Source organism: Stenella coeruleoalba, assembly GCF_951394435.1.
Source record: "Stenella coeruleoalba genome assembly, chromosome: 15".
Classification (NCBI taxonomy): Eukaryota; Metazoa; Chordata; class Mammalia; order Artiodactyla; family Delphinidae; genus Stenella; species Stenella coeruleoalba.
This window is the reverse complement of record NC_137161.1, coordinates 73024392-73308259: the sequence shown is the minus strand read 5'-3', so window position 1 is coordinate 73308259 and position 283868 is coordinate 73024392. Positions and strand designations below refer to the sequence as shown.

General features: G+C 41.7%; 10 protein-coding genes and 1 pseudogene across 24 annotated transcripts; 6 read left to right on the top strand and 5 right to left on the bottom strand.

Moving 5' to 3' along the window:
- The first annotated feature begins 49934 nt into the window (after positions 1 to 49934).
- Positions 49935 to 53126, top strand: NUPR2 (nuclear protein 2, transcriptional regulator). 2 transcript variants are annotated; one of them, XM_079945612.1, is made up of 2 exons: positions 49935 to 50732; positions 51035 to 53126. In XM_079945612.1, the coding sequence occupies exon 1, from the start codon at positions 50433 to 50435 to the stop codon at positions 50724 to 50726; it is 294 nt and encodes a 97-aa protein (XP_079801738.1). In that variant the 5' UTR covers positions 49935 to 50432; the 3' UTR covers positions 50727 to 50732; positions 51035 to 53126. The 2 variants fall into 2 exon arrangements, with proteins under 2 accessions (XP_079801738.1, XP_079801739.1); XM_079945613.1 differs by having other exon boundaries at positions 49935 to 50760.
- A 3302-nt stretch (positions 53127 to 56428) lies between these two features.
- CHCHD2 (coiled-coil-helix-coiled-coil-helix domain containing 2) lies at positions 56429 to 61900 on the top strand. The gene is made up of 4 exons (XM_079899052.1): positions 56429 to 56580; positions 58670 to 58919; positions 60216 to 60366; positions 61604 to 61900. Exons 1-4 carry the CDS (start codon positions 56531 to 56533, stop codon positions 61612 to 61614), a joined length of 462 nt encoding a protein of 153 aa, XP_079755178.1. The 5' UTR covers positions 56429 to 56530; the 3' UTR covers positions 61615 to 61900.
- Positions 61901 to 61995: 95 nt separating this feature from the next.
- On the top strand, positions 61996 to 72462 carry PHKG1 (phosphorylase kinase catalytic subunit gamma 1). 2 transcript variants are annotated; one of them, XM_079899048.1, is made up of 10 exons: positions 61996 to 64365; positions 66568 to 66659; positions 67180 to 67336; positions 67796 to 67845; positions 70264 to 70329; positions 70608 to 70771; positions 71154 to 71244; positions 71381 to 71534; positions 71681 to 71806; positions 72189 to 72462. In XM_079899048.1, exons 2-10 carry the CDS (start codon positions 66577 to 66579, stop codon positions 72432 to 72434), a joined length of 1137 nt encoding a protein of 378 aa, XP_079755174.1. In that variant the 5' UTR covers positions 61996 to 64365; positions 66568 to 66576; the 3' UTR covers positions 72435 to 72462. The 2 variants fall into 2 exon arrangements, with proteins under 2 accessions (XP_079755174.1, XP_079755173.1); XM_079899047.1 differs by having other exon boundaries at positions 67180 to 67358; positions 67791 to 67845.
- Positions 72463 to 73490: 1028 nt separating this feature from the next.
- On the bottom strand, positions 73491 to 87112 carry SUMF2 (sulfatase modifying factor 2). 3 transcript variants are annotated; one of them, XM_079899049.1, is made up of 9 exons: positions 85995 to 87112; positions 83016 to 83172; positions 79701 to 79815; positions 79223 to 79267; positions 78707 to 78980; positions 77435 to 77490; positions 75189 to 75273; positions 74877 to 75021; positions 73491 to 73627 (listed from the first exon to the last, which is right to left on the bottom strand). In XM_079899049.1, the coding sequence occupies exons 1-9, from the start codon at positions 86059 to 86061 to the stop codon at positions 73543 to 73545; spliced, it is 1029 nt and encodes a 342-aa protein (XP_079755175.1). In that variant the 5' UTR covers positions 86062 to 87112; the 3' UTR covers positions 73491 to 73542. The 3 variants fall into 3 exon arrangements, with proteins under 3 accessions (XP_079755175.1, XP_079755176.1, XP_079755177.1); XM_079899050.1 differs by having other exon boundaries at positions 78707 to 78857; XM_079899051.1 differs by lacking the exons at positions 77435 to 77490; positions 78707 to 78980.
- Positions 87113 to 87260: 148 nt separating this feature from the next.
- On the bottom strand, positions 87261 to 97012 carry CCT6A (chaperonin containing TCP1 subunit 6A). The gene is made up of 14 exons (XM_079899046.1): positions 96784 to 97012; positions 96273 to 96336; positions 94719 to 94853; positions 93685 to 93858; positions 92821 to 92924; positions 92099 to 92209; positions 91708 to 91867; positions 91541 to 91623; positions 90783 to 90879; positions 90323 to 90470; positions 89766 to 89899; positions 89110 to 89212; positions 87856 to 87928; positions 87261 to 87595 (listed from the first exon to the last, which is right to left on the bottom strand). The coding sequence occupies exons 1-14, from the start codon at positions 96918 to 96920 to the stop codon at positions 87523 to 87525; spliced, it is 1596 nt and encodes a 531-aa protein (XP_079755172.1). The 5' UTR covers positions 96921 to 97012; the 3' UTR covers positions 87261 to 87522.
- A 217-nt stretch (positions 97013 to 97229) lies between these two features.
- Positions 97230 to 147088, top strand: PSPH (phosphoserine phosphatase). 7 transcript variants are annotated; one of them, XM_079945710.1, is made up of 10 exons: positions 97230 to 97398; positions 97824 to 97916; positions 105532 to 105646; positions 122068 to 122194; positions 127077 to 127131; positions 141463 to 141621; positions 142501 to 142635; positions 143097 to 143242; positions 144252 to 144400; positions 146528 to 147088. In XM_079945710.1, exons 6-10 carry the CDS (start codon positions 141482 to 141484, stop codon positions 146633 to 146635), a joined length of 678 nt encoding a protein of 225 aa, XP_079801836.1. In that variant the 5' UTR covers positions 97230 to 97398; positions 97824 to 97916; positions 105532 to 105646; positions 122068 to 122194; positions 127077 to 127131; positions 141463 to 141481; the 3' UTR covers positions 146636 to 147088. The 7 variants fall into 7 exon arrangements, with proteins under 7 accessions (XP_079801836.1, XP_079801835.1, XP_079801837.1 ...); XM_079945709.1 differs by lacking the exon at positions 97824 to 97916 and having other exon boundaries at positions 97230 to 97789; XM_079945711.1 differs by lacking the exons at positions 97824 to 97916; positions 105532 to 105646 and having other exon boundaries at positions 97230 to 97789.
- A 7193-nt stretch (positions 147089 to 154281) lies between these two features.
- On the bottom strand, positions 154282 to 181604 carry NIPSNAP2 (nipsnap homolog 2). Of its 2 annotated transcripts, XM_079944678.1 has the most exons (10): positions 181174 to 181573; positions 171208 to 171347; positions 171080 to 171125; positions 168152 to 168246; positions 167746 to 167816; positions 166681 to 166821; positions 165794 to 165825; positions 160862 to 160956; positions 156632 to 156715; positions 154282 to 155435 (listed from the first exon to the last, which is right to left on the bottom strand). In XM_079944678.1, the coding sequence occupies exons 1-10, from the start codon at positions 181263 to 181265 to the stop codon at positions 155371 to 155373; spliced, it is 861 nt and encodes a 286-aa protein (XP_079800804.1). In that variant the 5' UTR covers positions 181266 to 181573; the 3' UTR covers positions 154282 to 155370. The 2 variants fall into 2 exon arrangements, with proteins under 2 accessions (XP_079800804.1, XP_079800805.1); XM_079944679.1 differs by lacking the exons at positions 167746 to 167816; positions 171080 to 171125 and having other exon boundaries at positions 181174 to 181604.
- A 2754-nt stretch (positions 181605 to 184358) lies between these two features.
- MRPS17 (mitochondrial ribosomal protein S17) lies at positions 184359 to 188172 on the bottom strand. The gene is made up of 3 exons (XM_079945192.1): positions 188015 to 188172; positions 187312 to 187451; positions 184359 to 185282 (listed from the first exon to the last, which is right to left on the bottom strand). The coding sequence occupies exons 2-3, from the start codon at positions 187432 to 187434 to the stop codon at positions 185013 to 185015; spliced, it is 393 nt and encodes a 130-aa protein (XP_079801318.1). The 5' UTR covers positions 187435 to 187451; positions 188015 to 188172; the 3' UTR covers positions 184359 to 185012.
- Positions 188173 to 188315: 143 nt separating this feature from the next.
- SEPTIN14 (septin 14) lies at positions 188316 to 269800 on the top strand. 2 transcript variants are annotated; one of them, XM_079945701.1, is made up of 14 exons: positions 188316 to 188468; positions 190331 to 190530; positions 190867 to 191005; positions 230171 to 230305; positions 232457 to 232551; positions 233447 to 233515; positions 242460 to 242580; positions 242956 to 243151; positions 247954 to 248140; positions 251624 to 251785; positions 257876 to 257972; positions 259256 to 259424; positions 262047 to 262179; positions 268018 to 269800. In XM_079945701.1, exons 6-14 carry the CDS (start codon positions 233462 to 233464, stop codon positions 268195 to 268197), a joined length of 1299 nt encoding a protein of 432 aa, XP_079801827.1. In that variant the 5' UTR covers positions 188316 to 188468; positions 190331 to 190530; positions 190867 to 191005; positions 230171 to 230305; positions 232457 to 232551; positions 233447 to 233461; the 3' UTR covers positions 268198 to 269800. The 2 variants fall into 2 exon arrangements, with proteins under 2 accessions (XP_079801827.1, XP_079801828.1); XM_079945702.1 differs by lacking the exon at positions 188316 to 188468 and having other exon boundaries at positions 189991 to 190530.
- Positions 195660 to 227996, bottom strand: ZNF713 (zinc finger protein 713). 2 transcript variants are annotated; one of them, XM_079945700.1, is made up of 7 exons: positions 227698 to 227996; positions 217605 to 218032; positions 216935 to 217020; positions 208926 to 209221; positions 205180 to 205306; positions 204760 to 204852; positions 195660 to 200988 (listed from the first exon to the last, which is right to left on the bottom strand). In XM_079945700.1, the coding sequence occupies exons 5-7, from the start codon at positions 205211 to 205213 to the stop codon at positions 199946 to 199948; spliced, it is 1170 nt and encodes a 389-aa protein (XP_079801826.1). In that variant the 5' UTR covers positions 205214 to 205306; positions 208926 to 209221; positions 216935 to 217020; positions 217605 to 218032; positions 227698 to 227996; the 3' UTR covers positions 195660 to 199945. The 2 variants fall into 2 exon arrangements, with proteins under 2 accessions (XP_079801826.1, XP_079801825.1); XM_079945699.1 differs by lacking the exon at positions 208926 to 209221.
- On the top strand, positions 269700 to 276216 carry LOC307198520 (olfactory receptor-like protein OLF4; annotated as a pseudogene). Its single transcript has 2 exons — positions 269700 to 269712; positions 274753 to 276216. The product of its transcript is annotated as an olfactory receptor-like protein OLF4 (transcript).
- The last annotated feature ends 7652 nt before the right edge of the window (positions 276217 to 283868 follow it).

The following is a 283868-nucleotide window of genomic DNA, read 5'->3' as shown; positions in this document are numbered from 1 at the left end:
GGGAGGTTGTCACTGTTGGGGGCTCACAGGGAACAGCCCTTGTCTCTGTCCAGAAGAAGCTCTTCTGCTCCGTAAAGCGGTTTATCAACCTTTCTGTAGTGCCAAGAGGCAGCTGAGGCCTTCTGTGCTTGGTGGGCACAACTCTGGGAGGTCACTTTGTGCCAATCCAAGAATGTGAACTTCAAAACTTGTACATAGGGAATTCCCTGGAAGTCCAGTGGTTAGGACTCTGAGCTTTCACTGCCAAGGGCCCTGATTCCATCCCTGGTCGGGGAACTGAAATCCCGCAAGCCGCGCAGGGCGGCCAAACCAAACAAAAAAACTTGTACATAGATGGAAACTTCATACATTGCTGGTAGCAATGTAAAATGGTGCAGCCCCTCAGAAAACAGGTTGGTAATTTCTCAAAATGTTAAACATAGTTACTCCATGGCCCAGCAATTCCACTCCTGGCTATATTCCCAAGAGCACTGAAAACATGCGTACACACAAAAACTTGTACATGAGTGTTCATCATAGCATTATTCATAATAGTCAAAAATGCCCATCAACTGATAAATGGATAAACAAAGTGTAGTATATGCATACAATGGAGTATTATTATTCAGCCATAAAAAGGAATGAAGTGGGGAGTTCCCTGGTGGCCTAGTGATTAGGATTCTGGGCTTTCACTGCCATGGCCCCGGTTCAATCCCTGGTTGGGGAACTGAGATACCACAAGCCACACAGCGTGGCAAAAAAAAAAAGGAAGGAAATACTGATATATGCTATAACATGGATGAATCTTGAAAACATTATGCTAAATGAAAGAAGACAGACCCAAACATAAAAGGCTACGTATTATGTCATTACTTTATTTTTTAATTGAAGTATAGTTGCTGTACAATATTAAATAAGTTACAGGTGTGCAACATAGTGATTCACAATTTTTAAAGGTTATACTCCATTTATAGTTATTATAAAATATTGGCTATATTCCCCCTGTTGTGCAATCTATCCTTGAAGCTTATGTATGTAACACACCTTTTAAATGAAATGTCTAGAGTAGGCAAGTCCCTAGAGAGAGAAACTAGATTACTGGTAGCCAGGAGCTGGGGTGATGGAAAATGTGGAGTGATTGCTAACGGGTATGGGGTTTCCTTTTGGGGTAATCTAACATTCTGGATCTAGACAGTGGTGGTGGAAGCACAACTCTATGAATATGCTAAAACCACTCTAAAAGGGTGAATTTTATGGTATGTGAATTACACCTCAATAAAACTTATTTTTTAGGGACTTCCCTGGCAGTCCACTGGTTAAGACTTCGCCTTCCAATGCAGGGGGTGCGGGTTCAGTCCCTGGTCAGAGAGCTTAGATCCCACATGCCTCGCAGCCAAGAAAACAAAAAAAAAAAAAAAAAAAACTGTTATTTTTTAAAATGTGTACATAGAGCTTCCGTGTTGTAATTGCTCACTTAATGTCTGTCTCTGCCAATTGCAAATTCCGTGAGGCCGGTGGCTGGGTCTTTTGTATTCTCAGCAGTTGGGGTAGTGCCTGGCACATTAACATGCGCTTGAGAATTATTTGGTGAATGGATGACTGAATGAATGATACCAGCTTAAATGCCACCTCATTCAGGAAACTCCTCCCCCTGTGCTCCCGAAGAGCACCCCCCCACCACCATTCTCTCACTGGAAGGACAGATTCAGGCTGGGAGGAGTCTCCACTCCAGTTTATCACCCTAACTTCTGGGGCCAGCTCCCTGGCCACATCCCCTCGGGCCACTGCAGCTGCAGCACTTCATTCCTGGGGCTGGTTTTAGGGTCCCTTTCATCAACACGTGGAGATGTGCCTTTCTTCCTACTGAGCTCAGCTGTGTGTTTAAGCTTTTCTTCTTTCTTTTTTTTTAAGATCTCCTATTTATTTATTTATTTTTAATTTTTGGCCTTGCCACACGGCTTATGGGATTTTAGTTCCCCAACCAGGAATCCAACCCAGGCCCTCGGCAGAGTCCTAACCAGTGGACCATCAGGGAATCCCCTAAGCTTTTTTTCTTAGAAGGTTTTATCTCGTATTTCTGTATTTGTATTTCTGTAGTTTCTGTGTTGACTCAATCCATCATACCAGAACCAGAAATCCCAAGAGGCTTCTATAAGCTTGTTCATGACCCCAAACTTGCTTTGCTGGGTTAGAGCACTGTATATTTTCTGTCCAAGTTTTAAGAAAGGTCACAGCAAGGATACAGCAGGACGCTGTAGGTGTGGCAGTTGCTGGCTAGAAATCTCTTTTTTTTGGCCACACTACGCAACTTGTGGGATCTTAGTTCCTCGACCTGGGATCCAACCCGCACCCTCAGCAGTGAAAGCCCAGAGTCCTAACCACTGGACCGCCAGGGAATTCCCTAAAAATCTTTTTATAACAGAGTCTGTGACATCCCAAGCCTCCCAGTGTCCTTCGGGAAAATCCCACTCAAAGTGAATATCCTATTGAAAGGGGATGGATGTGTCATTTTTGCTTTCAAGCGATAATGGATTCTGATATCATTTCATTATTGTCAGCACAGATGAAATGCTCTTTTTATAATACTGGAGGAGGAGTGGACTAGTAAACATCCTATGTACATAGATGACCTCCCGACCCACCAGATGAAGAGGCCGTCCACTGAGCACACATCTACATACCAGGCACTGTGTTGGCTTCTGATATGTCATATTTAAATTTCATAAGCTCTGTACAAGGTAGATGTCATTATCTCCAGTTTCCATGGGAGAAAAGTAAGTCTCAGAGGGCTAAGTACCTGGGCCAATTACTGTAAGAGGTAGAGCTTCAATTAGTACCCAGGCCAATCTGGTTTGTGTTCCCCATCTTTCCACCAGCCTGTGTGGCTTCTCTCTGAGAAGGCATCTCTCAATTTGACATGGATGCTCTGTTTGTTCCCAGATGTATGAATGGATTCTTCACCAACCCTCCCCTTCCATTCTACTCTATGCATGTAACCAAGTTCCAAGGTCTTTCCCTGTTCCTGTCTCAATGTAAAAACCAATATATCCCTGTGGTCTGTGGTAGGCTGGACCCAGGGTTAAATGCTGACGTCTGCTGAAATTCCATCTGCTCACTGCCATCCCAGATACCACGCTGGGGCAGCCTGAGGCTCCACTGAGATCATTTCCTCCCAAGATCCATGAATCTCAGCATGGCCACCCTGACCACCCAGCCTAAACTTGGTCCCAGAGCTCCAGTAGGAACCCTGAAGCTGGTGACGTTCCCCACCAGGCCCTCACCCCTGCCATCCTGTTCTCAAGATCTTTACCTGTATTTAATTCCGACAACAACCTTCGATGTAGGAATTATTGTCTTCTGTGTTTTACAGATAAGGAAACTGAGGCTCAGAGAGGCTAAGTAAACTGCCAAAAATCACACAGCTAATAAGTTGTAGAACTGGGATTCAAGCTCCAGCAGGCTGGCTTCCTGATCTATGCTCTTAGCTTCTGTGCTATGAGCTAATACACACAGAGAATTTAGATTTCTTTTTCCTTAGCATTTACCACCATATAACATAATATATATTAATTTTTTAAAAATCTCTTTTATGTCTGTCTCTCCCACTAGAACGTAAGCCCCCCAAAGGCAGAGATCTTTGTCTGCTTTGTTAGCTACTGTATCAGCATCTAGAATAGGACCTGACCACAGAGTAGGTACCCAGTAAGTACATTTTAAATGAATGAATGAATGAGCACTGAAAAAATGTTAGCTATCAGTATCTTTGCACAAATAATAAGCCCACAGCAAATATCTTTTTCCAAATAAAAGAGAAATTCTCCCCCCAGAGACTACTTTTTTCACCACCCAGTAACAAAAGGCAAAAACTCAAGAAAGCCTTTATAATAGAATTTGACCTCTCCGCCTTCAGCACACCTCTCTCAAGTCCTCTGCTTTCCTGAGGATGTCCGTGTCCTTGTGAATGGCCATGCCACTCTCCTGACTCATTGTCCCATATCTTCCTCAACTCTGATGACCTTTGCTTCCATTCTACTTCAGCTGCCCACAGGAGTTGTCCTTGTGATCCTTTTGAATGGCCAGATTTCTGAAATCTTAAACACCTATACTCTGCTCTTTGTTCTTCCGTATTATAGCAGATTGCGTTTTCCAAGATGGCAGCAATAAGACCTCCCATCCTATGTGCTCTTCTTCACTGTGATATTGGCCCTGCTCCCGTCCAGAGTTTGGGGCTATGTTCCTTCCCCTTAAATCTGAGAGTCTGACTGTGGCAGAAATGATGCTCTGTGCCTTTTGAGGTCAGATCATAAACCATTCCTCCATGGTCTTCTTGGGGTGCTTGCTTGTTGAAGCCAGCCACCATGCTGTGAGGAGCCCCAGGACACATGGAGAGGCTGCACTTAGGTCCCTGAGCCAACAGCTGCAGGTCTTAACTGACAGCCAACATCAATCGCCAGACATGGGACTACAGAAGCCTTTAAGATAACTCCAGACTCAGCCACAGCAACAGTATCAGAGACCCAAGTGCAGACCACCTAGAGGAACCCAGTCAACTCCCAGAACCATGAAAAAAAAAGATTATTGTTTTAAGCCTCTAAAGTTTTGGGTTTATACATTATGAAGTAAGAGTAATTGAAATACCCTTCTTTCCTTCTACTCTCTCCCTAGAGACCTGCTGTGTCCTAATCAACGTTTTCTCCATTGTCCCAGCAGGAGACAGGTTGGGACATCTCCCTGATCTTTATGGCTATTTCAAGACCATTTTTCATCCTGCTTGGTTAACCTAAATGTCTCTCTTTTCTCCCACAGTCTATCACCTTAAATACTCAATCTACGTGACGGTAGCAAGCCCTGACTTTGCAGGGTTCCCTCCCTAAGAATTTCTGAGATTCTCCGAGGAGGGTCATATGCCACCCATAAAGAGATGAGTTAATTTGTCCATGGTCCACACTCCAGCCAGCAGTGAAGCCACATACAAGCTGCACCTGGCCCTCCCTGCACAGCACACTATCTCTTCTTGCATATATTTTTACACTATATGAGGATGAGAACACTTTTGAGCTAACCGATGTGCGTGCTTTCTGTTTAAAGGAAGACAATAAATAACCCCTGCCAAGTTGCTGAATTCCTAGTGGGAGTGAAACCCAACCCCCCTAAAAGTGAGTTCCCTTATGGAGTCTATGATTAATCTCTCTCCAAAACTTTATTCCCTTTCTTGTCCCCTCTGACCTCAATCCTCTGCTAACTGAACACTCATCAGAGTCAGATGACAAGAATGGCTATTGTCAGTAACATCGTTAATGTGCTAAAATTGTTATTATAGATATCATCTTAATGTACAAACCCAGGTTGTTTCTCCACAGCAAGATGAGCTAACAGGCCCCAAACCATGGACCACCTGGCCAGCGAATCATACATCAGATACATCCTGACTCCCAAAACTATGATTAAGAAATGTCACAGAAAGCAACCAACTCAGCTAGGTTTATTTGTGAAACAAGGAAATAAAGGCTTACTTCTCTTAAAAGAGAAAGAAAGAGAGAGAGAGAGAAAGAAAGAAAGAAAGAAAGAAAGAAAGAAAGAAAGAAAAAGGGAGAAATGTCACAGAAAATTGGAGTAGCCACTAAGGAAAACAGCATGGAGTTTCCTTAAAAAACTAAAAATAGAGTTACCATATGATCCAGCAATCCCACTCCTGGGCATATATCCAGAAACAATGAAAACTCTAATTCGAAAAGATACATGCACACCAATGTTCATAGCAGCACTATTTACTACAGCCAAGACATGGAAACAACCCAAGTGCCCATCAACAGATGATTGGTTTAAGATGTGATACACACACACACACACACAGGAATATGATTCAGGCATAAAAATAATGAAACACTGCCATTTGCAGCAATGTGATAGACAGAGAATGTCATACTAAGTGAAGTAAGTCAGACAAAGACAAATATTATATGATATCACTTCTATGTGGAATCTAAAAAATAATACAAATGAATCTATATACAAAAAGAAACAGACTCACAGAAATAGAAAACAAACGTATGGTTTCCAAAGGGGAAAGGGAGGGAGGGAGGGATAAATTAGGAGTATGGGATTAAGAGATATAAACTACTATATATAAAATAGATAAGTAACAAGGATTTACTGTATAGCACAGGGAACTATATTCAATATCTTGTAATAACCTATAACAGAAAATAATATGAAAAATATATATATATAACTGAATCGCTTTGCTGTACACCTAAAACTAACACAATATTGTCAATCAAATATACGTACTTCAATTTTTAAAATGTCACAGAAATGTCACAAGATGATGATTAATCTCAGCCTTTTTGTTCTTCCCCTTTAAAAAATCCCCAAACTCAAAGCCCAGGATGGAGTGGATCTGAGGCTTGTCTCCCACTCCCTTGTTTGGTGCCCTGTAATTGCAGTAATTCCGTACTTTGCTGTTAACTTCTGCTGGCAGTATGGCTTTCTGCACCGCAGGCACATAAGCCCTTTGCTCGGTTTCAGGATCAGGTGTTAAAAACATGTATATGTATAATTGATTCACTTTGTTATAAAGCAGAAACTAACACACCAAAAAAAAAAAAAAAACCACAAAAAGCCTTCAAATATAACTCCTATGAATGTTTATCCTTTGTTTATTTTAAAACTTCCTAATTAGAAGCTTTCCAAGATACTCTGTGAACTCCTCAACAATTCAGAGGAAGCCCAAGAATAAATTATTCAAAAATCGTTAACAAAAGGCTTTACCTTCTCTCATAATTTAGTTGGCAATCCTTTCTTGCTGGTATAGAAAATATTTTTTAGAAGGCTTGTGTGTTAGGAACAAGGCTTCTTCTAGCAATCTTTTGGCCAAGGAGATAGCAATAGTACCTGTCTCAAAGTGTCTGAGGAGGATTAAATGCATGGTGGCTGGCACACAGTAAGTGCCCAATAAATGCTAATTATCGTAATCTTAATCCTTGTCTCTATGGGTAAAAGAAAAATGAAGCATTCAGTGAAATTTAATTCTTCCAGAAGTGATGGCTTAAAAAAGACAATTATTGACTCCATGAAAAAGAAAGAGAAGTACAAGAAAGGTAAAATAAAAATAATAGACTAGGTGATGGGCTAAACTGCTATTTGAAAACTAAAATTATCATATTGGGTAAATGCTATCCAAAATTTAACTGATCTGTATTTCAATAACTCCATGAAACACATAAATTTGTGTAGTTACTTAGAAGAACATTTAACTTTTTTTTTTTTTTTTTTTTGGCCACACTGCACGGCTTATGGGATCTTAGTTCCCCCACCAGGGATTGAACCCGCACCCTCAGGAGCGAAATCACAGAGTTCTAAACACTGGACAGCCAGGGAATTCCCTTAACAACTAATTTAAAGTGCACATTCCTGGGCTTTGCTTCTTCCCTGATTCCCAGCAGAGGAGAGACCTGGGAATGTGTACTTTTGTCAAATCCTCTAGGTGATCCTTACAATCAGACAAATTCTGGCAGTAATATTGACTGGAAGGTTAATGAGCGCATGGCTTTCCTGGGGAGGCTAATTAGTACCCCTATCTTGAATATTCTCCAGGTTACATGATGTTGGCCCTAGAGCGGCTGTTTTCAAATTCTAATGTGCTCAAAAATCACCAAAAGAGTTGTTAAAAATTCAGATTCCTGGTCCTACCACCAAGAGATTCTGATTCAGAGATCTGGGGGGCACTCAACAATCTACATTTTTCAACCAGCCCCTCCCCTCCAGGGCGAGTCTTTGAGAAGGACTTTCAACACTGGTCATTCACACGTTAGAGAGAAGCCAGACATATTTTTTAAAAGAAAAAGTCTGACGTTGCTGTGTAATTTGAATTTCCCAGACCTCATCACTGTGTGCAAATAAACAAGATTACATAAAAATTGTAACTGAGGTTTGTGAATTTTGAACACCAGATGATTGTGCAATAATCAGTTCTCCTCCCAGGTTTATCTGGAGATCTCAAAAAAAGTGTCTTCAGGTATGCGTGTGTTGTCTTTTTATTTGCCACACTGACGGTTCAAATCTCAGCTCCATTACTTAACAAGGGGGGCAAGTTACTGTTGCTTATCTATTGCTGCCTCACGAATTATCCCAAAACTTAGTGGCTTAAAACAGCAACAACCGTTTTGTTATTTCTCAAGGTTTCTGTGGGTTGGGAGTTTAAGAAGGGCTTGGTTGGTGCAGCATCTCCCCATATGGTTGAAATCAGACAGGGGTTAGAACTGGGGCAGTAGGGGGAAGGAGAAGCAAGGGCTGGCTGGGTATCTCTCACTCTCCCTCTTCATGTAGTTTCAGGACCTCTCTATGTGGTCATACCAAGTGGGTTAGTTTGAGCTTCCTCACAGCATGGCTTCCTCAGGCCACTCCTTCCATGGCAGCTCAGGGCTTCAGGATAAGTGTTCCAGTAAACAAGTTGAAAAGGGCATCTCCTTTTCTGACCTAGCCTTGGAAGTCACACTGCCCCATTTCTGCTGCATTCTGTAGGTTACAGGAGAGTCAGAAGCCTTCCCAGATTCAAGCAGAGGGGAATAAACACCATCGCTCAGGACGGTGGATCATCGCTCAGGTAGGAGGATCAAGGGCACATTGCAGAATAACATGTGGGTTAGGCAATACCGTGGCAGCTTTGGAAATCTTTGGAAATCTCAATCTGCAACATAACAACCTCTATCCAAGCCTAACTTTCTCATCTGTGAAAGAAGGATAATAGTAGTATCTACCTTATAGTGTTGTAGTGAGGACTAAGTGAATAAATACATGGAAAGCACTTAGAATAGTATCTGGCATGCTGCATAAACACTAGCTATTATTATCACTGGTACTATCATCAATATTTCCATTGCTCACTGAACCAGGACTATGCAGTCATGGCCCTCCTAGGTCCTCAGAAGTGCCTGAGTTCAAGTACACCACTGCCTCTGGCCTCTATTTCCCTAATCACTGTCACTGTCTGTAAATCTTCCACCATGGCTAGTGTCCCTGCTGGCTGGGCCAAGACCCTGCAGCCACTGGTTCCCATAACTTCTCAGAGATGCCAATGAGTGGACCGCACAGGACTGGCTGCAATCCACTGCTGTCACTGCCTCAGTGTAATTATTGCCACAATCCCAAACTCTGGCAGGTAGCCCAATACTTCCACAGAGGAGGGTGTGGGGAGACCCACAGGCCTTGTGTCAGGGACGGTAGATGCAACGGCAGCATTAGTTTCTGGAGGTGACAGTGACAGGGCTCTGGTGCCAGTGGGGGGGCAGGCCAGGTGTCCAGCTAGGGCATCAGGGAGGGGTGTCTTCACCAGAGCAGCCCTCAGACAGGACCTGGGCCCTTCTTGCTGCCTATAGAGCTTCCCATCATGTTTTCCCTGACCATCCAGCAATTTTGCAAACTGTCCAATATCTTTTTAATAAATTTCTGTTCTTTTTAAATTAGTCAGAGTTGATTGTGATGCTTGCCCATAGTGCCTCGACCAGTACTGGAACTTTTAGCATTTTTTAACTTCAGAAGCTTCAGAGCACAGTGCCCTCAGCAGGGACACCAGCGCTATGAGAATGCCCTGGCTCAGAAGACGTAAGGCCTGCCAAGGGGCTGTGGGCATTAACCAAGGAGGCCAGAGCAGGGGGAATGAACATGGTGATGCCCTGGGGTAACAAACCTGCCAGTTCTCAGGAGTACCAATAAGACACACTAGAAGACTCCCTCCAAGGGCAGGAGGAGGCAGGAGGAAGATCCTATGACAGCAGGTGAGGCTAAGACCCAGAGGCATTTGGGATGTTCACAACTATTGACGTGACCTTCTATTTACCCACAGGCTGAGACAGGCCCTAGGAAACCTGTTAGTCCACAACAACCTCCACGGGCCACCAGGAGGCCCATTGCCCAGGTCCTGGCCACAGTACGTAACCTCAAAATAGGGGCCATCAAGGCTTGTTAGAATGTCTGGGGTTGAGAAAGAAAGAATTCTGAAATTCGTTGTTTGTTTACATTTTTAAAAAATTATTTATTTATTTTTGGCTGCGTTGGGTCTTTGTTGCTACATGCGGGCATTCTCTAGTTGAGTCGAGCTGGGGCTACTCTTCATTGCAGTGTGCGGGCTTCTCATTGCGGTGACTTCTCTTGTTGCAGAGCACGGGCTCTAGGCGTGTGGACTTCAGTAGTTGTGACACATGGGCTCAGTAGTTGTGGCTCAAGGGCTTAGTTGCTCCATGGTATGTGGGATCTTCCCAGACCAGGGCTCGAACTTGTGACCTCTGCATTAGTAGGCGGATTCTTAACCACTGCGCCACCAGGGAAGTCCCTAAATTTTTAACTGATATATATATATATATGTATGTATGAACTTAGGTTTTTTTAAAACAAACAATGTTTGTTTGTCTTTACCCGTAGCAGATGACACAGGAAGGTGGTATAAAGAGAGGGAGAAAGGGGCAGAAAATAGGGAAAATAGAAAAAGAGAGAGGGAAAATAGGTTAAAGCTGACGATATCACTTTCATACAACTCTAGAGAATTTAGGTAGCAGCATGAAATGTCCAAGTCAGATGATTCAGGGTGTGCTGGCAGCATCATCACCATCCTCAGGGAAGCCTAGAGTTCATTTCTCAATGAAGATACTTCAGGGTTGGGATGCCCAGCCATAGGCAGGGAGGAATCCAGGATCTGTCCAGGAGTGGGTCACTTAACCTCTCTTTGCCTCAATGTCCTCAAAGGAACAAGACAAGTGAGGACTCAGGCACCTGTTCTCGAAGAAGAAAGAAAAAAGGAGTCACAGAAGTATCTTTAACAAGGCTACGGGACTTCCCTCGTGGTGCAGTGGATAAGAATCCGCCTGCCAATGCAGAGGACATGGGTTCAAGCCCTGGTCCGAGAAGATCCCACGTGCCTGGAGCAACTAAGTCCGTGCACCACAACTACTGAGCCCATGAGCTACAACTACTGAAGCCTGTGTGCCTAGAGCCAGTGCTCCACAACAAAGAGAATCCACCACAGTGAGAAGCCCACACACTGCAATGAAGAGTAGCCCCTGCTCGCCGCAACTAGAGACAGCCTGCACGCAGCAACAAAGACCCAACGCAGCCAAAAATTAATTAATTAATTTTAAAAAATGCTACGTGACAGTTCAGTTCAGGAACAGAACTGCTAAAGTACAGTTTGTTCTGTAAAGGAGCTACTGCAAAGGAGCTTGTAGGGGTCACAACTGCACTCCCTGCCCCTGAATCCGCTCACACGAGCAGCCCTCTGCACAGCTGGCCAGTGAATCCTGTACCAGCAACTGTGGCCACTTAAGCCTTCTTATTTCATGAGGATGAAAAAATGAATGCTTGGTTTTTGGAGCAAAGAATGTGTCTCTGAAAATTACAGCTGAAAGGAACTTTCTAGATGACTGAGTCCAACCCCTTTGATAGCAAATTTCAGTCAAATTCAATCTAAAAGCAAAACACTTGATACACTAAAAGGAGTTCTGGTCAATAAAACAATGTTAAGAGAGTGACGGTTTTTGACAGTCTTGAATGATGTATTGGTTATTTACTGCTGCATAACAAATTACCCCCAAACCTTAAACCTTTAGTGGCTTAAAACAACAATAGTTATTGGAACTTCCCTGGCAGTCCAGTGGTTAAGACTCTGTGCTTCCACTGCAGAGGGCGTGGGTTCGATCCTTTGTTGGAGAACTAAGATCCCACATGCCTCGTGGTGCAGCCAAATAAATAAATAAAAATAAAACAACAATAGGCATTCTCTCACAGTTTCTCTCAGTCAGGAATCTAGGTTCCCAGGAATCCACAGCTTAGCTGTGTCCTCTGTCTCAGGGTTTCTCACAAGGCTGTGTCAAGCTTTCAGCCAAGGCTGCAGTCTTATCTGAAGGTTTGACTGGAGAAGGGGCTGCTTCAAAGCTTCCTCACATGGTTTTGGCAAGATTCAGTTCCTCACTGGTTGTTGGACTGGGAGCCTTAGTTCCTTGATGACTGTTGCCCAGAGATCAACCTCAGTTCCTTACTATCTGAGCCTCCCCAGGTAGCAACTTGCTTCATCAGGGTAAGCGAGCAGAGAGAGCAAGAGAGAGTGCCAGCTAAAAGAAAGTGGTAGTGAGATGGAAGTCCCAGTCTTTTGCAAGTAACCTAATCATGGAAGTGACATCCGATCATCTTTGTGTATTCTATTCCTTAGAATCCAGGAATCAGGTCCAACCCACACTTAAGAGGAAGCTATTACACAAGGGAGTGAATACCAAGAGGCAGGATTATTGGGAGTCATGTCAGAAGCTGCCTACAGATGGTGTATAGAAGGTAGGGAAGGGGCTAGAATCATGGAAATGCAGAATTTTCTGGTTGAGAAGAAAAGGCCCTGTAAATCCCGCCACCCACGTGATGCCTGAATTCCCAATATAGCTCCCTGACAAGCGGCTTCTCGTTCTACATCTGCACAATGACATGGTTAGAAATGGTCTCCTGGTCATACTGGACGAGAAACCATCTGCCTATGATGTTCACCCATGCCCGTGCAGGCACCTTACAACCTGCGAAAATGGTGGAAAGGTCAGAAGATTCTATTCTCTTTAAATGATGGCTAGCTGCTTTCGCAAAAGCTGAAAGGTAAATTACAAATAAAGATTTGGTCTAATTTTTAAAGTAACCTGGAATATGTAGAATGTTTCTGCAATTATTAGTCCACGTATTTTGACATATAAAACACCAAAGATCTCTCAAAGGAGCTGGACAAATCAGCAAGTGTTAAAGAAAGCAGCAGTGGGAGTGTCTAGTACAACCAAACCAGTCATCAACATCAGCAGTTAAAAATTCCAGAACAAAGAAAATAAATGGATCAAAAGAAAGGGAAGGCCCTTGTGCTTTACCCCTTTCACACGCAGGATATTTTTCATGTGTAATTCTGAATTTGGCAAAGATGTCTGAACTGTGACTCAGTGACTGGCAGACAGCATTTCAGAGTTTACAGCACGCTCTCTGGGAAACTGTCGTAGCCAAAGTTATGGCATCGTGTTTGACCCTCACTTATCCACAAGACCTAGCTCAAACGGCTGTTCATAAACGTCAACTTTAGTGTCAAAAGACATAAGATTGTAGAAGGTAATTAAGGTTATCAAAAAGCAATGAAGCCAAGAAGGAAGGAAAAAAGGAAGGAAAGGAGGAAGGAGGGGTGGAAGGTCCCTTCCTTCAAGTACTTCCTCCTCATTTTGGATGAATCCAAGATTACAGGAATACATTAATATCTACCTTCACGACCACAGCACTGTTTTGGGGGGTGTGCTTATCGGAAAACCAATCAGCTAATTAACTCATAGAATGGCCAAGATGAAAAGGATCTTGAGGAACATGTGGTCTTATCCTTAATTTCAAAGATGAGGAAATCAGGTTCCACAGAGGCTAAATTACTCACCAAGTAGACAGAGAAGAGGGACACTTAGGTCAACCATTCCCACAAGGGGTCCAACGAGGAACAGCTGAAGCCAACACAGTAGTGTCTCCTCCTACAGGGACAACCAGTTCCCTTTGCCTCTCACACACCCTCCAGCAAGCAGGATTTCTCAACCTTGTGTTTGTGCAAACCCCTGAGCAGCGCCAGCTGCTGCACCAAGAGGCTCTCCACTCTGCAATGGAGGGCAAAGGCTGCGACAGTTCGGCCCGCTCCCAACTCTCTCCACAGAGGCCTGAAAACACATTTGTTGTTCTTAGTTAGGTGAGTAGAGACTAGGCCCATCGAGGAGGGGTAAAAGTGGCCAGACAAGCCTCAGGGATTGTGAGGTCCTGTCCTGATCCCTCTGATGGCTGGAGAGGGCAGTGAGGACTGGGCCATCCAGAATGACTGCCCAGCACCACAGCCAGCAGGTCCCTGGGGGTCCAACCCAGGAGGCACCTGCCAGTCCTAACTGAGTGCTCTGAGCTGGGTGGCCATGCCAAGTGACATCCCTAGGGGGCCTCCAGGGTGCCCCCCAACTCCAGGGTGAAGTCAAGGTCAGCCCCAGGCACACACGGTACTGGTGCACAGCAGTGAAAGAGGACAGTGCTGGTCCAGATCTGGCTGAGGGTCAGTGGGGACAGTTGTGGGCCTGGAAGAACCCCCAGGGAGAAGCCAAGGCCAAGAGCAGGCAAGGTTGTGGCCAGACGCCTCCCTAGTACAGGGTCTTTTCTCCTCCTGTCCTTTCTCTGCTTGGAGTGTGATTCCTCACGTGTGCTAGATCCCATGCACCCTGTTGTAGGCCTCTCCTTCGGGTATTGTGTCACCCTGTGCTTTTCCTTGCACTTCTCTCTGAAACGAGCTCATTCCCTTAAAAAAAAAAAAAAAAGAGGGGTTAAAGTTACTTTCCTCTTGAAGTAAAAGAAACATAGTCAACCAGAGGAGAGCATTAAGTGTTACTATTCTAGAAGACTTCAGTGGCCACCACACAGGGAACAGACGGGAAAGGGGGTAAACCCTCAAAGAATTTTGAAGCTAGTGTTACTGAAGGTTGAAATAATTTGTCTGCTTTTCTATATGTTTTCCCTCAGCCCAAATGAAACCTAACTTTTAGCTCTAGATACAAGATTGAAAAAACACGGAATGCAAGACAACACGTTGAAAAGACCAAAGAGTGGAAGGAAGACGGTTGTATCCAGAGGTGTTCAGTGAAATCTGATGCTAAGAGATCAGGAAAGGAGAAAATGGAGGGTGAAGAGGGGGACATTTCAAGAGTTGAGTGGGTTATTTTTTATCAGACATAGTGTTTACTGGACTCTCCTCCATTAAAATATTGCCCATGGAGGGCTTCCCTGGTGGCGCACTGGTTGAGAGTCCGCCTGCCGATGCAGGGGACACGGGTTCGTGCCCCGGTCCGGGAAGATCCCACATGCCGTGGAGCTGCTGGGCCCGTGAGCCATGGTCGCTGAGCCTGCGCATCCGGAGCCTGTGATCCACAATGGGAGAGGCCACAACAGTGAGATGCCCGCATACCGCAAAGAAAAAAAAAATATATATATATAGCCCATGGAAATAAGATTAATATTTATTCCCTAAGGTTCCCAGAATACCAAAAAAAAAGGGGAGAGAAAGACAGGGGAGGAAGTTAGAAAGAGAAGGAGAGTATGAAGGAGAAGTGGGGAAATCCCCAGAAAATTCGAGGCAGGTCTAAGCCCTTGCTTCACTACTCTCCCCTCCAATTCTGTATTTACCTCCAGAAAGGATTCCAAGCCCGATTTTGACTTCTCTCTCCTATTTCTCAATCCATGCTTGTTCCTCAAGTATTTAGTTAGGGAGGAAAGCTGTGAGCTAGTACAATCTGCTCCCCTACCACCTCTGGAATTTTCCCCGTGGAAATTGGACACAATAAACTCAGACAATGGAAGCATTCACTCCAGGGCAGCCAGGGATGCCTTTGTTCTGGTGAACCAGAATGAAGCTTAACTAAATATGCCATGGAGCAACTTAAAGTGGAAATGGAAAATGACTTTCCACTTGGAGAGAGAGTAAAACACATTAGCAAGAGATTTTGGGTCTAAGAAAATCCAATGAGTTACAAAGGATCATTTTCATTCTGGCCTAGTGAGATCACAGTCGAAGTAAGTTAACGATTAAAGTTTGAGAAAAGTGCCTACATATTTCATTTCTTTAAAGTTGTATTCCCCCCACCACTTTATTGAGGTACGACTGACATATAGAAAGCTGTACATATTTAATGCATACAACTTGATGTGTTTGGGGGGTACAACTGTATCCTCTTTTGGATCATATGGTAATTAGAATGCTTAAACATTTTAGACACACAGACATGGTACCTGGATCATTTAAAAGGCAATGTGTCGTTATACTAGGAAGTGTCTACATTTAGCTGTTTTGTAGAGAGTTCTATCACTGATTAAAAGAGGGAGTTTAAAAGACTCCAACTAGGAACTATTGCACTGCTCTGGGCCAGAAATGATTATCGCTAGATTGAAAGTATGATGGTGGGGATGACGGAGAGGAAGAGGCAGACAAGAGAGATGGTCCAGAGATACAACCAAATGGGACCTGGAGAGCAAGTGGATCTGGTGGCATGGGTGAAGGGAGAACTCAAGAAGGCTCCCAGGTGCCCGGGTGAGATGGCCTGTTATGACACATGGCAGTGACAGTCACTGAGCTGGCAGATAAAGCTGGGAGAATACGTACCATCACTCAGCCATCAATACACTCTGACCAAGAGCCTGCAGAGGGCCGCGTGTCTCCAGCCCCATGACAGACATCTCACCCGCCCTGATTGCCTGTCTTCACGGTTACAAAATGAAGCTTGTTTTAAGAACCCAATAACATCATTGTGTTTAACATTTGGTGTAGATATTCAGAAGTCCTCAGACAGTGCACATTTAATGAATCTTATAAGTAAAAAAATTAGATAAAAGTAACTGAACTCCATGAAGCCAAGAATTATGCCTTTTGGGTGGTGTTCCATTTGGTAATCCCTCCTTCTGCACCCTGTGCCACTTAACAAGCATGCTGGGAGAACAGGGGATGGAGGAGGTGTGCAAGGGGCAGAGGGACACAAGCCACGGTGACACCTCCTCCACCTGGCCGCCAGTTTGTCCATTCCTTTCTATAATCCACTCATTTAAAAACAGTTTCCCAAGTGTAAAGTATCACCTTTGTTCAAAGACAAAATGGATACTCAAGGTTCGAATTCACTGAGAAGGAAAACAACTCAAAAACCATTTGGGAAATTTTAAATTCAGAGAAACTGAAAAAAAAGTTCAGAGACAATAGTGGAAGTAAAACCAATTTTAAAGGACACTGTGTTGATCCAGGCAAGCCTGGTTGGTTTCTTGGCCAATCTCTTCCCTATGTCTTTGTCCCTCTCAAAGTGTGGGTGTCATTTTCAAACTTGGGAAAAGAGCTATTGGGGAACTTTTGTTCTTTAGAAGCCCACTGCTGCCGAAAGGCTGTTTTGACTCATAACTAAGCCACACCAACTGGGAGGCAGCCTGTAACAATGATTTCTGTTTGAGCAACACATGCTCTTGAGCTAAGAGACACTCCACTCTGTTTGCAATTGGATGGAGCAGGTGTCTGAGGAGAGACAGACCATTGTCACCAGTATCGAAGGAATGAATTAACATGTTGATTTCAAGGAGCCCGCAGTTTCCCGAGAAGCCTCCACAGTCTGGACCCACTGGGCCTCCCCGGACACTGAGGTTGAAGGTGAGGGGACCTGGGGCTGGGCCATGTTTTCTCCGAGGCCCTGCTGAAAACTTGGCCTGGAGTGAAAAGGAGCTCCTCACCAGTTATCCTCCTCCCTCTCCCCTCCTTGTCCAGTTTCTGGAATGTTCTTTTAAACAAAGATCAGTTACTTTGAAGCTCACAACCTTCAAACAGCCTCCCATAGTTCTTAGAGTAATGACCAAAGATCTTACTAGGGTCTCAGAAACCCTTCCTGACTGGCCCCTGTGACCCCTGTGACCTCATCTCCTGCCCTTCTGTCCTGCTTTGGCCATACTGGCATCCCAGCTATTCCTCAAACACACCAGGCACACACCCTTCTCAGGGTCGTGGCACCTGCTGATCCATCTCTTTGCAGGAGGACTCTCAGATCTTCCTGCGGCTCCATTTCTCACTTCATTTGGGTCTTTGCTCCAGTCACCTCCTCAGACAGGTCTTTCCATCTAAAACAGTCCCCCTAAAATACTCACACTCTATCCCCTTGCCCTGCTTCATTCTTCTTCACATATGTATCACATCCTGATATTACATTGTACCTTTAATACTTATTGTTTGTTTACCTCCACCTTCTGGGAGAAGGAATCTTGTGCTTGGTGAATGAACGAATGAATGAGTAAATGAAAAAAGTGAGGACAACCAACAAAAGGTTATTCTCTTTTAATTAGTCCAGATTCAATACTAGGAAATGTCATCAAATGGAAAATTTCAACGCTTGCTAGGATTTCCATATAAAGGAGGTAAATCACAAAATCTCCCTCCCTTGATACGCGTTCATTCTAAAGACATTTATTGTGTGCCTCCTATGTGTCAATTACTAGGTTCTGAGAATGAACAAGATGAGACTCCTGCCATGTGGAGCTTATGTTCTAATTTGGGGGGAAGGACATACAATTTTTTTAAATAAACAAATAATGAGCTAATTTTTGAGTGTGGTATCTGCGCTGAGGGAACTAAGCAGGGTGGTGTGACCAGAAGGAGGATGAGTTCCTCCTTTAGACAGAATGAGAGAGAAATCCTCTGCAGAGGTGATGCTTGAGCTGAGGCCTGAAAGATGAGAAAGATCCAGCCATGGTGAGAGGTATGGGAAGTCCATTTCATGCAGGGAAGAGCATGTGCAAAGGTCCTGAGATGAGGAAACACTTGGTGCTTACCGGGCTGGAGTACAATGAGCAAGAGGGAAGAGATAGATGGAAGGTGGGGCCAGATCATGCTAGGATTTTGTTTTGATTTTACTTTAAACTCAATTCGAGGGAATTCCCTGGCAGTCCAATGGTTAGGACTCTGCGCTTTCACTGCTGAGGGCTTGGGTTCAATCCCTGGTCGGGAACTAAGATCCTGCAAGCTGTGTGGTGTGGCCAAAAAAATAAAAAAATAAACTCAATTCTAAAACATTCAATGCTGTCAAGTAGGGGAGTCACATAATATCATTTATATTTGAAAGTCACTCAGTGTATCAGTTATCTATTGCTGTGTAACAAACCACCCCAAGCTTAGTGATGTAAAATCACAATCACAACACTCACTATCATTCTCACAGTTCTGGGGCCTGACTAAACTCAACTAGGTGGTTCTTGATCAAGGTCTCTTATGTGGTTGCCTTTAAACAACAGCTGGGCTGGAGTCATCTCAGGGTTTCCTTGCTCAGATATCTGGTGGTTAAAGTGGGCTGTTGGCTGGGACCTCTGCTGGGGCTGTCCAGTGCAACATACACAGGCAACCTCTCCACGTGGCCTGGGCCTCTTCCCCATTAAGGAATGGGGAACAGGTCCCAAGAGCAACCATCACAGGAGAGAGCGGCAGGTGGAAACCATATCGTCTTTTATGATCTAGCCTTGAAGGCATGGGTATTCTATTCTTAGAAGCATGTGACTAAGTCTATATTCAAGGGAAGGAGAACTGGATTCCACATCTTGATGACAGATGCGTCAAAGAATTTGCAAACACGTTTTAAACCACCACATCCTGGTTCCTAAGTGGAGAATAAATTATAGGGGGGCAACGGTGGAAGAAGGGAGACCAGTTAGGAGTCAGTGGAATATCCAAGCAGGAAATAACGATGGGGTGGAGATGAAAGAGGTGCAGAATGCTAGGGCACACTTGGGAGGTAGACATAATAGGGCTTGGTCGGGGACTGGACATAGGGTGTGAGGAGAAGGATGTCTGTGAGGCCTTTTGCTTGAGGAACAGGGTGAATATTGGTGCCATTTACTCTAATGGAGATGATTGAGGGAGGAAGAGTGACTGGGAGGTGGGAGAAGAAAACCAAGACATTCGTATAGGACATTTGGATTTTGAGATGCATATTAGCTTTGCAAGTGGAGATGTCAAGAAATCAGCTGAATTTTAATTTGAGTTCAAGAGATAGGTGTGGGCTAAAGGTATAACTTTGCCAGTCATAAGCATCTACATGGCATTCAATCATAGGATAGAAGAGATCACCTAGCCAGAGGATGTAGGCAGAGAAGGGAAAAGGACCAGTCCTAGAGATGCTGCAGGATTTAGAACGCTGTTTGGAAGAAAATGCCCCTACAAGTGCTTTGCACTATAGATGAATCAGGAAATAAGAGCACAAGGACAAGAAAATAGCACCCCAGTATGAGATGAAAAGGGAAATTATAGAACTACGGAAGCAAAGAGAGGGAATTCCCTGGTGGTCCAGTGGCTGGGACTCTGCACTCTCACTGCCAAGGGCCCAGGTTCGACCCCTGGTCGGGGAACTAAGATCCCACAAGTGGCAAAAAAAAAAAAAAAAAAAAAAAGGAAGCAAAGAGAGGACCAAAACACCACCATGAAAATCTAATCAATTAGACACAAGGAAGAGAACCAACATGATCAAAAATCAGATTAACGAAGGATGTGGTTGAGATAATCATAGTGAATTCACAGGAGAAAAGAAATAGGTAAAAGCACCTGGAAAAAATCATAATTGTGGAAATTAGAAAGAGACGATCCAACACTTGGTTGTAATTGATGACTCAGAGGCAGAGAACCTAAAAAAGGAAACAGGAAAAGTATGCAGAGATATAGAAGGAGGTAATCAGCAGTCGAAGGGCTCATCAAATACCTTGAAAAATTAATAGAGTGACTGGCCCAGAGAAAATCCTGGCTAAGCTATTGAACTTCAAGGAAAGAGAAAGCATTCCACAGGACTTCGGGCAGGAAAGCATGACCTACATCTGAGAAGAAACTTCAGCTAACCTCAGAACTTTCCATAGCCTCTACCAGCTCAAAGGAAGGGCTGGAAAAAAAAATGAATCAACAATATTCCATCCAAAATGATGTCATCCCAAGTATAAAAGCTTTAAGCAGAAACTCTCAAACATGTACCAATTTGGGAAATAAATATGAGCTAAAACGGACACTGCAGTTTAAAAAGAATCATCATGGGCTTCCCTGGTGGCACAGTGGTTGAGAGTCCGCCTGCCAACGCAGGGGACGCGGGTTCGTGTCCCGGTCCGGGAAGATCCCATACGCCGCGGAGCGGCTGGGCCCGTGAGCCATGGCCGCTGAGCCTGAGCGTCCGGAGCCTGTGCTCCGCAACGGGAGAGGCCACAACAGTGAGAAGCCCGCGTATCGCAACAAAAATAAATAAATAAGAAAATAAAATAAATGTGCTGTGTCCCTTTAAAAATATATATATATTTTTTATGATCCTTTTTTCACAACCTTAATGAATCTCAAAGAAACAAATATCACTTGTACATAAGCATTTCTCTGAAGTTCAGAAAATCTTTCATCTTATTTTCATTAGCTCCCAAGGAAAATTAAAGTTCACATTTGTATTTCAACTAAAATACATACATAATATGTATGTTATTTTTAATCCATTCATTTATCCAACTACCTATTAAACTATCTATTTCATACCACAGAAAGAGGTATGAAATGATTATCACCTAGTGTTAAAAAGATATTTCCTGGTGGTAGGAAATTTCATGATTTGTTACTTTCTTCTTCGTGCTTTTGTATATGACTTGAATTTTACATAATCTCAAATTATTTTTACAAAAACAATAGTTGTTCTAAAAATTCTTAAATTAAGCAGTCATTAAGAATGTGCTACAGGAAATATTTAGTCAACCCCTATTATGTATTAGATATTTTGCACATATTGTATCATCTAATCCACATATAACTAACTCATCAAGGGAGGAATTATCATCTTCATTTTCCGAAAGAGGAAACTGAGGCCCACAGGTATTTGTTAATTTTCTAGAGTCACATAGCTAGGAAGGGCAGAGTCAGAACTTTTCCCAAAGCCAAAGCCGATGTTCCGCTTAGCAGGTTGCCTCCTCCTGGTTTTATCAAGTTCAACCACCACCTCCACCCCCACCGTGTGCACGTGAGTGTTCGCACACACACACTTCTGCAATACTCCACCTGCCCAAGCCAGGAAACTGTTATGACAAGCCAAATGCAATACTCATATCCTGAACAAAGCTGTTATTCAATAACTCTATGATTGGGGAAATAGCTGGTGACTTCACCCTGACAAGGGTCATACTTAGGTCTTAAGAGAAGTCATTGTCACAGAGCCTCCTGACCTCTGTGAAAGGGTGTGATGTTCAGATATATATCCAGCCCTTTGAGATGCTCTGCTGGAAGGTGGTTGAAGTACAAAGTACTATTGACTCGTCACCTCTGTCCACTTTCATCAACAATGATACTTTGTACTTCTTTAGTGTTTGTTACAAGGGTTGTTTCAAAAGCTGAGGAAACTTATCAATTTCTGGGTATTCAAATATCTCTTTCGTAATGAACATTTATATATAGTCACACTATATGGATCAAAAATTCTTAATGATACATGAAAAGCAAATGGCAATAAAAGTGTCACCCACGTTTCCCAGGCCATGCTAACACGAGCCTGGAGGTGAAAAATGAGTCCACCATCATAGTTGTAAGAGAATGTCATGGTTTTGGTCCTACCCAGCTTGCTCTCTGGAAACTCCTACTCATAAAATCTTGAGTTGCCCAGGGTGTGTATGACACGTGTTCTAGGCTACCCCACTGGATCTTCCTCTGATGTGGCATGCTCGTAATCATGTCTCCCAGCATCGTGAGAGCCCCACGTAGCAATGACTACCAGGGCCATGGTCCACTTGAGGTCACATCGCTGCCACAGGACCCACACAAATCTGACCCTACTTCCACGTGTCCCTCTACAATCTTGTTTCCACAAGACAGAGAGTAGTGGATGTAAAACATGAATCAAGCCATATAATTCCCTGGCTCCAAACCCTACAGTGGGGTCCCACCACACACCCTGAATGGCTCACCATGGCCTGGGAGACCCTGCAGCTTCTGGCCCCATCTGCCTCTCTAACAGCATTTCTCTCTGGGCTGTGGGCTGGAAGATGATGAGAGGAACAGACTGAGAAGGCAACTCAGAACCACTTTCCCTTGATCCTGGCCCATCACTCTTGAACCAGACATGTGTGCCTTGGTGCTCTTTTCTCCTGTTGAGTCCCCTATAAACAGACCCTGACAGCCTCGCACCAAACTCAGGTGTGCCAAGGGCTGGGTGCCAGGGTACTTCAGTAGCCTCATCACCTTCAACACCTCCACTAAAGTCACGCCAAAGAAGTCCCTAAATGGGAGCTCCCTGGTGGTCCAGTGGTTAGGACTTGGCACTCTCACTGCCGTGGGCCTGGGTGGCACAGCCAAAAAGTCCCTACAGTCTAAGCAAAAAGTGTGTGTTTAGTAGTAAGACAAATCAGGTAGCTGAAGCTCCCTCCAAACCCAACTACCCCAACCAGATTTCTGCCTCTATGTCTTCTGAGGTGGAGATTCTGGAGTTGCCACTAATGAAAATGCTATGGTAAAAATATGAAAAAAGGGGCCACAGGATCTTGGGCAGAAGTCTCCAACTTCAGCTGGAAAAGTAAGAGAAGGTAGCACAGGTAAGAGGTGGTTTTTTAAAAAAATTTTATTGGAATATAGTTGCTTCACAATATTGTGTTAGTTCATACTGTACAGCAAAGGGAATCAGCTATACGTATACATATATCCCCTAGAGAGGCAGTTTTTAAGCCAAGTTTTTGTTTGTTTGTTTGTTTTGATGTGGACCATTTTTAAAGTCTTTATTGAATTTGTTACAATATTGCCTCTGTTTTATGTTTTGTTTTTTTGGCCCTGAGGCATGTGGGCTCTTAGCTCCCTGACCAGGGATTGAACCCACACCCGCTGAATTGGAAGGCGAAGTCTTAACCACTGGACCACCAGGAAAGTCCCTAAGCCAAGTTTTATTGTCAAATAAAAGATATCATGTAGGCTTCGATGCCAAGCTAAGCAGTTCATTTGTCCAATTAATAAGTGGTATTCAAAATGGGCAAATACTCCCCCAGGAGATTCCAAAAATAACTATTGAGTGTGGAAAGAAAATACCAGAACTTCTATTCATATTTATTTTTACTTTGCACATTTTCATTCCTTTTTTGTATATATTTTATTATATTCATAATTTTTACCCACTGGAATGTATTTTTAAATTTTTTATTGAATTATAGTTGATTTACAATGTTTCAGGTGTATAGCAAAGCGATTTAGTCATATATATACATATATATAAAACCGTGTGTGTGTGTGTGTGTGTGTATATATATATATATATATATATATATATATATATATATATACTCTCTTTTGGATTCCTTTCCATTACAGGTTATTCCAAGATATTGAATACAGTTCCCTGTGCTCTACAATAGGTCCTTGTTGTTTATCTATTTCATATATAGTAGTGTCTATCTGTTAATCCCAAATTCCCAATTTATCCTTCCCCCCATATTCATAATTTTAAGTAGAGCAGAACATATATATATAACTTAATGTACACAGACTGTGGTTGCATGCTCAAAAACGTTTCACTGATGCGATGTAGGAACAAAGTTTGGAGACAACTGTTATAAGCACCAGGAACCCATCTGAAGAACTTAAGCTAGGGAACAACAGGATCCGATCTTATTTTAGTAAAATCACTCTGTCTGAAGTGTGGAGAGTGAATTAATAGAGGTGAAAATACAGGCAGAGGCTGTAGGCTAGGAGCTACTCAAACCCTGCAAGCAAGGCTTGAACAGAAGCAGTGGGAGTGGGCATGGAGAGGGGGTAGGGGTGGGGGGCAGAGGGAAGGAGGGATGAGAAATATTCAGCAGACAGAATCCACTTGACCTGGTAGTCAACATATGGGACAGCAGGGGAAACTGAAATGTCAACTGACTCTCGGGTCAACTGAATCACTGAGTGGAAACAGCATCCAGGATAAGGAAGCTACCTGTGAAGCAAGAGCTGGGTACTGGAGAAGCTGCTCACATCACAGGAGTCTGCCAACAGGAGCACATCAGAAGCAGGAAGGAAAACTTCTTCCTCTTGCAATGTCTCCTCAGTACCTCTGCTGACAAAGCTGGACATCATACTAGCTGGCATAGAAAACATATTTAAAGGACCCATCTTTATTTTTGCAGAGCAGGCAATGAAGGATGGACTTGGATCTGAGAAGCAATAAATTAATAACTGGATAATCCACCCCTTTGGCTTCTCAGCTTCCGTGAGAAATCGTCACTTTCATCTGGATTCAAACATACGTTCCCATTCCAAGTTTTAGAATCCCATTCTTTACCAATTTATGCCCTAACTTTCACATGAGAAACGTGGTGAGACTGTGAGCTCAACTCTTGCTGTAATTCAACAACCCACATACTTAAATTTGTGCTTGATTTTCAACAATATTAGCCCTGTTGATACAAGAAATAAGAGATGCTTGTATAAGAATAAGAGGGCTATCATGGCAATCTCAGGTTCTTAAACCATGACTTAAGCTGAGAGTTAAAGACTTGAGCTTGTGGTTCTTCTCTCTGTAAGTGCTTAAGTACACTCACAAGAATCCGTCTCATACCACAGTCTTCAAAGTCATCATTACTGTTGTAACTGTCAAGTGCAGCAGCCACTTAGTCTCCAAGGTATGTGCTTCAGTTGGCATTTCATCACAATAAACAATAGCTTGATTAATTGCAACCTCACTTCATGTGATAAATTACCAGCATCCCATTTTCCATTGACAAGGAGCTCAGCACTGTACTCAAAGCCAAAGCCATGACCAAACCTGGTACCACTGCTTGTACCAATCCTGTATCTGTCAGGATCCAATCAGGAGACATAAACCACACAAAAATTAAGCAAATAAAGAATTATTGTAACACAGGATCAGAAGAACTAAGGACTGGCTAACAAGAAGTAAAGAGAACTCTAAAGAATATAAGAATAGCAGATGTAAAGAGTAGCTATGATCCCTAAGGAAGGATCCCCCCGCCCCTCAGGGCTGAGATCCAGACCACATTGGTGGGGAGGCGGGACGGGCACAGTCCTGAGTAATTGGATGGTAGAGTTGTGGTGGGTGGGGTGTGCTAGAAATCCGCCTCCTGGAACTTGCTGGAAATCTACTTTTCGGGGTGCTAGATTAAGCGGTTAATGAAGACATGTCTCACTGGAGGCAGTCCATTATAAAATCACCCAAGGTGTGTGCTGCGGAAAGCTGCTGGCCGTTAGGTGCTGCTAACCAACGCGCACCGCAGGTGCCTGGGAATAGTACACCTGAACTAGAGAGAAAAGCCCTGTGTCCCTGCAATGGATCTCTATTGCCCTCTACTGACAATACTTAATATTGCATCAGCTCACAAGGAAACGCTTAAAAGGACCCATCTCCACGTTTGCAAAGCAGACCATGAAGGGTGGATTTGGAGCTAAGAGGCATCAATTGGTAACTGGTACATGATACATCATTTCCACCTGCCAAAGAAAGGAGGGAGGAAAGAAGAAAGGGAGGGTGGAAGGAAGGAAAAGAAAGCCGGCCCTTTCAGGTTTGCAGAGCCAGTCTGAGAAGGACAGGACAAAGACCCCATAACCACATAGGTTGGGGCCACTGTAACTTGATGACTGCCACCCTCCACTGGACCCATGATACTTCCAAGGAGTTGTTTGCATGTGTGCCAGCTTTTTATCTCCCATGTTTTCCAGATGCTTCTCTATGCTCTTCATCTGCCCCTCACTTGCCGTCAGTGACCCCATCTCCTATTTCACAAAAACTTGGAAGCCATCAGACAGAAACTCTCTCAACTTTTTGCCCCTAAACCTACATATTATCCTGTATTCTGCCTTTCCTCCTTCCCTCATGTTATAAAGAAAGTGCTAATCCCTCATCTGGGGGGTTTCCTCTCTTCCTGCCTTCTCTGGAACCTCACACCAATTTTCTTCCCACTTTCCTGTATCTTTAACCTGTCCCTTTTTTTTTAGCTCCTTCTCATTAGCATTTAAACTACTCAAGTTTCTTCCATTTCCGAAAAGCCCTCCCTAAACTCAGTGTGTTTCCCTGCGGCTACCCCTCTATTTCTTCCACTTCATAGCGAAATTTCTTCAGGGAATTGTCTGTGCTCAGTGTGTCCACTTTCTCCCTCCCCATTCCCTCCTCAACCCACTCAATAGATTCTCACCAACAACCTCCATGGGCCCAAAGCCATAAGACCTTTTCTAGAATTTACCTTGCTCTTCCCCTCAGTAATAATCACCACTGTTGACCACACCCTCCTCCATACATGTCATTCTTCTGGTTTCCATTATGTTTCTTCAATTCTCTCCTATCTCTAGGCCCTCTTGGTTTCTTTCTGCATTTGTTGATTTACATTCTACTATATGAAGAAGAGTTTCCCTTCCCCATTTATTTGTTCATTTTTTTAGATCCGTGTAGACTCATGAATTTCTGTATTTTTTCAATTGGTTTTAATCAATTATTACCCTTATTTACTTTTGTGGTCCAATTATCTCAGATTTGGCAAGTGAGAGCCTTCAAATCACCTTCTGTGTCTTTTGACACGTTCCCATCATTATTTGAACACTTCTTCCACAGCAAAATTTTCCAGGTCCATCTTATACATTCCCAAGCCTTGACTGAAATTAGTCATTTTTCAAGGAGCCTTGGTTTCATGTGCTATCAGGAGTCACAGCTCCCAGGCTCTTTCAGTGGATGGAACAGGGAATAAATATATGTATACCCCCCCACATACACTTTTATATCTCTCTTTATAGGTATATCTTTCTACATTATAAAGCATGAATTTACACCAACAGTTGCAATCCCAAGCCAGCAACACAGGGCCCATTCTCGTTTCCCCTTTCCACCATATTTCTTCCTCTCTTCTCCAACAGTGAGCAACTTGGCTCCCAGTATCTCAATATATATTCAGAATCCGTCTCCATGTGCTCGATCCTCTCTATGTCGCCAATTAGTTGACCCCGGTGGGCTGTCCCTGCCACCCCATTTCTTTGCTGTCCTCACACAGGCCACCATGACCACCTCATTTGGGCTCGTCAAGCCTAATTTTGGACTGAATTAGAATGGAATAATGAAAAGGAGGAAGGGGAAGGAAGCAAAGAAGGGAGTGAGGAAGAAAGCAAACAAGGGAAGAAAAGGAGAAGGAAGGAAGGGAAAGGAAGCTGGCCCCTCCAGTTATAGGAGGCTGAGTCTGCCCTTCCAGCCCCTCCAATGTTTGTGCTCCTTATCCTGTGACTTCTTGACTTTCACTCTGCACCCTCTTCCTGGGTGAAACCATCCCCTCCCATGGCTTTCATCTAGTTGATGATCACACCAAAATAGGCATCTTCATCCTAGACTCTTCTGGGTCTCTGACTTCCATACTGATGTGCCTACTAGAATCCACATTAGGATGGCCACAAGCATCCCAAATTTAATGCTTCCTAAAAGCATCTTATTACAACCACCGCCCCACCCCCACCCCCACCCCCGCCGCCGCAATGTGACCCTATTTCTGCATTTCTGTCTCTGTGAAAAGCACAAACAGAAGCACCTGTTGCCCAAACAGAAACCCAGGCATTCCCTTTAACTCCATTCACCACCCCTGATGATTCTGTCTCCTCAGCGTCTCCTACATCCATCCATCCTTCCTCTCCATTTCTGCGGCCTTTCCCCTGGGCCTCTCCAGTTCTCCCACTGAGCTGTCCGCTCCTGTCAGTGCCTTCTCTACACAGCAGCCCGAGTGATGCCTCTACCCCATGAATCTGATCGTGTTGCTCCCCCATTTAAATACCTTGCCTTTGGGATAAAGTCCAGACTCCTTAACGGTCCTTGCTCTGTCCTACCTCGCAACATCACTGTTTTCCCCTCTCCATTTTACCTGCTGTCTAGCCCTCCTGAATCTCTTCTGCCCCCCAAATCCCCCATGCTCTCTCTTCAGGGAGCTTCTGGAGTGTGTTATTCCCCTCTGCTCGGAACATTCTGCTTAAACCCCTACTCTCAACTGGCCTTGCTTCTGCTCCTGCTCATCTGACGCTTGTCAGCTTTGACATCACCTCCTCCTGGAAGCCCACTCTGATTTGCCAAACCTAGGTGAGGTGTTCTCCCCATGAATGAATGGAGATTAGGGAGCACGAGTTATTCATGCTTAATTTCCCAGTGCTGAGCTCAGCACTTGGTCTTGTTAGCACAATGACAAAATCGTCACTGTGGGAGGCAAAATAATGCCCCCCACCCAAGACATCCATGTCCTAGTCCCCATGTAACTATGTTATGTTACACAGGAAGGGCGAATTAAGGGTGCAGATGGAATTAAGGTTGCTAATCAGCTGACCTTAAAAGAAGATTACTTTGGTGGAAAATCTTATCTAGGTGGGCCAGGTGTGATTACAAGGATCCTTTAAATGCAGAAGAGAGAGGCAGAACCAGAGGGATGGCATCAGGAGAAAAACTCGACCACCATTGCTGGCTTTAAAGATAGGCCACATGGACTACCCTGGTGGCACTCTGGTTAAGGATCCGCCTGCCAATGCAGGGGACATGGGTTTGAGCCCTGGTCCGGGAAGATCCCACATGCTGTGGAAGCAACTAAGCCCGTGTGCCACAACTACTGACCCTGTGCTCTAGAGCCCGCACACCACAACTAGTGAGCCCACGTGCCACAACTAATGAAGCCCGCGTGCCTAGAGCCCGTGCTCCGCAACAAGCCACCGCAATTAGAAGCCCACGCACCGCAACGAAGAGTAGCCCCCGCTCGTCGCCAATAGAGAAAGCCCGTGCAGCAACGAAGACCCAATGCAGCCAAAAACAAATTAAATAAATAAATTTTAAAAAAAAAAAGGTCCCAAGAATCAAAGTGTTTCATGGCCACCTGATGTGCTGTGTTTTGTGTCCTGCTGGAGATCTATAACCCAGCCGCTCCCTGATGCTGGGCTCCATGCACCTCCATATCAGAGCTGATAGGCTCTCTTCACCACGACCAAGCATTCCCAGAGGGCACCCAGAGGGCACCGGTCTATATATTATAAGCCATTAATACTGTATTTCAAACTAAGAGCTTGTTGCTATAAAGGCCCAGTAAGCACATTTACAATTTTTCTGTTTTTGCAAATTCTGAAGAAACCAAGAACACAACTCAAAACTGTGTTTTATTTTGTTTTCCTTTATGACCAGCTACTCTTAAAAATAAAAATTGATACCTCCGCATTAGTGTTCCTTTATGGTTTATTAGACAGTATTACCCCATATATCAGTTTATTTGGTGCTTGGAACAACTTGCAAATTATGATTATCCCCATTTTTCAGGTGAGAAGTCAGAGGTTCAAAGATGTTTTGTAATTTGCCCAAGATCACACAGCTAATAAATGGCAAAGCCTAAAAACTAAAATCCAGGTCTTTGGGTAGAAAATACTACTCTCTCTACGTTGGAAAGAACCTTAGTGGTATTTATTTATTTATTTATTTATATTTATTTATTGGCTGCGTTGGGTCTTCCTTGCTGTGCACAGGCTTTCTCTAGTCACGGCGAGCGGGGACTGCTCTTCGTTGCAGTGCGAGGGCTTCTCAGTTCGATGGCTTCTCTTGTTGTGGAGCACAGGCTCTACAAACCTAGGCTTCGGTAGTTATGGCATGCGGGCTTCAGTAGTTGTGGCTCGCGGGCTCTAGGGCGCAGGCTCAGTAGCTGTGGCGCACGGGCCTAGTTGCTCCGCAGCATGTGGGATCTTCCCAGACCAGGGCTCGAACCTGTGTCCCCTGCGTTGGCAGGAAGATTCTTAAACACTACGCCACCAGGGAAGCCCCTTAGTGATATTTAACTCTGATCCCAAATGAGAAACTGTAGTGATATTTAACTCTGATCCCAAATGAGAAACTCAAAGAGACTAAATGGCCTTCCCCAGGTCATCTGTCTGGCAGGCTCGTTTACGGCAAAGACAAAACTTTCAGTCTCCACTCTTCACCCTCTACCCTAAGGATCTGCCATGTTCAAAATCACCTATATACCCAGAGGTAGAGAAAGGACTTGAATCATTAATCATTTAGTGATTAGGTTGAATAACCTGAGAGATATGGGTCACATTCTCTTATTACAAACCTCCAAGGGACCCTCCAAACATCTCAGTTCTACTAAAATATTGTACTAAACATGTTTTAAAAAAGTGGGCTGAGGGACTTCCCTGGTGGTCCAGTGGCTAAGACTCCGTGCTCCCAATACAGGGGGCCTGGGTTCGATCGCTGGTCAAGGAACTAGATCTCACATGCCGCAGCTAAGATTTCGCATGCCACAACGAAGATCCTGCACGTGGCAACGAAGATCTCACGTGCCGCAACTAATACCTGGTGCAGCCAAAAATAAATAAATAAATAAATAAATAAATATATATATATATATATATATATATATATAAAATGTGTGCTGAAATCATCTTGGGACTGTACTGTGATATTCCCATGATGCTCAAATAGTATGTATTTTTCTGGGTTTTGGACAATGAAATTGATGTTACAGGGATTTTGTGACCTCTCTGCCTGATGTCACAATAGATATGGTCTGTGAGAGTAAAATCTATGGATGTTCAGAAGAGGAGAGACTTAAATAAACTTCTTTGATAGAAGTACGGTAAGGGACTTCCCTAGTGGTGCAGTGCTTAAGAATCCGCCTGCCAATGCAGTGGACACAGGTTCCAGCCCTGGTCAGGGAAGATTCCACATGCCGCAGAGCAACTAAGACCATGTGCCACAACTGCTGAGCCCACGTGCCACAACTACTGAAGCCTGCGTGCCTAGAGCCTGTGTTCTCAACAAGAGAAGCCACCGCAATGAGAAGCCCGCACACCGCAAGGAAGAGTAGCCCTGTTCACCGCAACTAGAGAAAGCCTGCGCACAGCAACGAAGTCCAACGCAGGCAAAAATAAATAAATAAATATTTTAAAAATAAATAAAAATAAACACTATGTATCAATAAATGCAGCCAAAATTCGGTTAACTCTCTTCACTGTTTGAAAAAATAAATAAACAAATAAATAAATAAAACGGAATCTTCTTTAATAACAACACCCAGAATGTTGCAGGCTAAAAAAGCTCTAATTTCACATTTGCTCAAGCATTGATTTGATGTCGCCAATATGACTCCAATCTTGGATAAAGTATGCAAACAACATAATTTTATTTCCTCATTTATCAAAACTGATTAGGGAAAAATTAATTAATGAGGGAACCAATAAGATGTTACAAGCTGTTCAAAGAATTCCCAAAACTGCATGTATACAAGACTATCAAGAATGATAAAGATGTGGAATCTAAAATATGACACACATGAACTTATCTGCGAAACAGAAACAGACTCCCAGAAATAGAAAACAGACTGTAGTTGCCAAGGGGGTGTGGGAGTGGGGGAAGGATGGAGTAGGAGTTTGGGATAAGCAGAAGCAAACTATTACATAGAGAATGGATAAACAACAAGGTCCTACTGTATAGCACAGGGAACTATACTCATTATCCTGTGATAAAGCATAATGGAAAAGAATATGAAAAAGAATGTATATATATATGTATAACCAAATCACTTTGTTGTACAGCAGAAATTAACATAATGTTGTATATCAACTATACTTCAATAAAATAAAAATTTTTTAAAGAATGATAAAGTAAGTTTGATTAATAGATGAAAAACAACAACAACAGGCACCAACTGCAGGGGTCCCTCCTAATTCTTAGTAACAAAAACCTGATTGTATGGTTGGGGTGTTATAAGGGCTGTATAGTCAAAGAGGGACTGGTCTGACTTGAGATTTCTTTAATCTAGCTTCCCATTCTTGGTAGGATTGGGAAAGGCAGCATTATTTTTAAAAATCATTTAAGAATTCCACAAAAATAAAGACTATACTTTCAGGGATCATTTCTATAGTTTGTTACTAGAGAAGTTTCAGAAACCATAACTCAAAAAGAGTCATGTACCACAATGTTCATTGCAGCTCTGTTTACAATAGCCAGGACATGGAAGCAACCTAAGTGTCCATTGACAGATGAATGGATAAAGAAGATGTGGCACATATATACAATGGAATATTACTCAGCCATGAAAAGAAATGAAATAGAATTATTTGTAGTGAGGTGGATGGACCTAGAGTCTGTCCTACAGAGTGAAGTAAGTCAGAGAGAGAAAAACAAATACCGTATGCTAACACATATATATGGAATCTAAAAAAAAAAAAAAAGGTCATGAAGAACCTAGGGGCAAGACAGGAATAAAGACGCAGACCTACTAGAGAGTGGACTTGAGGACATGGGGAGGGGGAAGGGTAAGCTGGGACAAAGTGAGAGAGTGGCATGGACATATATACACTACCAAATGTAAAATAGATAGCTAGTGGGAAGCAGCCGCATAGCACAGGGAGATCAGCTTGGTGTTTTGTGACCACCTAGAGGGGTGGGATAGGGAGGGTGGGAGGGAGGGAGATGCAAGAGGGAAGAGATATGGGGATATATGTATATGTATAACTTATTCAGATTGTTATAAAGCAGAAACTAACACACCATTGTAAAGCAATTATACTCCAATAAAGATGTTTAAAAAAAAAAAAGTCTGTGAGGAAGTAGAGGTGAGCTACAACCTTGGGTAAGAGTCTCACTGTTCTATGTATATAAAGAAGTTAGAATGAACTACAGTGTAGTACATTAATTATAGCTATCTAAGGTATTCTGATAATAAAAATAAAATATTCTCATTTTAATAAAAGGAGAATATTGAAGTTATTTAAAAAAAAAGGATTCCACAAAAATAAAACTCAACCTTGACACCCCATATCCAGTCTGTCAGGAAATCCCGTTGATGATCAAAACGTATTCAGGATCTGACCACTTGTCACCACTGCTATGACCCTGGTCAGAGCCACTATCATCTCCCACCCACATGTTGCTATAGCTTGGTCTCCCTGCTTCTACCCAAATCTTCCTGGAGTCTTCTCAACTCAGAGCAGCCAGAGGGTCCTTTTAAATCAGGAGACAGATTGTCTCACCTCTCTGCTCAGAACCCTTTCCTGATTTCCATATCAGTCAGAGTAAAAGCCAAATCCTGGCAATGACCTCCAAGGGCTCACATGATCTGCATGGACCCCAGCTTGTCAACTCTCTGGCCTCTTCCCCCACTTCTCCCTCCCTCACTCTCTCTGCTCCACTGGCCTCCTTCCTAAGCCTCAGACACACCAGACAGTTCCCTCTTAGGGCCTTCATTCTGTTCCTTTTACCTGAAATGCTCTTCCCCCAGGCAGACCATTAGCCAGCTCCTTCACTTCCTTCAAGATTTTGCTCAATTTTTACTTTAATGAGGCCAACCCTGACCACTCTACTTAATACTGCTGTCTATGCCCACCCCCACTATTAATTTCCAATTGCTGCTGTAACAAATTACCATAAACTTAGTGACTTGAAACAACACAAGTTTATTATCTTACAGTTTTGGAGTAACAACCAAATCTGCCTTTTGGAGAGAGAACTTTGGGGGGCAGCATGGATGATGGATTGGATGGGGAGACAAAGAAGAAGAAAGGAGGGAGGGAGAGGAACAGAGAGGAAGGGAGGAAATTAGATCATTTCTATTTACAGTTGACCCTTGAACAACACTGGGGTTAGGGGCACCCAACTGCCCAGTGAAAAATCCTCCAATAACTTTATAGTCAGCCCTTGGCCCTCTGTGGTTCTGCATCTGGATTCAACCAATTGCTCATCCTGTACTACTGTATATATTTATGCAGTGGGAAAAAAATCCACATATAAGTGGACTTGTGCAGTTCAAACCCATGTTGTTCAAGGGTCAACTGTACTAAGATTTTTCTGTTATGTTTTGTTTTGGGGGTTTTGTTGTTGTTGTACTAAGATTTAAATAATTGTCATACACAGGACTTGACAATTTCAGTTGCCATAACCCAGACGGTAACAGCGGGCTTGAAGAGAAAGCATCCAGAGATTCTTAGAAGGTAGAATCAATAAGGTTTGTGATGACTGGTTTGATATGGATGGTGAAAGACTAGGAGGTCTTGAGAAAAAGGGAATCAGTTTTTGTGGGTGCGTATAATGAGTCTGGCTGGAGAGCTGTTGTCTTGGAAATACAAGGCATCTATCTGGATAGGAGTAGAAGGCATCTGGGGAAGAGTTTGGTGCTAAAGAGACAGATTTTGAAGCAGATAGGGAGGGAGCAGTTGAAGTTATGTCAGGGGATAATAAAGCAAAAAATAAATAAAGGGGTGGGGGAACTGATTCCAGAACACTGAATATCACCTTCCTAGGGTGGGCACTGGAGGAGATGTTAGAGCTGAGGGGGTGTCCCTCCCACGCCCAGCACACAGGAGCCATGTTGCCTCCTCAGTCTTTCTTCCTAGATGGTGAAGCCCAGAGTAGAGCAGAAGACACCATGAGAAAAAGAAGGAACACACAGACACTATAAGTTCTTAAAAGTTTTAAATGGTGTGTGAAAAGTTAACAACATTCAAAGGTTTATGGGGAAAATTTAGAGAGGAAAATGTTACCAGGAAATGTGAGATATTTTCATTTTTTTAATGATGTAAAGAGCTCATAGCAAATGTGAGAAGGAATCTAAAAGCCTACAGGAACTTGTTAGAAAACTGTAATCCATCCATATAATGAAACACGACGTGACCACGAGAAAGATTAAGGTAGATCAGTAGATATAAGTATAGGTGTCCATGATATATTAAAGTGGAAAGTATGAAGTGACCTCCCTCCCACCACCCCCCAAAACTTTTTTTTAATGTGCCTCTTTTTTTTTTAATTTTATTTATTTACTTTTGGCTGCGTTGGGTTTTCATTGCTGCAGGTGGGCTTTCTCTAGTTGCGGTGAGCGGGGGCTACTCTTCGTTGAGGTCACAGGCTTCCCATTGCAGTGTCTTCTCTTGCGGCAGAGCACTGGCTCTAGGCGCGTGGGCTTCAGTAGTTGTGGCACACGGGTTTAGTTGCTCTGCAGCACGTGGGATCTTCCTGGACCAGGGCTTAAACCCATGTCTCCTGCGTTGGCAGGCGGATTCTTAACCACTGCGCCACCAGGGAAGCCCCCAAATTGTTAACAGTAATAATCTTTTAAAATAAGAGCATGGAGCTAAGGAGTAGAGGACAATTCTCACATCTTTATTTAAAAATAAGTATTGGGGGCTTCCCTGGTGGCACAGTGGTTGAGAGCCCGCCTGCCGATGCAGGGGACACAGGTTCATGCCCCGGTCCGGGAAGATCTCACATGCCGTGGAGCGGCTGGGCCAGTGAGCCATGGCCGCTGAGCCTGCGCGTCCGGAGCCTGTGCTCCACAACGGAAGAGGCCACAACAGTGAGAGGCACGCGTACCGCAAAAAAATAAAAATAAAAATAAGTATTGGGACTTCCCTGGTGGCACAGTGGTTAAGAATCCGCCTGCCAATGCAGGGGACACAGGTTCGAGCCCTGGTCCAGGAAGATCCCACACGCCGCGGAGCACCTAAGCCCGTGCGCCACAATTGCTGAGCCTGCGCTTTAGGGGCCACGAGCCACAACTACTGAGCCCACGTGCTGCAACTACTGAAGCCCTTACACCTAGAGCCCCTGATCCACAACAAGAGAAGCCACTGCAAAGAGAATCCCGCGCACTGCAAGGAAGAGTAGCCCCCAATCGCCGCAAGTAGAGAAAGCCCGCACACAGCAACGAAGACCCAACGCAGCCAAAAATAAATTTAAAAAATAAAAATTTAAATAAAAAAAAAACTGACTTCTAAAAAAATAATAATAAAATAAAATACATTTTTAAAGAAAGAAAAGTGGACAAAGACTTGAATGGCAGAAATGTGTGGGCTGGGTTAGCGGTTCAGACTTGAGCAATGCACTTATATCTTATAAAGGAAAAATTATGAGCCTCAAATGTTGACCTATATTATTTTTATTATGATGTTACTTAAATATGTACAAACAGAAAAGTAGATATAAATGCCTTATTCTAAAAAATAAAATAAATGCCTTATTCTTATAGCTCCTTGTACAAGGATAAAACCAAAGCAAGTTAGAAAATTAAATGTAATTGTACAGTAATATAAATATAAAGTATATTAAAGAAACAGTAAAATTCAAATGAACAACATTCAGTTAATATGATGGATGATGTTTTCTGAAAAGGAAATTCAAATTAAACCCACAAGGTACTATTTTCTACCCACTAGAATGGCTAACATTGAAAACAATGACAACGCCTACCCTGGTTGGCAAGGAAGAAGAGCAACTGAAACGTTCACACATTGTTGGAAAATGTAAGATGGTAAAACACTTTAGAAAATCTGACAGCTAGTCATAAAGCTAAATGTCACCTACCATATGACCCAGCAATTTCACACCTAGATATTTTCTAGAAGAGTAATGAAAATATATGTTCACAAAATATACATGTACAAAGTCTTTTTATTCATACCATTTTTATTCTTAACAGCTAAAGATTGGAAACAACCCAATGACTACAAACAGGTGAATGGAAAAGCCAAGTATGGTATATTCATACAGCAGACTTGTACTCAGCAATAAAAAACAAGAGAATGCCAAAGCCTGATAGTGCAAAACCAGCTCCTGACTGTAACAAATGACATTTTCTTTCTCATTGGGTGGTTACCAATGGACACATGCATTTATCAAATAAACCAATGAATTTGCAAAACCCAGTGAATGGGAACCCTCTTACACTATTGGCGGGAATGTAAATTGGTGCAACCACTATGGAAAACAGTACGGAGGTTCCTCAAAAAACTAAAAATAGAGTTGCTATATGATCCAGCAATCCCACTCCTGGGAATATATCCCAACAAAACTATAATTCAAAAAGATACATGCACCCTTATGTTCATAGCAGCACTATTTATGATAGCCAAGACATGGAAGCAATCTATTTACTTATTTATTTTTTTAATTTTGGCTGCCCCGGGTCTTAGTAGCGGCATGCATGCGGGATCTAGTTCCCCGACCAGGGATCGAATCTGGGCCCCCTGCATTAGAAGCCCGGGGTCTTACGCACTGGACCACCAGGGAAGTCCCAAGACGTGGAAGCAATCTAAATGTCCATTGACAGATGAATGGATAAAGAAGATGTGATACACACACACACACATACACACACACACACATTGGAATAGTACTCAGCCATAAAAAAGAATGAAATATTGACATTTGCAGCAACATGGATGGACCCAGAGATTATCATACTAAGTGAAGTAAGTCAAAAAGAGAAAGGGGGGCTTCCCTGGTGGCGCAGTGGTTGAGAGTCCACCTGCCGATGCAGGGGACACGGGTTTGTGCCCCGGTCCGGGAAGATCCCACGTGCCGCGGAGCGGCTAGGCCCGTGAGCCATGGCCACTGAGCCTGCGCATCTGGAGCCTGTGCTCCGCAACGGGAGAGGCCACAACAGTGAGAGGCCCGCGTGCCGCAAAATAAAATAAAAAAAAAAAAAAGAGAGAAAGGGACTTCCCTGGTGGTCCAGTGGTAAAGAATCGCCTTCCAATGCAGGGTACCCAGGTTCAATCCCTGATGGGGGAATTAAGATCCCACGTGCCACAGGGCAGCTAAGCCCGTGAGCCACAACTACTGAGCTTGCGCACCTCAACAAGAGAGCTCGCGTGCCGAAAACTACAGAGCCCACGCGCCCTGGAGCCCATGCACCACCTAGAAAGAAGCCCGCACGCCTCAACGAAGACCCGATGCAGCCAAAAAAGTAAAAGAAAATAAATAAAATAAAATATTTTTTTAAAAAACAACAAAAAGAGAAAGATAAATACCATATGATACCACTTATATGTGGAATCTAAAAAAATGATACAAATGAACTTATTTATGAAATAGAAACAGATTCATAGACATAGAAAATGGACTTGTGGTTGCCAAGAAAGAGGATGAGGTGGGGGAGGGAATCGCTTTGAGGTACACCAGAAACTAACACAACATTGTAAATCAACTATACGTCAATTAAAATAAATAAATAAATTTTAAAAAATAGCGAATGAAGCTTTTTCCATGTAAGTTTTACTCAAAATATGTATAAATATAAACATATAAACATTAAGAAGTAATAGTATTTCAGAGAGTCTGAGTGGAGCTAATGAACCGAACGTTTGTGTGACTGTCACTTGAAGACAAATGGCACTGGCAGCATGGTTGACCAGCTGAAGTGAAAGCAGAGTGCAGAATTGAGAGAAGCTTTCCACTATTTGACAAGGATGGTGACAAACATCAAAAAATTGGAGACTGTAATGAGGCCTCTTGGGCAAAATTCCCTAGAAGCAAAATTTCAGGATAAATTAATGAAACAAATGGTGATGGAAATAGTACAATTGACTTTCTGGACTTTCTGACAATGATGACAAGAAAAATGAAAAACATAAAAAAGAAATTAGAGAAACATTCCTTGTGTTTTATAAGGATGACACTGTCCGTGTTGGTGCGACATAAGTACATCACATGATAAAACACCTTCAAGAAAAGTTAACACATGAGAAGATTGATTAAATGATCATGGAAGCAGATATTGATAATAATAGTCAAGAAAAAACTGAAGAATTTGTATAAATGATGTCAGCAAAGTGAGACCACTGTACAGAATGTGTTAAAGTTCCTGTGCAAAATTATTTGCCTTTTTTTTTTCTTGTTGTCAAAAGAATATACATGAGTAGTCATTAGGACTTACTTCTCTGTGTTTTTCTTTTTTTCTTTTAATTTTAATTTTTGGCTGCATTTGGTCTTCGTTGCTGTGCGCGGGCTTTCTCTAGTTGTGGCGAGCAGGGGCTACTCTTCATTGTGGTGCGTGGACTTCTTATTTTGGTGGCTTCTCTTGTTGCAGAGCACGGGCTCTAGGAGCGCAGGGTTCAGTAGTTGTGGCATGCGGGCTCAGTAGTTGTAGCTCGCGGGCCCTAGAGCGCAGACTCAGTAATCGTGGTACTGTGGGCTTAGTTGCTCCACGGCATGTGGGATCTTCCCGGACCAGGGCTCGAACCTGTGTCCCCTGCATTAGCAGGCGGATTCTTAACCACTGCGCCACCAGGGGAGCCCTATGTTTTTCTTCTTTATCTCACTATCACTATCCTATACCTTATTTTTTTTAAATACATCAAGTAGCAAGTTGCACATGGCTTGCTAAATTACTGGTTCTCAAATTTTGGACGTTCAGCATCCCTTTACATTTTAAAATTTTATGAAGCTCTCTAAGACTTTTTGTTTGTATGAGTTATATATATTAAAAGTTTCCATATTAGAAATTAAGACAGAATTTTTTTTTTTTTTTTTTGCGGTACGCCGGCCTCTCACTGCTGTGGCCTCTCCCGTTGCGGAGCACAGGCTCCGGACGCGCAGGCTCAGCGGCCATGGCTCACTGGCCCAGCCGCTCCGCGGCATGTGGGATCTTCCCGGACCAGGGCATGAACCCGTGTCCCCTGCATCGGCAGGCGGACTCTCAACCACTGCGCCACCAGGGAAGCCCAAGACAGAATTTTAAAATATTTGTTCATTACAAAATAATAACAAAACCATTACAGGTTGACATAAGTATTTTTAAAATAATTATACTTTCCAAAACAAAAAAAACACACTAGTGAGAAAAGTGGACTCATTTTACATTTTTGCATATCTCCTTAATGTCTGGACTAATAAAAGACAGCTGGATTCTCATATCAACATTCAATCTGTTGTGATATCACACTTCATGTAGCCTCTGGAAAATTCCACTCTACACTAATGAGAGAACAAGAGTGAGAGGCAGATAATGTCTTTAATATTGTTGTTAAAATGGTTTTTACCTCATGGGTCCCCTTTGCTCACACTTTGAAAACCACTAACCTACGTCCTTCAATACATCTAAACTTAGATGGAGTTGGTCAAATACAAGAACACCTAAGTTACACCTTTTTAAAAATAGTTTTCTTTAGGGACTATCAGCCTGTTGTATATTTCAGAATTCTGAACTATAGAGAATCCACAGTATATACCTAAAGTTGTGCTATTGCAAAGTGGGTTCATTATCCAAGTACTCATACATCATTATTTTTTACTACTGATCCTATACCAGAAGCTTTGTCTTATATTGATACTTGCTTTTAAAGATTTGTTTGGCTCTTAAAGAAAATCTGCTTGTGGTACTATTTACCTCAAACAAGTTATATATTTGATTTCCAACTTAAAAATTACAATTAGTTTTGTAGGAAACTGCCATACTATCTTTCAAAATGACTGTACACTTTTACATTCCCAGCAGCAACGAATGACAGTTCCTGTTGCTCCACATCCTCACCAATGTTTGGTGTTGTCAGTGCTTTGAAATTCAGCCATTCTAATAGGTGTGTAGTGGTAACTCACTGTTTTAATTTGCAATCCCCTAATGACATATGATGTTGAGCATATTTTCATATGCATATTTGCCATCTGTATATCTTCTTCGGTGAGGCGTTTGTTCAGATCTTTTGCCCACTTTTAGTCAGGAAGTTAGTTTTCTTATTGTTGAGTTTAAAAGAGATTTTTTAAAATATATTTTTGATACCACTCCTTTATCAAATATGTGTTTTGCAAAGATTTTCTCCCAGTCTGTGACTTGTTTTTTCATTCTGTTAACTGTGTCTTTCACAGAGCTTAAGTTTTTAATTTATATTATTTTTTTAATGCATGGTTTTTTAAAGTTATTTTATTTTATTTACTTATTTATTTATTTATTTTGGCTGCACCGGGTCTTAGCTGCGGCACACAAACTCTTAGTTGCAGCGTGCATGCGGTGTCTAGTTCCCCGACCAGGGATTGAACCTAGGCCCTCTGCATTGGGAGCACGGAGTCTTACCACTGGACCACCAGGAAGTCCAAGTTTTTCATTTCATTTCATTTCATTTTTTTAAATGTTTTATTTATTTGTTTGTTCGTTTGGCTGCACTGGGTCTTAGTTGCAGCACGCAGGATCTTTTATTTTTGTTTTTTAAATTGTTATTGGGGCTTCCCTGGTGGCGCAGTGGTTGAGAGTCCACCTGCCGATGCAGGGGACGCGGGTTCGTGCCCCAGTCTGGAAAGATCCTACATGCCGTGGAGCAGCTGGGCCCGTGAGCCATGGCCGCTGAGCCTGCGTGTCCGGAGCCTGTACTCCGCAACGGGAGAGGCCACAACAGTGAGAGGCCCTCGTACCGCCAAAAAAAAAAAAAAAAAAAATTGTTATTGGACTATAGCTGCTTTACAATATTGTGTTATTTTATACTGTACAGCAAAGTGAATCAGCTATGTGTATACATATATCCCCTCTTTTTTGGGTTTCCTTCTTATTTAGGTCACCACAGAGCACTGAGTAGAGTTCCCTGTACACGGGATCTTTTAGTGGCGGCATGCATGCAGGATCTAGTTCCCTGACCAGGGATCGAACACAGGCCCCCGCATTGGGAGCACAGAGCCTTTTTTTTTTTAAATTTATCTTTTATTTACTTATTTATTTTTCTTTTTGGCTGTGTCGGGTCTTAGTTGTGGCACACGGGATCTTTGTTGCCGCACACAGGCTCTTCGCTGTGGCACGTAGGCTTCTCTCTAGTTGTGGCGTGCGGGGTTTCTCTTCTCTAGTTGTGGCATGCAGGCTTCAGAGCACGTGGGCTCTGTAGTTTGCAGCACACGGGCTCTCTAGTTGAGGCACGCAGGCTCAGTAGTTGTGGCGCGCAAGTTTAGTTGCCCTGCGGCATGTGGGATCTTATTCCCTGACCAGGGATCGAACCCACATCCCCTGCATTGCAGGACAAATTCTTTACCACTGGACCAGCAGGGAAGTCCCAGGAGCATGGAATCTTAACCACTGGATCACTATAGAAGTCCCTAAGTTTTTAATTTTAATAAAGTCCAACTTATCAATTTTTTCTTTCATGAATCATGCTTTTGGTGTTGTAACTGAAAAGTCATCACCAAGCCCAAAGTTACCAAGATTTTTCACCTATGTTATTTTCCGGGAGTTTTAGTTTTGTCAGAGGTTGGGGAAAGGGAGCGAAGGACAAAGAGTGGAATACAGAGGATTTTTAAGGCAACGAAACTATTCTCTATGATACAGTAATGATGGGACAAATTTTCAAAACACATACAATGTACTACACAAAAAGTGACCCCTAATATAAAATATTGGACTTTAGTTAATAATAATGTATCAATATGGTTCATCAGTTATAACAAGCGTAACACAATATTTCAAGATGTAAATGTAAGGAAACTGTAGGAGAAGGGGAACAAAAGAATAAACTGTTATCAACCAGGAGAAGAAACAATAGCAAAGATAACAAATCAGTTGTAAAGACTCTAAGTTCTGTTTCAATGGTAAAGACTAGCCTGAAGCACTTTCTTGAGGTGTTTTGCAGAATTTAAACCCCCCTAGGGACTCAACTACCAGATCAGTTGAAACCTAAGGGATGATGATGTTGACCTTTTCTGACCCTTGATACTTCAATCAACTAAAGCTTGGACTCTGTGGACAGCCCAAGCCCCTTCATGAATATGTATACACCCTTAGCTTAAAACCTCCCCAATTTTGCTCTTTGGGGAGACACACTGCTTTGGGAAAGATCTCCAGTGTTCTCTTTACTTGCTGCAAGTAATAAGTCCTCCTCCCGCTCTGTGGCTTGTGACTTTTGGCTCCACACCTGCCAAGAGGCAAGTCCAGTTTTCCCTAACAGCACCAACCCCCGTCTCTGTGGGGCACTGTGTGGCCACGGCTGCCATATATCCTAGGAGATGCTATATTCCAGCCTCCCCTTACATTTTATATCCCCCCACAGCTCCTGGCACGAGGCCTTGCAATATGGCAGGCTGCTGAGTCAATGTTGCAGCTCTGACTTCAGATTTCATCAGGGCAGTTTGTGTTTCAGAAAGCAAACAGGAGAGGATGGACCCAGCCCGGCAACGGCCAACTTAGCAGTCTGAAGACGTGAGCTGTTCAAAATGTGGTTGATGCCTCTGATTTTCTGAGTCTACCTTTATTCCCAGGGCTCTTTGAATGAAACAAATTCACTTCTCCCGAGGAATCCTCAAAGCACACCGCCACTGAGGGTGGATTTATCTTTCTAGAACTCATATCTTAAATCCCCCTCTTTAAATCCTCTCCCTCTTTAAATTACCTCCCATCCACCTGCAGGGATAGCAAACACAGATCTCAGTGAGGCAGGCAGCCAGCTTCAATGAGGATAGGAGGCCCATGTAATGTGGGGACCAGTGGGTATTGTGGCAAACTGAAAGGCATACACATTCAAAGGTTCTTAAAACTGTGCTGGTCAAACCAAATGTATGAACAGGAAGCCCAGTTCAATCACCAGCAGCCAATGTGGGGTGTTTGATTCATATTTTATAGTACAAATTGCTCAGTATAAATTACAGGGCCCTTCAGGTCCAGCCACTCTTACCCACGTCCCTACACTCTGTTTATATGACATACTTTCACACATTCTCCCTGTTATCTTTGCTGGTTCATTCTTTTCCCCCCAACTTTTATTGAGCACCTAATATGTACCATGCACTATAATATTAATAGATGCTTAGGAAACAAGGGTGAACGAGAGTTTCAGTCCTCATGGAGCTTGTAGTGTAGTGTCGACAAAAAATTAATCAGTCCATCTAAGAAATGGAAAATTTTATTCAAGCCAAATTGAGGATTATAACCTGAGAATAGCCTCTCAGAAAGCTCCAGGAACTGTTCCGCCCATTAGAAGTCAAAGCAGTTATGTAAGTTTTTTGAGAGAAGGGGCTGTACATTAAGTGATGTATTATTGACAGTTTACACAATCCAGATCTGTGAGTGCAAAGTAGTGGGTCATCGTGACCCCTTACAAAATCAGGAAGGAATGTTATCTTTTAAGGAGTTGTCTTGTTGGTGCTAGGAGAATGTTGCTCTTTATGGCTGAGCAGGTATTTCTGCCTGTGGGGAGGTTTGGTCGATGCATAATGCAGATACACAATGCACACTAGAGGGGAGAGAGGAGGCCAAAAGGCAGAGAAAAGTTTTTACGTTTAAATTTTTCTTTTCTTGCCACGAAGTATGAATTTCATGTCATAGTAGTGAGGGGACATACATGTTAACAGTTACCAGACTGTGATAAGCATTATGAGAAAAGTACCGGGTTTGACTGAAATATACACAAGGGGCGCCTAGCCAGATCAGAGAAAGATAGGTTTGGGAAGTCTCCTCCTCCGAGTAGACATCTTAGCCGTGGCTAAGGATGAGCTAAGGAAGCAAAGATGAGAGTGAAAGGGTGAAGGTGGTGGTAGGGAGAGGGTTTCCTGGAAAAGCGAACAGTACTAATAAAGGTTCCTAAGGAAACAAACATTCCATGTGGCTGGAGAGTAAGAATACAGGGAGGGGTGGCACAAGATGAAACTGAAAAGGTGAGCAGAGGCCAGATCTTTCCAAACCTTGTGACCAAATGAGTCAGATTTTGTCCTTGGGGGAATGGGCGAGACCAACAGTTTTTAATCAAGGACTCACATTTGTCTTTTAGAAAAATCTCTCTGGCTTCATTGTGGAGAACAGGCTGAACAAGGGGTGGAAGCAAAGACGATAATTAGAGGGCCCTCACGATAAACCAGGCAGAGACGATGATGGCCTGGCATGAGATGCGGCAGTGGGGTGGAAAGCATGGACCAGACTTGGGAGATAGAATTGATATAACTCAGAGATTTAGTGATGGTGGGAAGAAAGACAAGAGGAGGTGTTAATGATGAACTTGGAGTGCCCTGATCCCCTCCTCATCCTTTCAGCTTAATTCTCTCAGTCTTCATGGACCCTCTAGGCATCTTCTTACCCACTACCTCCAATACTCTGTCCCACTACTGGAGTAGCACACCATATTGTATAATGGTGAGAGACTGGGTGTCCTTCTTCCTTGTTGTGTTGGGCAGAGACCCTGTATCACTCAGGGTCAAATTGGGAGATGGAAGCCACACAGCAATTTGAACAGCGAAATTTTAATACATGTAAGTGTTAACTATAATAGGGCATTTGAGTAAAGTGGGATTGGCTGCTAGCCAAAAAGTAAAGAGAACTCTAAAGGATACAGGATTGGCATATGTAAGGTGCACCCATCACCCCCTAAGCTAAGGTAGAGGACCGGGGCTGAGATCCAGACCTTGTGGAGAGTTACACAGCTGCGGGTAACTGGATGGCACAGAAGTCGCTCAATGCTGGGCCAGTGGTGAAACTGAGAGAGGCCCTGTGAGGCTCCCAGGTATAGAGGCCCTTTTGTCCCCTGTTTCTTATAGGCAATACTCCAGTCTCCATGACCCTCCTGGAATTCCAAAGGGCAGATTCGAACAGTTGCTCATCAAGGGAGGAGCAGGCAAGAAACCAGCTGAGGTCAGATGAAAGGAACCAGAGAAGTTCATCCAGATTAGGAGACCCACCATCTGAGACGAGATTAAGGGAGTGCAAGCGGGCGCACTCACCCTAATCTTGTCAGAGACCCCACCTTTGAACCATCGTTGTAAAACCCCTCATCAAATCCTCCCAGGTTGGGACACATAGTTTTTCCAGGCAGGAGTCCCCCTTTGCCTGGCAAAGTAATAAAGCTATCCTTTTCTACTTTACCCAAAACTCTGTGTCTGAGATTTGGGACCGGTGTACAGAGAAGCTGAGCTTTACACAGCAATGGTAGTTGCTGGAAATTTGCCCTCCAGAACTTGCCAGAAACCTACCTTCTAGGGTGTCAAGGAAAGTCATTCTTGGAGAGGTGTCTCAATGGAGGCACCCTGACACAAAGGCAACCAAGGATGGGAGGATTCAGGGGAAAACTACTGGCTGGGTGGTGCTGGCCACTGTCACTGCAGGAGCGGGGCTCTGGAAGAGCTACATGAGCTGCAGAACCCTGGTGCTGGGGAAGCCATCTGCACTGCAGGAGCTGAGCATTAAGGAACCCATGCATGCTGCAGGAGCCTGCTGAAAGAGGACATTAGAATGAGAAAGGAAACCCCTTCCTCCTGCAATTACTCTCCGGAGCCCTCACCTCACAAAGACTAACATTGTGCCAACTGGTAAAGAAAAAAATACTTAAATGGTCCAGCACCAATTTTTGCACAGCAAGCAATGAAGGGTGAATTTGGAGCCAAAAGGCAATAAATTGGTAACTGGCACAGACCCCATATTGTTTATCACAGCTGCTGGAGTACCACAGGGGGCTAGAAATCAATATGGCAAGGAAGGTTAGGAAAGGAGAAATGTATATTCAAGTCTGTTGCCTACTTTTAAACTGGGTTGTTTTTTGGTTGTTGTTGAGTTGTAGGAGTTCTTCATATATTCTGGATATTAAACCCTTATCAGATAAATGATTTACAAATACTTTCTTTCATTCCATAAGTTGCTTTCTCACTCTCTTCATAGTGTTCTTTGATGCACAAAAGTTTTCAAGTTTGATGAGGTCTAATTTATCTATTTTTTCTTTGGTTGTCTGTGCTTTTGGTGTCATATCCAAGAAATCATTGCCAAATCCAATGTCATAAGGCTTTTCCACTATGTTTGCTTCTAAGAGTTTTATAGATTTAGAGCTTATGTTTAGGTCTTTGATTCATTTTGAGTTAATTTTTGTATTGGATGTAAGGTAAAGGTCCAATTTCATTCTTTTGCATATGGATATCCAGTTTACCCAGAACCAAATGTTGAAAAGCATTTGATCATATATGCAAGAGCTTACTTCTGGGTTCTCTATTCTGATTCATTGGTGTATATGTCTGCCTTATTCCAGTACTACATGTTTTGATTACTGTAGCATTTGTCTCTTAAATCCTGTGAAAAATTAAAAGTGGGGTTACAAAAAAATTTATAACAATAGGTTTTATTTATTTATTTATTTTGGGCTGTGTTGGGTCTTCCTTGCTGCGTGTAGGCTTTCTCCAGTTGCGGCGAGTGGGGGCTACTCTTCGTTGCAGTGCGCAGATTTCTCATTGTGGTGGCTTCTCTCGTTGTGGAGCACGGGCTCTAGGCGCGCGGGCTTCCCTAGTTGCAGCACGTGGGCTCAGTAGTTGTGGCTCACGGGCTCTAGAGCACAGGCTCAGTAGTTGTGGCGCATGAGCTTAGTTGCTCCGCAGCATGTGGGATCTTCCCGGACCAGGGATCGAACCCGTGTGTCCTGTATTGTCAGGTGGATTCTCAACAACTGCGCCACCAGGGAAGCCCCAACAATAGGTTTTTATATGTGCCCATGTATTTACCTTTAACAGGGATCTTTATGTCTATATCTGGCTACAAGTTACTGTCTCGTGTCCTTTCATTTCAACCTGAAGGAATCCCTGTAGCATTTCTTGTAGGACAGGTCTAGTGGTAATGTGTGGGAGAGTGGTATGGGGGGGAGGGGGAATCGGATGAAGGTATTCAAAAGATACAAACATCCAGCTATAAGACAAATAAGTACTAGAGATGTAACATACAACATGATAAATATAATTAACACTGCTGTATATGATATACAAAAGTTAACAGAGGAAATCCTGAGTTCTCATCACAAGGAAAAAAATGTTTTTTTATTCAATTTTGTATCTATATGAGATGATGGATGTTCACTAAATTTACTGTGGTCCTCATTTCATGAAGTATTAAGTCAAATCATTTCACTGTACACCTTATACAGTGCTGTACATCAACTATATACCAATAAAACTGGAAGAAAAAAGATATATCAGGGTAACCAAAGAGTCTGAATTCATGAGGGAAAGAATTCTAGCTAATAAGTGTGGAAGAAAGGATTGAATTAGAAAATTACCATTTCACAGCCCCTAATGAGATAATAGCAGATGAACAAAACAGCAAATAAAGCAATGAACTATGGTTGAAACTATTAGATAAAAGCTTAATGTGGAACTATACAATTGCAGGGGCAGGCTGTCACCACCTGAGCCTACTGATCACTGAAACTGGGACCATGAGCTATTGCGGGTCTCCTGGTGTGATACCAACACACATCACCTCCTAGCCTCTAGAGCCAACCTCCATTTACACAATATGGGAGAGAGAGGAAGAAGTTAAATGACACGACAAGGAAACAGAAAAATCCACAAAGTGGGGCATTTTACAGGACAACTGACCCAGTTTTTGCAGCAAGTCATGACAGGAAAAAATGAAAAGGGCAGGGGCCCACCCTAGATTATAAGAGACTTAAACACCATACAAGAAAATTTCATGTGTAGATTCTGTATGTATTCTGAGTTGTATGTTTTCTATTGTCTTTCAGACAATCAGAGAAATTTGATTCTGGACTGGGTTTTAGATGATAACAGGGCCAAGTTGACTTTGTCAAGTATGCAAATGGCATTGAGGTTATGGAAAAAAGTCTAGTTTTTTAGAGCTGTATATTGAGATATACAGGAGTAAAATGACATAAGGTCTGCAGCAGAGCAAAACAGAAAGGGGTAAAGCAAACCTGACAGGATCTTGATAATTGTTGAATCCATGTGATGGGATACGGGAGTTCTTTGTTCTATTTTCACTTCTGAGAAGGTCTGAATATTTTCATAACAAATTCTAAAGAGAGTTTTTAAAAGAGATGATGTGTGGGAGGGTGGTAGAGGGATAAATATTAGCTTCTCTTTCCCAGTAGCAGGTGTAAGACACGTGGGTGGAAGAGAAAATCCTCTCTGCGTTTTATTAAAAACTCTCTTTTGGGATTTGCTCATTTAAGGAACTAACAAAATTGCCCTCAGAGCGTGGTATGTAGGCCACGCCCCACCAGGGATACTTCAGAGAGCAGGAAAAAAACTCAAATTGGCAACTTGGTCACAGACAGAAACTCAGCAAGATCAAATACCTGAAAAGGACTTTTTTTTAAAGTATTGAATTATTTTCGATCTATTAAAAAGAAAATCCCCGAGGGGATAGATGCAATTTTCCTGGGAAGAGAATTATCTGCGCTAGTTAAACCAAACCAAAACAAAGGCATTCTTCGCAATAACTCCCTGAGAGCAGCGTTTACGGAGACAGTAATTAGGTAATTAGACCGGGTAGTCACCGCAGAGCCTCGGGTGCCGCAGGGTGTTAATGACTCCTGCTCAGCTGTGCAGCTGCCCTCGGCGAGGAGGTAGGTCTGGACTTTTCTGAGCGTAGGCCACTCGGCCTGATTCCTCTCGCCTTTGCAGCTCTCGGGGAGCATCCTTCCCCCAACGCCCGCGGGGCTGGGCGCACCCGGGGCTGGCGGGTGGGACGCTGGGCTCGCGCTGGTTCCCCCGCGCGGCCGCTCCCAACTCTCGGCCCTCACCCCAAAACTGCCGGCGCATCAAGCTACCACAATTTTAGCGTCCCCTGGCCGCAGGGCTTGGGCACCTGCTGATAATCCGAAATTGCACGCGGTTCCCGGCCTTGCACCAGGCAGGGTGACTTTCCCTTCTTAATCGCTCGCTCGCTTAATACAGTTAATTCGTACCCCTTATCAAACACGTGGACTGTGGAAAGGAAAAAAGAACTAATGTGTGTATGTCCCTACCAGCCAGAAATACTTTTAGCATTCCACCGCATTTCCTTTCACTCCAGACATGTTTTAAATATATATTACTGGGATACCAGAGATATTACTTCAGAAGCTCATTTTTCACTTTGCATCATTTATTGAGCACTTACTCCTGTCATCAAATAGCCTAACAAAATGTTCAATGCTGATAAAAGTCCGCCGGAGTAATGCACAGCTCCCTGACACTTGATACTTGGATAATTTCCCATTTTTGACCGACATAAACAAGTGTTTGGTCTAATTTTGCCAAATACCCTTCTCGCTCAGGCGGCGCACAGGCCGGGATGGAGGAAAGGATCATGGTTCCAGGTGCCAGATCGCAGAGGCCTAGCGCTGAGTACCTTCCCGGTCCTGTGACGTCAGCCCTAGGCCCCGCCCCCTTCGGCGGAGCCAATCGAAGCGCTGGGGGGGGGCCTCCACAAACTTGCGCGCACGGGCGCGCTAGCGGCAGACCCTGAGGCTAGGCGCGATGGACTTGGCGTTTCCTGGTGTCCAGGGTCAGGCCCAGCTGCCGCCACCCGAAGCGTGGCCGCTGGTTGGCTCCAAGGAGGAGCTCTATGACTGTCTGGATTACTACTACCTGCGCGACTTCCCGGCCTGCGGGGCCGGGCGCAGCAAGGGCCGGACGCGGCGCGAGCGGGAACTGCGCACCAACTGGCGGGTGCCCGGCGGCCACGAGCGCAAGATCGCGCAGAAGCTCAACGGCCAGCGCAAGCGTCGCCAGCGCCAGCTGCAGCCCCGGCCGCGCACCCGTCTCGCCTGAGTGCTGGTGCGTGCGGGCCCGCGCGAGCGCCCTGGTAACGCTCCGGTCCGCCCCCTGCGACTCGAACGGGGCACAGTCGCCCCCTCCTGAGGCTGCCCCGCGTAGCGAGTCATTAGCTGGGCTCCCTAAACTCCCAGCCTGTCTCCCGGCGGCAGTTAAAATTCTACCTTTTGGAATTTTTTAGTTGGATAGAAGGGGCTAGGAAACGCAGAAAACATCTTTCTAAAAATACAAGTAAGGGATTTACTTCCAGTGTTTATGCACGGACTAAAGAGAATTGATTTTTGTTTTTGTCTGGTTTTCAACAGGATACCCATACCCAAAGGACCTGATAAAAGTATTTTCTCTGACTCCAGCTATAACTCCGGTCCTAAGGGGAACAGTCCATGTTGGTCAACAGAACTTCTTTTCGACATCGCTTAAGTTCAGTATCTTTTCCTCACTAATTGTTAAGTAACATCCAAGTGGGTATGCCTGTTTAGGGTTTTTAATTAAAAGAGCAGCAAGAATGGCATTTTAACTCTGCTGGTGTTTTTTTTAAGTTGCTGTGGTAACTTGTTTCAAGTACACAAATATTTGAGTTCTTATCTGCAAAGAAGACGTCACAAAGACGAATGTGGGCAGAACAAAGATAGGAATTCTCTGCGCTTTGACCCCACAGCAATCCTTTGAAGCGAATGCTAGCTCCATTTTACGGACGGGATTCTGAGGCACAGAACTCAAGTAACTTTCCAGAGGTCATACAGCTAATTAGAAAACCTGGCATAACAGATACTCAAAAACATTCACTCTTCCCAGCATCACAGTTTTCCTCAACTGTAGACATCCTTCTGTGGTTCAGAACCACCCACAAACTCCATGTCCAAGAACTAGGGTTATAGTTTAAAAATTATGCAGAGTATGGCAGGGTCCCTCTTCTTTCTCTTCACTCTGCATTCAGTCAGGTCTCTGCGCCCAGCGGTGAGTCCTTTGTTGGGGGAGAAGGGTGGTGTTCTGGAAGGAGCAACTTGAATTTTAATCCTAGCTATGGGTGTTCATCAATCTGGCATTCAGCAAACTTCTGAGTGGTAGCTACTTTCAAGTTCCACCATGCTTCAGGTTTTGCATTTGTAAAATGGGAATAATATTGGGTTACCTCGCCAAACAGGATTATAGATAAAATAAATAAAATGTGACACCCTTAAGGGCTTGGCACATAACCGGTGCTCAATAAATAGTAATTATTATTATTATTTTTTTTGCGGTACGCGGGCCTCTCACTGTTGTGGCCTCTCCCGTTGCGGAGCACAGGCTCCGGACACGCAGGCTCAGCGGCCATGGCTCACGGGCCCAGCCGCTCCGTGGCATGTGGGATCTTCCCGGACCGGGGCACGAACCCGCGTCCCCTGCATTGGCAGGCGGACTCTCAACCACTGCGCCACCAGGGAAGCCCCAATGGTAATTATTTTTAAGTTTACAGAACGTGATCCCTCTTCTCCTTCCTCTCTAGTCACGAAGTCCTTTTTTTTTTTTTTTTGGGCCGCACCATGCGGCATGCAAGATCTTAGTATCCCAACCAGGGATGGAACCCTTGCCCCCTGCATTGGGAGTGCGGAGTCTTAGCCACTGGACTGCCAAGGAAGTCTTAAATTCTTTCACTCACTTCATTATTTTAAAATGTCTCCAACATTCAGGCAGTGTGGTATGGTAGGAGTCTTCACTTTGGAGTCAAACACCTGTATGGACTTGGGAAAGTTGCTTAAACTCTAAGCATCTGTTTCCTTACCTATAAAATAGGGATGATACAGTACCTATTTCAAGAGTTCTTGTGAGGCATAAATGAAATAACGCACGTAAAGCTCTCAGTGCCTGGTATACAATAGGCACTCAAATAATTAGTAATAATGTCCACATCACCACTGTCTTAGCCTTCAGGATTTTTTTCCTTACCCCTAGTCTCCCTCTGCTATATCTCAGACATGTCCAGATTAATCTTCAGAAGACCATTTTAATAATATAAAGATCCTCAGTGCTGCTCTAACCTTGCAGGCCAAAAAGCTTAGATGCCTTATATTGTGCTGCAAATCATCTATTGCATTTCTGTTTTTTTTTTTTGGCTGCATCGCGTCTTAGCTGTGGTACATGGGATCTTCATTGCGGCACATGGGATCTTTCCTTGCAGCGCGTAGGCTTCTCTCTAGTTGTGGCATGTGGGTTTTCTCTCTCTAGTTGTGCCACGCAGGCTTAGTTGCCTCGCAGCATGTGGGATCTTAGTTCCCCGAACAGGGATGGAACTCGCGTCCCCTGCGCTGAAAGGCACTGGACCACCAGGCAAGTCCCCATCTATTGGATTTTCTTAGGTTTGTTTCTCATAACTTCCAAAAACACACTGGTTCGTGACACATGTCTTCTGTCCTCTAACTTCACCATATTCAATTCTGCTCCTTCCTTTGAATCTGTGCTGTGCTACTCAGTGTGCCCTTTACAATTTTAATTTTTCTAAAACTAATTTCACCTAACTGAAAGTGGCACCAAGTGCCACTTTCTCCCAGAAGCATTCATCCACACTGAATGTCCATTCCTTTAAAATCCTTTAGAACTTCATATAAACACCACTTAACCATTTGTTTTATAGTATTCTGTACTTTCAGATCAACAGTTTAATTCATTCATTCATTCTTTTTTGTCTGATATGTGCAAGGCACTATATTCATATAACGATGTCTTAGTTATCCAAAGAAAAAACTGCATTTACAGTGTATGGACCTTAATGTCTTAAACATCTCAGTTCCTACACAATTCCTGCTGTGAAGTACAGCATACCCAGACATGAGCTATGTTAAAGCAACACTGTAAGATGTTCTAACTAGATTTTGCTCATTTTAGATACTAGAGCTTTTAAAATTTAAATATGCTCACTGTAGAAGTTATGTGTATTAGTTACTTATTGCTGTGTAACAAATTACTATCTCAGTTTCTGTGGGTCAACAATTTGGGAGTGGCTTAGCTGGATGATTCTAACTCAGGGTCTTTCAGGAGGCTGGAGAGGAATTAGGCTCCACCTTTTGAAGGGAGTGTCAAGGAATTTGAGGACATATTTTAAACCACCAATGTAGGTTTAATTATTGTGTGTTCACTGTAGACAAATTGGAAAATACAGACAAGCCAAAAAAAAAAAAAAAGGAAGGAAGAAAGAAATCACTATCCAATGAATAACATCACTACTGGGATGTATATAATTACAGCCTTTAAAATATAATAGAACTTTCTCAAAATACAAACATACTATGTGTACTACTTTGTAACCTGCTCTTTCACTTGGTGTTTTGTGAAGATAATTCTCACTTCACATATTCTTTCACATTTTAAATGGCTGCATAGCATTTCATTGTATGTATGTATTACAACTTATTTAACTAATTGTATATTGCAGGACACTTAGGTTATTTCACGTTTTCCCTATTTTATACATTTTGTTAAATCAACATCCTTATGGCTAATTTCTTTCACATTCATGACTTTCTCAAATTCTTAGACATGGAATTTCTGGAACAGAGTTTGCACAGTTTTAAAACTTCTGATATTTACCACCTAATTTCAGTAGAATTTTTATTGCAATCATCAAAAGTCCACTCAGCCAAATATCTGTATCAAATATCTGTAACAATGCCTGCAAGAGTTCGTTGTTCAAATTTTCATCACTGTAATTGCATTTGTTGAGGATGACTGTGATCACTACAGAATAAGTTGGTATATAAATTTTACTAAAGTGTGAACTTCGGCACACCTAACCCACCAAACTGCAAATGATAGGTAGCAGAATTCTATTTATTTTCAATTCCCACTTTTTTGCTATTCATTTTAACTTTTTACATGTTCTTTTTTTTTGAATAGAGGTAATACATTAACTGTTTCAAAATCCAAGAGATAGAAAATGTTATCAGTAAAAGTCTCACCCCGTGCCACTGCCTGAAGGCAACCAGTGTTATCAGCTAAAGATATTTTATGCATGGACACTATGGGCTTTTCTCTCCATTTCACAAACAGCACTCTATACTCAATTCTGCCCCTTGCTTTTTTTCTCTTGACAATTTACCTTGGAAATCATTTCATATCAATACACAGAAAAACTTCTTTCTTTTTTATAGCTGCATATTGTGTGAATGTGCCATATTTTTTTTTTACCTGTATTCTGCTGACAGGAATTTAGATTGTTTAATCTTTTACTATCACAAAATAACCTTGTACAAACATCTAATTTTCTCTCTTCAATTTAGGAATTAGTGACTTAGCTAAGTATGATTAAAATTGTCTCTGTTCTGGTCTGCATGCCTGTCTGTCCAAAGCTCTGCTCACTCTGAGCTCTTCTGGTGCCAGAATGTTCTTTATAAATAAAGTTCCTTTCTCCCATCTCTTTTTATGAATTATCCAAAGGCGAATACAAAGGCTTATCATTTGTAAACCTTTCATTTCTTTAAAAAGTTCTGTGAAAATAAAACTTTGTTTTTCACAAAGGTTTTTTGCATTATTTACCCCTCAGTTCCACAAACATTCTGCTGTTGCTGGAAAGGCTGTGTTAAACTCTGCTACCTCTGGTGGAAGGGGGAAATTTCTGATTGGCATCCAAGCATAAATGGAGGTTCTACCTCTGCTTTCTCTCCTCCATAAATCCCACCCCACCCCCAAGGACGGTCCCATGAAGCCCCCCATGAAATGCCACTAGTTAACTTGTCCCCTACTGCAGAGGCGCTAAAATGTACTGTTAAAAGCATTTCACACCAAGTATCACTGAAGCACAGATCCTTGGGGCCTTTGCAGTTGCCATTCCCTTTGCCAGGAATGCTCGTACCCTTGATAAACACGAGGCTTGCTTCCGCACTTCCTCAAGGACTCCATTCAAATACTTCCTCTTCAAAGACTCATGCCCTCTCCAACCCCTAACTCCCTACCACCCTTACCCTGCTTTCGCTTCATATCACCACCATCTAATTTATGTAGGTGTTTGTCTCTTGCCTCCCCGAATTTAAACCCCTTGGAGGTAGTCTTATTTCCTGCTCTATTTCCAGAACCTAGCTAGCACTTGGAGATCATTCAGAACATCTCACTTAATTATCAGTGAACGAATACCTTATCAATTACGGGCACAAATTCTATAATATATGAAAGGGGTTTGAAAATGTATGAAATACATAAATGTAAGGCATTATTACTGTCTGAATTTAACTTTTGTTGACTGGATCCACGGACAAAATACAAGTAGAACCAACTCAGCTCTGTCGATCCCTAAAGTTTTCCGTCTTATTATGTGCCCACATTGTGCCTCAAAAAATATTTACCCAAATGAGTAACTTAAGGGTGAGAACGGTTAAGTAACTGGCCCAAGGTCCAGCGACAATCACGCCAGAGCTCTGACTCACTCACTCAAGATTGGAGCTGACCTACCATGTTAATAAGGCAAACGTTTGAAGGTAGTAGCGACGGTCCTTGTGCCCTAGGAAGCAAACAGCTAGCGGTTGTGACTCGCGCTAGGCTCGGAGGACAAGGTCTGCCCGACAACCACGGCCACTTCCAATTTTCTAAACAGTCCTGGCGCCGAGCTCCTGACGTAAACCGTGCACGACAAGGCGCCGCCATGACGTCCTGCTCTTCCTGTGACCTTCAGACCCGCGGAGACGTCGGCGAAAGGAAGGCCTCTGCCTGTGCTCTGATTGGCCGCGCACTGAGTCCAGCCCCGCCTTCCAACTTCCGCTCTCGCGCGTCGCAGAAGCAGCCAGGGTTTCCTGCGAGTGTTGCGTTTGTAGACCCTGCTTCGTCCCGCGTTTAAGATGCCTCGTGGAAGCCGAAGCCGCACTTCCCGCGTCGCCCCTCCGGCCAGGTGAGGCTACCGCGAGGTTTGGGGCCCTGCCGGCGCCGTGACGCAGAGGGAGGTTGCGCTGGGCCTCGGGGCGGCTGGGCGGCGGGGGACTGGGGCGTCCGAAGGTTGGGGCGGCGTGGGCCCGCATCCGGTCGCCGTAAGCTGGTTTGGCTAGTTTTCCCGTTAGTGGCAAACTTGTTAATTTGGAATGTCCATGAATTATTACTTAAAATACTTAGAGTCCATTTTAAGTTAAAACAGGCCACTTCTAGAAGGAAATGGACATTCGTAAGTGTAATCTGGCTGAAACGTCTAAAATAGCAAGAAGAGCTTCCCTGGTGGCGCAGTGGTTAAGAATCCGCTTGCCAGTGCTGGGGACGTGGGTTCGAGCCCTGGTCCGGGAGGATCCCATGTGCCGCGGAGGTGCTGGGCCTGTGCGCCACAACTTCTGAAGCCCGCACACCACAACCACTGAAGCCCTTGTGCCTAGAGCCCATGCTCAACAACAAGAGAAGCCATCGCAATGAGAAGCCCGCGCACCACAATGCAGAGTAGCCCCCCCTCGCGGCAACTAGAGAAAGCCCACGCGCAGCAACGGAGACCCAATGCAGCCAAAAATAAGTAAATTAAATAAATAATTTTTTTTAAAAATAGCAAGAAAAAAAGTGCAAGGTAGTATAATCAGGAGAAACGATAGTATTTCAATTAAGTAAATAATCTTTGAGCGTCTTCCAGGAGCAGTGAGCATTCTAAGGGCTCGGCCCAGTAGGGGACACAGTCACTAAGGCCTCACATGTACATGACGTTTTCTAGTTGATAAAATACTTGTAAAATGTACTGCCAGTTGCACCTCCTGATAGCCTTAGAGGTAGATATTTTCATGTTTTACAGGAATAAGGAAACTGGAGACTCAGAATAAGTGACTTGTCCAAGGTCATGCCACCAATAAGTAGAGAAGCCAGGTCTTAGACCTGAGTTATCCGGTGACAAATTCAGAACATTTAGCAGAGGACCACGTTGCTTCTCTAGACTAAGGTGAATTGTGTTCAAACTGCGTGCTAGGAGCGTAGGGAAGGAGTTCACGTAATGGAAAGACGCTGCTATCCAAAGGAAGGGAAACCACAATCTAAAAATGCAGAAATCTTCTGTGTGAAAGATTTTTGGAACAACATTGGACATATTAGTGAAATTTTGAAGGCATCCAAATGTTCTACAGATGGGAAATAGTTGAAATCAGTTTAGGTATAACAGTTCAGGCAAGTCACTTCCACTTACTGGGCTTCAGTTTTCTAATCTGTAAAATGAAGGAATTGGATTAGTTTATTTCCCCAGATAGCTATCTTTCCGTGTTCATTCAATTGTTACCAGCTTAGCGAGACCTCCCTTGACTGTCTTAAAATTGCAGTATGCCACAACATGCTGCCCTCGCTCTCAATATTTTTTTCTTAACATTTATTTGATCCCCCAATAGGATGTCAGCTCCACGAAGGTAGAGGCTTTTGTCTCATTAACAGTTATATTGATTTTTATGATGTTGGAATAACTGTTCTCTAAAGATACTATAGACTTTGTGAATACATGGAAATGGTTGAAAAAAAGCAGGGAAAAAAACATTTATACTTGGTGATTACAACCGTAAAAGGTTAAAGAGAAAATGATGTAAATAGTTCAGGGAATTGTGTCCTGTAAGGTTTTCTTGTATGTATGTAGTATTTGCACTTAATAATTTAAAATGAAATCCTGAGGTTATTTTAATATACAAGGGGTTTTCGTTTGTTTGTTTGTTTATTTAAGTTGACAATTTCCTGGGACTTCCCTGATGGTCCAGTGGTTAAGATTCCTCGCTCCCAATGCAGGGGGCCTGGGTTCAGTCCCTGGTCAGGGAACTAGATCCCTCATGCCATAACTGAAGATTCCACATGCTGCAACAAAGATCCCGCGTGCAGCGACTAAGACCCGTACAGCCAAATAAATAAATATTATTTTAAAAAAAAGAATATAGCATCGACTTAATATCCTGTTGGATTTATTAAAAAAAAAAAAAAAGTTGACAATTTCCAAACTTGGTTGGGAGTGGGAACTTTATACTTTCTGTTCCTTTCTTTCACAGCCGGGCGCCTCAGATGAGAACTGCACCCAGGCCAGCGCCCGCAGCTCAGCCACCAGCAGTGGCTCCACCATCTGCTGTTGGCTCACCTGCTGCTGCTCCTCGGCAACCAGGTCTGATGGCCCAGATGGCAACCACTGCAGCCGGCGTGGCTGTGGGTTCTGCCGTCGGCCACACTCTGGGTCATGCCATCACTGGTGGCTTCAGTGGAGGAAGTAATGCTGAGCCCTCAAGGCCTGACATCACTTACCAGGTAAGATTTGGGGCAGCATTCTCTTCGGTGGTGTATTTATGAGAAAACCTAGTTAGTTGTAAGTGCCTTATGTATTGGGACTGTCTGCACCTGTGGAGAATGGTTTATCCATATTTCGCAGCAGTTGAGTTAGTACCTTACTTAGGCCAGCGTCAGAGAGTCCTGGACAAATGGTATTTCTTCTCAAGGAGTAGAATTGTGGCAGTTCAACCTGATGGACTGTCAAACAGCCACCTACCCCTCATTTTAAATATTTTGGGGGATTCCCGGGTGGTCCAGTGGTTAAGACTTGCCGCTTTCACTGTCGTGGGCCCGGGATTCAATCGCTGGTTGGGGAACTAAGACCCCAGAAGCCGTGTGGCCTGGCATAAATAAATGAATGAGTGAATGAATGAATGAATATAAATATATACATATATATATACACATATATATGTTGTGTTTGTCATGGTCACACTTAACTAATTCAGCCTCAATCTTTGTTAAGTGTTCAGAAATATTTTTGATGACTCTGTGCTCTCTCATCTCTTACCTGATATTTGCCACTGCCCTTCTTTCTGAGATATGTGAATTTTCTCCTCTAAGGAGCATGGGTGTATACTCTACTGTATTTCTAATGTACTTAAAACTCTCATCCATCTATTTTTCTGTAGTAGGCCCATTTTTTCCTCCATGAAACATCATTGAACCACTGGTGTTTAGATGCCTAGATAACCACTTAATTTGCATCTTTGTTCATGAATCTTTCTGATGACAACTGGGATTTTTGTTAAAGCTCATTTCTTTCTGCCTTTAATTTTTTTCACTGTCCACGTTATTAGATAGAAACTTTAATTTGCATCTGGTTCTAGTTCTGTTCCCCCAATTAACCTCAAAGAGTGGTTATTGCTCTTTGTTCGGGTATAAGTCTGATTTCCATTCATTCATTCATTTATTTTTGGCTGCGTTGGGTCTTCGTTGCTGTGCGTGGGCTTTCTCTAGTTGCGGCGAGTGGGGGCTCCTCTTCATTGTGTGCAGGCTTTGGGAGGGGGCTGCTCTGCTGCTCATTACAGTGGCTTCTTGTTGCAGAGCACGGGCTCTAGGCACGCGGGCTCAGTAGTTGTGGCTCACGGGCCCTAGAGTGCAGGCTCAGTAGTTGTGGCTCACAGGCTTAGTTGCTCCGCGGCATGTGGGATCTTCCCAGACCAGGGCTCAAACCCATGTACCCTGCATTGGCAGGCAGATTCTTAACCGCTGCGCCACCAGGGAAGTCCCTGATTTCCTTTCTTAACAGTCCTGAATGTTATGCCTTTGCAGGAGCCTCAGGGAACCCAGCTGGCACAGCAGCAGCAGAATGGCCCATGCCTTTTTGAGGTGAAACAGTTTTTGGAGTGTGCCCAGAACCAGGGTGACCTTAAGCTTTGTGAAGGTTTCAGTGAGGTGCTGAAACAGTGCAGACTGGCGAACGGTAGGTGATAGATACATCAATCCATGGTTGAACTTGCATCTGCTTAATTCACTGAATGGTACCCCTGGACCTTATAAAACTGTGTTTAATAAATTAAACTGACAAATTAGAGGAGATTTTGTTTAAATTACTCTAAAAATAATCTAACAAGGAGCTGGTCCAAAGTTTTCTAGTCATTATCTTAGGCTTTTACCTGCTTAAGGAAGAATCAGATTCAGTTACGTTCTGAATCTGATTCTTTCTTAGGCGGGTATAGATTAGTGTGCCAAGATCTTATTGTAGTTATTGCATAGCCTTAGTGCTGATTTCACCAAAGGCCAGGACTGAGCACAAGATCTGATAGAGCATTGTCATTCTGCACACCTCGTTTGAGAGAGATAAGTTTATTAAATCCCTCGGTGGGACTTAGAGATATAGGTTCTCTGGAATGTTGGCAGTCAACTTGTTTTTGTGTGATTTCCTCCTATCAATCTAAGAGTTCACCACCTATTAAAAATGATTATTTTCATTTTCCCGCCTGCATTTTTATTTATTTATTTATTTATTTATAGTTCTGCAGATTTTATTTAGAAACTTAGAAAGGGTTTTTGTGGATAAATCTATAGTTGATTCTCATGGAGTCACAGAGTATATTTAATATATACAGAGTCATTTTTCAGGCTTCTTATACTGAATTGGTCTAGGCCAGAGGTTGACCACCTATGGTCCCTTTACCAAAGCCATCCTGACACCTGTTTCTGTAAGTAATTTTATTGAAACACAGCCGTCTCCTATTCATTTAGGTGTTGTGTATGGCTGCTTTCCATGGCAAAGGAAGAGTTGAGCAGTTGTGACAGAGACTATATGGCCCACAAAGCGAAAAGTATTTACCTGATTGATTACAGAAAAACGTTTTAAAACCCTGGTCTGGGCTAGTGGTTCTCAAAATTCCCCACCTTCATTTATGTAGGAAATAGGGATGGGGAGAAGTTAATCCTTATAGGTGGTCGAATTGTGGAATTAAGACATTGCATGGCCAAGTTTATCAGAAGTCTTTGATGAAACTATGTCTAATACCAAAGTAACTATATTTCTGCTTCAAAGTGTAGAGTTGAAGTTTTATTGGTTGCAGCCTTAAACAGCTTATGAAAGAAACTAATAACCTTGGGCTTCACCCCTGCTTTCATAATTTGGAGGACTTTGGTTTTGTTGAGAATATGTAGCTAGTGCTCTTCTAACAAACCTTTTCTGTTTGCAGGGTTAGCTTAATCAAGAAGTTCCAGTTGAAGGCATGAAAAATCATCTCTCATGACCAGGTTGATTTAGCATTAAAAATATAATTGATAGTGAAGATATAAAGTGTGAAGCCACCAGTTAACCGCCCCTCAATCATTAGTAGCTTTTGTGCTTCAGGATTGCAGTGGAAGAGGGTATTCTCACCATATAGAAGCTCCCTGAGATGATATTGAGTTTGGGGCTAGGCGAATGTTTGTGTGGCCTCTTAAACATGCTTTTGTTTGTGAATTAATTAGAATAAAGTGATTTTATTTCCAAATGTGTCTCTTAAGTATAAGGTTATAAATCACACATGGTATACACATGGTGAACAGAATGCATTTTGCAGAAGAACACAGTTGTCTCTACATGTCTTTATGTGTATCTAGTCTGTAGTCTCTGGATATTAAAGTAGTGGCCGCCTGGAGGATCTGGCAGAGCTTCCTGAGGAGCTTTGGTAGAGAAATAGTTATGTAAGGAGTAGCTCCCTAGCAAGCGTGCTGCTCATTAAAAAGATTCCAGGTGCTACAGGCCTTTGGAGCCAATGTGCAGTAAACTGAGCAGTAATGAAACTAAAATACTAACTGTTGTAATCAGGTGAATGATACAGGAAATGTGGGAGCAGACCCATTACATGTGTGGGCTCCCTGTGGCCAGGTCAGCACTACACGTCATTGTTAACCTAGATTATCCAATTTATTGGTTGGAGATGAAAATTCATTCTCTTAATATAGGCAGTTTCCCTGCAGATGTTTTTATTCTACTTAAGGCATTGTAGCTTTCTCTTCCTGAAAGACTCAAGTTGCCCTCTCCAAGCTGTCTTAAGTCCATGTTGGACTCAATTTGGGGGGCATCATTTTTTTTTTTAAATGAACCCAGCTCCATCCCTCACAAAGAGCTCAAAATTTCATTTACTTCTGGGAGTTGACCTCCAGTCTCCATTATGCTCTGCAGTTTTCCTACTTTCAAATATACCTTTCAGAGTTTCCATTATCTGATTTTTTTTTTCCTCTCTGTTACTGCAAGGTAAGTGAAGTGCTGTTGAGTAAGTGAATTATTCAGTTGTTACCTCGTTCTCAGCGGTGTTCTTAGAGTGCTCCATTCTGTACCTAATCATTCACTTCCTGAAAGAGGCCAAGACTACCTTGTTCAAGGACCTAAATGACCACAGACAATTCACTACTGGCCAGTCCCCCAGCATATTCCCTCCTGGGTTCATCATTGGGCTCTTGCCCATTTTCCTAAAGGCTGAGTTCATAGTGTTAACGCCCCTTATGTCCAAGGCATGATGCTCTATGGTGGGTACCGAAATATGGTTGAATCACTGAATCAAAGGAAAATGAACCACTGACAATAAAATGCAAGAGTCTGGCTGACCTGGCCTGCCTCTGGTGGGAGCCGTGGCTACACAGAGAAGGTCACAGGGAATAATCCACCAGGTGTATTGGCCTTTTGCCCTAAAGTCAGAAGGGATTTTTGTCATGTATTGAAAGTGTAAGCCAGCAGGCGTCTGCAGCTTAGAATCGGGGAAAAAGGCTTATTGACAGTAAGTAAAAGGAGAATTCAGTGTTTTCATCTTTGGAACCAGATGTTGCATCTCGATAAGCTGGAGGCCTGTAAGGATAGGGACAAAGTCATTTACCAACTCCTATATAACAGTTCAGCAAAGTATTTCCCCAGAGCGGAAGAGATGGCGAGTGTGATACAATGGAAAGAGCACGTGAGCCTACATCTGAGGTTCACCTAGGCCCTCCTACTCACCTCATCGAGCAAGTCACATTCTCTCTAAAGTTGGCTTAATACCAGAGTTTTGGGGGCCCAATGAAAGTGCATATGAAGTGCATTGTAAAATGCTCGTTAAATGGGTTTTTGTGGGCTCAGCACCTGTATGAAGCAGTGTATTACCCCTTTCTTCGTTTGGTATATTAGAAGAACCAGGGGTTTGAAGAACAGGTAGCTTTAGAATGAGGGTGAGCATTTAAAAAGTGTCTGCTTGTGTGCCAGCATGTTGCATACATTATTTCCAGCTCTGTCAGCCTCTTAAGCTAGACTCACACCGATGAGGCCCCTCACCCAAACAGCCTAAAGCCACACACGGTTAGAGCCCATGTGCTTTTCCTGGCACATGGAACTCCTCTCATTCATTAGAAACTGCAGGCTGAAGTTAAGGATGCAATGGAGGCAGATCAGAGATGGAGCCTCCCTAGCCTTTGAGGTCTGCATTGGGTCAGGCAGCCACGCAAACTGTAGCTGAGCGGGTCCCTGTAGCAGCCAGGGCTGCAGGGTGGGCACACCAGTGTGCTGGGGTGTCTCCAGGGCTCTGCTCTCAGCACACACAGGAATGGCTCCCAGAGAAGCCAGCGTGTTCCCAGCAAGCTGGCTTTATCTCCTCTAAGCCTGGAGGTTGAGTGAGCGCCACAGGGAAGATGGGTCACCTTGTGCTGTCCTGCCTGCTCCCAGGCCACCGGAGCTTCCCTCACCCTCCACCAGAGGTCACCCCTGCGGAGCCTCGGCCCCGACTCGTGCACTGTCACGCTGGGCCTTGCAGCTGGGATTTATTTTTGGCACATCAGCCTTCCGTCCTCAAGTAGCAAAGCCTGAAGGAAGAGCAGCAAGATATCCTGTTCTGGCCACAAGCGTCGGCTCGGGACACGCTTCAGCCCTCTGTTGTCCCCTGTCCCCAGGGGGCTCCTGGACCTTTGGGATTCCTGTCACGTTTATTCCAGGGCCTGCGAGGACATAGAGGTGAGTAGCTGTGTGGGGAGCGGGAGAGGCTGTGGCATAGGGAAGACAGAACCCCCCACGTCCCTTAGACCCACCTCTCCCTGCTTCTGAAGGTACGTGGGCCCAGAGGCATGGCAGCACTGATTCTCTAAGTTTCAGGGAGGGATGTCATGTTCCAAAAAGGACCAGGCTACCTACTCCTGTTTGGGGACCCTTTCCAAAGGCATCTTGGTAAGGCATGGGGAATGCAGGCAGGGGCAGTGGACAGAGGCGTGAAGTTGGCCCCAGGTTAGGCCTAGAGTAAGGGGATGAGGCAAGATAGACCTCCGCCACCCACCCCAGGAGAGGGAGTGTTGCTGGGGCTCAGTGGGGCCGGTTGTGCCAGGGAACGGACCCCGACGGGACGGCATCCTGGGCTGGGTCCACATACACCATCTGCGCGGGGAGGGCTGCAGGAAGGGAGAGACCTTTCCTTACCCAGCTTTGGGAGGTGGGGGGAGGAGGGAGAACAGATGCCCCTCGTGGGAACTTTAAGCGGCTTACCAGGAATTGGGCTCGTTTTTATGGAGAACAGATACTCCAGTGCTCAGCTGGGGTTGCTGATGGGGGTGGAGCAGAGACAGCTCCAGAGCCTGCTGCTGGCAGAGGAGACTTGTTATTCTAATCCTTCCTCTGGTAACCAGGCACCCAGCAGTGGGGACACCAGCCTTCCTGGAACAGCCAGCCTGTCCTGAGGCAGCCAGGGCTGCTGCTTGGCTGGTCAGCAAATGGGCCTCTTTGACAGGCCAGACCTTCTTGGACCCAGAAAGGGTGGTGGAAATGGGACCAGAGGCATCTTTGGCCCTGCTGAGAGGCAGCTCGTGCCCATTTTCTATCTGTCCCTCTTCCTGTTGGTACAGCATTTTCTCCATTCCTCAAATCCTCCGTGTGAGGTAGGAGTTCGTACCCAGTGGCCTCTGTGTTCCTGAAGTAAAGCCGGCCAGCTCCTCTAGGTCTAGGCCTGAGTGTCCTGGCTCCGTTCTGCCCCACACTGCAGCAGGACCACTCAGGGCTCATTGGCCATCGTTAGGTAGGACACAGGGCATTCTGAGGACATGGCCATCCTGCTGGCAGGAACCTGGACCAAAGGGACACCTCCAGCCATTGACATATCTACGGAGCAGCACCTGTGACACACCTGCACTGGGCACAGTGGGGAGGGATGGTTGGGATGATCTAGAGATGATCACGGTGGGAAAGAGATGAGAGAACAAGTGATACCAGAGGCTGGGACCAGGACTCACTCATCAAACTCTGCTTCCCTCAGAGCACCTGGCACAGTACTTCTCAGAGTATGAAAGGAAGAAAGGAAGGAGGAAGGAAGGAGGGAGGGAGGGAGGGAGGACGGAAGGAAGGAAGGGTGAAGGAGGGACAGTGATCACAAAAACTAAGGGCAGAATGGGTGAAGAAGCAGCAATGGGAAGCACAGCAAGGCTGTCGCAGAAGGAGGGGTGTTTTCTGGGTAGGACAGTTACAAGTGGGGGAGATAAGGAGAGGTTATGGGAGCAGCATATTTGAAAATGAAACCATGAAGCTTCTCACCTTTTCCAGAAGTGCAGAGAGCAGGCCGAGGAAAAGCAGGACCAGCCACGTCGCCTCAAAGAGGAAAGGAAAGAGCACTTTAATTTGTCCTTTGCAGAGTTTCTCGGTGGTGCTTTCTAAACTCAAGCGTGTGCTGGCCCTGTCAGAACTAACCTTGCAGCCTGGTGGCCCGATTCCTGCCTCGAGCCTGGGCTTGGGCCTGGCTGCCCATCTGTTGCTCCTACCGGGGAGCAACAACTAACAACGAGAACATGCGGGGAGCCACATGGTCACCTGGGGTCACGGGAGCTTACAGCCAGTGGGGAGAAGCAAGTTGGGCTCTTTGCAAAGCTTTTTTAAAAATTCATAAATATTTATTTTGAATATTCACAAGAGGCCAGACCGATGCCAGGAAATACACAGACGAGGGAGAGGGACTTCCCTGGCAGTCCAGCGGTTAAGACTCCGCACTTCCAGTGCAGGGGGCACGGGTTCGATCCCTGGTTCTGCTGGGTGCCTGGTTACCAGAGGAAGGAACTAAGATCCCACATGCTGTGCAGTGCAGCCAAAAAAAAAAAAAAAGGGAGAAATGGTTTCAGCCCTCAAAGAGCACACCCCCCAGGTCAGGAAGGCTGACTGCTTCTTTCTGTTCCCCTCTTTAAGGAGCTGAACATGACCCAGTACAAGACACTGCCAGACTCCCGTTCCGCACAGAGCTTCTATGAGAACTACGAGACCAAGGAGATCCTGGGCAGGTAAAGCCCAGACCTTCCCCATGAAGTTCTGTCCTGGGCTCCGGCCGGCACTGCGGGCGGGATCAATCTCTGCTTGACCCTGAGCACTGACCCCATTTCCATCCTGAAAGCACTGTCCACTTGGAGAAACTCTCAGTTCGGGGTCCTGCCCTCCTGCAGCAGGATGGAGGAAGCGGGTATAAGAGCACCCAGATTAGAGACCTCTCCCAGCCAAGAGCTCCCCCAGCTTGGGGCCAGGGTCAGGAATCAGGTGTCAGAGAGAAGCGTATGGCCCTGAGGGGGTACAGCTTCTTCCTCCGTGCCGAGAAAGAGCACTGAACTAGGAGCTAGGAGGCCCCAGAGCAGGCTTCTTCCTCTTGGACTCCAGGCAAATCGCCCTCTCTGTGCCTTCTTCATCTTACCATCCCCCAAAGCTCACAGGGAGTTGGGGGACAAGGCAGGACATATCTGCTGCAGCCTGGATCTGGGCCTCCCCCTGGGGTGAGGGGCCCCGGGGATGATCTGTCCTCTGCACCCCCAGGGGAGTGAGCAGCGTTGTCAGGCGCTGCATCCACAAGCCCACATCCCAGGAGTACGCTGTGAAGATCATCGACGTCACGGGTGGGGGTAGCTTTAGCCCCGAGGAGGTGCAGGAGCTGCGAGAGGCCACGCAGAAGGAGGTGGACATCCTGCGCAAGGTCTCAGGACACCCCAACATCAGTGAGTGATGGCCCCGAGCCGCGGCGCGGTGCCCTGCCATGGGTGTGCTCTGATAACCCAAGCCGGGGAGTGTGGCCCCAGTGCAGGGAGCCAGAAGCACCAGAGTGTCTCCTGCACCCCGAGGCCCTGAAAGCCTAGTGCCCAGAGGCTTGAGGCTCCCGGCTCCACCCTCACTGCTCTCGGGAGTCAGCTCTAAGCCCCCTTCCAGCCCCACAGAAGGGGTGACAGGCAGGGCCGGGTGCAGGTGCGGGAATGGGAGTGTGAAGTCCCTGGGTGCCCCCTCCCCTGGTGCGCCTCCTTTGAACACCATCGCGATACCCCTTCCAGCTTCTGAGTCCGGCCACAGCGGCCTTAGTTCCCTTGCCCCCGCCCTCCACTGCCCCCGCCTGGGTTCCTCTGTTGCCTGAGACGAGCGAGCCATTTCCATTTCAGTACAGCTGAAGGACACTTATGAGACCAACACTTTCTTCTTCTTGGTGTTTGATCTGTAAGTACCCAGGCCTGGGGCCTATTGGAGAGGCTTCTATTGTAGTCCCCCACCCAGGGCTTCCTGGAGACGAGCAGCCAGCCCCTTACACTGTGGATGCCAAATAAGGTCATAGACGCTTTAGGCAGACCAGCTCCTGGAGTCAGGCTGCCAGGTTTTAAATCCTGGGTCCGTCACTTATGGGCTGGATGATTTCTGTCAGTATCAGCTTTCCCATCGGTATTGCAGGAGTAATAATGGCACAGTGACTGGCACAATGTAAATGTTAATAAATATGAACTACCATGATGATGACCATGGTGGTCATCCAATACTTATTCTAGACCTTGAGGATACGCAGTCCTACTTCATGCACTAATTTTCACAGGGCGTGAACAGAAAGCAAGTCATAAAACACACACAGAGTTATACATATACACATATATGTAAAGCTGAGTGGGGGTCAGAGGGAGTGGGCAGGGAATGCTCTCCAGGAGGTGACCTGAGCAGAGACCTGGATGAAGGAGACCTCTAGCAGAGGGAACAGCCAGAGCAGGGGCCCTGCTGGGTGGGCTTGGCATGTTTGAGGCTTGGCAAGCAAGTCAGGATGGGGGGGAGCAAGCCTGTGGCGATGGCAGGATGCAAGGTCGGTCAGTACCAAAAAGCAGATTATGCAGGCATTTGGGAGGTAAGAATTTTGGAGGGCTGAGAGCAGGAGGGTGATGTGATCTGACTGACTTTTATAAAGGATCCCACTGACTGTAAGGGGCAAGGGTGGAAAGGAGGAAGCCAGCGATATGGGGGCAAGAGGCCCACCAGGGAGACAGGTGGTAGAGATTGTATTTGGGATGTGGTTCAAAGATTGACATCATCGTCGTTGTCATCAGCAGGAGCATCAGCAGCAACGTGTCACTATTCCCCTGCTTGTGCACCAACAGGGCTATTGAGATGAGCTCCTTGTCACAGGGCCCTCTGCCCCCAGGGACCAGTGGGCCTTTTAGCTGGGAGAGCTTCTGTTTTCCCAGGAAAGGAAAAACGATACTGTCCATCTCACCAGGCTCCAAGCATCAAATTCGAACAACACAAAGTGCTCTGTGAACCGTGCACTCAGACTTCTTACCATTGTTACTGGAAAAGGTTCCCAAGGAAGGGAACTCTCCAGCTCCCATGCCCTCGCTCCATTGGAGTCCTCACTAAAGAACACACACCTCTGTTGCACGAATCACTGTTGGAGAGCTGTCTTGACTTCTCCATACATAACTGCTAATTTAGGGACTAGCTTTGAGAAAATTATTCAAGGAGATTTTGTGTTGCTGGAACACTTCATTTTGTAGCCATACCGAACACGTGCAGTGTTAAGTTTTTCTTGGAGACACAGTTTAACTTGGCCTGTGTGTACAGTTCAACCACCAGCTCCAGGAAGGCAGGAGCCTGCTGATGGACCTTGCCGGGGTCCCAGTGTTGACTGGTAAATCTTTTTGCTGCTGCTGCTATTAGTGAGTTCTCCTAGCGTGTTTAAAATGGAATTAAAGTGATCAAAACTGGAGGCACACACTGCCTTTTGGGGACACAGTACCAATCGTGTATGAAACAAGGCTCACTTCTGTAATTTCTGGGTTGCTCCTCAAACAGAACTCAACTCCCCGCCCCACCAGTTAAGTTCAAGGATTTTCTTGCCTCCCTCAGATACTGGCCAGAATTCTTCCCTTGGGCCCTGCTTTTCCTGGAGGGGCAGGCAGGATGCACCTTTCCTATTTAACCAAAGGAGACTTTCCTAGGACCCCTCCAGACTCGCCCAGCTCGAGCTGTCTCAACTCGGTTCGGTGGCACTGTCCCGTAGAGCCCTTGGGGGCAGCTCAAATGTCTCTAACCTTTGAAGAAGTTGCTTGGGGAAGCTATTTTTAATGCTGCCCCAAATTGCCCTTCAGGGTATAACTAGATGATTCTAGCAGAAACCTCTTTCTAGATCATCCCAAGTGAGAAAATGGAACCGCAATTCTTAATCCTGAGAAATCCTAAAATAGGTAAAACTGCTCTTCCATCACTACTGTTGCTTCTCTTTGTTCCTGGGAAAAATCAGGATACTCCTGTCCTTCTGATCTGGGTCTGGGGCCTTGTGCCAGTGGCTCAAGTTCCCTCCCCCCTCCCAACCCTGATTTTGACCCTGTTGGACCCCAGTCCATGCTGTCACTCCCACACATGGGGGGACCTTCGCACGGGTGCCATCCCCCAGCCCCCAGTCTCCCTTGTTCTTCTTTCAACCTTCCGAGACAGCCTCTCCACTCACTTCCCTAGCTCCTCCCCACAGACCTTGGTCCTTTGTGGGGAGCAGCCCACTTTGCCCCTGGAAGTGTTAGGGTGGGTAACAGTTTTCTGGGAGCAGGGTAAGGAGGGGGTAGCCTTGGGGCACATCCAGCTACAAACCCTCTGTCCCCACAGGATGAAGAGAGGGGAGCTCTTCGATTACCTCACTGAGAAGGTCACCCTGAGTGAGAAGGAAACCAGGTGAGGGTCCACTTGCCCCTCTCCCTACTTCTGGCCTGAGTCCCTGGCTTAGGCGCTGAGGTCTTGGAGGAGGCGTGGCATGCACCCGTCTGGGTCGGCAGTGTGCTCCGCTGGCTTTGGTGGCCTCCTTTCCTCCTTGACTCAGCCAGGGTAGGCCTGGCCTGTCTTGAGTCCTCCCTCACTCGCAGTCCAGCTGGCTTACGGGCTTTGGTGTCCCTGCCTGTTACCTGACCCTGCAGAGTAGCAGATGAAAGTAACCTGTTCCTGTCCCACCCCAGAAAGATCATGAGAACCCTGCTGGAGGTGATCTTCACCTTGCACAAACTCAACATCGTGCATCGGGATCTGAAACCTGAGAACATCCTCCTGGATGATGACATGAATATCAAGCTCACAGACTTTGGCTTTTCCTGCCAGCTGAAGCCAGGAGAGAAGCTGCGAGGTCCGGTAACATGGCCTTGGCCCATGTCAGGGGCTCAGGCTCTCTCCTCAGCTCTCCTAGGAACAGAGGTTGCCTGGGTTTCCCCCACAAAGTAAAAATCCTACCATTTCAGGGCTGGGTGTTTCTTCCCCGGACTGGGCTGAGCCAGGTTCCCACTGCCTGCATTCCAGGCCAGGATAGCTAGAAGTGACCAGGCCAGTGACGGTGCCCCATCGGGTGGCCACAGGACCCAGCACCCTGGCCCTGCCCTTGGCCCTGGGCCAGGCCCGTGTTCAGAGAGTCCCAGCCCAGCCACCACTTCAGTTCCTTCTCCATTGTCTCTTTGGGCTTTCCTCTTCCAAGTGCCTCTGCTGACCTCTTCCGATGGAAACTGTCCCTGCAGAGGTCTGCGGGACCCCCAGTTACCTGGCCCCTGAGATCATCGAGTGCTCCATGGATGATGCCCACCCTGGCTATGGGAAGGAGGTGGACATGTGAGTGTGTTGGGGGGAGGGAGGTGACCTGTAAGGACAGGGATGCCCCCATGGCTGGGAGCCCCTGGCTGGGGAGGAGGGCACGGTGGGAGCTACAGCTGGCCCGCCTGCCTTCCTCCCCGCTGCCCGCTGCCAGGTGGAGCACGGGGGTCATCATGTACACGCTGCTGGCCGGCTCCCCACCCTTCTGGCACCGCAAGCAGATGCTGATGTTGAGGATGATCATGAGTGGCAACTACCAGTTTGGCTCACCAGAATGGGATGATTACTCGGACACTGTGAAGGACTTGGTGAGAGGAAAGGCCTCCTGGCTCGGGGTTCAGGCGAGGGGCACGTACAGTGGGGAGAGGGGAGTGTACCGTGCATGCCACGGGTTGGAGGCCCTGCCAGGAGGGACCCCCCCATAGACGTCTTCTGTTCTGTCTCGTTCTCTCAGGTCTCCCGCTTCTTGGTGGTGAGTCCCAAAGGCCGCTGTTCGGCAGAAGAGGCCTTAGCGCATCCCTTCTTCCAGCAGTACAAGGTGGAGGAAGTGCGTCACTTCAGCCCCCGGGGGAAGTTCAAGGTACTTAAGCTCGCCTGCCACTCAGGGCCCCGGGGTAGGTGCCACAGGCCCCTGAAGTCGAAGCTCCAGGTGCCCTTCTTGGGGACTCCTTACGCCCACGGGGTTTCCAGAGCACCCGCCCTTCTCCTCCCGCCCAGCCCTGTGATGGTTGCAGCTCGACTTCTGGCTTCTGGCTCCGACAGCCTTAAGCCCTGCGCCTGCTGTTCGGGTGGGAATGGGGGTAACGGGGGCGGGGGGAGGGCAGGCGGGAACGCTAGGACAGGCCCAGCGGAAACCACACAAGCCTTCGTGGCAAACAAGCTCAGGGCCTGCCGTCACGGACCGGACCGGCAAGGAAACAGGCCGCGGGGCGGGTCCAGCTCTCAGGCCAGGCCCTCCGCAGGTGATCGCCCTGACGGTGCTGGCTTCCGTGCGGATCTACTACCAGTACCGCCGGGTGAAGCCCGTGACCCGGGAGATCGTGATCCGAGACCCCTATGCCCTCCGGCCCCTGCGGCGACTCATCGACGCCTACGCTTTCCGGCTCTATGGCCACTGGGTAAAGAAGGGGCAGCAGCAGAACCGGGCAGCGCTCTTCGAGAACACACCCAAGGCTGTGCTCCTCTCCCTGGCTGAGGAGGTCTACTGACGGGCAGGCCGGCAGGCCAGGTGGGACGGGGGTCAGGCCGGGAGGAGAAGCCACCGATATGGAGGGCACAGGAGTGAGAGCGGGTGCAGGCCTCTGTCCAGAGGGGCACTTGGCCCCAGCCACTCTCCCCTCTTGGAGGCGTCACGCGGTGGTCAGTGCAGTTGGAGCCAGGCCCACGGAGTGGGTGGTCCAGAACCCACTGTGGTCCAGAACCAGAAGCACCCTGCCTCTCCACAGCCCAGCTATACCACCATGTCCGCTTGTCCTCACGGGAGGCCCACAGTTACTGACACTCGGTGCACCGCCTTTAGGGTCCCAGGGTGAGGATGAAAGAGAACAGTCTGAGAATCGCAATCACAGGAGCTTTTACTGACCTCACAAAGTCCAGTGACAGCACGGGAGCAGGTTCTTCTCTGGGGCCATGTTTTTAGAGGCACAGGGCAGCCCTTATATAATGAATAATAGAAAGGAAAGCTTCTGCTGTTTGTCTTTGTGGAGTATTATTCACTCTGTGCCTCCCGTGATACACAGTTGCGCCTGGTAAATCCGTCGTTCTCCTAGACCCTTTTAAGACTGACAGTGTGCTTTAAAGAGCCCACAGAACTGCATTTCACATACGGTGGAAACTAGGTTCCCTCGGAGGTGCATGAAACCCCACAAATAAGGCAAATGAAGGAATCATTTTCCTTCTACAGCAACTTGCTGGGAAAACAAGGAGACCTGGGGAAATTCTGCCTTGAGCAAACAATGTCAGGTCCCCGGGTCAGACAGTGAGAAAGTTGGAGGGAGCAGATTTAAAATATTTTCACTAACCGCCTTTCAGAGCACTGCGCCCCAAATGTTTTGAGTATGTGGCCCCCATACGGTCAGTATTTGACCTCTAAGAGAAACGTCCGGCTCCTGGACACAATCAGTAAGGTGGGCCCCTTCTCCAGGAGACAGTGGTGCCCCTCCGTGGAGGTCAGGGTCCTTTCCTGCCCGGGGGAGAGGTGTCTGCCACAGGGAGGGGGGAGGGGATGGACGCAGTCCCGAGTTTGGCTGTGTTTGGCATGTGGCCAGGGAGTGCCACGGGTGCCACGGGGGACTCTCCTCATCTCTGTGTGGCTGCTCACAGCTCCCCAGGTGGTCGGCCTGCACTGGAAGCACAGCGGAAGCCTAGGTTGTCTGAGGCTGAATCTGGAGTATTGCCCATTCTGCCACCAGAGAAGGGGAGAGAGAATGGACATTTGTTGAGAAAGGGACCCAGGGCCTTACCCAACTCTCCTGCTCCAGCTCCCAGGGCCTGCTGTGGTCTGGGGCGCCTGGGGACTGGTGGGGGGGGGGCATACACAGTCTGGTGTGTGAGGGTAGGGCCTGAGGGTGTGCCATTCCTGGGGGAAGGGGGTAAGAAGGGACCTTGGGTGGAGGAAGTGAGGGTGGTCCTGAGAGACTGAACTGGAAGGAAGGAAAGGCCACAAGTAATAACTTCGACTGTCGGTAGTTTAGAATAACTCAGCCAAAAAAAGCCTGTCGGCAAGAAGTGAGACTATCATAGCACCAATCGATACCTCACACTTTCCAGAGAAGTTTCACACGTATTCCTTCATTTGCCATTTCCCTTACTGCTCTGGAAGGTGTGTTTTGTTCACCATCTCACAGACCCAGAGTCAGACACTAGAAAGATTTAAATGTCTTGCCCAAGGCCAACCACTGCTTTAGTGGCACAACAGAATCAGTGGCAAACCCAGTTTCCTGGTCCCCAGGCCAATACTTTCTCCACTACTTTGTCCTAAAGAAAAAGGTGAGGAAAATCCAGGGGCTCAGTGTATCAAAGAAACGCCTGCAAACCTGACACGCTGAGGCCACAGGAACAGTGGCTTCTCGACAGTCCTTCCGGAACCCAGGAGCAGGAGGAGTTGCAGGGAGATTAACCAAAATAAATCCACAGATGAACAAGGTGGAGGGTCCTAGAAGGGGACTCGGGAGCCGGGGACTCCACCATTCAGGTGCCACCACTAGCCATCTGTGTGAAATGAGCAGGCTCCAGGACCTCCCTGAGCCTAGTTTTTCTTGATTGTAAGACAAAACGGTTGTAGAAAATGACTTTTCATGTGCACACTCGTTGGAAGAGTCAATGTTTCCATGACCCCTGGCCATGACCTATCGATGTGGCCATTCCACTTCCCTCTCTCTGCAAGCCTAGCTCGGAGGACAAGAGGGGAAACCACATAATTAAGATGCTGGACACAGGGTCTGCCTTGGGGCTGACAGCTGGCAGGAAAAGGCACCAGCAGTCCCGGGCTCTTGGCTTTCTATGGCAAGTGTGGCTTGCTTCCTCTTCTGAACCCACAGCCCCCAGTGGAGGGGGAGGCACGGCAGCGGCAGCCATGCCAGATCTGGTGCCACCTGTGCTCTGGGAGACCAGGACCCAGACCCTCAGCCCCCAGCTACCGAGCCCCTCACCTGGTGGTGACCCGGGCCCGGTGATTGGCAGAGCCATCGGCCGTGTCGATCCAGGACGCCCCCCGGAGGACACGCATGTCCTGGTCGGCAGGCTGGTATGGTGACGCTGTCCACTCCCACACGTTGCCCACGAGGTCAAAGAGCCCTGAAGCACAGCGGCAGGTCTGGCCCAGGCTGGGGAGCGCCACCCGATGGCCCTGGGGAGCTAATGCTTCCCTGTGCTGCTTCTCTCCACCTCACTTTTCAGGCAGGACCATCCCACCAGCCGAGCTGTGAACGCTGACATGACAGCAACCCGACGAGCAATCTTACCGTAGTTGTTCTGTGGGGGGAAAGCGTTCACCGGGGAGACTCCGTGGAAGCCATCCTCAGCCTTGTCGCCCTTGGGGAACTTTCCCTGAGGGAGGGAGAAATTTAGGCTCAAAGATTTACCATCCCGTCCCAAGGCAGCTGCTCCCACCTGCCCAGAGGAGCTTAAACCAAGGCCATCTTGCGGTATCCTCTGCGGTAGGGGAAGGGCACGGGGCAGTGACCCTAGGTTCCCACCCTGAGCTCCCTAACCAGCTGCCTCGTGTCCTCTACTATGATCTCCTGGCTGGATTAGGAAATGTGTCGTTTCCCCTGTGTCCACACCAGTCTGCCCCACTCCCACTTTCTCGACTTCCTCCCCATGTGCCTTGAGAAGAAAGGCTCTGCCTCCCCTCCTCCATGACCGGCACCCGTCTCCTCAGGAACGAGACGCTCATCCTGTGCTCCCCTGTACCATCGCTTTCCCTTCTATCACCAACAGGCTTAACTCTCCCTCATCTGCTCTGACCCTGCCTTCCTCACCTCCTGCTTTTTACCGCCAACATTCTGGAAAAGTAACCTGTATTTGCTGATGCATTTTGTTCAACTTGTTCATTCTGTTTCTCATTGAAATTGGAGTTCAGCTGCCCCTGCTCTATGGGGGCTGATCTTATGAAAGGGAAGATGAAGGGGCTACAATTTACTCATCGCCAACTATGTGCTAGGGCTGCTACATCTATGTCTTTAATCCTGACCAGGTTGTGAGGCAAGTATTTTCTCCCTTTAAAAAGCTAGCAACTGGGACTTCCCTGGTGGTGTAGTGGTTAAGAATCCACCTGCCAATGCAGGGGACACGGGTTCGAGCCCTGGTCCGGGAAGATGTCACATGCCACGGTGCAGCTAAGCCTGTGTGCCACAACTACTGAGTCTGCACTCTAGAGCCCACAAGCCACAACTACTGAGCCCATGTGCCACAACTACTGAAGCCTGCACTCCTAGAGCCCATGCACCACAACAAGAGAAGCCACTGCAACGAGGAGCCCGCGCACCGCAACGATGACCCAATGCAGCCAAAAAAAAAAAAGCTAGCAACTGAGACTCAAAACAGTTAATTTAACAAAGATCCCATGGTGAATAAGTCAGATAAGACTTTTTGCAAAGCTCTGATCCCAAGATCATCTAAAAGGTCAGTCTACCCCTGAGGCCCTTTTCAAGGCTTCACCCTAAAATGCTGGTGCTGGGCTCCCCTCATGCTGCAGAGTCCCCTTGGGGGATGTCATTCCTGCCTACAGTGTAAGCTGTTGACTCCAAACCAGTTGCTCTGACCCAGACCTCTGTCCTAAGCTCCAAACTCATACTTTCAACCTCTTACTGAGCATATCCATGACCCAAAGGCAGCTTAAGCTAGGCTGATCCTAAACTGACCAAGTTCTATCCCTCTGACCCCCAACACGCATATTATCTATTCTGGATAATGGTCACACCAGCACCCTCTTGCCCAAGCTTGGATTCATGCTTGAGTCCTTCTCTCTTCCACTCCTCCATGTTTGGCGAAGTACCAAACCCTGTCTCTCCTCTCAGGCAGGCGTCTCCCACCTGGCTTCCTCTCGATTTCACTTCCACTTCATGCAAGTGTTCACATCCCTGGGCCATGGCTGCAGCCTCGGATTCAGAGACCTCCTGCAGCTCTACTTCATTTGATCCCACACAAATTTTCAACAATCAGCATCCCCCAAATCAAAATGATGTTGTCGCTCCCCTGTTTCAAGACTTCTGTCGGCTCCCCACTGCCTGGAGGGTAAAATCTAAAACCACATCTTGGCACCCCTGGTCCTTCATAATCTGCCTCCAATCCACTGCCTACTTCATCTCCTATACCTCCTGTTTCCCTGTGCGCTAGCCTCTCCGAGTCTGGCATGTCTCTGAACACACAGCACCCTTTCCTTATCCACTGCTGACATGCATGTTGTTTCCTCCACTTTTCTCATGGCAAACTCCGGTTCAGTCAGCTCAAATGGCATGTTCACTGTGAAGTCACGCCCTGCTCTTGCAGCACAAGAGAGCACACTCCCAGCACACCCCCCAGCACACGCTGCACATCTTCACTATATAGTCCCACCACGTTGTCTTCTGCTTTACCCCTTTACCAGCTTTCAGTTCCATTACAACACGAAGGCCTCTGAGTCCCACAGCCTAACACAGTGTCTAGCCCACAGCAGGTCTCAATCAATACTCTGAGAAGGGACAGGAGTGAGGAACGTGTGTCTTACCTGCCACAGGTTGGTGCGGTTTGGCTGGAACTCGTTTCCCCAGGGGTAAACCTGACCTGCCAGGAGGGCAAGGAGACAGCGGAGGAGGGAGAGGTGAGGAGTTGGGGAAGAAGGGAAAGGTAGAAAGAGCGAGGCAACCGAAAGGAAGTGATGAGAACAGAAGAATAAGATTACTTACTTTTACTTCCCACGCCCCTCCCTTCCACTCACAGTATTGCACTCGGAGGCCCTGGCTTCTGATTTGCTCCAGGACAGGACAATTCTAGGTGTGGTTCTGACCAATGTCATTCTGCAAACTATTTGTTACCAGCTCATGCTGGGATAAGTACAGAAATTGAGAGTAAGCATGGAGAAACTTGTTCTTTAGACTTAGACTGGATAAATGAACAAGCAACCTCATTTATCACATTAATAACTTTGACTATTGGTATAGCCAGTGTTCATTCAAAGACTGTGTAGAGGTGTTGAATATGGGAAATTGCTATTTCACTCTAACTTTCTGTTTAGCTAGGATTGCAAACTAACAAAGTTATAAACAAATAGCAATGTTATATTAATTCCTATACAGCTATGGAAAAGGTATACAGTATAGGTAATCCTTTTCTTTTTCCCTATGCTATGTTGTTCTGATTATACTTATTGAAATGGAACTTGTCTGTAGACTCTCCAATAATTAAAAAAATATGTCTGTTTTTTTCATTTCATTTTCCAGTTACTAATTTTTACGCTATTTTATGGAAATATTGGTCTGAGATGGATTAGAAATAACACCAACAACTGGTCCATCACTACACAGTGTAAGAAGCACTGCTCGGGGCTTCCCTGGTGGTGCAGTGGTTAAGAATCCGCCTGCCAATGCAGGGGACATGGGTTCGAGCCCTGGTCCGGGAAGATCCCACATGCCACGGAGCAACTAAGCCCGTGTGCCACAAAGACTGAGCCTTTACTCTAGAGCCTGTGAGCCAGAACTACTGAGCCCGTGTGCTGCAACTACCAAAGCCCGCGCGCCTGGAGCCCGTGCTCCGCAACAAGAGAAGCCACCGTAATGAGAAACCCACGCACCGCAACGAAGAGTAGCCCCCACTCACTGCAACTAGAGAAAACCTGTGCACAGCAACAGAGACCCAATGCAGCCAAAAATAAATAAATAAAATAAAATTTAAAAAAGAAGCACTGCTCTAGGGAGCACAAACCTATCCCACCCTTTAAAGCCCCCCATGCAAGGTAGGATGGGGAGAAAGAATAAAGGGAAATCGCTTGGCATCTCTATACCCTTCAAGCCCCCTCGGGCAGCAAACTCCCACTCTTCTTCAATGGGCAGCCGTTTCCCCCGCCAAGCACAGTAGGCACGGGCATCATTCCAGCTCACGTGTACCACTGGGAGCTCCAGTTTCTCTCGGATGCCAGAGCCAGGACCTGCAGGCTGATAGCCAGGATGAAGTGAGACAAGCTTCTGGGAGCTCGTGGAAGTCTGAGGAAGGCTAGGCTTAGGGTGCCTGAGTTCAACTTTTACCACAGATGGAGCAAGGAAGTGGGAAGAGAGAGCCTGGTGAGTGAGGAGAGGTCCAGAGTCAGAAAGAAGGACTAAACATGAGACGAAAGGGAGAAATGGGATGGGCCAGGGGTAAAAGGATTAGGGCAGAGAAAACAGGGTGGCTTGGCTGCTTCCCTAAAATTTCTCTGTCATCCTTTTAAACTCAGTATTTCTAGATGGGCAAGGGTCTAGGGAAGCCAGGCCTCCCAAGAGTCAACAGGGGGAGAAAACAAAGTAGAGGAACCAACCCTTACCTGCCTCCAGAATGCCCTTTCCACTGGAAGCCACCAGAGGAGAGACTGCAAAAAGGAAGGAACATGACTAAAAAGATGCTCTGACCCAGCGAGGGCACCTTCCTGACTGACACCCAGTAGGCAAAGCAGAGACTTCAGGCTGAGACTCAGGTGGTCCAAGTGAGGCTGTGTCCAAAATCTCACCACCCGTATTGGAGGGAGGCTTCTCAAGAGGTTCTCTTGCTGGTCCAAGGAGTATACTGAACGCTGTGTATGTCTGCATCTTTACAGAGTCTCTCTATACAGAAACCAGCACAGGGTGAACTTCCTGGGAGTGTGTGTTCATCTGACTCTTCCAGCGTGGGTCTCTCTTGCTTCCTCCCTGCCTCTGGTTCTCAGGTTTGATTCTCTACTGTGGCCCAGGGGACCCCAGATCCCACAGGATTCTCTGTCTAGGTCCCACTCCCATCCCCTCAGCTGCAAACCTAGGTTCTCTTACCTGCATTTTCTGGGTTGCTTTGTTTCTAAGCTCATCAGAGACAAGGTCCTCGAAGACAAAGCTCCACCCAAACACCTCAGCCTCTGTCTGGTACTTTTTCTCCCTGACAAACTCCCTGAAAAGAGATGTTTCATACGGTTTAGTTAATAGGGTTCTGTGCTCCACCCTCACCCTCTCCTGTTCCAGAAAACCTCATACACCCTTATCCTATTAGTCACACATCACAGAATTTTCATGAACTACAAGGAATTCACCTGAGAGTCTGAGCAGATTTTCTTTTAAAATCTGTTGCTGTGTGTGCAGTTCACAAACAGGAGAATTCACTCTTTTTGGTGTATAGTTTTGTGAGTTGTGACAAAGCACGTAGTCACTATCACAATCAAGATACAGAGCAGCAGTTCCATCAACCACCCCCCAAAATTCCCCTGTGCCTCTGCAACCACGGATCTGTTGTTTGTCTCTATAGTTTGGTCTTTCCCAGAATATACATTCACATAAATTGAATAATACAGTAGTATGTAGTGGGGGGCGGTCTGGCTTCTTTCACTTAGCATACTGCTTCCAAGATTCATCCCTGTTCCTTTTTTTTTTTTTTTTTGGCAGTTTGTTGCCTTTCATTGCTGAGTAGTATTTCATTGGATGTATAGGCCATATTTTGTTTATCCATTCACCAGTTGCAGGTCATCTGGGTTACCTCCAGTTTTTGGAGATAATAAAGCTGCTGAGAAGATTCAAGGGTGGGAATGGGTCTCTCTTCGGAAAGGTCTTCGTCACATACCTAATGTCACAACAATCACAGGAGGGAGGCAGAACAGGGGTTATTATCTCCCTCTAACAGATGAGGGAGATTGAGTCAAACAAAAATGACTTGCCGAGATTTTAGAATGGATTTTCATATAGTTTGGTATGGCTGAGCAAATTTCAGCAAGCAGATTTCCAGGGTAAGATGGATTGTTTTCACTGGGCTAAGTGTACTCCATCTGTGCTAGACCTCTGATATGAGAAGACATCGTTCACCCATCAAAGGGACATTGAGAATGGAGGAGGAGATGAGATTTGGTAGCAACAGCTATTTACCAACCTCTGCCACCTGAACGGTTTGAGACTCTTTTACCAGAGAGGCGAAGACAGATTATGGGTTCTAAGCAAAGTTTAGGGGCTTCCTGGAGGTGACATTATATTTCCATAATATAAAAGGTCAATTTAAAATATGAAAGAATGCATCTAGGGCTTCCCTGGTGGCACAGTGGTTAAGAATCCGCCTGCCAATGCAGGGAACACGGGTTCGAGCCCTGGTCTGGGAAGATCCCACATGCTGCGGAGCAACTAAGGCCGTGTGCCACAACTACTGAGCCTGCGCTCTAAAGCCCGCAAGCCACAACTACTGAAGCCCGCGTGCCTAGAGCCTGTGCTCCGCAACAAGAAAAGCCACCGCAATGAGAAGCCTACGCAATGAAGAGTAGCTCCCGCTGGCCACAACTAGAGAAAGTCTACACGCACCAACGAAGACCCAACACAGTCAAAAATAAATAAATAAAATTAAATTTAAAAAAAAAGAATGCATCTACCTAGCTAGCTATTTCTGGTTGTCATGATGCGGTGCAAGCCTGATCAGAAGTGATTTCTCCTTTGATTTTAATAACTTTCCTGTTTAAAAATATTTTTTTAAAGCATATATAACATCATATTATAGAAAAACAAGGAAACAGAGGTAGGTAAAAAGAAAAAAACTAAAATCATCCATTATCATACCAACTAAGATATACCTGTCCATATTCTCTCCCCCTTCACCCCACAGCCAAGGATTTTTAAATAGCTTTCAGAAGGTGCTTCCTGTAATCATTTTCCTTTGGAAGTTACAAAAACATGAGCAGAATCCGTCACCTAATGCCACGTTGCATCTTCCAGGTCTTTCTTAATGCATATACATTCTATACATATAGTTTTAAAAAATGGGATCATACCCTATTTAGTATTTTGTAACCTACTTTCTTCACTTAACACTTCAGAACTATCTCTTTTTGACAACAGGATTTTTAAGGGCTGCTAAGTAGTCTGTTATATTGATACAATATGTTTAAGTAAGTGATCCTAAAGTTGTTAACATTTGTTTACAAGATGACATTGTAAATGTATTAGCGTTGTATCAATAGCTAAACGTTTTTTAGCTAAATGTTTTTGGGCAACTTTTAATTCTTCAAGACAAATCCCTAGAGGTGGAAGCAATGAGTCAAAAGGCCTGAGGAGTATACTGACAATCCTTATGCTTATTTCAGCCTGTGTCTCCTGAATCAAATTTTCCCCAAAACTTTTTATCCTGAAAAGTTTTAAGTCCACAAATGTAACATTAAAGTCATTTCTCACATTTGCTTTATTGTCTTCCCATCCCCTCCTCTTCCTTTCCCTCTCCTCCCTATATACTCCCTCCTCTACCATTTGAAGGTAGTTATAGGTATGTCCTGGATCATTTTCTACTTAAACCTACCCAAAACATCACCTTGGGGACACTGACGCAGCTCAACATGGCTTCTTAGATTAAGCTGGAACCAAAATGTTTGATTCTGGAAACAATGCCATTTCCCTAAGTAAATGTAAAGGGAATTTAAGGGACTCTCAGCTACTATGACCCTTCTCCCAATTCCTTCTCCCCTGTTGCAGAGGTTTCTGTTGAGTGTCTGACTTCTGCCCATATTTCTCAGTGCTATGCCCAGTGCGCTGGACAATCCACTGGCTCAAGAGTCTGAGGATCTCAGTTCCAGGCCCAGCTCTGCCACTAATATCTGGACTTCAGATATATATATATATATATATATATATATATATATATATATATTTTTTTTTTTTTTTTTTTTTTAATTTTGGCTGCGTTGGGTCTTCGTTGCTGCACGCAGGCTTTCTCTAGTTGCGATGAGCAGGGGCTACTCTTCGTTGTGGTGCACGGGCTTCTCATTGCAGTGGCTTCTCTTTGTTGCGGAGTATGGGCTCTCGGTGTGAGGGCTTAAGTAGTTGTGGCTCGTGGGCTCTAGAGCACAGGCTCAGAAGTTGTGGCGCACGGGCTTAGTTGCTCTGCGGCATGTGGGATCTTCCCACACCAGGGATCGAACCCGTGTCCCCTGCATTGGCAGGCAGATTCTTAACCACTGTGCCACTAGGGAAGTCCCTGGACTTCAGATTCTTCATCTTAAAAACGTAGATAACACTTATCTCACTGTACCATTGCAAAGATGATATGTGGTAGTGAACAAGCTAATCTCCTTTTAAATATTATGAAGATTAGAAAAGCCTTTACTTCTCCTGGAAGAACACTGGATGTACCTGAAGTCTTTGTTGGTGACAGGAAATATGTCGATGGCAAAGGGTTTTACCATCACCTCCCGGACAGGTCCTTCACCATCTCTGCCATCTGGTGAATTCGTTCCCATCTGGAATCTCCCACCTGGTAGCTGGACCATGTTGGTCATCTGCCCATTCCCTGCAGAGAAAAAAAGAGTCTAATATATATAAAAGAAGTGGCAATATTTGGATCATATGTAAAACTCATAATGCTATAATGAAAAAAACAATGGAAGCTTAAAAAATTTGGCTTTAGGACTTCCCTGGTGGCAAAGTGGTTAAGAATCTGCCTGCCATTGCAGGGAACATGGGTTCGAGCCCTGGTCTGGGAAGATCCCACATGCCGCAGAGCAACTAAGCCTGTGTGCCACAACTACTGAGCCTGCACTCTAGAGCCCGCAAGCCACAACTACTGAACCCTTGTGCCACAACTACTGAAGCCCACACGCCTGGAGCCCGTGCTCCCCAACAAGAGAAGCCACCGCAATGAGAAGCCAGCGCACCGCAACAAAGAGTAGCCCCTGCTCATCGCTACTAGAGAAAGCCCGCGTGCAGCAACGAAGACCCAACGCAGCCAAAATTAAATAAATAAATTTATTTTTAAAAAAAATTTTGGCTTTAAATTCTTGTTCTGTCACTTAATTTGCTGGGTGACCTTGGGCAAATTACTTAGTCTGGATTTCAATTTCTTCATCTACAAAATGGGGATAATATCTAACTCAAATGCATGGCTGTATTAAAATAATGTGTGAAATGTTTAGCACATGGTAGGTTTTCTTTCTTTTTTTAAAAAATTAATTTTGTTTGCCCCGGGTCTTAGTTGCGGCATGCAAACTCTTAGTTGTGGCATACATGTGGGATCTAGTTCCCTTACCAAGGATCAAACCCAGGCCCCCTGAATTGGGAGCACAGTCTTTTTTTTTTTTTTTAATTTTATTTATTTATTATTTTTGGCTGCGTTGGGTCTTCGTTGCTGTGCACGGGTTTTCTCTAGTTGCGGTCAGCGGGGGTTACTCTTTGTTGTGGTGCGCAGGCTTCTTATTGCGGTGGCTTCTCTTGTTGCAGAGCACGGGCCCTAGGTGCATGGGCTTCAGTAGTTGCAGCACACAGGCTCAGTAGTTGTGGCTCACAGGCTCCAGAGCGCAGGCTCAGTAGTTATGGCACACGGGCTTAGTTGCTCCGTGGCATGTGGGATCTTCCCAGACCAGGGCTCGAACCTGTGTTTCCTGCATTGGCAGGCGGATTCTTAACCACTGCGCCACCAGGGAAGTCATCAGGAGCCCAGAGTCTTAACCACTGGACCACCAGGTAAGTCCCAGTAGGTTTTCAACAAATGTTTAGTTCCTTTCCTTACCTCTCTATTCTTCTGCACGACAACCTTTTGTCCCAGCGAGATAAATCTAGACACTATACTCTGAAACACATCTATCAATTTTCTACCCATACTACTGCGCATGTTTCTCTGACTCTTCCTTTTCACTCGTTTGAACTCTTATCAATTCGTAATGATTTTCACCATTATATCATATGCTCCAGAAAGAAAAGAACTACATCTGTTGCCAGTGTATCCCTGGCACCTAGCACAAGTGCACAATAATTATCATCAAATGACTGAATGAACTGCTTTACACTTCCTGTTTGGATACCTCCAAAAATCATAGAATTAAAAGGATCTTTATTTCAACCCCCTCATATGACAGGGGAAAACCAAAACCCAAAAGGGAAATGACTTAAAGAGCTATTTTACAGGAGAAACCCGGGTCTCCTTACTTCCAGGTCAGTGCTATTTTCAAAAGGTCACACTTCTCTGGCTTGACATACTATTTTGTTATGTTTCTACCTAACAGTGTCTAAGTACTATAATTTCTCTAAAGGCAGAGTCCTCATCTTTTCATGTTCCCCAGTATCCCATCTTTGCCCCTTTTCTCATTCTCATTCTGACACACTCACACATGATTTCGTCCACTTTAAGGGGGGTGAGCGTTGGAATAAAGAAAGCAGGAAATTCTCAGATTAAAAGGGAGTTAAGAAACAACACACAGAGACTTCCCTGGTGGCGCAATGGTTAAGAATCTGCCTGCCAATGCAGCGCGACAGGTTCGATCCCTGATCTAGGAAGATCTCACATGCCGCATAGCAACTAAGCATGTGCGCCACAACTACTAAACCTGTGCTCTACAGTCCTTGAGCCACAGCCACTAAGCCTGCGTGCCACAACTACTGAAGGCCATGAGCCTAGAGCCCGTGCTCCACAACAAGAGAAGCCACCGCAATGAAAAGCCGGGACACCCGCTCGCGGCAACTAAAGCCCACGCGCAGCAATGAAGACCCAACACAGCCAAAACAAAACAAAACACACACACACACACACTAACAATATATTAATTTTATTCAGACACTAATTCAACTAGTAAACTATAATTTTAAAACATTTACAGTAGGTAAACTTGAACACTAACTGGATGTTTAATGGTGTTAAGGAGTACGGTTAATGTTTTAGGTGGGAAAGTGAGTGATACTTTTTTTTCCCGTGACTTCTTGTCTTTTTGGCTATTCAAGTTAAATATTGAGGAATAAAATTGTATCGTGCCTCGATTCACTCCAAAATGAATTTCCCAGGGGAAGGAGAAAGTGGGAAGGGTCCCAAAGAAGCAAGGTTAAAGCCATAAATTGGCAACCGTTTAAACTAGGCAACGGGTACGTGGTGGACGGGAGAGGATCGTTTTATTCTTTTTTTATGCTCAAAAGATTCCAGAATAAGTTAAAACTATAGAAGAAGTGAGATACACCTCGCCAAGTTGGCCGCCTCTGGGAGGCACCTCCGGCCGCTGCAAGATAGCGCAGGACGCTGGCAGACCGGCCATCGTCTCTTTCCCCGCAGGGGCCGAGCGCCCCACCCTTTTTCTCCTGCCTCCAAGGACGAAAGGCGCCAGGGGCAGTTGGGCAGGCCAGCACACTGACCTAGTTCGAGCCACGGGCCGGAGAGGAGGGACAGCAGAGTCAGCAGCGGCGACAGCGAGGTGCCCATACCCAGAACACGACCCCTGGAGCCCTACGAGGAGACGCGCCACCGTGCACGTCCTCTGCGCACGCGCTCCGCGCGCATCACGTCGGCGGCCGTGCCCTGCGCGCGCGTGCGCACTACTCCTCTACGCGGCCCCACCTAGAAATTAGTCCTGGGGCCGAAGCTCCAGTGTTGCCGGGCCAGGTAATTAAGTCAATTTTCTCGGCGTTGGGGTCGAGAGACCCTGCCATTCCAGAAGCCCCTTCTTTAGCTTGTGAACATTTGGACGGACTGATTTCCTTCCCTTTTGTGCCCTGGAGTACCACCGCAAGATCACAGAAAAGGCTTCAACTTCCAATTTATTGTACGCTCACTGTAGGCAACTGCGAAGTCCTAACGCAAAGCTTAGCAACACAACATCCCTTTCAAGGTCTTCAAATATACCTACTGTATTTTGTAGCAACATGTAGAACAGTAATTTGGGTGAGAAAAATAGGACACTAGAGGGTTTGGGAGGGATATCAGCCTAAGCAAGGTTCCGATGTGCAAAAATACCGTCTTGCCTGAAAATCTCTTACCTCACCTGGTCCTCAGTCACTACGCCTTCAGCCATGTATTTAACCTCTGCCTTTCCTATTTTGCCACTTTAGACTTGCAGCTCTTTCAACTCCCTTGACTCTATTTCCATCTTTCTACTCACTACAACGTAACATTTCTGGGAAGCAGTTTAGCAAAGCTACTTCAAAAGCATGAAAAGTCCAATTTATCCAATAGTGTTTTTTACTCAAAAGCAGCTGTCCCCAACCTTTTTGGCACCAGGACTGGTTTCACAGAAGAGTTTTTCGAGGGGGGCGGGGATGGTTCAGGAAGTCATGCAAGCGATGGGGAGCAGCAAATGAAGCTTTGCTTGCTTGCTCCCTGCTCACCTGTTGTGCGGCCTGGTTCCTAACAGGCCGCTGAACAGTACTGGTCCTCTGCCCAGGGGCTGGGGGTACCCCTGCTCAAAAGGATTTATACTAAGGAAGCAGGAATGCTTTCAAAACCTTAAGTTACTTAAGTCTTACTTATAACTAGCATAAAAATTGAAAACTTAAATGCTTAATGACGGGGAACTATTGGAGATAAATTAAAATACATTCATTAGAAGATTAAACCATTAAAATGTTTTTCAAGGAATATTTAATACGATAGATAATATATGCTTATCTAACATGTATTTTTATATCACTGAAGCTAAAGCAAAACATCCTGTTTATTGGTAAGTATGGCCTGTATGTGTACACTACAGTGCAATTTAAAAAATATTGTAATTATAATTTCAGAACTTCAGAATCTGAACAGATGCCAGTGTTCTCTCCTTTTTTTATATGGGAAAAGAAAATCCTTTGAAAATCATTTGAAGCTTGGACAAAACTTCCATAGCTATATTCTTAGGATCACTCTGTAGAATCTTCATGATTCAGATGATACAAGGGAAGCTTCAATTCAACCTTTTAGAGAAGACATTCCAGCTCTCATGATCTCATCAACCAGGAGAATGTTGGTGGCAATCACAGTGCTGAAAAGGGGGGAAAAAAAATCAGACTACTCAGGTTTGAGGTATGAACTCTAATTCAACTCACAATTCAACTCAATCTCCAACTAAATTGCACAAATTATATCCAGTCAGGTTTCCCCTTTGCTTTCCATACACAGAAGGCTCACTTAGTTGCTGCCTTTGACTGATTACCTTTTCTTATGGAAAGAAAATTAAACATACCAATTTTAAAGAGTATGAATATTCCCCAAATGTTATAATTTTGGCTTTCCCAAACTTACCAGGAATGAAGAAGCTGTTTCTTTACACAATAGTTATCCCATACGCCTACTTCTGCTGCTACCATTGGCTCACCTGAAAAGTAACCCAGTATTCTTAAAATCATATAGAACAGGTCATATGATCAGAATACTGTCTGAAAGAACTAATAAGAGTATTTTGTGCTGCTTCACTCATCAATGGTCACTCATTTCCTCCAGTATTATCTATGAGAACCCAAAGTTCCTCAATTTAGCCCAATGTTGTACTCCAGACCATGACTCCTGTGCACAGCAGCTTTGATGAGCGACTGACCTCTACTTAGAATGCTTCCAGTGATAGGAATGCTCTATTTGGTTATCAAATTTTTGAACATCTGTTTTTCTGGAGACGTTCCTATTTATCCATATTAAAGTACAGCACCTGAACTATAATCTGGCAAAACAGGCTTATCATTACCCTCATTCCAGAAATCTTTTAAATTAATTGGGAGACTGGGACTGACATATACACACTACTATATATATATATAAAATAGATACTAACCTACTGTATAGCACAGGGAACTCTACGCAATACTCTGTAATGACCTACATGGGAACAGAATCTAAGAGTGGATATATGTATATGTATAACTGATTCACTTTGCCATACAGCCGAAACTAACACAACATTGTAAATCAACTATACTACAATAAAAGTTAATTTAAAAAAAAGAAACCTTTTATATTAACTTGAATGTGAATGATGCTGTTCACAATAGGTCTTACACATACTGCACAGATGTATCTCAGTTATCTCTCTTCCACTTTGTACTTGTATAATTTGGATTACACTGGCCTAAGATCAGGGTTTCACTCATTTTATTAGATTTGGTTCCCTCTTCCTGCATTTTTTGCTATCCTCAGCCTTTTTTCACCCATGAGTATGATCATGAAATGTATCATTTTAATCAAAGTCCCTGATAAAAAACAGTAAAGCAAGCTCAACATGAAACCCTTCAACATTAACCCAAACCACCTACCACAACTCAGCAATATCAACAAATCTGTACTCTTCTAAATTATTCAAATGTCTCCTCAATTCCCTTTATTTCTGTATCTAGTCATTACATTTTTGTGTCATACTTTAGAATCCAGAGATCCCGGATAGCACTGGTGTCAAAGAGCAAAAGCAACTCCAAGATTCTTCTCTCTCCCATTTTTTTTTGTCCTTCCTGGTCTTACCTCACCTATAGTATCTAGTTCACCCCCTACAAATAGTCACATCCTCCTTACCTGTGTTCAAGTCTACACCCACAAGTTGACCTGATTCTGAATGCTCTGCTTTAACTTTAACTAGTGTTTCCTGAAGGTCAAAACCAGAGTTCTGAGCAAGAACCTAAAGGAAACAAATTTATTTAAAAGACAGGACCTAATAACAGATAGTCAAGTCTGTAATAAATGAACAGTATTTCCAATTAATAGTTAACAAAACAAAACAAAAAACCAAACCTTTAATAAGTGAAAACAGACAGGTATTTATGTTCACTTTAGAGAATGACTAGATATACATTACCAACCAACTCACTAATCCACCCCAAGCCCGGCAATACACTGGTCATAAACTGTACCCTCAAGTAAGCATACAATAGAAAAATCACAGTATTAACCTTAGTTTAAAACAAAAACAAAAAGCAAGTTTGTACCCCCGCACACTGCAAACCCTCTTAAAACAGCTATCTCTTGCCATCTGAAACATCAGATATTCAAGCCTCCCCTCCAGAGGAACCAATACATTCAGATAATAAGAAATACCTGTTCTAGTGTTAGGGTGAAAACTGATGAACCCTTTTTATTCAAAATCCACATTATGAAAAAACCCACATTAGCAAAAAGTTTTCATCAGATGAATCATTTTGGTGTAGTTTAGAAAACAGTTAAAGCAGTCACACCTTGGGAATAATGAGCAATGCATCAGCAAATGCTTGAACTCCAAGTTGGGCCCTGCCCTTTACACTGGGCTTGTATTTAATCAGGGCTTCTGCCATTGCCACTTCCACTGCACCAGCACCTGGAACTACACAGCCTGTTGGGTGGGAGGAAGAGAGAAATGCTAAGCTACAAAGAAAATAAAACTGTATGGGCAATTGTAAGAAAATATATAAATTAAAACACACAGGAAATCCATTAATTTGAGAATTCAGTATAACCACAGCAATTTTAGTATTACATTTGAAAGCAATACAGGCAACATTATCAAACAGCAGAATGATTTAACTAGCACATGGAAAATCCTGAAAGCTCTTAGTATTAGTTCATTTATTTGTACCTTCTTTTAACAACAGCATGCCATGAAAAAACTTAGCATACCATCATAGCCATTTTAAAGGTAAAACTTTACTTTTGCATGGTGTCTGGCTGTGTAAACTACTGATAAAAAGAACACAGTATTCAGCCATGCCTTTTAGACTAGCAAAAGAATATAATTTAAATACAGTGACGATCTTACCATCATCAATAGCATTTTTAACAGCCCTCAAGCCATCTCTTATTGCATCTTTGATTTGAGTAAGTGTGTGCTTATTTGGTCCTTTGATCAATAATGTGACAGATCGAGGATTGTTACAGTTCTCAATAAAGGTGAACTTCTCTTCTCCCTGTGTGAAGAGACAGTATTTTCAAAAACCAGGATACGGTTGTGCAAAGAATGACCAAATGAGAGGGCCTTATGAAGGAATAAGTAGCATATTAATAGGGCACAGCACTGATCACATTAAAGCAAGTAACTTCTTTTAAAAAGTCACATAAAAGAAATGTGATTTTCCCATCAATGGCTTATTACTACATATAAATCATCAAAATGTATATTAACAAAGCAAAAATATCATCCGAAGTTTGAATGAATTTTTAACTACTGAAGAATTCATGAGCCAAAAAGTAGTATTATTTTGGAAAGAAAATACACTTACCAATGTATATTCATAGACAAGTCCTGCATGTCCCAAACAATCAGGATTTAGGTCTTCAAGAGAATTTAGGGCTACCCCACCACAAGCAAGAGTCAGCCTGAAATATTCAAGTGTTTTAAGGGAGATGCAGAAGGGATTTTATTAGTTATGTTTAGAGATTAATATTTTTAGAAAGCAATCTTTATCAGAATTACATGCGAAAATTATATTCTAAAATAGATTTTAGCTTAAGCCTTTCCATTCACCACCAACTAGCTGAAAACTGGTCTTTTCTCCTAACTCTCCATTTAAGCCACTCTTAAGTCAGCAAATACTCCTCTGATACGAAATCTAAAGGTGCACAGAGCTCTTCATCATGGTGAGCTCTTTGGAAGAAAGTATTCCTCTGAAACCCTTGATGCTGTCTCTTGACATGGAAAAATATGTACGGTATAGGTCATCATTTAAAAATAAAACAAGTATATCAACAATCATAGCAGCACTATTCACAACAGCCAAGGCAGAAACCCAAATAAATGTCCACTGACAGATAAAGGAATAAACGAAACTAAATGTGGTATATACCCATACAGTGGAATATTATCTTTAAAAAGAAATGTGATCCTGGAAAACACAGGTAATGTGATAAATTTTATATTATGTATATTTATCGCAATAAAAAATAAGAAAAATCACAAAAATAAGAGGAAAAAAAGGAATAATTTAAGTTAACTTGCAAAATAAGTTAAATTCACATCACAGATAATCTGTATCCGTACCTTTCCATATTTCTCCTTTTAGCTCTGCGCAGAGCTACTATGCCTTCTTTTGCAAGAGCATCTAAGGAAAAGGGGTCAATTCCCTGTTAACAACAACAAAAAATGTTTCAATATTTTACCTTTAAAATAAAAAGATACACACTAGTTTATGAAACAAAATTTCTCACCTTTTGATTAATAACAACAAATCCTTTATCTGAATCACCACAGACTTTCTTTTTCAGGTCTATTATTTTTTTAACTCTGTCTTCAATGAATTTTCTTTCAGCTTTCACTAGTTTCTCTCTCTCCTCTGCACTCTTGTAAAAAAAGCCAGAATTCACTTCTCTAAAAAAAGGAAGTTACAGAAAGGGGAGGAAATATTTAGCAAATAGTCACCGAGCTCCAATTCTACCCCTGGTACGTTTTCAGAGACTATTTCCTGTAATTTTCCGAAACCCCATCGAGGCATTATTGTCCGTACAGCCGGGAAACTGATTCTCACAAAAAAGTGACTTACCCCGAATATCAAGCTCTTCCACCTCTCTTCCATTTTTAAGGAGATATATATAAACTCACGTTTTTTCATATTCTAATGACACGTTGCATGTGAGGATGTACACATCTTCTACTCTCTTTTTCATATCAGGATGCCGTGCCCCATGGTCCAAAACAAGACCTCTGATCAAGCTGTTACAACACATAAAAATTATATTCTTATTGATTTCCAGATGGGGTGTAACATATGCTAACAAAACTAAAACAATGAATTGAGACTGTATTGATAATTTTCACACAATCAGCTTTATTTCTTGAGCTATTTGAATAGGACTTTTGGGTAATACGTAGCAAGGTTCAATTGTGAAAAAGCAGAATTCCAGAACATGACAAAAACAAGCCATTCAAATGAAAGTAACAACCCCGTCTTGTGCAGAAGATTCTGCAGAGAAATAGTCACAAGTTTGGTAGGCTATTAAACTGTGATCACCTCATTTAAAAAACGCTTCCAAACTAGGTCTTTTAAATAATTTTCTTTAAAATTCCCTGAAGTCTCCCATATGCTTTGTTCAATAAATGCCAAATGACTGATGTAGTTGACTATCCAGAATCATTCTATGTAAAAATACATACCATTAACTTCATTTCAAGAGGAAACAGATACTACTGAGTAAATGAAATACTCATCTAGGCAATATACATTAATTCAAAGACAAAAAAAAAACAACAGGCAAAATATATGTATTGTATAAACTCCTTCGAGTTTGTAAACACTCTTTATTTCATAGCATTCTACCACCTACCTTGTATCGGTTTCAGATTTATGTTTCATCTCCATGATCTCAACCATGAAGAGGTCAATAGGTTCATCTTGTTTTTTAATGGCTAAAATGGAGTCCACTACAGCCTGCAACAGAGTATAACCATTCAATGAATTTGACTAGCAGAAGTTGAGACACTTATGTTGTTTGTTTAATCTTCAGAAAAGTTTAAAGCAGACAGCTTCTCGTCTTTAAAAACGTCTGTACTGGTCTAAGTCTTTTTTTTTTGCGGTACGTGGGCCTCTCACTGTTGTGGCCTCTCCCGTTGCGAAGCCCAGGCTCCGGACGCGCAGGCTCAGCGGCCATGGCTCACGGGCCCAGCCGCTCCGCGGCATGTGGGATCTTCCCGGACCAGGGCACGAACCTGTGTCCCCTGCATCGGCAGGCGGACTCTCAACCACTGCGCCACCAGGGAAGCCCCCCAAGTCTTTTTTTTACACGCTAATAGAATGCATTATTTGTAAAGGGCTGAAGTCATCTACATTTCTGAAACCTCAATGTGTAATTACCTAAAGAATCACTGACATCTCTACTACTAGTGGCTTTTTAATAAGGAAATCTCCATTTTAGAAACCTCTTTTACTGAAAGCTCTGATTATACCTTCATAACCTGGCCAGGTATGCTATTACGATTTTCTCACTTTACTTATTTTTTCTATTTTTAGGGCCACAGATCAGGTTATCACTGCCACAAAAATGAACCTACTTACTCCACAGAGGATGGTACTGTGAAGACTTCAGATGGCACTCTATAACTGGAATTAGTAAGAATACTGATGTTTCCAGTTGCCAGGGGTTTTCAGTATAGATGTAATGTACCAGACACATATCAAATTTAACACATACCTCTGTTAAGACATCAGCAAGTTCAGCATGAACTTTAGTACGTAGAGATGTTCTGGCCACATCTATAAGTGTTTCTCTGTCCATCTCTTTGCTTACTTTGACTTGTTCCAAAAACTGAAGTGCCTTTTCCTTTGCAGCTTCAAATCCTTCCGTAATTATTCTGGGATGAAGACCCTATAATAAACACACAATTACAAAACCGCCACTAACAACAGAGACCTTCAGTTAGATGCAACTATAGCTCACGATAAAGCAAATTTATGAAGGGATATTCTGGATCATTCATACCCTTAAACACAATTAATATAATGTGCTGACTTTCTGAATACATTTAAAAGGATAAAGAGTCCTTTCAATGCAGAGGAAAAGAACAGACATTGCTCTAGCACAGAGTCAAAGCCAAGGGAACTATAAAGCACACTTGGGTGTTCACTGTGCAAACCACAAGGGATAACACCCAAAACTCAATACTGTGTCATAACAACTGGCAGTCAATAGAACCATTATATCTTTCCTATAGGTGATATGAAATTAATTCACACCATTTACTAATAAAATAAACAGGGAGACTAAGAGTCTGCTTTCTCTCTCTTCCCAGGAATTCTTCCTAACATCAGATTAGTACTCACTGAGGTTTGCTTTAACCTTGGAACTACTGAGGGCTAAAAAAGTTGTAGTATTCTTATTTAAATTCAAGGTTTTTGTTAGCTTTTTCCTTAAAAATATGCCTAATCCTGAATATTCCATTTCTGCATCACAATTATTAATCTGTTATAGGCATATAAAAACTGTATATGCAATGCAACTTGATAAAAAACACATTTCAGGCCAAGGAAGATTCTTCAACTCATCCAGGATCATAGTAAATTTGTGTCAGAGTAGGATACAGACCCTTGTTCCCATATTTAACCCCATGCTCTTTACATTCTATTATATGGCCTCAGTTACCACTAGCACATCAGTTTTTATAAGTAAAAGTAAGATTATTTCCTATACACAATAAAATATCACAGAAACACGAGAATCATGTATACTTCAGAAATGTAGAGATCCGCCTGCTTCAGGAGCTCTCCAATAATTAGGACATTGGAAGTGGTACCATCACCAGTTATGTCATCCTGGGCTGTTGCTACTTTGGCTATTAAGGAGGCTGTTGGGTGTTGAATTTGCTGCAGGTAGAGAAAGAAAAAAATTCGTGGAACAACTTAAAAATGAAAACAGCCCAAATATACCTTAAAATGTGTGAAAGGCTAATCTATCTGCACAAAATGCCCAAGTGTACAGCTACATATTACTCTGATTAAAAACTCATCATTAGCTATCAGTTTATGATGACAGAAACACCTTCCTATATAAATTTGTTTCCTTCTTAGATTATCTCCACTTTACTAATGAGGAAATGTGAGACCCAGTTAAGGTTAACTCAAGGGGATAGAACTAACAAGAACAATAATTTCAAATCCATGTTCCATGCATGCCTCTTTATGACAATTTTAAGATTCTTGTGAGAATAAACCAAGTGCCCTTTAAATGAAAGCCTGGCTGCCCAGTTTACTTGGCACTGAACAAATAATTAAAATGAAAAAAGAAAAGAAAAGAAAAACTTAGCCTCTTTAGCAAAGATCATCAGTGGATGCTAAGTAACTCTGGAAAGGTTTTGGAAAAACAGAATATTCATTGTTTGTCACCCACAGATTCTTAATTACAAAGGCTCCAACATGGCTCCTGCACTGCTTTTGTCTTCTTATACTCCTTTAATCCTGTACAGTTGTCCAGTCTTTTATGTCTTTGGGGACACTCACAGTTTTAAGAATCTAAGCAGACTATCATTCAATTAGGGAAAATTTAAAAGTCATGTAGAGACGGCTTTTCTGACATCAAGTTTAAACTAACTATGGCTCCTACCGTTCTCTGCTAGCACAGGCCACCACTTAAGCCACGGAACAAAAACTACACCTTCTAGGTTAGCTATTCCTTACTGAAGATATTTACAAACACCTGGAATGTTGAAGGCATGATATGCTATTATCAAAACTCTAAATTTTACTCTAAACTCAAAACATAGGCAAGTCATTTCCTTTTCTAGGATTTGAACTGTTAGGTTTTGGAAACTTAGGGATGAGTAAAATGACTGCTCTTCTCAGTTAACCTCAGATTCTTAGTCACTGGGACTTGAAAAATGGTAGTTTTATTTCTCCTCCAGTTGGTGGTGGAGAAGTGTGATATAACAAAAGAAATGCTGTTTGAAAAAGTATAACCATCCTGTCACATTTTGCTTCCCTGATTATGTCAATTGCTCTCAGTTTTTATTAGAATTTTAGTAATTAAAACCCTTTAACGAAGGCTTTAAATGGCAAGGGCAAGGGATTCAAAAGGAAGTTTATTAGATTCCAGGGCTCTCACTGTATCCTACTGTCAACAACAGTACTGATTACATTTTTTCTACTTCTTCTGTTGTCTGGAAAACTACCTGTTGAGAAGGATGAATATGATTTTCTCCTACTTTGTAAAATAGTAAAAGTCTTCCTACAAATCAAATGTACTACGGAAAACCAAGACATTTTGGACCTAGTCTAGCAGCCTCTCACCATTTCATGAAGCAGCACATTTCCATCTTTAGTGAGCTTGATGTCTCCAGCACCAGAAACAAGCCTGTTCAATGGGCAGAAATGAATCACAGTGTGACTTTTTCAATAGAGACTAAATTAAGAGGCCCATAAAAATCGGGCTTTACCCAGATCCTCAGGAGCTGGGGCCAAGGGTTGGTTCTCTAATTCCGGTAACAGGAATGGTGCAATGCCCACCCCTCCCGTCTGGGAAACAGTCCTCAGGGTCTCTTAGGTCCCAAGCGCACGGGGCGGCGAGGGCCGCGCAGCGCACGCGGCCAGCTTTGTTCTCGGCGGAGGCGGCATCGACCGCCAAAGGAAACGGCCAGGGCAAGAAATAGGACCGACCCGGGACAATGCGGGGAAGAAAGGCCGCCGCGGCGAGCGCAGAGGCCCGGAGGCGGCGGGCTCTAGGCCTCAGTCCCCGGCGCAGGCCCGCGACAGCGCGAGGTGCGCGATGCCAGCCCAGCCCTCCCCGCCAGCCCCGCCTTACATCTTCATGGTGCCCTTAGGCCCCAAGTTGGTCCTCAGCACGTCCTGCAGCCCCCGGGCCGCGCTGATGTTGACCGCCAACGCCGCCTGGGCTCGGGCCACCTCAGCCTTGGGATTCAGGGTCTTCACGGCCGCCATAGCTGACCCAGCAGAAGAAAATGAGGGAACCCGGTATCCGGAGAGCTCAGAGCCGGTTCAGCGTGGCTGTGAGGCGCTATCCGGGTCTTCTGGAAAAGTCGGGCGCGCCGGGCCCGCCTCCAGCGTGCCCGCGCGCCGCCGCCATTGGGCCTTGGGTCGGCCGGTGCCACTCATTGGGTCGCGGCCGCACGTAGCCCCGCCCCTCTCATTGGCCGCGGCGCCATTGAGCTCGGGAGGAGCGTTTCCCCCTGGCAACCAGGGCTCGCAGGGTGCCCCGTGCGCTCCCTAGCGCCGGGTTTTGCTGACCCCGGACCAGAGGGCGTAGGCGGAGCGGGCTTGTTGGCCGCGTGCGTCAGGGCGTGAGGGGAGAGGCGGCTGCTTTTTCCCGGAGGTCTCCGGCCGCAGGGTGTAGGGTGGGCCTCCTCCCTCCCCTACTCGCGCCGTTTGCCCTTTTTATCGCCTTGCTGCTTTCATCCCGGTCAATAGTTTTCTTGACTGTGTAGTGTGTGCTGGACGGTGTTTTAGGTGCTGTGGGCGGGGGGGTAACAGAGTGGATCTGATAAGGACCCTCGACCAGTATCGTAGGTGTTTTAGGCGTAGGGAAGACGAAGAGATATAATGTGAGGTGGAAAGTGCTAGAAGCCTTTAGAAAGCTACGTGATTGGTGCGATGGCAATTGAGGAAAAGCAAGAGTCAGTCCACCCTTCGGGCACACGACACAGTGCTGAGGCTTCAGGCCCTCAAGGCAATTTTGAAAACTCAAACTTTGTTGAGCAGTGGTGTCCGGCCTTTGAGAGGACTCCTTTATTCTGAAAGATGTCCACAACTGTTTTCTCGTATCCAGTTCTCGCCCCCTGCCTAGATACCAGGTATTCACTGATGTTTTGTATTTTATTTTTATAGGTAATGACTAAAACTGTTCAGAATTCAGAAGGTGCCAAAGGGTATATGGTGAAAGGTCTTCCTACCTCCTCTAGTTCAACTTCCTCCTGGCAGGTACCTTTAGCTACATAAGTTTCCTTTAGATAGTGTGAATTCCCCAGATGCTCTCTGAATTTCTAAATAAATACGTATATAAATATAAGAAATTTCCCCCACACAAAATGGCAATTTATAATATGCACTATTGGGTGTGTTACACTTAAAGTATCTTGGAGATTGTTACATATCAATACAAATACGTCTTCCTCATTCTTATTAACAGCTGCATGATATTCTTTGTAAGAATGACCTGATTAGCCAGTCACCTACTGGTTAACATTTAGATTGTTCCCAGTCTTCTCCTAGCGACTGCCTTGGTATATAATGCTTTTAAGTGGTTTTGTGTATTTGAGAATCGCGAAAGCATCTAAGTTTGAGTTACATAGTAGAAGGAGATGCATGATTAGTTCTGGAGATCCTTAATCCTCAAGAAGCAGGTAGCCTAGTTAGGGAGATAAACTTGTAAAAAAATGACAGTAAAGTATAGGATGTTTTATTTAAGGGATGAATGCAGTGCTCTGAGCACAAACGTATTAACTCAGAGTATCAGGGAAGGCTTCTTGGAGGAGGTAAGTTTTGAATGATACATAGATACTTTGCAGGAGAAGAGGGCTTAGGAGAGTGATATCAGACAGAGAGCGACAGTGGAAGGGCCTGGCATGCCCAGCGGAAGGTGGGTGGATAAGATTTGCAAGAGACAAATCTGGTGAAGTAGCTTGTCCTGACTGTTAGGGCCTGGTTTGCTAGTTAAGAAGTCTGGGCCTAAGCCTGCCAGCTGGATTCTTTGGTGAGAATCCACCCAAAGAACTAGTGATGAAGGTAACACTGGAGGTGGAATGGAGGATGAACTAAGGGAGAAGACTGAGGATAGGGCAATCAGAAAGAAAGGGGTTGAAAAGTCCATGCAGAAGGTGATGAAACATTTTTAATAACATAAATAAGGGGGAAAATCATGTTTTAAATAGCATGTATAATATGTTCTCAGTTTTTAAACCATTCCCCATGCATCTATACAAAAAAGGACAGAGGATATGCATCAAAATATTAACATTGGGGACTTCCCTGGTGGTCCGGTGGCTAAGGCTCCGCACTCCCAGTTCAGGGGGCCCGAGTTCCATTCCTGGTCAGGAAACTAGATCCAACGTGCTGCAGCTAAAAGATCCTGTGTGTTCAACTAAGACCCGGCGTAGCCAAATAAAAATTTAAAAAGATACTAACATTGACTATATTAAAAAAATTTATAATGTTTTCATTTTTGCAGCCCCCCCAATTTATGTATCTATAAAAGCGGGATGCAGAATTATATACATGAACATATGAAATATACAAAGTATACCCAGTGTCTTATTTTTATGAAATCATGTATATACACATATGATTTCATAAAAATATTAAATATTTAGGGTACTTCCCTTGTGGTCCAGTGGTGAAGACTGCGCTTCCATTGCAGGGGGCACGGGTTCGATCCCTGATCGGGGAACTAAGATCCCATGTGACACTGCCAAAAAAATACATATATATATTAAATATTTATATATATAAAGGACAGGAAGGATATCCTCAAAATGTTGAACATTTTGTTTCTACCTTTGCCAATTTTATAGGTGAAAAATGGTATCTGAAAGTTTTGGGGGTTTTTTTTGGCTGCACCGTGCAGCTTGCAGGATCTTAGTTCCCCCACCAGTGAAAGCGTGGATTCCTAACAACTGGTCCACCAGGGAACTCCCTTATAGTTTTGTTTGTTGAGGGTGAGGCTGAGCATACATCTTATATGTAAGATTCGTTTGTAGGTTTTTTTCTGTGAACTGTCTATTTACATCTTCTGTTTTCCTATTTGGTTTCTTATGGATTTGCAGGAGCTCTCTGTGTTTTCTGTGTTGCAATTAATTTGTCCCAGTGTTATTTATATTTCGTATTTATGCCTTTTTTTCCAATTAAACGTTAAAATTTTTTTCAGGTAGTCAGTTGTATTTTTTTCAGGTAGTCAGTTGTATCTTTTTTCTTTTATGTGTGTTTGAATTTTGTGCTATACTGTGTAAAACAAGCTTTACACCCAAAAAATATTTTTAAATTTCTCCCATGTTTTCTTTTGTATTTTTAAGGTTTTGTGTTTCATTTTAATCTTTGAGTCATTTGGAATTTATTTTATTTTGGTGAGGAATGAGATAATCAGTGATATAATAAAAATATATATTTGGTCTTTGTCTGTGGTTCCTGGAACAGAACTAAACCATTTGTTTTCTGAGAGATAGGAGTGTCTTTTGTTATCCATTACAGTCCCCTTTAGAATATACCTGAGTCTGTGCTATTGAGGTGAGTCAAGGTAGGGACCCTAGATAGCCTCAGGGTGGGGGCTGGTCACTAGGAAGACCAAACATGTGATTAGAGGATGGGAAGTCTCAGCCCCGTGCCTCCAACCTCTGGAGAGTGGAGTGGGGCTGGAGATGGGTTATAAAAATGCTTGAACAATCAGTGTGAGTGAACCCATTGATGTCCTGGCAGGGTGGTACACCCAGAGGGCATGCTAGCTCTGCGTCACTCCCCCAGTACCTTGTCCTGTGCACCTCTTCCATCTGGGTGTGCCTGAGTTGTATCCTTTCTAATAAGCTACTAAACCTAAGTCAAGTGATTTCCTGAGTTGTGGGTCAGTCTCAAAAATTTTCAGTTTCCCCTAAGGAGGGGATTTTGTGGGAACCCCCGAATCTGTAGCCAAGTTGGACAGAAGTGTGGGTAGCTTAGGGACCTGGGACTTGCAACTAGTGTCTGAGTGGAGGCAGTCCTGTGGGTCTGAACCCTTAACTGTGGGGGTTGCCCTAACTCCAGATAGTGTCAGGATTGAGTTGCTGGATGCCCAGTTGGTGGTAGAGAATCAGATAATTGGTTTCTGAGAATTGGTGCTTGGGAAAAACACAGAATCCAATTTAATTTTTCTTCCAGAATAATTAATGTTTTCCACCATTAATGTGTAATATAATTATTAGCATATGCTACATTCCCAGATGTATCTGGATCTACTTTGGACTATATTCAGTTCCATACTGTTGTAAGTTTCAACACCATATTGTTTTATTTACTATAGTTTTACAGTGTGTTTCAAAATTTGGTAGGGCCAGATCCTCTTCATCAATCTTTTTTCAGAAAATTTCTGGCTATTTTGCATGTTTGTTTTTCTTTTTAAATAAATAATAGAATTAATCTAGTTTTTTAAAATCTTTTTTTATTACTTTTTAAGTAAAATACATGTTTTAACAGGTGGAATATTCAAATTTATGCAATGGAAGTGGAGATAGCAAAAGGCCAGGGGCTAGAGGCATTTCTGATATAAAATTGACTGAATTTCGAAACATGTGCTACATAGTTACCATTTCTAGTCTAGGAGTCTGAAGAGGTCAAGGAAATTCCAGAGAAGGGGCAGGTTTTGTATGGGGAGGTGGGGTAACAATATTGATTTTAGGTAATGTTTCTTCTGTTGTTGGCCATTCATTCTCTGAGTGTCTACTGTGTTGCCGAGTACTGTGCTTGGAGTAAATATACACATGAAAAGAGAAGGCCCCTTCAAAGACTTCCCAGTGTAGAGAGACAAACACACAATAACATACATAATATATACAATATACTAAAGACCTGTTGTGGTATGTATAATCTCAGTGCATGCTATTTAGAGAAGACTTCCTAAAGCAAATCTTTTTCTTAACTATTGAAAAAATATATTTGATTTTCTTATTACAAAAATAATACATAATCATTATAGAAAAAGTAGCAGAAGCAAATAAATTTAAAATAAATTCATAATCTCATTGCTCAGAGGTGACCATTTGTGATGGTTAATTTTATGTGTCAATGTGGCTGGGCCATGGTGCCCAGATATTAGGTCAAACATTACTCTGGACATTTCTGTGAAGGTGTTTTTTTTTTGGATAAGATTAACATTTAAATTGGTGGATTTAAAATTTAAACATTAAATTTACTCTATTGTAAAGCAGAGTATCCTACAATAACGGGTGGGCCTCCTCCAATCAGCCGAAGACCTTAATAGAGCAAAGACATATCTCCCCCTAGCAAGAATAAATTCTGCTAGCAGACAGCCTTTGGGTTACCAACCCTCTATGATCATGTGAGGCAGTTCCTTAAAGTAAATCAATCAATCTCTCATTTTAACGTGGATGATGCCCTACATGTCTTCACTTTAACAGTAGATACGCTGTGAGGCTGTATATCTATATATCTAGATTGATATGTATAGATAGATATCTAGATACACATTCCATTGGTTCTGTTTCTCAGGAGAATCTTGACTAATACAGATTATGGTGCTGATAAGGCTTCTAAAGGAGCAGAATCTTAAGGATGAATTTTCTGAATTGGTTCTGGGGTTTTTGGAATTGGCTCTCTAATATTAGATTTAAAGACTAATGATTCTGTTTCTAATAATAAAGAGAGTAGTAGTAGTGGTATAGTTCATGGCATGTTATGAAAATAGAAATATGCAAAATATCCCAATTGGATGCTCCTAATCAAACACAAGGGGCAAGGACCTGGGTAACCATATATATGATACCTTCGAACATTTTTGACAAACTAATGCATATAATGAGGTTGGCTGGTTGCTTCTAATGTCACTGGACAAAGTCGGGGAAGAAAAGGATGAGATCAGGGATTCAAATTCCCAGCTTAAGCAATATATAAATCACCTGAAATCTTCTATGTCTATCCTGAAAGAGACTTTTAGCTCCTATAGCCACAGGGCTGAGATTGCTGAAATCTTATCATGTGAGTGGCTGAATTACAATGCAAATTGAAAAGTGAGGGCATTATGAGGAAGGAATGGGATCTGAAATTTGGAGTGGGACGTGTGAGAATACCCTGATGAAGCTGGGGACATTGAGTGCCTACATACTGTTGAATCTTCTTTGCCAGTAGAAGCAGCCTCTCTAACCCTGTGTGTGGAGATTTACGCTACGTTGCTCTGTGAAACTGTAATGGCCTCCCCTGAGGCAGTTGCCTTGCAAAATACTGGTGATTCTCTTCAGGACTCACCCCTTTTTGCTTCTGAAGCTGTAACTAGACTAAAGTCTCAGTAGGCCCTGGAGGCACAAGTAAGTTACATGAAGAAGTGGCCTAAATATCCATGATCCCAGCTCATGCTATCTTACCTTCTCTCTCTCAGCCTGCACCTATGGCCTCATAGGAAGTTCCCTGTGATCAGTTGACAGAGGATGAGAAAACTTGGGCCTGGTTTACTGATGGTTCTTCAGGACATGCAGGCTCCACCTAAAAGTGGACAGCTGTAGTACTATAGCTCCTTTCTGGGACATTCCTGAAGGATAATGGTAAAAGGAAATCCTCCCAGTGGGCAGAACTTCAAGCAATGCAACTGGTTTTTCATTTTGCTTAGAAAGAGAAAAGGCCTGATGAGTGATTATATGCCAGTTCATGGGCTATGGCCAGTGCTTCGGCTGGATGGTCATGGACTTGGAAGAAACATGATTAGAAAATTGGTGACAAGGAAGTCTTGGAAAGAGATACATGGATTGACCTCTCTGAATGGGTGAACAACATGAAGATATTTGTGTCCCATGTGAATGCTCACCAAAGGGTGACCTCAGCAGAGGAAGATTTTCGTAAGTGGCTAGAATAATTTATTCTGTGGATACCAGTTGGCCTCCTTCCCTAGCCATCCCTGTCATTGCCCAGTGAAGTTATGAAAAAAGTGGCCCTGGGGGCAGGGATGGAGGTTATGCATGGGATCAGCAACATGGGCTTCCATTCACCAAGGCTAACTTGACTACCCCCACCGCTGAGTGCTCAATCTGAGCACTGAGATTGAGTGATATGACACTCAATCCCTGATATGACACCATTCTCTGGGGTGATCAGCCAGCTACGTGGTGGTAGGTTGATTACACTGCACCATACGTCTGTCCTGGAAGGGGCAACGTTTTGTTATTGGAATAGACACTCTGGATATGGATTTGCTTTCCCTGCATACAATGCTTCTGCCAAAACTACCATCCGTGGACTTAGAGAATGCCTTATCCACCATCATGGTATTCCACGCAGCATTGCTTCTATTCAAAGAACTCATTTGATAGCAAAGGAAGTGCAGCAATGGGCCCATGCTCATGGAATTCACTGATGTTACCATGTTCCCCACCCTCCTGAAGCAGCTTGATAGAATGGCAGAATGGCTTTTCAAAGACTCAGTTATTGGGCTAGCTAGGTGGCAGTCCCTTGCAGGGCTGGGAAAAAGTTCTCCAGGAGGCTTATATGCTCTGAATCAATGTCCAATATACAGTGCTGTTTCTCTCACAGCCAGGATTTACAGGTATCTAGGAGTAGAAATGAGAGTGGCACCCCTAGTGACCCACTAGTAAAATTTTCGCTACCTGTCCTCATGACCTTATGTTCTACTAGCCTACAGGTCTTAGTTCCAAAGGGAGAAATGCTTCTACTAGGAGACACAATAATAATTCCATGGAACTGGAAATTAATACTGCCACTCAGCCACTTTGAGCTCCTCATGCCTCTGGGTCAACAGGGAAAGAAGAGTTTTACTGGGTTGACTGGGGTGATTGATCCTGACTACCAAAGGGAAATTGAGGAATTGCCTGGCACCCAGTGGTTAAGACTCAGCGTTTTCACTGCAGGGCCCCATGTTCGATCCCTGGTCAGGGAACTGGGATGCTGCAAACTGCACGGTGCAGACAAAAACAGCAACAACAACAACAAAACAAACCAAAAAAAACAAAGGGAAACTGGACTAGTCCTCCACAACACAGATAGTCTGGGATACAAGAGATCCCACAAGGTGTCTCTTAGTATTACCATGCCTGTGATTAAAGTCAGTGGGAAACTGTAACAACTCAATTCAGGCAGGATTATTAATGGCCCAGGACCCTTCAGGCATGAAGATTTGGGCCACTCCAACAAATAAAGAACTGTGACTTGCTGAAGTGCTTGCTGAGGGCAACAGGAACACTGTATGGGAGTAGAAGAAGGTAGTTCTAAATACCATCAGCAACCACACGACCAGTTACAGAAACGAGGACTGTATTTGTCGAGTATTTTTTCCTTATGTTATTATTAATACGTGTGCGTGTGTCTTGAGCAAATATCTTTGTTTTCTTCTCTCTCTTATTCCTTTATCATGTAACATAGTCATGTAACATTATTGACTTTATGTCATAGTATTTATTGTTAACTTTATAGCATAGTTTTTAAGTTATGGGGTATCAGGAAGAAGAATAAACATCACCCAAGGACTTTGCATTCTCTTCTGGGGAAAGGGTTAGGGTGTTTTCAGTTGTCTATGCAGGAGAGTTGTATCATGTTAGGCAAACTTATGACCTCGTTACTGTCTTTATTCAATTATTAAATTTGAGGAGATACATACGAGTGCCAACTAGACAAGGGGTGGACTTGTGATGGTTATGTGTTAACCTGACTGGGCCACAGTACACAGATATATGGACAAACATTATTCTGGATGTTTCTGTGAAGGTGTGTTTTGGATACGATTAACATTTAACTCAGTGGACTTTGAGTAAAGCAGATTATGCTATATAACATGTGTGGGCCTCATTCAATCAGTTGAAGACCTTAATAGAACAAAAACCTTACCTCCCCCTAGCAAGACAGAGTTCTGCCAGCTGACTGCCTTTGGACTTGAACTGCAGCTCTTCCCTGGGTCTCCAGTCTGCTGCCCTATCCTGCAGATTTTGAACTCACCAAGCTTCCACGGTCACGTGAGCCAATCCCTTAAAGTACCTCTTTCTCTCTCTCTTTCTCTGTCTCTCTGTGGTGTGTGTGTATGTGTGTGTATAGTACAGGTATACCTTGTTTTATTGCACTTCATTTTATTGCATTTCACAAATATTCCGCTTTTTACAAATTGAAGGTTTGTGACAACCCTGCATTGAGGAAAGTCTACTGGCACCATTTTTCTAGCACCATTTGCTTATTTCATGTCTCTGTGTCACATTTTACTAATTCTTGCAATATTTCAAATTTTTTCATTATTATGAAATAATTTGTTATGGTGACCTGTGATCAGTGATCTTTGATGTTACTGTTGTAATTATTTGGGGGCACCATGAAACCTGCCCGCATGAGATGGTGAGCTTAGTAAATGTGGGCATTCTGACTGCTCCATCTACCAGCCATTTCCCCATCTCTCTCCCTCTCCTTGGGCCTCCTTATTTTCTGAGACACACAAATTTTTTTTTTTATATTTCATATTTTTTTTTTGAATTTTATTTTATTTATTTTTTATACAGCAGGTTCTTATTAGTTATCCATTTTATACATATTAGTGTATACATGTCATTCCCAATCTCCCAATTCATAACGCCACCCCCCCCCCCACTTTCCCCCCTTGGTGTCTGAGACACAAAAATTTTGAAACAGGGCCGATTAATAATTCTACAGTGGCCTCTGAGTGTTCAAGTGAAAGAAAGGGTCGCATGTCTCTCATGTTAAAAGCTAGAAATAATTAAGCTTTGTGAGGAAGGCATGTCGAAGTTTGAGACAGGCTGAAAGCTAGGCCTCCTGTGCCAGTTAGCCAAGTTGTGAACGCAAAGGAAAAGTTTTTGAAGGAAATTACAAGTGCTACTCCAGTGAACACACAAATAAAAAAGCAAAATGGCCTTATTGCTGATATGGAGAAAGTTTTAGTGGCCTGGTTAGAAGATTAAACCAGCCACAACGTTCCCTTAAATCAAAGCCTAGTCCACAGGAAGGCCCTAACTCTCTTCAATTCTATGAAGGCTGAGAGAGGTAAGGAAACTGCAGAGTAAAAGTTTGAAGCTAGCTGAGGTTGGTTCACGAGGTCTAAGGAAAGAAGCCATCTCTAATGTAAAAGTGCAAGGTGAAGCCACAAGTGCTGATGCAGAAGCTGCAGCAAATTATCCAGAAGATCTAGTGAAGATAATTAATGAAGCTGGCTACACTAAATAACAGATTTTCAATGTAGATTAAACAGCCTTATATTGGAAGAAGATGCTGTCTAGGACTCTTATACCTAGAGAGGAGAAGTCAATGCCTGGCTTCAAAGCTTCAAAGGACAGGCAGACTCTTTTGTTAGGGGCTAATGCAGCTGGTGACTTTAATTTGAAACTAGTGCTCATTTACCATTCTGAAAATCCTAGGACCCTTAAGAATTATGCTAAATCTATTCTGCCTACGGTTTATAAATGGAACAGCAAAGCCTGGATGATAGAACATCTGTTTATAATATAGTTTATTGAGTAATTAAAGCCCACTGAGACCTACTGCTCAGAAAAAGATTCCTTTCCAAATATTACTACTCACTGACAATATACCTGGTCACCCAAGAGCTCTGATGGAATGTACAATGAGATTAACATTTTCATGTCTGCTAACACAACATCCATTCTGCACAAGGAGAAATTTTGACTTTCAAGTCTTATGACTTAAGAAATAAATTTCATAAGGCTATAGCTGCCATAGACAGTGATTCCTCTGATGGATTTGGGCAAAGTCAATTGAAAATCTTCTGGGGACTTCCCTGGTGGTGCAGTGGTTAAGAATCCACCTGCCATTGCAGGGGACATGGGTTCAAGCCCTGGTGCAAGAAGATCCCACATGCTGCGGAGCAACTAAGCCTGTGTGCCACAAGTGCTGAGCCTGTGCTTTAAAGCCTGTGAGCCACAACTACTGAGCCCACGTGCCAAAACTACTGAAGCCCGTGTGCCTAGAGCCTGTGCTCTGCAACAAGAGAAGCCACCGCAATAAGAAGCCCGCGCACTGCAACGAAGAGTAGCCCCCTCTCGCCACATGCACAGCAGCAAAGCCCATGCACAGCAGCAAAGACCCAACACAGCTAAAAATAAATAAATAAATATATATTTTTTTTAAAAAAAGAGAAGAAAACCTTCTGGAAAGGATTCACCATTCTAGATGCTATTAAGAACATTAAGAAAATATTTGTACTTTATGGGAAGAGGTCAAAACATCAACACTAATAGGAGTTTGGAAGAAGTTGATTTCAACCCTCATGGATGACTTTGAGGGGTTCAAGACTTCAGTGGAGGATGTAACTGCAGATGTGGTGGAAACAAGAGAGCTAGAATTAGAAGTGGGAGTCTGAAGATGTGACTGCTTTGCTGTAACCTCCAGATACAACTTTAATGGATGAGGAGTTGCTTCTTATGGTTGAGGAAAGAAGATGGTTTCTTTTTTCTTCTTTACTTTTTAAAAAATATTTATTCATTTATTTTGGCTGCACTGGGTCATGTGGGCTCTTTTTTTAGTTACGGCATGTGGGCACTTAGTTGTGGCATGTGGGCTCTTAGTTGTGGCATGCGGCATCTAGTTTCCTGACCAGGGATCAAACTTGGGCCCCCTGCATTGAGAGCAGGGAGTCTTAACCACTGGACCACCAGGGAACTCCCAAGAAAGTGGTTTCTTGAAATGGAACCTATGCATGGTGAAGATGCTGTGAAGATTGTTAAAATAACAAAGGATTTAGAATATTACATAAACTCAGTTGATAAAGCAGCAGCAGGATTTAAGAGGACTGTTTCCAGTTTTGAAAGAAGTTCTACTGTGGGTAACATGCTATAAAACAGCATTGCCGCTACAGAGAAATCGTTCACGATGGGAATACTCAATTGATGCAGCAAACTTCATCACTGCCTTATTTTTAAAAAATTGTGACAGCCACCCCAGCCTTAAGCAACCTGATCAGTCATCAGATATCAGCAATACGCTCCACCAGCAAAAAGATTACAACTCACTGAAGACTCAAATGATAGCAGTTTTTAGCAGTATTTTTAGATTAAGGTGTGTATTTTTTTTTAACAAATAATGCTATCACACACTTAGTAGACTACATTACAGTGTAAACATAACTTTTATATGCACTGGGAAGCCAAAACATTTGTGTGACTTGCTTTGTTGTGATAGTCACTTTATTGGAGTGGTCTGCAGTATCTCCAAGGTACGCCTGTACACACACACACACACACACACATCCCTATATATGTAAAGATATATATATATATACACATAACAAAAATCATACAGTATTTGTCTTTTTGTGACTGAATTATTCCACTTAGCAGACGTCCTCAAGTTTCATTCGTGTTATAGCATATTGCAGAATTTCCTTCCTTTTTAACGCTGGACAACATTCCATTGATGGTATATACCACATTATGCTTATCCATGCATCCATTGATGAACACTTGGGCTGTATCCATGTTTTAGCTATTGTGAATAATGCTGCCGTGAAACGGGTGTACAAATATCTCTTCGAGACCCTACTTTCAATTCTTTTGGGTATATACCCAGAAGTGGAATTTCTGGGTCATATAGTAATTCCAATTTTAATTTTTTGAGGACCCATCATACTGTTTTCCACAGTAGCTGTACCATTTTACATCCCCACCAACAGTGCACAAGTGTTCTAATTTCTCAACATCCTCATCAACAGTTGTTGTTTTCTGATAGTAGCCATCCTAATGGGTATGAGGTGGGTATCTCATTGTAATTTTGATTTGCATTTCCCTTAGGATTAGTGATGTTGAACTCCTTTCATGTGCTTATTTGCTATTTGTATATCTTCTTTGGAGAAATATCTATTCAAGTCCTTTGACCGTTTTTGAATTGGGTTTTTTTGTTGTTGAGTTTTAGGAGTTCTCTGTATATTTTGAATATTAATCCCTTATCAGATATATGATTTGAAAATATTTTCTCTCATTCTGTGGGTTACCTTTTTACTCTGTGGATACTGTTTCTTGATGAACAACATTTTAAAATTTTCACGAAATCCAATTTGTCTGTTTTTTATTTTGTTATGTGTGCCGTTGGTGTCATATCCAAGAAATCATTGCCAAATCAAATGTTTTGCAGCTTTTGTCCTTTTTATTCTAACAGTTTTATTGTTTTAGGTCTTACATATAGGTCCTTGACCTATTTTGAATTAATATTTGTATAAGATGTTAGGTCAGGGTCCAGCTTCATTCTTTTTCATGTGAATATCCAGTTTTCCCAGCACTATATGTTGGAAAGATTGTTCCCCCCATTGAATGGTCTTGGCACCCTTGTCAAAAATCATTTAACCATACATGTTTATTTCTGAGCTCCCTATTCTATTCCATTGGTCAATATGTCTGTCTTTATGCCAATACCATACTGTTTTTTGGTTTGTTTTTCATACTGTTTTGATTACCATAGATTTGTAGTAAGTTTTGAAATTAGGAAGTGTGAGTCTTCCAGTTTTGTTCTTCTTCAAGGCTGTTTTAGGACATATACAGGGTCCCTTGAGACTACATATGAATTTTAGGATAGGTTTTTCTATTTCTGCAAAAAATATCATTGGAATTTTGTTAGAGATTGCATTGAATCTACAGATTGCTTTGGGTAGTATTGCCATTTTAACAATATTAAGTCTTCTAATCCATGAATATGGGATGTGTTCCATTTATTTATATCCTTTTTAATTTCCTTTAGCAATATTTTGTACTTTTCATTGTATGAGTCTCTCACCTCCTTGGTTAAATTAATTCCTAAGTTTTTTGGTGCTATTGTAAATGGAATTATTTTAAATTTCTTGTCAGATTGTTTATTATTGGTATATAGAAATGCAACTGATTTTTTCGTGTTAACTTTTTTTTTTTTTTTTTTTTTGCGGTATGTGGGCCTCTCACTGTTGTGGCCTCTCCTGTTGCGGAGCACAGGCTCCGGACGCGCAGGCTCAGCGGCCATGGCTCTCAGGCCCAGCCGCTCCGCGGCATGTGGGATCTTCCCGGACCGGGGCACGAACCCATATCCCCTGCATTGGCAGGCAGACTCTCAACCACTGCGCCACCAGAGAAGCCCTCGTGTTAACTTTTTAATCTGCTACTTTGCCAAATTCATTTATTAGTTCTAAAGCTTTTTTATGGAGTCTTTAGGGTTTTCTACATATGAGATCATATCATCTGCAAACAGAGATAATTTTACTTCTTCCTTTCCAATCTGGATGCCTTTTATTTCTTTTCCTGCCTAATTGTTCTGGCTAGAACTTTCAGTACTATGTTGAACAGAAGTGGTGAAAGTGGGCATCCTTGCCATACTCCTGTTCTGGAGGCAGGAAAGTGCAAGATCAAGGTGCAGGCCTGGTCAGGTGAGGGTCTTCTTCCTGGTTCACAGCCAGTGCCTTTTTTCTGTCTTCATATAGTGGAAGGGGCTGGGGGTCTCTGTGGTATCTCTTTTATAAGAGCACTAATCCTTTTCATGAGGGCTGTATTATGTTGCTGTATTATGTTGCCCCCATGGAACTCGAGAACAAGGAGAACTGATGGAAATAAAATAGTGCTTATGCTGTTTGCTATGCTGTAAGTGATAAAGTCCTTTGTCTTTGATCCAGGAGTCTGTTTTTGGCCACCATCTATGAAGTGGTATCAGGCTAACTTATTAGTTTGTAAGTAGGATAAAATTAACTCTCAGACCTGACAGTTTGCCAAATGGTAATTTTCTATTTTGATCATTTTTTTTTTAACATCTTTATTAGAGTATAATTACTTTACAGTGGTGTGTTAGTTTCTGTTGTATAACAAAATGAATCAGGTATACATGCACATATATCCCCATATCTCCTCCCTCTTGCATCTCCCTCCCACCCTCCCTATCCCACCCCTCTAGGTGGACACAAAGCACTGAGCTGATCTCCCTGTGCTACGTGGCTGCTTCCCACTAGCTATCTGTTTTACATTTGGTAGTGTATATATGTCCATGCCACTCTCTCACTTCGTTCCAGCTTACCTTCCCCCTCTCCGTGTCCTCAAGTCCATTCTCTACATCTGCATCTTTATTCCTGTCCTGTCCCTAGGTTCTTCAGAACCATTTTTTTTTTTTTTAGATTCCATATATATGTGTTAGCATACGGTATTTGTTTTTCTCTTTCTGACTTACTTCACTCTGTATGACAGTCTCTAGGTCCATCCACCTCACTACAAATAACTCAATTTCGTTTCTTTTTATGGCTGAGTAATATTCCATTGTATATTTGTGCCACATCTTCTTTATCCATTCATCTGTTGATGGATACTTAGGTTGCTTCCATGTCCTGGCTATTGTAAACAGAGCTGCAGTGAACATTGTGGTACATGACTCTTTTTGAATTATGCTTTTCTGAGGGTATATGCCCAGTAGTGGGATTGCTGGGTCATATGGTAGTTCTATTTTTAGTTTTTTAAGGAACCTCCATACTGTTCTCCATAGTGGCTGTATCAATTTACATTCCCACTGACAGTGCAAGAGGGTTCCCTTTTCTCCACACCCTCTCCAGCATTTGTTGTTTGTAGATTTTTTGATGATGGCCATTCTGACTGGTGTGAGGTGATGCCTTATTGTGGTTTTTTTTTTTTTTTACATCTTTATTGGAGTACAATTGCTTTACAATGGTGTGTTAGTTTCTGCTTTATTACAAAGTGAATCAGTTATACATATACGTATGTCCCCCTATCTCTTCCCTCTTGGGTCTCCCTCCCTCCCACTCTCCCTATCCCACCCCTCTAGGTGGTCACAAAGCACCAAGCTGATCTCCCTGTGCTATGCGGCTGCTTCCCACTAGCTATCTATTTTACATTTGGTAGTGTATATATGTCCATGCCACTCTCTCGCTTTGTCACAGCTTACCCTTCCCCCTCCCCATATCCTCAAGTCCATTCTCTAGTAGGTCTCTGTCTTTATTCCTGTCTTACTCCTAGGTTCTTCATGACATTTATTTTTCTTAAATTCCATATATATGTGTTAGCATATGGTATTTGTCTTTCTCTTTCTGACTTACTTCACTCTGTATGGCAGACTCCAGGTTTATCCACCTCATTACAAATAGTTCAATTTTGTTTCTTTTTACGGCTGAGTAATATTCCATTGTATATATGTGCCACATCTTCTTTATCCATTCATCCGATGATGGACACTTAGGTTGTTTCCATCTCCGGGCTATTGTAAATAGAGCTGCAATGAACATTTTGGTACATGACTCTTTTTGAATTATGGTTTTCTCAGGGTATATGCCCAGTAGTGGGATTGCTGGGTCATATGTTAGTTCTATTTGTAGTTTTTTAAGGAACCTCCATACTGTTCTCCATAGTGGCTGTACCAATTTGCATTCCTACCAGCAGTGCAAGAGTGTTCCCTTTTCTCCACACCCTCTCCAGCATTTATTGTTTGTAGATTTTTTGATGATGGCCATTCTGACGTGTGAGATGATATCTCATTGTAGTTTTGATTTGCATTTCTCTAATGATTAATGATGTTGAGCATTCTTTCATGTGTTTGTTGGCAGTCTGTATATCTTCTTTGGAGAAATGTCTACATAGGTCTTCTGCCCATTTTTGGATTGGGTTGTTTTGTTTTTTATTATTGAGCTGCATGAGCTGCTAATAAATTTTGGAGATTAATCCTTTGTCAGTTGCTTCATTTGCAAATATTTTCTCCCATTCTGAGGGTTGTCTTTTGGTCTTGTTTATGGTTTCCTTTGCTGTGCAAAAGCTTGGAAGTTTCATTAGGTCCCATTTGTTTATTTTTGTTTTTATTTCCATTTCTCTAGGAGGTGGGTCAAAAAGGATCTTGCTGTGATTTATGTCATAGAGTGTTCTGCCTATGTTTTCCTCTAAGAGTTTTACAGTTTCTGGCCTTACATTTAGGTCTTTAATCCATTTTGAGCTTATTTTTGTGTATGGTGTTAGGGAGTGATCTAATCTCATACTTTTACATGTAGCTGTCCAGTTTTCCCAGCACCACTTATTGAAGAGGCTGTCCTTTCTCCACTGTACATTCCTGCCTCCTTTATCAAAGATAAGGTGACCATTTGTGTGTGGGTTTATCTCTGGGCTTTCTATCCTGTTCCATTGATCTATATTTCTGTTTTGGTGCCAGTACCATACTGTCTTGATTACTGTAGCTTTGTAGTATAGTCTGAAGTCAGGGAGCCTGATTCCTCCAGCTCCATTTTTCGTTCTCAAGATTGCTTTGGCTATTCAGGGTCTTTTGTGTTTCCATACAAATTGTGAAATTTTTTGTTCTAGTTCTGTGAAAAATGCCAGTGGTAGTTTGATAGGGATTGCATTGAATCTGTAGATTGCTTTGGGTAGTAGAGTCATTTTCACAGTGTTGGTTCTTCCAATCCAAGAACATGGTATATCTCTCCATCTATTTGTATCATCTTTAATTTCTTTCATCAGTGTCTTATAATTTTCTGCATACAGGTCTTTTGTCTCCTTAGGTAGGTTTGTTCCTAGATATTTTATTCTTTTTGTTGCAATGCTAAATGGGAGTGTTTTCTTGATTTCACTTTCAGATTTTTCATCATTAGTGTATAGGAATGCCAGAGATTTCTGTGCATTAATCCTGCTACTTTACCAAATTCATTGATTAGCTCTAGTAGTTTTCTGGTGGCATTTTTAGGATTCTCTATGTATAGTATCATGTCATCTGCAAACAGTGACAGCTTTCCTTCTTCTTTTCCGATTTGGATTCCTTTTATTTCCTTTTCTTCTCTGATTGCTGTGGCTAAAACTTCCAAAACTATGTTGAATAAGAGTGGTGAGAGTGGGCAACCTTGTCTTGTTCCTGATCTTAGTGGAAATGCTTTCAGTTTTTCACCATTCAGGACGATGTTGGCTGTGGGTTTGTCATATATGGCCTTTATTATGTTGAGGAAAGTTCCCTCTATGCCTACTTTCTGCAGGGTTTTTATCATAAATGGGTGTTGAATTATGTCGAAAGCTTCCTCTGCATCTATTGAGATGATCATATGGTTTTTCTCCTTCAATTTATTAATATGGTGTATCACGTTGATTGATTTGCGTATATTGAAGAATCCTTGCATTCCTGGAATAAACCCCACTTGATCATGGTGTATGATCCTTTTAATGTGCTGTTGGATTCTGTTTGCTAGTATTTTGTTGAGGAGTTTTGCATATATGTTCATCAGTGATATTGGCCTGTAGTTTTCTTTCTTTGTGACATCCTTGTCTGGTTTTGGTATCAAGGTGATGTTGGCCTCGTAGAATGAGTTTGGGAGTGTTCCTCCCTCTGCTATATTTTGGAAGAGTTTGAGGAGGATAGGTGTTAGCTCTTCTCTAAATGTTTGATAGGGCTTCCCTGGTGGCGCAGTGGTTGAGAGTCTGCCTGCTAATGCAGGGGACACGGGTTCGTGACCCGGTCGGGGAAGATCCCACGTGCTGTGGAGCGGCTGGTCCTGTGAGCCATGGCCGCTGAGCCTGCGCGTCCGGAGCCTGTGCTCTGCAATGGGAGAGGCCACAACAGTGAGAGGCCCGCGTACCGCAAAAAAAAAAAAAAAAAATGTTTGATAGAATTCGCCTGTGAAGCCGTCTGGTCCTGGGCCTTATTGTGGTTTTGATTTGCATTTCTCTAATGATTAATGATGTTGAGCATCCTTTCATATGTTTGTTGGCAATCTGTATATCTTCTTTGGAGCAATGTCTATTTAGGTCTTCTGCCCATTTTTGGATTGGGCTGTTTGTTTTTTTGATATGGAACTGCATGAGCTGCTTGTATATTTTGGAGATTAATCCTTTGTCAGTTGCTTCGTTTGCAAATATTTTCTCCCATTCTGAGGGTTGTCTTTTCATCTTGTTTATGGTTTCCTTTGCTATGCAAAAGCTTTGAAGTTTCATTAGGTCCCAGTTTATTTTTGTTTTTATTTCCATTTCTCTAGGAGGTGGGTCAAAAAGAATCTTGCTGTGATTTATGTCATAGAGTGTTCTGCCTATGTTTTCCTCTAAGAGTTTTACAGTGTCTGGCCTTACATTTAGGTCTTTAATCCATTTTGAGTTTATTTTTGTGTATGGTGTTGGGGAGTGTTCTAATTTCACTCTTTTACATGTAGCTGTCCAGTTTTCCCAGCACCACTTATTGAAGAGGCTGTCTTTTCTCCATTGTATATTCTTGCCTCCTTTATCATATTTTGATCATTCTTTATATATTTATGTTAATTGGAATTCTACTGTAAGGAAGATCTTTCCCTTCTCCCCTTCTCTCAAGGATTCTTGTTTTATTCTTAGATTGTAGTCAGTTATAGTCTTTATTTTGATCCTCAAATTAGGAGCTCTTCAAGTTGGCTCTTTTGTTTTTTGACTTGTCCCCATCATTTTCTGAGCACTTTACTTTCTGGAAGCACAGTATAAAATGTTCCAAACGCATCTTGTATTTTCTTAGCCCCAGCCATGAAACCAGCCATTTCTCCAAAGAGCTCTGGACTTCTTATTGGTTAATCGTATTTGGAAAGTAATATCTGGATGCTAGGTATGCTTACTGCTACTAGGGTGTCATTGCCACTAGACCCTCTCAGCAGAATATTTGTATGAACACATACACGTCTATATCTGTCTGCATATATACAAAAACCATTCATTTATACTCATACTTTCAATTCTAATCCAATACCACAAGGTTCATTCTAGTGCTTCTGCTTTCCTTATTTGTAACTTCTTTATACAACAGTGAGAAATCATTCAGTATAGTTTTTGTTTTGTTTTGTTTTGTTTTTTGCGGTACATGGGCCTCTCACTGTTGTGGCCTCTCCCGTTGCGGAGCACAGGCTCCGGACGCGCAGGCTCAGTGGCCATGGCTCACGGTCCCAGCCACTCTGCGGCATGTGGGATCTTCCCGGACCGGGGCACGAACCCGTGTCCCCTGCATCGGCAGGCGGACGCTCAACCACTGCACTACCAGGGAAGCCCCATTCAGTATAGTTTTAATTTGCATTTCATGTAAGTGAAATTGAGCTTCTTTCCTATGTTTTAAAGCCATTTGTTTTTCTTTATCTGAGCACTGACTGTACATCTTCTCTCATTTTTCTATGGATTATTGGTCTTGTTCTTTTTTCTAGAACTTCTTTTTATATTAGGGAAATTAGTTCTGCAAATATTTTTTTCTCACTTCATGATTTGTCTTTTTAAAAAAATAAATAAATAAATAAATAAATAAATTTTTGGCTGCATAGGTCTTCCTTGCTGTGCCACCAGGGAAGTCCCATTGTGTTTTTAAATATCAAGGCAGAATGTATACTCAGTCACAGCTTTCATTTCTTCTGTGGCCAACAGTTTTCTAGTTTTCTAGTGTGTATTTTTTGTCTATGGGTAAGATTATCTGCTCTTTTCTACCATTTTAATAGTAATTTTGTATGAAAGATTGCATTAGACTGCATAACAAAATACCACAGACTGGGTGGCTTAAAAAATAAAATTTTTTTCCCTCAAAGCTCTGCAGCCTAGAAGTCCAAGATCAAGGTGTCGGCAGGTTTGGTTTCTTCTGAGGCCACTCTCCTTGGCTTGCAGATGGCTGCCTTCTCACTGTGGCCTCACATAGTTTTTGTTCTGTGCACACTTGCATTTCTGGCATCCAAATTTTCTCTTTTTATTAGGACCCCAGTCAAATTAGTTTAGGGCTCAATCTAAAGAACTCATTTTAAATTAATCATTTCTTTAAAGACCTTATCTCCAAATAGAGTCACATTCTGAGGTACTAGGCGTTAGAACTTCAGCATACAAACTTCTGGGGTACACAGTTCATCTCATAACAAAGGTGTTTGTCACTTTCTTCTTTCTTTTTTTTTTTTAACATCTTTGTTGGAGTATAATCGCTTTACAATGGTGTGTTATTTTCTGCTGTATCACAAAGTGAATCAGCTATACGTATACATATATCCCCATATCCCCTCCCTCTTGCGTCTCCCTCCCACTCTCCCTATCCCACCCCTCTAGGTGGTCACAAAGCACCGAGCTGATCTCCCTGTGCTACGCGGCTGCTTCCCACTAGCTATCTATTTTACATTTGGTAGTGTATATATGTCCATGCCACTCTCTCACTTCGTCCCAGCTTACCTTTCTTCTTTCGTTTTTTAATCCATTATTAAATGAATTGTGTTTTCCAACCATTTTCAAGTGTCTTCTGTGAAGGAAGAGCAAGAGAGACCAAGGTAGTTTTCCAGATTTCACAGTGCAAAGGTTTTCACGATCACGATCAGACTGTCTCATTCTATGTGGCCCTTTTTGTAGTTTTTGTGTAGCCCTGCTTTCTTTGCTTCTCTATTCTAAACAGGGCTTTTGCCCCAGACCTGTGCTCTCTGGCATCATCACTAGTCATTGCACACAGGAAACATAGCCCCTGGATTTTAGGTGAGCTCTTTATCTACTTTCTGAGATTTTCATATCTGAGTTTCCCAGACATTCTTTTGGACGTTCTGTACCTCCTCTTTCTACTATGTTCCCTATAGCTTTAACCCAACCTCAGTTCTTTTTATCTCTACTTCTGCTCTGATCGTTTAGAACAACAAACATTTTCACTTTCACATGAACTTCTCATCCTCAGTGAATCTATTTTCTCATCCTCTGGGAGTCTGTTTTTGCTGGTGTTTTCTGGGATCTGCTGCTGGCTGTTTCCCTTAAACACTCCAAGAGTCTCAGTCATATGACATTCAGTCATACATAACTGCAGTACCTATATCATAATCATTTCACTTTGTAATGTAAAATTTCCCCATTTTTCTACATTATAAAGATAGCTGTATATTTTCCCTAATGCCAAAGATAATACATAATGCATAATCATGTAGAAAGTTCAAGTCATACAAAAGAGTACAAGGAAGAATGAAAATCATTGAGAGGCAACTAAACATTTTGGTAAACATTCCAAACATCTCTCAGTTATACACAGATTTATAAGAATAAGCTCATACTATATATGCTGTTTTGTATTCTGCATGTTTATTCAATAATATGTCCCAAAATTCTTCTTTGTCAATAGATATAGATTTACACCATTTTTTAAATGATCAGAATTTATTCTTCCAAGCAACTATTATGACCTAAGAGAAGTTACTTTAAATATATTTAAAAATTTTATTGAAGTATAGTTGATATACAATGTTGTGTTAATTTCTGCTGTACAGCAACACGATTCAGTTATACGTATATATATTCTTTTTCATATTCTTTTCCATTATGATTTATCACAGGATATTGAATATAGTTCTCTGTGCTACACAGTAGAACCTTGTTGTTTATCCATCCTATATATAATAGTTTGCATCTGCTAATCCCAAACTCCCAATCCTTCCCTCCCCCCCCCTTGGCAACTACAAGTCTGTTCTCTATATCTGCGAAACCAAATAAAGTAGAAAGGTAAATTCTTCATTCCTTTTACTCCCCAGGATTAACTACTCCCCAGAATTAACAACTATATGCAGACATAGACATATAATCATATACCGCACATGTTTATACACATACACAGAGTTTTCTTTGTTCAAAAATGGGAATTAAGGGCTTCCCTGGTGGCGCAGTGGTTGAGAGTCCGCCTGCCGTTGCAGGGGATACGGGTTCATGCCCCGGTCCGGGAAGATCCCACATGCCGCAAAGCGGCTGTGCCCGTGAGCCATGGCCGCTGAGCCTGCGCGTCCGGAGCCTGTGCTCCGCAACGGGAGAGGCCACAACAGTGAGACGCCCGCATACCGCAACAAAAAAAAAAAAAAAAAAAAAAGGGAATTAAGCTATATATAATGTTCTGCAACCTGCTTTATTTACATGACATATCATGGACATATTTTCAGGGTGTGACATTTTGAATGTCAATGTTTACATTAAATTGTATTTTTCTTTAAGTATATTCCTTTAAAATGTTTATGATGTTTTAATATATTGGCATTTAATGTACTGATATAAAATATTACATGTATTATAAAATCTTTTATATATACACAGATACAAAAAAAGTCCTGTATATGCACTGCCCTTAAAATAAAGGAACACTGTCAATATCATTAAAGAACTAAGTCTATTTATACTCTCTTTCCAGTCTTATTTCCTTTTCTGTCCCTAGAGGTAAGTACCATTCTGAATTTTATGTTATGAGTTATCATTTACGATATTAAGTGATATTATCTTTTTAAAGTTTCCAGTCAATGACTATTTATATATATACAGTACTGCTGTGAATATTCTCCCATGTGACTCTCAGTACTCATGTATGAGAGTTTCTTCTGAGTGCATTCTTTTTTTTTTTTTTTTTTTTTGCGGTACGCGGGCCTCTTGTGGCCTCTCCCGTTGCGGAGCACAGGCTCCAGACGCGCAGGCTCAGCGGCCATGGCTCACAGGCCCAGCCGCTCCGCGGCATGTGGGATCTTCCCAGACCGGGTCACGAGCCTGCGCCCCCTGCATCGGCAGGTGGACTCTCAACCACTGTGCCACCAGGGAAGCCCCCTGAGTGCATTCTTGAGGTGGAATTGCTGGGTCATAGAAAATGTGCAGGTTCAATATTGCTCAATAATACTATATTGTTTTCTAGAGTGACTGTTCCAACATTCTCTATTTTAGAAGGCTATTTTATTAGCACTGAATTACTTTTTTAAAAAAATAGTACTTGATTCTAACATAGTTAATCATTAGAAAATTTGTTAGCTTATAAAAATGTGATCTATAGAAAACCTTTCAGGAACACTAGTATTACTTGTATTACTTTTTAATAGCCAGTTATGATTAAAACTTCGCAAAATAACTTGCTAATGTTTTGATTATGGCTTCATTATACTACATTGTATTTGGTTTAGGTGTGCTATTTAACATATTCCAGAGGAACAACAATAAGCATATTAAAATCTGTTTATATAGTTATGCCTTGTCTGATTGTTACATGTATTACTTCCTGATTGTTATATGTATCTGTGACCACCCATTAGCTTCCTCTGGATAACATTTTTTTTTTTTTTAATGGTATGTGTTCTATCTAAACAGTGCCTACAACACTGCCACCTCACACCCACAAGTGTTAATACAGGTGTAAATGTGAGGTGGGTACAGGGACCGTAAATAGCTGACAGATTTTATTTGATATATTTTATCTGAAATCTATTTAATATTAAACATCTATGAAATATGAATAATAGCAAAAATGAACTTTTACTGCTTCACATTTATTGTACTTGGGTTTCTTTTCCTCTTGAAATAAATTCTCAGTTACCATTTTATACTTATATACAAGTAAATATTTGGTGTTTAACATCTTGTTTCTTTTATTATACTTATTTTTAAATTACTCATCATAAAATATAAACAAGTTCTTGACTAGACTGTTATTTTAGACCCCTTTATTTTGCCCTTCCCTACTAGTTGTATAATCTTTTACCTCATATTTCAAAACATCAAAATTCCTTCTTTCCATCCTTCATCAAAACCATCTCTGGCAGATCTGGGGAGAAATTAAACCGGGTGTGCCCCAAACCTGCAAACATTTTCTTACTAATGAAATCTGAGAACATTGAACTTCAAAGGCACATGTGACCACGGAGCATCAGGACTTTTGTTTCTGGATAGAATTGTGTTTTTTGAGGGGTCCTGTAGCAAAGGGCAGGGATGCTGTGACCGAGGGAGTCTTGCTCCAGCAATTGCATCCTCTCTGCCTGAATGACCAGTTTTGGAAGGAGCCTGCAGACATGACTGTCAGTATCTGAGGTTTCAGGTTGTGTTTTAGGGTAGGACCTCACTGCCCAGCTCCAGCCAGCTGTACCCAAAAGTAAATGTTTGGGGGCAATCACTTATTTATTGTAGTGAACATAAAAGTAGCTGGGCAGGTGACACCTAGAAGAAAATAAGATGACAAAAAAAAAATGTGCAAAGACTCATTTCGTTACTCACGGTTTTTTGCATTTGCGAATGTAAGTAGTTTTTGAAGTTCTCTTGGGACTTACATTCCTACAACAGCATAAAGGCAAACGTGGATTTCAAAAAAGGTCCCTAAGGGGCTTTCGTTAAGTGCAAAATCAGTGCAGAGGTCCCTCGCTCCTCTCACGTACTCTTATCCCAAGTGGTGGTGGCGGTGGGGAGCGCTTGAGTAGCACGCAAGCTCTTTTGTTCCTCCTCCGCAAAGTAGAGGTGGTGTGGCCCGAGGCTTTGCGGGATAGCGTCCCCCGCGGAGTTCAAGTCTAGATCCGCCAGCGCTGAGCCCCCGGAGGGAGGAGGGGGCGGGCTCAGGGAGTCCCTCCTTCGGGGGCGGGGCCAAGGGCTGCCCGGCCCTGCAGAGCGGAGGTCTACGGGCTCCAGTTTAGTAAAGCGCATGCAAACCCCGCCAGAAGCCACCGCACTTATCAGCAGATCTCATGATTGTTTGGTAAAGGCTCTGCGGGTCTACACAGGTCACCTCCCTCGGAACTCCGCGACTCCACGTCGGAGCCAGCCCTCGGCCCCCCGCAGTCGGACGGTTACAGCCGCGGGAGACCTGGAGGCGGTGGCAGCGGCCCAGGAACTAGCAGCAGCGCCCGGGTAAGTCTGGGCATGTGTTTATCTGTCCGTGTGCCCAACTTTCTGATTACCGGTCTGCCTGTCCTACACCCAGGGCCTCTGTGATTCTACATTTATTTTCCTTAATCGGGATAGATAAAATATTTCATGGGATTCCAAGGCTTTTTTTTATCCGTTTACTTTTGAATGGTTTTCACTTGTTTTATCCCAGTGCTGCCTGTTACCAAACAGCATGAATGAATGATGCAATCCTACATAGGGGGAGTCATCAGTACAAGAGTAGGAAAATCTCCAGAATTTAGAGTTGCAGTGTCTGACTTCATCAACTTCTTTACCATTAGAATTAGAATTTTAAATATGTACTTACCAGATACATTGTTGTAAAGGTAGAGCTTCAAGCTGGGAATTAAATAACTAATTCTTCTATTCATTAAACTTATGTACTATGTTTTCTTTATATGTGACTTGCACGTTGTGTTTACTCTTTAAATATTTGACTGACCGGTATTTGAATGAGGATCAGGGAAGAAAAATTAAATCCAGGATTTCTATATGTTATTACAACTGCCTGGTGTGTTTTCAATATAATGATTATAGTCCTGTCACTTTCATGTTGGGAAACAAAGTAGTCAGGACGTTTTAAGTTTTCAGTTTATTTGATACATGCCTAATAACTTTTTAAGCTAATGTTTTATTGATGTATAATTTAATGCAATAATATGTACCCATTTTAGGTGTACATTTTGATGAATTTTGACGGTGTTGTACACACTTATAATCACCACCACAATAAAACACTTCCATCACCCTTAAGTTTCCTAGGGCCTCTTTGCAGTCAGACACCCCCACTCCTAGCCCTACTGGCCTGCTTTTTGTCATAATAGCATTTGTTTGTATTTTCTAGGGTTTCATATAAACAGAATCATATTGTACGTACTCTTTTGTGTCTGGCTTCTTCTGGTCAATATAATGTTTTCTATATTTATTCATGTTACAGCATCATTAGTAATTCGTATCTTTTTATTGCTGAGTAGTGTTCTATTCTAGGGATGTAACACACTGTGTTTATCCATTTATCTGTTGGTGGTCATTCTAGTTTTGGACTATCATGAATAAAGCTGCTTTGAATATGTTTTTTGTTTTTTTACATACATCTATTTATTTATTTATTGGCCACACCACATGGCACATGGTATCTTAGTTCCCCAAACATGGATCACACCCATTCCCCCTGCATTGGAAGTGTGGAATCTTCACCACTGGACCACCAAGGAAGTCCCATCCCTTAGCTGCTTCTTTTTTTTAAATATATATTTTTAATTAATTAATTAATTTTTGCCTATGTTGGGTCTTCCTTGCTGCTCGCGGACTTTCTCTAGTTGCAGCGAGTGGGGGCTACTCTTTGTTGCAGTGTGCAGGCTTCTCATTGAGGTGGCTTCTCTTGTTGAGGAGCACAGGGCTCTAGGCACTCGGGCTTCGGTAGTTGTGGTTCACGGGCTTAGTTGCTCCCCGGCATGTGGGATCTTCCCAGACCAGGGCTCGAATCCATGTCCCCTGCATTGGCAGGCGGATTCTTAACCACTGCGCCACCAGGGAAGTCCCTGAATATGTTTTCATTTCACTTGAATAAATCTCCAGGAGTGGGATTGCTGACTCTTACGGTAGGTAAATGTTTAATTTCGTAAGGAACTGCCAAACTGTTTTCCATAGTGGTTGTACCATTTTACATCCCCACCAGCAACGTATAAGAGTTCCAGTTGTTCCATATCCTCACCAATACATGGTATTGTCAGTCTTTTTTATTTTTGTTATTCTTTTGAGTTTATTTGCACATCTTTTTTGAAATATCTATTGTTTATATTTTAATGGGTTGTTTGTTTTATTGAGTTGTAAGTGTTCTTTATTCTAGATACAACTCCTCTATCAAATATATGTATTGTGAATACTTTCTCCCATTCTGCGACTTGCCTTTTTTTCTCTTTCTTTCTCCCCCCCCCCCCCGCCGCCATAATGGTGTCTTTTGAAAAGCAGAAGTTTTTAATTTTGATGAAGGCCAATTTATCACTTTTTTCCTTTTATTATTCATGCTATTTGGGTTTTATTTGAGAAAATTTTGCCTACCTTAAGGTTGTTCTATTAGTATCTATTGCTGCATAATAAATTATCCCAAAACTCAGCAGCTTAAAATGACAAACGTTTATTTTCTCACTTTCTGTGGGTCAGAAATCTGGGAGCAGCTTAGCTGGGTGGTTCTGGTTTAGGGTCTCTTAAGAGGTTGCAGTTGGCCAAGGTCAACTTATCTGAACACTTTATTGGGGGAGGATCTGCTTCCTAGAGCACTCACCTGGTTATTGGCAGGATTCAATTCCCTGAGGGCTGTTAGACTGAGGTCCTTAGTTCCTCACTGGCTGTTTGCTGGACGTCCCCTCAGTTCTGCCACATGGGCCTCTCATTGGGCAGCTACCAACATGGTAGCTGCCTTACCCCAGAGCAAGGAGTGGGGGTGCTGGGGCAAGATGGAAGCCACATTCCTTTTTTTTTCCTTTTTTGAGATTAACTCACTTTTTTATTATTTTATTTTATTTTTTGGCCTCACTGTGTGGCATGTAGGATCTTAGTTCCCCGACCAGGGATTGAACCCAGGCCCCAGCAGTGAAAGTGCCGAGTCCTAACCACTGGACTGCCAGGGAATTCCCTGAGATTAACTCACTATAAAAAAAACCACTTTTATAATATTTTTAAATTAGAAATAATTATGGATTCACAGAAGGCTGCAAAGAAATATACAGGGAAATCTCATGCATTCCTCCTTCCTCCATGTCCCTTCCCCCGAAGACAACATCTCAAGGAACTGACATTGGCACAATCCATAGAGCTCGTTCAGACCTCACAGTTATACACACACTCATTTGTGTCAGTCTAATTTTGCAAGTGATATCCTATCACCTCTGCCTCACTCTATTCACTGGAAGAGAGTCACTATACCCAGCTCACTCTCAAGGGTAGGGGGTTACAGATGGGTTGGGATAGCAGGAAGTCGGTTCACTAGGTTTTTTGGAATTTTTGTTTTTTGGCCTCACTGTGTGGCTTGTGGGATCTTAGTTCCCTGACCAGAAATGGAACCCAGGCCCCCCTGCAGTGGAAGCACAGAGTCCTAAACACTGGACCACCAGGGAATTCCCACTAGGGGCCATTTTAGAGGCTGCCTACCACAGGTGTGCAATTTTCCTCCTGTGTTTTAGAAGTCTTATAGTTTTAGCTTTTGTGTTTAGGTCTTGATTCATTTGGAGTTAATTTTTGGCATTGGACTACAAGTTGGGGAAGAATATACATTAGATTTCTATATTTTATTAAAACTACCAGGTAGGATTCCAATATAATAACGATCAGAGTCTTGTCATTTTCATGCTGGTGAAACAAGGGATGTCTTAAATTTTCACATGATCTAATACATGCCCAATTTAAAAAAAAAAAAAAGGCCAGTAACAAAGTATGAATTCTAAATTAGAGAAATAGAGCGGGCCTTTATAATTAAACCAATGGATCAAGAATAAACTCTATTAAAGAAGCAAATTGGAAATATTCCTTTTCTTGTCATGCCATTCCGGGCAGTGGGTTCTCCTTAAGAGAGCAGCTTCTGGGGAGGTTTGCTAGGGTGCAGCTCTCGCTGGCCTGCAGGGGAGTGGGATTCAGAACACCTGCAGAAGCCAGTCGTGCTCAGCAGAGTGGGAAAGAAACGCTAGACTTGCATGCTCAGGTACGAGGCTTTGAGTACACTTTGTAATCTTCCTCCTTCACAGGAGTATTATCCTGTGTGACTCCGCTGAGAGAAGGGTACACCGAACCCTTTCTGAGTTCAGTGAGGACCGTATTCGAACCTTCCAAATGATTTATTTCCATTCTGGCTTCCTTCCTTTGTCAACCTCTACTTTGCTTTTTCTTGCCGCTTGTTCTTAACTATTTCTTTTTATCTCTTTTTTTCTTCTGAGATTTAGCACCTTTATCCACTTTTTTTTTTTTTTTTTTTGCTGCTTTGGGTTTTCGTTGCTGCGTGCAGGCTTTCTCTAGTTGTGGCAAATGGGGGCTGCTCTTCGTTGCGGTGCTCGGGCTTCTCATTGCAGTGGCTTGTTGTGGAGCATGGGCTCTAGGCATGTATGCTTCAGTAGTTGCGGCACCTGGGCTCTAGAGTGCAGGCTCAGTAGTAGTGGCGCATGGCCTTAGTTGCTCTGCGGCATGTGAGGTCTTCCCGGACCAGGGCTCGAACCCATGTCCCCTGCATTGGCAGGTGGATTCTTAACCACTGCGCCACCAGGGAAGTCCCTATCCACTTCTATTTACAGTTTAAATGATGAGGATTATAATTTGAAGTTGTTGGCTTCGTTCCCTCGTTACTGGGCAACAGGATTCCCCTCTGACTATTCTTGGAATGTTGTTGACTTTCCTCATTTTGAAGACAGCAGGGACCGTTTTGTAGAGCCTGTAATGGACCTGTGTTGGCTTCTCTGTATTTGTATTATGTTTTCCCAGTAGATCCTCTTTCCCTTTCTCTCTCCTTCCCTTGCCTTTGAGCCTTGCTAATCAGGTGTAGGTGATTTCCTATCAGACTCGAAGCTTTTGCAGAATTAAAGCCACAGAAGAGTGTTTCCTCCTTTGCGTGCTTCAAGGAGACAGAAGTGAAGGGCTTCCCAGGGGAAGCAGTCTTAGGAGACTTTGCAGCTGACCCTCCTTTGTACCGGTCCTGCTAGGAGGGACAGTGAAGCTAGACAGTCTCCTCTTTCTTCTCCTATGTCTGGACCTTGATGTTCATGTCCCCATTTTTTTCTAGGCTCTTGCTCTTGCAGAACTCACAAGATCTCTCTTAAAGAAATTTGTAGTCAGAACTTTATGCTGTGTTTTTATTCAGGAAAGAAGCAGAAAGAGAAGAGTATTGTCTCCTAGGAATCCAGCCCTGGAGAAACGTGAGTCCAATTTATCTTCTGTTTTCATTGTCATTGTTGTATATTTATCAGTTAACAGTTTAATATTCACTGAATAAAAAAAAATTTTCTGCTGTAACCTATGTGGCATGCTTAAAAATCTCAGGTTCCCCGAGGAATAGCTGTTCTTTTTTATCATAAAATATACTGTAATGCATTGACCAGAAACCATAGTCCTAGTTACAGGAATGCTCTTTGACTCTCCTCTGATTCAGAAACTCTCAGACTCCATTGGGCATTGTTTCACTGCTTGGAGGGCCCCAAACAGACTCACCCCTAAGACCAAAGCCACCCCAGGTGACGCCCATCTAAGCCCAGGAAGCTTTGCTCTGTCGGCTTCCTCAACCTCTGTACCAGCTTATATTTGTTCTTACACAGGTGAAGGTAAGAGGTCAATCCCAGCAAAAGGGGAAGTTGGTGAAGGTGATCTTAGATGCCTCTTGCAAGATACTTAGATGGAGAAGTTGGAAGAGAGTTTGGATGAGCAAGTTTTTCTCCTTTTATCTAAAACCAGACCTCCTAAGTTTGGCCATGAAGGAAAACTTGTTTTTATACTTTTGGAGCTGGGGGTGAGAAGGGGTTGTCAGCTGTGGCTTCTTTACCAGTTGGCCCTCTGCTTCCCCAAGATGGACCTGCTTGAGGTCGGGTGGGCAGGAGTCCTGTCCTGAGACACAGAAGGCAGTGGTCCAGTGGTCGGGACCAGCCCTGGGAGCTGCCATGTCTAAGCACAGACCTTTCCACCAGGATTTCTTCCACCCCCGTCCTGTCCCCCTTCCTTGCAAGGGCCAGATGTGAGGGATCCAGAGTCCATTCTCCAGCAACGATTTTTCTAATGTACACAATTCACTTTGAAGCAACTGAACTTACTCAGCAGATTTCCCCTCTGTCCCCCGGAGCTATGAGAATTTTGACTTTGTATGAATCATGAGTCACTCCTGGTGGAGACAATGAAAAAAAGAGGGAACCAAAAGTGAATAAGGAGGCAGAGCATTTTACAGTGCGGGTTGGGAAGCGCTAAAGGAAGCTGAATTTGTTCTGCAGTCTAAGCAGGGGATTGAAACCCATGTAAGCTGAGGGGTGGAGGGCATATCCCCTGGCACGAGCATTTAGTGGACAAAGTTAAGGTCATATAATCCAGCTCCATCTGCTAGGGAGGGCATGAAGAAAGAATCAGTCTTCCATGTAACTGCAATGTAATGTTTGTGTATGGCTGTTAGCATAACTGGCACCATCATGGACCCTCACAGTTTCTCCTGTCCTTCCGCTGACCCTACCCAGGACTGTACTGTCCCTTTTGTACTGTCACTTCTCTGTCATCAAGGGCTTTGTAGTTAATAGACATTGTTTAATAATCATTAGGACCAGGTAGCCTCTATGCTCTGTTAGTCCCCAAACAATGATGAAAACCCTCCCCTGCTGTATTCCCGGCACCCACGAGACTACTTACCCATTCATAAATCTTGGCTTGGGAGTGCACGCCCTCTTTCCAAGCACCTACTCCCAAGCACTATAAAATTGTCCCAATGGCCCCTTGGTGGTGGGAAGTGCAGCTGCGAATGCTTCTGGATTGTTATCCACCCAATCCAGATCCCACCCTCTGAGTAAGTTACCTATGATAAACTGATCCATTGATTATACAGAGCTGCCTGCCTCATTTTTCGGTCTCAAGATGCCTTCTCAGTTTGGTGGGCACTTTTCATTCCCTCTGTCCTCCAATAGTTTGTCTCAAAAATCCTGTCTTTGGAACCAAAATCTGTCTTTGGAACCACAGTGCAACCCAGGATGCAGGTGTCAGCAATTCTGAGTCGTAAATCAGGACTAATGTTCATCTGGGTCTGTGAAAATCAGTCCTCACTTTATTTGAGGAAATGTACATTTCCTTTCATATTTGAGGCTCATGGTCTGGTTGAAGCTATTGCTGATATCAGTGGTTGGAAAGAGGCTAAAGGTGCTGGCTTTTCAAATGTGAGCAATAATGATTTGTCTGATCATCCCAACAAGACTGGGAACCTCTTGAAGATGGTGCGCATTCTGCATTGCCCAGGCCTTGTGCTAGGCACAGAGAGGCACTGTAGATTGGCTTCATCTTCTTACATCTTTGAGGCTTCGGGAGCCTGTCAGTCATTCTCAGGAGTCTTGCCCATTCTCTGTTATTTGTGTTGCCTCCTGTACATTCTTTTTTTAAAATTTTTAAATTTAATTTAATTTTTTATACAGCAGGTTCTTATTAGTCATCAATTTTTTTTTTTTTTTTTTGCGGTACGCAGGCCTCTTACTGCTGTGGCCTCTCCCGTTGCGGAGCACAGGCTCCGGACGCGCAGGCCCAGCGGCCATGGCTCAAGGGCCCAGCCACTCCGTGGCATGTGGGATCCTCCCAGACCGGGACACGAACCCGTGTCCCCTGCATCGGCAGGCGGACTCTCAACCACTGCACCACCAGGGAAGTCCCAGTCATCAATTTTATACACATCACTGTATACATGTCAATCCCAATCACCCAGTTCATCACACCACCATCCCCATCCCCCCACGCTTTCCCCTCTTGGTGTCCATAAGTTTGTTCTCTACATCTGTGTCTCAGTTTCTGCCCTGCAAACTGGTTCATCTGTACCATTTTTCTAGGTTCCACATACATGCATTAATATACGATATTTGTTTTTCTCTTTCTGACTTACTTCACTCTGTATGACAGTCTCTAGACTGTCACATCTCAACAAATGACCCAATTTCATTCCTTTTTATGGCTGAGTAATATTCCATTGTATATACGTACCACATCTTTTTATCCATTCATCTGTCGATGGGCATTTAGGTTACTTCCATGACCTGGCTATTGTAAATAGTGCTGCGGTGAATATTGGGGTGCATGTGTCTTTTTGAATTCTGGTTTTCTCTGGGTATATGCCCAGTAGTAGGATTGCTGGATCATATGGTAGTTCTATTTTTAGTTTTTTAAGGAACCTCCATACTGTTCTCCATAGTGGCTGTATCAATTTACATTCCCACCAACAGTGCAAGAGGGTTCCCTTTTCTCCACACAGTCTCCAGCATTTGTTTTTTGTAGATTTTCTGATGATGCCCATTCTAACTGGTGTGAGGTGATACCACATTGTAGTTTTGATTTACATTTCTCTATTAATTAGTGATGTTGAGCAGCTTTTCATGTGCTTTTTGGCCATCTGTATGTTCTCTTTGGAGACATGTCTATTTAGGTCTTCTGCCCATTTTTGGATTGGGTTGTTTGTTTCTTTAATATTGAGCTGCATGAGGTGTTTATATATTTTGGAGATTAATCCTTTGTCCATTGATTTGTTTGCAAATATTTTCTCCCATTCTGAGGGTTATCTTTTCGTCTTGTTTATGGTTTCCTTTGCTATGCAAAAGTTTTTAAGTTTCATTAGGTCCCATTTGTTTATTTTTGTTTTTATTTCCATTACTCTAAGAGGTGGATCACAAAAGATCTTGCTGTGATTTATGTCAAAGAGTGTCTTTCCTATGTTTTCCTCTCAGAGTTTTAGTGTCCGGTCTTACATTTAGGTCTCTAATCCATTTTGAGTTTATTTTTGTGTATGGTGTTAGGGAGTGTTCTAATTTCCTTCTTTTACATGTAGCTCTCCAGTTTTCCCAGCACCACTTATTGAAGAGACTGTCTTTTCTCCATTGTATATCCTTGCCTCCTTTGTCATAGATTAGTTGACCATAGGTGTGTGGATTTATCTCTGGGCTTTCTATCTTGTTCCATTGATCTATGTTTCTGTTTTTGTGCCAGTACCAAAATGTCTTGATTACTGTAGCTTTGTAGTATAGTCTGAAGTCAGGGAGTCTGATTCCTCCAGCTCCGTTTTTTTCCCTCAAGACTGCTTTGGCTATTTGGGGTCTTTTGTGTTTCCATACAAATTTTAAGATTTTTTGTTCTAGTTCCGTAAAAAATGTCATTGGTAATTTGATAGGGATTGCATTGAATCTGTAGATTGCTTTGGGTAGTATAGTCATTTTCACAATATTGATTCTTCCAATCCAAGAACATGGTATATCTCTCCATCTGTTGGTATCATCTTTAATTTCTTTCATCAGTGTCTTATAGTTTTCTGCATACAGGTCTTTTGTCTTCCTAGGTAGGTTTATTCCTAGGTATTTTATTCTTTTTGTTGCAATGCTAAATGGGAGTATTTCCTTAATTTCTCTTTCAGATTTTTCATCATTAGTGTATAGGAATGCAAGAGATTTCTTGCATTAATTTTGTATCCTGCAACTTTACCAAATTCATTGATTAGCTCTAGTAGTTTTCTGGTGGCATTTTTAGGATTCTCTATGTATAGTATCATGTCATCTGCAAACAGTGACAGTTTTACTTCTTCTTTTCCAATTTGTATTCCTTTTATTTCTTTTTCTTCTCTGATTGCCGTGACTAGGACTTCCAAAACTATGTTGAATAATAGTGGCGAGAGTGGACATCCTTGACTTGTTCCTGATCTTAGAGGAAATTCTTTCAGTTTTTCACCATTGAGAATGATGTTTCCCCCCGGTTTGTCGTATATGACCTTTATTATGTTGAGGTAGGTTCCCTCTGTGCCCACTTTCTGGAGAGTTTTTATCATAAATGGATGTTGAATTTTGTCAAAGGTTTTTTCTGCATCTATTGAGTTGATCATATGGTTTTTATTCTTCAGTTTGTTAATATTGTGTATCACATTGATTGATTTGCGTATATTGAAGAATCCTTGCATTCCTGGGATAAATCCCACTTGATCATGGTGTTATGATCTGTTTAACGTGTTGTTGGATTCAGTTTGCTAGTATTTTGTTGAGGATTTTTGCATCTATATTCATCAGTGATACTGGTCTGTAATTTTCTTTCTTTTTTTTTTTTTTCTTTTTGCGGTATGCGGGCCTCTCACTGTTGTGGCCTCTCCCGTTCCGGAGCACAGGCTCCGGACGCGCAGGCTCAGTGGCCGTGGCTCACGGGCTCAGCCGCTCTGCGGCATGTGGGATCCTCCCGGACTGGGGCACGAACCCACGTCCCCTGCATCAGCAGGTGAACTCTCAACCACTGTGCCACCAGGGAAGCCCTAATTTTCTTTTTTTGTAGTATCTTTGTCTGGTTTTGGTATCAGGGTGATGGTGGCCTCATAGAATGAGTTTGGGAGTGTTCCTTCCTCTGCAATTTTTGGAAGAGTTTGAGAAGGATGGGTGTTATCTCTTCCCTAAATGTTTGATAGAATTCACCTGTGAAGCCATCTGGTCCTGCACTTTTGTTTGTTGAAAGATTTTTAATCACAGTTTAGTTGCATTACTTGTGATTGGTCTGTTCATATTTTCTATTTCTTCCTGGTTCAGTCTTGGAAGGTTATACCTTTCTAAGAATTCGTCCATTTCTTCCAGGTTGTCCATTTTAGTGGCATAGAGTTGCTTGTAGTAGTCTCTTAGGATGCTTTGTATTTCTGCAGTGTCTGTTGTAACTTCTCCTTTTTCATTTGTAATTTTATTGATTTGAGTCCTCTCCCTATTTTTCTTGATGAGTCTGGCTAATGATTTATCAATCTTGTTTATCTTCTCAAAGAACCAGCTTTTAGTTTTATTGATCTTTGCTATTGTTTTCTTTGTTTCTATTTCATTTATTTCTGCTCTGATCTTTATGATTTCTTTCCTTCTGCTCACTTTGCATTTTGTTTGTTCTTCTTTCTCTAGTTCCTTTAGGTGTAAGGTTAGATTGTTTATTTGAGATTTTTCTTGTTTCTTGAGGTAGGCTTGTATAGCTATAAACTTCCCTCTTAGAACTGCTTTTGCCACATCCCATATGTTTTGGATCATCGTTTTTTCATTGTCATTTGTCTCTAGGTATTTTTTGATTTCCTCTTTGATTTCTTCAGTGATCTCTTGGTTATTTAGTAACGTATTGTTTAGCCTCCATGTGTTTGTGTTTTTTACGTTTTTTTCCCTGTAATTCATTTCTAATCTCATAGTGTTGTGGTCAGAAAAGATGCTTGATATGATTTCAATTTTCTTAAATTTTCTGAGGCTTAATTTGTGACCCAAGATGTGATCTATCCTGGAGAATGTTCCATGTACACTTGAGAAGAAAGTGTAATCTGCTGTTTTTGGATGGAGTGTCCTATAAATATCAATGAAATCTATCTGGTCTATTGTGTCATTTAAAGCTTCTGTTTCCTTATTTATTTTCATTTTGGATGATCTGTCCATTGGTGTAAGTGAGGTGTTAAATTCCCCCACTATTATTGTGTTACTGTTGATTTCCTCTTTTATAGCTGTTAGCAGTTGCCTTATGGATTGAGGTGCTCCTATGTTGGGTGCATATGTATTTATAATTGTTAATATCTTCTTGGATTGATCCCTTGATCATTATGTAGTGTCCTTCGTTGTCTCTTGTAACATTCTTTATTTTAAAGTCTGTTTTATCTGATATGAGTATTGCTACTCCAGGTTTCTTTTGATTTCCATTTGCATGGAATATCTTTTTCCATCTCCTCAGTTTCAGTCTGTATGTGTCCCTAGGTCTGAAGTGGGTCTCTTGTATACCGCATATATATGGGTCTTGTTTTTGTATCCATTCAGCAAGCCTGTGTCTTTTGGTTGGAGCATTTAATCCATTCACGTCTAAGGTAATTATTGATATGTATGTTCCTATGACCATTTTCTTAATTGTTTTGTTTTTGTAGGTCCTTTTCTTCTTTTGTGTTTCCCACTTAGAGAAGTTCCTTTAGCATTTGTTGTAGAGCTGTTTTGGTGGTGCTGAATTCTCTTAGCTTTTGCTTGTCTGTAAAGCTTTTGATTTCTCCATCGAATCTGAATGAGATCCTTGCCGGGTAGAGTGATCTTGGTTGTAGTTTCTTCCCTTTCATCACTTTAAGTGTATCATGCCACTCCCTTCTGGCTTGTAGAGTTTCTGGGGAGAAATCAGCTGTTAACCTTATGGGAGTTCCCTTGTATGTTATTTGTTGTTTTTCCCTTGCTGCTTTCAATAATTTTCCTTTGTCTTTAATTTTTGCCAATTTGATTACTATGTGTCTTGGCGTGTTTCTCCTTCAGTTTATACTGTATGGAACTTGCTGCACTTCCTGGACTTGGGTGGCTATTTCCTTTCCCATGTTAGGGAAGTTTTTGACTATAATCTCTTCAAGTATTTTCTTGGGTCCTTTCTCTTCTCCTTCTGGGACCCCTATAATGTGAATGTTGTTGTGTTTAATGTTGTCCCAGAGGTCTCTTAGGCTGTCTTCCTTTCTTTTCATTCTTTTTTCTTTATTCTGTTCCACAGCAGTGAATTCCACCATTCTGTCTTCCAGGTCACTTATCCGTTCTTCTACCTCAGTTATTCTGCTATTGATTCCTTCTAGTGTAGTTTTCATTTTACTTATTGTTCATCTCTGTTTGTGTGTTCTTTAATTCTTCTAGGTCTTTGTTAAACATTTCTTGCATCTTCTCGATCTTTGCCTCCATTCTTTTTCCAAGGTCCTGGATCATCTTCACTATCATTATTCTGAATTCTTTTTCTGGAAGATTTTCTATCTCCACTTCATTTAGTTGTTTTTCTGGGGTTTTATCTTGATCCTTCATCTGGTACATAGCCCTCTGCCTTTTCATCTTGTCTCTCTGTGAATGTCGCCTCCTGTACATTCTTATAAGGTTCTTTAGCCTATTCCATTTGTCTCATTTTAGGTCCTCTAACATCATTTGTTTGTCTGTTGCTGGCTTTCTCTCCATTTACAAATGGCTCATTCTGCATGCTCAGTGGAACTGTGCTGCATTAAGCACTGCTTCTCTGCTGATAGACTTCTGTCTTCTAGGCTTTTATAGTGAGCCTGCTTAGCCATGTAATATTAGGTTAATTCCCTCTGGACCAGAGCCAGATGGGTGTTTCTGAGGCACAGAGAGTGGGATATGGAGCTCGTTGGGGTTCACTGGCTTGGTGGGAATTTGACGATTTATGAAACCTGTTTCTATCTGCTGGTCTTCCAAAGAATGGGCAGACTTTCTTCTTTCACTATTTCTCTAATAATTAGTGATGTTGAGAATCTTTTCACGTGCCTGTTGGCCATATGTATGTCTTCTTAGGGGACAGTCTGAATTCTTGCTGAAAGTCTTTGACATTTCCTGGGTCCATGTTACTTACTTTCTTCCTTCCTTCCTTCCTTCCTTCCTTCCTTCCTTCCTTCCTTCCTTCCTTCCTTCCTTCCTCCCTCCCTCCCTCCCTCCCTCCCTTTCTTTCTTTCTTTCACTGTGTTGGGTTTTCATTGATGCGCACGGGGTTTCTCTAGTTGCATAATTGCAGTGTGTGGGCTTCTCATTGTGGTGGCTTCTCTTGTTGTGGAGCATGGGTTCTAGGCACGTGGGCTCAGTAGTTGTGGCACACAGGCTTAGTTGCTTCCGTGGCATGTGGCATCTTCCCGGACCGGGGGTCAAACCCGTGTCCCCTGCATTGGCAGCCAGATTCTTAACCACTGCGCCACCAGGGGAGTCCCCACGTTACGTTCTTAACAATGTCTAACCTTATTTAATTCTGCTTAATTTATCCACCTCTTTTATATTGTCTCTGTGCATTTGAGACCCAAGTTTCAGTTCTTTGGCCATCATTTAGGAGCTGTATGACCTTGGGTAAAGCATTTAACTTCCTTATACCTCTATTAGTTAATCTGTGAAATGGATGTATTAATATTGTTCCTGCAGAAAGGCATGGGACTAGCCCCAGATAATGGCTTTGAGTTTCCTTCCAACTTCAGAATATATGATATTGATTCTGTTTCTCTGTTATAGTCATCATTGCTTGTTAACGATTTTAATTTTAGGGTAATAGCACACTAAATTGGAATTGTTTTATTGAGAATAGTAATCTACTCGATTCTCTGTTCTCAGGAACTGCTTAGATTCAACTCTAATTCATGAAACATTTAATTTTAGCACCCACTGTGCTGGAAACAGAAAAATAATTCAGTCAAGGTCCGTACCCTGAAGGAACTCACATTCTAGGAAGGGAATGGGAGTGATTAATTAATTCTCTGAGGGGGTTATGAAGGAGCTAGTACAGGGAAAATAATTTAATCTGAACCTTAAAGAATAAATAGGGATTTTCCCATTAGACATGAGTAATTAGGTGATTTCAGGCGGAGGGAACAGCATCTGCAAAGGTACAGAGAACTAAAAAATCATGACATGTTTAAGGAACAAGAAGTCCTCTGTATTCCTTGAGCATAAGGTGTGGGTGTGTGTATGTGAGTGTATGTGGGGGGAGAAGAGCAATGGGGAATAGATTGGTGAAATAGGATTCAAATCATGAAGGGCATAAATGAATAACAGAGACATTTTGTTAATTTATATGCTAATGATGAGGAATGGATGAGCAAGGGCATCAGGAGGTCTGATGTGATTAACCTGATTTGATTCTTCAGTCCTCAGCAGCCAAACCTGAACACAGGCAGGCATAGCAGTATAGTTAAAATTTAAGTGCAAATGACTATGTTAAAAAAGAAGTCTTTACCTTTAAAAAATACATACTGAAATATTTTTGTATGAAATGATGTGATTTGCTTTGAGATAAATCAGATTTATCTCAGAAGTGGAAGTGTGTGGGTATGAGATTGCGATTTGTAATAAACATATATTTGGTCCTGTCCCATTTCTGGCACAGAGCTCCTAAAACCCTTGGAATTTCCTGTGATGAGAGGGATAAAGATGTCTCTTATGTTAATGAGGTGACTTTTGGACCCACCTAAGGATGGGGGCTGTTTGCCATGAGAGCCAACCATGTGATTAGAGGGTTGGAACTTTTGGTCCCACTGCCCTGACCTCTAGGGAGGGAAGAGAGGCTGGAGGCTGAGCTTAGTCACCAATGACCAATGATTTAATCAATTATGCCCTTGTAATGAGTCCTCCATAAAAACCAAAAAGGACGGGGTTCGAAGAACTTCTAGGTTGGTGAACACATGGAACTTTGGGGAGAACAGCATGCCTGGAGAGGGCGTGGAAGCTCCATGCCCCTTTCCACATACCTTGCCCTGTACATTTCTTTCATCTGCTGTTCCTGAGTTATATCCTTTTAGAATAAATCTAGTAAAGTTCTGTGAGTCACTCTAACAAATTAATCAAACCCAAGGAGGGGGTTGTTGGAACCTCCAGTCTATAGCCGGTCAGTCAGAAGCACAGGTGATAATCTGGACTTGTGACTGACATCTGAAATTGTGTGTGTGTGTGTGTGTGTGTGTGTGCGCGTGTGTGTGTATGTGTGTTGGGGGTGGAGTGGGGTCAGTCTTGTGGGACTGAACCCTTAACCTGTGGAATCTGATGCTTTTCCTATGGGTAGATAGTGTCGGAATTGAGTTGAAATGTAGGATACCCTGCTGGTGTCTGAGAATTGCTTGGTAGTGTGGGAGCCCTATCCCCTCAATGTTGGAATTGGGGTGCAGAACCTTTTATAGTGGGGTGGATGAAGCAAGATTTGCTATGATTGTTGAAGCAGGATGATAAATACATGGAGTTCATGTATTTGTACTTTCTATTTTTGTATGCATTTGAAATTTGCCACAATAAAAAGTTAAAAAAATGGTTAGTTGTGGGTATGTAATTCAAAATGTTATCATTTATTCATTCATTCAACCTTCAGAATTAATTGAGCATCTACTCAAAAGAGGTTCAAAACAATAGGTGTTTTGGAAAATTTTGGATCTTAGTATAAAGAGCTTGTAATCCAAGAGTGGAGGTGTTATGCACATAACTCAATTTAAGGTAAGTTGGAATATTATGAATTCCATATCTTAAAAAAACAGATCTACATGAAGTACTGTGGAAGTTCTGGGGAGAGATTTTTTTGCAGCTCAGGGGAATCAGGGAAGACTTGATACTGAAGATGGCATTTGAGCTTTATTCATCCACTTAATTCAACAGATATTATTGAGTCCTACTGTATGCCGAATACTGTTCTCAATCTTAAGGATCCAGCAGTGAACAAAGCTGACAAAGATCCTACTCTTGTGAAATTTACATCCTAATGGGAACAGATAGACAACATGTAACAAACATAAGTTTTATCGTGTGTTAGAAGATGAGAGATGTTACAGAAAAAAGAAGTAGGGCATCGTGAGGGAGGTTAGTAATGTTGGGGGTAAGGTTGGGGGGGGGGTTACAATGGTAAACAGTGTGGTCAGGTTGACATTTGGGCAAACTCTTGCCAAGGGAATTGGCCAAGTGGATATTCGCGTGAAGAGCCTTCCCTCCGAGGGCACAGCTGGAGCAAAGGCCCTAAGTGGGGAGTCTGCCTGGTGTATTTGCAGAGCAGCAAGAGGACCAGCGAGGCTGGAGCAGAGTGAAGGAGGGGGAGACGAGTTGAAAATGAGGTCAGAGAAGTAACGGGGAGGGCATGGTGGTGGTGGTACCAGAGTTGGGGGGCAGACCTTCTAGGTAATCATAAGAACTTTGGTTTTTACTTTTAGTAAAATGAGGAGCCAGTGAAGGATTTTGAGCCAGAAGTGTAGCATGATTTGCTTATAGCTTACAGTGATTCTCTGGCTGTTATGTCGAGAGCAAATACTGGGGTGGGGACCTTTTAGGAGGCTTTTGGTATAATCTTGCCAAGAAACATTGGTGACTCAAGCTAGAACGATAGCAGTGGATGTGATGAGAAGTGGTCATATTTTAGTTAGAGCTTAAAGGCAGAACCAACAGCATTACCTGAAAGATTGGATGTGGGATTTGAGAGAAAGAGAAATGTCAAGGGTGACTAAAGAATGGAGTTGCCCTCAAGGGAGAGAAGGAAGGCTGCAAGAATGACAGTTTTCTGGGGGGAGGGAAGAGCGGCAGTTCAGTTTTGGACATGTTAAGTTTGGGATGTTTACCAAACATCTGAGTGGAAGTCAGGTAGGTAGTTGGAGTTTAGAGTTTGGGAGAGAAAACTGAGCTGCAGGTGTACATTTGGGAGTTACTGTCATAGAGACAGCATTTAAAGCCATGAGCCTGGATGAATTAATTCATCTAGGGAGTGAGTATAGGTAGAGAAGACCAGGGACGGACCATGGGCCATTTCAACATTAAGAGAACGGAAGAGAACCAACCAGCAAAGGAGCTTTTAGCCTCAAAGAGCCGATGATCTGTGAACCTGGGAAGTCAGTCCTCTAAGTTGAGGGGTGAGCTTGAACAAGAGCGTGATGCTGGGGGAAAAACAGATTGTCGATAACCAGGAGCAGATGTGTTTAGTATTCATGTTTTTTAAGAATAGTTTTCTGTTGAATGGAGGCTTATTCACATTTAGGTTGATAATGTTAGTGCAGAGTTTAAGATTCCATTATCTAACTGGATTCATTAATTTACCCTCCCTTGCCTATTTTTATTGGGTCTCTAATGAAACTCACATTTCCTGTTTGGAGTACTCTCTTGTAAGGGGTCAAACAAGGATCAACAATTTTTTTTGGTAAAGGGCCAGATAGTAAATATCTCAGGCTTTGCAGGCTGTACAGTCTCTGATGCAGCTACTCAACTTGTCTGTTGTAGTGGGGAAGCTGCTACAGGCACATAAACGATGAACATGGCTGTGTTCCAATAACGCTTGATTTCGGACACTGAATTTTGAATTTTATGTAATTTTCATGTTTCACAAAATATTATTCTTCTATTTTTTCCCGCTACTTAAAAGGTAAAAAAATCATTCTTTGTAGGCTGTACAAAGATAAGTGGCAGGCTGGATTTGGCCTACTGGCTGTAGTTTGCTGACCTCTGGCTTAAAAGATTTTTTTTTTTCCAGGTCCACTTTGAACCAGATCATTCTGCCAAATGCATTTTTTTTTTTTGGATTTATTTATTTATTTGTGGCTGTGTTGGGTCTTCGTTGCTGTGTGTGGGCTTTCTCTAGTTGTGGTGAGCAGGGGCTACTCTTTGTTGCAGTGCGTGGGCTTCTCATTGTCGTGGCTTCTCTTGTTGCAGAGCATGGGCTCTAGGAGTGCGGGCTTCAGTAGTTGTGGCACATGGGCTCAGTAGTTGTGGCTTGCGGGCTCTAGAGCTCAGGCTCAGTAGTTGTGGCACATGGGCTTAGTTGCTCTGCGGCATGTGGGATCTTCCCAGGCCAGGGCTCGAACCCATGTCCCTTGCATTGACAGGCAGATTCTTAACCACTGCGCCACCAGGGAAGCCCCAAATGCACTGGTTTGAAATCAGTTACAAAGTGGGTTAGCCAGACTCTTTTGAGTCTATTTTCAGCCACTGTTTATGCTGATTTGCATTGTCCGTGTGGCGTTGTACATGACATATTAGTCTCTTTGATGGGTGAGTGGTCTGGGTGACCTCTAGGATCTAGTTCACGTCCATGATTCTAGTCCAGTGATTTTCTTAAAAAAAAAAAAGAGAAAGAAAGAAATACTCAAAATTCTTTTGAAACTATCCTCCATAGCTTCTGCAGCACTGTGGTCTCCCAGAGTTTCTTCCCTTGACCTTTCCCTCTCATTTTCCTTCTCAGGCTCCTGACTTGAATGTCCCGTTCCTGCGCTCTGTCCTCAGGCCTCTTCTTTCTCCCTTTTTCCACTCTCCGTGGTGACTTCCATCAGGCTGTGACTTCAGTTACCACCTCTGCACCAGAGACTAACACGTGTGTATGTAGCTCTGACTTCTGAGGTAGAAAGCAAGGTTTCCCATTAGCTAGAAGTTAAAATCCAAACTCCTGAGCCCAGCCCACACTAACTCTCCATGCACTGCCTGGCAACTGGACTGGCTGTTGGGCAGCTTCCAGCACGTCATCCATCCTTCTGCTGCATCGTCTTTGCCCTTGCTCTTCCCTCTGCCAACATTACCCTCTCTCCTTGCTGCCGTCTCCCTCCCTGCTAATTCCCAGCACACCCCAAATTGATACCCTGCCCTTTGAGAACCCACTCAGAGGGCCACTTACTCTGCAAGATTCAGCTTAATGCCTGTACTTCTTGGAAGCCCTGTTTCATAGACAAGGTTCAACGTTTCCTCTGTGTGCTCACGGTATCTTAAGCACATTTCCATTGTAGCCCTTGCCTTTATTGCTCTGTTAGGTCAAAAGTCCTTGAATATTGGTTGAACATCAAATATATTTATAAGTTGGTACATTCACTAGACAATGCTTGGGAGCAGAGTTTGGGTCCCGCTAATCTTTGTAACCCCAGAGCCTGACATTTAGAAGATACTTAATTTGTGTTTAAAAAAAAAAAAAAAAAAGAATGATTCCATGAGGACATGCTTATATGGGCTACACTGACTTTGATACAAATTAAAATATATTGACAGTCGTAGGCAAAATTAGACCTTTTTATGACTATATTTTATGTCTTTAACTATATTTATCTTTTTCTGTTGTAGAAGGAAAATTCTTCCCAGGATGGTCTCCCATTCAGAGTTGAGGAAACTTTTCTGTTCAGCTGATGCAGTGTGCTTTGATGTTGACAGCACAGTCATCAGAGAAGAAGGAATTGATGAGCTGGCCAAATTCTGTGGAGTTGAGGATGCTGTGTCAGAAATGTAGGAACAGTATTTATTCACCTTACGAAATGATAAAGAATTGCAAAGGAAGAGTGACTTTTGGATGACATGCAGGACCAGAGCCCAGAGCCTGATCTTAGTCCCTGCCTATGAAACATGGGCACTAGGCTTTTTGCTCCATCACTGAGAGCTGAATTTGGTAGTGTACATCATCCAACCATCCCTTTATACAAATATTTATGGCAAAAAAATATATGGTTGCCTCTGACAAACAAATATGGATGACATACTCTTAGCTTGGTCAGGGGACTGATGACGATAAGTAACCAAAGAAGATGACCTGGGGGATCTCCAGGGGTCCAGTGCTGTGTGGCCTTAGTGGTTTGTTAGAAAGCTAGTTACAGTTCAGAGTTTCTCCATGGATGCCTGGGTGAGAGTCCCTCCCTCCCTCCTGCCCTCCCTGTGTCACCTGCAGTCACTAGCTCATGGACCATTTCACGTTCAGCTTCCTTTGATGCAAGAGTACAGGGCCTTTGGTTTCTTTCTTGGTTTACAAACACTCACAGCTTCCAAGGCAGGTACCTGTGGATAGTATATGTGGTTTTCTTAGCTCACTGGATGGTGTATTTGTGGATCCAAAGGATAAAGGATTCTCTTTACTGATGTCTTTTGTGCCTTGGTCTAATTTGCTCTGCAAAATAGACTTAGGCTATTTTGGCTTCAAAATATTAATGTGATTCTCAAGCAAACCTTCAGTGGTTTATCCCAGGCCTCACTCACTCCCATGGCCATGCACCACGTCTGTTGTATGGTGGGGCACCTTCCTCATGCGTGGACCTTGTGAGGAGTGGGGGAGGGTAGGCGTGTAAACTTCGAAGACAGCACTTAGCTGGCCTGATTTTTGGGTCTTCCTCCTAGGACACGGCGAGCCATGGGTGGGGCAGTGCCTTTCAAGGCTGCCCTCACAGAGCGCTTAGCTCTGATCCAGCCCTCTAGGGAACAGGTGCAAAGGCTTATAGCAGAGCACCCACCACACCTGACCCCCGGCATAAGGTAAGGGGCTCCCCAGTCTGGGTACACTGTCTCCCTATCAGCACCTGCATTTGGGGGCATGTCCTCCTGAGGGTATCTCACCATTACTTTAGAGCTCCCTTCTTTGTGGTTCCTTCGGTGCTTGTATATGGTCTTGTCTGCTAGTTGTTCCTGCCCACGTCTGCCCTCCCTCTCTCCCCACGGAGAGCCTAAGCCTCCTCTTCTTCTTGTGTTTCTGGGTCCATGGGCAGAATAGAGTTGTGGAATGGTTTCCTAAAGCAGTTAAGCCCCACCCACTAATTTCTAAGTGCTTTTAGAAAAACATATATAAAACATTAATTCATTAGGCGGTATACCTTGTCTGATGTACCTTGGGCAAATGCATTTGGAGAAAAAATATATTTGAGTTTCCTTTTCATGTTTTCTCTTTTATATTAATCAGCATTTGGTATTTTATATGTTTTTTGTTTTTATTCTTTCAGGGAGCTAGTAAGTCGCCTACAAGAGCGAAATGTTCAGGTTTTTCTAATATCTGGAGGCTTTAGGAGCATTGTGGAGCATGTTGCTTCAAAGCTCAACATCCCATCAACCAATGTATTTGCCAACAGGCTGAAATTCTACTTTAATGGTAAGTCTTTAATAGTAACATTTTCTCCTTCTTATCAGTTTTAGTATTCAACATCCTAGGTAATGTCTGTTGGAATGCAACTCAAGCAAGGTGGAATCAGAGTTAAATGTTGAGGTAAAGGATTCTCTTTACTGATGTCTTTTGCACCTTGGTATCGTTTGCCCTGCAAAATAGACTTAGGTCATCATCTCTCCTACCTTCAGTATCGATATAATCATCTATCTGTATATAAATGTCTGTACTGAGTAAAATGTTAGTTCTTATGTAACCCTCGTGACTTATTTTGTTATGCATCATATTTCAGTTCTATGAAAGCTCTCATGTATCTGAATCAATTTAGACTCAGGAAGGAGAGTTAATTTGTGAGCAAGTCGCTGCACTTTAGCTGCCTTTGGAGGCACCTCCTGGCCCCTCTCTGGACCATCACAGAACCACAGCTGTAGTTTTCTGTCATCTCAAGATGTCTCCAGTTATGTCAAGGGGTGGCTGACATTCTTAACACCAAATAATATTAATTAAAAATAAATTACATGTGTTAATAGAACACTTTTTAAGGGTCTATAGATAGAAATCATTAAAAAAAAGAAGTAGAGAATAAGTGTGGTAATTACTGTAAGAATAGAAATAATCCATCAAATATAAATAGGAATCTCCTCTTAGATGAAATTGTATATCAACATGTTTTAAATTAATATATTACTATTTCATGGTGTTCTGCCACCTCAACAAGTTTTGACAATTATGACACTGGAAGCTTAGAGGATAAAGTTAATTTACCCCAAGATGTTTATCATCTAAAGGAGTAACCTTGACAAGAGGTGTTTGTAATTTAAAAGCAAAACTTGTTCATTCTGAGGAATAAGTGTGAAAGTCCAGGCTATGTCACTTTACTGAAGGCTGTTTTTAGCTTTGTGAGTGATAGGAAGGTGAGGCTATCATCTGTGCAAAAGGCTGGCCCTACTGATACAATCCTGTGGGTCTTTAACACTGTTTTAATGGCTCTTTTAAGGTGAATATGCAGGTTTTGATGAGATGCAGCCAACAGCCGAATCTGGTGGGAAAGGAAAAGTTATTAAACTTTTAAAGGAAAAATTTCATTTTAAGAAAGTAGTCATGATTGGAGATGGAGCCACAGACATGGAAGCCTGTCCTCCTGCTGTATGTATTAAGTGTACTAATTGTTTTGCGTTTGTATTTTTACTGTTGACAGCTGACTTAGAACTCAGTACAATTTGTGAGAGTTAAACAAAAACCTGTATCAGCCTGAAATAAAAAACCAAGATAAATAAAACAAATTCAATCTCAATATATTAATTGACTTTTTGCAAACCCAAGGAGGGTTGCAAATAAGGAACTTAAAAACCTTTTAAAACTTTCAAAGACCCCTGTCCCTGCAGGATGGCTGCCACCTCTTAGCCCGAGTATGTGCTCAACAAGGTTTGGCTTCATTTCCACAAATAATGCAGCTCTTATTACTATAACCTAAATTGTAATGTTTTATATTTGATAAACTATTTCCTCATACGTTATCTCATTTAATCCTCATAACAGCCCTGTGAGGTAAGAGTATTATCTTCTCCTTTTTACTGATCAGAGAACTGAGGCTCAGGGAGGTTTGAGACCACACCCATATTAAGGCATTTTATTCCTCTGAATTAACATTGTTTTCTGAGACTAGCAGGAAACAAATGCTATATAGCCCATATCTTAAGTTAAGCCAATATCTTAATTTATCACATGTCCCTTTCATGTAGGACTTTGACTATATTGTCTTGTTCTAACTTAAGAAAAACTGAACCAAAAATATAGTGGTGAACGTTTTACTACCTAGTTTCCTGAGATCTAAAAATAGCATCTTTCTCTGTCAATGATTAAGCATTCGTGGTTAAAGAATTTTTTGGGATCCTTCTAACACTACTTGAGTCAGTTCGAGATAACACGTTCTTAGATGATTTATAGCCGATGTTGGGGTCGACTAAGTAGTGAACGCCGGGCTAGTTGAATAGCAAGGCATAAAATGCAGGGTTCTCTCAGGGGGCCCCTGATCCCGGTGTCCAGAAAGAGCAAAATTACAAATTCCAGATGACCTACCAGTCAGAAAATGATATAGCCTGACTGAACCAAGAGAAAGTGGTGTGCATGCAGGTGTGTAGCCCTGGAAGATGGTCAGAGGAATCTGTGCCCTAAAGGACGGTTAGCAGCCTCCATGTGGAGGCCTGGCAGGACTTGGCGGGGTGTGTGTGTGTGTGGAATTTCTAGAGGGAGGGGAAGCAGCAGAGCACAGTAAGGATGTACTAGCATGGTCCTAGGCACAAGTGAGCTTTCTCTTCAGCAAGAGAAGAAGACCCCACATACCAGGCACTCTGGTGTTACCTTTGGGTCCTGGGAAGCCCTGGAAGGCTTCTGGACCGAGAAGGAACAAGTCAGTGTGTTAGGACAGCTGAGCTGGTGCTGGCATGCAGAAAGGGCTGCAGCAGAGGCAGGGAGCTCAGTTAGGAGGAGGCTAAATTTAACTAGAAGGGAAGTATCTAGTTATTCCCTGCCCCCCCGCCCGCCCTTGTATGGTATGAAAATAAAAATGAAGACAAAGGTCAAGTAAGAATTTTGTACTTCTAAATTAGTGTATATTGTGTCTGTAGCCTGGCAGAAAAAGAGAAAATACCATTTAAAAAGATCATTGACTAAAAGAAGGTATCACTGAGCAGAAATTAATGAAACAATGTAACTTTAAATAATTCTACCAGTGAAAAGTGGAATGCTGCTAACACACTCTGGGGTTGTCATCTCCTTCAGCCCAGAATAACATGCCCTCCTGGGAGGGAGGTCCCTCAGTTTCACCCAGGATGCCAGCCGGGAGATACCTGCTCTGGTCCTGATTCCAGGCCTCGGGCATTTCCACGGCACCACAGGCTTCTCTTTGATCTTCTTTCTCTGAAATTGTCTGACCTGGACGTGATTGCCACCTAGTTTAGAACTCAGATGTTTACCACCTGGTGTGGTTTTAGTTTTGTAAGCAATTGTCTTGGTTTTAAGAGGGCTTCAGTTCTCCTGAAGCCCACAATGTCCAGCTGAATGCATCTGCAGCAGTGGTGGTCAGACTCATTCATTCTCAGGGCAGGAGGAGGGGAGGCTCCCGGGGAGCTGGGGAGGGAGGTGCCCCAGGTGAGGCTGGGCTCACCTCTCTTTGCACAGAGTTTATTCTTTTAAACAACACTTACTGCCCTAGGCTGCTGCTGTATCTTTGTCTCTCTCTTTTAAACTATTTCTCTTTTGTTCTCTTCTTAGGATGTTTTCATTGGATTTGGAGGAAATGTGATCAGGCAACAAGTAAAGGACAACTCGGAATGGTACATCACTGATTTTGTAGAGCTTTTGGGAGAACTGGAAGAATAAGATCAGTTTTTATACAGTTCATAACAACTTCAGGTTAATTTTTAAAAGTTATACAGTTTGATACTGTTTGCTTCCAATTGAATATTAGGACTTAATATATAAATTTAGTACTGATTATCTGTACTTCCAAGTAAACTATAGTTAGGGCTCATAGAACATTGTGGTTCTTTTTTTTTTTTTTTTTAACTGTAGTTCCGGTATTATTATGACCATTTAATTACCTGGAGAGTTTTATAATTTGAATTCTTTATGTATTTTCCTAGCTATATTTTATTTGAAGGCTTTTGAAGGTGGATAGTAAATTAAACACCTTCATTATTGGAAATATGGATTAGGCAGCTTTAAGTGAAATTGGTTTTCCCTTTATATATAAATAAAAGTTTATCCACATATCAGAACAGATTTGTAGAATTTTTTTTTTTTTTTTCTTTTGAGCCACACCACACAGCTTGTGGGATCTTAGTTCCCCGACCAGGGATTGAACTCAGGTACTCAGCAGTGAAAGCACTGAGTCCTAACCCACTGGACTGCCAGAAAATTCCCGATTTGTAGAATTTTTAATTCTGCCTATCATGTATTTCAGTATCCAGTAATTCAAGTATTTAAGTGTTTGAGTGGAAACGACCTCCGGGCAAGGAACCAAGGAGTCGAGACCCTCCTGAGCACAGGGCAGAGTGCTTGTCACAGTGAATCCACCACTCAGCCCCCGCCACTGAGGGAAACGCTGGGCCAGAGGGATGGAAGTGCTTTTACTACCTCTTGGTATTTGTCATATAGGGAACGTTGCAAAGATTTTTTTAGAAAGATAACCATGGCGCCTTAAACAAAAGTACGGACCTTAAAAAATGGATATTTGATAATCACATGAACTAGGAGAACTGAAAACAAGTTTTACTCATCCCAAATGAAGATCAGTGTTTGCCCTTAAATGGATTAAGAAATAACTCCTCAGAACATATATGAACCATTTCTTTCTTACAGAGGTCTTGGGAGGACCTGAAAGCCCAGGTTCATGTTTATTCTGAGTAGCGCCTTGAAAGGGACATTTCAGAACATGCTTTGAAAGTAGGAGATTATATTCTCTCCCTGGTGGGAAAGCAGGGCGGAAGACAGAGACACAGGTTTAGGAAGAGGCAGGCCATGAGTGGATACTATTGGATAATTAAGTAGAAAAGGCCGGAAGGGTTTAACATTGGGAGTTATTTGAAAAATTTATAATTTAACCAAATAATCAAATTTGGCCAAATTGTCAGATAATTATTTAGCCAAATAATCAAATCAGATGAATCAAGCTTCCTTCCAGACCAGTTTCTGTAGGAGAGCCGTGAAATGAGTTTGGCAACCTTTAACCGAGGCCCCAGACAGCAAGGCAGTTGTTTCATAATTGTGAGTGCTCGCTGGCAGCTCTCTTCGAAGCTGTTTGCGGTGTTGGCACTCTCAGAGGTGCAAGGGGGCAGGGGCAGGGCCAGGCCTGCCAGGCCTGTGAAGGGTGCTTCAGCCTCTGCTACCACCCTGTGCATAAGCTGGAGCAAGCCGGGTGGGCAGGTTAACTTCTCTGAGCTTGTTTCCTGTCTGTTAAAAATAGGGCAGTGATATCTGACCTCAGGGCTATGAGAATCACATGAGGAACGTGTGAAAACATCTTGGAAGATGTGAAAATAGGCAGTGTGACTTGTGGTCAGATCACTCCCCAAGTTTTCTGAACCTGATCATAAAGATTCTGAGGGTCATAGAGGCAAAAGCCACCATGCTGTGCCGTCCGTTCTAACTGCCAGGCCTTCAGAGCCTGCCCTCCACTGGGCAGCAGCCTGAACAGGGCGGGTGCGTGCTGAATTTGGCTCAGAGGAGTCTGATCTGCTGAGGAATCATGATACCCACAGAGAACCTTTTATACCGATTATACAGCCCCTCCTCTGGCCCCCAGGCTGCCCAGCTTCACAAGCTGCACAGAAGCAGCAGGCACAGTCCGTTCTTTGTTGTGTCAGAGGGCGAGTTTGAAATGTCCCAAGAACTGTGCTAACCTCTTGCATGCTTTTCTAATTCTGGGCTCACTGGAAACAGCGACCGAAAGGCTCTCCCAGGAGTTATGTATATGGTGACACCAGGACAGGATTCAGAAACCAGTGGCAGTGTTATGTGGCTTCCTACCCTTGTGACACCCACCATTTTTCATTCTGATTATGAGCATTGGGTTATGTAAAAAGAAAAAAATTGAGAATTGGGTTCTCGCTCTCTCTTCCAGTGGAGACAAGTGTTTCTTCATGACATCTAGGGAGGCCCACCTGGCTGCCATTCCCCAGAGCAGGGGACAGCATTCTAGACCTGGGGCAGGAGTGTAGCAAGAGATTCCAGAGATTGAAGTAGTCGGCCTCAGTAAGTGATGGCACGGCATGGTGGCTTTTGCCTCTATGACCCTCAGAATCTTTATGATCAGGTTCAGAAAACTTGGGGAGTGATCTGACCATAAGTCACACTGCTTATTTTCACATTTTCCAAGGTGTTTTCACATGGTCCTCATGTGATTCTCATAGCCCTGAGGTCAGATATCACTGCCCTATTTTTAACAGACAGGAAGCAAGCTCAGAGAAGTTAATGACTGCTACAAGGTCACATTCAGAGCTGGAACCCAGGCCAGTGATTTCCACAGCATTCCTGATCTTATGCATTACTAGAGTGTTAACAATTTACTGGGGCTGAGAGAATCCACCCTGAACTGTGATCACAAGTGTTAACATATATTAATACAGTAGATAAAATTTTACTTCCTGCGATGGAAGACCTGTTTTGCAAAAAATACAAGTGGTTTCATTTTTTTAAAAATTTATTTATCTATTTATTTTCGGCTGCATTGGGTCTTGGTTGCTGTGCACGGGCTTTCTCTAGTTGCGGTGAGTAGGGGCTACTCTTTGTTGCGGTGCATGGGCTTCTCATTGTGGTGGCTTTTCTTGTTGCGGAGCACAGGCTCTAGGCATGCAGGCTTCAGTAGTTGTGGCACGTGGGCTCAGTAGTTGTGGCTCACGGACTCTAGAGCACAGGCTCAGTAGTTGTGGCGCACAGGCTTAGTTGCTCCATGGCATGTGGGATCTTCCCTGACGAAGGCTCGAACCTGTGTTCCCTGCACTGGCAGGCAGATTCTCAACCACTGCGCCACCAGGGAAGCCCCAGTGGTTTCATTTTTAACGGTTAACTGAACTCTGGAAAAAGTACTAGTTTTAGTACTAGTTAACAGAGGGCTCTTCAGTACTTTGCTTATCACAGTTTCCAACTCTGAGCATATTTCTGTATATGTTTATTGTCTTCCTTTTAAATTGTTTTTATGGAGCTTATCTAGGCAGAGTGTATTTCTAAGGATTTCTAGAATATGAAAATAGTAGGAATAAAGGCACGGCAGTATCTGCTTTCTGAGAGTCCCATGTATCTTCCAATTAGAACTGACAGTCTCTATAAAGATTTTTTTTTTTTCTTTTTTGCCAAACAGCATCTGGGATCTTAGTTTCCCCGACCAGGTATCGAACCCGCGCCCCCTGCAGTGGAAGCTTGGAGTCTTAACCACTGGACCACCAGGGAATTCCCAGAACTGACAGTCTCTATACTTTCCTTTTCCCTTCCTTCCCTTTCTCCCTCTCTTCCTTCTGTCGACTCATCAAGCATATTACTGAACATCTACCATGTCTCAGCCAGAAACTGAGAGTATAAATTTAATAAGAAATTTAAAAGTTTAATGTAGAACTGAAGAAAAGGATATTTCACAGGCAGCTGTGAGAATAAGGGAAAAGAAGCAGATTCTGTCAAGTGCTAGTTGGGAGGAGAGCAAAGTGTGGTTCCAAGAGGGCTTTTAAAAAGTAGTAGGGATCGGTTTCTCTAGTGGTGCAGTGGTTGAGAATCCACCTGCCAATGCAGGGGACATGGGTTCCAGCCCTGGTCCTGGAAGATCCCACATGTCGTGGAGCATCTAAGCCCGTGCGCCACAACTAGTGAGCCTGCGCTCTAGAACCCGTGAGCCACAACTACTGAAGCCTGTGCACCTAGAGCCTGTGCTCCACAACAAGAGAAGCCACCGCAATGAGAAGCCTGCTTACCACAACTAGAGAAAGCCCGTGCACAGCAACGAAGACCCAACACAGCCAAATATAAAATAAATAAATTTTTTAAAAAAGTAGTAGGGATGATATCACATGAACTATAATTAAAAATTAGTTGGCTTATATAAGTAATAATCACCAGACTTATACCCAATGAATGGAAAGTGAGTTTGGAAGTTTTGAATATTGCCAGGGAAAATTAATAGTTGGACAAATTAATATAATTTGTTCTATTCTGGGGGTTTAATAAAAGAATTTGACAAATTGGGCAGGAATTGCTAAAATAAAGTGTTAATTTGATAAATTAGCTTATTAATAGAATGTTCCTGTCAAAAGTCACCAAGTGACCACTGTGTTGCTAAATTAATGATCCGTTGTCAGCCTTCATCCAACCCAGCCTCGCAGTAGCATTCGACACAAGTGATCTCATCCTTGATGGACTTTCTTCACTTGGCTTTCATAATATCCCACTTCCTTGAGTTTCTTCCTGTTTCCCTGGTGGTGTCTCACTCTCCCTTCCTGGTTCATCCTCACCTTGGTCTCCTCTTCTCTGTCTACATTCACTTCCCACTGACTTTATTTTTATTTTTTAAAAATTTGTTTGTTTTTATTTTTGGCTGCGTTGGGTCTTTGTTGCTGCACGCGGGCTTTTCTCTAGTTGCAGCGAGCGGGGGCTACTCTTCGTTGCGGTGCGTGGGCTTCCCATTGCAGTGGCTTCTCTTGTTGCAGAGCACGGGCTCTAGGCCTGTGGGCTTCAGTGGTTGTGGCTCGCAGGCTCTAGAGCGCAGGTTCAGTAGTTGTGGCACACGGGCTTAGTTGCTCCGCGGCATGTGGGATCCTCCCGGACCAGAGCACGAACCTGTGTCTCCTGCATTGGCAGGTGGACTCCCAACCACTGCGCCACTAGGGAGGCCCAGCTCCTTCAATTTTAAATCTCAGCTTTTCAGCAAGGCCAACTCTAATCAAATGTATATAATATTACGTACTGCCCCTCCCAACCCCCCCTCAGATTCCTGATCTCCATTACCCATTCTACCTTCTTCCACTACAGCAATTATCAACTTCTACCATACCATGTAAGTTACAGGGTTTTTTATTTTAATTGCCAGTCTCCTCTCACTGGACTGTAAGCTTCTCAAGGGCAGGAGTCATGTTTTGTTCATATTATTCCAAGTGCCTGGTGCTTGGCACATAACAGAAGCTCAACGTTTGTTGAGTTGAATGAAGACTAAAGCCCAGTGTGGGGCTTTTTTGCTGCCTTGTGAAACCCAGTGACTTAATTAGGACAGAAATTCCTCAGGACTCTAGAGGAGGGTGTATTCTGAAAGAACAATTTTATTTTTTCACTATATGAGCTGATTTTATATTTTATTTTTTAAAATTTATTTATTTTATGTATTTATTTTTGGCTGCATTGGGTCTTTGTTGCTGCGTGCAGGCTTTCTCTAGTTGTGGCGAGTGGGGGCTACTCTTCGTTGCAGTGCACGGGCTTCTCATTGCGGTGGCTTCTGTTGCAGAGCACAGGCTCTAGGCACGCAGGCTTCAGTAGTTGTGGCGCATGGGCTCAATAGTTGTGGTTCGCGGACTCTAGAGCGCAGCCTCAGTAGTTGTGGCGCACCGACTTAGCTGCTCCGAGGCATGTGGGATCCTCCCAGACCAGGGATCGAACCCGTGTCCCCCTCATTGCCAGGCAGATTCTCACCCGCTGCGCCACCAGGGGAGTCCCGAACTCTGTTTTAGAGTTCTATGCTTTTCTTTTTTTAAAAAAATATTTATTTATTTATTTTTATTATTTTTGGCTGCGTCGGGTCTTAGTTGTGGCACGCGGGCTCTCTAGTTGAGGCACGTGACCTTAGTTGCCCTGCAGCATGTGGGATCTTAGTTCCCTGACCAGGGATCGAACCCCCGTCCCCTGCATCGGAAGGTGGATTCTCTACCACTGGACCACCAGGGAAGTCCCCTCTATGCTTTTCTGAACAGAAAGCAAGACAGAAAGAGAGGAGTGAACTATTTCTAAAAGAAAATATCATCCTTTCATATTCTGTTTGGCACCTGGACGCTCTGGTCCTCACCAGATATTGAATGGCCCATGGACAGGGAGTCAGGTGGATGAGGCAGTTTGGGGAAGCTCTTGAGCCCAGTGTGACGGTTAATTTTATGTGTCAACTTGACTGGCCTAAGGGATGCTCAGATGGTAAAACCTTATTTCTGGGTGTGTCTGTGAGGGTTTTCCTGGAAGAGATTAGCATGTGATTCAATAGACTGGGTAAAGCGCATTACCCTCCCCAATGTGGGTGGACATCACCCCATCCGTCAGGGACATGAATGGAACAAAAAGGTGAAGGAAGGGCAAATTCACTCTTTTTGAGGTAGGATGCCCACCTTTTGCTCTGATACTGGAGCTTCTGGTTCTTGGGCCTTTGACCTCGGGCTGGGAGTTACACCATCAGTTCCCCCTGATTCTCAGGCCTTTGGACTTGGACAGAATCTTACCATTGGGTTTCTTGGTTCTCCAGCTGGCAGACAACAGACTATGGGACTTCTTGGCTTCCAGAATGGCATGAGCCAATTCCTATAATAAATCTCCTCTTAAATATATCTTTAAAAAAAATTTATTGAAGTGTAGTTGATTTACAATGTTGTAATTTCTTCTGTACAGCAGAGTGACTCAGTTATACATATATATATATATTTTCATATTCTTTTCATTATGTTTTGTCACAGGATGTTGAATATAGTTCCCTGTGCTACACAATAGGTCCTGGTTGTTTATCCATCCTATATATAATAGTTTGCCTCTGCTAATCCCAAACTCCCAGTCCTTCCTTCCTCACCCCCCCAAATATATCTATATCTAGATATCCTATTGGTTCTGTTTCTCTGGACCCGAATACACCAGTGTATGATAGAAGATTCCTGACCTCTGCAGGGCTTGTTTCATTTACAAGTCCACGCAATTTTGTAAGTGAAAATTCCCTGTCCCTAGCAATTTTTTTTCAGTTCTGAATAGCTAGATTACCTTTACTAGTAATAGTAATTCTACCATTTTTCTTTAAGTAGTTTAGAAAGCAGTTTCATATAGTTTTCATTCACATGCTGCAGACATGCTCAGAGCATCTAATCAGTAGAGTAGCTGGTGCTAAACTGCAGGTTTTCTGTGCCAGAGCTTGCTATACCCTCTCTCTCCCACTGCTTCCTGTGCCACCATGAAGAGCCAGTTACAGAAATTCAGAGCTGAAGGGACCTTAAAGGCTATTGGATTCAACCTCCCCATTTTATAGGTTAAGGAACTCAACACCCAGGAGGGTAAGTACCCCCTCAAGGAGCACAGCCTGTTCTTCCACTGGCAGCCCCAGCCCCCAAACATCAGGCCATGATGCGCTGGTACCCAAACACCCATTCCTCATAACACCTACCAAGTGGCCATAAGGAGCGGCCGATGAGCCTATTTAATATTTTACTCTGTAGATGCACATATACCCATTGAACTGGGACAAGCTACCTTTCAAGAGTGACAGAGTCATTCTCAGCACCAGTCATTAAAAAAAGATTGCAAACATGTAATATGTGAAAATTAAGAGGATTTTATTGAATTTTATATGTTCTTGGAGAAAACCATTCGCATGTAAAAGCTTGACATTTGGTATGAGATTTTTATTCACACTTTAACATAAATTCTTTGATCTGGGGGTCAGACATAATTTTTCATTTCAACAGGACTTTCACATGATTACAGTCACAAAATTGGCACACTATATTAAAAAACTAAATCAGAGCTAGACAAAGTATGCAGCTTTATGCCAATTTAAATCTCAACATGCACCACCCCTCATACATGATCTTGGAAAAATCGTCTGTGAGCTTACTAAAATATTAACCAGAGAATGTCTGAGGTCACAGATGATTGTTTACAAAATAAAACCTCTTTTCCTAGTGCTACTCGTTTTGTTATAGAAAAATATTACAAATAAAAATTAGTGCTATTCAAGGTGTTCATTTCAAAGTCACATATGATACAGAGGTTCAAGCCATTTTTTCCTCTCATATAAAGATATCATGACACACAGTGTGGAGACTGAATTACCGATCAACCACTTCCAACTCAGTAATGATACACTGTTTATTATGCTGACATTAAAAATGAGAGTGAAGTAAAACATTTGCAGGTATTGGGTACACTTATAATTTGTTCCTAGTCTGAGACTCAGAAAAATGCTACAGAAACATGACAAAATTTATATTTCTTCCTGATACAAGAAATTTGTCTAAAAATCTGTAATTATAAAACAGATTTGCTTTTTATAAAGAAATGGCTAACTTTTTTCCATGGTTGGATTCTTATTTGGAGACGATTCCAATTTTAATTTGGGCCCTCTTTTCCTGGAGGGTGGGGAGAGGTGGCCCGGTATTGTAAGGTATATTCGACAAATACAGGGATGTTTCAGAGGACTACAGAGCACTGCTACAATCAGCCAAACTGTAATAGTTCACTTTCTTGTGATTTTGTAAATTTTAAAGAAAAGAGGTCTCTTACAAGCTATATACAGCAGTTTACACTTCAGTGTTTCTTTTTCACTTGATATACAGTTCAAATTAATTTATGACAAGTACTTGTCACATAAATTTATGTAGGCACATCAAAATTCTGTAGCTTTACTGGAGGGGTGAAGTCTTCTGTGGGATCATGATTCTGGATTCCATTTCCTGAATAAGTGGGACTGAAAACAAAGATCAAGATTACTAGGCTCATTCTTTTCTAAACAGACTGCAGTAAATATACATTAACAAATAGGTTGCTAAGCATATTCAGAAGACATGCTGCTTGAAATCAGAATAGAGTACTGGAATATTCAGGATTGATCTCAGGGGAAGAAATACACAAGCTAATGACACATCAGCTGACACCCTATAAGATGATATTAAAACATTCTGTTGGAAATGTGTTTCATTTGTAGGAAATTAGGAAAGTCCATATTGTGAGAAAAATGGTGCTTTCTCAGAAGGTTCTTTCAACTGAATTAAAATTTATATAACATCAAATAATTTGACTGTATCCTGTATAAAGGAACAAATACACTGTACTTGTAGAACTGTCAGTGCTAAGTAAAACACATCTTTGGGAACTTATGGAAATGTAAGAATAAACAGCAAAGCCATATATAGTTATATGATTTTTTTGAATTAAAAGACAAGATAATAGTTATTTTCCAGAACAAATTACTCTTTGATCTTCCTGGTAGGATATGGGCTTAAATGTACCTGACGTGCAACATAGGTGGTACCATTCAGCCTGGTTGTTTTCTTCTAAAAATCAAGCAACTAGGATTTCATTGTGTGTGTGTGTGTGTGTGTGTGTGTGTGTGTGTGTGTGTGTGTGTGTGTGTGTGTGTGTGTGTGTGTGTGTGTGTGTGTGTGTGTGTGTGTGTAGGTATACATACATGTATAGGTGTACACATAGGTACACGTGCATACACATGTACATATGGAAAGTCTAAATACCAAATTAATTTTCAAAATTACTTTTTAATTGCTGTATTAAATTGTAATGCTTTGGGGAATGGACAATTTTGATGAGAAAGGAAAAGCTTAGAAAAAAATTTATTTGTATAATAAATTTTCAGAGAATACAGAAATGCACAAAAAGGGTAATGATGTAAAATTTACAACACATGAAGATCTGAGAACTGTACCAGACGACATATATACTTGAAAGAGTGAATAGTCTCTATTGAAAAAATGTCCTATAACTGTCGAAGAAAAATATGACTATTTCTCCATTCCCTCAACCTTACAATTCACGATCCTAGAGCAACGTACTATTTTTTTTTTTAAATACATATTAGCTTCAGGGTGAAAGAACATTAAAACAATGAGATGAGAAGAATGAAATGTTTTATGCCTATTAAGATATTACCTGTATAATATACCAGTTCTTCCCAGCCGTGTTTATGCCATGCTGCATTCCGTATATCTTCCCTGGTCTGAAGATCTTTGTAAGCTTAAAAATAGCCACACAGAAGAATTAAGACTTAAACCAAACATAATTCCACTAGTACAGTGGGAGACTGGTTCCAGGATCCGTTGTGAATACCAAAATCCGCAGGTGCTCAAATCCCATAGCCGGCCCTCTGTATCCATGGTTCTGTACCCTTGGATTTGACCAACTATAGGTCATATAGTACTGTGTGTACTTACTGAAAAAGATCTGCATATAAGTGGACCCCAGCAGTTCAAACCTGTGTTGTTCAAGGGTCAACTGTGTATCCATTAAGTGTTGATTCTGCTGCACTCCTCATTTTCTCAAAGAGCCTACAGACCTTCCTCAACTTATGATGGGGTTACATCCCAATAAACCCACTGTAAGCCAAAAATATTGTTAAGTCGAAAATGCATTCAATACACCTAACCTACTGGAAGAGACGAGCTTAGCCTAGCTTAGCTTAAACGTGCTCAGAACACTCACATTAGCCTACAGTTGGGCAAAATCATCTGACGCAGGGCCTATTTCATAATAAAGTGTTGAATGTCTCATGTAACTTACTGAATACTGCACTAAAAGTAAGAAACAGAATAGTTTTAAGTGTATTGGTTGTTCACCCTTGTGACTGTGTAGCTGACTGGGAGCTGCGGCTGCCACTTCCCAGCATCACGAGAGAATGTATTGAAAGCCCAGGAAAACAGCAAAATTCAAAATGTGAAGTAGAGTTTCTACTAAATGTGGATCACTTTTGCACCATCGTAAAGTTGGAAAATTCTCAGTTGAGCCGTCGTAAGTCAGGGACCGCCTATACTTTGGGAACTCAGTACTAAGCTGGAATGACGGTGAGCTGGCTATTTTGAGCAACTGTTAGCCCTCGTGGGAGACGCAAAACCACCCGCTCTCAAGACTCACAGTCTTGCAGATTCAAGACGTGCCTTTACAAACCAAGTGAACTTCCTCAATACACGTTAAATCTGTAACCACACACTGTCAGACTACGGATAAGCAATATTAGATTCCATTTTTCTTAGCATTTATAAAGCACTACAGTGATCTGGGTAAGACTGTATTCAAGGCAGTGGAGAACAAAGAGACCCAACAGGGAGAACACAGCTGACCAGGGAGAGCTGCCTGGAAGCTGTGATCTGACCAAGTGGGTCTTCAGGTTGAAAAGGCCATTTTATCATCGACACGCAGGAATGGGAGGGAAAGGCACTCCAGGTGGAGGGAAGAGCACGGGCCAAGGGTCAGAGTCCTTGGGGTACAATTCGGATATCTCACCCAGGTGCCTTGGTCTCTGATTCCCAACCCGGGCAAGATCCTTCCAACCAGTGACCAGGGAAATGCCTCCTAGGCATCTGGACACGGTGTCAGTCGTGACTAAGAGATCACCCAGGGCTCCCTCCTCAGTTCTAATTTCTGTTTTGGGGCTTCCTTGTCCCTATGAGAAGACCTAACCTTGCAGGCCTGGTCTTAGATGGCCTCTGACCATCTAAAGACAAAAGCTCCCTCCACTAGTAATGGAGTATAAATTTATTACATAAAATATTGAAGATGCTGAAAAATAGAAGGAAAACAAAATCTTTTACCTCTCACCACCCGGAGGAAAACAGTTAACATTCATGTGACAAGCGGCAGTGTCCTCACCGGGGTCGGATGCACACCTAGGGTACCATGTGGTGACCCCTCGCCACCCCCTGCCCCACCCCCCGCAGGGAACACAGTTTGGAGGCCTGTGTTCTTTTACAAATTTTCTTAATTAAAAAAAAAAATTGGGGGGGGGTAAAATATACATAACAAAATTTACTATTTTAACTATTTTTAAATGTGTAGTTCAGTGGCATTAAGTACACTCACGTTGTGCCACCATTATCCAGTGAGCAGTACCTTCCCACTCCCCTCTTCTCCCAACCTGATACACTTTACTCTACATTCTGCTTCTATGAATTTGAACAGACCACATTTTGTTCATCTGTCAATGCACCTTTGGGTTTGGGGAGGCTTTTAAAGATGGGAGGCACTGAGCCCATTCATACACTAAGGGAAGGAGGCCACAGATGGGGTGGTGGAGGAGCCGTGGCTGCAGCGAGGCCTTGAGGAGGTGGGGGCGGGATGGCATCACGTGCAAGGGTAACAGGAAGGGGGGCTGTGCTGGGGGGAAGACCTGCTTTGAAGCCAGACTTGCCGACGTCTGAGCCTGGCTCAGCTCCTGAACAGCTGTGGGTCCTGGGTGATTTATTCACCACCTGTGAGCCACAGGTATCTCATTTGTGGTGTGGCTGTAAGGATTAAAGGGAGTGGTGCATAAATAACCAACACACTGGTGGTGCTTGATAAATGTTGGTTCTCTTTCTCCAAAAAAAATGGAAAAGTGAGGCTAAGTTTTGGGGGCAGACAACTGAGAATTCATCTCTGCACATCTCAAGACTTTTTCCTATCAAGTAGGAAGTGGGCAGTGGACATTGGGGACACAGACTCGAGACAAAAAGGAAGGTGGAGAAGGGCAGGGCCTCAGAGTAGACATGTGCCTGACCTCTGCCTGTGCGCCAAAGCACATGGGTCCTGACCCATCCGTCTCCACACTCGCTCACTACAGAGGCCGCCCTCAGAGGCCCCTCCAGGCTGGGGAAGGGGAGGGGTCTGTCTTTTCAGTTTATATCCTCTGGACAGATCATGCACTAAAAAATAATGATAAAAATGACTTCACTCCCACCTTGAACCCATAAAGGTTAAATTACAGTTAGTATAATCAAAAGGCAGGGACACAGAACACATCTTTTAAAGATCTGTTCGCAAATCTACTCCATTTGAAAACTCTGATCCTTAGGAGGTCAAATCTCAGCTGGCTAGAAAACAGCTCCCAGGAACACCACTGCCCCTGACATTCTGGGAGCTGAGGGTTACTGGTGGCCTCTAATCATTTGGTGCAGGTTTCAATCTCTTAAATGCCGGGGAAGCCCAGTGTGTGTGGCTGAGGTGAGCAGTGGCTGGCGGGGGCTTGGAGTGGGGTCTCCTCACCAGACACGGAGGGTTTCAGGGAAAGGTTCCAGGGGCACAATGTGAAAATGACTTTTCTTGCCTCAACTCACCCATTTAGACCCGGGTCCCCGGCAGGTATCTTACCGTTTAGCCCGTCGGCACTATCTGTAGTTTCCTGAGCACTTTTTATAATTTCCTGTGTCTCCATGGCTGTTCCAGCCCCTCCTTCCCACCTCTACTGTCAGTCCCATCTAGATGCTGAAGTCTAGCTCGTATTCCACCTTTCACTGGTTTTCCCCCAATTCATAGCTTTGTATCCCTTTATATCCGATATACACTCCTAACGCGGAGGGCCCCAACTGGAACTCCCTGCGTCACTCACCGCGCATGGCCTGGTGGCCTGTCCCTCAGGTTTGCTTTCCCGCTCAGCAGACCTGTCACCCGTCTCTGAGCCTCCTGCTAACCCAGGAGGCACGTGACTCCACAGCACTCGGTGGACCAAACAGGGCAAACCAACACCTCAGCAAATTAATAAGGTTTGGAAAAAGTCATGCTTTTCATCTCTTTAATAACCATTTACAAATGTGCCCAGAATGAACCAAGCTACTGCTGAGACCCGGTTCCTGTTCAGCAGGTAGACAGACATAAACAGCCATGACTGTGACCACACACACACAGTATTGGCCTCTGCGGGCTCAGGGGACAGCGACATTCCCTTGGGGACAAAGGGGAACATCTGAGTCAGGCCCTGAAAGACACCAAAGATGGTGCCAAACCAAAGTGGGCAGGGATGGAAAAGGCGAGAGAAGGGCTTCTGGGACAGTAGAGTCAGACCCAAGGCAAGGGGTGGGCGCGCGTGTGGGCACCTCCTCTGCATGGAATGCAGGACCGTCCCTGAGGGAGCCGGGGGCAGCTCTATCATCTCCCCTCACCCGGGGCTGCTGCCTCACCTCTCTCGCCCCACTCTCACTTTCACCAGCGCACTGACGTGCCGCACATCTGTGGACCCTGCACTATTGACCTCTTGTTCTGGGTAGCCCCGCACCTACGTTCCATCTGGGACATTTGGCTCAGCTGCAGTGTTTAAGGTTCCTGACTTGAGATACGATTTACTGCCTAGGACAAGTTCGTTAGTAATGAACTCTGAAATCCCAGGAATACAAAAATGAAGGGAAAAAAACATACCCCAAAGATGATGCACCATATATAGCTGCCCAATCTGGGAGAAGAATCCTCCAACTGCTTCATTACTGTCCTGTCTGAAGCGAATTGCACGAGCCCTATAAGAAAAAAAACAACGTTCAGATATTGAATCAGGTATGTTAAAAAGTATCAGTAAGTTCCCTCCATCCTCAGCGCAAGTTGTTCAGAATGCATTCGAAAGTTGTTTTAATGTACATAAGATGTAAATGTACCTTTCTATAGCTACAGCAGTCATTTTTGTGAAAAATGGACAGTAATTCATAACTATTAAAATAAAAACAACATGGGACTTCCCTGGTGGTCCAGTAGGTAAGACTCTGCGTTCCCAATGCAGGGGGCCCAGGTTCGATCCCTGGTTGGGGAACTAGATCCCGCATGCATGCTGCAACTAAGAGTCCACATGCCGCAACGAAGACCCGGCACAGCCAAAATAAATAAATAAATAAAAAATAACAACAACGTGAGGATATGTGGTTGCACTGCTGATTCTTAACGTAAAGTCTAGAAAACTGGCAGAGGGTAGGCTAGGACCTGTCAACTTAAAAAAAGCTGCTTTCCAAGAACACACTGTGAGAAAGTGAGGGAATTCTCGATCTGAGAACCCCACGGTGCCACAGGCACTGTACTCCAAGGGAGACAGGGACCCTGCCTCGAGAACAGGGCTTAAAACAGAGAGGAAGGAAGTGCACCGCACCTACAAAGCAGCTGCACACCATGAACTCTGAGAAACCCGCAAGCTCTGTCATCTACAGCTGAGGGCGGGTGTCGAATTCTGCGACTCCTCGGACAGCATATGGAAGAACCATGGACATGAGCTTCCTGGCGGTTCAAACTGTCAACTGGCAACCGGGGCACGAACCGGGGCACGAACCCGCGTCCTCCACATTGGCAGGTGGACTCCCAACCACTGTGCCACCAGGGAAGCCCTGAACTTTGCTTTTTAAGATTCCCTGCTGCAAAAGGTATCAGATTTTTAAACACCTTCTTTTGTGTCTGCACCAGTACTTTATTTTTATATTTAGTGATGCACTTGAAATCCTAAACAAGTTTTTAAAATGTATATGTTTTCTTAAAGCAGTTTTCTAGAACCAAAGTTGAAAATGAAGGAAGCAGTTTCAAGTGATGTAGGAAGGTCACAGGTAGTCTCTCAAGAGACTCCACACCCCAGTTACCCAGTCAATTTATATCAACACTGCCCAGGCTTGGCCTGATGTCTCAGTCATATTAGGGTCCCAGAGTGGACAGGACTTGGGAAGATGGATTCATTCTAATTCATTTAAAAGAGCTGGAGGGCTTCCCTGGTGGCGTAGTGGTTGAGAGTCCGCCTGCCGATGCAGGGGACACGGGTTCGTGCCCCGGTCCGGGAGGATCCCACGTGCCGCGGAGCGGCTGGGCCCGTGAGCCATGGCCGCTGGGCCTGCGTGTCCGGAGCCTGTGCTCCGCAACGGGAGAGGCCACAACAGTGAGAGGCCCGCATACCGCAAAAAAAAAAAAAAAAAAAAAAAAAAAGAGCTGGAGACTATGAACAAAGATTCAATCCACTAATATCCACAGTGAGAGACGAGATAAGTGAGTCGGCTTGACCAGCGCATTCTCTTCTTAGAGGCAAACTTCATAGTAACTGAATTAGAACATCTCAAAGGGGGGTGTGGAATCAGAGCAAGGGCAGCCTGTGGTGGGAGTGAGGAAGCCAGTCTCCTCAAGGTCACTTTGTACATCTTGGCTCTCATTCACCACGTGCTCAACTCCACAAAGGTGACCCATGCTTTCAGGTTCTTTAGGGGAAAAGGAGGGATCTCTTGCTATTGCCCCCATGGGCTACCTCCAAGCGATGTTAATTTCTTTAACCTTACATGTAGTGTTAAGTGATCATAATCTTCACAAAAATTACAAATCTGATTTGTAAATTATGGAAATTAAGCAAATCACTTTAATGTGCATTCTAACCCTAAGGGGGAAAACCCTTAGTTTCATTGATAGTGATAAATATTCAGGACAGTTCATTTCATTTTGAATTTTTCTCATTCACTTTCTCAGTAGGCAAAGAAAACATACCTTGCCTTAGCCTGGAAATAATCAGAAGCATGAAGTGAAGAGGAGATCACCACCTTAGTTACCTATGTGCCAAAATACAAATTGAATGCTGAACTGGCTTTATAAATAATTTTTAAATAACTGAAGAATAACCTCAGTTCCTTCCTTGTGGATTCCACGGTGGGCAAGTCTCAATGAGTAATACGGAAACATAGAACTGGGTGATCCTATTCTGTGGGCAACTAAATTACTACACTTATAGCATCAACCCTACCCCCGAATTCCTTAATAAAATGATGTCTACAATAATAGTATACAATCAAATATGTATTTCTTAGTTTTCAAATGAAAAGGAATTCTACCTTGCATTATTTAGCCTTTGATGACCTAAGAAGAAAAGATTCATTAGAAAAAAAGATCCCAGAACTGTTTTTTGGAGGTAGATCTTAGAAATTATCTAGCCCAAAGCAAGAAATTTTATAACTGAAAAAAAGAGAATATATAAATTGAAAGTAAGTAAAAAGTCATGGTTTTCCTTTTCCAAAGTGGTTGAACCATTTTACACTCACCAGAAATGTGTAAAGGTACCAATTCATTGACAACCTCATCAACACGTTATTCTGTCTTTTTAATTATAGCCATCCTAGTGGGTATGAAGTACTATCTCGCTGTGGTTTTACTTTGCATTTCCATACTGACTAAGGATGTTAAGCAGCTTTTCACGTCCTTTTTAGGCATTCATAGAGCTCCTCTGAAGAAATGTCTACTCAAATTCTTTGCCCATTAAATTTTTTCCCCCAAATTTATCTTATGATTTTATTTTTTATTGTGGTAAAAAGCACCTAACATTAAATTTATCTCAACCATTTTCAACTGTGCAGGCCAGTAGGGCCAAGTCTATTCACACTGTTGTGCAACAGATCGCCAGAACATTTTCATCTTGCAAAATTGAAATTATACCCACTAAACACCAACTCCCCTGCACCCAGCCCCTGGCAACCACTTTTTCATTTTCTGTGTCTATGGTTTTTACTACTTTAGAAACTTTCTATTAGTGGAATCATACAGTATTTGTCCCTTTCTGACTGGCTTATTTTGCTTAGCATAATGTTCTCAAGGTTCACCCTGCATGTGGCAGGACTTCCTTCTTTTTAAAGGCTGCATTAATATTCCATTATATATATATGCCACATTTTTATCCATTCATCTGTTGATGGGTATTTGGGTTGCTTCCACCTCTTACCTACTGTGAATAATGCTGTGATGAACACGGGTGTGCAAACATCTCTTTGAGATGCTGCTTTGAATTCTTTTGAATATATACCCAGAAGTAGGGTTGCTGGGTCAGAGAGTAATGCTATTTTCAATGTTTTGAAGAACTCTACTGTTTTCCACGATGACTGCCCCATTTTATATTCCTACCTACAGTACACAAGGGTTCCAATTTCTCTGTATCTTGCCAACACTTGTTATTTTCTGTTCTTTTGATAATGGCCTTCTTAAAGGGAGTGAGATGAATGGAAAATAATTGTGGTTTTGATTTGCATTTATCTTATGATTAGTGATGCTGACCATCTTTTCATATGTTTTTTGGCTATTTGTGTATCTTCGGAGAACTGTCTATTCAAGTCCTTTGCCCATTTTTTAATTGAGTTATTTATCTTCTCGTGATTGAGTTGTATGATTTCTTCATATATTCAGGATACAAGTCCTTTATCAGATATGTGATTTGCAAAATTTTCTCCCAGTCTGTGACCCGTCTTTTAATTTTTAAAACTGTATCCTTTGAATTACAAAAGCTTTTAATTTTGATGAATTATAATTTACCATTTCTTTTCTTTTGTGGATTGTGATTTTGGTGCTTATGTAAGAACTCTTTGCCTAACCCTAGGTCACGAAGATTTTCTCTTATGTCTTCTTCTGAAAGTGTTGTAATTTAGCTCTTACATCTAGGTCTACAATTCATTTTCGGTTAGTTTTTGTATACAGTGTGAGGCAGGGGTCTAAATTCATCTTTTTGCAAGGATACCTAGTTGTCTGAGGACCCTGTGATGAAAAGATTATCTGTCCCCACTGAATTGCTTTGGTACATTTGTCAAAAACCAATTTGCTCACATGCGTGAGAATTTATTTCTTGTCTTTCAATTCTATCCCATTGATCTGATCTATATGCCTGTCCGTATGCCAGTACCATACTGTCTTGATTATTCTAGCTTTGCAGTCAGTTTTGAAATTGAGGACTGTGAGTCCTGCAACGTTGTTCCTCTTTTTCAAGGTTGTTTTAGCTATTTTGGGTCCCTTGCATTTCTAAAGCCTGCTGGGATTTTGACTGGGATTCTGCTGAATCTATAGATCAGTTTGGAGAAAAATTCATATTTTGCTAAACTAAGAAGAAAAAAAAAGAAGCAATTGTATCATTGTGGTGCTCTGTTTATGTGACAAAAGCAACATTTCAGAAAAGATAACATCCAAGAAGAATATGAAATAACTTCATGTGACACTTGGGGGGTTTTGTTTTTTTTTAATAAAAAGTGCTTATCTCTTGGAGATATATACTAAAATATTTATAGATGAAATTTTATGTTGTCTGAGATTTACTTCCAAATACTCTGGGTTGGGGGATTTAGACCTAAGCAAGACTGGCCACGTGTTGATAATTACTGAAGCTAAGTAATGGGTATGGAAGGGAGACCTGTGGTATTTTTCTCTCTAGCTTTGTATATGTTTGAAAAATTTCATAATACAAATATATCAAACAAAACAACAGTCTAGTATCAAATCATGGCACTAACCCCAGATTTTATTTCTAGAAGTAACACTATGGCCTAAAAGAATCTCTTTATAAGACTTAACAACCTCATCACTTGGTAAAATACTCACCAGTAGTTGCCCCATTCAATCATAGTTCCTGGCTGAAAAGAGATTTGGATTCGGTTTGTTAGTTCTTCTGTGAAGAAATATGGAACTAACAGTATAAAAAACATCAAATGACAAGACTAACTTAAAAATTAACTTTTAATAACGTGAAATCTAACAGATAAAAAAAATGTAACAAAATAGTATTATTCACTGTGTTCATACCTATCCCACAGTGGAAGTAATATTCTGTGGCTTCATCTAAGAAGACAACACACAAAGTGAGAGTTAATTAAGTCATCCAATTATAGTCATAAAAACCATAGTTAGGCCCACGATGATTAAATTGTTGGTACCTATTCAGACTTTATTGTGAAATTTTTAAATAATTCAATTTAAGTAAACCTAACAAGGACATCACTTGTTTTTTTTCCAGTATAACACTGAGCATTAGACCACCAAGATCTACTGATACTTTTTCACTTTAACTATGTTGCCACCTGGGCCTTTCTTTTTAGTGGTCACCTAAGTAGGGAAATATCTAGAAAGTCATACAAATATTATTCCCCTTTTGTCTTACAGTGCTGTATAATGTCAATAGTCACATGCTTATTAGCTGCTCTAGTTCAATGGCAATAGATGCTATATAATGTAGCTGATCCTGTATGTTACATCTTTTCCCTTATGCGTAAGACTATAAAAAACAAATGAGCTTAGCAAAGAGAAAGGAGGAGAAAGAAGGAAGGTTTAAAGAAAGGAAATAAGAGGAGAAGAACTGGACAGGGGAGAAAACGAGCCAAACACACATCACAGAACATTCGCTCAGTGTCTGCTGTTCACTCAGCATCAGGGGTGCGTGTCCTTCTGCACAGAAGAACAAGGGGACAGTTAACTCCTATTTCAGTACTTACTCGGAGCTGGTAAGATCTGAGTTCATATATATTCGGTCCTGACCGTGGGACAGGTTCATTCCAGAAACTGAACTCCAATAGCAGCTGATTCTTCCTCGAGAGAAGCATGTTGCTTCTCGCCTTACGGAATTCCGCAAATTCCTTTGAGTGAACAAAGGTGCTCATGAAATCTTCTAATATTTATATCATAAATATTAGAAGATTTATATATAAACCCACTTTAGCAACATTTATGTTCCTCCCACAATAGAATACTATTATAAACAGGGTCCAGTTGGCCTGAGACAGTCCCAGTTTACATCTTGTTGAACCAGCATAATGACTATTAGTATTCCCTTTCACTCTCAAAAGTGTCCAAGTTTAGATATCAAACTACATAGTCATCCTAATTATTTAAATGACAAAGTAAACTAATTTAATTTCCTATGATTTTAGGTTCTTCTAACTGTTTGACAGCATATTGAGACAGGTGACATGGACACCTCAAAACATCAGAAAATCAAACAGCCATTTATATTGGGAATTCCCTGGCAGTCCAGTGGTTAGGACTCCGTGCTTTCACTGCTGAGGGCACGGGTTCAATCCCTGATCGGGAAATAAGATCCCACAAGCCTCACAGCAAGGCAAAAAAAAAAAAAAGTCATTTATATATGGACGGGGAGTCTACACAAAAGGTTTTCTTTCCTAATAATGTATGGCTGGTAGAATATTCTCCATTAACACACACCTCTTTGTGAAGGGAGGGGGAGGATAGCAAAGTCGGCCCAAGATGAAGAATATGTGGTTGTCAGTTCTTGAAGCAGATATGTGTTAGGTAACCCAGACTGACTTACCGGTTTCAAAGTTCCAGCTTATCAAAGTACAATTGACTTTTACAATAAGAACTATCATTTTAATAGTATTACAACTGGTTACTCTATGTTTAAATACAACCTCAAGAGTCCAAATAATAAAATTTTTACTACAGAAAACTAACAGTTTACTAACAAAAACGATGGCAGAAAAGAATCACTTAATTCTGTACTAATATCTACTATATCATTAGTCTTTTTCAAAAATCATTACCTGATTTTCTTTGAGTTTATTCATGACCTCCGTGAGGACTGGATAACCTCCTTCATACCTCCAGAGGTGAACTGAAATATATTTTAAACGATAACATACATTTAGAGTTTCATGATACTCTTACCTTGAAAATATTCTAGATACGCATGGTGCTAACACAGTACAAAACTGTAATGTGTGTTGGCTCAAGTTACACCATAAAGTTTCAATAATAGATTCAAACATGAAAAACAATCAAAAAGGAGTTTCTGCAGTGATTTACTGGAGAAACTACTTTAACCATAAAACTGGACTGAGACTTGGAAAGCTTTGCTTATAAAAACAAGCATTATGTTAAAAATCATTTAAGTAATGACAGTAAAGGCTTAAGGAACAAGGGTTTATTCCAAAGACTTCTGCTTCCTACCAGCTTGATCCTGCTCGCCATACCACGTGTTCCAAGTCCCCACCAAAGTACAAGGGTAATGTTTATCTTCGTGAATCTTTGGCAACACCTCTTGACTTAAAGAGAAGAAAGAGCAACACTAATTAAACAACCACCGAAATTACACCAGGTGGACAACACATGATCAGTAACAGGAAAAGGTCATCTACTCTGTGTTCTGACAACTGACCTCAGAATACGTTTATGATAAAAAAGACGTGCAGAATTAGCCTTTTGGCTGAACTCTGCTGTGCTCTCATGTCCCAATTATCAGAAGCTTAGGTGACTGATACCCCAGCTATCTAGAACAGTGGTAAGTAACTCAAGTATATTGATAAAAATGATAAAGAAGAGCCAAAGGTCCAAAAATTCCAGGAACTATGAGTCTATTATTTGCTGTTTCAGAAAAAAAAAAAAAAAGAAGTATATACTTAGGAATGGTGATGTGTATGAAAGCTAACTTTTGCTGGTTCCAAAGATGGGAAGGATGAGAGAAATGTGAATAGTAGAAAAAGAACGCAGGAAAAGAAAGGGAAGAAAGTCATGTGGAGGATGGGGCAGATGACAGGAGTGGCCCAGGAGGCACAGGAAGCAGCAGCAGAGAACGACTGGGCTTTAAGGAAGACGACGGAGCCAGGACACAACACAGTCTGGAAGCAACCCCGACCCCAACAATCCCGAAGGGCATCAAAGGGGCAGGAGAATCCAAATGAAAGAGACGACATGAGGCATAAATTAGTTTCTACTCAATTCAACCAGCTGAGGGGATTTGAAAGGTATCGCACCTAATCCCACGCCAGACACACCGCCCTGTTTGTCGCTATTGATTGCGCATGGTCCCGGCAGTGTATTAATTTAACAGAGGTGTCAGAGCCTGGTTCCACGGAGACCTTCCCGCATTACAGATTCTAATGGACAGGGAAAGGTAAAGGGAAGACCCATAACTGCATCATACCAAGAGAAAAGCTAAAATTTGCACACTTTTTGAATAGAAAAATTACGACGAAAAAGTGCCATATAGATCCAACAATGGATGCAAAAGATATCAAGGGTCAGAAATGGAACCTGTTCTCATTATTTGCTGACGTCAAGTGATATTAAGCTAGTGATCACCACCCGATGTTGAAGCACTAGGACTGGGTGGATATGACTAGTTAACAGAGAAAAGCTCTGAATGGTCTTATGTCTAACTGAAAACTCAAATGACTTTAAGACCCAGTACAATGACCAAACCACGTAATTTTTTGAAGGGTAGCATTTACTTTTAAAATTAAGATCAGATATTAAATGTATCTGATGTATGACCTGTGAAAGTTCAGAAATCACATGGGATTGATGGAAATTAGGGGTGGAGAAAGACAGATTATGTCAGGGAAATGGAATTGGGTTTTCTTTTTGCCACATGACATGATCAGGAAGTAAACAACTCAGCACTGGAGCTAGTGTGGAAGACGGAAGCCTGCACAGATGACCCAGGTGAATGGAGGCTGTAAGGTAGGTAGTACTTGTACTCAGAACTTGATGAGTTGGGAAGAACCTCATTATCTGGGCCCCTAAAAACCAGGCTGGAAACAGGCAGCTGCTGAAAGTTTCAGAGAAAAGATAAACAAACATGATGAAGGAGAAAACAGAACTCAAGCAGATCAATTTGACAAACTTCTGGGTAATGGACTGCAGGGTGGGGCGAAGGTACAGGTGCAGCTTCAAACCCAGGAAGGCAGTCAGAAAGGGCTACTTGGAAATGGGCCTCAACAGGCCTGCAGAGGGAAACAAGCAAAGAGAAGCAAAATACACGTCAAATGAAGAATACACAGCCCTTAGTGACCAGCTAATCACATAAAACTAAGGCAAGAGTCAAATAAAACCATGGTGAGTGTCACACATGGAGAAACTGGAAGAGCAGCGTAATTCTGCACATTGAATTTGAAGTGAGAACATGAATAGACAGCCAGGAATCTGAGACAGGAGATGAAGTGAAAAAAAGGACAGGAAAGATAATCCAGGGAAACATCAGCATACAGAAAAATTCCATTTTATGAGAAGAGAATTAGAAAAAAGCATTTGTTTTATTTTTAGGGCACTTCTAAAATAAAGAGAACTGTGCTGAGGTGAGCAAGAAACTCAACGCTAATGTTATATTTCACGAACCACCTCCAAAAATAAAACAACAAAAGATGTTTTGCTTCTGAAAGTTACGCTGATTCTGGTAACAAACTCATTTGCTTTCTCATGAAAGCAGCAGATATGAAAGGTTAAAAAAAAGCTTTTAAATTATATTTGTGGACAACTGATCATTAAAATGCTATTTCTGTTAATAACTAACGCACTTAATTCTCTTTGGTCTTAAAGTTTACAAATTCGATAAGAATATATGGGTTTCATGTCATATGAGAATCTGCTGAAGGGACTTGAATCCTGGCGGATGGAAGACCCGGGAAGAAATGGCAGCTCTGCTGAAATCCATACAGGGCTCTCACGTGGCAATATTACTTAGGAGTAAAACTGGACACAGTGGAGGTCCCAGGGATGTGAATTCTAACTCCTAACACTCAGAGCTGTCCAGAAATGGAGCATATGAAATGTATTTAAGCATAGCGTCAGGAAGGGCTGCAGAAAGGACTCAAGCACTGGATGAGTAGCTGGGCTAGACCGCCTTGCAAGGTCCCTTCCAACCTGAAAGAGTCTAGTAACATTCCAAAGTCTGATAGCCTATGTGAGGAGTTAGCTGAACAAGCGCTTAAAATCAAAACATCCTTGGTAATGCCCAACAGAGCTCAACTTAAGAGCCTCTCCACGTTCAGCTTTAAGAAGAGGCGTGAAAGATCTCACTCTGCTATCAAGGGTTAGTGCAACTGACAAATATTAAAATCATTATTTTTCCCCAAGTAAAGGATAGTTTGGTATACACACCAAATTTTGTTGTATGCTTCTAGGCATTCCGGTTTAACATTGTGAACTGAAACAAAAGAAAATTCAACGATAAACTTATGAACAAAGGGAAAAAAGTCAACTATGAAGATAGCAAACCTATGACTCACACTGTAATTTGTACAGACTGCTTGTTTCCCTTTTGGCTAGGAGATTAGAGTGAGCATCTTTCCTTGGATCAACTTTCCGGACAAATAAGGATTTTAACCAGCTGTCCTCTCGAGGTCTGATAATGGAAGACGCCAATTTCCTATGGAATAACAAATGCAAAAATTTGAGTTTAATCAGAGGTACAAAGATCCCAGGGTCTTTAGGTTGTGTCGTGTAGTACATTGTTTTCATAAATTCATCAATCCATTCAGCAAATACGCCTTGAGCATGCCGTCTAGGCACTATTCTAGAACCTGGGATACCGCATGTCCACTTTTCATGCCACCAGCGTGCACTCTGAACGCAGGAGCGGAGTGTGAGAGAAGTAACTTCGGCACTCCTAGGAGAGTTCTCACGTGTATCTCTGTGAGTTCCACCGTGTGTCCTTCCTTCCTCCAAGGAAATTTTCAACATAGAAAAACCATACAAGGAAACCTAGAATAGTCAAATTCACAGAGAAAGAAAGTAGAATGGTGGTTGCCGGGGGCAGAGGGGAGGGGAGAATGGGGAGTTACTACTTAATGGGTACAGAGCTTCAGTTGGGGAAGATGAAAAGGTTCTGGAGCGGGATGGTGGTGACAGTTGTACAACAATGTGAACATACTTAACGCCACTGAACTGTACCTAAAAATGGCAAATTTTATGTTATATGTACTTTACCACAACAAAAGAATGTGAAAAGGAATATACAGAGAAAGTGAATTCTTTCGTTAAAAAAACTATTTTACCCCTAAACTAAATTAACCTTAGAATCAAGATTTTTAACTCACAAAAACCTAAGAATACAGACTTCATTAACATATAAATAATTTGCTTATTTTCATCTTATAACTGAACTACTATCCATGCTGTCAGAAAGTGAGGATAGATTTGACTTAAGTAACAAATTACACTTTACCTGTGAAATTTTAAGTGCATGTTTAATTCCCATATGCTTGCTGGTGGGATCACAAATTTGTGTGACCTCCCTAGAGGGCAGTGTGACATTATCTATAGCAAAATTAAAACTGCGTAGGCCTTTCGGCCTAAGAGTTGCACTTGTGGTATGTCCCACAGGCAGCTATATTTAGACAAGTGCACACAGCTGAATGCGTGCAAGCATTCCTTACTACCTTGTTTCCAGTTTGTTCCTGGTACAGGCAATTTGGAACCCATTAATGGGGACTGGTCAAATAAATCAAGGTAGAGCCAAAATCAGAATAGAATGCAATCAATACAAGGAATGAGGCAGATCTACACGCACTGATATGTTGGTATCGCTGAGATGAGTTACATGGAAAAGCAGGCCCAGAACAGTGCCACAAATACACACACAAAGTGAACTGCTAATAGTGAGGACATCTGGGGACTGTGAGTGGGCTTGGGATGGGAGGGGCGAGTTTTCCTTTTCGCTGTATAACCTTCTGGACTCTTTGAGAATTTTCCATATACATATATTATTTTTACACCTAAAATTAGCTAAAATATCTAAAGTGCATGTTTAGAAACTCCTTTATAGGTATACATAACCTGAGAACAAGATTTTAAAAATGAAAGCCTGGCTGAGACTCACCCTCTTCCTAACTTCACACAACCATAATCAAATGACAAATCGCGTCCCTTCATCTTCTCCACTTTAATTCATGCACAGTAAAATTACCCTTTTTGGGACTTACAGTTCTGTGAGTTTTGATAAATGCATAAAGCCATGTAACCACCACCACAGTAAGATAGGGAACAGTTCCTTCACTCCCTAAAATTCCTCCTTTTGTAATCAACCCTTCTCCCAACTCCTAGCAACCACTGATCTGTTCTATGTCTCTACAGTTTGCCTTTTGCAGAATGTCTCATATATGGAATCATACAGAATGTAGTCGTTTGAGTCTGTGCCCATTCTTTCTGCACGATCGCCTTTATGCGGATGACCATCCTCTCTGGCCAGGGCTATCACGGCGTACTCTTTATTGTTTTGATCTTTAATTCACGTACACATAAATGATCTTTTCTGCCCTTTGCTAGATCATGCCAAGGGCAGTAACGTGCTGGGATTCCAAATGACCAATACAAACACTCAGATCTTATCCAGTGCTTCAAAACAAGGTCTGGCTACTCACAGGCCAGTGTGAGCCTTTTCTGGGGGGATCTCTTGGAAACACTAGATGACTTCCTACAGACCATTTTCAATCTGTTTAGCAGACCTGTTTAAGGGCACAGATACCAAATATAAGAGGTAAAGAGAGAGGTAAAGAGAGAGTAACCCCAGGTGTTAAGGGGAGTTTAAACAAGAGGCAAGAAAAACTTGCATGACGTGCAAATTCCCCAATGCCTCATGAGATGAACAAGTGGATTCCACATTAATACAAATTCCTATTCTTATTCAACTATGGTGCTTTAGAAAAAACAGAACTCTAAATTTCACGGGTTACATTGGCAGCCTTTTTCTTTTTTTGCTTAAAAAAAATTGACTTGCTGCTTTAATGAACAAACATTACAGAACACTTTTCACTCCATATGACTGTTTTGAATTTAAAAACCAATTCATAGGATATTATCACAAATAGCTAGAAACCAGATAAAAAGATTTTTTTTGGACCGATGGAGCTTACAAATATATAAACAAAATATACAAATATAAAATTAACAATAAAATGTTTTCTATAAATACAGTAATGATCAAGAAACAGAAAAGCATTTTTTCAAATCTTTTAAGATTAAAAAGCAGCAAGCTCATATTAAATAAGCAAAATAACAATTCCAGTACATGCAATTTTTCTTATTAGTGCATAGGACAGAAATATATAGTCCTAAGCGGCATTTGTAAAAAGAAGTTGGAAATTCTTCCATTTTGCTTTTATTATATGTTAAAATGCCTTAGAATTAAGAAAAGTGTTAATGGTGGTATCCCTGAAGGGAGGCTGGAGAGTTAAAATAGAGGAGACACACATCGTTCCCCATATAATATCTGTATTGACTATGTTTTTTATTTTACTCTTGTATTTTTTTAAGTACATGTTTAACCCCTAGTAAATACACTTAAAGCACTTAGGACAGCACCTGATTAATGGTGAGATTTTATAACTGTTTTTAAAACTACTTAAAAAAAACTTTTAAAATTAAAAGAAATTATATATAAAAACTATTAGCTCTTTAGCAGAAACCAAAATCATATGGTATTTGTCTGGTTTCAATTCACTTTTTTTTTTTTTCTTTCCAAATTTATTTTTGGCTGCATTCGGTCTTTGTTTCTGCACGCAGGCCTTCTCTAGTTGTGGTGAGCGGAGGCTACTCTTCGTTGTGGTGCGCAGGCTTCTCATTGCAGCGGCTTCTCTTGTTGCAGAGCACGGGCTCTAGGCACGCGGGCTTCAGAGCACAGGCTCAGTAGTTGTGGCGCACGGGCTTATTTGCTCCGCGGCATGTGGGATCTTCCCAGACCAGGCCTCGAACCTGTGTCCCCTGCATTGGCAGGTAGATTCTTAACCACTGCGCCACCAGGGAAGTCCCCACTCTTTGATTATATAAATAAACTAATTCTGAAGAAGGCAATTCTCCAAATGAATCATGGTAAAATTTACTTCAATAAAAATAAAAACATTTTTGTCAATTCGTTTAAAGTATTTCATTTTATTTTTTTTGGCTGTGCCACGTGGCTTGTGGGATCTTAGTTCCCTGACCAGGGATTGAACCCCAGGCCCTCGCCAGTGAAAGTACCAAGTCCTAACCATTGGACCACCAGGGAATTCCCGTGTTTAAAGTATCTTAAACACACCATGTTTTGGGATATTTGCTTAAATAATATCATGAAGCAAAAGGGCAAGCATATAAAATTAGTGATATGCAAAGTAGAAAGTTTTAAGATTTTTTTTTTTTGCGGTACGCGGGCCTCTCACTGTTGTGGCCTCTCCCGTTGCGGAGCACAGGCTCCGGACGTGCAGGCTCAGCGGCCATGGCTCACAGGCCCAGCCGCTCCGCGGCATGTGGGATCTTCCCGGACTGGGGCACGAACCCGCGTCCCCTGCATCAGCAAGCGGACTCTCAACCACTGCGCCACCAGGGAAGCCCAGTTTTAAGATTTTTTTAACGGGACTTTGCATAGTTCGTTTTTTTTTTTTTTTTTTAGTAATAACAATTATGAACATTGTACCCCTTATGAAAGGGGTACAATGGAAGTTTCTAAAAATATCAGCACTAAGGAATTTCATTAAGAAATACTCACCAAAGCAACCACTACTAATAGTTCTTAATGAATCCTTCCAGAAGTGCACAGACAAGCGTATACCATGTGCACTCATATTGATATTTAATTCCTATGGCATTTAATACTTTATAATAAAGAATTATTGATGGACTAAATCTGGAAGGGAAAAAAAATTCCAAAGTAATTCTTCCCTTCCTCCTTAGAATTTAAGGGGATTACAAGCTAATAAGCACACACTTCCTGCTAGGCACTGGACTAGGCAGTTTGTTCCTGTCTTCTCATTTAATCCCCGCAACAATCTAGCAAGGTAGGTATTATTGCATTTTAAGGACTAGCTCACAGATGTTATTACACAACCTGAGCTAAGAAGCAGCAAGATAAAAATATGAACCCAGATCTAACTGTAAAGTTCAAAATATTTTCACTAATAAGGGATGCCTCCTCCACACAAACCTCCCCAAGTGAGCATTCGTTCCAGATTTTAATACCAAAGGGATTTACTTTAGGATGGGTAAGATGAGGTAAGGGATATGACACCACTTTGTAAGCTAAAGATTGACCTAAGAAGTAGTCAACATCACAGGACACACACAAGAGCCTGAGTGCTGCTTACTTGTCAAAGTTGGGTAGCAACTGTCTTGACAAATGAAAAACAGTGTGGCGCAGCATAGCCCTAACTGACTGTTGAACTCTGAAATCTTTCAGCTGGCAGGTGACCAAAACTGCTTCATGTGCCCAGTCCAAGCTGAATCACGGAAAGGGATAGAAGGAAGCAGCCATGCTAACAGCTGTCAGGGTGATAAGACCTGGGCTGGGCCAGGGTGCTTTACCAGGAGTGACAAACACTGCCATCAGCTGTCTTTATAACATCATATATGTGTTGGGTGGCACTTTACAGCGGGTGAGGTAGGGGGCAGCACATCCTACAAAACACTAGATTCTAAATAGAAAAAGCATTATGTGCCTGGCTCAATGGATACAATGAACAGATGCCTAGCCTGCCCACTGTCATGGGAAAAACCTATCAGTAAACAGCCAGAGTGGTCACAGACACTGTGGACTCACATGCACTGTGGGAACTGGAGGGAATGAACCGCCTTGGCCTTGGCCAGCAAGGAGCGAGAGGGACTCCAGTGGAGACATTGTAGCTCTGTCTTGGAGGACAAGCAAGACAGGGACAAAGCTAGTGATAATCCCAGTCAAAGGGAACAACGTGTCCTGGGGCATGGAGTCGTGAAGCTGTGTGGCATGTTTCTGGAACAGCAAAGCATTCAGGAAGGCAAGAGAACAGGGTGTGGGAGGACAGTGAGAGGAACCACGGGAGGGCAAGCAGGCCAGGGGGGCTGGGCTCCCGTGCACCAAGCCTATCAGCTGGACCTTATCCTGTAGACGGGGCAACGCTAGCAAGTTTTCAGAAAAGATCCAGGCGTAAAAAGCAGCCCGGCGGTGGTGTGGTGGTGGACTAAGCAAGAAAGGCAGGGAGCATGGCTCCTGGCGGGCTGCCCAGTCCAGCAGTACCGGCACACCGAAGGCATCTGATACTCACTGGATGGACCAAAGGATGGTCCTGGGTTAAGATGATGGCAGGAGGGATGAAGGGGATGGATTACATTCAAAAGATACTCCTGAGGTGAAGAGGAGAAGACACGGATACTGATTAGGTGTGGAAGATGGTGTTTTGGTTTAGTCGGGGCAAATTACAGAAGGGAAATACATTTAACACAGAGACCACAGGATGAGGCAAGGGGCTTTGGTCGTCTGATCACCAAATATGCACGGACTGTGCCCTGCATGTGCCAGGCACTGGGCCAGGCTGAGGCTACGAAGAGGAATAAGCCTGGCCCTGACTTCACAGAGCTTGGTTTGCTGGTGGAAGCAGATGGACAAACGTGATCACAGTCCAGGGGAAGAAGGGCCCCTCCGTGGAGACACAGGTGGTGGGCCTGGCGGGCTGGGGCAGAGGGAGTGGGGTCTAGGTCAGCCTGAGGGAGACGTGGACCAGCCCTCTGAAGAGGCACCTGTTGAGCTGAGGGCCTGGAAGATGAGGAACAGTTTGTCAGGTTGCTGCCCACGGGAGGAAGGACTTTCTCCGAAGCAGAACTCTAGCTGCCAAAGCCAGGGGAATGTGAATACAGCAGAGGGGAGAGGGAGGGGCGGAGGCCGAAGGGCCCACCCGAAGAAGAGTCTTGCCTTAAAGCAGGAGCCACGGGACTCCCCTCCCCCGCCCCACCGCCAAGCCCAGTAAATCTGTCTTCGCCACTGCTGCTAGAGACAGCCGTTCCCCAACCTTTAATTTTGAAAAACTTCAGACACAGAGATGAAAGAACAGTATAACGAAGACCGCTATGCCCTGTATCTAGATGAAAAATGAACATTTTATAATTTTTACTGTTTATATATATTTTGCTTTTTCATTTTTACCAAACCATATGAAACCAGAGTGCAGACATCATGATACACCATCCCTAAATACTTCAGCACACATCTCCTAAGATCAAGGACAAACCATGTCACTAATAATAAATATCACATCTAAGGAAAATAATAATTCTATAATATCTAATATCCACTCCATCTTAAAATGTCCCCAATTGTCCCTAAAATGTTTTTTATAGATTTTTTTCTTGGTGGAGGTGGGGTGGAAAGGAAGAGGGATTAGGATCTAGTCAGGGTTCATGTCAGAGATCTTTCTAGTAGGAAAATGTCCTGCTCATTTGTTCTGGGGAATTCTCTAGCTGTCCCCCTCACCAATGGCTTCAAGTCTACACTCTTGATAGGAATCCAGCCGAGTGGTGATGCAGAGGCACAGTCAAGACATGCTGGAGGCAGAACTAACAGATCTGGCAACTGACTAGACGGGCGGGAGCAGGCAGGGAAGGGCTTGGGGAAGACCTGGTTTCTGGCCTGGACCACTAAATGCAAGATGTTCCACGGCTGGGGAGAGAGAACCCAGCAGGAGCAAGCAGGCTTTGCAGGAGGAAGATGAGTTAAATTCTGGGTACATGGTCGTTTCCAGCACCTGGGGGACACTGATGCAGTGCTCAGTAAACAGCTGAGCAGAGGGCCTGGCACTGAGCAGAGCGAAGATGTACTTGGCAAATCGGCCTCCCGGGAACACGTCCTCCATCCCTCCGGAACCACTCTCGCAAAGTCACTCACAACCACCCCTGTCGGTAAGTGGTTTTCTTCCGCCATCTTAACCTTCTGGCAGCATCTGGCACAGCTGAACCACTCCCTCTTTGAAATACCGCCCCCGGGCACTGACCAATAATGACCTCACAGCTGCCCCTTCCAGCTCCCTTGCTGCCTCTCCTTCCTATATCCAGCCTGTAAATATCCATACAGCCCAGGGCCTGCTTCTCAGCTCTTTCTCTATCCACACTCCTCAAGCAAATCTCATCCATTCCTATAGTTTAAAAAAGCATTTTATTATGAAAAATTTCAATCAAATACAATACAGTATACTGAAACCCATGGATCTATTAACATTTTGCATTCCTATATGCTGACAATTCTCAAATGCTGTCCAGACATCTCCTTGGAGGAGTCATATAGGTACAATAAGCCAACTGCCTACTGGGTCTTTCTATTCGAGTAGCCCACAGACATCTCCAATTTCACCGGGTTCAAAACTGCCCTGGATCCGCCCCCTCCCCACCCTGCACCTGTTCCTCCTTCTCTGAATGACTAGCAAGCACCCTGCGTGCCTTATTCACTGATGCTTCCCAACAGCACCTGGCACGTGGTGGGCACTCTCACCTTTGGAACAAACGAGTCTCGGTAAATGGCACCAGCATCTGCCTAGTTGGCCATCATCCTGACTGTTCCCTTTTCAAAGTCAGCCTGATCTTTTAAAAACGTAGATCAGATCATGTCACACTAAAGCGTATACCTTTAAACGTCTTCCAGAGTAAAATCCAAGCTCTCTCAATGGCTTGTGCGGCCTGGAATTATCGGGCCCCTGCTGCTCGCCACCTGTTCTCCATCTTCCCTTTACTCCTGCTCTTAGATTTTTCTCGGGTTTCCCAGTATGCCTGACTCCTCTCGTTCACGGCTTTCATGCCCACTGACCCTTCAGGTCTCAGCTTAATGCCACCTTCTCGGAGAGGCCTTCCATGACCTCATGCAGGGAGGTTCCCTGATTCTCCCATGCCACCTACCTCAATCTGTAAGTCTACGTGGGATTTCACCTCTGCCATGGCTTCCTGGGGAGAGTGACCATGGCTATTATGCTCAGGTTCAAAGGGCTTCATCGACATCATATACATTCAATATCTGATAGAATCAATGAGTTAGCTGGGTCCAGACTGAGTCCTAAAGAACACCTACAGTTAAAGCAGACTAGAGCCCGGGAAGGAGTTGAGTAGTCAGAAGGTACAGGGCACCTTGTATAGAGACAAGGACGCCAGTGTCCAGAGCACTTGGCCCCAGCAGGAAGTGGGGGTACCGGGCACACCCGGGTCCAAATCTCCAGTTTATTAGCTTCAAGTGACCTTGGGCACTTTAGGGGAACACCTTCAGTCTCAGCTGTCTTTTGTGAAAAAAAGAAAATATCAATTTCATGGGCTTTTATCATCTGTGTGAAAAAATAAAGCAACAGTAGATACTTAATAACAGAATAAAAATAAAAGCAGGGTGATTTGTTAACCATCTTGGAAACATAAATATCAAATTTTGAAACACAAGTTGAGCATGAGTCCTAGGAAGGGCACTGGGCCTCAAGCCTCACAAACTTGGGTTCAAATGCCTTTTCCAGCCACGTGTCTCAAGCCCTTTAGGTTCCTTCTCATCTCTAAAATGCACATCCTATTACTTCTTAAGAGTGCTACTAGGATTACATTAAATAAGCCGTATCAGTATAAAGCTGGCCCGTATTAGGAGTTTAACAGGTAGCTCCCTCCCGCTTCCATTTTTAAGTGCCAACTGTATTTTCTATAGGCTCACTATTTAATTAAACACAAACAAAAAGAGAAAATTTAAGTTACCCAACGTAAAGAAACCGAAGAAGCAAATCGATGTGTAAGTTAGTATGGGATTTGGTTTTTCGATTTGGAAAATGGGACATGGCTATCTCAGGGATGGATTCTGACCAAATATTTAATCCAATGAGGTTAGAAAAAGAGTTTAAACACGAAGCCAACGTCCCCTTAGTGCTGATAACTGTACATACTTTTTGATTCGCTATCTACTTTTAAATGCAAGTCAACGACTGTTCTTAGGGCTGACACCTCTTCACTACTTCCCCGACCTCCACTTGAGGGCTCACCGGGGACGATACGGTATTTTATTTCTTCCTCACAACAACCCAGGAGGTGAGGGTTATCTCTACTGCCATTTGCGGAATCAAGCACTGAGGCTTTGCGCGGGCGAGCAGTGTTCTCAGGCGGCCGCAACTTCAGGGCCTGCGGCCTCAGGCATGCGCCCGCCGCCCTGCCACCGCTCCGGGTCGCGCCAGGTCAGGGTCCCGCAGGCCGGGCAGGCTCGGCGCGCGGACGTGGCTTCGGCGCCGAGCGTCGTTCCCACCGTGACCTTGAGCCCGGCCGGCCCGGTAGGCAGGCACTCCGACCTCGCCGAGGCTCCGACTCGCCCAGCCGCGCCGACCGAGGCCTCGGTCCCGCCGCCCCGCAGTCCGGGAGGCCCTGCCCAGTGGGAGCGCGGCCGGGCCGGGTCGTAGACTCGTGCCGGGGACCCGTGCCCTCCGCCCCGCGGCGGCCCCTCCCCGGCCGCTCCCGGAAAGGGCGGCGCTGCTCACCAGAGCCCGGGCTGGAGGTTGCAGGGGCCGGCCCGCCGCAGAAAGCTGCCGGCCGAGGCCGCTCCGCCGGCGCGCAATACTCGCGCCGCCATCTTGCTCCGGCGCCTCGGCTCCCACCGCCCGGGCCGCCGCTGACGCCGCCGCCGCCGCCGCCGCCGCCGCCGCGACCCCTCCCCCGGCCGGGCCAGCCGAGGCGGGGGCGGGGCAGGGCGGGGCGGGCGCGATACCGCTGCAGTGCGGGGCGCGGCCGCCAGGGGGAGCGGGGCCCGCGGCGGTCGCGTCCGCAGTGCGTGCCGGCGCTGAGGTTCCGCAGCTGCGAGCCGCGAGAAAGGGAACCCGGAGAAAAACCTATTTTGAGACTCTAAGCTCCAGCGAAAGGAGCTCGGTGCGTAACACAGGGTGCGCCAAAGGAACAAGGGCAAGGCTTGAACCCACGTGGAGAGATCCACAAGGGGAGAGTAACACGGTTCCTAGGGGAATCCAGGAGCTGGGGTGCGAAGCTGGGGGGGGCGGGCTTCTCCCCGAATACCCTTTTGGATTTTGCTCCGTGTAAATATATTGCCTATTACGCTGTAATAGAAGCATTCTGGATGGACGCACACTCAGGTTCTCTCGTGGTCTCCAGACGCCATTGTTCCCGTTGATTTCAGCACCGGTGGGCTGGGCCCCATCCTCGCCCTCGAGCCGTCCCAGTCTGGTGGGGCTGGATGTGAAATGACTGGAGTGTCAAGTGTTGAAATGGAGAGAAGGGAGGGAACACGGACGGGAGAGCATGTAACCGGTGGTGCCTGGGAAGTGGAGGATAGACCCTGGGGAGCTGGCACAATAGCGCAGTCCCAAGGGAAAGAGTTGACTCGTGGAAGGAGGGAGGACAACTCCGCCTGGCCAAGGAAACAGCCTAAAGAAGGGCGTGGGTCAGGATGGCACTGTTGGGGGGAAATGTATCCTGTGGCAAGATAAAAGAGCCACAAATGTTCTCATGAAACCGCAACCAAGACAAGGCCCGCAGAAAGTGAGCTGGACAGTTAGAAAAGGGAGAGAAACAGGGAGGAGCTCCCCAGCCACCAAAGGGAGCTTTTCAAGGCCAGTGCGAATCCTGTGTGGTGCTCCAAGGACAAAGGTGCTTCAAGGGCAAAGTACGACCCTGCCTGAAAAAGTGTCAGCGTTACACCCCTTAGCACCCCTTCCCGGACTCTTACTCGCCCTCCCCACCATGTTGCGATGGTTACAAAATTCCTGAGCCCACCTGGGCGACGCCCATCTGGGCAACAGGACCTGTCCCAAATAAGGAAAGGCATCTGGCCTGTCCCACTCCCACCCTAGAGAAGGAAGGTATATGTGCCCCGACCAATTGGTAAACGAAATTTTCACCTCGGACCAGTCCTTTGTTTTTCTGCTATAAAAACTGATCAGTAGCACATGTTCCTGCTCGGCTCTCCCATACTAGGAAGTCGGCCCGCTGTTCTGGCAGCAACCCTTCCCTCTAATAAATTGTCTTCTTTACATTCTGCCTCGTGTCTGGAAATTCTTTTCCAACCCACGTTCAGACCACGACACTCTGGACTGGGGAGCTGGGAGGTCTCTGCTAGGAGGGCTGGGGGCAGGAACTGGGCTTGCGGACTGAGGGGTTCTCTGAAGCTGGTAATCTTTGGAGGCGAAGGAAGGGGGAGGGGGCTCCAGGGGTGCAGCAGTTTCTCTGACTGGGGCAATGTTTGAACATGTTAATATGGCAAGGAGCCACCAGGGAGAACAGAAGTGGATCCTGTGGATGGAGGAAGGGAAACAAGGATCTGCCCCAGACCAGGGAGAGGCATCTGGTGGAAAGGAGGCCAGGCACACAGGGACAGGAGGCCAGAGGCTGTTGATCAGGCCAGCTCCTGATCTCAACTGGCTTACGCTTCGTGAGGCCATAGAGGCTGCAGAGACGCAAAAGGGAGGCTGGAGTTCTCACCAGGGCGGAAAGGACATGTCTGCCATCCTGCACTGTGGGAGGCAGGGCCTCTTCAAGCCAGGGGTGTCAGTGTGACTTTCTTACATATTCCCCAATTTCTCAGCTCTATTTCAGGAGACAAATGCTTTCAAGTCTATTTTCCTGAAATGTTAACTTGGAAGGCATTTCTTTGCTGACCTGGCTTTTGTGTTTAGTATTAGGCCACTCATTCTGCACTTTTTTCTCCACTATCATTTTGCTCTGAAGTTCCATTAACCCAGTGCTTTTTACTGGGGGGAAGGAGATACTCTTATTTCACAGGTGTGTGGCTTAGGTTACAGTGTCATAGGATAAACATGGGGCATCTTCCTGGAGGATAATTTTTACACCAAGATTTTCAGGAAAAGTATCTATGTTAAGATAAAAATGATACATTAGAGTATAGGTAAGCCTTTAAAATATTTGAGCTTTTAGAGATAGCTTGGACAGGTGTCCTCTCCCCTCCAGGATAACCAGTACCGCATAGCCACCCCCTTGGCAGACAGTCTAAGATGCCTCCCTTCGGTTCATCCTCCCTGAGAGTTCTACTTCGGAACATCATCTATCTTCTTTTCATCTTCCCTGCCCAACTCAGTTTATGTCTTAGGACCAATCTTTGAACAGGTCACTGTCTCCCTACCTCCAATCCTTCCCATTCCAGTCTATTCCTGACACAGATGCTATTACTTTACAGAAATATGAATCTAGTTATATCACTCTTTAAAACATTAAACAACCCACCACCACTTACAATTCCTGCCTATTGCTCTACTTGAGTTCCACGCTTGTTCAATGTCCCAGCAGTGCTCACCGCTTCCAAAACCCCTTGGTTACAGTCCTTTCTCTCATCCTTCGAGGACTTTACACCCCCTTCCTCTGCCTGGAATGCCCTTTCCAAATGCCTCATGCACTAACCTGGAGACTCTTCCTTTAAGATTCAGTTCTAGCATTCTCTAATTTTTTTCTGGAAAGTTACCCCAATTTCTCCCCCACCCATGTGTTTCTGTGTTTGTCATGAAGATACTTGTGCATACCTGCCCAGGAGATTATAAGCCCTGAGGAGGGGGCAGTGCCTGTGGTTATTACTCAACTACTGACATATTTGTTGAGGTTGAAATATACTCCAAGTCCCTTCTGGGAGCCAGAAAACTGAAATATATAGCTCAGTGTTTCATCAGGTCAAAACCTAAGTTATCACAGTTTATCAATGAACAGCAATAAAACTCTGAAACTCTCCAACTCAAATGCATGTGAGAAATTCTACAACTTCATCAATGTATCAGATTTTAAGAACTCATTCCTATTTAATCTAGCCTAGGATACAGGAGAAAAGTGACAGAATTTTAGTTTTATTTTCTGCGTGTCAACATGCTTATTAATACAGACTTTAATCTGATAAAATCTGACCCCAGCATGTTAATTGTTTCCATTTGGAATTGGCTAAATCAGAGAAAAACTTAGTTTCAAATATATAGTATCAAAAATAAATATACACTTAATGTGGTCTTATCTGTTTATGATACCAAAAGGTTTTCTTCTCCCAAAATAAAAGTTCTAAGATAAATTCCAGATTCCTTTGAATGAAAACAAAAACAAAAAACCACCTTCTAAAACAGTGAGCTTACAAACAATACAGCGCACTGCTAGGCACACTTAGTGTAACAGGAAAGTATGTTCGCTGAGAAGGAAATTTGAAACATGACTGTAAAACTTTATGAAAAATTATAACAAGGCCTTTACTTCATTTACTTTTAGCTAGTTCATAAATACCAGAAGAGAAACTGGACGGTTTGTGAGGAAACTTATAAAAATTTTTCCATAAAGCAAACTTAGAAATCCTTCCCTTTTGGCTCCGTTTTCCAATCCTCCTTCACTGTGTTGAAGAGAGATCGAGTTTTTCCAGGTTTTTGCTTAGGTGGGTGGTTTCCGGACTGACTGGACTCTCCAGGTAGGTGGTTCCCGCACAGCGCTTTCCGGTCACTGGATCTATGACTTGTCCAACTTTGAAAATTATCTCAGCCAGTTCATGCTTCACGTGCTTTGTTTTCGGGACAGGTAGAGCTTTGAGAAGCACAATATCTCCAACGGTGCACTGCTGGAGAGCATCGTGGGCAAAGTAGGTTTTTCGCTTATTAAAATACTGTTGAGAGAAGGAGGAAACAAATCAGTAGTTCCCATCCATGACCTGGCAATGCAGTACAAAATCTGAAAAAGGAATGCGCAGAAAACAAGCTGGAACTTGGGGGAAAAAATAGATAACATACTTATGGAGACTTCCAATACAAAAATTAGCTGCTTAATTTCTGGAAAACGGCAATGACTTTTCTAGAACTGATCTTGTCTGGAGCTCTCCTGCTTATTTCCTGCAGTACCCTTGCTCTATCAATTATCATCCTCTTCTACAATATTTAAACTCTTCCTTCCCAGTAGAGCCTTCTCTCCAGCCTAAAAACACACTATCTCACCACTAGCTGTGTGATTTGGGACAAGTCACTTAACTACTCCAAGCTCAGGTTTTTTTCCCCCACCATAAAATGAGGCTCCAATGCCTGCGCCTCTAAAGTTATCAAGAGAATGAAACATTATAATGTTCATAAAGCACTTAGCTTCATGCCTCACTCAAAGTATTACAAACAAGCCACAGATGAGAACTAGCATCACCTATTCCTCAAGACAACCCTGCCACAGCATGTAGTCCCATTTAACAGATGAGAAAAACAAGCTCAAGGAGGTGAAGTAATGTGCACGGCTAGTAACCAACAGCCAGTACTCAAACTAAGGCCCTCTGATTCTAAGGCCAATGATCATGCCATCACTCTTCAACTTGCTCCTGTGGTCTTGTTTTTGTTTTTGCTTTGGGATCAAGCCATTTCATTGAGAGGCTTTGAGGGAGAGTCGAAGGGCTAGGAGGACAATGAGATCCAACGTCCTTCTCCCGGCTGGGATCTCCCCAGCATCACAAGACCCTGAAAAGGCTCCTGTGTTTTTGATCCTAGATAACAAACAGCATTTGTGCCCACCAGTGTGCGCAACCTTGAATGCAGAAACAGCCTTGGCACTTCCCCCTCCCTCCCTTGCGCATCTACCAAATCAAGGACGCTGTCCCTTCTTTCCTGAAATCTTTTTCCACTCCATCCTCACTGCTCCCAGGACTGTTCAGTTCTTTACTATTTCCATCCTAGACATCTGCAATAACCTCCTTACCCATTTCCTTACCTCCACTCCTCATCACTATCTCTGTCTCCTCTGCTTATAGGATGAAATCCAAAACACAACATAAAAGACCCTTCATACTCCAGCTCCAATCCTTCTCACGTTCATTCAACAACAGCATCTACTTAATGCCAAGCTCTGGGCTCAACATTGCCGAACCACTTGCTGCTCCAGTTAGAATGTCATGCCCTTTCATGTGTAAGGAATTAATAAACAGAAACCTCAATTAAACAGAGTCAGGAGACCAGAAGGGGAAGCTCTCACACCCTGTGATGATAGCAGAGCTCAACAGGAAGAAAGACATGCTCTTCTTTCCCGGCAACAACTCAGCCAGTCAAGAGTCATGGACTCTTTGTTTACCATCCCCTCCCAACTTCCTTTCCCCTCTGTAAAAGCACTCTCCTCCCCGGTCACCGCACCACTTTTGTGGGAGACTCGCATGTGGCTCACCATGTTGCAGACCCTGAATTGCAATTCTCTGCTGATCCCGAATAAACCCATTTTTGCTGCCGAAATAACTAGCAGTCTATTTGTTTTAGGTAAATACATGGCTAAAAGAACTTCCACAAACTATTCATCATGGAATGACTCCCCCAACTCCTCCTGGCCCCCAACTGGTCCTCTGGATAAAATCCTTTTGAAGCTTCAGCTCATATGTCTTATATAATCAAGAATGCTCTCCTCAGCAACCTGGGAAGGAAGAATGAGGAGTCTTCTGCTCCCACAGTACGTTGCACATAGAATGACTACAGCAGTTAACAGACTGAATTGAAATCAACTCTATGTGTCTCTAAAGTGTGAGTGTGAACCATTTGTTACACCCACAGACCAGCACAATGTCTGGTGTGCAGCAGATGCTCAATGCACCTTTACTGACAGAGGAGTGTTTTTCTCCTCAGAACCCAGAACATGTTGGTGATTTATCAATGCCACCTGAAAATAGAGATGTTCCTTACCTTTAATAAATAGGGATCCAGAACAAGTCTGGTCACTCTCACTTTAGCAGTTTTTTGCATTGCTGTCCCAATCACCTTCCCCACGACCCATTTGGCATGGACAGATGAACGAGCTATTGACATTGTGTGGCTTTGGTCACCTGTAAACAAATTCCAAAGTTAAATATTCTGATGGCTGTGACTCACCAAATGAATTTTGTCACTAGAACTGCCCCAGTTCAGAAACAGCTTTTGTTGGCCCTCTGGAATCACCGCTTTAGAGTTGCTTAAACATTTCATTATTTCCTTAACTACTCAACTTCCCATCTTTATACTGTTTACAAAGCTGTAATTTTAACCTCTCTAAGCCTCAGTTTCCCCCTCTGCAAAATGGGAATAACAACAGGGCTTACTCACAGGAGTGGTTTGAAGATTTAACCTGTAAGGTGCCCGACAGCGCTAATAAACACTGGCCTTTACTGGCGTCCCTACTGCTTTCCATCCCGCTGGGCTGCCTCTCCCCAGACGCTCACAGCCTGGCTACTTGGGGCACGAAAGGCCGACGCGGCGAGGCCGTGGTGTCCTCTCCACCGGAGACCTTGACTTGGCATTGCTTTCGAGATCAATTAATAGTGAGTCCATGCCGCCCAGCCTGAGGAAGGTTGGGGATGATTGATCCCTTCGCCCCTAAAACCCCGAGGTCGGGTGACTCGACTCGACTCGCCTGGAGGGCTCCCACGACGCGGTGCTTCGGTCTCCAAAATCCACCCCACTTCTACTGCGAAGCGCGGCGTCGGTCACCTACAGAGTCCACTGTTCCGGCGCACGCCCTGCGGAGCGCCGACCGGAGCGTGATGGCGTCACGTCGCTCGCAGGTCGCTCCACCCCGGACCGCCCTCTCATTGGCCGCGAGTCACCTCAGTCCTGGGCGGGGTTAAAGTCAGGGCTCCGCCCACTCCCCCTTAAAAGGAGCCGCGGGCTGCGGCTTAACTGGAGACCTTGACCTCTGCTTTCCATACCTGCACGGCGGCTGGAGCGCTGGGATTCGGCCTTTCCTTTATCCGTTCCACTTAGTTTCCCTCTTTTTCTGTTGAGCTCCCAGGCATTGGACAAGGCCTTCCAAATCAAAGGAACTTAATTCATTCATCAAACGTTGAAACATTGGACGCTGCCAAATGGTGAGACTGAAATGTTTAAGCGTTTCCACCCCCAGCAGTTGTATTTAAGATAAAGTTCGGGAGATTTTTATGTCTAGTATGACTTTAGGTGTTAATTTTCAATATCTGTGAGATGGAGAGAAGTCTGGTGTGGGTACATATACATGTGGGCTGCTGCTGACGCCTTCTCAGTTAGAAGGAAGGCTGGGAACGTATTAGGCTCTTGTTAGGGAATTGCTAGACTAGGAGGGAGCTAATGGAGGGTTAAAAAAAAAAAGTGGTGTCATTAGATTGAAGTGTGCATTCAGATAAAGAATTAAGGCCAAGGGCACGCTTAGTAAGTGAATTTAAAAGGAGAGATGGTGGTGGGGAGAGTGTGAGATGTTTGAAATTTCAGAAATGGGAGCTAATTTTCAATGAAAGTGGTAATAACTTTATATGCATTATTTCATATGAACAAAAACTTTTCTGGGATATCATATTTCCCTCTAGCTATGAACTTAAATTCCTTTCTTTTACAAGCAAACTTACAACTTCTCTTGTTAATAAAACCAATGACATACCCAGAGTGATTTTTTTTAAGATTTATTATTTATTTATTTATTTTTGGCTGTGTCGGGGCTTAGTTGCGGCACGCTGGATCTTCACTGAGGCATGCGGGATCTTCCATTGCAGCGCGGGCATCTCTCTAGTTGTGGTGTGTGGGTTTTCTCCTCTCTAGTTGTGGCACGCAGGCTCCAGTGCACACAGGCTCTGTAGTTTCAGGTATGTGGGCTGTAGTTGAGGTGCGCGAGCTCAGTAGTTGTGGTGTGTGGGCTTAGTTGCCCCATGGCATGTGGGATCTTAGTTCCCTGACCAGGTATTGAACTTGTGTCCCCTGCATTGTAAGGTGGACTCTTTACCACTGGACCACAAGGGAAGTCCCCCCAGAATGATTTTTTAAAATGCAAATCAAATCATTTCACACCATCGAAGGTAGAAAAAACATCTGCTGATTTTTTCCAACCCTCATTGGGAGGAAAACTTTCCCTCTACTAACAGGTTTGAGTGTCGATGGTGGGGCTGTGAATGAAGTGATAATAGATTACCAGGGGAAAAGACAAGGTTTATTTACACATGCATGCAGGAGCAGATGAAGAGACTCCTGGACAACTAGAAATAGGAGATTATATACCAACTTAATAGGGGGAAGGAAGGAGGGAGAAAGGGCCTCTGGGAAAACAAGTGGACTTTTAGGAAAGGCAAATGGGCTTTTATGAGAACAATGGAAAGTATAACAGTTTGTGATAATGTTTGTTTGTACAATTTCTCATCCTGGTGCCAGTGGTTTGTTGGTCTCCTTCCTAGCTGGAATCTCCCCTGAGAGGGGATTTACGGCAGCTTCACTCTTAGAAAGCTCTGCCTTTAGGGACTTCCCTGGTGGTCCGGTGGGTAAGACTCCTTGCTCCCAGTGCAGAGGGCCCGGGTTCGATCCCTGGTCAGGGAACTAGATCCCACTTTCTTCAACTAAGGAGTCCACATGCCTCAACTAAGACCCGGCCCAGCCAAAATAAATAAATATTAAAAAAATATATATTAAAAGAATAGCTATTGTCTTAAAAAAAAAGAAAGCTCTGCCTTTAGTCAGGTAAGGGATACCCTGAAAAGGCTTTTTTTCTGCATCTGCTGTATCTTCAATGTCCTCAGTTTAAGGGAATCTTTATACCATTTTGGGGGATCCGATTGAGTCCTATCACCCGTTAGTGTCCTGTCTGCTGTGGTAAAAACACCTTGATTTGCCTTTGTGAATTCCTGTGTCTGTAGCTTCAATGGGTCTGCCAATCAAGGTCCTCCATCTTTGTTTAGCACGAGGCCCAAGCTGAACCAATCAAATTACCTTCCAGGAATATGAATCTTGAGTGCTCTGATCGGAAGATGGGAGGTGACTGGAGCTACTGCATCCTGGAGCTACTGCATCCTGAGGGAGGTGTCCTGAAGAGACTATACAACCAGAGTCAATGTCGGCTGCTTGCACCCACAAAAATTTAACCTATAAAGAAGTCGGCACTTAGAAAATGGAAAACAACATGCAATCATCCATGGTGTAAGACATGAATCAGATGCTTTTGGAAAGGAGTAAAACATCCCCACATTTGATAAGCTTCTTGGTCAGCCATCCAGTCCCCTAACCCATAACCCATATACACATTATTCATTCTCATATTCAATCTCCCTCTCTCTCTCCCTCCACCCCCTGCCCCCCAACCCATCCTTCTCATCCATTTCTCCTCACGGTCACTGCTATGGTATGAATGTTTGTGCCCTTCCAAAATTCTTATCTTGAATCCTAACCTCCACTGTGAAGGTATTAGGAGATGGGGCTTTGAAGAAGTGATTAGGCTTTGCCCTCATTAATGGGATTCAATCTCTTTTACAAAAGGACTCCAAGAAAACTCCCTTGCTCCCTTCCACCATGTGAGGCCACAGCAAAAAGGCACTGTCTATGAACCAGGAAGTGGGCCCTTACTAAACACAGATGTTTTGGCACCTTGATCTTGGATTTCCCAGCCTCCAGAACTGTAAGCAATTAATTTCTGTTTTTATAAGTCACACAGTCTATGGTATTTTGTATATACATATATAGAGATGGCATTTTGTATTTATATAATATATACACATATATATAATGTAAAAATATATATAGTATTTTGTGTATATATATATATATATATATATATATATATATGAATGACATTTCCTTATTCATTCATCAGACACTACTAAGGTTATTTCCATATCTTGGCTTTTGTGAATAATGCTACAATAAACATAGGAATGCAGATATCTTTAGTATATCCTTTTATACCCAATTTGTTGATTTTTTTTTTAAATCATGACAGGATTGTCAAATGTTTTTTTCTGCATCCATTGAGAGGATCATATGATTTTTATCTTTCATTCTATTAATGTGGTATATAACATTGATTGATTTGTGTATGTTGAGCCATTCTTGCATCCCAGGGATAAATTTCACTTGATCATGTTTTTTGATCCTTTTAATGTGTTGTCGAATTTTTTAAATTGAAGTATAGTTGATTTACAATGTCTGTTAGTTTCTGGTGTACAGCAACGTGATTCAGATTCTTTTTCACATTCTTTTAAATTATAGGTTATTACAAGATATTGAGTAGAGTTCCCTGTGCTATACAGTAGGTCCTTGTTGATTACCTATTTTATATATACTAGTGTGTATATGTTAATCCCAAAGTGCTAATTTATCCCTCCTCTCCCTCTTTCCCCTTTAGCAACTGTAGGTTTGTTTTCTATGTCTGTGAGTCTGTTTCTGTTTTGTAAATAAGTTCATTTGTATCATTTTTTTAGGTTCCACATATAAGTGATATCATATGGCATTTGTCTTTCTCTGTCTAACTTACTTCACTTAGTATGTTAATCTCTGGGTCCATCCATGTTGCTGCAATGGCAATATTTCATTCTTTTTATGGCTGAGTAGTATTCTATTGTGTATATATATATCACATCTTCTTTACCCATTCATCTGTCCATGGACACTTGCCTTTTCATTTTGCTGATGGTTTCCTATGCTGTGCAAAAGCTTTTAAGTTTGATTCTGTCCCATAGTTTATTTTTGCTTTCATTTCGCTTACCTGAAGAGACAGATCCAAAAAAATATCTCTAAGACCTATGTCAAAGAGTGTTCTGCCTATATTTCCTTCTAGGTGTTTTATGGTTTCAGGTCTTACATTTAGGTCTTTAATAATTTCCAGTTTATTTGTTTTCATGGTGTGAGAAAATGATCTACTTTTATTCTTTTATATGTGGCTGTCCAGTTTTCCCAGCACCACTTCTTGAATAAACCATCTTTTCTCCATTGTATATTCTTGCCACATTTGTCATAGATTAATTGACCATAACCGTGCGGGTTTATTTCTGGGCTCTCTATTCTGTTCAATTTGTCAGTATGTCTGTTTATGTGCCAGGACCATACTGTTTCATACTGTAGCTTTGTAGCCTAGAGTCAGAGAGACTGATATCTCTGGGTTTGTCCTTTTTTCTCAAGATTGCTTTGGCTATTCAGGGTCTTTTGGGTTCCCTACAAATTTTAGAATTATTTGTTGTAGTTCTGTGAAAAATGTCATGGGTATTTTGACAAGAATTGCATTAAATCTGTAGATTGCTTTGGGTAGTATGGACATTTTATTTATTTATTTATTAACATCTTTATTGGAGTATAATTGCTTTACAGTGGTGTACTAGTTTCTGCTTTATAACAAAGTGAATCAGCTATACATATACATATATCCCCATATCTCTTCCCTCTTGCGACTCCCTCCCACCCACCCTCCCTATCCCACCCCTCTAGGTGGACACAAAGCACTGAGCCGATCTCCCTGTGCTATGTGGCTGCTTCCCACTAGCTATCTATTTTACATTTGGTAGTGTATATATGTACATGCCACTCTCTCACTTTCTCCCAGCTTACCCTTCCCCCTCCCGGTGTCCTCAAGTCCATAATCTAGTAGGTCTGCATCTTTATTCCTGTCCTGCCCCTAGGTTCTTCATGATTTTTTTTTTTTTTTAGATTCCATATATATGTGTTAGCATACAGTATCTGTTTTTCTCTTTCTGACTTACTTCACTCTGTATGACTCTAGGTCCATCCACCTCACTACAAATAACTCAATTTTGTTTCTTTTTATGGCTAATATTCCATTGTATATATGTGCCACATCTTCTTTATCCATTCATCTGTCAATGGACACTTAGGTTGCTTCCATGTCCTGGCTATTGTAAATAGAGCTGCAATGAACATTGTGGTACATATGGTTTTCTCAGGGTATATGCCCAGTAGTGGGATTGCTGGGTCGTATGGTAGTTCTATTTTTAGTTTTTTAAGGAACCTCCATACTGTTCTCCATAGTAGCTGTATCAATTTACATTCCCACTAACAGTGCAAGAGAGTTCCCTTTTCTCCACACCCTCTCCAGCATTTATTGTTTGTAGAGTTTTTGATGATGGCCATTCTGACTGGTGTGAGATGATATCTCATTGTAGTTTTGATTTGCATTTCTCTAATGATTAATGATGTTGAGCATTCTTTCATGTGTTTGTTGGCAATCTGTATATCTTCTTTGGAGAAATGTCTGTTTCTGCCCATTTCTGGATTGGGTTGTGTTTTTGATATTGAGCTGCATGAGCTGCTTGCATATGTTGGAGATTAATCCTTTGTCAGTTACTTCATTTGCAAATATTTTCTCCCATTCTGAGGGTTGTCTTTTCGTCTTATGGTTTCCTTTGCTGTGCAAAAGCTTTTAAGTTTCATTAGGTCCCATTTGTTTATTTTTGTTTTTATTTCCATTTCTCTAGGAGGTGGGTCAAAAAGGATCTTGCTGTGATTTACGTCAAAGAGTGTTCTGCCTATGTTTTCCTCTAAGAGTTTGATTGTGTTTGGCCTTACATTTAGGTCTTTAATCCATTTTGAGTATATTTTTGTGTATGGTGTTAGGGAGTCTGCTAATTTCATTCTTTTACATGTAGCTGTCCAGTTTCCCAGCACCACTTATTGAAGAGGCTGTCTTTTCTCCACTGTATATTCTTTCCTCCTTTATCAAAAATAAGGTAACCATATGTGCATGGGTTTATCTCTGGGCTTTCTATCCTGTTCCATTGATCTATATTTCTGTTTTTGTTTCTGCCAGTACCATACTGTCTTGATTACTGTAGCTTTGTAGCATTGTCTGAAGTCAGGGAGCCTGATTACTCCAGCTCCGTTTTTCTTTGTCAAGATTCCTTTGGCTATTCAGGGTCTTTTGTGTTTCCATACAAATTGTGAAATTTTTTGTTCTAGTTCTGTGAAAAATGCCAGTGGTAGTTTGACAGGAATTGCACTGAATCTGTAGATGGCTTTTGGTAGTATAGTCATTTTCACAATGTTGGTTCTTCCAATCCAAGAACATGGTATATCTCTCCATCTATTTGTATCAACTTTAATTTCTTTCATCAGTGTCTTCTTATAGTTTTCTGCAGGTAGTATGGACGTTTTAACAATATGAATTCTTCCAATTCATGAACACAGGGCGTCTTTCCATTTATCTGTAACATCTTCACTTTCCTTCATGAGTATCTTATAGTTTTCAGAGTATAGGTATTTAACATCCTTGGTTAAATTTATTCCCTATGTATTTTATTCTTTTTGATGTGATTGTAAGTGGGATTCTTTTCTTGATTTCTCTTTCTGATAGATCATTAGTGTATAGAAATGCAATGATTTCTGTATATTAATCTTGTATCCTGCAACTTTACTGAATTCATTTATTAGTTCTAATAGCTTTTGGTGGAGTTTTGAAGTTTTTCTATAAAGTCTAAAAAGTGTCCTGATAGCAGTGGCTGTAGTAGCAGCAGGACTTTTGCTCACTCTCAATGGTCACGGACATCCCTAGTGCCCAGATTTTGGTCTTTTCTACTACTCTGTACTAAAAGAATCTAAAACTCTTTGGGCAGGAGGTGGAGGAGGAATCTATTCTCACATCTTGGGAGTTGCCCAGCAGTCTAGTGGTTAAGAGTCCACACTTCCACTGCATGGGGTGCAGGTTCGATCCTTGATTGGGGAACTGTTATCCCACATGCTGAGTGCGGCCAAAAAAAAAGACAGTATACTCACATCTTGGAGCAGTGAAAATTTTGGATTGGGTTTGGACCACCTTACCTCCAAAAATGAGAACGTGTTTACAGATAACAGATAAAGTGCTAAGAGTTAAAAGAAGCTAGCTTAATGCAGCTTCCACTGGCCAAGTTCTCACAATTTGAGCATTTAAAAAAATGGTTAATTGAAATTGCTTGTTATGTAAGAGGCCAAGTGTTCATAATGATGCTCAAGTCAAGTGTGTTATAACAGTCATAAAAGGATGATTGTAAATGGTATGTATAATTCAATACTGATCTTAAAAAGTAATATATATATTTCTTGCTAAGTATGTGCATATGTACATATATACGTATATATACATGCATGTATGTGTATATATGTATTTGTTCCTGTTTAATCAGTTAAGAAGAAACAAAGGGGTGTTGGGCAAGCCAGATAATCCTGGAAAATGTTGAACCATATCAAGAAATAGGAAGAACCAGACAGTCACTCAGACTAAGTAGAAAGATGGTTCAACAGTTAATCACCTCTAACAGTTACATACAGTAAACAAGCAGAAAGTTGGTTGCAGTATGTTGCAAAATGATGAAGTAGCCAAATGTTCTATAGAGGAAAACTGACAACAAAACTTGCATTCTTCCGGAAGGAGCTGGATAGCCTCATTAATTATCCTAATGATGCACATAAAAGCTTTAAATAATGCTAGCCAGCGAGATCACCATACCATAATGACAGGCCAATGGGCCAGATGGTTATGGGAAAGTTCAAGTGTCAAAAATTTACAATCTATATAAAAGTAGGGTCTTAAAATGTCCCATGACATAACAAGTGATATTTTGTTATAAAACGAGACCAAAGAATATTTGGTCTGTGCAACTAGGTTTTATGGATGACCTAACTAAAGATCAGACAGTTGCTAACCCATAAATTTCAACTTAATTTGTCTGTTACAGTATTATTCTTATTTTGGGTTGAATAAGATTACTAAAATCTGAGGAAGGTAGACAAATAATACCTGGTAGAAAAACGTAAACCTAGGAACATATGAAAATTGGAACCCTGGGAAAATATTCAAATAAGGATAAAAACATCAAGTCCATGGATTTAACTTTATTTTTTTATAAATTTATTTCTCTTATTTATTATTTTTGGCTGTGTTGGGTCTTCACTGCTGCACGCGGGCTTTCTCTAGTTGTGGCAAGTGGGGGCTACTCTTTGTTGCGGTGCGTGGGCTTCTCATTGTGGTGGCATCTCTTGTTGCGGAGCATGGGCTCTAGGCACGTGGGCTTCAGTAGTTGTGGCACGCGGGCTTCAGTAGTTGTGGCATGCAGGCTTCAGTAGTTGTGGCTCATGGGCTCTAGAGTGCAGGCTCAGTAGTTGTGGAGCACAGGCTTAGTTGCTCTGCGGCATGTGGGATCTTCCCGGACCAGGGCTCGAACCTGTGTCCCTTGCACTGGCAGGCAGATTCTTAACCACTGCACCACCAGGGAAGCCCAGAGTTAACATTTTTATAACTAGTTTCAGTATAATTATTTTTATAATCTGGGTACCTCTTACCTGTTTCTTAAGGTGTTTAAGGCACTTAATAAAATTTGAAATTAAAAAAAAAATTTATTTATTTTATTTATTTATTTTTGGCTATGTTGGGTCTTCATTGCTGCGCGTGGGCTTTCTCTAGTTGTGGCGAGCAGGGGCTACTCTTCGTTGCGGTGCACAGGCTTCTCATTGCAGTGGCTTCTCTTGTCATGGAGCACAGGCTCTAGGCACGTGGGCCTCAGTAGTTGTGGCATGCAGGTTCAGTAGTTGTGGCTCACGGGCTCTAGAGTGCAGGCTCAGTAGTTGTGGTGCACAGGCTTAGTTGCTCTGCAGCATGTGGGATCTTCCCGGACCAGGGCTCGAACCCGTGTCCCCTGCATTGGCAGGCAGATTCTTAACCACTGTGTCACCAGGGAAGCCCTAGGTTTGTGATTTTAATGAAATGTTTACATGTGTTTAAATCTGATCAGTGTTTAAAAGAGTAGGGATATATAATTTTAGAAATTCTTAAGTTTTTATTATTTGCACATCTATGAATAATTAGAGGAATGTTGGCTGCTTAAAGAATGTCAGTTGTTTCCTTAAATTAATAAATTGAACATTAATCAAAATCCAGATGAGTATTTTTCTCCAACCCATAAGCCCTTTGGACATAAGAGAATCTATCAACATGGTAATCCTTTTATACTCTGAGGTTCAGAGAAAGAGTCATATGAATTTTTGTGTTGAGCAGCAATCTCTCATTTTATTAATTTTAATATAGTTATCAAATGTTTTCAGAGTGCTATAAAACACTGTTCCAGGCACTGTTTGTATCCACTGGATTAGAGTAACATGATCCATGTTCTAGTGACATTTCAGTCCAAGAAACCCTGAATAATAAATCACTTATTATTATGTCTAAGCTGAAGTATCTCTTTTCATAAAAAAAAAGGCAACAACACCTGGTTGGATGGACCAAATGAATTAATATATGTAAAAGGGTAATATCTTGCCCTCCTAGACAGAAATAAATCATACCAACAGGTTTCTGAATGAGTACTACTCCTATGGCTTCCTTGAATTTTGATGTAATAAATATACTTAGGATTCACGTAACTTGGAACATGTTGAAGACAACAAAGGACATGAGAACGAATTTGCACCAGAATGACACAGTTTACTGTACAGTTAACATAAGCATAATCATTTATGACCCTAAGGATATATAATAGGCTTCTAATTTTATAATTCCTATTTATGAAGAATTGCTGAAAATCCATGGCCAACTGGTCTTCTTCAGTCCCGACTCCTCTTTTCTGAAATTGTCCAAATTCTGCTGATCCTCTCCTGAAAAATCCCACACTGCTCTCCTTCTTCCCCTGTGCTGAGATACACTGCCTTGTATTGAAGCCCTTAGCACTCTTTGTGGATTATTCAGCTTTTTTCCCCCCTCTGGTTGCAAAATTAAACTTTGATCAAAGGCTTCACCAGTTGTAATTAACCATTAATTCTTTTCATACATACCTCTGCTATCTGAGACTTTGCCTTGGCTCACTCTCTCTTCCTGAAACCTGAGTGCTTTATACTCTGCCTCCTTAGGGTAAATAAATGTTCAATGTAGATCCTTTTGGTGAAAAGACACTTCCAGAACTTATCTGTCTTGACAATGGATCTCCATTTCACAGATATTTGAACACAAAATATTATTAGAAATCCTCCATGACTACAGTAACTTGGGGTTTTATTAACTATTTCATCCACTGATGCATGGGACATAAATGTACTTTGAAAAGTTTAACTTCCATGGTGAAATGAATTCATTTCATTACTTTCTTGGTTTTTAGTGTTTTAAGTTTAAAAAAAATTTAAATCATTCCAGCTTTCACTTAAGGCCTATGATATCTAGTCCTTCACAGGGAAAAAAAAAATGGCAAGTCTTGAGCTGGGAGATATGTTAGAAGGAAGGTGAGAAAGCAAGGGGACTGCATTCTTACTTAGCCTCATGGCTTCTTCAGCCGTGCCTGAGAAGACCAAGAGAAAAACAGAAAGCCAAGAAACAGAAGCAGCCTCCTAGTTGCAGCTATTCATGGCTTGTGACAGTTTATATTTATGATGCTTTGTAATATCAAAAAGTGATTTCTGTCAAACAAGGCAGTAATCATAAAAATCAAATTAAAACACCTTAAATTCTTTTTGGAAAAAGGTGGTACATAAATATATTTCAATAAATAAAATGAATTAATAAGCCAATTAGTAACACTTCCTTAGTTGTTTATATAAGCCAGTAAGGCTCTTCCCTGGTTCTTAGCCTCAGTGTGGCACCACCACTCATCCTCTTTTATGGTACCCTACTTCTGTCTTCCACAGTGGTGCAGGGAGGTGTAGGAATTCTTATAAAGCCCCTGTCATTATAAAATAAAACCTCCTCTCTATTCAAATCTGCAGTAATAACAGAAATGACAATTTTAGTTCAAAAATCTATGTTTGCTACAGGGAACTTTAAAGCTAGAATAATAGGATAGAAAAGTAGACTTCTCTGAATCACTTTTCAAAGTTCATCAATATGACCCTCAGTCTCCTCCAAGACTTCTTAAAGATCCTAGGACCCGTTTGATGAAAATAATGCAAGGATTCCTAAAAAATAACATAATACTGCCATATCCTCTCACATGGCTTCTCAAAAAATGGTCAGAAGACTTAGGTGGTACACCAATGGATATTTTCAATTTCAAAGTTATATATTTATTTTGATGGAAATTAGAATATAATTAGCATACAGAACTCACAATTTCCATAAATAATATTTCCTAGGACAAGGCTAAAAATTCTGAGTCCCTTTAAAGGAAAATATTAAGTAAACACTGAATATGGTAAAATCTGTAAAGGATGCATACAAATGACTGAAGTTTAAGAAATATTGCTCTTTTCTATTGATTTCAAGTTTATGTGACTGGTTATACTATATCATTGCCTTGATTAATCAGTGTTTACATAATTTAAAAACTTTATGCTATAAAAATCAGAGGGGAATAATCATAGGTTATTGCCTACAGGATTTCTGGTCATTAAGAAAAGTTTTAAAACATGACTCCTCATATAATCTTGTTTATAAAATAAATTACTTTCACTACTTATAACCTGTCCTGGGAATATAATATGCTACTAGTTTAAGGTCTAAATTTATTTGGCTTCTACACATTAAAAGTTTATCTATAACCTTTCTCCCCACTATGAATAATATGATATTGCATGGGATGAAAAGGTCTGACCAAAATTTTCCTACATTTATATATTCATATGAGTCCCTTACCCCACCCCCACCCCCGCCAGAACAAAGCTAAAAATTCTGAGTTATGTGCTGAGGAGTAAGTGAAGGACTGTGGCTTAAGGTTTTCTCACATTTATTATATTCACATAATTTCTTCCGAGTATGGATTTTCCTATGTTGATTAAGGTGTGCACTCTGGCTGAAGGCTTTTTCACATTCATTACATTTATAGGGTTTCTCTCCTGTATGAGTTCTCTCATGCTGATTAAGATGTGTCCTTTGGCTGAAGGCTTTCCCACAAAAACTACATTCATAAGGTTTCTCTCCAGTATGAAGTCTATGATGTTCCGTAAGGGATGTGATACGGCTAAAGGCTTTACCACACTGATTACATTTATAGGGCTTCTCTCCAGTATGAATTCTCAGATGTTGAGTAAAGGATGAATGTTGACGGAAGGCTTTCCCGCATTCATTGCATATAAAAGGTTTTTCTCCTGTGTGAATTCTCTGATGTTGAATAAGATGTATCCTCTGGCTGAATCTTTTCCCACATTCATCACACTTATAGGGCTTCTCTCCTGTGAGTACTATCTGAGGTTGAGTAAGAGATGAGTTTTGGCTGAAGGCCTTCCCACACTCACTGGGTTTCCCCTCAGTATGAATATGAGTAGTAAGAAGAATATGTTGATTGAAGATTTTTCCACACTCATTATATTCATAAGGATTCTCTCTTACATAGTTTCCCTGATAGTAAGTGAAGTCTGAAATATGCTTGATGCTATTTCCTTGTGTGTCAGAATTAACGGGTATTTTAATTGAAGGAATTCTCTGATGCATAACAAGGTTTGAGTTCAGATTATAGTTTTCCCCAAATCTATTACATTCAAGGCTTCTCTCCTGTGTGATCTTTTTGTGGGTGAAAGATACTTGTCCTAAATGTCTCTGCTGGTTTTCTTGGTTAGATTCTAACCGGTAATCAAAATCCCAGAGTCCACCTAAGATGGAATACCAGAAACTGTCTCCTGTTAATCTCTCCATTAGCATGTCACAGGTTTTATTTTCATCAGAAATATTCTGGTTTGATTTTTTTATTTCTGGACTATTCTCCCCATCTAAAAGAAATTCAGAACATATAAACACTTTTCAGTATTCTCTGTTTTGTAAAAGAAATTATTGCATAGTGAATTACCAAATGAAACTGACAGTAATGCAGACAAGGCAAATGTGGCATTAAAAGTTTTGAAATATGGCCATGTAACAGGGGAAAGACTACAGAAGGATGACGAGAAGCAGTGAGCAGGTGGAAATTTTAAAATATGTGTGGTAATCATAAAAAGAAGAGATCAATCAGGAGCATACATAGTCGAAAGGAAATGGAAAGGAGAATAAGAAATATCAGGGTAAGGTCTGTGTTCAGAGGTGGGAGACAGAGACGACTACTTAGAGAAGACAGGTCCAAGTCCAAGACCTTCTAAATCTCACCTGTGGATTATTCTATTATAATACCAACTACTGGTTTATTTTAAAAGTATGTCTTCTGATTTTTAATCTTTTGTTTAAAATGATAAAACTAATACTTGCTTATAGTAACATATCCAATATACAAAGTAAGAATTCCACCCCCTAAATGTAATCATTGTTAAGTTTGGAGCCTCTCTTGCCAGATTTCTCCTATATTCACATAAATATAAATGTAACCATATTTTGAACAAGCATGACACATGGATTGTGGTAAAAACAAAATTTCATTTCAGTCTCCCACTGCTTCTTTAAACTTTATTTAGTGGGGGTATTTTTCCTCTGCTTCTGTATGAAGATTTGGGCAGGACCCATGCTCTTCCTTTAATTATTAGGTAACAGATACTCCTACTCTTACATAACGTTGCAAACAGTCTCTATTCAGTAATTAAAGTGTTCAGTCATGTATAGTATTCAAAACTTCAAAATTAATCCCTCTCCCCTTCCTTGGGCTGTTACAGAGTCAATATTCCTCCTTCTCTCTCCCTGGCTCTCCCCCCCCTACTCCTTCCCTGCTAGTCTTTTCCCTGCTTCTACTCTGCTTATTTCTCCCCTTAACTATTTCCCTATACACCTCTTCCTTCACTCACTAACTCTTGTTTAATTCCCTTCTAACAAGAGTTGGAGGGTAGCAGCTGTGTGGAGGGAAGAGAGATCAAGAGATAGGCCAGTTTTTGTACAGTAGCTTCACATTCTCAGCTTGGTGGATGTTTAAAACAGACTCACTTTTGGGAACTTTTATGACTCTTGGAAGGTTCTAGCTAGACCCCTCTCTCTCCAGTCATTTCCGTGATCTAGGATAGATATATTTCAATTTTGGGTAATCCCTTGGGACCAGCCTTAGGGCATGAATGAACCCTATTGGACGAGATCATGTTGGCTGACTCATGAAAACACTCATAATACCTTGTCCCAACAAAACTTGGGTAGCGCAGACTGATCCTAACTCAGCAGCTTCTCCTGGCTCACCCATCAAAGCCATTTCCTTAGTCAGAGTCAGCTGTTCTCAGGCCTTGTACTGCTTTAGCCTTCTCAGATGTGAATCATGCACTAGTCCTGGTCTTCTACCCGCAGGGGAGGTATATACAAAGCTGTACGAGTGGTCCCCTTGAAGCTGGCACATATGCTTATGGTCAAGGACACTTGACAGCAAAAGAGGCAACATTAATAAATAATTATGCCAGCAACTGTCCTGGGAAAATAAAATAGAATTATACCATAATACTGTTTTTTATTTTGCTTTCTTACATTATTGCATAGCATGAACACACTTCCATGTCATCAAATACATTTCTACATAATTTTTAAAGGACTGTAAAATATCCAATTTTATGGATGTGCCAAAGTCAATTCACATTTAGGTTACTTCGGGCTTATTCTTATCACAAATGATGAGTTAGTTGGCTGAACATGCAATAGAAATTTTAAAAAGAAAAAAAAGTCCAAGTCAGAAAATAAACTTACTCTGGTCAAGAATTAAATTATAGGTGGAAAAAATGTGATTTAAAGGATTTATTTTAAACCAGTTTATCATTTCAACCGAATTATCAACTGGACCACTTTATTTTCAGATAAAATGCTTTTGTCTGCTCAGGAACTTTGGCTCTAAAACGGTTGGAATAATTGGCTGGAGCTCAGAACACTGTCTTTTCTATTCTCTTAGCATCAAAATCCACAGGCTGCTGACCTGGCTCCTGGCACCACAGGTAAGTGTGGTGCTCTAGGCTCCTACAGCCTAGGAGTAGATTTCAGGGCATTCACTGCCTAAGGCCTATCTTCCAGAACTTTCATTTATCCCTGGAAACAGGGCAGCCTGATCAACATACCAGGAGGAGTGATAGTGCATGAAATGTACAGGCACTGCTCCCCCATGGTAGACACCCTCAAGGCACATCAGATATTCAACCAAAGGGTTGCCACCCAGCAAGACGCCAGGGGACAGGGTCTAGACTCCAGATGGAGACAATGATTATCTTGGGCTTTAAAGCAGTTTTGAAAAACAAACTCTAGTCTCTTTGCTCCAGCTCCTCACCTAACCCGAGCCCCTATGTTAGTAGACATGACTGCAACTGCCCTTAAGAGGAGGGTGGGCAATGCTAAGGATGAACACCCTCATCAAGCATTATACAGGGGCTTCCCTGGTGGCGCAGTGGTTAAGAATCCGCCTGCCAATGCAGGGGACACAGGTTCGAGCCCTGGTCCGGGAAGATCCCACATGTCACGGAGCAACTAAACCCATGCACCACAACTACTGAAGCCTGTGCTCTAGAGCCTGCGAGCCACAACTACTGAGCCCGTGCACCTCAACTACTGAAGCCCACGTGCCTAGAGCCCGTGCTCCACAACAAGAGAAGCCACCGCAATGAGAAGCCCGCGCACTGCAACGAAGAGTAGCCCCCACTCACTGCAACTAGAGAAAGCCCGTGCGCAGCAACGAAGATCCAATGAAGCCAAAAAAAAAAAAAAATGATAGCATGACATTCATAAACACAAATATAATCTAAAATCTGGGAAGAGAATGTGGGTGAAATACTGAGGCTAGAAATGTAGAAATGGGAAAATGAACATAGAAAGGCCACTTAAAAGCATGATACTACAGAGTGAACACCAAGTCCATAAGAATATATGCCTTTAGAAGAATAAGGAGGGAAAGAGGGTATTTAAAGGAGCAGATAGAGAGACAGGGGAGAGGCCAGAAGAGGCAAGAATGGTGTGTATCACAAGCCAGAGTGTACTTTCAAGAAAGTCAAGTCAGCACAGTTAAATGCAACACAATCATAGGAGACAATAACTGTGGTTTTTTAGTCACTGGATTTGACTGGAAGGAAGTCAGGGGTAATCTCCAAGAAAACAATTTTAGTAACACTGGTAGTACACCTTTGTCACATCACAAAGGTGAGCTAGAGAATTAGAACTGAGGCTATGGGTTTTAGACAAGTTTAACGTGTTTGATAATAAAAAGAAAAACAAAAGAACGAAAAATGGGTAAAAATGGCAGAGGATTTTTGATATGGAGAAGAAAAAGATTTAAAGAATACCGAGAGGATGTATGAATAAAGAGAGAAAGAAAATGCGTCATGGAGATTTGCAACATCAAGGTATTTATGGACATCCAAACTAACACCTTCAAAATAAATTTGTGTTGTGTAAGTTTTTAAAATAATAAGTATATATTATCTGTTTAATCAGAAAAAAAGTAAGAGAGTCATTTCCACTTTGGAAAAATGTCAAATATGAACTGAATTTTTAAGAAGCATGCCTCTTTAAATCCCAGAGGCAGATGTTTGTAACACACTCAGTTAAGTATTTCAAAAGCGACTATTTTCCTTCACTGAGGTGCAAACACCCAAATGCTTGCTTCTCACCTGGATGAGTGTCTGGTGGGCTGTCTCTCTCCATCATCCACTGCTCCTCCTGCTCCAACTGAGTGATCACCTCCGGCTTATAAAGTTCATGCCCTATTCATGGGAAAAAATGTGTATCTTAGAATTTTATACTGGGAACAAAAATCTCTCTCAGAACTCATTTCCAACCTGTTTAATCTATAGGGCCTCCGGATTTGGAAAGGGGAGGCTTCAGAGGCAGCAAACTAAAGCTACCCATCTCAAAATCAGGACCTTTTACCTGAGAAGAAAGCAAAAAACAGAGGTCTCTGTCTCCAAAACTGATTAGCATTCTTCCATCCTGGCCTGAACTATATACACAAAAGCTTCGAAGGTTTTCACTACTAAAGGAAAGAAACCCATGTAGAATGAGTTCCAGTCTTACAGGGATGCCATCCTTACCCAGTGCAACCAGGTTGCTATAGTTCTCCAGCATCACGTCTCGGTAGAGGTTCTTCTGAGCAGGGTATAGCTGGTCCCACTCCTCTCTGGTGAATTCCACAGCCACATCCTGGAATGTCAGTGATTCCTGAAACACCAAGTACATCCTTGCTCAGCCAGAAAACTTTTTTTTACAGGGGCCCTTAGGGGAAGAGGCAAAGGTGCTGCAGTAGACAAAGGTTAGGATGTCTAAAGAGTTGTGCTGCAAGTCTTCAGGGCTCTGAGTAATCCAGGTCAAAATTTTGGAAGCAACAATTCTATCTTCTATCATCTTTCAAGACAGGTTTAAAAACATGCATGAAATAATGCTTGCTTTTAGGCTTTTTACAACCTGCTGCAGAGGAAACTCTCTCGTATCATCTAAACAATTAAAAAGCTACATGGAAAATTCATGCTATTAAGATTTCAGAATTGAAAGAATTCAGGATATGTTGAAATAGTGAAAGTAGGTATCAAGTTGGTGGATCATGTGTACAACCTTAACAGATTTTTAAGCTTTAGACAGAAGAGGAGAGAGAATATTCCAGTGTGTTTAAAAAGAAAAAAAAAAAAAAAAGGCAACAAGGGCAAATAGGTTGAGAGTAGAAGGCACGTGATGCATGTTGGGATCAGTAAAAGAAAAAGCCCATCCTCTCCCTTTCTCTTTCTATAATTTTCCTGGACTGTTTAAGAGTAAGTTGCAGAGGGACTTCCCTGGTGGCGCAGTGGTTAAGAATCCGCCTGCCAATGCAGGGGACACAGGTTTGAGCCCTGGTCTGGGAAGATTCCCACATGCTGCGGAGCAACTAAGCCCGTGCGCCACAACTAACTGAGCCTGTGCTCTAGAGCCCGTGAGCCACAACTACTGAGCCTGCGTGCCACAACTACTAAAGCCCGTGCTCCTAGAGCCCGTGCTCCGCAACAAGAGAAGCCACCCAATGAGAAGCTGGCGCACCGCAACGAAGAGTAGCCCCCGCTCGCGGCAACTAGAGAAAGCCTGCGAGCAGAAACAAAGACCCAACGCAGCCAAAAATAAATAAATAAAAATAAATAAATTTATTAAAAAAAAGAGTTAAGTTGCAGAGGTGATGCCCCTTTACCCCTAAAAAATTTGTTTATTTCCTAAATACAAGGAATTATCTTACGTAACAACAGGATAATCAAAATCAGTAAATTAACATCGATACAGTGCTGTTGTCTAAGCTATATACTTATTCAGATTTCACTAAATGTCCTAATAATGTCCTTTATAACAAAAATCAAGATTTTTGATTTCTTGTATCTTTTGTCTCCTTGAATCTGCAGCAGTTCCCCAGCCCTTCTTTGTATTTCCTAACACTGACATTTTGAAAACACAGGCTAGTTATTTTGTAGAATAAACCTCAATTGGGGCTTGTCTAATGTCTCATCATGAGCAGATTCACACTATGCATTTATGGCAGGAATAGTTCAGGAGCGATGCTGGGTTCTTCTCAGTGAATTGTACGCATTGTTGACTAGTTCCATTACTGGCAATGTTAACTTTGATAATTTGGTTAAGGTGGTTACCTACCAGTAATTTCCCTTGGAAGATTACTATTGAATTCTGTAATTACTAAGTTTCTTGTGGGGGAGATACTTTGTTCCTCCTCAAACTTTCACCCACTCATTTTGGCTTTCACTGATAATTCTTGCCTGAACCAACTGTAATTTTCATGGTGCTTTTCTAATGCCAACACTCTTTGTATATTATTAGTTGGCTTTCTACTGTGCTGAAGAAGTTTCCCTTCCTATTTATTCATTAATTTATATGAGGTGGATTTACTTACTTATTTTATTCTTTAAGTTATAATCATTTACTATCACTATTTTAAAAATGCTCAGATGGTCCTAGATTTAGCCAGAAGCAGCCCCTTCAAACTCGCTTCTTTGTTCTTTTGAAATGTACCTATCATTCTTTGAGTACTTTACTTTTTGGGATAGAAAGATGTTCTTTCAAGGCTCATGTTGTGCTTTTCCTGCTCCAAACCTGGAATCAGCCATTTCTCAAAGGATCCCTGATTCCTTCTAATGGTCAAATACTGAGCAGCTCTGCTTCCCATTAGAAGATCTACAGGGTCACAGTCTGTCATGTTCTGCTCTGTTGGTCAAATATTGAGTGGCTATGTCTGGTTCCTTTTAATGGAGAATGGCACTTGGACACCAATATCTGGGCACTAGATGTGTCCAATGCTGCTGGAGTATTACCGCTTCTAGGCCCTCTCAGGGGTCGCACCTGGGAAAGAGAGGAATATACATAATGATGTATGTATACACACACAACTCCAAACCCAATTCTGTATTTAGTTATATGTATTAAAACCCATGAGTCCACACTGACACCTCTAATTCTAATCCAACATGGCAAGGTTCATTCCATCCGCCTCTCTTTTCATATCTGTAATTCCCTTCTCTGACCATGAGAAACCTGGCTCCTATTATGCACAGTGAATTTGCTTATTTGCTCAATCCTAGAATGTAAAGAAAGTGGTTTCAGTATTGCTAACACGTGCCTCAGTGCAAAACAAGCTTACAAATGAGAGTTCACTGTTTAGAACTGTTTTGCTTTTAGCCTGAGGACATAGAGTATACATAACTATTTAGGTTCAAAAGTTAACTCCTTTTCAGTGTGGATATATCAGTAATTTGAAGTACAGTTTGGTTCAATTGTTTCTGTTTGTATTCAATTTTAAGCCCTCCTCCCATACCACCCCACTCCATTCCCTCTTTTTCACCCCAGTCCCATATAAGCCCTACAAGTAACCAAACTCATTAGACTCAAGTTTACCCTTCCAATGTCTCTTTTTGCTCAAACAAGCAAATAGATCTATATGCATATTTTTAAAATATTAATTTGTTTTTGCCGGGTCTTAGTTGCAGCAGGTGGGCTCCTTAGTTGTGGCTCACGGGCTCCTTAGTTGTGGCACGTGAACTCTTAGTTGCAGCATACATATGGGATCGAGTTGCCTGACCAGGGATCAAACCTGGGCGCCCTGCATTGGGAGTGCAGAGTTTATCCAGTGCACAACCAGGGAAGTCCCTATATGCATTTTTTTTTTTTCGGTACGCGAGCCTCTCACTGTTGTGGCCTCTCCCATTGCGGAGCGTAGGCTCCGCACGCGCAGGCTCAGCGGCCATGGCTCACGGGCCCAGCCGCTCCACGGCATGTGGGATCTTCCCGGACCGGGGCATGAACCCGTGTCCCCTGCATCGGCAGGCAGACTCTCAACGACTGCGCCACCAGGGAAGCCCTATATGCATATTTTTATTTCCTCTTCTTTCTTACACAAAAGTAGCATTTTACAAATACTCTTTTGCACTTTGATATTTTTTCACTGAACAGCTTATCCTGGAAATCCCTCCACATCAATTCATAGATATCTTCCTCATTCTTTTTTATAGCGGGATGGGACAGTGTGAATGTTCCACAATTTATTTAACTAGTCTATTAACAGACATTTTAGCTGCTTTCTACTCTCTTGCTACTACAAATCATGCTGTAATGAATTATCTTTTATGTATATTATTCTGCAATTGCATGTAAGTCTACCTCTAGAATCCAAAAGAGCATATGAATCTGCAATTTTGATATATATTGTCAAACTGACCTCCACAGGGGTTGTATCAGTTCTGTAATTATCTATTGCTGTATAACAATCCACCCCCAAATTTAGTGGCTCAAAACAACAACAATCATTTATTTTGCTCACAGAATCTGTAACATGCGCAGGACTCAGTGAGACTAGCTCATCTTTGTTCCATTTTGTTTCAGCTGGGGCGGCTCAACTTTGGGCTGTAGGATTCACTTTTAAGAGGCTCATTCATGTGGCTGGCAAGTTGGTGCTGGCTGTCAGCTGTGAGCTCAACCAGGGGCCTCAGGTTCTCTCCATACGGGCCTCTCCACAGGCTGCTTGGGCTTCCTCACGGCATGGTAGCTGGACCCCAAATGCAAAACTCCCAAGAGAACCAGCTTTCATCATCCAGCCTCAAGAGTCACATAGCTTCACTAAAAAAAGAGGTGATATATGTATATGTATAACTGATTCACTTTGCTGCACAGCAGAAACTAACACAACATTGTAAATCAACTAGACTCCAATAAAAATTTAAAAAAAAAGAAAGAGAGTCACATAGCTTCAGTTCCACCACAGTCACAGGCCTGCCCAGATCCAAGGGGAAGTAACACACTCCCACATCTCTTGATAGAAGAGGATTTAAATCATAGTATATGAGGAGCCTATGGAATGGGAGAAATTGTGCCATTTTCAGAAAATACAATCTGCTACTGTCTACCCTCTGAATGTAAACATTCACATCCCTCCTACATGCAAAATACACTCATCTTCCTCAAGACTCCCATGTTTCACCCCGTTAGAGCGTCAGTGTGAAGTCCAGGATCTTGTCACCTGTATCAGGTCCACATGCAGATGAGGATCTTTGAGCACAGTTCCTCACGTACAGTTCCTTGAAAGCTTTCTCCCTATTTTTCCTTCTGTGAGCTAAAGAAGTAGTTATCTGGCCCCCACCCTCTACCCTTCACAAACTCGAAGTGGTGGGAAAGGCATAGAAATAACCACTAGAGACACTCCCATTCAAGTACACAGCAATTCATAGCAATTCTAAAATGTAGCTGAGCTGGGCACGTGTTGAGAGATGTGAATGACAAATAGTTTTATTTTCAAGCTCAGTAATTCCTGGTTCCTTTATATTTATTTTTTAAAAATTTAAATATTGTTGATGTACAATATTATATGCTACAGGTATAGAGTATAGTGATTCACAAATTTAAAGGTTATACTCCATTTATAGTTATAAAATACTGGCTATATTCCCTGTGTTGTATATCCTTGTAGCTTATTTTATACATAATAGCTTATACCTCTTAATCCCCTACCAATTGTATTGCCCCTCTCTGCTTCCCTCTCCCCAATAGTTTGTTCTCTATATCTGCAAGTCAGCTTTTTTTGTTTTATTCACTAGTTTGTTGTGTTTTTTAGATTTCACGTGTAAGTGATATCATACAGTATTTGTCTTTCTCTGACTTATGTCATTTAGCATAATGCCCTCCAAGTTCATCCATGTTGCTGCAAATGGCAAAATTTCATTCCTTTTTATGACCGAGTAGTATTTTGTTGTGTATATATATACCACATCTTTATCCATTCATCTGTTGATGGACACTGAGGTTGCTTCCACATCTTGGCAATTGTAAATGCCACTCTGATCACTGGGGTGCATGTATCTTTTCAAATTAGTGTTTTAGATTGCCGGGTCATGTGGTAGTTCTATTTTTAGTTTTTTTGAGAGACCTCCATACTGTTTTCCACAGTGGCTGCACCAATTTACATTCCCACCAACACTGTATGAGGGTTCCCTTTTCTCCACATCCTTGCCAAAATTTGTTATTTGTGTTCTTTTTGATGGCAGCCATTCTGACAAGTGTGAGGTGATATCTCATTGTGGTTTTGATTTGCATTTCACTGGTGACTAGCAATGTTGAGCATATTTTCATGTCTGGTTCCTGTATATTTCTTTTTTTATCTTCTTTTTCCTCTAGCATTTTACTTTAGGCAGCCAGAAGCTGCCAGTTGGCACTTTCAATCTTCTACCTGTAAATCTCAAGTAGATCGTTGAGTCCATTAAGTATATTTCCTATTTTCCTTGTTACTGAAGGTGACAGTGTTGACCAAAATTCCTCTTCAAGCTTCCCCTTTCCTCCAGCTCATAGTAAGATTTTCCTTATTATCCTTTAAGCCTCGTGAAAGGTCCCATAGGCCTCCACTAACTCTCCTTGAGGCTGTTATGATTCTACTAATAATCTTTTCCTTTCCATCTTCTGCCCTTTGTTCAACTGGCTCTGCTGCAAAGCTGATGCCACATATTCTATGTTTGTTTTGGTAGCACACCACTTCCAGGTAACAAAATCTGTACCAGTTATTTATCTATCGCTGCATAATAAACCATCTCAAAACTTGGGGGATTAAAACAGCAACTGTCATTGATTTTGCTCACAAATCTGTAATCTGGGCATAACTTAGTGAGGACAGCTTGCCTCTGATCTACATGGCATCAGCTGGGAGGGCGTGACTGTAGTTTGGAGAGTCTACTTTCAAGATGGCTCACTCACATGGCTGGCAAGTTGGTACTGGCTCTCAGCTGAGAGCTCCGCCAGGTCTGTGGGCCTTGGTTCCTCTCCATGTAGGTTTCTCCATGAGCTGTTTGGATTTGTGTGTGTGTGTGTGGCAAGGTGGCTGGATTTAGACCAAGCATCATGAGAGAATGAAGCAGAAGTCTTACTGCCTCTTATGACCTGCCTTGAAAGCCACATAGTTTCACTTCTACTGGTCACAAGCTTGCACAGATTCAATGGAGGGAACACTGACATCGATGTCTCTTGATGGGATGAATGTCAAAGTCATTGTATAGAAAGCACTTTGGATGGCAGATATATTTGGTCATTTTTCTGGAAATGCAATCTGCCGCACACTCACATTAGCAATGTAAGAGAGTGTCTGTTTTCCCAAAGCTTTGCCAAGAGAGTATGTTATCAAGCTTGTGGAAAATATCAACCCCGTAGGAAATACAAAGCTTGGTGATAAAATGTCAAGCTTTCTCTAGTTTTAATTTAAATTTCCTCTTCTTATGAGTACAGATAAACATTTTTCCTGTGTTTAAGATGCATTTGAATTTTCTTTCCTGTGAATTGTCTTTTTATGTTGTTTTTCAATCGGACTCCTAATCTCTTACCTGATTTAGAGGAGTGTTTTATTATTATTATAACGACTACTATTATTATTAGAAAGATTACCCCACTACAATTTGAGTAGCAAAAATATTTTTCCGAATTTGACATGTCTTTTTACTTTGCTTACAGTTTTCTTTTCTCATACAGATTTTTGGGTATTTTTAAAGAGTTGAACCCATCAATTTTTTCTTTTATGGCTTCTGGATTCTCAGTTGTAATTAGAAAGTCTTTACTCAGTGAACACTATAAAGGAATTCTCCCATTTTATTCTTGTGTAACTTCTATGGCTTAATTTTTCACATTTAAATATTTGATCAATTTGAAGACTATTCTGATGTAAAGTATGGGGTATGGATTCAACTTTACCTTTTTCCAGGTGGCTCCACAGAAATACCATCAATTATTGAATAAACCATCTTTTCACCACTGGTTTGAGATGTGACCTATATTATATGCTAAATTCCTATTTGTTCAACAGATATTTATTCAGTGCTTCCTACATGCCAACTATAGGGCTTGAGATATACTAGTGAACAAGAGACTAAAATTCTCTTCCTTTATGAAACTCTAGCAGAGGAAGTAGAAGATAAACATGATAACTAGGTAAATTACATAGTGTGTTAGAAGATAAAAGAAGAGTAGAGGAAGAGTGTTTGAGAATGTTGAGGTGAGGCAGTTGCAATTTTATAAAGGTGGTCAGGAAAGATATAATTGAAGAGGTGACAATGGAGAAAAGACTTGAAAAGTTAACAGTACAAAGGCAAGAGTGTTTGTGGCATGATCAAGGAAGATGAATGAGGCCAGGGTAGATAGAGTGGAATGAGCAAGGAGGAGAAGTAAACGATGAAGTCAGAGAGGTAGCAGGTCCGGATTCTGTAGGACTGTTTAGGCCATCATAAGGACTTTGGCTTTTACTATGAGTGAAATGGGAGCCATGCGTTTTGAGCACAGGAGTGACATGGTCTGATCTACCATTATCCTGCTATTTCCTGGGCTACATCTTTTTTTTTTTTTTAACATCTTTATTGGAGTATAATTGCTTTACAATGGTGTGTTAGTTTCTGCTTTATAACAAAGTGAATCAGCTATACACATACATATATCCCTGTGTCTCCTCCCTCTTGCATCTCCCTCCCACCCTCCCTATCCCACCCCTCTAGGTGGTCACAAAGCACCGAGCTGATCTCCCTGTGCTATGCAGCTGCTTCCCACTAGCTATCTATTTTACATTTGGTAGTGTGTATATGTCCATGCCACTCTCTCACTTCGTCCCAGCTTACCCTTCCCCCTCCCCGTGTCCTCAAGTCCATTCTCTATGTGGGCTACATTTTTTGAAGTCATCTTTTTTCTTCCTTTGTCTTTATCCCTCTCACTAATCTCAGCTGTTTCCCAGAGCAAAGCACTCAAGTCCACCTATTTTTCTCCATCTTCTAATTTTAAGGTATTACTTTCTATCATCTAGAATACTGCAGTAGCTTCCTAAGGGATCTCTCCCCTTTCCTTTCTTGCCTTTCACAAATGCACTTACTATCTAGCATGCACCAGGGTGATGTTTAAAGTAGAATTCAGTTACTTATTATGTTATTACCTTGCTTAAATTCTCTCAAAGGCTTTCCACTGCACTTAGAATAAAAACTGAACTTCTTATCATGGTCATAAAGCCCTGTATACGTAGCCCCTGCATACTTCTCCAAGCTTATTCCAAGTCCCCCTCTCCGTCCATCCAACAACAGTGGCCTTCTTTTGATTTCTCAAATATACCCATAGTTTTTGTACATGATGTTTAGCACATGCCTAAAATGCTCTTTTCCATTTACTTTTTTTTTTTTCCAAATCTGCTTTTTTATTGACCTCAGAAGCTGTCATCAAGCTTCATTATATCCAATTCAGTTTTCTCTGGTACACTGTTCATAATTTAAAAATTTTTTTAAATAAATTTATTTTATTTATTTATTTATTTATGGCTGTGTTGGGTCTTCGTTGCTGCACGCAGTCTTTCTCTAGTTGCAACGAGCAGAGGCTACTCTTTGTTGCGGTGCACGGGCTTCTCACTGTGGTGGCTTCTCTCGTTGCGGAGCATGGGCTCTAGGTGCGTGGACTTCAGTAGTTGTGGCATGTGGGCTCAGTAGTTGTGGCTCGCGGGCTCTAGAGCGCAGGCTCAGTAGTTGTGGCGCATGGGCTTAGCTGCTCTGCGGCATGTGGGATCTTCCCGGACCAGGGCTCAAAGCCCTGTCCCCTGCATCGGCAGGCGGATTCTTAACGCTTGCACCGCCAGGGAAGCCCTAAAATATTTTTGAACAGGTGTATTTATACGGTTCAAAAAAGGTCTCACATTCCTGGTACAATTGACCTGGTCCCCACCTCCATTCCCACAGATAATCGCTATTATCAGTATTTTATGTATTCTTCTAGAGTTTCTTCGTGTAAATATAAGCAGATACAAATCTCTTATTCTTTCCAGTGTCCTGGTGTCCAGATATACAGCAGTTCAACTGGCTTGCAACCTGTGAACAGATGTTGCTATGAGGTTGTAGAGATGGTCTACTTACTTTTTATAACTCCTATATTCTCCTTCACATCCCACCTTAAATTTTGCTTCCCCAGAAAGTTCTTCCCTGATTCCCTAATGCATATTCACAATGCCTTATTCTTATTATGTATAATAAACATCTCAATTTGCAATTCCTTAATATATCTGCTGAATGTCTGTCTCTGCTAAACAACTTGGGTTTAGGACCATGTCTGTTTTGCTCACTGATGTAGTTCTGATGCCAAGCACAATTTCTGGCACATAGCAACTGCTCAAAAAATACTTATTGAATGAATGAATCATCTTTCTTCTGAACAAAGTAAATGGTTCTGGAAAATTAAAGCAAACTCCTCTGGCTAGAATGCCAAGAAACAGATACGCTACCTTAGTTCTCAATGTCTTTCTATCCCTGTCTGTGGGGAGCCTTACAATTAAGAGTAAACTGAATGAATCTATTCCTTGCAACCCAAAGCACTGATGTACCAAATAAATGCTAAAGCTCAGCAGACAGTCTCCTTATGGTCCCTGCTCTTGCTCAAGTTCTATTTCCTGTCTTCTCTAACGTCCAAATACTACCTGATATCAGCACAAATTCAAACTCTCCTTTCCTCATGAAGTCTTTCCTCGCCCCTCCATTCTTTTTTTGCCCTTTCTTTTTTTTAAATTTATTTTTATTTTTTTGGCTGCGTCAGGTCTTAGTTGTGGTGCGTAGGCTCTTCATTGCGGCATGCGGGCTTCTCTCTAGTTGCAGTGTGCAGGCTCCTCTCTAGTTGTGGCGTGCAGGTTTTCTTCCTCTAGTTGTGGCACGTGGGCTCCAGGGCGCAGGGGCTCTGTAGTTTGTGGTATGCGGGCTCTCTAGTTGAGGCACCCGGGGGCTCAGTAATTGTGGTGTGTGGGCTTAGCTGCCCTGCGGCATGTAGTATCTTAGTTCCCTGGCCAGGGATTGAAGCTGCGACCCCCTGCATTGGAAGGCGGATTCTTTACCACTGGACCACCAGGGAAGTCCTGGCCCCCTCCAGTCTTATTTATTTATTTATGGCTGCGTTGGGTCTTCATTGCTGCGCGCGGGCTTTCTCTAGTTGTGGCGAGCGGGGGCCACTCTTCGTTGCGGTGTGTGGGCTTCTCATTGCAGTGGCTTCTCTTGTTGGGGAGCACAGGCTCTAGGCGTGTGGGCTTCAGTAGTTGTGGCACGTGGGCTCAGTAGTTGTGGCTCGTGGGCTCTAGAGCACAGGCTCAGTCGTTGTGGCGCATGGGCTTAGCTGCTCCGCAGCATGTGAGATCTTCCCGGACCAGGGCTCGAACCCATGTCCCCTGCACTGGCAGGCGGATCTCTCAGATTACCAGGGAAGGCCCCGCCACTCCAGTCTTAATTGGACTTCTCTCCTCTCTGAGCACCTGCTGTATTTGTTGTCTTTGACATTCAGAGAAGAACCTAACATTACACTTTTCTGAATATTAATTGTGTGATGTAGGCTTTAAAAAATCTCCTCCAATGAGTTTGCTACCTGTGGATAATGATTATCTCATAACAACATGGAACAACAGAAATCCTCCTTTCTGAAGCAATCGAGACTGGTATCTGGTATGTACCAGCTAGTTAAAGTGGGGTTCCATAAACAATATCTCAAAGGTTTAAACATTTAAATTTAAAATACATAAGTGTACATTTATTCCCTTATCTTTTGATATGAGAATGATTTTAATGATTGAGTGCCCATATCCAAAATGTATCACTTTCTGTTTCATTAAATCAAAACAAGCAAATGACTCTTAGGAAATAATACTGGTATAGAACCCTGAGAGTTTTAGGATTTTCCTTCAATGTTTTACAGTTTTGCTCACACCTAATTTGACAGCAATATTTTAAAAGGTGACTGGCATTTACTGAGTCTTTCCAAAGCATTCAACTAGTTTTCATAGAAACAACTTATCATACTTATACCTCATAGAGGTTTACATCATACTTAATCAAATTGTAACAACTGGTTTAAACAGGTTTTGGAAGAGATACAACAGATTCTTGATAAATATTAACTTGTGGCAGCAGATGTTCTCAGGTACATTAACAGTCCTGTTACCTTCATGCAGTCACAGTGACTTGGGCATCATTCATTGTTTGCAGACAGAGTGGCAAATGTTGTTTGAATTCTAGTGAGCTATTTAAGGGAAGGGTGATTAAAACACAGTCTATGGCTTCTTGTGTTACCTTTACAACATCTAGCTCAGACATGAGTCCATGATCTGGTAAAAATGCTGAAGGAGAGAAGACCTATAAAGGGGCACATAAGGAGAGTGGGAAACATCCCGTAGAGATCAGCATCTGTCACAAAAGTCTCAAGTGCTCTGGATTTTGGGGGCTTAGTACTTCTGAAAATTGAAAAATAAAAGTGCCCGCATTCTGAGAACTATAATAGCATTTCAGAGGAGAGTAAAACTGAACTTACCTGAGACCGCTGTATCTGTGATCCAACATTCATTTCCTTCTCCATGTTTCCCTCCTGGGAAAGTACAGCATTCTGAGAAGGCATTACTGGGAAAAAGAGAGAAGAAGAATCTTGTCAACGTATGACATTAAGGCTGAACCTAAATCTTGGGCCTTTTGTTTTGGATTAGGATGGCAAATGGCTTAGAGAGAAGCCCTCTAAGACATAAGCCTAAAGGCTGGGTGACTTAACTGTGACATTCTTGTTCCTCTATCACATTGAGGAACATAATGCAGGACTTTCTCTCCTCTGTAGTATAACTCCACTTGTTGTGACATATGGGAAGCTCAAAGGTGCTTACTGGTTTTCAGCCCTAGCTACACACTTGGGGAATTTTTAAAAGATGCCAGCACTTAGCCCCTATTCCCAGAGATTTGGATTTAATGGTCTAGGGTGATCCTGGGCAACAGCATTTTAAATTCTGAAGTCTCCAAGTGATTCTAAGTGGGAAATGAGAACCACTGAGATGAGGTGATGCAGAGAACATATGTTAAGGGCCTATTCTTACCCTTGAAGGGGATAAACTCATCCCTAACCTCAAACTCCAGACTCTTTAGGATGACCCTTCTAATATAGAAATGAGATTTCACTCTTTTCATTTTTCAGAATGTTCGCTTTCCTTTTTGAGTACCTAGATTCAGTCCTCCACCAGGATGACTACACCTCTTTGCAGTTCTTAAGTTGTAATGTCCCCAAAGCCTTGTTCTCTTCTAGTATGACAGTCAGGAGATACACCAGTACTAGCAGCTTCAGTATCCTTGTCAGTCCCTGAAGGCTGATTTGTCCCAGTGCCTTATAGGAAACAGCCACTCCCAGGCATTAAAGGTGCCTCAACTCATGAGAGGGTCAGGAGCCAGTGGATATCCATGATAATGACTTCTGCTTCCCAGGAGCAGCCACTCTCAGAATCTTGCCTTGTTCATGCAGAGTTGAGATGCAGAGCTTCCTGAAAGTGGCTATTACATTCGTTTTTCTCCCTAAAGGCATCAATCCTTCATGTACAGACTTCACTATGATATTCAAATCTGCCTCCTGGTTGAGCAGTTTCAGGTTGAGCAACTGTAATGAGATGCACCAGAGTCAGCAGAAGAAATCCAGCAGTGTCAGTCACCTAGGGACCTAGGGAGTCTATAAAGACATACAAACTATTCATTCATGAAGATAGAGCCCCGTAGGATGTGGAATTCTTTAAAACAAGCAAAAAGCATTTTTAAAATTTCTCAGATTACAAAGAGCAGAGATGTACAGATGCATCAACTACAACAAACTTAGCCTCAGTCCTCTCCCACCTTCTTCTCAGAACAGAAAACATGTGGTCCTTGCCCAGAGGCAGACTTTCAGATAGAGTTTTCTCCTCAGAAAGAAGAAAAAACAGGTGTTTCACCAATACCAACAACAGAGTGAAGTGTACTGATCTGCTAATAATCAGGAGAGAATACACTTGTTCTCTGCTCACAAAAGTTGACCTGAAAAACTTTTCTCAAAAACTGTTGATAGAAATGAAGAATGAAGTCATTTCTGAGAAGAAAAAGAGAAAACTGCAGTTCCAATGGAGTGGCCCTGTTAGATAAGGAAGCCATTCAAGCCAAGACATGGCACGATTCTAACATTTTACAACCAGTTCACTAAGACGCAGACCTTTCAAGAGTAATTTTAAAGCACTTTAAGAACCAGGTCCTTATTTTACCAAGCAAAAGCTCTAAAAAGGTCCTATGGTCTGAAGAGTCAGATAGAATCTACAAGGATGTCCTGAGGTTTCAAACCCAATCACCTGAAAACCATTTATTCACAACAACGAAAACAGCACTAACCATGTTAGTGGACAGGGTTTCTCCTTTATATGTGTGAACCCAAGGCAATGAAGAACATTTCAAATATATTATACATTGTATACAAATATAGCTAGTTTGAGAATACTTTTTTTTTTTTTTTTTGTGGTACGCGGGCCTCTCACTGTTGTGGCCTCTCCTGTTGCTCAGCACAGGCTCTGGATGCGCAGGCTCAGCGGCCATAGCTCACGGGCCCAGCCGCTCCGCGGCATGTGGGATCCTCCCGGACCGGGGCACGAACCCGCGTCCCCTGCATCGGCAGGCAGACTCTCAACCACTGCGCCACCAGGGAAGCCCGAGAATACTTTTTAAAAAAATATTTATTTACTTATTTATTTGGTTGCGCTGTCTTAGTTGTGGCAGGTGGGCTCCTTAGTTGCAGTTCGTGGGCTCCTTAGTTGTGGCATGCGAACTCTAAGTTGCGGCATGCATATGTGATCTAGTTCCCTCACCAGGGGTTGAACCCCTGCCCCCTGCATTGGGAGCGCAGAGTCTCAACCACTGTGCCACCAGGGAAGTCCCCTGAGAATACTTTTTATGGCATCTGATGGGACTAGGGTTCCTTAAAATACACCTTTGGAAATGCTGATTTAGTTCTCAGTTCCTTGGTTTAATGAAGGATTCTGAGTTTAATGAATTCTTGGCTTAATGAAGCTCTAATCACAGAGCTAAGTGAAAGAGCTGGTTCTAGAACACTTAGATCTTCTGATTCAGCCCTGGGCTCTTTCTAGTATACGCTAAAGTCCTTTTTGCTACTTGTTTTCTCCCTTTTCCTTAAAAAAAAATCTGATCCCTTTCTTTTAATAATTTCCCTTTTAATTCCTATATTGGAAAGAACAGAAAAAGAGAACAACTCCCGACCCACAAACTGTGCAATTTCTCATACAACAAACAGGTGGAGCTTTCCAGAGAGAGAGACTGCAGAATTGCCAGTCTTTTTCAAACAAGTAACCATGATGGCTGGGAAAGTAACAAATTCCCTTGACTGCTTAAAGAATACTAGAATTATAGTCAATTCAGAGGAAGGATGATTCTGGCTTAACAGTTTTCATTTTCACCCCAAGCTCTTCCAAAAATCTGAGTGAACTTCACTGCCCATAGAAAATCTATGCCGTGGTTCTCAATCTGGGCTGTGCATTGGACTCAGCCCAGATTTAAAATGACACTACAGATGCATATATATAGGGCCAGATGCATATATATATATATATATATATATATATATATACACACACACATGGCAAGGCTCTACCCAAGAGCTACTAAATCAGAATCTGTCGAGAAGAATTCTGGCATCCACATATTTTTTAAATGCTCCACAAGTGATTCTGATGCAAGCAAGAACTCAGAACAACTATCAGAGCCTTTTGTTTCCTTCACACCCTCAATCCCAATGATTTTCATCATCATTCTACTTCAGTCACCCACTTCCAGGGCTGAACCACTTCTGAAATCTTTCTTACCTTACACAACACTAGACCGTGAATCGGGAGACCTAGGTTCTAGGCTAGATGGGGAAGAAAATGAAGGCAGGAGTAGTGGTTTAATAGATGCAGGGAAAATAGACAAAAGAGCAGTGTTTATCAAAGTGTGGTCTGAAGATCACTTGAATCATGGTATTTGTTGAAAAGCAGACTCACTGGTCCTATCCTAGATCTCATGAAATAGCACCTCTGGAGATATTATTGGCCCAAGAATTTGCATTACAAAGTTATTTCTTCCCTGGAATCAGTCCGTTCCCTCCAGCCTCCCTACAGGCACGAACCTAGCACCTATCTTCTCATTCCTAGATCTTCAACTTTATCTTTCACTTTTATTGACTCCTTCCTATCATCATTTAAAATCATTTAAAGTCTCTCCCAACATGAAAATTTTTCACTGGCTTTTACACCCCTTTGCAACTACCATTCTTTATTTATTCAAGGCTACAACTCTTCAAAGGATTGTCGATACTTGTCTCTACTTCCTCATTATCCATTTATTTTTCAATTCTCTGTAATCTTGCTTCTGTTCTGCCATCAGCACTCCCCTGAAATTGCTCTGGTCAAGAATACCAAACTCTCTTTTGTAGTTCATGCAATGGACCTCATTACTTCTTGCTTTCTTGAGCTCTGATGGTATCTGGTACTGCTGACAGCTGCGTCTTGCTTTACTTCAGTGGGCTATGTTCTAATCCCTTTTCCTCTGCCTACCATTCACATATTGTTGTTCCTTAGGATTTTCCAAAATCTACTCTCGCCCTCTCCACACTTGAAGTGAAGGGACCTTTAAAAGATTTGAACCTGACTCTATCAGTCCCTCACTTGAAATTCTTCAGCAGCTTCCTTAGGCTGGAGTACAAAGCCATAAAGAAACCTACGACCTGCTTCCTGTTCCCTCTCAAGCCACTCTGCTGTTTGCTTTGGAGGGTTCATACACAGCATCCTGCTTTTAGGTGTTTAAATGTGCCATGTGTGGGATCCACCCCCGCCTCCTCCCCTAGCAATACCTACGCTTCCTTCAGGTCTCAGCTTAAATCAAGTAAGATTTTGACATCACGGACGAAGTGAGGCCCCCTTGTTCACACCTTCCTTCTTTAGGTAGCACTTTTTATTGTTGTAATTATTGTACAGTTATCCATCTTTATTTATACCTCACTACTGTGTGATGTTAACCTCCATGAAGGCATGAATCTGTTCTGTCTTGCTTAACTATTCTAATTTCAAGGTCCGGTATGTGATTCATAGTAGATATGTATCAAATATTTGCTCATTGAGTAAATGAAAGGGTTCTGGTGTTTGCTCTTCTATTTTTTATTTTTTTTAAGTTATTTTTATTTTTATTTTTTTGCGGTACGCGGGCCTCCCACTGTTGTGGCCTCTCCCGTTGTGGAGCACAGGCTCAGGACGCGCAGGCTCAGCGGCCATGGCTCACAGGCCTAGCCACTCCGCGGCACGGACCCGTGTCCCCTGCATCGGCAGGCGGACTCTCAACCACTGCGCCATCAGGGAAGCCCTATTTTTTAACTTTCTATTTTGAACCAATTTTAGACTTACAGTTAAGCTGCAAAAGTAGTACTCAGTTCTTAAATACCATTTACCCTACTTGTCCTAATATTAATATTTTACGTAACCATGGTACAATGATCAATACCAGGAATTTAACAATATTATTAATTCAAATTATTCAAATTTCACCAGTTTTTCCACTAATATTCTCTGATCCAGGATCCCACGTCGCATTTAGTTTTTATTTTTCCTGAGTCTCCTCCAATCTGTAACAGCTCCCCAGGTTTTCTGTCTTTCATGAGCTTGATACTTTTGAAGAGTACTAATGAATTATTTTGTAGAATGTCCCTCAATTTGGGTTTGTCTGATGTTTTCTCAGGGTTGGAATAAAGTTAAGATTTTTAGCAAGAATGACACAGAAGTGATGTTGTGTCTTTCTTAGTGCATAATATGAATGGGCTTATGATGTAGATATGTCTTATGAATGGTAACATTGACCATTATCACCTGGTTAAGGTGGTGTTTACCAGGTTTCTCCACTGCAACAATTATTAATATGGTGTTTGCTTAATGGTGATTTCTCTACTTCCCTCTTTCCTACTAATTATTAATTGGAATTTCTCCATAAGGAAAAGCTGTTCCTGGGCTCTAATTTATTTATATCTGTATGGATTTATGGATATTTGTTTTATTCTATGAGTTAAAATACAAAACATTATTATTTTATTATACAAACTGTTCCAGCTTTGGCCATTAGGAGGCTCCTGTGTTACTCTAACCAGCTCAGCTATTTTGAACACTTCCTGGCACCATAAGATGTTCTAGGCTCTTGTATTTTCCCTGACCATCCCTGGAATCAGCCACTTCTCCAAAGAGCCCTAGTTCCATTTATTGGAAAAGTGTTTAGACACAAAAATCTGGGTAGCAGGTGTGCTGCTTGCTACTGGTGTATCATTGCTTCTAGGCCCTCCAGGAGACTGAGCTACGAAGTATATATGTATGCATATCAACCACACATATACATACTTCTATTGTGTTTGTCTATATATTAAATACCATGAGTTCACACTGACACCTCTGGTTCCAATCCGATACCACAGGGCTCATTTTGGTCTTCTTCCTTTTCTCATTGGTAACTTCTTTCTTCAACAGTGAAAAGTTGTTGGCTCTCATTATCTACAATATATTTACTTATTTGTTCAATTCTGGTATACACACAAAGTAGTTTCAGAATTACTAACTCATACCCTTGTGAGAAACACATTTACTAGCTTGATTACAGCATTTATGTAGAGTTCTCTTTGTCTTTAACCTTAGAGTATCCAGTCAAGATAGTGGTTCCTAAAGTTACTTAGGTCAGTTCTTTTCTTTGCCACTTCCTTCAGTGAGGTTATGTCATTCATTTGTACTACAGTTACGTTTATTTGTTAGTGTTTGTATTCATTCTCTTCTATTTTTACAGCCGTCCCCTGGTATCCCTGGGGGACTGGTTCCAGAATCCACTGCAGATACCAAGATCTGAGGAAGCTCAAATGCTTTTATAATATGCTGTGTAGTATTTATATATAAACTATACATATCCTCCTGTATACTTTAAATCACCTCTAGATGACATTACTTATAATACCTAATACAGTATAAATGCTACATAAACAGTTGCCTGCACACGGCAAATTCAAGTTTTGCTATTTGGAACTTTCTGGAATTTTTTCCCCAAATATTTTCCATCTGCAGTTGGTTGAATATATAAATGTGGAAGCCGAAAATACAAAGGGCTGAATGTAGTCTATTTACTCTCAGGTGGCTTCACCCATTGCTACGGTTTCACTGATCATCTTTTTTGAGCTATATAACCACATACACTCTTACTGGACATCCCCACCTACCTCGTGGGTTTGTTGTGAGGCTTAAGGGATTAAATATTTGTAAATATTTAGATCATATTAGCACTTAGTTAGCGGTATTTATATATTTTACATATTACTCTTACTCTATCATATTCCCTGTCTCAAGGAATAGTGCTACCAAACCTGAAACCTGAGTGCCATTCCTGACCTCTCTTTCTTTCCCTTAGTCTCATTCCCCAATCAAACGTCAAATCCTGGTAAATTTCCCTCCTTAAACACGTAGTGAGTGTTCCATCTTCACTTCCACTACCTTTATTCAGGTATCATCTCTCACTTTGATTACTGCCACACCCATCTAACTGGTCCTTGACTTTAGTCCAACATTTTCTTCACACTGCAGCCAGAGAGATCTTTCTCCACACCCCTTCTCTACTGTGGAAACGCCTTCACTTTATTTTCTGACAAATATTAAAATGAAAATTTTAGTAAATACAGAAAAGCAGAAAAAAAATCACCTATAATGTCATCACCTAGAGATAACCAATTACTTTTTTGGGATATAGCCTTGCAGGCTTTTCCTTCACAAACACACACACACACACTCATGCACATTATAATATGGCATGTTATTTCTTTTTTGAAACCTGGATTTTAATTGATAATATTGTATACATCACTTCATGGTAGAAAACAAAAATCTAAATATTCATTAAAAAAATAGGCTCATAGTATATTCCACTGCATGAGATACCTAAAGTTTATTTAACAAGTTTATTATTAATAGACATTTAGGCCTCTCTCTCTCCTTCTTTCTCTGCTGTTACAGACAACAGCAAACATTATACAGTTTTGGCATAATTTTGCCTGACTATTTCCTTAGGATAAATTCCTAGCAGAGGAACTGCTGGGTAAAAAGGAAGGCAAAAGGTGTATCATTTTACATATTCAGCAATATATGATAGTGACCATTAGCCAATGTTAGGTATTATTCTTTTTAAATGTAATATACAAATAGCATTTAACTGCTTTAATATGCAATTCTTAGATAACATGTAAGGTAGGATTTTTTTTTTTTTTTTTTTTTTTTTGCGGTACGCGGCCTCTCACTGTTGTGGTGTCTCCTGTTGCGGAGCACAGGCTCTGGACGCGCAGGCTCAGCGGCCATGGCTCACGGGCCTAGCCGCTCTGCGGCATGTGGGATCTTCCCGGGCCAGGGCACGAACTCATGTCCTCTGCATCGGCAGGCGGACTCTCAACCACTGTGCCACCAGGGAAGCCCATAAGGTAGGATTTTTAACTTTTATATTTTTTCTTTTATAAATTACCCTTTTGTGTCAATTGTCCACTTTTCTACCATATTGTCTTTTTCTTATTGATTTGTAAGAGTCCTTTATTACATAGTCTGCAATAAAGGACTAAATTAGCAGGTCTGAATGGTCCAAACTCTGCATATTCCAAGGAAAGGTTTGACTCTGGCCTTGCTCCTGGTAGATAACCTATAAGCCCCTGAAACATCCCATCTGTTAAGACTGTCTCTGTTTACCTGAGGCCTTGGGACAGGTCAAAGAGTTTATGCTAACAATGGGATTTATGGTGGGAATCTTGGACCATGTGGTATCAGCTTGCCCACTGGAGGAGCTGGAGACTGGAGGTCAGCAAAATGGATGGGCAGCCATGCTTATATGACCAACTTCCAGTAAATACTCTGGACACCAAGGTTTGAATGAGCTTTCCTGGTTGGCAGTACTGCATACATATGGCCACACATCATTGCTCAGAGAATTAAGGACTACTTGCACAAGTCCATTGAGAGAGGACAACTGGAAGCTTGCACCTGGTCTCTCCTGGACCCTGCCTTACATGCTTTTTTTTCATTGCTGATTTTAATCTGCATCCTTTCACTGTAATACTCATCTTACTGGGAGTATAACAGTTTTGCTGAGTTCTGTAAGTACTTCTAGAACATCACTGAACCTGAGTATGGTTTGGGGACCTCTGAACACAGATAGTAACCAGCAACTCCCCTGTCATAACATAGATAACAAATATAGTCTTCACTTTATCATTTGTCTCTAATTTTTGCTGCTTTCTGAAAAGAGCTAATATTTAAAAATTTTACCTTATAAAACCTGGGGTTTTTTTTCTCTCTGTATAGGTTCTAAGTGCGTGTGAGGGGTTTTGTTTTGTTTTACAAAACATAGATTACATAGATTATACACTTTAACAAGGTTTTTTTTTTTTTTTTTTACACATTCTACATAAAAACATGAGTATGCAAAACATGGGTGTACACAGAGTAAAATATGTGTGCCTTTCAACTTCTCTTCTACTCTGCTTCCCTCCCTGGAGGTAACTCATTGTCAGTCACTTGGTTTGCATCCTTTTCTGTGTATTTATGAACATACATAATATAACCACATACATACTTAACATAATGCACACCATACTATATTCATTGTTCTGCAACATCCTTTATTCACTAATGTCTTAGATATCTTTCTTTGTGTGTTAACTTCACAATAAACTACATAATAAACTATCTTATTCTATTTTATAGCAGCACAATATTCCACTGTATGGGTCTATCACAATATGTTTAACCATATCCAGAGTGAACATTTAAGCTGTACCTATTTCTCAAATTATAAACAATATTGTAATAAACATCTTTGTACATACTTCCCTGTGCACCTGTGCAAGTATTTCTGCAGGACAGATCTTAGAATAGAATTTCTGAACCACAGAGTGAGCTCATTTAACATTTTTGTAAATGCAGTCAAATTGCCACCCAAAATACTTCCTCAACTGTACAACCGGTGCCCTTCCCCCCTGCACTTTCCTCAACACTTTGTATCACCAATATTTTTATATTTTGCCAGTCCAGTGGGTGAAAAATATCTGTCTTCATTTGCATTCTACGGTTACTTATGAAGTTAAGCACTTTTTTCATTGGTTTCCTGTATCTTCTATAAATTGCCTGTGCATATCCTTTGCCCACTTTTCTTTTTTCTCTTTTCTTTTTTCAACAAGTCTCTTTACATATTATAGACACTTTCTCTAACACGTTGCAAATATTTTCTTCAAATCTCTAATTTTTAGCCCTTTGTTCTTTTCAAATACAAAAACTTTAAATTTTGATATCATTAAATTAATGAATTTTCCCCAGAGGGTTTTGTTTCCTGTTTGGGTGGTTTGGTAGGGCTACAGCATAAAGTGCAAGGGTGGAAGGCCAAGCAGTATGCAATATTAAGGTCATAAAAGGCTTTGAGGGCACTGCTAAGAAACTAAAACATTATCCTGATGGCAGCAGGGAAGCATATAAAAGTTTTCAGCAATAGAGTGACTTTCAACAAATTCTCCATTTAATAAGAGCACCTACTAAGTGCCATGGTCAACTCTGTCTCTTAGAAAATGGTAACTTTTGTACCTTTTACATTTCCCACAATTCAAAATAACTAAAAGACACAGAAAGCTCATTATGTTAAAAGACACAATTAGGGGAATCTGCTCTGCCACATATTAAAACAAAATGGTATCAGTGCAGAAACTGTGAGGGCCGTGAAACAGTCTAGAAACAGATCCGAGTATACACACGCCTGTAGAATAGAATAAAAGCGTCATTTCGATTCAGTGGGAAAACAGATGATGGCAAGACCACCGGGGAAAAAGGCATATTCCTATCTAACACGTTATCACAAAATTAATACCCAGTAGGTTAAAATGTAAAAAAAAAAAAAAAAAAGCTATGTAAAAAATCCTTTAAAAGTATTACAAGAAAATAAAGGTGAATGTTTTAATACTCTTGAGATGGGGAAAACTTTCCAAAAATGATACCCACCCACGCCTATTCCAAAATAAATTGCATAAGATATTAGAGGAAAATAGGTTTGTAATCTTGGAACGCGGAGGCCTTCCTATCAAAGGGGCACAGGGTATCCAAGAAGTCTAAGGGCGCCGCTGGGGGGCTCCGAGTCGACCGGAGGGGCGGCGTCCGCGACCCGTGACCCCGGGGCTGCCGCCCGCCCTGCCCCCTCGCCTGCCGCCCGCGGGGCCGCACTCACCCGCCTCCACAGACAAAGGGCGCCCAGGCCGGCTCCGCCCCCTGACGACGACACCGCCGCCGCCGCTGCCCGTCCGGACCCAGGCGGGAGAGGGTGATGAGGGCCCTGATGCCTGAGCCAATGACGCCCAGTGACGGGGCCCTGGGGTTGGACCAGCCGCCGGCGCCAGCCGGGCTCTGACGAAAGCCTCTAAGCAATGGCGGGCGCGCCGCGCTGGCTTCGGCTCTGCGATACGCATGCGCCGGCGGCGCCCAGGGCCGACTGCTTCCCATATGCAGGGCTCGGAACTCCCACCCGCTTTCCCGGGCCTGCTTTTCACCAGGGCCGCGCTGACCCCGGGGGCCCGGACCTCCCGCTCCCGGCACTCGCAGAACTGCGCCTTCCGAGAGAGCCGAGGACCCCTCATAGCCCCTGCCAATCAGAAGCTCCCGCGTGAGTCGCTGCTCGGTCCCCTAGGTGACCACACAAGCCGTCGCTCTCCTCAGTCCTGAAATACCGGCCCCCTCCCGAATTTTATATTGACGAAACTAAAAATACAATAATAATGATTGAATATATCAGGTCTACTGATGAGACTAATGGAATTCTTTTAAGGGGGTAACATTTTGCTTAATTGGGCTTCACCAAAATCGGCTGCAAATGTTCATCTGTTAATGCTAGCATTCAATGGGAAAGGAGAGACTTCAACAAATAGTGTTGGAACAACTGGATATGCACGTGCAAAAGAATAAAATTGGACCCTAGCCTTACACACCACATACAAAGAGTAATTCAGGGGCTTCCCTGGTGGCGCAGTGGTTGAGAGTCCGCCTGCCGCTGCAGGGGACACGGGTTCGTGCCCGGTCCGGGAAGATCCCACATGCTGCGGAGCGGCTGGGCCCGTGAGCCATGGCCGCTGAGCCTGCACGACCGGAGCCTGTGCTCCGCAACGGGAGAGGCCACAACAGTGAGAGGCCCGCGTACCGCAAAAAAAAAAAAAAAAAAAGTAATTCAAAATGGATCAAAAAACCTAAACGTGAGAAGTAAAATTATAAAACTCTTAGAAGAAAACATAGGAGAGAAGCTTCATGATGTTGTTCTTGGCAATTATTTCTTGTATATGACATCAAAAGCACAGACAACAAAAGAAAAAAATGGATAAATTGGACTTCAATATTTAACACTTTTGTACATCAAAGAACAGTAGTAATTGACTGAAATGACAATCCACAAAATGGGAGAAAATATTTGCAAATCATATATCTGATAAGGGATTAATATCCAGAATGTATAAAAAACTACTCTAAGTCAACAACAAATAAACAGGTAACCAGATTTTAAAATGAGCAAAGGACTTGAATAGGCAATTCTTCAAACAAGGCATGCAAATGACCAAAAAGCACATGAAAAGATGTTCAGCATCACTAATCATTAGGGAAATACAAGTCAAAACCACGAGATACCAAGTCACACCCACTAGGACAGCTACTACAAAAAACAGTTAAGTACAAGTGTTGGCAATGATGTGGAGTAATTGGAACTCTTGTGCGTTACTGGTGGGAATGTAAAATGGTACAGCTGCTGTGGAAAAGAGTTTGGCAATTTTTCAAAAAATTAAACATAGAATTACAATATGATCCAGCAATTCCATTTCTGGGTAGATAACACCAAAAGACTTGAAAGCAGGATCTCAAAGAGATATTTGCATCCCCATGTGTGTTACAGCATTATTCACAATAGCCAAAAAGTGGAAGAAACCCAGTGTTTGTTGACAGATGAATGAATAAGCAAAATGTAGTATATGTATACATACTATAGAGTATCATTCAGCCTTAAAAAGGAAGGAAATTCTGAAACATGCTACAACATGAATGAACGTTGAAGACATTATGCGAAGTGTAATATAATTCAGTCACAAAAGGTCAAATGCTACTCAGCCATTACAAAGAATGAAATAATGCCATTTACAGCAACATGGATGGACCTAGAGATTGTCATACTGAGTGAAGTAAATCATACAGAGAAAGAGAAATATCGTATGATATCCCTTATATGTGGAATCTAAAAAGAAATGACACAAATGAACATATTTACAAAACAGAAACAGACTCACAGACTTAGAGAACAAACTTATGGTTACCAGAGGGGATGGATGGGGGGAAGGGATAGTCAGGGAGTTTGGGATCAACATGTACACACTGCTATATTTAAGATGGATAACCAACGAGGACCTACTGTACAGCACAGGGAACACTGCTCAATGTTATGTGGCAGCCTGGACGGGAGGGGGGTTGGGGGGAGAATGGATACATGCATATGTATGGTTGAGTCCCTTTGCTGTGCACCTGAAACTATTACAACATTGTTAACCAGCTATACTCCAATATAAAATAAAAAGTTAAAAAATAAAGGTCAAATACTGTATGATTCCACTTATATGAGGTACCTAGAGTAGTTAAATTTGGACATTGACAGACATTACAATTGTTGCCAGGGGCTGAAGGTGGAATGGAGATGTCTAGTTACTGTTTAATGAGTACAAAATGTCAATTTGAGAAGATGAAAAGACTTCTGGAGATGATGGCTGCACAACAAAGTGAATATACTGAATGCCACTGAACTTCAAATGGTAAGTTTTATGTTATGTATTTTTTAATACCATAAAAAGAGAAAAAAGACAGCTGGATCCTTATATCTGTTTCTACATTTAATCTTTTGAAATATGTTGTTTTGGTTGATGTTTCTGAAGAAAATCTGACTTCATATAGATACATAGTTGGAAAAAAGAATCCTTTAATAAGTCTTCTCTTGTAATTGTGAATATTCTTCTTTGATACCCCACCAAAACTTGATGAGATTAGTTGCAATGTAGAATCTGAAACCATATTCATATACTTTTGGTTTTTACACCACAATCTTGTTAGTCTGTCTCACTCTCCAAATGGATCTTGAACTCATGTATGACTTTGTAATGTCACACACTGGCCATTTGGAAAATATCTGTTTACTGAGTTACCTAACTCAGTGGGTCCTAAATGGGTATGATTTTACCCTCTAGGAAATATTTGGCAATGTCTAGAAATATTTGGCAATATGTGGCAATGGTTGTCACACGCTGGGGTTGCTACTGACATCTACTGGGTAGAAGCCAGAGATACTGCTAAACATTTTAACAATGCATAACAAAGGATTATATAGCTCCAAATGTCAATAGTGCTGAGGTTGGAAAACCTCATTTCATTATGTATTTCATTATGCAATATAAAAATTTGTGTTTGTTAATATCATCACTAATCTTTTTGGGAAAGTTTGTAAGTATTAGGAAGTTGTCAAGATAGTGGATACAAGTTCTCCAAAAACTTTAAAGTTCAAATTTTATCATTTACAACATATATTTTCAGTTATTTTCCTTCATGCTGTAAAGCACACTTCATTCATTTTCAAGAAACTGTCTTAGAAATAACCAAGTCTAAAAAACTAGTATTTGTCAGTTGTTTTTGCAGTTGAAATTGGTGTTCCATAAAATGAGTTACTATCTCTCACAATCACATAACTTATTTTCGCACTTGTATACGGTATAAATGCTTTATGGTACTCACTACCTTGATTAAAGTAGCAGCAGTTTTAGCCACCATTGCTTTTGACCCATCAGTGCAAATGTCAACACAGTGGAAAAAGCAAATTACCTTAGTATTATTAGAAAAAAAAGTTGACCGTACGGGCCCCCTGAAAGACAGTCAGGGATCCCCAGGGGCCCAGGGACCATACTTTGTAAACTTCTTCTCTAGATTTATGTGAAAGAAGTAAACCCCTATTTGTTTAAGGCACCATTAATTAGGTTTTAAAAAATAAGATAACTTGTATCTTTAGTTTTCAAACCATCTTCTGCAGACTTGCCAAAAAGTCAACAGTTACGCAGAGATACTTATTTTTTGTAATTCCTCTCTTTTTTTCAAGAGTTACTGAGATATAATTGACAAATAGAAGTTGTATATATTTAAGGTGCATAATGTGATGTTTTGATATACATATACACTGTGAAATGATTACCACAATCAAGCTAACATATCCATCACCCCGCATAGTTACCACTGTGTGCGTGTGTGTGCATGTGTGTTTGTGTGTTGGGGGGAGGAGAATGCTTAAGATCTACTCTTAGCAAATTTCAAGTATAAAATACAGTATTGTTACTTATAGTCACCATGTTGTACGTTAGATCTCTAGAATTTTTTCATCTGCATAACTGAAACACAAGACTCTTAAATTTATAGTAATTTACTTCAAATTCTGAAGTAGGATAAGTATAAGAAGTTAAGAAATAACCCTTTTTCAGTGGTTTCAGTGTTTACTGTTGGATTGCAATTAAAGCTCGGAAATCACTGCAATACCCACCATTATTGTTCTACTAAATAGTATAGAACCTTCATATATACTAGACTAGAGTAAACCATACCATAGAACAAAACACTACCTGTAGTAGAAAACACTATTTACCATTAGGGAAAAAATGAGGTAAATCTATATACTAAAGTGGAATAATCCTCAGGATATATCAAGTGAAAAGACCATGGTACAGAGCCGTTCTTTAATTCTGTTTGCTTTTCTCTTTGCTATGCTTATATATAATATTTCCCTTTAAAACATGCCTCATAGTCTCAGTATCTTTGTGTTATACTCAAAAGTAGGATAGCATGTCCTTCTCAGGCAGTGTTGCTTAGAAATCAGCACAGCTTGCTCTCTTGTACCTCTCCTCCCTTGTTCCAAACTGTTGCAAACACAGTGAATATTTGGTCCAGAACTGGGGACAGTAGAAAGAACACCAGCGTTGGAATCAGTTCAGACCTGTGTCTGCCACATAGCTGAAATCTCGAGCAAGTAAGTTACTTAATTTTTTCGATTCTGAATTTTCTCTTCTAGCATATGGCAATGAAAATATATGTATCTCATATCTATTATGAGAACTAAAGGAGATAGAGCACATCAGCACTCAGCACAATGCTTCATAAATGACAACTATCATTAATTTAGTTCCTTGTCTAAGGGAGTCATTTAGAGTTTTAGAAGCTCTGCTTTCTCAATTCTCCTTCAATAAGTACACTCTAACACCTCAGCCTCCCCTGATAAGCTACTCTGGAAAGTTAAGTAATTATAAGTGTCTTCCTGGTTCTTTTAGCACTTTTTAAGAAGGAAGGGGGGTGATATAGGAGTACAGGATTAAGAGCCACAAACAACTACCTATAAAATAAATAAGCAGCAGAGATATATTGTACAGCACAGGGAAATATAGACATTATTTTGTAATAACTTTAAATGGAGTATAATTTATAAAAATATTGAATCACTGAAAGCAATATACTATTAGCTGTACACCTAAAATTAATATACTATTGTAAATCAACTATACTTCACTAAAGAAAAAGTGAAAAAGAAAAGCAAAATTCCCTGTTTCCGTTTCTCAAGCCCAGAGAGTTCTTTAAAGAAGAACAATACTCTTTGTCCTTTTGATTTCAAAAGGGAGTTTACCTTTCTTTAGATGCTTTTTATATGTTTATGATTAAATGTATTACTGTACATTATAAGTTGAGTATTATTTATTATATAGAAGCCTGTCTAGCAAAGCAGCCACAATTGAAAACAGGTTAACAGTGTGGACTGAAAGCCAAAACCAGGGATAATGTCTATACTAGGCTCCCTTATTGATCTAAATTATATTGTAGGAATGTAGCCTTTTAAAGTAATCTTTTAAAGGTTTTTGTTTCTTTATTTTCAGCTCCTTCAGTCTGACATGGCAGAAAAACCAATGCGTATGTCCACACAAATACCCGATGATGAAGATATAGTTGAGTATATCTTTCAAAGAGAATTCTCCTTTTTGTCCTTAACAAAATTGTGTAGCTTCAAAATATTGACTCAGTAAACTGATATAGACCTACATGGTAAAGGCTTATGTTTGTTATGTTTGGACATGAATTAACTTTTATACTGATTGGAGTTAAATATCAATGATCGTTTAAATAGCTGATGCATGTTTCTTGCATCTGCAGACATTTTTAGTAGTACAAAAGACTATTCCTATTTAACACCAAAGAATAACAAATGAAAATTCCAGAACCTCCCAGTAGGTGAGGAGAATAATGCTACTTTGATGTATATGTTTGTGGACCTTTAGATACTGATAATAAAAAACTTTTAAATGAAGTTATTTTAGGAAGTGGCTGGGTGGCTGCTTTTTTATTACTTTACTGAGTGGGAGATCGAACCAAGTTCCATGTTAAGACGCGTCTCTGTACTAGGGAAAACATAGTAATTCACATAAAATTTTACCCTAAAAGAGAGAGTAGCATATCTGAATGGGTGAAAACTGAGTTTTAGAACTATTTTTGACCAAAATAGATACATGAACAGATACATGAATATTGAGCTATGTTAAGTAGTGTTTGTTTATGACTTAATAACTAATGGCTCTCTTTTTGGTGTTTTCCTCCAATCATGCATGGTTTTCTGTATCTTTGTTTGAACCATCAAACGATCATATTTTTTCTCTTCTCTTTCTCAGTTACTTTTCTGAAGTGAATGGTTTATTCCATCTTTATTTTTCTATCAGCCACACTTTAAAAATCACATTTGATCCAACTTTCATCTTCGTTGCTTTTCTGAAACTATTACTGACCCTTTCAAGTCGGGTCCCCACAAGGGTCCTCCTGCCTGGGGTCACTCGTGCCAGTGGAGTGAGACTGGGTGCGGCTCAGAAGCAAAGGAAAGTTTAGTCTTTGATTAAAGAATGGAGAGGTGTGAGCTCAAGCTCTAAAGTACACACTCTGCGGACAGGCTGTGGGCAGGCTGCTTCGTAGGGTTCCAGTCTGCGGAGGGAGGGGCGGAGTTCTCGTGGGTGCTCACGGCACCCCACCTCTATCTTGAGTTGAAGTGTTGCTCACAGGGCTTCTCCACACGATATGCCAAGTTGGGGTGTTGGGCCCATCGGTTCTGTGCTGGGAACTTTAATCCGAGGTGTTAGGTGCAGGCCTCTGCACACGGCCCCCTGTAGGCAAGTGAAACTAGACTTAGCGCGAAAGAAAAGTTGACAACTTATCTTATTGTTACCGACCCTTTTGAGTCGGGGTCCAACAAGAGTCCTCCTGCCTGGTGTTATTGGAGCCAATAGAATGAGAGCCAGTTTGGTTCAGAAGCAAAGGAAAGGTTTATTCTTTGATCAAAGAATGGAGAGGTGTGAGCTCTCGCTCTAGAGTCCTCGCTCTCCTGAACAAGCTGTTTACGGGCTCGCTTTATAGGGTTCTTGTCAGCGGAGTGGGGCGGCGTTCTTGGAGGGCGACTGCAGTGCCGGGTGCAGCAGCATCTCTGCACACGGTTCACTGTCATCATCTTGAATTGAGGTGTCATGCAACAGCGCTTCTCCATATGGAGCGCCAAGTGGGGGTGTTGAGTGCAGCGGTTCTTTTTGTTGTTGTTAATTAATTAATTTATTTTTGGCTGCGTTGGGTCTTGATTGCTGCGCACAGGCTTTCTCTAAGTTGCATCGAGCGGGGGCTACTCTTGGCACGTCGGCCCAGTAGTTGTGGCTTGTGGGCTCTAGAGCGCAGGCTCAGTAGTTATGGCACATGGCCTTAGTTGCTCCATGGCATGTGGGATCTTCCCAGACCAGGGCTTGAACCCATGTCCCCTGAATTGGTAAGTGGATTCTTAACCACTGTGCCACCAGGGAAGTCCTGAGTGCAGTGGTTCTGAGCTGGGAACTCTAATCCCACACGTTAGGTGTAGGGGCTCTGCGCTTGGCCCCCTTAAGGCAAGTGAGATTAGACTAAGCACAAAAGAAGAGGTTAGACCTTATCCGATCACCTAGATTCCATCATATTTTTCCCAGGGACCCCAGTGGGCTTTGCTGGTGACAAAACTACTGTCAGAGTCCTATCTCAGTGACTAAACCACTGACTTATGCCCATCCCATATTACCTTTGGGCCCTCTGATGCATTAAATCACGGTGAATGCTCCTCTGTTTACATGACATTAAAATCATAAAATTTTAGAATAGGTGGATCCCAAAGGCCAATTAGTCGAACTTTAATCTGATATATAAATGCTTGCTACAAACCATTTAGCAAGTAGTCTTCCAAACTTTTTTTGAACCCTTTACAACTGGCAACTTAATTTATTCTCCTTTTTGAAATTAAAAATAACATTATTAAAAGAAAATTTCAAACAATAAGAAAGAGATAACAGGCCTTTCAACCTAGCTCTTTACAGGAAATAACTAATCTAATCTTTGAACAACTTTTCATATCAGCCCATACTGATCAACCTAATTCTTTTTAATAGCTCTGTTCTTTTTTTTTTTACATCTTTATTGGAGTATAATTGCTTTACAATGTTGTGTTAGTTTCTGCTGTATGACAAAGTGAATCAGTTATACATATACATATATCCCCATATCCCCTCCTGCTTGCACCTCCCTCTCACACCCCTCTAGGTGGTCACAAAGCACCAAGCTGATCTCCCTGTGCTATGTGGCTGCTTCCCACTAGCTATCTATTTTACGTTTGGTAGTGTATATATGTCCATGCCACTCTCTCACTTCATCCCAGTTTACCCTTCCCCCTCCCCGTGTCCTCAAGTCCATTCTCTACGTCTGCGTCTTTATTCCTGTCCTGTCCCTAGGTTCATCAGAACCTTTTTTTTTTAGATTCCATATATATGTATTAGCATACGGTATTTATTTTTCTCTTTCTGACTTACTTCACTCTGTATGACATACTCTAGGTCCATCCACCTCACTGCAAATAACTCAATTTCATTTCTTTTTATGGCTGAGTAATATTCCATTGTATACATGTGTCACATCTTCTTTATCCATTCATCTGTTGATGGACACTTAGGTTGCTTCCATGTCCTGGCTATTGTAAATAGAGCTGCAATGAACATTGTGGTACATGACTCTTTTTGAATTATGGTTTTCTCAGGGTATATGCCCAGTAGTGGGATTGCTGGGTCATATGGTAGTTCTATTTTTAGTTTTTATTTTTGAATTTTATTTTATTAATTCTTTTATACAGCAGGTTCTTATTAGTTGTCTATTTTATACATCTTAGTGTATACATGTCAATCCCAATCTCCCAATTCATCACACCACCACCCCCACCCCGCCACTTTCCCTCCTTAGTATCCATACGTTTATTCTCTATATCTGTTTCTCAATTTCTGCCCTGCAAACCAGTTCATCTGTACCATTTTTCTAGGTTCCACATATATGCGTTAATATACGATATTTGTTTTTCTCTTTCTGGCTTACTTCACTCTGTATGACAGTCTCTAGATCCATCCACATCTCTACAAATGACCCAATTTCGTTCCTTTTTATGGCTGAGTAATATTCCATTGTATATATGTACCACATCTTCTTTATCCATTCGTCTGTCGATGGGCATGTGTCTTTTTGAATTATGCATGTGTCTTTTTGAATTATGGTTTTCTCTGGGTATATGCCCAGTAGTGGGATTGCTGGATCATATGGTCATTCTATTTTTAGTTTTTTTAAGGAACCTCCATACTGTTCTCCATAGTGGCTGTATCAATTTACATTCCCACCAACAGAACACTCACTTTTATAAGGGAAGGGGCTTCACAACTCATCTTCTGGCTCTAGTTTCCTCTCCAGGCCACTGTCATGCTAGTGCCTTATTCATCTTTTTGAAATGCTTCTTCCTTCTACTATTCTCTGGCTCAAACCTCTAGCCACTGCCCATTACCATTTAGATAAAATCCATATTCCTTAGCCTCATATTTAAAACTCTCTATTGTTGGGTCCTTTTTTTACCTCTTGTTCATAATACCTCCCTCCTTCATACAAGTCTTATCCTGTCTTCAAGAGACAATCTGCCATCTTTTAAAATTATTTTTAACTACTCTATGCCACAGTCATCTATCCTTCTTCCAAATTCCTATATTATTTTTTGACTTTTCTGTAATTTTGGTACTTAGTATGATATTAATAGATATTTTAACTTTTTCTTCATGGCTTTTATTCTATTGAAATTGTAGGCTCTTCATAAATAAGACTCTTTGACTTACAGAACATCAGAGTGTGAAAGAATTTTAAGCTCTCCTGATCAAATGTTCTCATTTTACAGAAGAGAAAACAGGCACCAGTGACTGTCCCAAAGGCTCACAATGACTAGTGACTTTTCTTATTCAGCTACCTTTCCCCATACCACTGGGAAAAAAAGTTCAGTGAATACAGGGTAAACATCAGGGCTTGTCAGAGCTTGTAGAGTCCTTTTATAAATTTACAGACTATAACTTTATGTACAGTATCCCATTTGCTAGATGTAGTCTGTGTGCCCTTGCTATCATGAGGGATTAAAATAATGTATGATTTGCATTTCAGTTTCATGTGAATGCATGTGAAATAATCCTTTTAATAGTAGGTTCATATATTTTTATATATCTACCTTGTTTATTTCTTAATTTGCTTTATTTGTGCTTTGTTTGTGGATGATGCAAAGTTGAATTCAAGAATGAGACTTGAAAGGTCACAAATTCCAAATTAGTAGAATCTGAAATATCTAAGTTCTCTCCATAGATTATTTTGGAATTTTATAAAAGTAAATATTATAAGAAAGAACTTTTGGCCCGTCAGAAGACATTTGTTAAGTAATAGTGATGATTCTATGGAAACCCCTGCTTGTTCTATCGATATTTGCTCTGTGGGTGAAAACTCAGTGTTCATGAGGCCAAGGTTTCTGGTCTGTTCCTGATAAGAAAATGGGCTATATTTTGTTCTATGGACACACAAAGCACTTTGATCTGGTACCTCCCTAAGCTACAGTTTTTAAAATGAGAGAAGCCTGCCACAAGGGAGTGTAGGACAGAGAGGACAGTAGAGTGTCCAAATCTTTTATTGTTACATATAATCTTCAGATTATATGGGTCAGAATGTTCTCTTTTGAGTAGAGAAGTCAAAATTTACCACCATATATAAACGCTGTCTTCTAAGAGCACAAGTAGTTACAAATTGAAAATTTTTATTATTTCTTATTTGATTGTATTTTCAGTTTAGGATTGGTAAATACACTCTCTTTAAATATAAAATCCCCATGGAATTTTTACTAATTAATTCTTGGTTGATTCCTGGATTCTTGGTTGAGACCAGATAGGACCCGGGTAGGCTCCTATCTCTACCATTCACTCTTCATTTAGCATGCACTAATTCAACCAAAAGCTATTGAAAGCCTACTGTGAGCTGGGAGTTAATGATATAAAGTGAATAAAATTCTATCTCAAAGAGCTCAAAGTGTATTGAACTCTGTCTTTGGGTAAATCATGTAAACTGTTTGGATCTTAATCCCTTATTTTAACATAAGAGGATTAAATGAATTCTAATACTAATCATAGTGAAACTATTAATACAAATGTTTCCTTATATCATTGTGTCTATAATATTATAATGCTTATGGAAAAAGAAATAGCATAATTTAATTTCTATGCAAAGAGTGTTTTTAAAAAAATCTTTGAAGCATATTCTTTTTTTTTTTTTTTTTTGAAGCATATTCTTATTTAGGACTACCAACTGTATGTTTTCTTTGTTAAAAATTTTTTAAAAATAATTTCATATTTTTGACCACACTATTCAAAATAGTTATGCTAAAAACATGATATAGTAAACCTATTTTACTCTTACTACTGAACTCAATTAAGAGTCCCATAGCAGGGTGATTCAGGAAGGGGTAGGCATGTAGAAAGGAACATGAAATTGAAATATGAAGAACAGCAGTCTCATAGTTAATAATTTTGATGCTCAATTATGCAACATTTGGCCAGTAGGTGCCATTTAAACAGATTCTCCTGTGCTTTTAAAATTGCATTTGAATATATATGGGGTGAAAGAGCATCTTAATATTAATGGTTTTTCCAATGTGTAAACACGATATATATTTCCATTTATTTAGTTCAATCTTAATCGCTCTTATCATTCTTTTGTAGTTTTCAGTGTAAATGTCTTACATATCATTATGATACTTGATATTATTTCTATCATTTTGAATTAATCAAGACTTGTCTTGTGGCTTAATATATGATCTACCTTAGAAAATATTTTGTGTGCACCTGAGAAAAATGTGTAGTAGGCAGCTGTTAGATGGAACTTTCTGTATATGCCTATTAGGTCCATTCAGTCTATTGCATTGTTCAAATCTGCTGTTTCCTTATTGGTTCTCCATCTGGATGATGTATCCATTGTTGAGAGTGGGGTATTCAAATCCCCAGCTACTGTTGCATTGCTATTTCTTTCTCCTTTTAGTTCTGCTAGTATTTGCTTTACATATTTAGGTACTGAGTGCATATTTATAATAAATACATCTTCTTCATAGGTTGTCCTCTTTATAATTATAACTTAGTCTATCTTGTCTGAAATAGGTATAGCTGCCTTTGCTTTATTTTGGTAACCATTTGCTTGAAATATCTTTCTCCATCCCTTTACTCTCAGTCTGTTGTGTTCTTAAAGTTATTCTCATGTAGGCAGCATATCATTTGGTTTTTTAAAATCCATTCAACCTTCTATGACCTTTTATTGGAGAATTAATTCACTTACCTTTAAAACAATTATCAATAGGTAAGGACTTACTATTGCCATTTTGTTAATTATTTCTGATTGTTCTGTAATTGCTTTGTTCTTTACTTGTTATCTTGCTGTCTTCCTTTGTGATTTGATGACTTTTTTTGGTGGTATGCTTTGACTCCTATATCATCATCTTTCATGTATCTAAAATTACCTATCACTTCATCCATTAAACTCATTTTTTCTGTAGATTCTTATACATGTTCATAACAGTTATAGTATTTGTCTGCCAATTCCAGTATCCTCATTATGTGGTTATTTCTATTGATTGTGTTTTTCCTTGGCTATGAGACAGATTTTTTTTCTGCTTCTTCAAACCTAGTAATTTTGATTATGCATTGAGCATTGTGGATGGTATTGTAGAAAGTCTGAATTCTATTATTATATTTCTCTAAAGAGTATTGAATTTTGTTTTAGCAGGCAGTTAGATTACTGGCAAGTCATTTGGACACTGTTGAGTCATGATACTCTTTGTAAAGATGGGTTTATCTTAGTTATACCCTTTGACTTGGGAGTAACCCTTTGACTTAGAACATAATCCTAAATCCTATAGCAAGTCCTTTTACAAATTTAAATAAAAAGTCCAAAGTGTTTATCTAAAGTGTTGACCAATCTTGTCTAACTTGGAAGAAATGTAAACTCCAAACTCTGTCTCCTCGGGCCTTCCCAGGACCACTGCTGAAATACCAGTTTAGCACTTTTGGAATGCCAACTCTTCTCTCCATTGCCACTGAGCTCTTTGTAGCCATGCCTGCACGTGCAGAGTTAGACTCAGCCAAGTGTTCTAAAGTTTGCAGATTTGGATCTCCCCACTCTGTGGCTTGCTCTTCCAGCATTTCTTTCTCAATATCCCAGTATTTTGGCAGCCCAACTTCTGACCTTAGACTTCCCAGCTCAAGATTGTCATTCTGCTTGAGCTCTGCTTCCCAAGTTTCTCATTTACTGGGGAGTCACTTCAAGGGAATATATGGATAAACCTAGTTTCACCTCTTATGCTAACCTTATTTCCAGCGTGATTTATTCTTGTTTCTGCCTCCTTTTCTTTCCCTCCCAGTGCCTTCAAACAGTCCTTTTTTTTTTTTTTTTGGCCGCACCATGCGGCTTGAGGGACCTTAGTTTCCCGACCAGGGATTGAACCCGGGCCACGGCCATGAAAGCCCAGAATCCTAACCACTAGGCCACCAGGGAACTCCCCAAACAGTTGTTTCTAATTGTTGATGTAAGGAAAGGTAAAATGCTATAAGTTACTCTATCACCAAAAGCTAGGAGTGTACACACAATTTCACACCTTACTTTTTTAACTTAATATTTTCATGTATTTTTCAATTTATTAAAGCATTCTTCATAAACATCTTTAAAAATGACTTAAGAATGCCCCAGTGTGTGCGTGAAAAAATATATTATCATTTACTTGCATATTCTATTTCAGGGAGTCATACATTTGGATGTTAGATAGCCACAGTGAACACTTTTATGCATAAAGCATTTGTGAAATTTTCTAGTTGTTTGGGAGAGAGTTCTAGGGATGAGATTAGTGTAGATTGTTAAGCATTCTTTGAATTATTTTTCCACCTTTTAAAAATAATCAGTTGGTAAATTTATGTATAATATTGTTGGATTTCTAGTTTTCTAGGTTGGTATTATTAGCAGTGGATTCCTTTAACAATTTGATATAACACAAGTTCTCAGAGGGCATATAAGAAATCTGAAGTCAAAGTTTTTAGTTGCTTCTTAAAAAATTCAAATTAACTTTGATTTCCTTACATATATTAACATATATTGGATTTCCTGAATATATTACCACACTGAAACGGAGTGAAAGAATGTTGTTTCCTTTTTTTCTATAAAAATAATTTATTATTGTATAGTAACATACTAGGCTTTCTTGTGGTACTTCTGTAATTTCCTATTTTTAAATTTAAAAACATAGTCTGAGTGTGATCAGAGATAGAGTCACTATTTATAAAAACGATGACAAAAATCTGTGTGTCTGGATAAAGATTTCTCTTCTCACAAATTTACTTCATTTGCATCTTATCTGAGGTATGATGATCAAATGATAATCAATTCCATTTCTTTGACATATTATTATAGTCATATTTTCAAATGACATTTTCTATTCTAATTAATATATTTTTATTTGTTTTTTTCTCTAAGCAAAAAGAAGATAATATCCGTTGTTTAACTACGCTTGGTCATTTTGGTTTTGATTGTTTGCCTCAACAACTGGTGAACAAATCTGTTCAACAAGGGTTCTTTTTTAATATTCTCTGTGTGGGTAAGTGCCAAACCCCTCACATGAATTATTTCCTGATTTTCCTAAATGCTCATTTCAACTTACCTTAAGCAGCATAACACTGGTGCTGTTAATTTAAGACTATGTCTTCATGTTTGTATTGGTTTGTATCTTTAGTCATGTTACTTAGACATTTTTTTCTTTAAGTGTTTCAGTGCCTTTCAAAATCTGATATAGCTTTGTGTATATTATCTTTCTATATTATGTAATGATGGAGGGAGTCAAGAGTAGCATGTATACTTTCAAGGATATTCCAGTCTTTAAAGTGTTTGGGACCCTTTAAACCATCCTAGAGGGTCAGGGTGTTACTTCTTCTCAGACATCTTATTCCCCTATGATATATCTATGTTTATACAGGGGAAACTGGGATTGGAAAATCAACATTGATCGACACACTGTTCAATACTAACTTGAAAGACAAAAAATCCTCACATTTTTGCCCAAATGTTGGACTTAAAATTCAGACATATGAACTTCAGGAAAGCAATATTCAGTTGAACTTAACTGTTGTGGAAACAGTGGGGTATGGTGATCAAATAAACAAGGAAGGCAGGTGAGTGGTTTTTTATTTTAATTTAAAAATTATTCTTATTTCAAGGAACTTACTTTCTTTCTCCATGTATTAAAAAGTAATAGTCTTCTACGGGCTTCCCTGGTGGCGCGGTGGTTGAGAGTCTGCCTGCCGATGCAGGGGACACGGGTTCGTGACCCGGTCCGGGAAGATCCCACATGCCGCGGAGCAGCTGGGCCCGTGAGCCATGGCCGCTGAGCCTACGCGACCGGAGCCTGTGCTCCGCAACGGGAGAGGCCACAACAGCTAGAGGCCCGCGTACCGCAAAAAAAAAAAAAAAAAAGTAATAGTCTTCTAGAATATATATATATATATATGTATATATACATGTACATATATATATAACTGAGTCACTTTGCTGTACAGCAGAAATTAACACAACATTGTAAATCAACTATATTTCAATTAAAAAATAATAAAATGGCTCTATTGTAATAGATGGCATGCAGTTGGATCTTTTTTACAGCCACCCCTGCATTATTTTCATTTCCACTTTCATGGTATATCTTTTTCTATTTCTTTACTTTGGGCCTATGTGTGTCCTTAATGCTGAATGAGTCTCTTGTCAGCAGCAGATGGTTGGGTTTTATTTATTTATTTATTTTGTTTGTTTGTTTGTTTTGCGGTATGTGGGCCTCTCACTGTTATGGCCTCTCCCATTGCGGAGCGTAGGCTCCGCACGCGCAGGCTCAGCGGCCATGGCTCAGGGCCCAGCCGCTCCGCGGCATGTGGGATCTTCCCGGACCGGGGCACGAACCCGTGTCCCCTGCATCGGCAGGCGGACTCTCAAGCACTGTGCCGCCAGGGAAGCCCCGGGTTTTATTTTTGAATCCATCTATAGCCAACTGTGCCTTTTGATTACTGAGTTCAACTCATTTATATTTAGAATAATTACTGAGATGTAAGGACTTACTACTGCCATCTTATTAATTGTGTTCTGGTTGTTTCGTAGTTCCATTATTTAGTTTTTTTCTCTGTTTCTTTCTGTCTTTGTAAATTGGTGATTTTTTGTGCTGGTATGTTCTGATTTCCCTTTCTTTATCTTTTGTGAATCTACTCTAGGTTTTTGCTTTGTGGTTGTCATGAAACTTACATAAAACATCTTACAGATAAAACTGATACGTGGTTTACTTTGATCGCATAAGAAAATTTCACCCTTTTGCTCCCCATTTTATATTTTGAGGTCACAAATTTACCTCTTTTTATATTATATATTCTTTAACAAATTACAGTACTATAGTTATTTTTAATACTTTTGTCCTTAACCATTATACTCTAGTTAAGTTGTTAACATGCTATCTTATCACAGATTAGATTTTTCTAAATCTGTATATTTGCCTTTACCAGTGTGTTACATACTTTTGTACATCTTCATGTTCTAATTAGTGTCTTTTTGCTTCTGTCTGAAGAATTTCTTAAAGATTTTCTTGCAAGGCAGATCTAGTACCAATGAACTTTCTCAGCTTTTTTGTTGTTGTTTGGGAAAGTCTTATTTCTCCTTCATTTCTGAATGAATAACTTTGCCAAACAGAGTATTCTTGACTGGCAATTTTTATATTTTGTTATTTTTCTCTCTCCTGGCCTGTAGGTCTTTGCTGAGAAATCTGCTGATAGCCTAATGGGGGTTTCTTTATAGGTTACACTTCTTTTTTCTCTTGCTGCTGTTAGGATTCTGTATTTGTCTTTGATTTTTTTTTTTTTTTTTTTTTTTTGCGGTACGCGGGCCTCTCACTGTTGTGGCCTCTCCCGTTGCTCAGCACAGGCTCCGGACGCGCAGGCTCAGCGGCCATGGCTCACGAGCCCAGCCGCTCCGCGGCATGTGGGATCTTCCCAGACCGGGGCACGAACCCGTGTCCCCTGCATTGGCAGGCAGACTCTCAACCACTGCGCCACCAGGGAAGCCCCTGTCTTTGATTTTTGATAGCCTCATTATATGGTGTCTTGAGAAGGTCTTTATGCATTGAGATATATGGTGATCTATTAGGTTTGTAAACTTAGATGGCTAAGTGTCTCCCAAAATTTGTGAAGTTCTCAGCTATTCTTTCTTTTTTTTAAGTTAATTTTTCCTGGAGTATAGTTGCTTTATAATGTTGTGTTAGTTTCTTGCTGTACAGCAAAATGAATCAGTCATATGTATACATATATCCCCTCTTTTTTAGATTTCCTTCCCGTTTAGGTCACCACTCAGCTATTCTTTCTATTTATTTATTTGTTTGTTTTTTTGTTTGTTTGTTTATGGCTGTCTTTGGGTCTTTGTTGCTGTGTGCGGGCTTTCTCTAGTTGCGGCGAGCGGGGGCTGCTCTTCATTGCAGTTCTCGAGCTTCTTCTCATCGTTGTGGCTTCTCTTGTTGCGCAGCATGGGCTCTAGGCGCGTGGGCTTCAGTAGTTGTGGCTCGCGGGCTCAGTAGTTGTGGCTCACAGGCTCTAGGGTGCAGGCTCAGTAGTTGTGGCACACGGACTTAGTTGCTCTGTGGCATGTGGGATCTTCCCGAACCAAGGCTCAAACCCGTGTCCCCTGCATTGGCAGGCGGGTTCTTAACCACTGCGCCACCAGGGATGTCCCTATTTTTTCTTTAAATAAACTTTCTGCCCTTTTCTTCCTTTCCTCTCAGTATGGAAATCCAACTATTCTAATATTTATATATTTTTGAAGTCCCTTAGATCATATAAGCTTTCTTCATTCATTTTCATTCTTTGCGTCTTTATTTTCCTCTGCTTGAGTTATTTCAAAGTTCCTATTCTCTAGCACACTGATTCTGTTTTCCATTTGGTCTCTTCTGCTGTAGATGCTCTCTATTGCATTTTCTATTTCATTCATTGAATTTTTCAGTCCCAGAATTTCTGTTTGGATTTTTTTTTTTTTTTTAAGATTTCTATCCCTTTCTTAAGTTTCTAATTTTGCTCATACATTGTTTTTCTGATTTTGTTGAATTGTCTTTATGTGTTTTCTTGTATCTCATTGAGTTTCATTAAAACAATTATTTTGAAATCTTTTTCAGATAGATTGCAAAATTCTGTGCCTGTGATTCAGTTATTAGAGGATTATTATTATCTTTTGCAGGTGACATGTTTTCTTGATTCTTCACATTCCTTGGAGTTTTGCATTGCTGCTTTTGCACTTGAAGTAGCAGACAGCTCCTCAAATCCTTTACTAGTTGCATTTAGGTGGATATACTGTTTATTAGTCCTGTTATATCTGGGAGCTTTCTCTGATCTTGTATGGACAGCCCAGCTCCACAGTTCTTACTCCCTCTTGTGGCAAAATTCTTAAGCTTTTATGCCTTCTCTGATTCTTACAACTCTCCTGGCTGGCTTCTAGGAACTTCTTTTTTTCCTTTCAGAAAGTGGTGCTATAGCTCAAAATTTCCAGAAAGTGGTTTCTCTTGCTCACAGATTCTGGTCTGATTTTTCTGAGCACACTCCATTTACCAGATCTCACTCTTGCCATCACATGCAAGAGTGTGCACACAGCCTGCTGCAGAGTGTGGGGAGGTGTGGGTTTATATGGGGCACTGGGAGTATGCTTGGGTCCAATGGGGGAGATCATCAAGTGAGGTTCTCCCAGAGGCTAATGGCTGAGTTTCCTGCTGAAGTCCTGAGCTTGGTCAGCATGTCCCTTTAATGCCCTTTGATATTCTTATCTACCTCTTTCCTGGTGTCCTTTTGTCCCTAGTCATGGAGTTCCAGCTTCAGTATTCTAGGTGCTGCTGGAGAGAAATGGTTTTCTCCAACAATGTCCTGCACAGCCAGGCACTGGGTGCTGGGCACTCACTCACAGCCTCCCATTCTCTTGTGGGAGAGGTTACTGATGACTATTTCAGCCCTGTGCTGTGTTGTTTTGGGGGAGCATTGACACTGGCGAAATTCCTCTTACCCTCTCCAGCGCATCCAAATTCTTTTTTATTCTCCACGAAGTGCTGGAATCTGCCATATGGATTGCTGAACTTCTACAGGTCTCTCCCATCTGTGGGTATGTGTCCAAGTCAGCACACTTCAATTTTTCCACGACTGTATGCAAGAGGGTGTGGCAGGTTCACTGGCTCCTGCTGGTTCCACAGCCTGTATGGACATCTGTCTCCCTATTGCCATACAGTTGGGCAAGATTCCTCCTGGTTCCCTGGCATGTGGTGCTGTGTCCCATCTCCCACAGAGGTACTTTTGTTTGTGGGTGGATCCAATTATTAGCTGTTAAAAAGGGGGGCAAAAGGAGAGATGTATTCACTGTCATGATACTGGTGGCACTCTTAAAATTTACATACAGTAAGACTCAATTTTTGTGGTGTATACTTCTGTAGGTTTTAAAAAATGCATAGAGTTTATACCCACCATCTTAGTTGTGACATAGAACAGTCCTGTCACATCCAAAAATTCTCTTGTGCTTTAGTCTCTTTATCCTTGTGCTGATACCATCCTGTATTAATTATTTTACTTCATACATAGTAAGACGTGATATATGAAGAATATATCTTCTTCATTTTTTTTTCAGTATGTCTTGAGCATTCTTGGTTCTTTGCACTTATACATATGTATACATATAAAAAATTTGTTTTCTGATTTGAACTTCATTGAACTGATAGATCATTTTTCCTTTTCTATAAACAAGAGGACTTTTTGTTGCTTTGTAACAGCTTGTAGCTGTTATCTTTGTAAGGACATATTATGCACATTTTATCACTGTGGCAAACTAGTGAGTACACATATTAACTAGATATTAAATGGTAAAAATGCAGACATCAGATGATATTAATCTGTTATGCTAAATGTTTAAATAATCATTTTTTCAGCTACCAGCTAATAGGTGACTACATAGATGCTCAGTTTGAGTCCTATCTTCAAGAAGAATTGAAAATTAAGCGTTCCTTTGTTGACTACCATGATTCCCGTATCCACGTGTGCCTTTACTTCATTTCACCTACAGGACATTCTCTGAAACCCCTTGATCTATTAACCATGAAGAACATTGACAGTAAGGTGCGTTCGGTAAATCTATCAACCTATCAAGATTTGATACTTATTGTGAAATAATACAAATCTTGAAGGCATTTGCACACAGAGAACTTGTTATTTTGTAATATGTATATATATATATATATATATATCTTTTTTGTTGTTAATCTTTTTTTTTTAAATAATTAATTAATTAATTTTTGGCTGTGTTGGGTCTTCGTTGCTGTGCACAGGCTTTCTTCATTGTGGTGCGCAGGCTCCTCGTTGTGGTGGCTTCTCTTGTTGCAGAACACAGGCTCTAGGCACATGGGCTTCAGTAGTTGCAGCACGCAGGCTCAGTAGTTGTGTCTCATGGTCTCTAGAGCGCAGGCTCCGTAGTTGTGGCACGCGGGCTTAGTTGCTCCACAGCATATGGGATCTTCCCGGACCAGGGCTTGAACCCGTGTCCCCTGCATTGGCAGGCGGATTCTTAACCACTGCGCCACGAGGGAAGTCCTTTTTTGTTAATCTTTAAAGCATTTATGTTTGTTTCCTAGGGATGCCATTGCAAAATACCACAGACTTAGTGGTTTAAACAACAGAAATTAATTTTCTCACAATTCTGGAGGCTATAAGTTCAAGACCAAGGTGTCGCCAAGTTTCATTTTTTCTGAAACCTCTTTTTAGGTGGCAGATTGCCACTTTCTCACTGCGTCCTCACATGATATTTCCTTTGTACACACAGCTGATGTCTCTGTCCAAGTTTCCCCTTTTTATGAGGACACCAGTGGGATTGGATTAGGGCCTATCTTCATGGCCTTATTTTGACTTAATCACCTCTTTAAAGGCTCTATCTCCAAATACTTTGTGAGATACTGGGGTTTAGGGCTTTAAGATATGTGTGAGAGAGAAGGGGGAGACATATTCAGCCCATAATAGCATTTGATACATTTCAACCTTTCTTCCTTTCCAGAGAAATTTAATTACAATGTGTATCAGTTAGGAAAATGAGACACAGGTTTTAAAAAATTTAAAAAAATTTAAAATTTATCATGCTAAGTGAAGTAAGTCAGACAGAGAAAGGCAAATATCATATGATATCACTTCTATGCAGAATCTAAAAAAAAATTCATACAAATGAACTTACAAAATAGAAACAAACAGACTTAGAGAACAGAATTTATGGTTGCCAGAGGGGAAGGGTGGGGGTGTGGGATAGATTGGGAGTCTGGGATTGACATGTACACACTGCTATATTTAAAATAGACAACCAACAAGGACCAACTGTATAGCACAGGGAACTCTGCTCAATATTCTGTAATTACCTAAATGGGAAAAGAATTTGGAAAAGAATAGATACATGTATGTGTATAACTGAATCACTTTTCTGTACACCAGAAATGAACACAACATTGTTAATCAACTATGCTCCAATCTAAAATAAAAATTTTAAAAACTTAAAAATTTTTTTTTTTAAATTTAGGGGTTTGTGATTAAATCATAATTCAGATCATGGTCATTTACCTGTAGTTTTGAAATAGAATTTACTCTATAGTACTATAAAATAATGCCATTAACGTTTACCCGGTACCACTGATGGTGTGACACATGAAGATTTCATGATCCTGGCTACTCGTTCTGTCAGAGAAAATTCAGAATATATATAATTTTTTTTTCCAACAGAGAGCAAATGTACATATGAAAGAACTTGTTATGTCATGAGATTCTTTTCTGCACTCAGCCCTGGTAAAACATGCTGTCTTCAACTTTATTCAGTTGAAGGGAGGAAGAGTTCTAAAATTGCGTTCCCTTTATCAAAGAAGGCCTGACCTTTGCTATGTATTGTTCAAACTGGAAAGAAACGTTGTACTTAATCTAAGTCACCAAGTAGTTGAAAGAAGTTAGATTTCTAGCTAAAATTAAGAGCTGTCTCAATTTCTCGGTTAGTACTATATTCAATACTCAAGGACACACAGTTTTATTTTTAATTTTATGGGCAGCTGTAATCATCAAGCCATTTCCAGATACAAGAAGTTACTAATTTTTGCAAAGACCATTGCATAAAGGGTTGGGCAAGGTTGTGTCTGTCTGTTGTCTTCTCTTACAGGTTTCTCAGCTCTCCTTGCAATAAGTGACTTTTGTTCCTTAAATATGAACACCTGAGGAATTATTGACATGAAGCGTTTTCATTTCTCATGTGGTAATGATTTACTATCACTGGAGGATATCTTTTCCCAGCTTTCTCACTAATACAACCCAAGACATTTATGTTAGTCTTGAATCTACCATAGCAGTTGTCTGCTTTTTACTATGCAAGGTATTATTCAAGATTTTAAAATTAGACAAAGTTTTGGGGCTTCCCTGGTGGCGCAGTGGTTGGGAGTCCGCCTGCCGATGCAGGGGACACGGGTTCGTGCCCCAGTCCAGGAAGATCCCACATGCCGCGGAGCGGCTGGGCCCATGAGCCATGGCCGCTGAGCCTGCGCGTCCGGAGCCTGTGCTCCGCAGCGGGAGAGGCCACGACAGTGAGAGGCCCGCGTACCGCAAAAAAAAAAAAAAAAAAAAAAAAAAAAATTAGACAAAATTTTGAACATCTACGTTATAATATTGAAGCCCTAGATTTTCATAAGGATTTTTTTTAAATGTACTTTGAGGAACCTAAAACAAAAGCAATAGACCTAAAACTGACTTTTATGCATTTCTACTAGATCACAGAACTTAACGTTGTGTAGCTATGATTTAACAGTAACAATTTATTTTAACAGTAATAAAACATATTTTGGAATTTTATATTGTTATTTTCTACAAAGTTTAATTATTAAGATGTAAATTCATTGAGAAGCAATGATCATATTGTAGAGCTAGGAAGAAAATTTTATGTATAAAATTTCAAGTTCAAATATGCAATGTGAAATCATTTCTTTTTACAAATTACAAATGGACTTTTTTGTTAGCATGGTGCTATACACACATATATACACACTCAGCTTTTAAAGTATAGTAAAAAAAAGTCTACTATTTTTAGGTGGTCTTTGGAAAACACAAGCAGATCTACCTGCAAGGTCATCTAGGTAGAACAAGATTCTACCTAGAAAATGGGACAGTGATTAAGGTGGATTTATGGAGAAGATGATGCAAATGAATGACAGGTAGAAGGACAAAGTTGATCTGTTCTATAATTTTGATGAAAGGTCTCTTCTGACTGTTTAATACTCAGTTTAATAAGAAATCAAATTGATAATGAAATCAAATTGATCATACTTCATTTTGCTACTTACATTTTACTAACTCCAGATGTGTAAGAAAGTTTGAGAAAGAAAATTGAGGTTTCTAAACCTGAATTCTGATTAAAGATTAATCTTCAAAAGTACTGATGATTTTGGAAAGTAATTCTGTGAGGAAGTCATGATAGCCAGTGATAATCTAGTTATGAAAATTTATTGTCAGAAATTGAGGTTTTGACTGTAAATATAACAAATTAATAACAAATCCTCAATGGTGAGATTTTGTTTGCTTCTTTCTTAATAGGTGAACATTATACCACTGATTGCCAAAGCAGATACAATTTCTAAAAATGATTTACAGAAATTTAAGTGTAAGATAATGAGTGAATTGATTAGTAATGGCATCCAGATATACCAGTTCCCAACAGATGATGAAGCTACCATGGACGTGGACACATCAATGAATGTAAGCTTCTAACTACTGAATATCAGTTCTATTTGACAGGTGGGAATGAAAGTATAATTTATAAGTAACAATATTAGTAATATAGTGTCACTTGTATCTGACAAAGATACTATAAATAAGATATTTTTTTCCCAAAAGCCAGTGTGGGAAAATGTTTCACTTTCTTGATTTTGAAAAATGTTTGCTGATAATCAATTCTTTTAAAAAGTGTTTTATTGAGATATAGTTCACATACCATGTGACTCACCTGTTAGAATATACAATTTAGTGAGTTTTAGTTTATTCACAGTGTGTGCAACCATCACCACAACGAAATTTAGGACATTTTTATTTCTCAAAAAGAAATCCCATACTCTTCAGCTTTCTCACCTACTACCTGTCAGCCCTCCTCTCCACCAACCCTAGGAAACCACTAACCAACTTCTTTCTCTTCAGATTTCTCTGTTCTGGACATGTCATATGAATGGAATTATATAATATTTGGTCTTTTCATGATTTTATCGGCTATTAATATGTCTTCCCAAGAGAAAAATTTACTCAGACCCTTTGTCTATTTTTAATTGAGCTTTTGTCTTTTTATTATTGGGTTGTAAGAGTTCTTTATATATTCTGGATACAAGTTGCTTATGAGATACATGATTTGCAAATATTTCTCCCAATCTGTTGGTCTTTCCATTTTATTTTTGGTGTGCTTTGAAACACAAACTTTTTAATATTGATGAAGTCCAGTTTATTTATTTTTATTGTTAGTTGTGCTTTTGATGTCATATCTAAGAATGTTTTGTCAAATCCAAGGTAATAAAGATTTACTTATAAGTTTTCTTCTAAGAGGTTTTAAAATTGTGGTAAAATACACATAACCTGAAATTTACCACCTTAAACTTTTTTAAAGCTTACAGCTGAGTGGCATTATACTTTTACAGTGTTGTGCTACTATCATTGCCACCATCTATATCCATAGAACTCTTTTCATCTTCAAAAACTGAAGCTCTGTAATAAACAATAATTCCCCATTACTCTTTCCCTCAGCCCTATGAATTTGGCTACTCAAGGTACTTCTAGTAGATGGAAATATATAATATTTGCCCTTTTATACCTGTACAAATATTTATTTGAGTCCCTGCTTTCAATTCCCTTGGGTAGTGCCAAGAAGTGGAATTGCTGGATTGTATGGTAATTCTACGTTTAATTTCTTGAGGAACCGCCATACTGTTTTCCATAGTGGCTGCACTATTTTACATTCCCACCAAAAGTGTACAAGGATTCCAATTTATCCACATTCATACCAACACTTGTTACTTTCTGGGTTTTTTTTTTAAGTAATAGTTTATATTAATGGATGTGAGGTGGTATCTCATTGTGGTTTTGATTTGCATTTCCCTGATGATTAGTAATGTTAAGCATCTTTTCATGTGCCTGTTGGCCATCTGCATGTCTTCTTTGAAAAAATGTCTATTGAGGTCTTCTGCCCTTTCTAAAAATTGGGTTGTTTGCTTTTTTTTGATGTTGAATTGTATGAGCTGTTTATATATTTTAGGTATTAACCCCTTATTAGATATATCATTTGCAAATTTTTTTAATTCAGTAGGTTGTCTTTTCATTTTGTTGATGGTTTCCTCTGATGTGCAAAAGGTTTTAAATTAAATTAGATCCCATTTGTTTATTTTTTTTGCTTTTGTATCCTCTGCCTGAGGGGAAAGATCCAAAAAAATATTGTGACCACTTATGTCAAAGAGTGTTCTATGTTCTCTTTTAGGAGTTTTATGGTTTCTGGTCTTACATTTAGGTCTTTAATCAATTTTCTGTTTATTTTTGTATATCTTATGACAAAAGGTTCTAATTTCATTCCTTTACATGTAGCTGTGTAGTTATCATGTAGTTATCCCAGCACCATTTATTGAAGAGACTGTCTTTTCCGCATTGTATATTTTTCTCTCCTTTGTCATAGATTAATTGGCCATATTTGTGTAGTTTTATAACTGGGCTCTTTGTTTTGTTCCATTGATCTACATGTCTGTCTTTGTGTCAGTACCATACTATTTTGACACTGTAGTTTTATAGTATAGTCTGAAGTCAGGGAGTGTGATACCTCCAGTTTTGTTCTTTTTTCTCAAGATCGCTTTGGCTATTCAAGAACTTTTGTGGAACCATACAATTTTATTATTATTTATTCTGGTTCTGTGGAAAATGTCATGTGTATTTTGATAGGAGTTGAATTAAATCTACAGGTTATTTTGTGTAGTATGGACATTTTAACATTATTAATTCTTCCAACCCATGATTGTGGTATATTTTTTTCACTAATTGGTGTCATCTTCATATTCCTTCACCAACGTCTTACATTTTTCAGAGTATAGATCTTTCACCTCCTCTTTTAAGCCAATTCTAGGTATTTTATTCATTTTGATGTGATTTTAAACAGGATTGTTTTCTTGCTTTCTCTTTTTGATAGTTCATTATTAGTGTATAGAAAAGGAACAGAAATCTGTATATTAACCTTTTTATGCAACTTTATTGAATTCATTTATTAGTTCCAGTAGTTTTTTGGTAGAGGCTTAAAAGTTTTCTGTATATAGTATCATGTCATCTGCAAATACTGACAGTTTTACTTCTTCCCTTCCAATTTGGATGCCATTTATTTATTTATTTACATCTTTATTGGAGTATAATTGCTTTACAATGGTGTGTTAGTTTCTGCTTTATAACAAAGTGAATCAGTTATACATATACATATGTTCCCATATCTCTTCCCTTTTGCATCTCCCTCCCTCCCACCCTCCCTATCCCACCCCTCCAGGCGGTCACAAAGCACCGAGCTGATATCCCTGTGCTATGCGGCTGCTTCCCACTAGCTTTCTACCTTACGTTTGGTAGCGTATATATCTCCATGCCTCTCTCTCGCTTTGTCGCAGCTTACCCTTCCCCCTCCCCATATCCTCAAGTCCATTCTCTAGTAGGTCTGTGTCTTTATTCCTGTCTTACCCCTAGGTTCTTCATGACATTTTTTTCTCTGACTGCTGTGGCTAGGACTTCCAATATTATGTTAAATAAAAGTGGTGATAGTGGGCATCCTTGTCTTGTTATTGATTTTAGAGGAAAAGCTTTCAGTTTTCAACATTAAGTATGATTTTACCTGTGGGTTTGTCATAAATGGCATCTATTATGTTGAGATATGTTCCCTCTACACCAACATCGATGAGAGCTTTTATCATGAATGAACGTTGAATTTTGTCAAATGCTTTTTCTACAGTTATTGAGATGATCATGAGATTTTATCCCTTGATTTGTTAATATGGTGTGTCACACTGATTGATTTGCAGATATTGAGCCACCCTTGCATCCCTGGAATAAATCAGACTTGATCATGGTTTATGATTCTTCTTATATATTGTTGAATTTGGTTACCTAATATTTTGTTGAGGATTTTTGTACCTATATACACCTAAGATGTTGGCCTGTCATTTTCTTTCTTTTTTTTTTTTTTTGCTGTGTCTTTGGTTTTAGTATCAGGGTAATGGTAGAGTCGTAAATGAATTTGGGAGTGTTCCCTCTTCTTCAGTTTTTTGGAGTAGCTTGAGAAAGATAGGTATTAGCTCTTCTTTATATGTTTAGTAGAATTCCCATATGAGGCTGTCTGGTCCTGGATTTTTGTTTGCTAGGAGTTTTCTGATTACTGATTCAATTTCACTACTAAATATTGGTCTGTTCAGATTATATATTTCTTCCTGGTTCAGTTTTGGGAGATTATATTTTTCTAGGAATTTATCCATTTTTTCTAGGTTGTCCAATTTATTGGCTTATAATTATTCATAGTATTCTCTTATGATTTTTTAATTTCTGTAATATTCATTGTAATTTCTCCTCTTTCACTTATTATTTTGTTTATTTGGGCCCTCTCTCTCTCTCTCTTTTTTTTTTTTTTTCTTTTTTTGTGGTACGCGGGCCTCTCACTGTTGTGGCCTCTCCCGTTGCAGAGCACAGGCTCCAGATGCACAGGCTCAGCGGCCATGGCTCACGGGCCCAGCCACTCCGTGGCATGTGGGATCTTCCCGGACCGGGGCACGAACCCGTTTCCCCTGCATCGGCAGGCGGACTCTCAACCACTGCGCCACCAGGGAAGCCCTCTCTCTCTTTTTTATAATCAGCCTGGCTAAAGGCTTGTCAATTTTGTTTACCTTTTTAAAAAACAAGCTTTCCATGACCAGGGTCACAAAGACGGTTCAACATAAGCATATCAATCAATGTGATACACCATGTACACCATGCAAAACCATATGATCATCTCAATAGATGCAGAAAAAAGCATTTGATAAAATTCAACATCCATTCATGATAAAAACCCTTACAAAAGTGGGTATAGAGGGAACATATCTCAACATAATAAAAACTATTTGGGCTTCCCTGGTGGCGCAGTGGTTGAGAGTCCGCCTGCCAATGCAGGGAACACGGGTTCGTGCCCCGGTCCGGGAAGATCCCACATGCCGCAGAGCGGCTGGGCCTGTGAGCCATGGCCGCTGAGCCTGCGCGTCCGGAGCCTGTGCTCCGCAAAGGGAGAGGCCACAACAGTGAGAGGCCCATGTACCACAAAAAAAAAAAGCTATTTATGACAGACCCACAGCCAATATACTACTCAACAGTGAGAAGCTAAAGCCTTCCTGCTAAAATCTGGAACGAGACAAGGATGCGCACTCTTACCACTTCTATTCAACATAGTATTGGATGTCCTAGCCACAGCAATCAGACAGGAAAAAGAAATAAAAGGTATTCAAATCAGTAAGGAATAGGTAAAATTGTCATTATATGCAGGTGACATGATACTATATATAGAAAACCCTAAAGACTCCACACAAAAACTACTAGAACTGATAAATGAATTCAGCAAGGTAGAAGGACACAAGATTAACATACAGAAATCAGTTGCCTTTCTTTTTTTTTAACCCCAAATAGTTTATTTTACTTTGTTTTATACTTTATTGAAGCATAGTTGATCTACAATGTTGTGTTAATTTCTGCTGCACAGCAAAGTGATTCAGTTGTGTGTATATATATATATATATATATATATTCTTTTTCATGTTCTTTTCCATTATGGTTTATCACAGGATATTGAATATAGTTCCCTGTGCTATACAGTAAGATCTTGTTGTTTATCCATCCTATATATACTAGTTTGTATCTGCTAATCCCGAACTCCCATTCCTTCTCTCCCCCAATCCCCACCTCCCAGCAACCACAAGTCTGTTCTCTATGTCTGTGAGTCTGTTTCTGTCTCATAGATATGTACATTTGTGTCGTATAGCTTTCAGTTATAAAATAAATAAGTCCTGGGGATGTGGTGTACAACATAGTGACTGTAGTTAATAGTACTGTATTGTATATTTGAAAGTTGCTAAGACAGTAGATTCAAAAAGATCTCATCACAAGAAAAAAAATTGTAACTGTGTGGTGATGGATGTTAACTAGACTTACTGTGGTGGTCATTTTATGATATATACAAATACCAAATCATTATGTTGTACATCAGAAACTAATATAATATGTCAGTTATATCCCAATTAAAAAATACTTTTAAAAATATCATCTGAGAACAGATAGTTTTACTAATTCCTTTCTGATTTGCATTCCTTTTAAAATTTTCTTCTCCATTTTCTATATAGTATTATTTATTAATATGCTTTATGTTATATTTCAATTAACTAATTATTAGAGTTTTCTTAATTTTGTCTTTTAGCTTTTATACTGGAGTTAAAAGTGATTTGCTTATTGTGTTTCAGGGTAAAGATAATGTGAGAAAAATTATATGTCTACCAAAAACTGTTTTCTTTGTATTCCCCACAGCTGAATGCCTTGCTTTAGGCTGTACTCAGTAGGTAGTTTTCAATTGTGTGCATGATCTCGCACAAATGCTTACAGCAATTAATTTGCACATATTTAATGTGAAGTCATAAAATCTGAGGCAAGATAAATCACTTGTTTGAATAAACTTATGATGATATTATTGTCTCTGTTGTTTCCATAACAGAAATAAGATTAACAGAGTAAGTTATATTGGTATAAGGAAACATGATTAAAATTGTACTTACTTTCTAGGAACACTTACCTTTTGCTGTAGTAGGAAGTACAGATGAAGTGAAAGTTGGAAAAAGAATGGTCAGAGGCCGTCAGTACCCTTGGGGAGTTTTACAAGGTAAATGTAACAAAGATGCGCAGGCTTGCTCTGGAATGATTATGCTTAAATATATATATAATTATAAAAATTATATAACATATAACTATAAATATGTAAAACAAAATATTTTAACTTGAGTCAATATTGGTAACTCTTGCTAAACAGCAAATTAATAGTTACTGATAAGGAGCACAGATTCTGTTTCATTTAGGATAATGTTTATTTTGATTGTAACCTATTCTCACGGGAGTTTTCTGGATGGTGCTTTAGGCAAAAATTCAGAAACTGGGCAGAACCTCCTCATTTCCCCCATCTGCTATATGCAGATTATCTCTCTATGCATAAACCATCACATTCAGAATGTTGGAAAGTTCTTTGAACAAAAGAACTCTGAACAACACAGAAGCATAAATATTGGTACTTGAAACATGTTATATAAGTTAATTGCTACCTAATTTATAAAGCATTTTAAAGTGGTCCCTATAAAAAGGGATGGAAAACCATTTTAAAAATAAAGTAATACAATTCATTTTTGGCTAAATTATACCTAGACATTTATATTAGTTATCTAGCATCATGATGAGTTAGAATAGTGTAATAGCAGTCATTTATTGTCTGATTCGTATACTTGTGATACTAATTATTGGGGACTAGTTTCCAAATGTTATTTTCAGTTAATATATTACAAATTTTTAAATTTATGAAATGTACTTAAACACAACATATTTTAATGAATATTACATTTGGTTATAATATCATACACAATGCACAAAGTATTGTGCTCAGTCTTTTGGATATGACAAACACAGTAGAGAGCCATGTGAATTTATTGAGTGATTTTGAAAACTGACTAATTCATTCTCATAAATATGGTGTATAAATATAGTTTAACAACTAAATCATGCATAGTTGTTAAGACCTTTATGTTAGCAGGATTTACTTTAATAAAATTATTTACTTTAGTGAAATTATATTATATTCTTTTTTAGTGCTCTGTAAAATACCTTGAGCATATTCATTTGAAAAATACTAACATAATTATTAATGAAAGTTTATGCCATCTACTAATATTACATGTTATTTCAGTGTTTCCTATTTATTCTTTGGCTAATAAATTTCAAGCAAATTTCCTGGTCTATAAATAAACTCTACCTATAATTTGTATGTACCATATAACCATAGTTACATGGTTAAAAGAATTATAGCTATTAATCTGAACGATCTCTTAGCTCACTCAAGAATACTTAGAAAGTGATAGGGATTGATAATAAGCTTTGTGGCTTTATTATTTTTCTGCCTAGTGGAAAATGAAAATCACTGTGACTTTGTTAAGCTCCGGGATGTGCTTTTTTGTACAAACATGGAAGACTTGAAAGAACAAACCCACACTTGGCACTATGAACGTTATAGGTGCAGCAAACTTCAGAAAATGGGATTTACTGATGTGGATCCAGACAACCAGCCAGTAAGGTGAGTGGAGATCTTGCTCAAACAAGATGACGGGTGACTTAGAAATCCCCTACAACGATGAGATATGATTATTTCGGAATGAGAATAGCTGTACTTCTCACATCCTAAATTGTGTGGTTTTTCATCATCTTCAGACTTAGATGGAGAGTTAGTAGGAGCAACATAATGCAAGGGCTCGTTTATATGCATCCAATATGTGTATGTGCTGAAATGTGTATCCAAAAGAAAAAGTAGATTTTATATGGAACAGAAGCTCAGGAAAGAGATTTGCAAATATTAGTAAAAATTGGTATAAGATGGCAAAGGATATTGAGGATTGGATGGAGGAAAGAGGAAAAGCGGCAGTGTAATGGCATGGTGTTGTCGAATCCAAGTTCACGTGCACGACACACAGTGAGGCCAAACAAACTGAAACATTGGAGTTTGGAGCAGAGAAAGGTTTATCGCAAGGACCTTGCAAGGAGAATGGGTGGCTCATGCTCAAAAGACCTGAACTCTCTGATGGGTTTCAGGGAAGAAGTTTTTATAGGCAAAATTTGTGGGGGAGGGCTGTAGGGTGTGTAACCCTCCTCTGATTGGTTGATGGTGAGGTAACAGGGTGATGTTCAGTCATCAGCCTTCTGGTTCCTACCAGTCTGGGTCTACATGCTTGTGCTCAGTGTGAAATTATCATCCTCCACCTGGGTAGGCACGTTAGTTCCTGTAGAAGAACTCAAGAGATCTGTATCAGATTGTCATACACACACTCCCACCCCTGCCCCAGGAGGAACCAGGTCCAGGACCCCATGCTGCACTATCGTTTCTTTCTGCATTCCCTCACTTTCCTCCCAGTAACTGTTTGAATCTGCCCTTTGGAACTCAGGGAAGGTCTAGGAGGCGGAAAGCCTTTTTCCCACAAACAAGAAAGGGGGTACACGGAAAGGCTTTTATGCCTGGGAGGGTCCCACAACATCCCGCTCGGTTTCAATCTTCCCTTTTCTTTGATATTCCCCCATCTTGAGGGGAACAGGTGTTGGACAAGAAAGGGAATAACATTTTGGATTGGAGAGCTCAATCATAAACTTGGCAGAGAATCTAGGTTTTCGGGGGACTCAGTTTCAACGGAAGTCAAGTGAAAATAGTTTGAGAGCAGGTGTACTTAGCTATATTGAGGAGGAATAGGATTTGTGCTGCAGAAGGATGACAGTGTAGAACAATCCAGTTATATTAGTTACAGTACTTTGAAGGCAACCAGAATTGAACTGGCTATCTTAAATGCATCATATTTTGAAAGACGCCTGGCCTTATTTTAATTATTTTGAGAACCTCATAAATTAGATGTTCCCCCAAATTTTGTTGTCAAAAGATGTGAAGAAGTGTGATAATAAAAAGTGGTAGGAGAAACAAAACATATTTTAAGTGTTTCAAAATGTGAGTACTTACTATATATACACTCTCTATACTTATATTCAATATGGCCCCTCACTTTTTTACATCTCGTGATATAGAAATTTTCATTTCTATACATGAGAGAATATTGGTAAATGTCCTTATATGTGACATAACAATATATATATATATGTATTTTATTGAAGTATAGTTGATTTACAATGTTGTGTTAGTTTCTGCTGTATAGCAAAGTGATTCAGATATATAGAGAGATATAGATATATTCTTTTCCATATTCTTTTCCATTATGGTTTATCACAGGTTATTGAATATAGTTCCCTGTACTATAGAGTAGGACCTTGTTGTTTATCCATTCTATATATAATAGTTTGCATCTGTTAATCCCAAACTCCCAGTCCATCCCTCCCCTCCCCCCTCCCCCTTGACAACCACAAGTCTGTTCTCTATGTCTGGGAGTCTCTTTCTATTTCATAGATAAGTTCATTTGTGTCATATTTTAGATTCCACATATAAGTGATACCATATGGTATTTGTCTTTCTCTTTTTGACTTACTTCACTTAGTATGATAATTTCTAGGTCCATCCATGTTGCTGCAAATACCATTATTTCATTCTTTTTTATGGCTGAGTAGTATTCCATTGTATATATGTACTACCTCTTCTTTATCCATTCTTCTGTTGATGAACATTTAGGTTGTTTCCATGTCTTGGCTCTTGTGAATAGTGCTGCTATGAATGCACAGGTGCATGTATCTTTTTGAATTATAGTTTTGTCTGGATATATGCTCAGAAGTGGGATTGCTGGATCATATAGCAATGCTATTTTCAGTTTTTTGAGGCATGTCCATACTGTTTTCCATAGTACCAATTTACTTTCCCACCAACAGTGTAGGAGGGTTCCTTTTTCCCCATACCCTCCCCAGCCTTTGTTATTTGTAGATTTTTTTAATGATAGCTATTCTGACCAGTGTGAGGTGGTACCTCATTGCAGTTTTGATTTGCATTTCTCTAATAATTAGGGATGCTGAGCATCTTTTCATGTGCCTGTTGGCCATCTGTAGGTCTTCTTTTGGAGAAATGACTATTTAGGTCTTCTGCCTATTTTTCGATTGGGTTGTTTGGTTTTTTTGTTGTTGAGTTGTATGAGCTACTTATATTAATAAACAATATATATGTTTACATGTTTATTTATATTAACATTTTAATATAAAAGTAACACAAATTTCTTTTCAGTTTTCAAGAGATCTATGAAGCCAAAAGGCAGGATTTCTTGGATCAATGTCAGAGGGAAGAAGAAAAGTTGAAACAGAAGTTTGTGCAGAGAGTAAAGCAGAAAGAAACAGCATTTAAAGAAGCTGAAAAAGAGGCAAGTCCTGCTAGTTTGATATAATTTGTATTCAAGTTTAGGTGTCCTATTAAGTTGGAGGTTTTCATCTCGAGAGTTTAGATGATTTTGTTGGAGGATACTTTGCTATTCTTCAAAAAGTAGCTATTTACCATATAGGTTTTGGATACAGCCTTTAAAATTTTGCCATCTGTAATCTTATTTTTTTCTAGAGCATTTGGAGAATTTACTTTTTTTATTTTTTAAACTGAAGTATAATTTGACTTACAATATTGTATCAGTTTTGGGTATACAACAGTGATTGATTTTTTAAAATTTATTTATTTTATTTTATTATTTTTATTTTTGGCTGTGTTGGGTCTTCGTTGCTGCACACAGGCTTTCTCTAGTTGCGGCGAGCGGGGGCTACTCTTCGTTGCGGTGCGTGGGGTTCCCATTGTGGTGGCTTCTCGTTGCAGAGCACGGGCTCTAGGTGTATGAGCTTCAGTAGTTGCGGCACGCAGGCTCAGTAGTTGTGGTGTACGGGCTTAGCTGCTCCGTGGCATGTGGGATCTTCCTGGACCAGGGCTCGAACCCGTGTCCCCTGCATTGGCAGGCGGATTCTTAACCACTGCGCCACCAGGGAAGCCCCTGAATATTTTTATACATTACAAAATGATCACCATGATGTCCCAGTTACCATCTGTCACCATACAAGGTTTTACAATATTATTCACTATATTCCTTATGCTGTACATTACATGCCCATTACATTATTTTATAATTAGAAGTTTGTATCCCTTAATCTCCTTCACCTATTTCACTCATCCTCTAATGCCACTCTTCTCTGGCAACCACCTGTTTGTTCTCTGTATCTCTGAGTCTGTTTCTGTTTTATTATGTTTGTTCATTTGAATTGTTTTTTAGATTCCGTGTATAAGTGAAATCATATGGCATTTATCTTTCTCTATCTGACTTATTTCACTTAGCATAATACCCTCCAGGTCCATCCATGTTGTCACAAAAGGCAAAATTTCATTCTTTTTTATGGCTAATGTTCCATTGTATATATATACCACATCTTATTTATCCATTCATCTATTGATGGACACTTATGTTGCTTCCATATCTTGGCTATTGTAAATAATGCTGCAATGAACATAGAGGTGCATATATTTTTTCAACTTAGTGTTTTTGTTTTCTTCAGAAAAATACCCAGAAGTGGAATTACTGGATCGTACTGTTGTTCTATTTTTAATTTTTTGAGGAAGCTCCGTCCTATTTTCCATAGTGACCGTATCAATTTACATTCCCACTAATTCTGCACAAGTGTTGCCTTTTCTCCACATCCTTGCCAAAGTGTTATCTTTTGGATAATAGCCATTTTGAAGGGTGTGAAGAGATATCTAATTGTGAACTTGAATTGCATTTCCCTGATGATCAGTTATGTTGAGCATTTTCTCATGTACCTGTTGGTCATCTCCATATCTTCTTTGGAAAAATGTCTGTGTAGTTCCTCTGCTCATTTTGTAATTGGGTTGTTTGGGGTTTTTTTTATGTTGAGTTGTATGCATTCTTTATATATTTTGATTATTAACCCCTTATTAGATATATTGTTTAAAAATGTCTTCTCCCGTTCAATAGGCTGCCTTTTCATTTTGTTAATAACTTCCTTCACTGTGCAAAAGCTTTTCAGTTTGATGGAGTCCTATTTGTTTATTTTTGCATTTGTTTCCCGTCCCTGAGGAGACATATCCAAAAAAATTAAGACCGATGTCAAAGAGCTTACTGCATATGTTTTTTCTAGAGTTTTGTGGTTTCAGATCTTACAGTTATATCTTTAATCCAATTTGAGTTTATTTTTGTATATGGCATCAGAAAGTAGTCCAGTTTGATTCCTTTGCATGTAGCTGTCCAGTTTTCCCAACATCATTTATTGAAGAGGCTGTCTTTCCCTCATGTACATTCTTGCCTCCTTTGTTGTAGATTAGTTGACCGTATTAAGTGTGGGTTTATTTCTGGTCTCTCTTTTCTGTTCCATGAGTTTGTGTGTCTGTTTTGATGCCAGTACCATATGTTGTGATTGCTGCAGCTACGTAGTATATAGTTTGAAATCAGGGATGGAGAGACCTCCAGCTTTGTTCTTCTTTCTCAAAATTGTTTTGGCTATTTGTGGTCTTTTGTGTTTCCATACAAACTTTAGAATTATTTGTTCTAGTTCAGTGAAAAATGCCATTGGTACTTTGATAGGGATAACATTGGATCTGTAGATTGTCTTTTGTATTGTAGTTATTATACCAATAATTTTTTCAATCCACGATGACAGTATATCTTTCCATTTATTTGTGTCATTTCAATTTCTTTCATCGTTTTCCAAGTACAAGTCTTTTACGTCCTTGGTTAGATTTATTTCTAGGTATTTTATTGTTTTTTTGCAATTGTAATGGGTTTGTTTTCTTAATTTCTCTTTCTGATAGTTCCTTGTTAGTGTATAGAATTGCAGCATATTTCTGTATATTAATTTTGTATTCTGCAACTTTACTGAATTCGTTTACTAGTTCTAACAGTTTTTGGTGACATCTTTAGGATTTTCTATATATAGTGTCATGTCCTCTGCAAACAGTGACAGTTTTACTTCTTCCTTGCTAATTTAGATGCCTTTTATTTCTTTTTCTTGTCTGATTGTTCTGGCTAGGACTTCCAATACTATGTTGAATAGATGTGGTGAGAGTGGACATCCTTGTTTTGTTCTTGATCTTAGAGGAAATACTTCCAGCTTTTCACAACTGAGTACCATGTTGGTTGTAGGTTTATCATATATGGCCTTTATTATGTTGAGGTTATTATGTTCCATCTATACCCACTTTGTTGAGAGTTTTTATCATAAATTGATGTGGAATTTTGTCAAAAGCTTTTCCTGCATCTATTGATATGATCATATGATTTTATTCTTCAATTTTGTTAATATAGTATATATCACATTGTTTGATTTGTGAGTATTGTATTATCCTTGCATCCCTGGGATAAATCCTGCTTGATCATGGTATATGATCCTTTTGATGTATTGTTGAATTTGATTTGCCAATATGTTGTTGAGGATTTTTGCATCTATGTTCATCAGTGATATTGGCCTGTAATTTTTTTTGTGTGTGGTTTCTTTGTCTGGTTTTGTTATCAGTGTAATGCTGGCCTTGTAGAATGAGTTCAGAAGTATTCCTTCCTCTTCAGCTTTTTGGAATAGTTTGAGAAGGATAGGCATTATCTCTTCTTTAAATGTTTAGTAGAATTCACCTGTCAAATTATCTGGTCCTGGACTTTTGTTTGTTGGGAGTTTTAAAATTACTGATTCAATTTTACTACTGGTAATTTGTTCATATTTTGAATTTCTTCCTGATTCAGTCTTGGGAAACTGTACATTTCTAGAAATTTATTCATTTCCTCTAGGTTGCCTATTTTATTGGCATATAATTTTTCATATTAATCTCTTATGATCCTTTGTATTTCTGTGGTATCATTTGTAACTTCTTTTTTTTCATTTCTGATTTTACTTGGGCCCTCTTTTTTTCTTATGAGTCTAGCTAAAGGTTTATCAATTTTGTTTATCTTTTGAAAGAACCAGCTCTTAGTTTCATTGATCTTTTCTATTTTTTAAGCCTCTATTTCATTTATTTCTGCTTAAACCTTTATGATTTATTTTCTTCTGCTAACTTTGGGTTTTGTTAGTTCTTCTTTCCTAATTTGTTTATGTGTAATGTTAAGTTGTTTATACTAGATATTTTTCTTGTTTCCTGAGGTAGGCTTGTATTGCTATAAACTTCCCTCACAGCACTGCTTTCGCTGTATCCCACAGAATTTGGAAAAATGTGTTTCTGCTTTCATTTATCTCCAGGTATTTTTAAATTTCCCCTTTGTTTCTTCCATGACCCATTGGTTGTTTAGCAGCATATTGTTTGGCCTCCACATGTTTGTGTTTCTTGCCGTATTTTTCTTATAGTCGATTTCTAGTTCATAGTACTGTGGTTAGAAAAGAGGCTTGATATGATTTCACTCTTCTAAATTTATTGAGACTTCTTTTGTGGTCTGTGAAAGTTCCTAGAGAAAGTTCCATGTGTACTTGAAAAGAATATATATTTCTGCTGCTCTTGGACAGAGTATTCTATATATGTGTGTGTGTGTGTGTGTGTGTGTGTGTGTGTGTGTGTGTGTGTGTGATTTGAGACCAACGTTTCCTTATTGGTTTTCTGTCTGGATAATCTGTCCATTGATGTGAGTGCATTGTTAAAGTCCTTTAGTATGATTATGCTACTGTCAATTTCTTCCTTTAAGTTTGTTAATAGTTGCTTTATGTATTTGGGTGCTCCTATGTTGGGTGCATCTATATTTACAATTGTTATATCTTCTTGATGAACTGATCCCTTTATCATTATGTAATGCCCCTCTTTGTCTTCTGTTACCGTCTTTGCTTTAAAGCCTATTTTGGCTGATATAAGTATTGCTACACCAGCTGTCTTTTCATTTCCATAGAATATTTTTTCTGTCCCCTCATTTAGATTTATGATCCATTTGAGTTTAATTTTTGTGAAGGTTTGTGTCTAGATTCTTTGGGTTTTTTTTTTCATGTGAATGTTCAGTTGTTTCAACACAAGTTGTTGAAGAGAGTATCTTTCCTCGTACTACATATGCTCCTTTGTCAAAGATCAATTTGCTAAATATATTTGCATCCATTTCTAGGTTCTCTATTTTGTTGCATTGATCTATTTTTTTCACCAATATCACACTATCGTGATTACTGTAGTTTTAGTCAGATTACTATAGTCAGTGAAGTCAGGTAGCATCAGTTCTTCAAGTTTATTCTTCTCCTTCAATATTGTTTTGGTTATTCTGGGTCTTTTGTTTTGCCATAAAACCTTTAGAATCAGTTTGTCAATATCTATAAAATAATTTGCTGGGATTTTGATTAGGATTGCAATGAATCTGTGGGTCAAGTTGGGAAGACCTGACAACTTGACAATATTGAGTCTTCCTATCCACAAACATGAAATAGTTATTTATTTTGTTCTTCTCTAATTTTTTTCATCAGGGTTTTGTTGTTTTCTTCATATGGATCTTATATGTATTTTGTTAGATTTATACCTAAGTATTTCATTGGGGGGGGTTAATGCAATTGTTATTGCGTTTCTTACTTCAAATTCCACTTGCTCACTGCTGGTATATAGGAAAGCAATTAACCTTTATATAATAACCTTATATCTTGCAACCTTGCTATAATCACTAATTAGTTCCAGGAGTTTTTTGGTCAGTTCTTTGGGATTTGCTACATAGATGATTATGTTATCTGCAAACAATGACAGTTTTATGTCTTTCTTCCCAATCTGTATACATTTTATTTTTCTTCTCTTACTTTATTGCATTAGCAAGGACTTCCAGTACAATGTTGAAAAGGAGTAGTGAGGGGGGACATCCTGACCTTGAACCTGATTTGCAGGAAAAGTTCGAGTTTCTCACCAGAGTAGTTAACATTTGAAATGTTTATGTATTAAGATAAAGTTTAGCTTTCTCTGATTTCTACCTTCAACCTCCCATCTTTAAGTAAAAAGTTTTCTCAATGATTTTGCCATCATTTATAAATACCACACTCCCACATCCCCAGCCTTTGCAATCATTCTTGCCATTGTATCTAGAAGCTCATTTACTTCTCAGGTCTGAAAATGTAATTACGAGCAATATGACTCCAGCAGAGATAATTTTTGAAACTGTTATTAAGAACAAGTGCTACTCTGATGATTAGGGTGTGTTTGATAACCAGAAAAAGAGAAACATGTACTTGGGGATGTGCCACCATAGCGTGCTTTGAGTCACAACTGCAGATTTGTTTCACAGCTACAGGACAAGTTTGAGCATCTTAAGAGGGTCCAACAAGAGGAGACAATGAAACTTGAGGAGGAGAGAAGACAATTGGAAGAAGAAATAATAGATTTTTATAAAATGAAGGCTGCCTCTGGAACATTGCAGACTCAGGAGTGTACCAGTATAAGGAAGGACAAAGATCGTAAGAAATAATCCTCTCTTACCATCTGTGTGTCATGGAGCCCTATCACTCTCAATCCCATCCTCCTGTGAGATTTTTCTCATAGCACTAATTCTGATTGAAATTATACTAAGTTTTAAAATCTGTTTGCTTATTGTATGTTTTCTCCAACTAGAATGTGAACTCCTTGGGAGTAGGTACCTTGACCATCTTGTTAAATGTTCTGTCCTCAGTGTTTAGAACAAGAGTAGCACAGAATCAGCAGTCAATAAATATTTGCTAAAATGAAAGAAAATCAAAGAATTATATAGCACAGTGTGAAAAGTGATTAGCTGTTGAAATTCTTTTACCACAGCCCTACTTGTGGCTCCAGGGACCAAGTGTATATATACTATTTCATATCTAAATAGAAGTAGGGGATTTGTTGGCATAAAATATTATGTTATAAAAGGCTAATTCTTATGCTGATATTCCTTAACAAATTCTACTGATAATTTCTTGATAGTTTTTATTAAATAAAATATTGTTTCTGATTGGAACTCTTAGGCTTTTATGTTAGACCTTGTAAAACTAATATTGGAATAAATCTTGAAAAGTTAGGGAGAGCCAGAAAACAGTGGGAAACCATGAGTAACATTTGGATGATAATATTACACCTTACATATTTGGGGTATATGTTAAAACTAAAGTTATCAAATAAAGTGGACTTTTTTTTTTGCCATTTCAAAATTTTCCTTCTGACTATATATCCTGATTTTCCACATTTACAATGTCAGTTCACCTGTGTGTGTGGCTGACTCACCGTGACTCATTCTATGAAAGTACTACCATTGAGGGTCTGTATATATTTACTCCAGCTACATCTGGCATAGTTCATGGAATTTTTCTTATGTCCCTAAAAGAATAAATTTTTCTTCTGTTGTAATTTTATTACTGCATTCATTTCAAAGGCAGCATTTTTTTCAGGGTATCAGGGTATTGTGATTTTTGCCTCAAAATATTTGAGAAAATATAATCTGATTTATAATACCTTTACTTCTTGAAATTTTTTTTTTTGAAAAATACAGGGAAAGGGAGGTATATCCACAATGATTTTTATATATGTTATTAAGTCACCTTATGATTTTATCATTTGGGGGAAGAATGAAGTCTACTATGTGAACTTTTAATGGAAACTCTACAAGAACCAGGATCTTTGTTTTGTTCACTTATGAATTCATCCCTAGGCCTAGAACAGTGCCTGGCGGTAATTGTTCATTGAATAAATGAAAACAATAATAGTACATTAGCTATATTATATGCATGGATAGTTTAATTTAGATCATTGACTTTTAGAAGATAAACAATAAGTATAACATTATTGCTTTTCCACATGCTGGTGAATTATACAGCTAAGGGATTTTCATCTTCTCATTCTCTCAACATAATCCAGTGTTATTAAAATTTGAGTCACCAATGTTGTTACACATATAAAAAACTGTTATGTTAGCCTTGTAAAAGTGCATTTATAAAATGCACTTGGTTGCATTTGAGAATGGACCCTTTAGGTAATAATGTGATAGTCCATAGTTTCTTTTAGAGAAAGGAAAGATTCACCCTAAATAAACGGTATGGTTTTTCTTTCCACTTCTTTTCCAAAGGTATAAAACAAGTTATGATTTAGTAGTTTATAAAGCATACATTTGCTCATTAAATAATGGTTTTATAAAATAGTATTTGTTTCCTATATAGCTTTTAACTATATGAATAAAATTATTTTTCTCTTTCAGATCCACTTTCATGTTAAACAGAGGTTCCAGATTTATGTAGCACAGAAAGTTTTAATAAGTCAGCATTACTAAAAACTTATAAGTATACTTTACTTTTCCTTAGAGTTTTTATTTGCTAGATTATTTATTTGATATTAATGTAAATTGTATTTTTTTTTTTTTTTTTTTTTTTTTTTTTTTTGCGGTACGCGGGCCTCTCACTGTTGTGGCCTCTCCCGTTGCAGAGCACAGGCTCCGGACGCACAGGCTCAGCGGCCATGGCTCATGGGCCCAGCCGCAACAAGGCATGTGGGATCTTCCCGGACCGGAGCACGAACCCGTGTGCCCTGCATCGGCAGGCGGATTCTCAACCACTGCGCCACCAGGGAAGCCCTAAATTGTATTTTTTAAATTTCAGTTTCTACTTGATCATGGCTAGTAATACACATTCCAATGATTTTTATACATTTATCTTGTATTCTGTAACCCTTCTAAAACTTGTTAAATTCACTAATAAGTTGTAATATCTTTTTTTGTAGATTTATTTGAATTTCCTAGCTACATGATTATTTGGTATCTGAGTGAAAGCCATTTACTTTTCCAAATTTTATGTCTTTTATTTTCTTGCCTTACTTAATTGACTATGACTTTTAGTACAATGTTGAGTAGAAGTGGTGACAGGGGGCTTCATTATCTCATTCTCAATGTTAGAAATAGATACAGTTCAATCTGTCATTTGTTTCCAGTTTTATTGAGATATAATTGACATAGAACATTGTATAAGTTTAAGATGTACAATATGTTGATTTGATACATTTATATATTGCAAAATTACTACCAACATAGCATTAGCTAACACACCTTCTTACTGTCAGGTAGTTACCATTTCTTTGTGATGAGAACATTTAAGACCTATTTTCTTAGCAACATTCAAGTATATAATATGGTATTATCAACTATAATCACCATGCTGTACATTAGATTACTGTACAAAACTTGTTAACTTTATAGTTAAAAGTTTGTACCCTTTGACTGATAATTCCCCATTTTCCCCAACCCTGGCTTCTGGTAACCACCATTCTCTGTTTCTTGAATTTGGCATTTTTAGATTCCACATATAAGTGATGTCATAAAGTATTTACCTTTCTGTCTGACTTATTTCACTTAGCATAATGTCCTCAAGTTTCATCCAAATTGTTGCAAATGGCAGGATTTCCTTCTTTCTTGTGGTTGAATAGTATTCCACACTTCTTTATTCATTCATCAATTGACATACCCTGAAGTTGTATTTATATCTTGCTATCGTGAATAATGCTGCAACTAACATGGGAATATATACCCAGAAGTATGGTTGCTGGGTCACGTGGTCGTTCTAATTTTAATTTTTTGAGGAACATCCATATTTTTTTCTCCATAGTAGCTATACAAACCTCCATTCCCAGCAACAATACACAAGAGTTCCATCTTCACTAACACTTGTTATCTCTTCTCTTTGGGATGACAGACATTTTCACAGGCATGAAGTGATATCTCATTGTGATTTTGATTTGCATTTCCCTTATGATTAGTGATATTGAGCACTTTTTCATGTGCTTGTTGGCCATTTGTATGTTTTCTTTGGAAAACTGTCAATTCAGTTTCTCTGTCCATTTCTTAATAGGATTGGTTTTTTGTTTTCTTTTGTTTTTAATATGGAGTTGTATGAGTTCTTTATGTATTTTGGATATTAGCCCTTTATCAGATACACAATTTGCAAATATTTTCATCCATTCAGTAGGATGTCTTTCATTTTGTTGATGGTTTCCTTTGCTGTGCAGAAGCCTTTTAGTTTGATGTTGGCCCACTTGTTTATTTTTGCTTTTGTTACGTTTCTTTTGGTGTCAAATCCAAAAAATCACCACCACGACTGATGTCAAAGAGCTTACTGCCTTTGTTTCCTCCTAGGAGTTCTTTGGTTTCAGGTCTTACATTCAAGTCTTTATCCATTTTGAGTGGGATTGGTGTATTGTGTAAGGTAGGTGTCCAGGTTCATTCTTTTGCATATGGCTGTCCAATTTTTTAAATTAATTAATTAATTAATATATTTTGGGCTGCGTTGGGTCTTCGTTGCTGTGCGTGGTCTTTCTCTAGTTGTGGCTAGCGGGGGCTGCTCTTTGTTGCGGTGTGTGGGCTTCTCATTGCGGTGGCTTCTCTTGTTGTGGAGCACAGGCTCTAGTCATGTGCTTCAGTAGTTGTGGCACATGGGCTCAGTAGTTGTGGCTCACAGGCTCTAGAGCACAGGCTCAGTAGTTGTGGCACACGGGCTTAGTTGTTCCCCAGCATGTGGGATCTTCCCGGACCAGGGATAGAACCCGTGTCCCCTGCATTGGCAGGCAGATTCTTAACCACTGTACTACAGGGGAAGTCCCTGGCTGTCCAATTTTCCCAACATGATTTATTGAAGAAACTGCCCTTTCCCCATTGTATATTCTTGGCTCCTTTGTCATAAGTTAATTGACATATATGCATGGGTTTATTTCAGGGATTTCTATTCCATTTCATTGATCTATGTGCCTGTTTTTATGCCCGTACCATACTGTTTTGTAATATAGTTTGTAATATAGTGTGAAATCAGGGAGTGTGATGTCTCCAGCTTTCTTTATCTTACTTCAGATCGCTTTGACTATTTGGGATCTTTTGTGTTTCCATACAAATTTTAGGATTCTTAGCTCAATTTCTGTGAAAAATACCATTGGAATTTTGATGGAGATTGCATTAAATCTGTAGATTGCTTTTGCTAGTATGGATATTTAAACAATGCTAAGTCTTCCAATCCATGAGGACGGAATTTCTTTCCATTTATTTGTATCTTTTTCAATTTCTATATCAATGTCTTAAAGTTTTTAGTGTAAAGGCCTTTTACCTCCTTGAATAAATTTATTTCTAGGTATGTTACCTTTTTGATGAAATGTAAATAGAATTGTTTTCTGAATTTCTCTTTCTCATATGTTATTAGTGTATAGAAAAGCAACAGATTTCTGTATATTGATTTTGTATCCCACAACTTTACTGAATTCACTTATTAGTTTTAACAGGTTTTGGTGGAGTCTTTAGGGTTTTTTTATATATAATACCATTTCATATGCAAATAGTGACAGTTTTACTTCTTCCTTTTCAATTTGGATGCCTTTTATCACTTTTTGTTGCCTGACTGCTCTGGCTAGGACTTCCAATACTATGTTGAATAGATGTGGCAAGAGTGGAATATTTGAACACATAAATAATTAATGGTGGGCTTCCCTGGTGGCGCAGTGGTTGAGAGTCCGCCTGCCGATGCAGGGGACGCGGGTTCATGCCCCGGTCTGGGAGGATGCCGCGTGCCGCGGAGCGGCTGGGCCCGTGAGCCATGGCCGCTGAGCCTGCACGTCCGGAGCCTGTGCTCCACAACCGGAGAGGCCACAGCAGTGAGAGGCCCGCGTACCGCAAAAAAAAAAAAAAAAAAAAAAAAGAATTTCTACCACCTGTCCCCACCGAGAAACATCAAATTGATAATGATATAATTATGATAATGATATCCATCATTATAACTATAAGCTGTTATATATATATTTAGTTATGTAATTTTAGTACATGACAGAAAATGGCCATACTAATATGGAGGCCCAGATTTATTTGTCATAAGATGCTTTTAAATTGGGAATTCTGGGTACCATTTCTACATTCTTTAGAGGCAAGATAATATCTGTGGCTGATGTGAGTTGTATTTACTCCTAGCCTAATCAGTGAGGCTGGGAATGGGAAAGGTATGGTAGCAACAGCCTAGGAGACCATGGTCCAGTCTCTGTGTGTGTGTGTGTGTATGTGTGTGTTTGGGTGTTTGTGTACCTTGTGAAGTGAGAACATTCCTAAAGGCAGGGTACGTGGCCTCATAATTTCAAGGTGACTTTTACATTACAGAGACCAGAAATAAACTAACAGATGGTACTAAGGAGGCAATCAATTTAGAGGATGTCCTTGCAACAAAATTAATAATGTGGAAGAGGAACATGGAGTGGATGAGGGACCTTGTCTAGCTTAGCTTCAGCAGCAGCAGGGAAACCACCTGGTTCCTCAAATTTTTCTGACACTGTTTCTATCATGCTCCTTCTTGCTCATACCTCTCTGACATACCTGGTTCCTTTGGAGCCTTGATTTTTCTGAAACAAGCACGTTTCTTGGAGCAATTGCACTGGCCATTCCTGCACTTAGGCACACACTTCAGATAACTTCCTGGGTCCAACCCTGTCTTCCTTGCAATCTGTGTTCAAATGTCACCTTGTTTGCCGGTGTTACCTAAACACTCAGTAAAAAAAATCACACTCCCTGCCTACTGTCTCCTTTATGACTGATTATTTTTCACCACAGCGCTGCTCACCATTTGACATGTTACATGATTTTTTATTTTCTTATATTCTTTCTCTATCGTTGGATTGTAGAGAGTTTTGTTTTTCAGTGCCCTATATTCATGGCTTAGATAGTTATTGGAAAATTGAGTTATCACTCAATTAATATTCCTCAAATGCATGAAATGCATGAAAGAATTTCACATAAAAATTGTAAGACACCTAACATCTTGGGAAAAAGCTGAAAGTAGGACAAAAATTCATAAACAGAGATGGTACAAGGAATCCTAGAGAGGGGACAAGATCCGTAGACAATTTGTTGAAATTAATCAATTTCTTAACTGCAAAATGTAAATGTAGGTGAAAATTAAACATGTTACTGATGTTTTTCTCACTTCTCGTAGTCACTTACACTACATGGAACCAGGGAACCTTACAGGAATTGTAGAATTTCTTCTATGATTTTTAGAGTAACCAGAATTCCAGCCCCTCACATTTTGGCTTTTCCTCTCCATGTACATGATCACTGTGTCTGAAAACCTGCTCATCATCCTGGCCATCAGCTTAGACTTCCACCTCCACACACCCAACCAACCTGTCCTTCTTCAACGTGTCCTTTGCACATTTCTGTTTCACCTCCACCAGGATCCCAAAGATGATGCAGAACATCCAGACACACAGCAAAGTTATAACCCTCGAAATCTGCAGCAGGAAGATATATTGTTTCCCACTGTTTGCAGGATTGGACAACTTTCTCCTGGTTGTGGTGGCCTATGAGCACTTTGTAACCATCTCTCACCCGCTACGCTACACCATCACCATGAACCTCCAGCTCTGGGGACTGATGGTTCTTGTGTCCTGGGTCATGAGTGCCATGAATTCCTTGCTACAGAGCTTGGTAATGTTGGGGCTGTCCTTCTATGCAGACTTGGATATCCCCACTTTTTCTGTAGCTCAGTCAAGTGGTCAACTTGCTTGTTCTGTCAACTTTCTTAATAACGTGATGATACATTTTGCAGCTGCACTGCTGGGCGGTGTTCCCGTGGCTGAGGTTCTTTACTTATATTCTAAAAGAGTTTCCTCCATACATGGAATCTCATCATTTCAGGGAAAGCATAAAGCCTTGTCCATCTGTCCATCTTACCTCTCAGTTGTCTCCTTTTTTTACTGTATGTGTCTATGAATGTACTTAAGCTCTGCTTCTCCACACAGCTCACATTCAAGTACAACAGCCTTGGTGATGTAAACTGTGGTCATGTCCATGCTGAACCCCTTCATCTACAGTTTGAAGAACAAAGACATATACAAACAGCTTTGAAAAGACTCTTTGGGAAGGAAACTATAAAAGACCAGTTGTCCTAGGGCTGAAGAAGTACGCATGATTGCAGGGATCAAAGCCTGTGAGCCAGAATTTCCAATTATTTTATCAGAGTGTGGAAGTAGGACTTGCTACTTTTTTATTGCTAGAGTTTCTATTTCTTTGATTTCAACTTCTCTGTACAATTTATACAGCTCACTTTATTAAGCTTCCTGCCCTGACAATGAACAGGGTTATTTCCTCTTTGTCATTCTCATATTCTCTCAAATTTATTCCCAACCTTGGACTTAAAATATTTGGCAATTCTCATTTATTTCATGGGACTACTTAGATTTCTTAAAAATAATTTATTCTCAAGTGATGTAGATCACACTAATTTTTGTTTGATTTTACTAAAAGAATAGCCATGAGTTACACAACTCCTATGGAGAAACTAAACTTGGCAACAAAGACAATTTATATAATTTTATAACACAGAAAAATCTGAGACTACACTTTTTCACTTTTATGCCCAATATTCATTGTATATCACTGACTTATTTGTTCTCCCTGAAAACATAGACTTTGAAATGCTAGTGTCTCATGGTCATAGGGTTTGATTTTCCTCGTTAAGATTCTATTCTCTTATTCAAGCCCATGTCCACACTGTCTACCAGATTCACTGGCATAATGATTATCAAATACATTTATCCAAGTTTTTAATAATTTCAATTTCTTTTGTAAAGAACTCTTTCTGTTCATTAATTTTATTCCTGTGTTCATTGAATTGTCCTTCTGAGTTTTCTTGTCGCTCATTGAATGTCTTCGTAACAGAGATTTTGGATTCTTGATCAGTTAGATTGCAATATTCCATGCCTTTGTGTTCAGCTGCTGGAAAATTATCATTTTCTTTTTATGATGGCCTATTTCCTTGATTTTTTGTTAGTTTCAGGTATATAGCAAATTGATTCGGTTATACATATGTAGATATCTATATTCTTTTAAAATTCTTTTCCATTATAGGTTGTTACAAGATATTGAATATAGTTCAATATACTGTATGTGCTATGCAGTAAAACTTTGTTGTTTATCTTTTTTTTTTTTGCGGTACGCGGGCCTCTCACTGCTGTGGCCTCACCCCTTGCAGAGCACAGGCTCCGGACACTCAGGCTCAGCGGCCATGGCTCACGGGCCCAGCCGCTCCGCGGCATGTGGGATCTTCCCGGGCCGGGGCACGAACCCGTGTCCCCCTGCACTGGCAGGCGGACTCTCAACCACTGCGCCACCAGGGAAGCCCTGTTGTTTATCTATTTTATATATGGTAGTGTGCATCTGTTAATCCCATACTCCCAATTTATCCCTCCCCCTGCATCCCCTTGGGTAACCGTAAGTTTGTTTTCTGTCTGTGAGCCTGTTTCTGTTTTGTAAATAAGTTCACTTGTACTATTTTTTAGATTCCACATATAAGTGATATCATAATACTTGTCTTTCTCTGTCTGACTTACTTCACTTAGTATGATAATCTCTAGGTCCATCATATTTCTTTGATTTTTTTTTTTTTTTTTCGGGACGCGGGCCTCTCACTGTTGTGGCCTCTCCCACTGCGGAGCACAGGCTCCGGACGCCCAGGCTCAGCGGCCATGGCTCATGGGCCCAGCCGCTCCTTGGCATGTGGGATCTTCCCAGACCAGGGCACGAACCCGTGTCCCCTGCATCGGCAGGCGGACTCTCAACCACTGCGCCACCAGAGAAGCCCTTTTTTGATTTTAAAATAGTGTTTATAGGTACACACTTCTGCTTTCACATTAGAAGTAGCAGAAAACTTAACTAAGTAAGCTTTTATGTCTTCTTTGGCTCTTACAATTCACCAGGCCGGCTATTAGAATCCTTTCTTTTGTACTCCAGAAGGTGGTGCTATAGCTCAAGTTTGTATTTTCTCCCTTGCACTCCCCCCCCACCCCCCAAACCTTGGCCTGTTATCTGAGCACCCTCTGTGTCAACTAGGGCTCACTCTGGCAGATGCACTTGGGAGGCGATAGCAGAGTAGAAGGAGGTATGGGTTTAGCACTTGGGGTTCTTGGAGTGCCCACAGTTGGTGGGTGTCTCCTCGAGTAAGGTTCTCCAGCAGGTTTGTGGGCAGACTTCCTGCTGAAGTCCTGAAGCAGTAGCAGGAAACGAACCTTTAATGCCCCTTGATATTCTTATCTCTTTCCTTCCCTTCTTCCCCTCTCCCCTCAGTCACGGAGGTCCCTCCTCAGGAATCCGGTTGCTGCTGGAGAGAAATGGGTTTCTCCAGTTGCAATTCGCATAACTGGGCTAGTAGGCCAGTCACTCATCACTTCCGCTTTCCACCAGCTCCATGGGAGGGGTCATGGCTTTCCACCTCCTCTGTTGGAGGAGTCACCACCACTGCTGCCAAAAGCTCAGTCCCTTGTTAGTGTCACCCTGGGGAGATGGGCCACCTTGGCGAGTTTCTCCCTCTCCCCTCCAAACTCATCCTCACCTTGTTCCAATGGCATGCTAAAATCCCCCTCAGGCAGGCTGGACTTCCACAAATTCTCTCTCTCTAGAGGGTCTCTCGGTCTCTTCCCAGTTTGGCAATCTCCAGGCTCTCCTCCCCTCCATCCCCTGCCCCGCTGTGACTAGTGGGAGTGGAGCAGGTTTGCTGACTCCCTTGGACCTACAGCCCTTACTGAGGTCCTGTTTGTTTATTTTCAGGTACGCAGGTGGGCTAGAAACCTCCTGGCTTCCTTGATGTAATGTGCAGAGGCGCTTTTGTTCAGTTATGGATGTCTAATTAGTTGTTTAAAAAGTGGGAGGGAAAAGAGGAGCAACTTACCCCACTGGCCATATGCTGATATCACTCCTACAAGTCTATCCCTGCTGATATTTCTAACTCTAAGCAACTACATAGATTATTCTAACTTTCCCCCTTGCTTATCCCTAAATTCCCACTCCAACATTGAGAAACCCAGCTCCCATCGTCCACAGTCTATTTACTTCATTGTTCAATTCTAACGTGTATGTACAGCAGTATCAGAATTATTAACTAGTACATCTGTGAGAAATAACTTTATCAGCTAGAGCACAGTGTTTGTGTGCAGTTACTTCTGGCTCAGCCTTATCAATTCCATCATTTCCAAAGTCACTTAGGTTAGTACATTTCATTCCCCCATCCCTACAGTGAGGTTGTCTTGTACATTTGTAATAGTTTGACTCTCATGTCACATTCTGCATTCCCTCCTGGGATCCTTCAAACATAGCCAAATTATTTTTCTTTAAATTTGCATACTTAAGTTTCACTCTTCATGCTGTAAAGTTCTATGAATTTTCAAAAAATGCATAATGTCTTCATCATAACAGTAGCATACAGAATAGGTTTATCACCCTAAAAAAATATCCCCTGTGCTTCATCTAGTTAACCCTCTTTGACTCTCATTTCCTTCCTGACAACCACGGACCTTTCTACTGTCTCTATAGTTTTACCTTTCCCAGAATGTCACATAATTAGACTCATGCAGTATGTAGCCTTTTCAGATTGGCTTCTTTCACTTAGCAATACATATTTACGGTTCTGCCATGTATTTTCATGGTTTGACAGCTCATTTTCTTTAAACCACCAAACAATATTCCATTGTATGGATATAATAGTTTATTTATCCATTCACCTGCTGAGGGATATCTTGGTCTTGATGATTATCAGGGTCTGGGTAGTGTTAGAACAGAGCTAAGGGTAAGGGTCATGGTCAAGATTAGGGTGGCTGTGAGTCTCAGGGTCAGGGTAAGCATTAAGTGAAGGTCAAGATAACGATGAGATTCACTGTAGAGTGAGGGTTTGGTTCAGGATCAGGGTCAGGGTCAGGGTCAGGGTCAGGTTGATTGTCAACATCATAAGGGTCCGGGTCAGTGTGATGGTCATGATCAGGGTCAGAGACAGTGTGTGGGACCAGTTCAGAGTCATTTTGAGGGTGAAAATCAGAATCCGTATTTGTGTGAGCACCAGGGCCAGAGTCAGGCTGAGCACCAGGATCCCAGTCATCGTCAATGTTAGGTTCAGAGTCATAGTCTGTGCAAGGGTCAGGGTCAGCTGGAAGGTCAGAGTCAGGAGGGGAGTTAAGGTGAGAGTCACAGGGACAGGATGAGGGTAAGGTCAAAGTCAGGGTGATGGTCAGAGTTAGATTAAGGTTGAGAGTCATGATCAGGATCATGGTAAGCTGAGTGAGAGGATCAAGTAAAGGTCAGAATGAGGATGAGGTGCAGCATCAGTTATAGTGTCAGGGTGAGAGTCAAGGTGAGAATTAGGGTCAAGATGGGTGTGAGAATGAGGTTCAGGGTCAGGGTCATGGTTCAGGAGAACTTTGGGATGAGGTCAGAGTCAGGTTAAATGTCAGTGTGAAGGTTAGCAATGAAGTGAGGGCAAGGGTCAGAGTGAGGGATTAGCATTAGGATAGGTTGTAGGTCAAGGTGAGGTTGATATCAGAGTCAGGTTGAGTGATGATCAAGGTCAGCATGAGGGACAGGTTCCATGTTAGGGTGATGATGATAAGCAAAATTGGTGACCACATTGCATCAGTGTCAGAGTTAGGGTAAGCTTCAGGGTGAAGGTCATGCTCAGTGTCAGGGACAGAATTAGCTCTGTATCACGTTTGGTGTCAGGGTGAGAATCTAAGTCAAAAGTCACCCTAGGTTCAGATTCAGCATGAGGGTAAGTAAATCAAATTTATGGTCAGGGTGAGGGTCAAGATGAGGGTTATGGCAAGGGTCAATGTCAGGGTCAACGGCAAGATAAGTGTTAAGTTCAGGGTCAGCCTCAGAGTGAGGGTCATATCAAGGAATAGACAAGGCTGAGGGCAGGGTGAGGACCAGGGTCCGGATAAGTATGGAGTGAGCATCAGGCTTATGGTAAAAGTAAAGGCTAGGTTCAGGGTCAGGTCAGAGTGAGGGTCAGTAAAAGTTCAGAGTTAATACGACAATAGTGTCTGGGGCAGGGTCAGCTTGAGAATCAGGATTAAGGTGTGGGAAGATCACCAGGGTCAGGCTCAGGGTAAGGTCAAAGTCAGCTTGAGGGTCAATTTCAGGTAAGGCTCAGGGGAACAAGGACATCAGAATCTATTTGGGGAGATGGTCATGTAGAGGGTGAGGATGAGCATGTTTTTAAATGTAGGTTTTATTATTATTTAAATATGGGGAGGCCAACAGATCAGTAGACAGTTATCATTGAAAAGATAGTTTGTGACAGCTCCCAAGAGGAGGGGCATGTCATGCCACACAGGCCACATGGAGAAGCACCACAGTTGGTCAGGAGGCAAAGGGAGAGAGGTCAGAATCAGGTAAATTTAAAGGTAAAGATCAGTGTCAGGTTCAGGGTGAGGCCAATGCTAATTTCTGGGTCTCGATGAAGGTAAGGGTCACGCTCAAGGTCAGATTGAGCATCATTGTGAGGGTCAGAAGGGGGGTTAGTGTCAGAGTCAGGAAGAACAGTCAGGGGTGTGAGGCAAATGTTCAGAGTCATGATCAGGAAGAGGTCAAGGTCAGTTTCAGCACCGGGATCAGGGTCAGGATGAGGGTGCGGTGCCAACCCGGGCCAGGGTGAGGGAAGGGTAGTGTCAGGGTGATAGTCTGGTTCAGGTTAAGCATAAGTTTCAGATTCAAGGCAGTGTCAAGGGCATAGTGAAGGTATGTGTAAGGGCCATTGAAGAGTCAGAGTGAGGTCAGGCTCAGGGAGAAGGTAATGGTCAAGTCAGGGTAAATGGAGAGTGAGTACAAGAGTCAGGGTCAGGGTCAGGTAAGGGTCAAGTTTATGGTCATGATGAGAGTCGTGGTGAGGCTGAGATTCAGGGCCAGGGTGAGGGTCAAGCTGAGTGCTGGTGAAGGGTTAGCATCAATGTTAGGGGCAGGGATAGGGTAAAGATGAAATTGAAGGTAAAGGTGAGAGTGAGAGTCAGGGTCAGGTACAGAATCAGAGTCAGGGTGAGAATGAGACAGAGTGTTTAAATGAGTATCAGGATCAAAGTCAGGGTGAGTGTCACAGTCAGACACAAGGTAAGAGTGAGTAACAAAGGTGAGATTCAGGTATTGAATAGAGGTGGTGTCAGAATGAGAGAGTCAGAGTCAAGGTGAGAGTGAGTATACACTTCAGGGTCAGAGTGATGGTTATAATCAGTGTTTAGGTCAAACTGAGGGTCAAGGTCAGGGTCAAGTGAGGATGAGTGTGACAGTCAAGTTCAGTGTGAATGTCAAGTAAGGGTCAGGGTGACAGAGATTCAATGGCAATGTGAAAATCGGGGATGTGGTGAGGGTCAGGGTAGGATCAACGTCAGAGTAGGGCAGGGCCATAATGAAGTCACAATTGGGGTCAGTGTCAGGTTGAGGGTCATGCCAGTGTAATAGTCAGGATCAGTGTGAGTAAGTAGTTCAGGGTCAGGGCGAGGTTAAGAATCAGTCAGGATTAGCGCATCAAGGGCAGAGTCAGGGTGAGGGTCAGGGTGAGAGTCCTTATAACTTTCAGGGTCAGGGTGAGGCTCAGAGTTATGAACTATGTGAGGTTAAGGGTCAGAATATAAGTCAGACATGAGGGTCAGAGTCAGGTTTAGGAGCAGGGTACTTATGTGTATCAGGGTCAAAGTCAACTTCAGAGTCAGTGTCTAGGACAGGATATGTCTGTCAGTCAGGGTCAGAGTAGAAGTCAGAATCGGGGTCAGGGTGAAAAGTAGGGTCAGATAAAGTTCAGGGTCTAGTTCAGCATCAGGATCAGTGTGAGAGAATGAGAGATAAAGTCAGTGTGAAGGTCAGGGACAGTGGGAGGGTAAGGGTGTTTGTCATGGTCAGAATCAAGGTCAAGTGAGAGCGGATAAGCGTCAGAGTCAGGGTGAGATTAAAGGTGAGGTTCAAGTTCACAACTCTAGGGGCAGAGTCAATGTCAGGGTGAGGATAAGGGCAGGGTTATGGCTGTAATATTTCACCTTTTGTTTACAATCTTATTTCTAGTATTAATTCAAGTACTGCTGTCAAAGTAAAAGGAGCATTATTCTTCCTGCTGATTCTGGTTGATTTTTCTGTGGGAACAGTAATGGATTTGGGGTACTCACTGGCCCAGTAATTTTAATTGTATTATTATGGACCATCAAATCCAGATAATTCATGCCACTAACTCTGAAAAATCAAAATATTCCACATTTTACTTCTTTGTAGATTTACTGCCAGATGCTTGGACGGTAGGAATTCAAGAACATGCAGTGCAATTTAACAGATTTCTGGCCTAAAATATGTTTTGCAACTTCTCAATTTCATACAGTTAATGAAATAGTCGGAATGGAATTTAGACGTTGAGAAACGGTTGGCTTACAGCTTCAAGGCTAGATAGTTCCAAATTTATAGAAAGTTTACCTTCATTAATGGAGCCAAAATGGCTTCTTCTTCTTCTTTTTTTTTTTTTTAAGAGAAAAGATATTAAATTATTTCTCGGTCTAATCTCTTTAAGCACTCAGTGTGTTTTCACAGTGCAAGGGGAGGAACTGCTCTCGGCCAACAATTTACCAGTGATTCCGACACACACAAAGCAACTCCAAATCACCATGCTTTATACTTACGTTTAATTGCTGCACTGCAAAAGAAAAGGAAGGTGTAAATGAGGACCAAGTGAGTTTACAGGGACTCCATCTTTGCCTTTAAATTAATCTTTGCTTTTGGGGGCAGCAGGGGATAAAAAAGACAGGAGAGGGAGACGCAAGAGGGAAGAGATATGGGAACATATGTATATGTATAACTGATTCACTTTGTTATAAAGCAGAAACTAACACACACACACACACACACACACACACACAAAATCATTGAAAAAAAAAAAAGACCGGAAAGAAGTGGCTTCTGACCATACTTTTCAGCTATGCTTCCAACAGCAATGGGGTTAATCTAATATTTTTTTCATGTGGTACCTCTGTCTCTCTCTCTACCCACGCGCAGCAGTCCGGGTCTTTTTGCACAGGTGACGCTGTTGACTACTATCCCCTCCTGAGCAGGCCCTGGGTCCCCGTTAACTGAGGGCTGAGACTTTCTGATGGGCGCAGTGGGAAAGCCTTGGCCTCAGCCTGGGCCACCTGTCACACCGTAGAGGTGCTCGCTACCTAATTACCAGGAGGCCGCTACTCTCTTGCAAGGTCTGGGGCCTCCACATACCCCAAGTTTGAAAGGATGGCTGGGGTTACCTAGCTCATTCCCTTTGGACCTTGAACTGGACTACAGAGGCCCCAAAACCCAGAAGTTGGAGGTGGGAGTGCACAGATGCGAAATGAAGCCTC

Bases quoted from the DNA above. Each gene is read 5' to 3' on its own strand.
- NUPR2 (XM_079945612.1), top strand. From the start codon at position 50,433: ATGGACTTGGCGTTTCCTGGTGTCCAGGGTCAGGCCCAGCTGCCGCCA.
- CHCHD2 (XM_079899052.1), top strand. From the start codon at position 56,531: ATGCCTCGTGGAAGCCGAAGCCGCACTTCCCGCGTCGCCCCTCCGGCC. The intron at 56,581-58,669 runs GTGAGGCTACCG...TTTCTTTCACAG, and splicing joins CGCGTCGCCCCTCCGGCCAG to CCGGGCGCCTCAGATGAGAA. The intron at 58,920-60,215 runs GTAAGATTTGGG...ATGCCTTTGCAG, and splicing joins GGCCTGACATCACTTACCAG to GAGCCTCAGGGAACCCAGCT.
- PHKG1 (XM_079899047.1), top strand. From the start codon at position 66,577: ATGACCCAGTACAAGACACTGCCAGACTCCCGTTCCGCACAGAGCTTC. The intron at 67,359-67,790 runs GTGAGTGATGGC...TTTCCATTTCAG, and splicing joins CTCAGGACACCCCAACATCA to TACAGCTGAAGGACACTTAT. The intron at 70,772-71,153 runs GTCCGGTAACAT...CTGTCCCTGCAG, and splicing joins GCCAGGAGAGAAGCTGCGAG to AGGTCTGCGGGACCCCCAGT.
- SUMF2 (XM_079899049.1), bottom strand. From the start codon at position 86,061: ATGGGCACCTCGCTGTCGCCGCTGCTGACTCTGCTGTCCCTCCTCTCC. The intron at 79,268-79,700 runs GTAAGAGAACCT...TCCTTTTTGCAG, and splicing joins AAGCAACCCAGAAAATGCAG to TCTCTCCTCTGGTGGCTTCC. The intron at 75,022-75,188 runs GTAAGATTGCTC...GCTGTGCTTCAG, and splicing joins CCCCCCACAGAACAACTACG to GGCTCTTTGACCTCGTGGGC.
- CCT6A (XM_079899046.1), bottom strand. From the start codon at position 96,920: ATGGCGGCCGTGAAGACCCTGAATCCCAAGGCTGAGGTGGCCCGAGCC. The intron at 93,859-94,718 runs GTATACATGATT...TGTTTATTATAG, and splicing joins CGGATCTCTACATTTCTGAA to GGTCTTCATCCCAGAATAAT. The intron at 91,868-92,098 runs GTGAGTTTATAT...TCCTTTTTTTAG, and splicing joins TCATTAGAATATGAAAAAAC to AGAAGTGAATTCTGGCTTTT.
- PSPH (XM_079945710.1), top strand. From the start codon at position 141,482: ATGGTCTCCCATTCAGAGTTGAGGAAACTTTTCTGTTCAGCTGATGCA. The intron at 142,636-143,096 runs GTAAGGGGCTCC...TTATTCTTTCAG, and splicing joins CACCTGACCCCCGGCATAAG to GGAGCTAGTAAGTCGCCTAC. The intron at 143,243-144,251 runs GTAAGTCTTTAA...GGCTCTTTTAAG, and splicing joins GCTGAAATTCTACTTTAATG to GTGAATATGCAGGTTTTGAT.
- NIPSNAP2 (XM_079944678.1), bottom strand. From the start codon at position 181,265: ATGGCGGCGCGAGTATTGCGCGCCGGCGGAGCGGCCTCGGCCGGCAGC. The intron at 166,822-167,745 runs GTAATGATTTTT...GTTCACTCAAAG, and splicing joins ATAAACTCAAAGAAAATCAG to GAATTTGCGGAATTCCGTAA. The intron at 165,826-166,680 runs GTAAGTACTGAA...ATCTCTTTTCAG, and splicing joins TCAGATCTTACCAGCTCCGA to CCAGGAACTATGATTGAATG.
- MRPS17 (XM_079945192.1), bottom strand. From the start codon at position 187,434: ATGTCAATAGCTCGTTCATCTGTCCATGCCAAATGGGTCGTGGGGAAG. The intron at 185,283-187,311 runs GTAAGGAACATC...TTCTCTCAACAG, and splicing joins TGGATCCCTATTTATTAAAG to TATTTTAATAAGCGAAAAAC.
- ZNF713 (XM_079945699.1), bottom strand. From the start codon at position 217,018: ATGCCTTCTCAGAATGCTGTACTTTCCCAGGAGGGAAACATGGAGAAG. The intron at 205,307-216,934 runs GTAAGTTCAGTT...TTGGTGTTTCAG, and splicing joins CACAGATACAGCGGTCTCAG to GAATCACTGACATTCCAGGA. The intron at 204,853-205,179 runs GTAAGGATGGCA...TCCCATGAATAG, and splicing joins TAGCAACCTGGTTGCACTGG to GGCATGAACTTTATAAGCCG.
- SEPTIN14 (XM_079945701.1), top strand. From the start codon at position 233,462: ATGGCAGAAAAACCAATGCGTATGTCCACACAAATACCCGATGATGAA. The intron at 243,152-247,953 runs GTGAGTGGTTTT...TCATTTTTTCAG, and splicing joins CAAATAAACAAGGAAGGCAG to CTACCAGCTAATAGGTGACT. The intron at 248,141-251,623 runs GTGCGTTCGGTA...CTTTCTTAATAG, and splicing joins TGAAGAACATTGACAGTAAG to GTGAACATTATACCACTGAT.